Source organism: Lygodium microphyllum, chromosome 4, assembly GCF_053477565.2.
Source record: "Lygodium microphyllum isolate KBCC chromosome 4, Lygodium_microphyllum_v1.1.10, whole genome shotgun sequence".
Classification (NCBI taxonomy): domain Eukaryota; kingdom Viridiplantae; phylum Streptophyta; class Polypodiopsida; order Schizaeales; family Lygodiaceae; genus Lygodium; species Lygodium microphyllum.
Genome location: NC_141138.1, coordinates 19,158,298 through 19,446,655, shown reverse-complemented (window position 1 = coordinate 19,446,655; position 288,358 = coordinate 19,158,298). Strand labels below are relative to the sequence as shown.

The following is a 288,358-nucleotide window of genomic DNA, read 5'->3' as shown; positions in this document are numbered from 1 at the left end:
CTGCTCTCCTGAAACCCTGCAATGCATAATGTGGCCTTTCTTGCCACTCCTGGCCCCTTATCACCCTGCCCAAGCATGTACTCACCTTAGTCTTGCCTCCCTTACTAACATTTAACCCAAAATTTCATTTTCAGCCCTTCTTTTCCCTATTTTAGTCTGTTATACAGCAACAGAAAACCCCAATGTTTTGCTCCTATCCTTCCTAGATGCAAGAAAAAATCATAAGGAAAATACCTACACTACTCCAACATACTTTCCCAAGTCCAAAACAACAAAAACCTACTTGCTAAGGAGATCGAATACTGCTTTTGCTCAACCGCCAAGACCCACAGACCGCTTATTGTTTCAAGCATTCCAAGCCGAGCACTAATGGCTACCTCTCACATAATCGACATGCCATCCATATCTACGGGTGTAGTGAGCTTACCTCCATGCCGATCGAGTTATCTCCTCTCTCGCGCACTCCAGTAGCTCCACGATCCGAGTGCAAGCTTTAAGCAAGCTCCAGGCTCCAAGCTCCATAGTCGTGAGCAAGACAAGAGAAGAGAAGAGGAGAAGAAGAGGAGAGGAGAAGATGGAGAGCTTCTCCTCCTCGGTCCCTCACCCTCACACACTCACTCCCTCACACTCTCACACTCCCTCTCTCAAGCACAAGCTCAAGCAAGCAAGAAAAAGAAGAAGAGGAGACCCACTTTTGGCCACACACAAGAATGAGCTTCTCATTCACTTTTCAACTTTATATACAAAACCCTAAATCCCTTTTGGGCGGTCATCCCCTTATCCCCTTTTTTACATGGCCGGCCTTGGCCTAGGCCCTTTCTCCCATTGTCCTCCTATCTTCCTAGCTTCCTTCCTACTGCCCATCTACCATTACAAATTGCATAGGTGAGAGCCCGGCGCTCTTTAAATTAAATCATAATGCACTTGCGCTCTTTTACAAAAGTATTGACGTGCGCTTTTCCTTGTGCATCTTTTTTCCTTATTTAGGACTTTTCTATGCTTCTTGTATTTCTAGATTTTTCTTGGCGTGCCTTGATCTTCTGTTTCACTTTGCCTTGGCCTTTGTCTTCTGCTTTAGCTTTTTCAGATTTTCCACCTTGTTCGTTTGAGGGTTAAACCCTTGCATGATTGTCCATATAGGGAAAAATGGCTTTACAGCCCTTTTAGTGGATTTGCAAGGGGTAGAGTTTAAACTAAAGTAAATTTCAATAAACTGAAGCCCTATTATGTATAGGGCTCACATTGGACTTGGTGCCTTTGCAAGTCCTTCTGGATCTAGCTTAAACTTACAAAGAATACCACAATTGTTGAATGGAAAAAATCATTCCTTATCTCGAGCATCCATATTTAGAGCAGCATTACCACCAAGACAAAGTGATTTGATGGAGTAAGGATTATCGCATTACTGAGTGGAAATATGGATCTTTTATGTGGGATATTAAGTTCTATTGCCACCATTATCATAGAGCTCTTACCAATGTCCCTATTGAGTTCAGTGAAGGAATGAGGGATTGTACCTATCTTACACCCTCTCTTTCAATTAGATTTTGATTATCATAAGTACAAGTAGGTTGATTGCCATGGCAGGTTGCATCAATAAAGCTTGGGTTTACACATATTTTAATGGAGATTCTCGAGGATCTACTAAGCATGTGAGTATTAGGATTGTCATTAAAGATCCCTGCCGTCGAGTGGCTTAAAAAATGAGAGTATATTTAGGCACTCCTTATATAAATAACATGGTAGAATACAAGGCCTTGATTATAGGATTGAATCTAGGCAAACGTGGTGGTATTCACCAGTTATTGGTGAAAAGCAGCTCGCAGTTTACTGATCAACCAATTGAATGGGACCTTGGTGTGAGAGATCCCATTCTAAGGATGTACCATCTGCAACCTTGGATGCCCTTGAGATCTTTGAGGTAGTGACGTGCCAATTGCTTCCCCAATATTGGAATCACTTTGTAGATTTCCTTGCTAATTACGCCATTTTTGAAGATGACTTTCTAAGCTATGGTCTTGAGTGGTTTTTATAATTGCCTCTTAATGTTATTCCAAGGCTATTTTGGCGATCACTTGCTAGCATGTCCTGTTTTGGCCACCGATGGTTAGTATGGGTTATGAGCCAGGTAGCGATTAACTATCTTCATATTTTGTTATGGACACATCGAATCATTCAACGACATATTCGTAGGACACCCCTTGTTATTTATGCAAGGGGTTACGAATAATTTGATGCATTTAGTTTAGGGCTGAAGTAGCCCATCCCCTAGGTCTAGTTTTGTGCTTCAGTATGATTTATGTGGGGACCAAGGGTTTTGTTTTAGTAGTAGGATGCTAAATGGTGTGCTTTATAGCTTTACTTTTGTTAGGCTAAGAGGGCTATTTATTTTGGAATGGAATAGATTTATCTCATTAGGCCAAGAGGGCCATTGTGGGTGCAGTTAATAGTTTCTTATTTTACTATTGCATTCAAAAAATTCATTGAAGATCTAGATGGAGTCTCTTGCTACACAAAAGCTTCTTGTGGCCAAGTCTAGGTGATGCCCTTCCTTTACAAGTTCTTTCCCTTATGCTATATGTGTCTTTTTTTTTGTGGGGGGCCAACATTCAAGGCATGAAGTCCTAGGATTAGGTCAAGTGTGTCTAGGAGGTTTAAGCAATTATCCATTTCCTGTAAAGACATTGTCGAGCACTCTAAGAGTTATTTTTTTGAGTAGTCCTGGTAACCCTATTTTGCTAGCCTGCTGAGCAACTGTTTCTAAGAATTCCTATTAGTTGTGAGGTAGATAGAGAAGCCTACCAAATAAAAGAGAACAAACAATGAATATACCTAAAATATATAAAATATGGAGGTATGTAAAAAGGATCTCTAACCCCAAATAAGAAAATATAAAAAGAAAAAAATTCCAAGAGCAAATTATCATTGCCTTGCGAAGGCTTGGTAGGTTCCTAAGGACGAGTCACCTAGGGCCAATGCCTTGTCTTCCTGGGGGTGACATTGAGCTGAAAAATAAAGAAGGATGGTTGTAGAAAAAACAAAAACAAGTAGAAGAAAGGGATTTAGTATCACCTTGCAAGAGCTTGGTAGGTTCTTGGGTATCAAGACAGGACCTAAGGCCAACGCCCTATTCTCTTTGGGTCACAATACACTCAGCTTCCTCCTTTTTACATGCCTGAGTTAGAACTAAAGGGAAAAATGTATTCAAAAGGAAAAACATATGACTTTTTATAGACCATGCTATAGGAGCCCTCGCCTAGTGGGAGTTCTTGGTCCTATTGTCCTAGGTTAGGTAGGCAGGTCGGGACCACCACTTAGGATGACTCCTTTTATAGTTCTTTTTGGTTGTTCTATGTTGGAGCACTTAGTTCGCAACTAGCTCTGAATCTTTGTTAGACTATGCTTGGCCTATCCCTCATGGACTTCATGCTCTGATTTTGGTAGGGGGTTGGGTGAGAGTTGTGGTTATGTTTTTTTGTGCATCCTTATTTGTAGTAGCTTGATGCTCTTTATGGTTTCTCTTTGTGCAAATCAGTTTGTGGATTCAGCAAGCTAAGTTGCCCTATCCTGTGGTCACCAATGAAAGTGGATTTTAAAGATGAGATTTAATTGCAAAAGGACTACGAGAGGTGTAAAAGAGACATTTTTTGTGCAAAATGAAACAATTGTTAATCAAGGAATTGGAGTTTTCCCATAAGCTTTTCAACACCAAAAATCCAATGCAAGTGTTCGCTCGTAAATCGAAGTCTGTTTGAGTCCTCATTTAATGACCGCAAGGTTTGACATTATGAAGTAGCTACTAGATTCAGAATCTAGAAAGCATGTGATGAAGGCCAACATGATAGATTCCGATGCCAAAAAGTCATCGATCTAGTTGGATCATAATTTTAAGGCCATTTACCCCCTCAAGTGGGACGAAACCACTTGTAATCAAGTGTGAAAATACCAAACTATGAACTAGATAATTTAAAGCTTGTGCTTAATCATGCTTAAGAAGAAGAAAACTTCAAGAATTTTGAATGATGTGGGGGGAGGGGAAGGGAGAGGGGTGCATTTTTTTAGTGCCTCCTCCATCCCCCAAAATTTTGATTTTTCGGATTGGCAACTATCTCCTTCCTGCTCTTGGGCATTGGATGCATCAATTGTTTGCTCTTCAACACTTTAATTCTTGGGAGGAATGATGCAGTATTTAGCAAGATAAAAACTCAATCTTTCTCTCTCTTATTTCTCTCTCCTCATTGCTCCTTGTTCATATGGTTGTTTATGAGAGAGAGAGAGAGAGAGGACCGATTTGACCAATCGGTGATGGATGATGGTTCAAAAGCATAATGGGATGTAGATGGGTGATTTGGAAGCATCAATGGGCTAAGAAATTACATTAGCACTGGCTCCATTCCCCCAAAATACGAGACATAAGTATGTGAATTTTTTAGTAAGTGACTATTATCTAATTTTTATGATGCATCGTTAGTGCATATTATAAGAAAAAGGTTACAAATGATTGAAACATGTTGGATGATGTCTGCAATGTCAAAAAATCATTTAGCTTCCATTATGTATATTAAAAAAAATAAGAGTGCAAAATTTGAAACGATAAATTTAATGGAAATTTGGGTTGTTTTTGAGTTTTGGGATTCGAATGATGTTCATATGGCATGAAATTGAATATGTTGATGGATTACACTTCTTATAAGGTATACAAATCAGAAAGCTAAAAAAAAATCAATCATTTATGTTGAAATAAATGGGAAATTTGATGAAAAACAATTAAAAGAATGGAGAAATTTAGGAAATTATGAAAAATTAGGAGAATGTTTATGAAAATTATGAAAAATTAGGAGAATGTTTGTGAATGTATAATGAATGTGAAGTGTAAGGGTTTTCCTTAGTTTGCCTTTATTTATATGTTAAAGTGTGTATTTTAGGGATTGTCTCTATAAAAAATTGTCACAAAATCTCCCTACATTTGCGCAATCTGTAACATACCTGCCTATCGACTGACTAGGCACACTTTTAGTGGTAGACGAGTCTAAGAAACGCCGCCCACCACTCCCATGGAATGTCACAGGGTTTGTTGCCTAGGATTTCTCGAGTCTAGCGAACCCACTAGGATCGACCTGAAACTTGAGTCCCTAGTGGTCAAGGTCTCCTAATAACATTCTAGCGTTGATTCCTGGACATCCTACTTTATGCAGAGATACCCAAGCCGAAGCAAATCCATGCCACACTTGGTTCAAAGAGAATGGGAAATGAGAGGGATGCATTGATCAACCTCTCTGCCTGGAGTCCCATTCTGATCCCCTAAAACAACATGAATCAAGGTTCTAGCCTAGCAGTTTCTAGGGGTTGACATTAGTAAAACCTTGTGAGAAGCCTCCTAGTTCTATAGGACCACCATTCTGCTATAGTACAAACCCGTCGAGGGTTTCGCCCACCCGCTTCCCTCAATAGGCGTTCTTTAGTTATCTAATTAGGTCCTATCACATTTATGTATGACATTTAAAATCAGCTTCATTAATCAAGCCTTTTAGGGAATAGGGTTCATTCTCGCAATTTATGGCACAGACATGATTACAGAGCAAGAAATCCTTTGACAAACAAGTTCAAAAAAATTCCTTAACTTATCTTCACGTTAATCTTTGTCTCTTGCCCATATAGGAGAAACTATGTATCCCTTCTATCCAATAGAAGTACCCGGTCCAAATCACATGGTACCATAATTTCCATCCATGATCTAAAATAGGATCTTCCAATGCCACAGACATTGGACTCACAGCAGTCTTCAACTCCATTCCGGACTAGGCAAGGGTATCCTGACCCCAAGCGACCTAGGAGTGAGACAAAACTTCCATGGGGTTGGCCTTTTCACCACTCGAACTTCGGCCCATGAATCAAGCAGTGCCCTCTCGAGTTGAAACACGACGTGACCTTGGAAACTTGAGTAAAGGTCTAGGGCTTTGAAAATGATTCTCCTCTAGGCTAAGTTGCTTGCCAAGAAATCCTTCAAGCATGAAAATTGCAACATATGCCTTCAAAGTGACGAAAATACACCTACTATTGCGAGGATGGGAAGTTGGCAATGCATAAAGCCTCATATATTGTTTATGAATTCATCGCATAGCATCTAAATACAATTAACTTCTCTTGATACACACATTTGGGGAACTCAATCCATCAAATACTTGCGATGCAGTTTATCCTTTTTTATGTCCTATTCTCATGGGGCATAATACATGTCTAATGCTTCTCATGCAAGAATCAAAGCAAGCATCTATTAATTTGGAAATATATTTCTTATGACTGGTATCGTAATTGGATTGGCAGTGATGTCCTTATCGAGGATTTGTTGCTTGTTGAGGGATTGCCGTCTGCATGGGACAATTTCTGCTTGGGTGCCATCCCCACTCTTCTTCTCTTTTAGATGTGCTTCACATAAGGCTTCCGCACCTTGTACTTGATTAGCATGGGCCAATTGATGAGTGAAATGAGCTTGAGATTGAAGGATAATCTCACAGAAATAGGGTATGGGATCATGAGCAATAGGAGAAGAATGGATGTGTGTGGATACCCTCTAAGGAGGGGAAGAGAAGGAGATCCTTCCTAGGGTCTCTCTCTCTCTCTCTCTCTCTCTCTCTCTCTCTCTCTCTCTCTCTCTCTCTCTCTCTCTCTCTCTCTCTCTCTCTCTCTCTCTCTCTCTCCTCCTCCTCCTTCTTCTTCTTCTTCTTCTTCTTCTTCTTTGTCTCTCTCTCTTCTCATCTCTCCCCTTCTCTCCCTCTTCTTCTTCTTCTTCTTCTCTCTTCTCACCTCTCCTCCTCCTCCTCCTCCTCCTCCTCCTCCTCCTCCTCCTCCTCCTCCTCCTCCTCCTCCTCCTCCTCCTCTCTCTCTCTCTCTCTCTCTCTCTCTCTCTCTCTCATGGGCAGTAAAGGGGGGGAGGATTTATATAATGGGGGAAGGGGTTTATTATCGAGGGGAAAAGAGATAGTGGGGGGAGGGTAGCACACGTGTGCTCCTCCCCCCATCGACTTGATTGATGTCATCATCATCATGATCCTCATCGACTCCTCCTTCTCATCATTACCTATATCACCTCTCCCTTGTAGTCATCGTTCGTCATGCTCCTTGTCCTTTCCCCCCAGCCACCTATCGACGACGACAGGGGGGAAGGGGATTAAAAAAATCTATTTTTTAACATAAAAAAGGGGGGCATTTTAGGTGGCGGGCATATTACATCCTCTCCCCCTTAGAGAACTCGAGATGTCCTCATCTTGCAAGAACTGGGGAAGATAAGCATTAATGGGACTTAAGGCTTGTGGGTTAGGACCCACCATGCATCTGCTGCGCTACTCTTAATGACTCAAGTAGTGCAACTCATATTATTGCAATTAGTCATAGGTTGAAAAGTAGGATTTATTTCCAATATAAGTTATGTTACATGTCGATAAAACTTCTAGGATTACTAATCATTCTGAAAAGGTGTAGTGGATTCTAGGTCTTCGTCCTCATCCGATTCCTGCATATTTCCATAGAGTGCACCTATGTAGCTTTTTTTCCTTGGAGGCTCAATGTCTCCTAATGCAATCTACTTGGACGTGTCCTAGCTCATTGCAATGGAAGCATTGGCAGTAGGGACCTCCTATGGATGTGCCCTATCTCTCCACACGTGTGGCATCTCTTGTCCTGATCGTAGAAATCATCTTTGCCACAGTTGCTTGAATTAAGTTCTCGGACAATTGGCTTTGCCTGAAGTAATGCATCTTGCAAATCTGTTGGATGCATTGGTTCCAAACGGTGGTTTATAGGAGTGTTCAGGCCATGGCAAAACTTGCACAATATCTATAGGTGGTGTGTATTTTAGTAGGGTTACAAACTTTAAGTAGCAGGCTTCCAAGGTTAATTCCAACTACTTGAGCTTGAAGAATTCATTCATTCTCAAAGTCCGGTAGGTTGACGAAAGGTATCGTCAGTGTACAACATCTTTCAGCTAAGCCCAAGTGATAGCAGCTTCAAAAATACCTTGATCTTTGCATCATTGCTTCCACCATATCCGAGCCTGGCCAACTAACTTAAGTTTGGCTATCATTTCTTGATTGGTAGAGGCAATTCTTACAGCAGAGAAATAGTCATCCCCCATTGACTCAATCCATATATTTGCCTCAGCTATGATGTCTATCCCTTCTCCATCAAACTCGGGTGGCTTAACCTGCTTGAGAATGAATTTCTTCTCTTGCATGGCAATATTCGTGGGTGCAGAAGGTGCCTGACAATCAAGCCATACCACTAAGGCTATTTTCATTTAGGATATGTCTATGAACCATATATCAATCAATCACGTATCATTACAAAGTTTTGCTCTGATACGAACTACAACATGCCTGTTATCTAGGCATGCTTTTAGTGGTCCATCAAAAGACTAGTCTAAGTGATGTCACCCAGCACGCTTTTAGCAGTCTATCGAGAGATGAGTCTAACTGACGCTGCTCGGCACTCCCATGAAATGTCACGGGGTTTGTCATCTAGGGTTTCTCGAGTCTGTCGAAACGTTTGCGGCGGAACCCACTAGGATAGACCTGAAACTTGAGTCCCTAGTGGTCAAGGTCTCCTGACAGCATTTTAGCATTGGTCTTGTTGAGATTCAAGCTCATAGTCTTTGGTCAGCGTTCTATCTTAGTTGAATAAGGTTAAGTCATACTGACTTAAGCATGGTAAGATCTAGGTTATGCTTCTTTTGTATAAGTGTGTTGTACATAGTTGACTTGAGTGTCTTGATGAAAATGGGTTGAACAAGGAGCATGTCTACTACCCTTCTGTCATGTGCCTTTGTCCATCTCTCACTCTGATTTCGTACAAGTCCTAGACATCCTACTTTATGCAGAGGTTCCCAAGCCAAAGCAGATCCATGCTGAACTTGGTTCAAAGAGAATGGAAAATGAGAGGGATGTGCTGGTAGGGCATCGTCCCATTCTGGTCCCCTAAAATGACATGAATACGGGTTCTAACCTAACAACTTCTAGGGGTTGTCGGCAAAACCTTGTGAGAAGCCTCCTAGTTCTTTAAGACCACCCTATCATAGGAGAAACCTGTTAGGGGTTCCGCCCACCCACTTCCCTTAGTAGGTGTTCTTTAGTTATCTAATTAGGTCCTATCACATTTATGTGTGACATTTAAAATCAACTTCATTAATTAAGCCTTTTAGGAAACAGGTCATTCATATAATTTGGCACATACACGATTACAAATAAAGTAATCCTTTGACAAACAAGTTCAAACAAATTACTTAACTTATCTTCACGTTAATATTTGTCTCCTGCCCATATAGGAGAAATTATGTATCCTTTCTGTCCAACAAAAGTACCCGTTCCAAATCATATGGCACCATAATTTCCATCCATTATCTAGAATAGGATCTTCCAATGCCATAGACGTTGGGCTCACAACAGTCTTCAAATCCATTCCAGACTAGGCAAGGGGTGTCCAAAGCTCCACCTGACCCCAAGGGACCTAAGAGTGAGACACAACTTTCATGGCTAGCCTTTTCACTACTCAACCTTCAACCCGTGAATCAAGCAGTGCCCTCTCGGGTTGAAATGCAATGTGACCTTGGAGATGATCCACCCACAAAAAAAAAATTCATTTCCTTAATTAATCCAATGAAGAATCAAACACAATCAAGGCAATCAACCTAATATCATTTTCCAAGAAAGCACTCCTTTATCCCCATGGCAACTTGTCATCACAGACCCCTGCCATGAATTTACCATCAAACACAAGTACTTGGAATAATCATCCAAACCACATCTCAATAATTAGTTTAATACAAAATCATTTAGGACATTGTTTGATCAATCATCAAAACAATTGTATCCTTTTGCCAAACATTACAAGAATAGTCGCCATAATCTTTCCATCATGTATTTGCTCTCCTCCTTGGATCAAGAGTGGTTTTATGTAAAATTTACTTAGCACACCCTCCTTTCAGTTAAGGCGTATGTTAAGGTTTCAAACACTATACAAGACATAAGTCCTATTAATCACTTACATTGATCGATAACCCAACCTTCTTCCCAACAAGTACAAAAGCATCAGTCTTTCCCTTGACTTGCGTTTTCCTAACCCCTTGAGTTCTTTACTTGCCTTTGAGGCCCGGAGTTGTTGTTTGTATCTAGCTCAATTCCCAAATTGGGATTGATAAATGTAATGGTTATCGAACGGATCCCAAGGCATCTTAGTCTTTAATCCTTATGATCATTGTCTATATTAGCTAGGTACAACATCAAGATTCTCAATCTATCAAACGTGAGTTATTAGTGAGAGCTTGGGCAAAGGTCTAGGGCTTCGAAAATGATTCTCCTCTAGGCTAAGTTGCTTGCCAACCAATCCTTTAGGCATGCAAGTTGCAACATATACCTTCAAAGTGACAAAAACGCACCTACTATTGCAAGGACGAGAAGTTGACTGCGTGAAGCCTTATATATTTTTTATGAATTCATCACGTAGCATCTAAATACAATTAACTTCTCTTGATACACACATTTGGGAAACTTGATCCTTTAAATACTTGCGATGTAGTTTATCCTTTTCAATGTCCTATTCTCATGCATAATATTAAGTCTAATACTCCTCATGCAGGAATCAAAGCAAGCATCTATTAATTTGAAAATACATTACTTATAACCGGTATCGCAGTTGGATTGGCAATGATGTCCTTGCCCAAGGCTTTGTTGCTCGTTGAGGGATTGCCACTTTCATGTGACAATTTTTGCTTGGGTGCCATTCCCAATCTTCTTCTCTTTTAGACATGCTTTGCACAAGGCTTCCGCGCCTTGTACTCGATTAGCTGGGGCTAATTGGGGAGCAAAATGAGCTTGCGATTGAAGGATAATCTTGCGGAAACAGGGTATGGATTTGTGGGAAAACAAGAGAAGAAAGGATGCATGTGGACACCCTCTAAGGAGGGGAAGAGAAGGAGATCCTTCCCAAGGTGTGTCTCCCCCTCTCCCTCTCTCTCTCTCCCTCCCCCTCTCTCTCCTTCTTCTTCTTCTTCTTTGTCTCTCCCTCTTCTCACCTCTCCCTTTCTCTCCCTCTTCTTCTTTTTCTTCTTCTCTCTTCTCACCTCTCTTTCTTCTTCTCCCTCTCCCTCTCCCTCTCCCTCTCCCTCTCCCTCTCCCTCTCCCTCTCCCTCTCCCTCTCCCTCTCTCTCTCTCTCTCTCTCTCTCTCTCTCTCTCTCTCTCTCTCTCTCTCTCTCTCTCTCTCTCTCTCTCTCTCTCTCTCTCTCTCTCTCTCTCTCTCTCGATAGCAGGGCCAAGATGCGGTATCCCCTTCCTTCCTTTATGATTTGGGGGGGGGGGGGGGGGTTGTTTATATAATGGGGGAAGGGGGTTATTATCAGGGGGAAAAGAGATAGGTGGGGGGAAGAAAGGTAGCACACATGTGCTCCTCCCCCCATCGACTTGATCGACTCGTCCTCCCCTTCATCATCATCGCGATCCTTGTCAACTCCTCCTTCTTGTCATTGCCTGCATTACATCTCCCTTATAGTCATCGTTCATCATCCTCCTCGTCCTCCCCCCCCCCCCCCCCCCCCCCAACCATTCGGTAACAACAGGGGGGAAGGGGATTTTTAAAAATCGAATTTTTTAAGTAAAAAGGGGGGGTGTTTTAGGCAACGGGTGTATTACACAATCAATCTAAATTTGAATGGTAGGGAGTACATTGGGACTAAAATGGAAATATATTTGGTTAAGGTTATCATTTCTTTGCATATTTTAACATATAAGACATGGTTTATATGAGTGTTAAAAGGTTCAGTGAGTGCCATTCCCAATCTTCTTCTCTTTTAGACACGCTTTGCCTTGTACTCAATTAACTAGGGCTAATTGGGGAGCAAAATGAGCTTGCGATTGAAGGATAATCTCACAGAAACGGGGTATGGATTTGTGGGAAAACAAGAGAAGAAAGGATGCATGTGGACACCCTCTAAGTAGGGGAAGAGAAGGAGATCCTTCCCAAGGTGTCTCTCCCCCTCTCCCTCTCTCTCTCTCTCCCTCCCCCTCTCTCTCCTTCTTCTTCTTCTTCTTCTTCTTCTTCTTCTTCTTCTTCTTCTTCTTCTTCTTCTTCTTCTCCCTCTCCCACTCCCACTCCCTCTCTCTCTCTCTAAAAGGAGATCCTTCCCAAGTTGTCTCTCCCCCTTTCCCTCTCTCTCTCTCCCTCCCCCTCCCCCTCTCTCTCCTCCTCCTCATCCTCCTCCTCCTCCTCCTTCTTCTTCTTCTTCTTCTTCTTCTTCTTCTTCTTCTTCTTCTTCTTCTTCTTTCTCTCCCTCTTCTCACCTCTCCCTTTCTCTCCCTCTTCTTCTTCTTCTTCTTCTCTCTTCTCACCTCTCTTTCTTCTTCTTCTTCTCCTCTCCCTCTCCCTCTCCCTCTCCCTCTCCCTCTCTCTCTCTCTCTCTCTCTCTCTCTCTCTCTCTCTCTCTCTCTCTCTCTCTCTCTCTCTCTCTCTCTCTCTCTCTCTCTCTCTCATGGTAGCAAGGCTGAGGGCAGGGGCAAGATGCGGTATCCCCTTCCTTCCTTTACGATTGGGGGGGGGGGGGGGGGGGTTTATATAATGGGGGAAGGGGGTTATTATCAGGGGGAAAGAGATAGTTGGGGGGGAAGAAAGGTAGCACACATGTGCTCCTCCCCCCATCGACTTGATCGACTCGTCCTCCCCTTCATCATCATCGCGATCCTTGTCAACTCCTCCTTCTTGTCATTGCCTGCATTACATCTCCCTTATAGTCATCGTTCATCATCCTCCTCGTCCTCCCCCCCCCCCCCGCCACCTGTTGGCAACGACATGGGGGAAGGGGATTTTTAAAAATCGATTTTTTAAAGTAAAAAGGGGGAGTGTTTTAGGCAACGAGCGTATTACACAATCAATCTAAATTTGAATGGTAGGGAGTACATTGGGACTAAAATGGAAATATATTTGGTTAAGGTTATGATTTATTTGCATATTTTAACATATAAGACATGGTTTATATGAGTTTTAAAAGGTTTAGTAGCAGGGGTTAGCCCGGTGCTATTGTTTGGAAACACTGCAAGATGTGATTAGAAAGAAATCATGAAAAGATTGTTTGTGCAGTTCATGTTGTGGCTGGTTTTTAGTTAAGTTATTTGAGCACAACCAATGTTGAAGTTGTAAGATTTTCCTTTGCTGTAGGTTATTGCGATATCTTTGGGAAAATCGATTAAGTGTGAGGAATATATGTAGTCTCTTAGAGATGGCACATCCTGGGGCCAATCACCGAGGTGTAGGAGAGCCGTAGGAGCCATAGCATTCTGCTAGGGGGAGCTCTTTATGTTGAGAAACATGGATCTAGAGCATGGCTATGGCAGATGAAAGAGAAGGAGAAGACTCATGAATAACATTGACTTAGAGACAATGACTATCACATAAGTGAATTAGGTTCCAAGATGGAAGGTTGGACTCATAAATACTATCTCATGTGTATAGACAATGACACTGAAAGGACAAAAAGTACAATGACGTTGTATTCAAATGATAGGCAAGTACAATGCTTTATAGTCTTTTGGATAGGTAGCACTTTTCACCACTACTGTGCTTATGGGACTCAATCCCTTCTCCTAGATTGCTTACATTTCCCTTGGCCTAGCTTCTCCATACAAAGAGGCCACACTACCTGTGATTGCCTAATTATCAACACCCCTCCTCAATCACAACTAGAAAGGCACAAAGTGTGTAGAGACTAGTGAGCAACCACCAGCAAAGTGTGGGCACACCAAAAACATGGTTATCATCTAGAGGCTGCCACAAACAAAGCTAAGCGTGGGTACCAAAAACATGGTGGACATTCAGAGGCTATAACAGAGGCTTCACAAAATGTACATAGGCTATAGTGCCATGTTACATAAGGATTTTACAAGTTTATGATGGGAACATTAGGGCAAGGTTATACAAGGCTTCAAAAAAATCTATCAAATAAGTGTGCATAGAAGGACTGGTGAGGCTTGTCCTTCTACTCTTGATGGTCTTCTTCGACTTCTTTATGTCCATGGTCTTCTTCTTCTTGAACAACTGCAAGATAGGACTTTTGATGCCTTTTTCTTGTTAGAAATCAAGCTCACCGTCAGTGTGTCTTCATCTATGACCGACATCTATGACAGCTAATGTGTACAGTTGTCTACATGTGACTACATTAAATAAGTCGGGTTAGTAGTCAGTCACTGACCTGACTAGAGTTAGTCAGTCTAGTCTACATTTACACTAGGTCACTTTATCTTGTGGGTATGTGCTTTTCAGTTTAGTGTGTGGAAATGAAGGAATGAGCTTGAGAGCCTGAAGGCTCATGGATATGGAGTCTTTCCCTTTCTCTCTCTCTACTCTTTGAACATGGTATCAGAGCTTCATCCATGAGGCTGTGGGAGAATGGGCATGACAACTTGCAAATGAAGCCATAGTCAAAGGAAGGAATCAACGTGGACTGCCTTCTGAAAATCGTGGACTGCCTCCTGAAAATTAGCAACCTGTGTTTGAAAATCGTGGACTGCCTCCTAAAAAACAGCAACCTGTATCTGAAAATCTGTGCCTGTTGATTTGAATGGACAGCAACCTGTATCTGAAAAACTGCGCCTGCTGATCTGAATGGACAGCAACCTATATCTGAAAATCTGCGCCTGCTGATCTAAGTGGACAGCAACCTGTCAATCTCCAGTGGGGCACCTGGACAAGGTTCATAGAGCATGTATGCTCACTATTGAAGGTATTTGAAGTGTGCAAGGAGTAAATGCTTGTGTGGGAGCTCTGTTATGAGCTGGAGTGACAGACACAGACCTGTAATCATTTCTGAACTGCTGTAAACATGAATGGACAGCATGCATTCAGTCATTACTGACACACAGGAGCCTTATACTACACTCAGAAGGCATCCTTGGAGCACAAGAATGTGTCAAAGCATGTATACATTGGATCAAATGTCTTGGAGCTGAGATCTCTTGCTCAGAATACTCAGATTTGAAAATCAATGACAGGCTGAAAACTGTCATACACAGTCAATGTCAGAATACTCAGATCTGAAAATCAATGACAGGCTGAAAACTGTCATACACAGTTGCTCAGAATACTCAGATCTGAAAATCAATGATAGGCTGAAAATTGTCATACACAGTCAATGACAAGTACTGTGCATTACTGAAGCAATACAGGTCATCTTGGGGGTTCCATCATCTATATGAACTGGCCTATACATGTTGAATGCATGGAGAATTAAAGCAAGCAAGGAGTATCATTGAAAACTGAATTTTGAAGCTGAAATAAATGTAGTTACACTATCCTGGTTAATTACAAACAGCTCATGAGGTTTATGCCATTGGTCAATGAAGACAGGTTGTCTATGCCTACTCAGATGCTCATGTATTGAACTTGCCACTACAAAGTAAATGTATGACATGGTCAAAAGACATTTTGGAGCTGCTTGGAGCTTGGTATGCTGAATTCTGGCTGACTGCAACCTGAAACTGAATTTGTTGACACACTCAGTTTTGGACTTGAAATTGCTGCTGGTTACTCACAGTTTACAGTTTTCAGACTGCATGTATGTACCCTGGCAGTGAGGTTACATAAGCTTAAGCTGAAGCAAACACATAGCTTATGTATTGACAGTTATATCTATAGTTGAGACCACTTGTTTGTGGGTTGTTTTGGGGTGTCAGTGGGCTGAAATACCCTGGTTTTTTTCTGCAATTTAGTGCAGAAAACTGTCATAAACTATTACGGACTGAACTTAGTCAGTCATACTTATTGGACTGCAGGGAGTCATGCACTTGATAGACAGTCTATTGCATCATGGCTAATGCACATGGGACTGACAATATCACTCAGATAGTTGGAGAGAAGTTGGATAATAAGAACTTTACATTATGGAAATTCAGAATGAAAAACTTTCTGGTTGGCAGAGGTTATTGGGATTTATGTACAGGAGATGAAGTTGCTCCTGAGTTTCCTGCACACAATCCAACAAATGAATAGAAAAGAGCCTACATGCTATGGAATGAAAGAGCATGCAAGGTGCTGCATTGGTTTTCCTTATGTATATCTGATGCTATGGTAATTCAAATCACTGGATGTGAGACTCCGAAGGATGCTTAGGACATACTGATGAATAATTATGGAACCATGACACATGCAAGAAAGATCTAGTTGAAACAGTAGTTCAACAACATGTCTAGGAATGGCAAGAGCATCCAGACGTATACCACGGAGATTAAGACCATAGCTGATCAACTTGCTACTATTGGCTCAAGTGTATCAGAAGATGATATGATTGCTGTTGCTTTGAATGGCTTAGGCAAAGAGAAGAGCCCCCTAAATGGGAAGAGCTAGTTGCTTTGTTGCTGCATGAGGAAGTCAAACTTGGTTTGAATACAGGTTCTAGTGCATCTCAGAGTAGAGACACTGTGTTGTACTCTAGCCAGCGTGGCAGAGGATCTAGAGGTCGTGGTTCATTTCGAGGTCGTGGTGACACTCGTAATACTTATGGACAGTAGCAGCAGCAGAGTAATTGGCATGGTGCAAATACACAAGGCCAGTGTGGATCTGGTGGGTTTAGAGGAAGGGGGAGATCACCTTGAGGTAGAGGTGGTGGTTCTGGTTCGTGGCAGTCGTCTGATCAGTCCAACAGGGACAAGGACTGCCATTATTGTGGCCGGTATGGGCATATTGCAAAGGATTGTTACAAGAAGCAAGGAGATATGAAGGCAAAGGGTAGACATCATGGGCACTATGCATCTTCCAGTGGTGCTCATGATGAGTCAGTTGATAGACTCTTTGCCATGCAGCATGTGTCCAAGACTGCGTCAAGGCAGAACAGAGATGACAGGTGGTACATTGACTCTGGTGCGTCAAACCACATGACCCCGCATGGAGAGTGGTTTGATGAGATGGCTGCAGGTACACATGGTCATGCATGTACTGGGGATGATACCCAACATGACATAAAGCATAAAGGAATTGTTCCATTGATGATGCCTGATGGCAAGAAGAAAGGCATGATGATGTTTTACATGTACCGACCATAACAAAGAATTTGTTGTCTGTGGGTCAAATGGCAGAACAGAATCTGCAAGAGAGGTTTAACAAGGATGGATGTTTCATTGAGGAGTATGGAAATGGCTGCAAGCTAATTGCCAAGGGCAAAAGGGATGGCAGGATGTTTACTTTGGAAGCGACCATTCCTGAACTTAAAGCAGCTATGTTTGCTCATGATGAGAGTGCCATCAGAGATGTAGAGATCTGGCACAAGAGAATCAAACATGTCAATGTACAAAAGCTGAAATCTATGCAGCAGAAAGAAGTAGTACTTGGATTACCTAAATTCAAGTATAATGATTTTGGTCATGTATGCCCTGCATGTCAGTTTGGGAAGCAGGCACAGTTTCCTTTCATGAGACATGTAAAAAACAGCAATAGGCCTTTACAGTTGGTGCACTCTAATGTCTGGGGTCCTTCACATAATGCTTCCTTTGGCGGTGCACGATATTATGTCTCATTTATTGATGATTTCAGTAGGTACACTTGGCTTTATATCTTGAAACATAAGGATGATGTGTTTGATGCATTCAAAGACTTCAAGAAACATGCTGAAAATGAATTGGGCTGTTACATATCATGTTTGAGATCAGATGGAGGAGGTGAATATGTCTCAAACTACTTTGACAGGTATCTTGCTAAACATGGGATCAGAAGATAGCTCACATGCAGTTATACACCGCAGCAAAACGGTGTTGCAGAGAGGAAAAACAGGGTTTTGATGGAGTCAACTAGAGCTATGCTGAATGAAAAATGTTTGCCAAATGGTTATTGGGCTGAAGCAGTGGTGACTACTGTATATGTGCTGAATCGAACCCCTACAGCAGGGATTTATGAGGTCACTCCATATGAACGGCTGTATGGTCATAAACCTGATATTTCACACTTGAAGGTATTTGGCAGCATTGCATATGTGCATATACCGGATGAGAAGAGGAAGAAATTGGATCCTAAGGCAGTGAAAAGTGTGTTTATTGGATATGCACAGGAACGGAAAGCTTATAAGTGTTATGTACCTTCTACGCATGAGACACTCATAAGCAGAGATGTGGTATTTGATGAGTTAGCATCTTGGTATGGGAATCCTGTTGTAGTGCCTACTGATGGCTCACCCAGTATGAGTCATGTTGAAAGTACTCCTGCAGAGGGTACTTCCATGACTGGTCAGACAGGTGATGTATCATCTACAGTGAGTCCTTGGACAGGACGATTACGGAGTCGCACTACTGTATCCACTGACATGGATATGTCAGTGAGGGGGAGAACAGATAAGGGAAAAGAAAAGGTTTTTGAAGATGTAACATGTCCACTCACTGCAGGTTATGATTCATCTAGCAGTGACAGCTTAGATAGTGAATTGGGGATTCCATCTGTTATGACGCTAGGTGCTAGGCAGAGCCGTTATGTGCCGCCTCATGAGAGGCAAGCTCACAGTGAGCCACAGCTTAGGAGATCAGAGAGGGTCAGACGACCTGTTGACATGTATACTTACACTAGATATTCAACCCGTCATTATGCTTATATGACGAAAGTAACAGGTTTTATAGAACCAAGTAAGTTTGAAGAGGCAGTTGCAGTTGAGAATTGGCGTGCTGCTATGGATGAGGAATATTCAGCTTTGGCTGAAAATGGTACATGGGATTTGGTACAGTTGCCTGAGGGCAAAACACCTATTGGATGCAAGTGGGTGTATAAGGTAAAATGTAAATCAGATGGATCATTGGAAAGATATAAGGCTAGGCTGGTTGCAAAAGGGTATGCGCAGCAGTATGGTCTTGATTATGAGGAGACTTTCAGCCGTGTAGCAAAGATGGCTATAATTAGAACTGTGATTGCTTTGGCAGCAGCTAGAGGCTGGAAACTATGGGAGATGGATGTAAAGAATGCATTTCTCAATGGAGAATTACATGAAGAGGTTTACATGGAACAGCCTGAAGGCTATGTACATCCAGAATTTCCAGCACATGTATGTCGGCTGAAAAAGGCATTATATGGGCTGAAACAGGCACGCAGAGCATGGAATGCTCGTATCAGCAGTTATTTACAGCAATATGGTTTCCGATTGGGAGATGCTGATCATAGGCTGTTTGTGAAAAAGACAGGTAATGGCTATGTTTTCCTAGTTGTCTATGTTGATGACTTAATCATTACAGGAGATGATGAAAATGGGATTGCTGAAATAAAGACATGTTTACAGACTGAATTTAAGGTCAAGGACCTTGGAGAGTTGAAATACTTTTTGGGGATTGAGGTTGTCTCTACACCTCGAGGCATATGGCTGCTACAGAAGCAGTATGCTCATGACATGTTACAGAAATATGGTATGGCTGATTGCAAGCCTATGGGTACGCCTTTGGAGCAGAATGTCAAGCTGCAGATTGATGTTGGGACAGAGATTGTGAATGTTACTATGTACAAACAGATGGTAGGCAGCTTGATCTATCTCACGATCACTAGACCTGACTTGAGTTATGCTGTGGGGCTGATCAGTTAGTTCATGCAGAAGCCTCGCAAACCACACTTGGATGCAGTCAGAAGAATTTTGAGATATGTAAAGGGTACCACAGATCATGGGATGTTTTATGCATATGGGAAAACCCTTGACTTGATGGGGTACACTGATGCTGACTGGGCTGGTTGCACATATGACAGACACATATGACAGGAGGTCAACCAGTGGCTATGCATTTGGATTGGGTAGTAGCATGATCAGTTGGCAGAGTAAGAAACAGCCTACAGTTGCATTGTCCAGTACGGAAGCAGAGTATCGTGGTGCGGCCTTAGCGGCCTGTGAAGCTAAGTGGTTACAGAAGTTACTAAATGACTTGGGAGTACACTTGGACAGCAAAGTCAAGCTGTACTGTGACAATTTGAGCAGTGTAATGTTAGCAAGAAATCCTGTTTATCATGCAAGATCAAAACACATTGAGGTTCACTACCATTTCATTAGGGAAATGGTTTTAGTAGATCAGATTGACTTGGAGCATGTGAAGACTGAAGACCAGGTAGCAGACATCTTTACCAAATCACTTGGTAAAGATAAGTTCATTCACTTTAGACAGCTACTTGGAGTGATGCAGATGATTTGAGTTTTGTTTTTGAGCTTGAGGGGGAGTGTTAGAAATCAAGCTCACCGTCAGTGTGTCTTCATCTATGACCGACATCTATGACAGCTAGTGTGTACAGCTGTCTACATGTGACTATATTAAATAAGTCGGGTTAGTAGTCTAGAGTTAGTCAGTCTAGTCTACATTTACACTAGGTCACTTTATCTTGTGGGTATGTGCTTTTCATTTTAGTGTGTGGAAATGAAGGAATGAGCTTGAGAGCGTGAAGGCTCATGGATATGGAGTCTTTCCCTTTCTCTCTCTCTACTCTTTGAACATTTCTGGCATGACAGAACTTTTTACTATGTCCAATCCTTTAGCAAAAATCATAAACTAGCTAGTCCTTTTTGCCTTTGTATTTGTTATTTACTGACACACAACACTCGTTCATCCTTAGAGGTACTTGGCTCTTCTTTATTTTTTATCTTCTTTTCTTCTTCTAACAAAGGGACTTGAATGTCAATAAGTTTAGGATTTTTCATGTTGATTAAAGTAGTGGAGACATTATCATAATGTGGAGGCAGACTTTTTAACAAAACACCAATGCATACATCTTCATCCATTTTAATGTTGATCCATGCAAGCTAGATTAAGAGACTTTCCATGTAATTTAGATGTGTTGCAAGAGATGTGTTAGGTTTCATGTCCATCCTAAAAATTTCAATTAATAAGCCATACTTTGAAGACTTTGAATGTGCACCAAACAAAGTATTCAATCTGTTCGAAGTCTCATGGGATGTGTCACATGTATCCACATGGTGGGTATAGCTATCATCTAGTTCAAGCTTTATGATGGCTTGAGCATTGCCATCGCTTTTCTACCAAGCAACTGCAAGAGTTGCATCCTGAGGCTTCTTCTCTTGTCCACTAGTGATGGCTCGTAGGCCTTTCTTCATCATGATAAGCTTTATGTATGTTTGCTGGGTATGAAACCCGACTCCTTTGAAGTGACATGTTGGATAGTATTTGCCCATGTTGGAGTGACTAGAATAATAGCAAATCAGCACCAAAATTCTCAAAGTTGCGTTGACTTTGGTTGTGTCAAGAGACACAAGCAATGGCAGTGATAAATAGTATCAAAAGATACAAGTTGAACTTGATTGATGATCTTGAATCCTTCAAATCTTCACAAACATTTCCCTCCTTGCTAGTTTGATGCCCAAATTTTTGCTAGGAACTAAGTAGGAACTCAGATCAAAGTGGCAAGAACTCTAATAGGCTTGGAGGAGTGAGAAAATGATAGGATTTTGAGCTTCAAGTGAAATGGCTATGACTGCCCTTTTAGGGTTTCTGATAATAACCTAATTTATTATTGATTTAAGCTCATAGAGATGACCATTTGGGAGGTGGGAGAGACAGCTTAGGTATGGAGCTTCCAAAGCCCTATGATCTTAATGAGAATTGCACTACATAGGAGAAGGACAAACATATGGATTGAAAAAGGCACAATTTACAGTAGTGACTTGAAATTTGTGCAATCTTGGGCTTAGAGCAGGGCAATGTTGATGTTTGAAGTGATACAAAGAAGCTTTGGTAGCAAGAAACATTTCTCCAAAAGGAAGCTCAATGAGATTTGGCTTGATATGAGAACTCTAAGTAGGCAAGGTTCTACAAGCTATGGCTACCATGAAGATAGGGAGTGTAGATGAAGTTGGAAATAAAGTCAACCACTTGGACTGAGTTGGACAAAGATGAAGAGGAGATGAGAGAAGAGATTTGAGAGTCGAGCCCCATGCTCACCATGGCTCTAATACCATGTTGAGAAGCATGGATCTAGAGCATGGCTATGGCAGATGAAAGAGAAAGAGAAGACTCGTGTGATAACATTGACTTAGAGACAATGACTATCACACGAGTGAATTAGGTTCCAAGATGGAAGCTTGGACTCATAAACACAATCTTGTATGTGTAGACAATGGCACTGACTAAAAGTACAAAAAGTATAATGAAATTGCATTCGAATGATAGGCAAGTACAATAATTTGTAGTCTTTTGGGTAGGTAGCACTTTTCACCATTGTGCTTGTGGGATTCAGTCCCTTCTCCTAAATTTCTTGCATTTCCCTTGCTCCAATTGCTCTATACAAAGAGGCTACACTAGGTGTGATTGCCTGATTCTCAACAGTTTGTGGGTGAATCAAGGTGTTGATCACATGTATGTTTGGATACTCCATCTATGGAGTTGGGAAGGGAAACCGTTTAACTATACTCGATACAAATGCATTATTTATTTAGAGTAGTGTATAGCCACCCGATGCTCCTTGCTGCGAGGCCATGAGGGTGGTTTATGAGATAGCCAAGCTCTAATTGTATTATTCTTTAATATGTTGTTTGTCTATGAAAATCTTCCTAAGGGGATGTGGGTACATGGCAAAAGCAATGGGTGCCCTATGTAGAGTTCATGGGCATAGCATGCAAGGAGCATCAAAACAAATCCATTCTCTAAAAGGTGCTTCTTCTAGTGCACTCTCCATTGGAGAAGAAAATGGGGGCCAATCAGACCTCCCTCGCATACTGAAACTTGAGATGCAATCATTGATTGAGATGCATCTATTCCTTCATGAACCTTGGAAGTGTATCTCCATGCATGCAAACACTAGCCCTAGTCTTATGGAATATTCACATTGACAACCCCAATACCAACTGAGATATGATTCCTTTTAGGAGAGAGTAGTGGGATGATATAGATTTATGCCGAGTTATTGCCATGATCACTTCATACATTGTCTCTCAAAATCAACAAAACAATGAGGAAAAATGTGACGCCATGTTCCAAATTGTCAATGTCCTAATTAGAGGATGCCAAAAATTATAATAAACACACACTCAAGTAGAAGAATGATGGCGATGATTAGCACCAATGGCAATGTTCATTCTCCAAATTCCCCTTCTCTCAAGCACCTAGCCTCTAGGATATGTCTCTCTTACTCCATTAACAAGATCTCATGCCCTTTCTTCACAACAAACTCCCCTCCATTTCCTTATAGTGGTTGTCCTTTCTCCACAATATTTTTCTTTCTTTCATATTCATTTCATTTTTATTCTTGTAAACCTTCAAACTCTTTAAGATTAAAATTTCCCCCCCTTAAACTATAATGAACATAAGCTACCAATCAAAGCCTCCTCACACGAGCCGAAAGATCAAAGTACATAAGATGCTTCTCTTGCTAGGGTAGTCATCTTCTATGGGGCAAGGACCTTCCCAAACCTCCTATCAAGCTTTTGAAGCATTATCTATGCCTGAATCTCTCGAGATTAATGAGGTTGCATGTTAAATTAACCCCTCCACCACTCTAATTCTAAGTCCAAACCTTGATGGATGCACTTAAGAACCATGTGATTTTTATGATAGAAGAAGACATAAATAATTTAGCATTTTTATACGGTTTTCTTCACTTACACCATGCATCTTCGACCTTAAGCAAAGGTAGATTATGCTATGGACAACCTCTCTTCATATGTGCATAATACCATTAACTTGCATGGCTTGTCACTCTTAATAATATTATGAAAGGATGCCTTGGAGCTCATTTTTCTTGTGAGATTATGATGTCTTTTTACCCAGATGATTTCTACCCACCTAGGATCTTTGCACTAATCTCTTAAGATCTTTACAGTGACATTTTCTTTCTCACTACAAATCCTACAGCACTATGCTCATTTTAATTTCCTTCCTTTTTTGCAAGACTGAAGAGACAAACCCTTCCAAGACATCAACTATGAGACATATATATTTAATTAATTCAAAAATATGGTTGTGTCATATAGATATAAAAGTTTGAAAATTGTGTAACTTTTAGTATGTTTTTAAGGGATTGGCATTAATCCCTCCCTTAGATGCAAAGTGTCCTCATCAAGCGTTGATATAACAAACATCATGAATATCTAGCATCACAAACATTGCTACCATGAGCACTACTACTCATCATCAAAAAGAAAATATACTTGCCCCCACTTAATTGTGAAGCATCCTCACAAGCACAACTACTAGATCTATAAAACATCACCTGAAATACTAGTAGGCATTAAAAAGATAGAAAAATCTTATTGGTACATTATTATAAATTAAGAAAGAGAGCTAAATATTTCTTTTAAATTTTTTAAAAACTTGTGCAATCTAGCTTTCCCCTTACTCACTCTCCCCACTAGAGTGCATGGCATAGCTTTATCCAATGCATGGAGCATACCAACTAGAAAGTGTTCTAGAGCCACTAAGCAATAATAATCCCTTTAGGCAATAAAATGCCACACTAATTTCCTACTAGAAATATTATTTCTGAAACAGTTTCACTAATAAGTATAATGCCTATCAAAAAATCCATACAAGGCAATCTAACACTGTAGGGTGAAAGTATATATATGTGGCATGGAAAGCAATGTCCAATATATTGCTTTTTGGCACTTAAAAGGGGGTAGTTGAAATTATTTATATTCTCAAAGGAAATCTTAATAGAATTTTAGCAGTAAATTTGGTAATTTAGACCATCAAAAATAATTATTTGTCTCTCTTTGAGCTATCTTGCTCTCTCTCTCTCTCTCTCTCTCTCTCTCTCTCTCTCTCTCTCTCTCTCTCTCTCTCTCTCTCTCTCTCTCTCTCTTTGTGCATTTATGTTCACTCTTTTTTTCTATTTTTGTATTCATGGGATCTGTAGAATCTGAAGCAATGTCCTCCTCTCTTTGAGCTTTTTCACTGTTGAAAGCCTTCTATTTGGGATATCTCTAACCTTTGTGTGTGTGTGTGTGGAAGTGTGACATGTGAGAAGCCTATGGTATCACAAGTTACATATACACACACACTCATACTCACACTCCAATGTAGCCCTAGGATGCACTCTCTCGGCTCCTCTTGTATCTCTTACTTGGGATACAACTGCCTCCTCCTAATGCATATACACTATTGTTGCAAATCATTGTAAGATGTTTTTGTGTTTGTATGAAAAGGGGGCATCTACTTATGATCTGTCTTGTTGGTCTTATAGGCAAGTCCCTTTCAAGAATGAAATCCTCCATGATCTTTCAATCAATAAATAGAGAGGCTAAAATTTAATGTAGAAAAACAAAGAGGGAATATTGGGCTTGTCAAAAGCGGAAGTAACAAGTGGCAATGGTCAACTCTAGGATGGAATGCAATATTGTGATCCTCAATGAACAAAAGAAACATAGGATATGTTAATCCACATCATAACACTTCGAGAAATTAACTATCAGAATGGATGTATGTGTTGGGAAGGAAATACTTGATGAAATTCTTCAACATTCTTGCTTCCATTAAACACATAGGGAATATTGAGCGTCTCAAAGAAGCAACAAGTGGCAATGGGTAGCTCAAGGATAGAATGCAATATTATCATGCTTGATGAACAAAAGAGACATAGGATATGTCAATCCAAAATATAACACTTCGAGAAATTAACTATTGGAATGGATGCATGTGCTAGAAAGGAAATACTTGAAGAAGTTCTTCAATATTCTTGCTTCCATCCTATGCAATGTAAGTCAAAAGAGTTAGAAGCAATTATATTGAGAAACATCCATAACACTTTGAATCATGTGATGATCCCAAGATCTTCAAATGATTTTTTTGTAAAGGAATCAATGTTGTTGATGCTGACAAATGGAGAAAGTGGGGGGAAAATCATTGACATCAGCATACCACAAGCTGTCAAGCTTACAAGAATCTATGAAAGAAATCTATATACAACCAAACATCACTTGGCAATGGCAAGTGAAGCTGATGGTTTGTTCCTTGCATTTGCATGTCGTAGAAAAGATGGATGGAGAAGCCACATCTCCCAAAGTGTCAAAGACTTAGTCTTCCAGTTTTGGATGGATGAGACAAGGATGTCCCCCAAAAAAAGGGATGTTTGTAGTAAAGGACTCGCTAGATGTTGATATGTAAGACATCCAATCATCCTTTTGGAGGAGCCTCTAATAGTGATTTGTTTTGTACATACCACTGTTTACTGGTACTGCAACTTGGTTTCAATGTTTTGCACCCATGTTGTAGTAATAAGATGTTTTGAAACTTTACTGTGCTAGCCTCCATCAATTCCAAATGTAATTTTTGCATCAATATGTCTTTGTTTTTGGACTAATGATGTCAGTGAATGGTGAAATCAAGATGAAGCTCTAACATGAGCATAGTGCAAGCTACCAACCTTGTGGGACTCTATAAAGCAACTTACATACATCCAAACATCACTTTAGCAATGGCAAGCAAAGCTCATGGTTTGTTAGTTACATTTGATAATTTAGTTTATTGGTCTATAAAAATTTACAATGTTGTTTTGCTTCAGTATTTCTAAATATTTCTAAAGTGCTTTATCTCCTTATGCTTATTTATCAATCCTTTCTATCTATACACCACTCTTTTGTATATGAACCTATTTTTTGTTTTGTTGAAGCCACATACAAGTAGTGTGCTACAACTCATAGGTGATTGCCAATACTAACACTAGTGTGCTACCACTTACAAGAGGTATGTGACGAGTTGCAAGTGATTCACTACCATTTAGAAGTGCTATGCTACCAATCACAAATTGTGTGCTCCACTTTACCAATCATAGATTTTGTGCTCCACTTGTAATCACTTACAATCATGTCATCACAGTGTGCTACTTACAATCACTTTGCCATAGTATGTTACCACTTACACTATGCAAGTGGTTGTTACCACACTTACACATGGTGCATTACCAATTGTAAGTCATCCCCTCTACGGCTTGCAACTAGAATGCCACCCCTTCAAAGTAGGGTACTACCCTTCATAAGTGATGGGCTGCCCCCTACAAGTGATCCCCTACCTATAACTGCTTCTCTAAATCTTACAAGCCATCCCTTGCCACTTGCAAGTGGTTCCCCACTACTTGGAACTAGCCCTATATCACTTACAACTGGTCCCCCATAACTTGCAAATAGTCCCCTACCACTTGCAAGTGGTACACTTACGAGTGGTACACTACCACTTACAACCGGTCCCTCCCACTTACAAATATTGTGTTGCAGATCTTAAGTTCTCCCATAGAACTTGTAATTGGAGCACTACTGCTTCCAAGTGGTGAGCTACCATTCCCAAGTTGTTTTCTTTTCCTTACAAGTAGTGTCCTATCAATCAAAAGTGGTTAATAAACTTTCAAGTGATCCTCTACCATTTATAAAATATTTATGCCCACCATGCAATTGTCTTTAGCACTTACATGCTATGTGCCACCGTTTGAAAGTGGTCCCCTACCACTTACAATTGGTACACTATCACTTACAAGTGGCAAACAAGTGGTGCAATTCCACTTCCAAATGGTCACCTACCACTTACAAGTGCCATACTACAACTTCCATGTGTTCCCATAGAGCTTATAATTGTAGCACAACAACTTTTAGGTGGTGATCTACCATTTTCAAGTGGTTTTCTTCCTCTTATATGTGGTCCCCTACCATCTAAAAGTGGTGCATAGAACTTTCAAGTGGTATGCTACCACTTGCAAAAGCTTTATGCCCATTGTGCAAGTGTCTTTACTAGTTACACATGGTGCACACCATTTGAAAGTGGTCCCTTACCACTTGCAACTAGAGCCCTATCATTAGCAAGCAATTCACCAGTATTCCTAAGTGGTTTAGAACCTTCCAAGTGGTCCTCTACCATTTCAAGGTGGTGCAAATCACTTCCAAGAGGTGTGCTACCACTAAGAGAAGGTTTGTCACCACTAAACAACAATAATCCACTTGTAAATATTTGCCAGCACTTGCATATGCTCAATCATCTATCACACTGTTCCATTGGCCACTTTAAATTAGTGAAATAAGGTATGTATGGTTAGGGTTTTAATTTGAAACTTTAAGGTTGAAATTTTTATAAGAACCTTTATTTAAAACCCTTGATACATAAAAGTTAGATCTCCAAACTCATTTTTACTCTTATTCTCTACTTCTCTATACATGTGCTCTCCTTCGTTCTCTCTCTCTTCTCTGATGGCTACTACTCCTGCCTTCATCGCATGGATTAGCTACAGATGCTATGCATCTATATCCATGAGTGCTTTCATATGGTTAAATCACCACTTCAAAACAAAAATATGTTGTCTTTATTGGTACTTTGCATTTGAACACCATTATAAAGTGGTAATTATGAAAATTAGTATTCAAAACTAAAATGTGCTTACTCTTAAGTGCCCCACACTTGTCTCAAGTATTCATAAACCGCTATTTGTGAACATCACACCCTACCAATTCCCAACCTTCTAAAAATTTTACCCACCTCCTTTTGTTTTCAACATCACTTTCACGTACCATGATACTACTTTTAAATTGCATCATCACTCTCTTGTGGTGCCAAACCACTTAATAGTGGTATTACAACATTTTTTAATGGTGTCTCCATACTTTTTATGTTGTTTAAGTTCAATTCATTAGATGTACTAACTTTTTTAGTTGGTGATCCAAAATTGACTATCACTAGTTTATTGCTAAGAGTATTGTGCTTGTATATTGCAAGTTGAACTCTATATTATATTCCAAGAAAAATATACTAATTTCTAAATTTCTCAACATTTTTTTGAGTCCTCGATATTGTTCTTTGTCTAAAAATTGAGGGATCACTACACCTGTTGTTGTATTGTGCATGTATAGGTGATTTTCATTAAATAAGGTGTAAGTCGCATGCAGACTCAAAGTTTTGATCGTCATGGTTCTTGTTGCACACACAACTATTTTTTATGTGATTATCATGATGGAGTTAACAATGGATATCTTGCATCCAAGAATACAAGTAATAGTATCACTTCACTTTGGGAGTCTATCCTCTATCTTGTTCCTTCTAATCTTAATTTCTATCATCTCACAAATGCTTAATGGGAACATGTAAGGCATGTGATGTAAGTAAATTTAGTTTAATCCAAGTGAAGATCTTGAGCATAGTAAGCAAGTACATGTTAAGGTCTTTCAAAATGTAGTGAGTATTAGTGGATCAAAAAATGAAGGTAGGAAGAGCCTTGTGAAAGACATTGTCCCAAAGAAAATGTTGCTTGCAAAACTTCTACAAGTGTACATAAATCACTTGAAGAAGTATATCATTCACAATTTCATATTCAAGTGGCAAGTGCAACAGTTCAAGGATTGCATTTCTTTGTTTCGAAATGAGCTAGCGGTCTCTATTGTAGACTTTGCAGAGAACTCCTCCTTCAAGGAGCAAAACAAGATCCAGTCAATGCATTGGTACACTCAGTAGGTCACTATTTTTGTCATGATTACTTATTTATGCATCGTATTAATTGCCATAAAGAAGACCGTGCACTTTTTTGCCTCAAACAATAAACAACATGACACCTTGTTTTTGCAACATGCTTTTCTTTTACATGCTAAATGGGTGAGAGATCAAGGGCTCAAGTTTACAAAATATTGGATTTGGTTAGATGGTGCAACTTCACAATTCAAACTAAAGAAATTGTTTTACTTTGTTGCTAGATATTGAGGTCTTACTAGAATGGAAATGACTTAGAACTTTTTCTACTCTCAAGACATGGGAAGGGAGAACATGATGGAGCTAGGGAACTCAAAGAGGCTCTAACTAATGAGTAGCTAAAGCAAAATAGTGTCCACTTAACTTGTGCTAGTGAAGTTGTTATGAGTACATGAGCATGTTGAGATTCAGCAATCACACTCACTAACAGCCTCTTTGTATGGAGCTTCAGGCCCAAGGACATGCAGGCTTACCTATCCCATATGCACAGTGGTGCCTACTGCGGTTTCCTACTTTCCTATAAAGCATTGTACTTGCTTTCTTTTCTTAATGCAATGATAGTACTCTTTTCTTATCAGTAAAGTGTCAGTGTCATTGTCCACATACACAAGATTGTGTTTATGAGTCCAAGTCTCAATCTTGGAATCTAATTCACTTGTGTAATAAACAGTGTCTTTGTCTTCTCCATCATGAGTTTACTCTTCTTCTTTCATCCACCATAACTAACTGCCATGTCCTAGATCTGGCTCATTCGACATGGTATCAGAGCATAGACGGGCACGGCACTACTCCTTCAGCTCCATTTCACTTTCATCTAGCTCAGTTTGAGATCAGTCTAGCTCAAGACTTCATCTTCTACTCTTTTTTCTCACTGCCTTGTTTGGCAGCCATAGCCAAACCTGCACCTACATGCCTTTGAGGCCTTGGATCTCCCAAACAAAGCAATATCTCCACACGCTTCCTTCTGGAGGATTGTTCCTAAACTCCCTGCGCTTCCCTCTGTTGCATAACAGTCTGACATTGGGCTCCTATAGCTCCAACATTGTCATTCTTCTTTGCTTTTGTCCTGTGGCCACCATAGCCAACCTGGACATACCTCTGATAGAGGGCTAAGATCTCCCTCTACAGGTCAAATCAGCTTATGACTTCTTCTTGGAAGATGTTCCCCAACATTAGGCGCAACTCTCCATCACATTAAAGGCCAACATTACTGTGCCCTGACGTCAGCATTGCAGAAATTGTCGCCTCTGTCTGAAATTGCGCCTGCCTACGTCTTCCTGCTCTGCACGCGTCGTACTGCCCACGATTTGGTCAATCTCCATGGGGCTTTGATAGCCTTGAAGTAAGCTTCATTTTCATAAAAAAACTTTTGAAAATGATCAAGTGTTGAGTTCACAGCAGCTGAAAAACCAGGCCCCTGTCTCAAAAACCCTAATTCCACCATAGCCAAAATCTCCCAAGCTCATTTTTCTCTCATTTTCTCACTCCTACCACTAAACCAAGCTAAAGCCCACTCTAATCTACTGTCCCAGCACCAAATCAAGGAGGGGAAGGACCTGAGAAGATTGAAGAAGGATCAACAACCCCGAGCAAGGAAGATTCAAGCTCAACATCAGGTCTCTACATAGTGTGTTTTCACACTACCATTACTTGTGACTCTTGACATATTGTAATCTGCTCCTTCACCTGTAACATCTGAGAATCTTGGTACTGATTTGCTGCTGCTATCCAACATGGGAAAAGACTCTCCAAATGCTCGATTCAAGGGAGTCGAGTTTCACACCTGGCAAACCCGCATCAAGCTCATTCTGATGAAGAAGGGTCTTTGGGCCATTACCAATGGCAAAGAGAAGAAACCTCGGGATGCAGACCTTGCAGTTACTTGGCAGAAGAATGATGACAAGGCACAAGCCATCATTAAGCTGGAATTGGATGATAGCTACATCCATCATGTGGATGCCTGTGACACGTCCCATGACACTTGGGACAAATTAGATACCTTATTTGGTGCACAGTCAAAGTCGTCTAAGTATGGTCTATTGATTGAATTTTTCCGACTTGATATGAAGCCTCATACATCCCTGGCATCCCATCTAAACTACATGGAAAGTTTGCTTACTCAACTTGTAGGAATAAAGCTAAAAATGGATGAAGATGTTTGTATTGGTGTCTTGTTAAAAAGTCTGCCTCCTGCCTATGATAATGTATCAACTACTCTAACCAATATGCCTGATCCTCAACTTGTTGATATTAAATCCTCTCTGCTAGAGGAAGAAAAGAAACTTAAAAGCAAAGAAGAGCCCAACACTTCAAAGGATGAACAAATGTTATATGTAAACAACAGATACAAAGGTAAAAAGGAACCGCTCTTTTGTGACTTTTGCAAAAGCACCGGACACGTTGAGAAGTTCTGTCATGCTAGGAAAATATCCCAAAAGGCCTATCTTGCAACTGTGAAAGAAGAAGAAGACCATGGACCAAAAGATGAAGATGAAGACCACCAGGATCGGAAGGACAAGACTCATCAGTCCTTCTACTCTCATTACTCTGATAGACTGTTTTAAAAGCCTTGTATTTCCTTGCCATAAGCTTTGTAAACTCCTCATGTAACTTGGCACTACAGTCCCTCTACACTTTGTGAGGCCCCTGTTACAGCCTCTGGATGTCCATCATGTTTTGGTGCCCACACTTAGCCTTTTCTGCGACAGCCTCTGGTGTCTACCATGTTTGTGGTGTGCCCACACTTTGTAGGTGGTTCTCATTACAGCCTCTACACACTTTGTGCCTTTCTAGTTGTGATTGAGGAGGGGTGTTGAGATTCAGCACAATCACACTCACTAGCAGCCTCTTTGTATGGAGCTTCAGGCCCAAGGACATGCAGGCTTACCTATCCCATATGCACAGTGGTGCCTACTGCGGTTTCCTACTTTCCTATAAAGCATTGTACTTGCTTTCTTTTCTTAATGCAATTATAGTACTCTTTTCTTATCAGTAAAGTGTCAGTGTCATTGTCCACATACACAAGATTTTGTATATGAGTCCAAGTCTCAATCTTGGAACCTAATTCACTTGTATAATAAACAGTGTCTTTGTCTTCTCCATCATGAGTTTACTCTTCTTCTTTCATCCACCATAACTAACTGCCATGTCCTAGATCCGGCTCATTCGACAGAGCAACTACTATGTATGACAACAAAAAGAGGAACATTTGTAAGGTCTTCTAAAAGATCAAGCTTAGCAATGTTCAATGGTCTCAACAATGGAACTACGAATCATTGAAGGGCTCAAGAGCAATGCATTGTGTGAATGGGTATTCTGAGACCAACTATTGTACATTTTAGAAAAAAGGATCGTCATGATTTTGTTTTCCTTGCAAGAGTAGCCAATGGAGAAGGTGCAAGAATAGATCGCATATAGAGATGTGGCCATACTACACTTTGGAGCCACTTGCTAAGGATTTTCAAGAAGCTGGAGTCTCGATGACAAGGTCCAAGGTGTTAACCCCAACACGAAGAAAGCAAAAGGAAATAAAAAAAGATGCAGGGCAAAGGCGGAAAAGAGGTAGCTCGACTGAAGAAAGAAGAGGAGAAAAGGCCAATAGTGCAAGGGCAACCTTAAAAGTCCTAGCCAGTTGCAAAAGGGGAAAGGTGCCTTTTAAAACACAAAGGCGCACCCTGAAATCTTGTAAAAGAGTGCCAGGCAGTGGAAAAGCCGGAGAGCCAAGATAAAAGACAAAGAAAAAGACAAAGGCCAAGGCGAGAGAAATGGAAGGCAAAGGCGCACAAGAAAAAGGGCGAATCAATACTTTTGTAAAAGAGCGCAAGCGTATCATGGTTTAATTCAAGAAGCGCCGGGCTCTCACCGGTGCAATTTGTAAATGTAGACGGGTGGTGGAAAGGAAGCTAGGAAGATAGAAGGACAATGGGAAAAAGGGCCTACTAGGCTATGGCCGGCCATGTAAAAAAGGGGAAAAGGGGATGACCACCCAAAAGGGATTTAGGGTTTTGTATATAAAGTTGAAAAATGAATGAGAAGCTCATTCTTGTGTGTGGCCAAAAGTAGCTCTCCTCTTCTTCTTCTTGCTTGCTTGAGCTTGTGCTTGAGAGAGGGAGTGTGAGAGTGTGAGGGAGTGAGTGTGTGAGGGTGAGGGACCGTGGGGTGGAGAAGCTCTCCATCTTCTCTTCTCTTCTTCTCTTCTCTTCTCTTCTCTTCTCTTGCTCGTGATGATGGAGCTTGGAGCTTGGAGCGAGAGGATCGAGGTTGCTTGAAGCTTGCACTTGAATCGTGGAGCTACCGGAGTGCGCGGGAGAGGAGGTAAGCTCACTACACCCGTAGATATGGATGGCGCGTCGGCTATGTGAGAGGTAGCCATTAGTGCTCGGCTTGGAACGCTTGAAACAATAAGCGGTCCGTGGGTCTTGGCGGTTGAGCGAAAGCTCCCACATTTTGGTTCCGTTGCGGGGACCAATGGATTCAAGCCTTGAGCGCTTGCACGCTTCAAATCGAGCATCCAAGTAAGGGTTTTTCCGAACCGATGCTTGAGATAGGTAGGTAGTGAGGGGGTTGAAGATGGTATTTGATCTCCTTGGGAAGTAGGTTTTTTGCTTTTTTTGAGAGTTATATAGTGAGATGGAGTAGAGTAGGTATTTACTTTGTGAGTTGTATGCACTAGAGTAGGAGAAAACAAAGAAAAACAAAGAAAATAAGCATTAGGGTTACTGTTGCAAAACAGGGCAAGAATCATGCAAAAGTGGTAAAAAACTTACTTGTAAGGTCGGTAAGTGAGTTGTTAGGGGTGCCAATACATACCCGGAAGAGGGTATAAGGACCAAAAGTGGTAAGAAAGGCCACATTGTGCATTACAGGGTTTTAGGAGAGTAGGAGAGAAGAGGAAAGCTTGGCGAGGAAATCCGCTTCAATCTTGGCATCAGGGAGATCTTCAGCTAGCCCAGGTAATTCTACACATCCCCCTACAGTAGTAGGACGAATCTGGAGTTGCTCGACAAGGGGGAAGGCCCCCACCGCCCTGCACGATGAATTTTGGGAGCTTCGACGAAAACACGCGCGGCGTTCGACGTGTCCGAGTCACGTCGACTCTGGTCCGAGGCCCAGACTCGGCCCTTGGACCAGCCAGCTGGCCACTCGACCAAACCCTAGTTGGCCACTCGGCCACCGACCACTCGGCTTCTAGTCGGCCGTCCGAGTCAAAACCGTTTGAGTGAGCCGATTCGGTCCGTTCGAGTCAAAACTTTTTGCCACGTGGCACAGTCGACCTCGGTTCGTCCGAACAACCCGTCCGAGCCTCCAATTCGGCCCTCGGCCCCATGCCTCGGCCCGTCCGAGTGACCTACTCAGACCCTGCAATTCGAACCAATTGGTCTGAGTGTAATTTTTTATCAAATTTTCAAAAATTTGACTTGGCCCAGCTAAGACGCAACAGCGTGAACTGTCGGAAGGCCGTAGGACACCCAAAATGCTATTCTGACTCATGGAATAGGCAAAATCGTAGGGCGCAACCGCTTAGGAGCTAGAGGCAAGCAATCACAAGACCAGGGACTTAGGCGCAATCCGTCGAGGGGGAGAGCCTGATTAGACCCAAAAACGAATGAGGCAACAAAGTGGAAAAGGAGCGCCGAGCCCCGAAATTGACCCCACAGGCTGTATAGAATGAAAGGCGCACTGCAGACCCACGACTGGGCCGAACCCTTGAGTAAGTGGTTCAAGATTTGGCAGAACGATCCTCCAAGCAATACATGGTGCCTACTGCAACGACCCTGCGGGTCAAGGAGGGGACCGCCTCCAGGACCCCCACAAAGGGGGCCCTACCCCCTCCTTTTCCACCCCAAGAAGGTTGGAGAGGGAACGCGCACTATGACAGGCCCTCCAACTTAGACCCTCGGGAAAATATGGCCCTACGCGAGCATGGAATCTCCCTTGCAAAGGAGCGACCAAAAGGCTGCACTCAAATAGAAGCAAACAGAGACCCTGGAACCTTAACGGGCCAATCTAGCCATCAAGGGAAAAAAGGCCACATCCCGAGAACACAAAGACATTGTGTTCAAACCATGTCCAGTCAGAGCGAAATGCAACATCAGCAAGCTACAAATGCCAAGATGACTAGACATGACACTCTTCATGAGAGATGTACCTTGAGCAACACTGCACAGATAACCCAAGACATTGGTGGAGAATCCACGTCTAGTCATGCAAGTGTGGACTCAAGGGCATTTGTCAGAAGGCTTAAATTTACAAGCCAAGACTCGGAAGATAAAGACATAGTACCAAATGTTTATCTTAGGGTCAAACTCACCGCAAAGAGAGAGCATACTATCGATGCTCTAATTGATGAAGGGATAGATTTCAATGTCTTGACCTATGAGGCATGGACCCTACTAGGCCAACCAGAGCTGACACTGACTAATGCAACTCTTAGCCCTTATGGGGGACCTCCACAAGCACTCATGGGGAAGTGCAATATCCTTGCAACAATTGAAACTGAAAGCTTGCCTATCCTGTTTCATGTTCCTCCAAATGGTGCTGAATATGGTAAGGAAACCCTCCTGGGAAGACCCTCCTTGCAACAATTGAAAGTGAAAGCTTGCCTATCCTATTTCATGTTCCTCCAAATGGTGCTGAATATGGTAAGGAAACCCTCCTAGGAAGACCCTTCAAAAGGGCAACCAAATGTGAGGCTGACTATGTAGAGCAGAGGATACACCTCACACTACCAAGTGTGAGGATGGTCACAATATTTAGCAAGGGCGACCTCAGCGAACCTTGAGGGAATGGCAAGGAGCATTCTGACATGCCAAGCGAGCCTGGTAATGAGAGCAAGGAGTTGTTGAAAGAGTTAATACAAGCGAGTCTGGTAATGAGAGCAAGGAGTTGTTGAAAGAGTTAATACAAGCGCAGGTTGAACAAAAAGAACCAGTGAGTGAGGCCATGCTTGAAACAAAAGGGTAGAAGACCAAGAAGGAAGCCCAAGTCTTATAGACAAGGGCATCGATGGAAAGCTAGCACAACGCCACGATGGATATCCAAGGTGTTGCTTCGTCCTCAAGGGTATTATGCGGGCAGTCAATGGATTTGGGTACCAAAACCTCCTGCTAGACCACCTCTGTCAAAAGCCCCAATTATGTCAAAGGCAAAGAGGTGTAGGAGGAAATCTAAACAAAAATCCAAGTCTCGAACCAAAAATATTGGAACCACATATGGATGATTTAATGGTTGAAGGCGACCTACCTGAACCTACGATGGAGCAAAAGCTGGACTTAATTATGATGCAATTGGATGAAGAGCGGCGAGCTAGGCAAGCATTGCAAGTTCAATTGGCTAATTTACAAAGATCGACTACTGACAAAGAGGAACCTCAATCTGAAGACCTTATTTGACGTACCATCGACGCGACTCTCGAAGCTCAAACCATCCGCAAGGAATCAAAGATAAGTAAAAAAAAATTCAAATTTCGTACTTTCAATGGCACTCGAGAGGGAAAAATTGTTCTTGCATTCATTAGTCAATTTGATGACTACTTTCATGAGGAAACCTATGCAGAAAAAGATAAAATCAAGTGTGTCACTAATCATTTAGTGGATAGAGCATCTCTTTGGTGGACTGTGGTTCGCAAGAGTATAGATTGTCCCACTACATGGGAGAATTTCAAGAAGAAGTTTATGCAAAATTTCATTCCTCCACAATTCCATGAAAAATCCATAAAGCAATGGGACCTTCTTCAGCAACGGGATCGTGAGCCTATTCCTCAGTACACAGAACGCTTTTGGAATGCACTACTCCAGTTACGCATGCTTGAAGACGTACCTGAAGCGACACACAAGCGCAAGTATATGTCTGGACTCCTTGGGCATTACTACGCTAAAGTTAATATGTTCAAGCCTGCAACTCTAGAAGACGCATATTCATTAGCTCACGACACTGAAGACAAGCTACGAGGTAGAGACAGACGTCCACAGCAATTCCAAGCCAATGGTAACTATGAATCCAAGCAATTCAATTCAAATTTTAGAAGATTTAATCAAGGTCGTTTTCCTTCATCATCTTTCCATAAAAATTACGCAAAACCACCTGCTTTACCATCCAATATCAACCAAAACCCTAAGCCTATTCCACAGCCAAATCCTAATGTCCCTAGACTTCCCGCCATTGCAAACAATGTAACCAAAGCCAAGCCTATAGTATGTTATAAATGTCACCAATCTGGACATCTAGCAGCAAATTGCCATTCGAAGAAGCCACCTGCCCATATTAACTACCTTGGAGCAATGGAAGATGATGAACATGAAGAAATGCCTGATTTCACGGAAGATGAGGATGACACTACTACTCCTTCGGATACTTTACCAGGTATGCCAACTCCACATTCTTTATTGACTATGAAATGTTTAGTGCATGGAAAGGAAAATATTATTTTGCATGATGATGGTAGTACTCATGATTTTATTTCAGCAAAGCTAGTGAAAGAATTGAAGTTACAGACTATACCTACGCATTATCGCATTAAAGCAGTATTCTTAGGCACTAGGTATAATGGTACACAAGAAGTGCATGACTTAGAGATTCAAATCGGTGAATACATTAAAAGAAGAAATTTTCTAGTTGTACCACTACAATCTAGTGACATTATTTTAGGTATGCATTGGCATCATCAGCATAACCCAAATATAGATTATTCCACACATTCAATTAACATTAAATTTCAAGGAAAACATATTACATTGTATGGTATGCATGCATCTAATGCTTTTCCACTGCTTTCGCATACTCAAGCTAAATGTGCATTATGCAAAAGTAGTAAATCTTATCTCATTTGGGTGAATGAACTGCAAGTTAAAGAAAATCATATGCACCCTAGGCATAAAGAATTTCTTGCATATTTTAAAGACTGTTTTGCCGAAGATCCACCACCTGGTTTACCTCCTTCACGTCCAGAAGACCATAAAATAGATTTGATTCGTGGTACCCAACCACCTTGTAAAGCACCATATAGGCACAACCAGATAGAGCAAAAAGAAATTCAAAGTCAAGTTGAGGAATTACTAAATAGAGGATTGATTAGACCTAGTAGTTCTCCATTTGGTGCACATGTTCTCTTAGTAAAGAAAAAGAATAATACCTATCCTATGTGCATTGACTATCGATCTTTAAATAAGATCACTGTAAAGAATAGGTATCCAATTCCTAGAGTCGATGACCTTATGGATAAACTGCAAGGTTCTGCCATATTCAGTAAAATAGACCTTAAATCTGGTTATCATAAGGTGAGACTAGATAAGTCTGACATATTCAAGACTGCATTTAGGACATAGTTTGGTCATTATGAATTTTTAGTGATGCCTTTCGGATTGACTAATGCACCTGCTACATTTAGTAGAATGATGAATCATATATTTTTGAAATATCAGTATTGTGTTATTGTCTTCTTTGATGATATTTTGGTGTTTAGTCAAAATGAGAAAGAACATTATGAGCATTTGTCATTGGTTTTTCAGTTATTAAAAGATAATCAACTGTATGCAAATCCGAAAAAGAGTGAATTCTTTAAAACAGAAATTGAATATTTAGGTCATATTGTATCATCTGATAGTATTAAAGTTGACCCTAAGAAAATAGATGCAATATTGAATTGGCCTGTACCTACAAATGTGCATGAGTTACGATCATTCCTAGGTCTTGCTAGTTTCTATAGGAAGTTTGTGCGTAATTTTTCATTGCTTGCTTTACCATTAACCAAACTTCTGAAGAAAGGTATTGTATATCATTGGTCCGATAATCAACCGAAATCCTTTGACTTATTGAAGCATGCATTAACCCATGCTCCTGTCTTACAATTTCCTCATTTTAATAGACCATTCTTTTTAGTAGTAATCGATGCTAGTGGATCAGGAATAGGAGCCGTACTTATGCATGATAATCATCCCATAGCCTATTCTAGTTGTAAGCTGAAACTCTCTGAACTGAAATATTCCACCTATGACAAAGAATTATTAGATGTCGTACAAGCCTTAAGACAGTGGAAACACTACTTAATGGGTTCAGAATTTATGATTAAGACCGATCAGCAAAGTATTAGACATTTACTTAGCCAACCCCAAATATCTGACCGACATATCAAATGGGCATCCTTTATTCAGAGTTTTCATCCTATCATTCAATATCAACCCGATAAAGAAAATGTAGTGGCTAATGCATTAAGTAGAAGACCTGCCATTCATAATATTTCTGTTATATCATTTGATTCTTTGATTGCTATGAAAGATACTTATCATCAGGATATTACTTTTCATGCTGATTGGAATAAATTAGTTCAAAATAACTTGATTCCTATTGATTCACTATCTTATAATGATGGATTTATGTTTTATGAAAAGAGATTATGTGTTACAGTTCCATTCAGATCCTTTGTTTTGAATGAGATTCATTGTCCTCCATATCAAGGTCATAGAGGTATCATATCTACTTTACGTACATTAACTGAAGATTTTTATTGGCCGCATATGGACATTGATGTATCTAACTTTGTTTCTAAATGTTTGATTTGTCAAAGAGTTAAGAGACATCATGGTAAACAATATGGATTACTTATGCCTTTGTCTATTCCATCTAAACCTTGGGAACAAATTTCTATGGATTTTATTACTGGTTTACCTAATACTAAATCTAACCATGATATGATTTGGACAGTAGTAGATAGATTTAGTAAACAAGCATATTTCATTCCATGTAAGAAAACTTTAACAGCATCACAAGCAGCACAATTGTTCTTGAAAACTGTTTTCACTAACCATGGATTGCCAAAAGTTATTATTTCAGATCGTGATTCTAGATTTTGTAACAACTTTTGGATTACTCTGTTTGCTAACCTAGGCACAAAGATTGATTTCTCATCCGCATTTCATCCTGAAACTAATGGACAAACAGAAGCCACTAATAGCACTATTTTAGATCTCTTACGCACATATACTATTTCTAAACCTCAGACATGGGACACACATTTGCATTTATTACAGTTTGCATATAACAATACACCACACACATCTACAAAGAAAGCACCGTTTGAAGTGATTTATGGATATAGATTATCTACACCTGTTGCATCTTTGTCAAATAGAATTCAGAGGGCTGATGATATTGCTAGCATGCATAATACTATTTTTGATGAGGTTAAAGATATGATTGCCAAAGCCCAGCAATCATATACCAAACAAGCCAATAAGAAAAGACAAGCAATGAATTTCAAAGTTGATGACTATGTTTGGTTGAGAATAGAAAAACGTAGACTACAAAGTGTAGATAGACATCCAGTTGTGAAATTAGCCCCTAGATTCTATGGACCATTTAGGATCATTCATAAAATTAATGACAATGCATTCAAGTTAGACTTACCACCTCACTGGAAAATTCACAACACATTTCACATTAGTTTATTACGACCATTTAGAGGCCAATTACCTGTACACCCTGTTTATGAAAACCCACCTTTGTTAGAGGAAGAGACTGAAATACTTGAACCTGAAGCTATCATAGATAGTGATTTTATGACCACTAGAACTGGCCGAAGATATTCTAGATATCTAGTTAAATTTAAGAACCATCCTGTAGAAGAAGCACAATGGATGCACACTAGATACTTAAATGCTTTCCCCACTCTGTTAGCTCCACATTGAGCTAATAGCAATTGAGGTCAATTGCTATCCCACCCCGGGGGTATGATGCCAGGAGGCATATTTCACGGTGGATTCCGTGAGGTTTTACGGTGGATTCCGTAAACTTTGATGACCGGGGCTCATACACAAAGTGGATTCTTTGTGCGAGAAGTTGATGGGGACGCCTATCCTTTTCGGGCGTTTCATCAATTTAGTGTGTACATGGGTGATTCCATAGCAGGTGATTCCGCAAAATGCATATTAAATTAATAAACATTTATGAGTTTAGAGTGCGCACTCGTAATAAATTAAGGTTAGGATTTATTTCTAACCAGTTGATTTATTTATGTAGCTGAAGATTGCTAGGTATATCACTTTTGTTGGTTTAATTGTATTATTTTGCTAACGATTGTGAATGCTTTAGTTGATGTGTAGAGATAGCAGCAGTGGCGGAGGAAAGCATTGGAGGATAGCGAATATTCAATTTATTACTTATATTTTGATGGGTGCATACCTTAGGCATGGCGCCTATATTTTGTCACGCCAATTTATTGAGGCGTTGGATATTTATTATTATTTTGTATGCGCATGGGCGCACGATTATGTTATTTGTATTTGGACATTGTATTGGGCATGCCAGACTCTTTGGGCACCGCCCACTAGCTTTATTTCTATTTTGTGCTAAAGCAAACTCAAAAGCTAAAAGCTTGCTATTTTGTAAATTGGGCTATTATTTGAGCTTGAAGATGATTAATACATAAAATACATGCTTTGTGGAGGCTCACACAAGGCATGGGAGGAGATTGCACCCAATTGGTCTCTTGTTCATATCGTTCATGCTTTTTACATTGAATTTTGTGCAAAAAGTAGAGTTCTATTGTTCTTGGGGACCTTCCGGCATTCACTACGCAAGCGTACAGCATCCAATCTGCATACCAATGCCTATGGGATTTAGGACTGTTCAAAGAGGAGAGAGAGATAGGGAAAATACCATATCCATGAGCCTTCAGGCTCCCAAGCTCATTTCTTCATATTCCACACTCAAAACTGAAAAGCACACACACACTACAAGATAAAGTGACCGAGTGTAAATGTAGACTAGACTAACTAACTCTAGTCAAGTCACTAACTGATTACTAACCCGACTTATTTAATGTAGTCACATGAAGACAGCTGTACACTCTAGCTGTCATAGATGTCGGTCATAGATGAAGACACACTGATGGTGAGCTTGATTTCTAACACTCCCCCTCAAGCTCAAAAACAAAACTCAAATCATCAGCATCACTCCAAGTAGCTGTCTAAAGTGAATGAACTTATCTTTACCAAGTGATTTGGTAAAGATATCTACTACTTGGTCTTCAGTCTTCACATGCTCCAAGTCAATCTGATCTCCTAAAACCATTTCCCTGATGAAATGATAGTGAACCTCAATGTGTTTTGATCTTGCATGATAAACAGGATTGCTTGCTAACATAACACTGCTCAAATTGTTACAATACAGCTTGACTTTGCTGTCCAAGTGTACTCCCAAGTCATTCAGCAATTTCTGTAATCACTTAGCTTCACAGGCCGCTAAGGCCACACCACGATACTCTGCTTCCGTACTAGACAATGCAACTGTAGGCTGTTTCTTACTTTGCAAACTGCTCATGCTAGTACCCAATCCAAATGCATAGCCACTGGTTGACCTCCTGTCATATGTGCAACCAGCCCAGTCAACATCAGTGTACCCCATCAAGTTAAGGGGTTTCCCATATGCATAAAACATCCCATGATCTGTGGTACTCTTTACATATCTCAGAATTCTTCTGACTGCATCCAAGTGTGGTTTGCGAGGCTTCTGCAAGAACTGACTGATCAGCCCCACAGCATAACTCAAGTCAGGTCTAGTGATCGTGAGATAGATCAAGCTGCCTACCATCTGACTGTACATAGTAACATTCTCAATCTCTGTCCCAACATCAATCTACAGCTTGATATTCTGCTCCAAAGGCGTACCCATAGGCTTGCAATCAGCCATACCATATTTCTGTAACATGTCATGAGCATACTGCTTCTGTAGTAGCCATATGCCTTGAGGTGTAGAGACAACCTCAATCCCCAAAAAGTATTTCAACTCTCCAAGGTCCTTGACCTTAAATTCACCCTGTAAACATGTCTTTATTTCAGCAATCCCATTTTCATCATCTCTTGTAATGATTAAGTCATCAACATAGACAACTAGGAAAACATAGCCATTATCTGTCTTTTTCACAAACAGACTATGATCAGCATCTCCCAATCGGAAACCATGTTGCTGTAAATAACTACTGATGCGAGCATTCCATGCTCTGGGTGCCTGTTTCAGCCCATATAATGCCTTTTTCAGTCAACATACATGTGCTGGAAATTCTGGATGTACATAGCCTTCAGGCTGTTCCATGTAAACCTCTTCATGTAATTCTCCATTGAGAAATGCATTCTTTACATCCATCTGCCATAGTTTCCAGCCTCTAGCTGCTGCTAAAGCAATCACAGTTCTAACTGTAGCCATCTTTGCTACAGGGATGAAAGTCTCCTCATAATCAAGACCATACTGCTGCGCATACCCTTTTGCAACCAGCCTAGCCTTATATCTTTCCAATGATCCATCTGATTTACATTTTACCTTATACACCCACTTGCATCCAATAGGTGTTTTGCCCTCAGGCAACTGTACCAAATCCCATGTACCATTTTCAGCCAAAGCTGAATATTCCTCATCCATAGCAGCACGCCAATTCTCATCTACAACTACCTCTTCAAACTTACTTGGTTCTCTAAAACCTGTTACTTTCGTCATATAAGCATAATGACGGGCTGAATATCCAGTGTAAGTATACCTGTCAACAGGTCATCTGACCCTCTCTGATCTCCTGAGCTATGGCTCATTGTGAGCTTGCCTCTCATGAGGCAGCACATAACAGCTCTGCCTAGCACCTGGTGTCATAACAGATGGAATCCCCAATTCACTATCTAAGCTGTCACTGCTAGATGAATCATAACCTGCAGTGAGTGGACCTATTACATCTTCAAAAACCTTTTCTTTTCCCTTATCTGTTCTCCCCCTCACTGACATATCCGTGTCAGTGGATGCAGTAGTGCGACTCCGTAATCATCCTGTCCAAGGACTCACTTTAGATGATACATCACCTGTCTGACCAGTCATGGAAGTACTCTCTGCAGGAGTATTTTTAACATGACTCATACTGGGTGAGCCATCAGTATAGGCACTACAATAGGATTCCCATACCAAGATGCTAACTCATCAAATACCACATCTCTGCTTATGAGTGTCTCATGCGTAGAAGGTACATAACACTTATAAGATTTCCGTTCTTGTGCATATCCAATAAACACACTTTTCACTGCCTTAGGATCCAATTTCTTCCTCTTCTCATCCGGTATATGCACATATGCAATGCTGCCAAATACCTTCAAGTGTGAAATATCAGGTTTATGACCATACAGCCGTTCATACGGAGTGACATCATGAATCCCTGCTGTAGGGGTTCGATTCAGCACATATACAACAGTCACCACTGCTTCAGCCCAATAACCATTTGGCAGACATTTTTCATTCAGCATAGCTCTAGCTGACTCCATCAAAACCTTGTTTTTCCTCTCTGCAACACCGTTTTGCTGCAGTGTATAACTGCATGTGAGCTGTCTTCTGATCCCATGTTTAGCAAGATACCTGTCAAAGTAGTTTGAGACATATTCACCTCCTCCATTTGATCTCAAACATGATATGTAACAGCCCAATTCATTTTCAGCATGTTTCTTGAAGTCTTTGAACGCATCAAACACATCATCCTTATGTTTCAAGATATAAAGCCAAGTGTACCTGCTGAAATCATCGATAAATGAGACATAATATCATGCACCGCCAAAAGAAGCATTATATGAAGGACCCCAGACATCAGAGTGTACCAATTGTAAAGGCCTAGTGCTATTTTTTACATATCTCATGAAAGGGAACCGTGCCCTCAACCATACAGGGCATACATGACCAAAATCATTATACTTCCTCTCGATTATAAAGTAGACCCTCAACCTAGCGTCCTTAGCAAGCATATATCAGAGGTAACTGTCGAGCATGCACAAGGTCCACTAGTGCCCAAGGAGCCTTTGACTTCCCAAGAGGATAATGAGCACCACAGGCGCAACATTGCTCATGATGAGGCTGATTGCTCAACAAAGCTAATGACAAAATCATCTAACAATCACGAGCAAATTCTCCAGTCAGTGCTAAGCCCACATAGGAGTCCCAAATCTCCTACATCATCTTCACCTAAATGGACATGGGAAGCATGGCAGCAGTAGCTTTGTGCCGCTACTCAACTTGCACAAGTGAATGCGCAAAGGGCAACAAAAGACACTACCACCTCTGATCTGCCTCAGGACTTGGCACCACAGTCTACCAATAATAGCTAATCCATTGTACTAGCCACCACTACTTTCAATCAGGGACCACAACAGTCACAGCCTATGGCCATGACCATGCCCCTTGCGAAACGTGTCCCAAATAGTTTACCTGTGAAGGAGGTGTCGTGACCTACTTCCTTAACGACTCCAGCACTTCCAAAGTGCATAAAACCTGGGCCGGAGGGGTTAAGCACAGGGGAACGAGCGAAACAGCTAGACTCTCCCAAAAGAGAGACAGTTGTACCCATGCAACCTGGCAAGGCTACTCCGCAGGCCACGACTAGGTCCCATGAGAACCCACTAGAGAAGGAAAATGCCCAGGCCTAACCAAGCACATCAACGGTCGATATAGACCAGGGTCCTGAGCCGTTAGATGCACTTGCACTGACCAAGAAAAAGAGGAGAAAACAGTGAAGACAACAGTGGTTGCAGGTGGTTGTGGACCCCAAGAACATTGGGACGAAGAGTGCTGGAGAGCTGATGAATAAAGCATCAAGTCCATCCACCAATGAGCCCACTGATGCCTCTCCTAATAGCGGTGAAACCTCAGACACATCCGTATGCTCTGACAAATCAAAGCAGTTGTTACCATTAATGGCTGCTTGCAACACTCTATCCACTGATAATAGAACTCACGTTGACAAAACAAGAGTGGATACAACACTGTCACGACAGGGTGATGAATTCACACTAGTCACACCCAAAAAGAACCATGACGCAATAACAAAGCCTCAAGAGAAACATGGAAACCCCAAGAGCATGAGCAATCCTAGCGTTGACCAATCTTGCTCATATAGGCTTGAATCCCCAGCCATGCTAAAGCCCAGGGAAGCTCCTAGAACCTTGCATGAGATAGCAACTGAGCAAGCCCTCATTGAACATAGAAGTGTCGCAGAATGCTTAACTGAGTTGGATGCTAAGCTCAAGGTGTTCGCACGAGTTTACGTCCTTGCGGACATGGGCACAATCCCAAGGAGTAGCTTGGAGATTTCTTGCCCTTCCCTTTATCTTGGGAAGAGCAGGAACATCTAGATGAGCACTATAGCAGGCTCCTACACAAACGCTTACGACTCATATCGGGAGAGGAAGCTGACGAACTGCGCTTAACCGTCACGTTCAATGAAGTGCTCTACCAACTGAATCTCGTAGACATAGAGCAACTAAAGCGACTGTCAGCAGGCCAGAGTCAATTTGAGCAGCGTTGGTGTGAAAACCGAGTTGCAATGGCCGAACTAGGGGGCTCAGATCATGACAATCTCCGAGGAGCGATTAACCAAATGGCGATCCCAAAGAGACCCAACCTATGTGGCACCAACTTCCCTTTGAGTGGTGCTGATGCCATTTGGGGCAAGGACTTGGCCAAACCAAGCCAAGAAAACCCTCTGTTTGATAAAGTTCTTACTGAGGAGGAGTTACATGTTGCCAGTAGACTCGGACAAGGTTCCATGCTACTCGATGTGGTGAAATATTTATCACAGTATTGAGTGAGCTACCATGTGTGCTAGATGCGTGTGCCACGCTTCAGTACAATCCCGAGTTCTACCATTGGTTTCTATCCTAGTGAAGCGTCAAGGGTTCGGACAAATGTGTGTACACATATATATACAATGATTTTCGTATCACCTTGTATAGACATTATCAACACGCACAAGCCATAACAAGTCAAGCGCAATAGACAAATCAGGGCTGCCAAGCTATGCTAGCCCCATTCCACGTTCACCAGATCATGCCCACCTTCGGGCAAAGAGCATGTGCTCTGCATTACCACCACGGTAGCTCTGTCCAAAGGACGTAAGCAGGGCACAGTCTCACTCTCTCTCCGTCCACAATCCCCTCCACGGCCTATCCTTCCGAGGAGGAGCCTTCCAAACGCAGAGCCACCAGCCAATGTAACTCAGTGTGAGCCAAGACTTGCTAATGGTGGGAGGCTGAGTCAACATCATCATGAGGGCCACCCCGCTACAACGAGCACAGCGTATCCCACTCCGCCTCTTCTAAATCATATGCGTTAGATAACCCACACTGTAATTCTGCCATGCGAACGCTCTTATCCCGTATCAAATCCTAACTCTTATATTGCATTCTGCAGGTTTCCAGAAGAAAAACATGGAGAACCACGGTCATCTGGCGTGCAAGGACGCTCTTCGCACACGCCAGGAACATGTGGCACGTGCCCCTGCACCGGTGCGCTACGTGCCCACCCTCAAAAGGTACGCGAAGAAGCGAGGCCCTAAGCAATACCGTCCAGGACGAAGGCCGAAGAATCCTCGGGCCAAGAAAGTCGAGACTCAAAGGAACGCACAGCGTGTGGCAACGCCGGTTGCACAGACCCCCAACGCACGCCCGAGCACCAGGTGCTCACGAAGTGACAAGGCGGCCCGGGATAGGGAAGAATTTAATGAATTGTTTAAAGACATTCTGGAAACGGTAGCGGCTCGGGACTACACCATTCATGTCCCGGCTGACATGTTCCCTGCACAGCCTCACGGGAACCCCACACTAGCACCGCCACGGTCGCCTAGCCAACCATACTCACTCCGCCCCGTACCTATCGACTAAACCCCAATGATGTGCAAGTAGCTCGACAAGTCAGTATGCCCTAACTTTTTGTTTTTGATGAGTAAAGGGGCAAGATCCCCACTTGTACACATTTCCGTTACCTCTCATTAATGTATGCGACCTTAACAAGCAATGAAATAGGCATCCCAATAGACATCATAGAATTCTAAAAAATTATGTCTTAGCATGATTGCATTTGTTCGAGGTACTTAATGCAAGCGAGCATATACTCTCACGAAGTGACAAGTGGATGCAAGATGACACAGGTCGTCATGCAAATGTGCCCAACGGCCAAGCCACTGCAAGACCACAAACCGCACACGAACTGCAACACAGCCACGATGCGGAACGCGAAAAATCACCCTTGCGAGTACCCACATTGCTCATACCAAAGCATAGTCGTGGGCTACACTCTCTTCTAGGGCCACATGCTACAGTGAGCTCACGATGGGTGTCCCCGCAATCACACCAACATCGCAACAATAGCTCCCCTAACAACGAGGCTCGGGCACAATCATCGTTGTCATATCCATTTCTAGAACCTTTTAGGCTTGACATTTCCCAGCCAAAAAGGCTCATAGCCTCAGCATATTGCAGTGATTGTACTTTGGCAAAAAAAAAAAACATAGAAATAAGAAGCACCCACGATCACAGCACCGCACCTAGGGGTCCTTAAGTGAGGTGCGTCCAGTGACCTTGATCGGCTGGCTCCGTTCCTAGCCCCCTAACCCCCTAGCATCACCCACAAAAGTTCAGGGCACATCAAGGGCAGGACATACCAAGGTAAGCTTGTCTCGCCTATGGTTAGACCTGTCACCTTGACCCACTTGCACAGTCCCCTCCGGCACTCTGCTTTAATACCATAACGATCAATGGTGGTAGGCACCACACGATTGGCCATGAAAAGTACACTGTCCTCCATAGAACAAGTCCAATAGCTTCCAGCTTACCGAACGTGCGGTGTCCCTGTATTCAATTATGCTACGTCGTGCAGTCACAACGCAAATGATGTCTCATACACTTTCACGAGAACTTCTCAACAGGGACAACTTGGCTTCATCCACATATTGTTATGAGAACCTAGCTCGTATCCTTCTAACTACATAATATCTAAGTATACATGTACACTCACATAATATCTGCACCAAAGTCTATACACAGTTTGGGTCCTCAAGTGCGGGGCAATACTCCAGGCTTGCTTAGAGTTCCTGTCTCCCAAACTAATCCAAATATGTCTTGTGCACACTACGAAAACTAGCACTACCCCTTAGGGAGAGACCACCTGAGAGGTTTTCCAATTGCACGTATTAAAGACTCCAACAAAAGCGCCGTCAGCTCTGCGTCAACACTCAACTCTAAAATCTTGTCCTTTACTTCATCATGCAAACCACCAGCAAATCATCACGAGCAAGATCCACCAGGAGCATCCCACGCACACCAAACCCTATGCCAGCCATGAGTGGCCATTCCCAACAAAGAATAGCCCTATTGCCATATACAACAATCCTATTACCAGCCAATTGGAACAGCACAATGCCACAAACTCCCTTCCTCCGCACCAACATAAGAGCTCCTCCAAAGCAACCCACAACAATCCTTCCACTCACGTCTTCGGTGCAAGCTCCGCATGCTACCTTCGATGCAAAGTGCCATGGGACTGGCACTCATCTAGGAGGGGGGTAATGTTAACCCCAACACGAAGAAAGCAAAAGGAAATAAAAAAAGATGCAGGGCAAAGGCGGAAAAGAGGTAGCTCGACTGAAGAAAGAAGAGGAGAAAAGGCCAATAGTGCAAGGGTAACCTTAAAAGTCCTAGCCAGCTGCAAAAGGGGAAAGGTGCCTTTTAAAACACAAAGGCACACCCTAAAATCTTGTAAAAGAGTGCCAGGCAGTGGAAAAGCCGGAGAGCCAAAATAAAAAACAAAGACAAAGACAAAGGCCAAGGCGAGAGAAATGGAAGGCAAAGGCGCACAAGAAAAAGCGCGAATCAATACTTTTGTAAAAGAGCGCAAGCGTATCATGGTTTAATTCAAGGAGCGCAGGGCTCTCACTGGTGCAATTTGTAAATGTAGACGGGCGGTGGAAAGGAAGCTAGGAAGATAGAAGGACAATGGGAAAAAGGGCCTACTAGGCTATGGCTGGCCATGTAAAAAAGGGAAAAAGGGGATGACCGCCCAAAAGGGATTTAGGGTTTTGTATATAAAGTTGAAAAGTGAATGAGAAGCTCATTCTTGTGTGTGGCCAAAAGTAGCTCTCTTCTTCTTCTTCTTCTTCTTCTTCTTCTTCTTCTTGCTTGCTTAAGCTTGTGCTTGAGAGAGGGAGTGTGAGAGTGTGAGGGAGTGAGTGTGTGAGGGTGAGGGACCGTGGGTGGGAGAAGCTCTCTATCTTCTCCTCTCTTCTTATCTTCTCTTCTCTTCTCTTGTCTTGCTCGCGATGATGGAGCTTGGAGCTTGGAGCAGGAGGATCGAGCTTGCTTGAATCTTGCACTTGGATCGTGGAGCTACTGGAGTGCGTGGGAGAGGAGGTAACTCGAACGGCATGGAGGTAAGCTCACTACACCCGTAGATATGGATGGCGCGTCGGCTATGTGAGAGGTAGCCATTAGTGCTTGGCTTGGAACGCTTGAAACAATAAGCGGTCCATGGGTCTTGGCGGTTGAGCGAAAGTTCCCACACAAGGTGCCACCTATGTAAGTCATATGATTCCTATGAGTGATGCTCTCTCACTGGGTGAAATTTGATGTCCCTTCCAAAAAGAATACTGAGGAGGATGCTAACTCCTATATTTAGAAGTGTGTTGCAACCAAGGACCTTGCAATTAAGGGGAAAATTGATACATGGGGCAACAAGATAGAGGTCCAAACTTTATGGTGATAGATCACTGGTATAATCTCTACAAGAAAACTTCTATGAGCTATGGGATAATAAGCCATTAGCTTTCATATATTTCCACTTGATAAGGGCAATAAAACCTTTAATGGTCAATGGCATAGCCAAAGTGTCTAAATTATCCAATGAAGATCATGAGGCTATATACAATAGCATGCTCTTTGAATAGTAAGTCAAGTTTGTATTTTGAAAACCATGAGGCAATACACAATAGCCTACTATGCCAGTTTTCAATATTAAAAATGTCATTTGACCTATTAACATTCAATTTCATTGACCTATTTTACCATTGCAAAGTGGTGTACCACTTTAAAGTGTTGCATGAGCATCTTATAATGGTGCACAACATTTAATGAACCACAAGGTTGTAAAACTTACTTTCAAATTTAAAGTCTAAAACTTACAAAAGACTTTACAACATTCAGTTTAACAACTAATGGTGCTGCACCATCTAAGATTTGTGCTGGACTACTAAAAAGTAGTTTTGCACCACCAAAAAGTTGGTACCAAGTCACTAAAAAGTGGATTTCCACAATTCAATGAACAACATATTTCTAAGACTTATTATCAACTTTAGAGTCTTAAACTTATTCTTCACTTTTTTGCAACATTCAGTTTAGCAACTAATGGTGATGTACCATCCAATTCTATACCACTAAAAAGTGGTGCTAAATTATTGAAAAGTGGTTCTATACCACTAAAAATTGGCTCTAAATCACTAAAAAGTGGCCTTGTACAACTGAAAAGTGGCCTTGCACCACTGAAAAGTGGTCAAAAGTGATGCAACAATAAACTTTTCAATGGATCTTGTATCCGTTCAAAGTGGTAAATAATATTAATCATTTTAAGTGCTATCACACAACTCAAAAGTGGTGCTAAACCACCCAAAAGCAACTCTAAATCTTACAATTAAAGAACACGAAACAATACAAAAACACGAAAAGAGTTTGATGGTGTATATATTCACAAGGAAGTATATTAGAGACTATACACAGGTCATAGCAGATTTTAGGCTATCTATAGGCCCTAGTACATTTTAGGCTATCCATGAATCATAGTACATTTCTAGCTATCTAGAGTGCATGGTATAGTTTAGCTTATCTAGAGGACATAATATAGCTTATTCACAGTCTTGCAATAGTGTAGTGGTGCTAAACTACCCAAAAAGTGGCTCTAAATACTTAGAATTTTAAAAAAATGAAACATTGAAGAAAGACGAAAAGAGTTTAATGGTGTATATTCACAAAAGAGGTATATTGCAAGTTATCCACATGTCATAGTACATTTTAGGGTATCCTCAACTCATTGTACATTTTAGACTCTGTCATAGTATATTTCAAAAGAGTGCATGGTACAATTCATGATATCTAGGGGGCATAGTATTGTTTATTCACAGTCTTGCAATTATACAAATCGATTGTAAAACAAGGTAGAAAATGGATCCTTGGGATTGTTGAGGGGGATGCTCTTTGTATATTGCAAAGAGTTGGGGGCTACTACCCATCTACACAACCACAACAAGAGCATGCAGGTGAAATAGTATGGGTGTTGCTCCTCATCCATGGGATCAAAAGTGGGGGGGGGGGGGGGTGTTATGCAATTGTCCCACTCATTACAAAGGTTTTTGTACCTAAGGTCATCAACTAATTGGCTTATCTTGAATCTCCATCAAAATGTCAAGTATCACCTCAAAAAAATCCAACTGCTCACAATGCCATTTTGAGAATATTTTGAGAAAATAAGAAGTTCTCTCATTGAAAACATGTGGCTAGCATGGCTTAATTATGAAATCAATATTGTACACATAGCAAAAGCTCCAAATCATCACATTAGCAATTTGCCTCAAACCCCATAGCAATTGCTAAACATCCTACATGTGATAAACGTAGAGCTACTTTGACAATCTTACAAATTTAATCGACTCTGAGATTGTTGAAAGATATGACAAATGATGTATGCTCTAGGAAGAGATGTCCTTGTTAGAAATCAAGCTCACCGTCAGTGTGTCTTCATCTATGACCGACATCTATGAGACAGCTAGAGTGCACAGCTATCTTCATGTGACTACATTAAATAAGTCGGGTTAGTAGTCAGTTAGTGGCCTGACTAGAGTTAGTCAGTCTAGTCTACATTTACACTAGGTCACTTTATCTTGTAGTGTGTGTGTGCTTTTCAGTTTTGAGTGTGGAATATGAAGAAATGAGCTTGGGAGCCTGAAGGCTCATGGATATGGTGTTTTCCCTATCTCTCTCTCCTCTTTGAACATGGTATCAGAGCATTGCCAGGTTGAGCTCTCTGGAGCAGGAGGGAGTCAAGAAGACTTGAAGAAGTTGAAGAACAAGGTCTTTTGAAAACAAGAACAGGATGCCATTACTCTGTCAAGGTATGCATTTGCTCATCTTGGACTCCATGCTTTATCATTGTGGTTGAGGCCTTCCTGGGAGCCTTGGTGGGCATCTTTGAGCATCTGCAAGTGGTCATTGAGCCTCATGATGAGGAGGACCAGCTGAAAACAAGGCCTGGAATTCTACCTGATCTGCGCTTGCTGATCTGGGTGGACATCAACCTGTCAATCTTCAGTGGGGCACTTGGACAAGGTTCATAGAGCATGTATGCTCACTATTGAAGGTATTTGAAGTGTGCAAGAAGTAAATGCTTGTGTGGGAGCTCTGTTATGAGCTGGAGTAACAGACACAAACCTGTAATCAGTTCCCAAGTGCTGTAAACATGAATGGACAGCATGCATTCAGTCATTACTGACACACAGGAACCTTGTACTACACTCAGAAGGCATCTTTGGAGCACAAGAATGTGTCAAAGCATGTATACAGTGGATCAAATGTCTTGGAGCTGAGATTTTTTGCTCAGAATACTCAGATCTGAAAATCATTGACAGGCTGAAAACTGTCATACACAGTCAATGACAAGTACTGTGCATTACTAAAGCAATGCAGGTCATCTTGGGGGTTCCATCATCTATATGAACTGGCCTATACATGCTGAATGTATGAAGGATTGAAGCAAGCAATGAGCATCATTGAAAACTGAATTCTGAAGCTGAAGTAAATGCAGTTACACTGTCCTAGTTAATTACAAACAGCTCATGAAGGTTATGTCATTGGTCAATGAAGACAGGTTGTCTATGCCTACTCAAATGCTCATGTATTGAACTTGCCACTACAAAGTAAATGTATGACATGGTCAAAAGACATTTTGCAGCTACTTGGAGCTTGGTATGCTGAATTCTGGTTGACTGCAACCTGCAACTGAATTTGTTGACACTTGTATATGCTGGTTATGCATTGTTCTGTGCCCTTATGCTCATGTCTTGACTGCCAAATGTACTAGCAGCTACCTGGGAGATTTTGGAACATGTATGACATGATTACCACTCAGTTGTGGACTTGAAATTGCTACTGGTTACTCACAGTTTACAGTTTTCAGACTGCATCTATGTACCCTGGCAATGAGGTTACAGAAGCTTAAGCTGAAGCAAACACATAGCTTATGTATTGACAATTATATCCACAGTTGAGACCACTTGTTTGTGGGTTGTTTTGGGGTGTCAGTGGGCTGAAATACTCTGTTTTTTTCTGCAATTTAGTGCAGAAAACTGTCATAAACTGTTACGGACTAAACTTAGTCAATCATACTTATTGGACTGCAGGGAGTCACGCACTTGATAGATAGTCTATTGCATCATGGCTAATGCACATGGGACTGACAATATCACTCAGATAGTTGGAGAGAAGTTGGATAATAAGAACTTTACATTATGAAAATTTAGAATGAAAAACTTTCTGGTTGGCAGAGGTTATTGGGATTTATGTACAGGAGATGAAGTTGCTCCTAAGTTGCCTGCACATAATCCAACAAATGAACAGAAAAGAGCGTATAGGCTATGGAATGAAAGAGCATGCAAGGTGTTGCATTAGTTTTCCTTATGTATATCTGATGCTATGGTAATTCAAATCACTAGATGTGAGACTCCGAAGGATGCTTGGGACATACTGATGAAAAATTATGGAACCATGACACATGCAAGAAAGATCCAGTTGAAACAGTAGTTCAACAACATGTCTAGGAATGGCAAGAGCATCCAGACGTATACCACGGAGATTAAGACCATAGCTGATCAACTTGCTACTATTGGCTCAAGTGTATCAGAAGATGATATGATTGCTGTTGCTTTGAATGGCTTAGGCAAAGAGTACAAAGCTTTTGACACTTCCATTTCTGTCAGAGAAGAGCCCCCTAAATGGGAAGAGCTAGTTGCTTTGTTGCTGCATGAGGAAGTCAAACTTGGTTTGAATACAGGTTCTAGTGCATCTCAGAGTAGAGACACTGTGTTGTACTCTAGCCAGCGTGGCAGAGGATCTAGAGGTCATGGTTCATTTCGAGGTCATGGTGACACTCGTAATACTTATGGACAGCAGCAACAGCAGAGTAATTGGCATGGTGCAAATACACAAGGCCAGTGTGGATCTGGTGGGTTTAGAGGAAGGGGGAGATCACCTTGAGGTAGAGGTGGTGGTTCTGGTTCGTGGCAGTCGTCTGATCAGTCCAACAGGGACAAGGACTGCCATTATTGTGGCCGGTATGGGCATATTGCAAAGGATTGTTACAAGAAGCAAGGAGATATGAAGGCAAAGGGTAGACATCATGGGCACTATGCATCTTCCAGTGGTGCTCATGATGAGTCAGCTGATAGACTCTTTGCCATGCAGCATGTATCTAAAAATGCATCGAGACATGATAGAGATGACAAATGGTACATTGACTCTGGAGCGTCAAACCACATGACCCCGCATGGAGAGTGGTTTGATGAGATGGTTGCACATACACATGGTCATGTATGTACTAGGGATGACACCCAACATGACATAAAGCATAAAGGGATTGTTCCTCTTATGATGCCTGATGGAAAGAAGAAAGGCCTGCATGATGTATTACATGTACCAACCATAACAAAGAATCTGTTGTCTGTGGGTCAAATGGCATAACAGAATTTGCAAGTGAGGTTCAACAAAGATGGGTGTTTCATTGAGGAGTATGGAAATGGCTGCAAGTTAATTGCCAAGGGTAGAAGGGATGGCAGGATGTTTACATTGGATGCGACCATTCCGGGACTCAAGCCAGCCATGTTTGCACATGATGAGAGTGCCATTCGGGATGTAGAGATTTGGCACAAGTAGATTGGACATGTCAATGTACAAAAGCTGAAATCTATGCAGCAGAAAGAAGTAGTACCCCCTAGCGAGGGTCTGGGGGCAGTGCCCCCAGCCTGATGGTAAAGGGAATATTCCCTGGTCGACTAGTGGAGGCTTATATGGTAGCTTGGTCAGGCCAACCTCACGGCCTTCGTAGGCTATAAAAGGTAAACCCCTTCACAGCCATCGATCACTCATCTTTCACCCAGTCAGAGTTGTTGTTCTAGCTAGCCTTAAGCTCTTCACCTATCTTCTATCTAGATCGCCATCTAAGCTTCACACAGTGGAAGCGCACGGGTGGACAGAGCCATCTTTGTATCAGTTGTTTTTAGTTAAAGAATTTACTGATTCTCCTCTTATCTGTTGTGTACTATCTATCTCTTTCTCAGATTTTGTTCGTTGCGCCATGCCGCTTCCGCGGCCCCGGGACCCCACAATAGGGGCCCCTTTTAACTCCCTTACCCTGCAACTCGATGCAATGCGCCTCGAGTTGCTACCAACTTAACCACTCCATCTAACCCAAAGATTAGACCCACAACGGTCACCTTTTTGCCATCCGGTCACATAGACCTCATTTGATATACAAGTGAGGACTCAACCAATGTTCGGGCTCACATTTGGCTCTCCTCATAATGGGGGCCTTATAACTTTGAGCACCATGGATCATTGGTAGCACCTGATGAGGGTGGGGCATTGATCATATCTAACATTAATTAGGTTCCAAGATTGAGACTTGGACTCATAAAGACATTCTTGTGTGTAAGGACAATGACACTGACACTTGATTGAAAGGACAATAGCATTACTTGAAAAGCGAACCAAGTACATGTCTTTATAGCTTTCCAACTTCTCCACTCTCCTCACTGTGCTTATGGGATACAACACCTCATCCTACAGCATACATCATTTGTCTATTTCTCAACAGCAGCAACCTACTCAAATGAGAGCATGCCATTATTGTGGAGCTCAATGACATTTTGTAGGGAAAAACTGTGAACTATGGGCAAAGCATAGGACCAAGAGAGAAATGCTTGTAGCAAGAACCCACAATGGCAAAAGACTTGCAGGAGAGCATCTCATCAATAGTATCCACTTGCCCTAGTTGCAGCAATCCTCATAGAGCTACTTGACCAAGATGAGCAAAGGCAACTTTTTGAAGGTGCAAATAGTGTTGGTTATAGACAAACTCATCGAGAGAAATTTCAAGAAATAGTTGAGGAGGTGTCATGTAACTTGAATGCTATAAGTATGCATGTCCAATGTGATTGTTCTAATTGCATTAAAGTAGAGGATTTTCCTAAAGAAGCTATGGTACTAGTTGTAACTAGAAGCCAAGCATGTTTGAAACTAGATCGGCAAGAACAAGAGAAAGCTAGAAAAAAGGCGGGTAGGAAGCTACAAAAAGTAGCAAGAAAATCAATTTTTAATTTTGATGATTAGGAGGGCCAAGGTATATTGTATCCTAATTCAAAGGATGAACATCCTAAAGATAGGACATCAAGAAAGTTTCAGGAAGGAGGTTCAAAAGAGTTATTTGAGGCTCTAGCAAGGTGCTCTTTGGAGTTGACCTTGAAGTAGATCTTGGACTGGATACTAGCATTCAAGGAAAAGTTTCTCCTTAAGATTCCACAAAAGCTACAAGAAGTTCTTAAAGACAAATCATTTTCGGGCCAGGCAATTCTTGAATGTTAAGAAAGCAAGAGCCACCCAAAAGGAAGTTGTAAATTATTAGGCTTCCACTATTCAAGTTGAGTATGCAAGAAAGAAGCATGATGATGTCCTGTTGGATGGAGGCTCAAGAGTCAATATACTTCCTTAATAGACATATTTAGCAAGCAAGTAGGAGGAAATGCTACCAGCTCCACTTTAGGTTAGGATGGCAGACTAGAGGAGGTTATAGCCATTAGGTATCCTTAAGAATCAACAAATAAAAGTGGTTGGCTTGAAGTTCACATGGTAAGTTTTCTAGGATGTCAAAAATTGGGTATTCTTATAGCATGCTCTTAGGTAGGCTGTGGTTTAATGTGGTCAAATTGAGGTAAGACTAGGGGAATGATTATGTGTGTATCTCAAGAGGACTCAAAGAGATTTGATTATCAATAGTTGATAACGTAAGCTTGAAGAGTACTTCTAGACCTATGGTAGCCTAGACTATCAACCTTGTAGATGAAGTTGAAGATGATGAGGAGGAACTAATTCTTTAAGAAAATCCTTCTATGGTTCTAGTGTTTGAGATAGATCTTGATAGTATTATTAATGAGTATTAGGATTATCACACAAATTATGGAAATGTAGTTTTGGAACAACAAACTATTCAACCTACAGATCAAAGCGAGTTAGGACAACATTCAAGTAGCCTTCTTGAAGATCATGAGCAGTTTAAATTTTAGGAGAGGATAGGGAATGAGGAGTATAAAGTGATTTAGGACTCAAGAACTAGTCATCCTAAAGTTGGAAAAAAAGAGAAATCTGAAAGTTAGCACACTAAGGAATCTCAGCGTATGGACAACTCTAATGTGCTAAAAGAGGAAGGACAGAAAGTGATTATTCAAGTTGAGTAGAGGTATGAGCACACTACGAGAAGATGTGCAAGAGTGGTAAAGGATGAAGTATAGGAGGTCAACTCAAATGAGGAAGGAGAGAGTAAACCCATCAAAATGAGCATCTATATTGAGGAGACTTTCGAAAAGGATCTTATAAAATCATGCCAGGAGTTTCATGACATATTTGCCTAGGCTTATACATATATGAAGGGGTTTGATCCACAACATTGTGCCAACCTAAAGAAGGATGCTAAGCTAATTATTCAAAAGAGATATAGGATGAATCCAAATTATGCTAAGCAAGTGAATGAAGAAGTTGACAAGTTGTTGAGGGTTGGATTTATCAAGTCTATCAATGAAGTGACATAGCTATCTCTCATTGTGGTCATATGCAAGAAGAATGGGAAGATCAAGGCCGATGTGGATTATAATAAATTGAATGCAGCTACTACCATTAGCAATCCCTTTGTGATACCCTTTACTGATTCTTTGCCTGATGATGTAGCAAGACATGAAATATGTAGTGTTTTGGGTGGCTTTTTAAGCTACAATCAAATTAGGATGCATGTAGAAGATATGCATAAGACTGCTTTCATTACGGAGTGGGGAGCTTATATCAGTACAGTGATGGATTTTGGATTGAAAAATGGACTTCCTGAGTTTCAAGGAGCTGCCCACAAGGCTCTTGAGCCATATCCAACAACCTTTATGAGGGTAGTTATTGATTATTTATGTGTCTTTGGTAGCATAAGGGAGTACTTGAAGCATCTCAGGTTATGCTTTGAAGGATACATGACATTTGGAATGTCCTTGGATCCTTTCAAGTTTATTTTTGTAGCAAAGAGGGGGGGTATTCTTGGGCCATATTCTACTTGAAGATGGTATGGCTATAGATCCAAGAAAGATAGCAGTTGTCTAGAAGGCCAAATCTCTCACTAATGTGCAAGAAGTGATGACATTTGTGGATTAAGTGAAGATTAGGAAAAATCTTTTAGCATCCTTAAGAAAATGCTAGTGATGGATCTTATATTACAACCTCTTGCATGGGACCTAACTTTCCATGTATTTGTTGATGCCTCTGATCTTGTTATGGGAGCAATGCTTATGCATGATAAGGTACTTCAATGGTTTAGACCAATATATTATGCAAGTAGAAGATTATTTGCTACTGAAAAACACTATTCAATCATAGAGAGAGAAGCACTTGGAATGGTTTACTCTATGCAAAAATTCAAGCATTACTTGCTAGATAATCAAGTGATCTTTCATGTGGACCAGTAGGCTCTCTTGTTCATGATCAATACATCTCAGCTAATAGGTAGATTGGCTAGATGGATGTTGTTGTTACAAGAGTTTGACTTTAAGGTCATTCACACTCTGGGGAAAGAACATGCAATGGCCAATTATCTCAACAGATTGGAGAATGATGATCTAAAAGCAAGAGTTCTTGATCAATTACTTGATGTTGAACTCTTTGAAGTTTAGGTTGAAGATCCAAATTCATATTATGACTAGTTGTTACATTTCTTGTAAGAAAGAGTTAGGCCAGCACATCTTATAGCTAATCAAACAAGGAAGTTGCCATTGAAGAGCATATCATTTCAGGTTATTATGAATACCTTATACATGAAAGGAGTTGATAATCTATTGAGAAGGTATGCACCTAAATATGAATAGCTAACATTTTTTCATGAAGCCCATGTTCGGACCATTAGGCGATCATTTTTCTAGGGGGATTACAAGCACGAAAATTTTGCAAGCTAGTTTGTGGCAACCTACTATCTTGAAAGATGCCCATCAATATGCTAAAGAGTGCCTGCAATGTTTGAAGGAGGGACAGCCTCTTAATAGAGATAGGATGCATGATCATCATGTACTACTGGTTAAGCTATTTTAGAAATGGGAATTTGATTTTGTTGGACCTATTAAGCTAGTTGCAAAGAGGATAAGTAATCGGTATATTTTGGTTTGCATTGACTACTGCACAAAGTGGGTGGAGGCTCAGGCCCTAAAACACAATAAAGTAGCTAGTGTGGCTAAGTTCTTATATTCTAACATTATGGCTAGGTTCAAATTCCCTATAGTGTTGGTCAATGATAGGGGTAAGCATTTTTTAAATCAAGTCATTTAGGAATTGATAGCTAGGCACATGATATTACATAAAAAGTCCACTCCCTATTATCCGCAGGCTAATGGGCAGGTAGACAGTTCTTTTGTGCCTCTCCGAATCATGCCTTCTTCTCTTAGTTGTGAGATCCCTAACATCTTTGCTCTGTATCATTGAAGACACCAAGAGAATTTTCACATTTTATGGAAAGTTCATATTTTAGTCTTTTTCTCTCCTCTTTCTATTTGTGTGTATATAGGATTTGTGTTCTATACATATAAGGGATGTTAAGTGAAATTGAAATATTCTTGGATTTCTATATACATCATGAGAGGATTTTGTCGGATTTTTTATTTATGTTCGAGAAAAGGGAGTATCCCACACATATAGGATTTTAGTCTTCCTATTTGTGTGTATAATGATGTATTAGCTCGGGGAAGTTACTATATATATATCATGTATATCACATACGTTCAAGGCCTATTTATAAATATCCTTATCTATGAATTTTTTGTGAATAAAATGAAACCCTTTTCCATTCAATCTGTAAATAAACCCCTTATATTACACCCTTTTGTGTGTAAAAAATGTATAAAAATGGTATTTTAAAAATACCTTATTTTGAAACCATGTGACGCACACATATATTCATGAGTAACTTACCTGAGTGTATTAGTCACCTATATGTATGGGATACTCCCTTTGCTTGGAGCTGGGATGGGCAGTACGTGGGAGTACACTTTGAAACTCATGTCCTACAAACAGGATAGTTAGACAAATCATTTCATAGCATCTAGATGCTCCTAACCACAAGGTCATGGGGATCGCTTGGTGAGTATAGGAGCCCACTGGCTAGAGCCTTAGAGCTAACATCGAGCCCGTTTTAGGTCCCGACAAGAGACTATGAATGCCAAAGATGCCTCTATAAATCATCAATGCTAACCAAGAGTAAATGAAATGAACTTCTTCTTACATCCTTGAAGTGAAATAAAGCAAAAGCCCCACGAACAAAACCATAATGGAATAATATTTAAGTCATTTTAATGGTACCTTCTTGTCCAAGAGATTTGGGAAGAAAGAATGCACAAAATCTTGTTGAGTTTTGTTCATTTTGTACAATGTTGATAAGGTAGTTGATGCTACGGTTGAGGTTCAATCCCAAGAGTAGAGAAATACAAAAGACCTTCTAATCTTCGAGAACTTAATAGAGAAATCTTGTTTCCCTATTTTCATCGTGAAATTTTGAAAAGAACTTCAAATGGTTAAAGACAATGCTTCAATCCTTGACTCTTGATGTATGCTGAAGCTTCGACTACCCTGACTTCCTAAATCTAACTAGAAATTTTTACAAGAAGTAAACAAACTACTAGAAATGGCAAGAAATCGTAGCCTAACTATGGTCAGCTAATACTAGGAAAAATGAACAAAAAAACCAAATTTTAATTGATGATATTGATTTAAAAAAGTATCTACAATAGCATTCTCTTGTCTATTTATAGTTCTTTTCCAATCTCACTAGTTCTAGTTATTTTCTAATTATTTACAAGGCTTTGGACTTCTTCATCCAACTTTAATACAAAGTTATGATGGATCAATTTCCTACATTACACCCATAAACAGTAATCAGGAGGTGAAACTCTAATGAAGATTGTTGAAAATCATGGGGCTAATGCTGCTATTCTCTAATCAATAGATGCATGGCCTAGATTTGAAGGAGATTATGATGCTTTTAATGCAACTCTAGCTACCCACAATTAACAAAAAAACAAGATGCAATTTTCTAGTGAAGAAGAGGATGATTACATGCTTCCCAGGAACCCAACAAGAACAAGGTGCAATCTTACTATCTACATTGGCAGACGAAGGAGAATAATAGCCAAAAACTAGCAAGTGCAAATTTGCCCAAGATAATCACACTCTGATATTGCCTTTAATGCACATGAGCAACAACAAGAACTGGGTGCAAATAGGCCATGATTGACAGTAGAGAAAGATGATGGTTGGCTGCCTTTGATCAACAATAAATAGGGTGCAACATTACAAGAGATCTTGATGAATTGATTGTTGCCCTTGATACTCACAGGCAAGCTAAGAAGAAGGTGCAAACAAGCCATGACTGATTAGTAGGAGAAGAGGATGCCTTTGTCGTCTACGACTGGCAACAACAGGGCTTTGACTTATTGTAGATGAAGGGGATGATGACTAACCCACACTTTGGCAACATGAGAAAAGTAGGCCATGATGAGCAAAAGAAACACATATAGATGATGGTGATGATTATGATGAGGAGATGCACATTGCTTCTTGTGCTAAAAAAGGAGTGGAGTTGCTAAAAGGAACAACTTACTTTTTTCTACCTTTCTTGAATATTCTTACCCCAAATGCAAAAGCAATCCGACAAGAGAAAGCAAACCAAGCTCCTTGATCTCCACTACGTGCAAGATGTGTTTGTCTCAATGTGGGGTCATAATTTATTGCTATTACTAACATTTAAATTTGCCAACAAAAATTGCCACATATAATCAATGTTCATAACTATACCTTGAGGGTGAGAAAGTAACTACCCTCAACTCTGCAAACAAAATGATATGAATCTAGGATGCCATCTTAGAGGATATTCGTTAAGATTAAATGTTTGAAGCATTGATTAAGCTTAAGTTGAACAAAACTCTTGTTTTTTTATAAAGAACCATAGACTAGCCAACAAAGGTAGTGTGTGAAAGACATACCAAATTAGGGGGAGAACAAAACCTTAAGGAGATTACACTCATTATTGTATTGTGCTATTTTCATGCTTTCTTTTATCTATTTATTGGGGGAGAGAGAGAGGGGAGGAGATTTAGATTATTTGTGTTTCAATCTCTATATTCTCCATAATTGTCTATTTTATGCAACATTGGTAACAAAGCAATGCTAAGCTTATGGCCTATAATTCAATCTTTCCAATATGGGAAATGACCTAATTTTACTAAAAACGACCTTCTTCTCTTGGAACTAGTTCACCTGCCTTTCATTTTACTAGATAACGCTAAACACTATTATCTAGATAACACTACCATATGTATATGTAAAAATTTAACTAACTAGTCATTTTGTATAGACGAGTCATGAGCTTGCATGCTTAAAGCATACAAGTGAGTAGTGGGCATCAGTGCGGTGCAGGGGAGGGGGTGGTGTTGTGTGTAATGGCATATATTGAGGCACAAAGTTGGTGCTAGTTGTACGGGTATAACTCGATCTCATGATGAGGACATACGATATATCTACTTCAATATGCATAATTGTTGATCGTGTTCAGATTACAAATTCATGTTTAGCATACACTCACAAGGTGATTGAGTAGCCTAATAAATTCGAGTAGCTTAACATGCTTGCATAGAGCAAGTGTGTGCATGTGTGCATGTGCATGCATGCATGTGTGGTAGAAGTAGATGAAGAATCGACTTGTAATTATGATTTTAGAAAAATATAACAATGATAAAGTAGGGGAATGGGATGGAAAAACATGGTGTTAAATGAAGCATTGTTGTATAGGGGAATCTCTTTTAAGGCATTGTGTCGCTGGTGCTTTACTAGGACCCTTTGAGTAAAGGAGAGATCAGCACACTTTGTGTATGTTGCATATCAATGTATTGGGCAAAGGATACAAGTGCATTCCCAAGTTGGACAATACAAGCAAAAGTTGGGTTCACAGAAGCCCTGGTCATCAACATCCTGCACGTAATGATCCTGCCCATGTTGATCTGGAAAGAAAATTTAGACAATGTTATAGATATTATGATCAAGGTAATTTTCTATTGGAAGTCTTATAATTTGTATGTTGTACGTGCAACTCTGAATGTTGTGGTTCAATGCAATTCTTGCACATGCAGAGTTATCTTACGATGGCAATGCTGGTGATTGGCCAGAGAGAGAGAGAGAGAGAGATTGACCAGTGATTGGGGCGTGAGGCGATGGGACAGTGGAAGCTGCCAGGGATTTGCGCAGGCTGTGAGAGCGGGTGGTGGTCGCCAATGCGCTGAATGCAACCACCGCCACCATCATCACCACCACGATATTGTGGAGGCTAGCGGCTTTGTAACGAGGATCTGCCATCAGCTGGAATTCTCTCTCTCTCTCTCTCTCTCTCTCTCTCTCTCTCTCTCTCTCTCTGTGTCTCTCTCTCTCTTTCTCTGTGTGTGTGTGTGTGTGCCTATGTGTGTGTGTGTCTGCCCGAGCCGCCCTCTTATACACCGACTGTACTCCATAGGCATATCCTTCTTTTGCTCATAGACGATGCTGCCAACCCAATCATTACAAATTAGACAGCGGCTGTTCACACCGCGGCTTCGTTCGGCCATCCATTCACACCGCAGTTAACGAAAGGGGTGGGGGGGCATTCACATCTTTCCCGCTACCTACAAGCACCTAATAAGACCCACCCTGAACGAAACATTTTCTAATTAACTTCTCCTACCAAAACCGCCTATACAATATCAAGCCTTCCATGTCACTTGCTTGAGTTCCTTCTAGTACTACTATTTGTCCGAACCTCACACTTGAGATTAGGATGAAATTTATCATCTTTGCATAATATAACATAGTTTATACCTTTTTACCATGCAATCTTAAACGAATGATCAACCATTTGTCGCAAATGTTATCAACATATAATATTAATAATACAATCCGGATCTGTGTGATCTTTTATATCATGGTACAAGTAGCCTAAAGTATTGTATAATTAACATGGAGTGAGAAAATTTGATAATGCAAACCTGTTCTATATTGGCTAAAAGATCAAATGACATGGTTGAGTATATTAACAAGATACACAGTTGATGTTCATAGTACCTCATACAAGAAGGAAGCAAACATACACAAATATTTTAAAAGAAGAAAATGCTAAAAATGGTAAGAAAGATATTGCTATGGCAATGAGGCTAGGCATAACTTCAAGAATTTGTGCTTCTCATGTAAAGTCGTATTACATTGTAATGTACTATAATTTTTTTGTTGAATTTAGCTATGTTCCATATTATGGGAGAGTGCCCTTCTCTCGTAAAGCAATAGTATTATTTTGTACTATGTTGTAATCTTTTTGTTCGACTCATTAAAATTGGTGTTTTATGGGAAAGTGCCCTTCCCCTATAAAGTAGTAGTATTACATTGTACTATATTGTCATCTTTGTTCGGTTCATTAAATTTGGTGATATGTTCTATATTACGATAAAAATCAAGACACGTTACAATAAACTTGTGTACATGTTAAGTGCGTAAGTTGTTAATATATTATGTATATGTAATATTCATCTTCATTCAAAAAAAAAAACTTATTAACTTGCACCAATACCTAATTGAACATCAACACAACATTTAGAATAGGAATATATATATATATATATATATATAGAGAGAGAGAGAGAGAGAGAGAGAATAAACTAACTCTACGAGTGATTCAAATGTTCACAAATAGTTTATCAAACTCGAGGATCAATGAATGGGAATTTGGATTACAATAAATGAGCAAAAAAGTGATTCTAATGGAAAAGAGAGAGTTGAGACCTCAAATAATCATTTTTTAAACTTCTTCTTGACCTCCTCTCACCCCTCCCCCACCCCCACAATGGCTTTCCTACTCTTGTTTTGGTAAAATAGAGCTCATGTAAGATGTGGTTATATCCCCCTTGACTCTCTAATAAGACCTTTTGCATGGCTTACTTATCTTTCTTGCAATCTACACCTCAAGTTGGCAAGGCCCCTCCTTAGGACTACCAGCCCACCAATTATGATAATAGTCTTATGCTTTTTTCATTGCAGCCACCCACCCACCCCCTCGCCGCCCCCCCCCCCCCCCCCCCAAAAAAAAAAAGCCTTACTTTTCTCCTCCTCCTCCTCCTCCTCATCATCGATGCACGCTTCCTTCCTGCCTTGTTTTGTGAATTTTTTCCTCTTTTACATTTCTTCTCCCATATTTTTAGCGATTTCCAAGCTTTTTGCAACCTTTTTCTCGATTTCTTGCAATGAAATTTTCACTCTTTAAATAAATTATTACTTTATTCCAAGAGAGAAGAAAAAAGACGTAAAATTAGGTCATTAATTGCATATGCAAAAATAGAAAAGAGGCTAGTATAGGCATGTTCCTAATCATTTCCCTTTGTTTTATTTAAAAGAAATTGATACCAGTTATAAAAATCTTTAAGTAAATTTTGGAGGGAATTTGAATCAAATTACATACACTTGTCTTTTTTATAACTAAAATTTTGTAAAGACTAAGATTTTATATATTCTTTAACTTTTGAAGGTCATGTTGGAAATCTTGCAACTCATTTTAACCTCAATTTTTGTGAATATAAGTTTGATCATATATATAGCATGCTAAGTGTACAATCATGATAAGTAATGAGCAATCTATCATGATCTCCATCTAATGGATGCACTATAACATAATATACTATAGCCATGTATTACAAGTTGTCTTTGACCAAGGATAACCCTCACTCACAATCTGAAGATGAGAGAAAAATGAAGCACCAATAAGGGTTCATGGCTTGATGGAGCCTCTAATAACTCAATTTGGGCCACAACTGTCTTGCTTGCTATCTCTAAGTTGCAAAAAGACAAGATAATTGACAAAATCTATCCCCATACCACCACCCAATTAGCCAATAAGACTTCAAAATCTTCTACATACAAGGAGAAGCTTTTGACAACTCATCGAAAGAATATATCTCAAGAGAAACTATCATATTTAAAAGAGACATATGTCGTCACAACACTAATCAAGTATGAAAATAAATAAGATGGAATATCCAAGGATCATGGGGCATCAGCTACATTGTATGGACCATGGACTATCAATGGACCTAGATTATCTATCTAAGAGCATTGGCTCCTAGTAGTGGAACACAAAAACTAGCCAAGGCCTTGGATATTGACTATTAGTAGCTTAGGATTATCTCTCCACAATCATCGACCTCCAATACATTCAAGAAAATACAAACATTGTTATGGGGACATGATAATAGTTGACTTAGCAATGGTCCTTGTTTCTCTCTTGCTATCAATTGCAACACACGGCCTATCTTTCCAATAGGGCCATCTGTACAATACTCTCCTCAACAAAACACAAGTGGCTAGAAGGCCATCTCCAAAGCTGTCACTTTTAGATTAAACATTGTCAAATAACATGCTAGCCAGGAAGCCTATCTACTATCTTTCCAACAAGTAAAAAGCTTTGGCCACTATAAAGTGTGATGTTGGCTCCTCCCACAATCATGATACCCAACCTTCTCTTTACCATGTAGAACTAGCCTTCCACTACTCAAATAAACAATTGTTGCTATCAAGACTATAGTCAACTTTTCTTTGGTTGTGTAGAACCACAACTTCCTCATGGAACTCACTAGGTTGCCACTTCTACAGTAGGGAACACTATCACAATGGCCACTACTATAACTATAGATGCATACAAAACAACCACCTCCTCCATTGTAGCCATTAGATATCCCTTGTTCTAGAACATAGTATCTACTGAAGGAATCTCTATAGACCCAGCTAAAGTTAGAGGTGTTCAAGAGTGGAAACCTCCAATGACAGTTAAGGAAGTGAGAAGTTTTTAGGGCTGATTGGATGGTATACAATTTTCATAAAAAATTATTCCTTAATAGCTGCACCTCTCACTGATTTTCTAAAAAATTAAATTGCTATTGTGTTGATGCCCATTGAACAAGCCAATTTTGAGCAGCTCAAGAAAATTTTGGTAACAGCACCCATTTTAAAGCTACTTGACCTAAGTCAAGAGTTTGAGGTCGTAACAGATGCAAGTTCTCTTGCACTAGGTTGTATGCTTATGCAACAAGGTCATCCAATAGCCTATTCCTCAAGGAAAGTGAAAATCCATGAGAGGATTTACGCCACCCATGATCTCGAGCTGTTAGCTGTGATCCATACTCTCAAATCGTGGCGACACTATCTGCTTGGAAGCAAGTTTACTTTGGTCACTAACCACAAAAGTCTCAAATGGATCTTTACTCAACTAGACATGAACATGAGGCAGCATCGGTGGATTGAAGTCTTGCAAGAATTTGATTTTGAAATCAAGTTCAGACTTGAAAAAGAGAACATTGTGATTTTTTATGCATTAAGTCGTAAAGCTTTCTGAATGCACTTATCATGGAAAAGCCATCTAAAGGAGAGACTTTAGCTACCATGATATTGATGCCTAGCAATCCAGTCATTGAGCTATCCATAGAAAAGGAAAACAAGGCTCCTAAGTATCATCTAATGATTAGAGAAATCCTAGTTAAGGACACTGATCCTGAGCTCAGAGTCAAGTACCAAAATTTCATTATGGATGATGGACTTGTTAAAATATTGAGAATGCATGCTATGGAGGATCAGTGAGTGATGAGCAAATAGACAATCCTAATGAGGCAAAAGAATTGACAAAGAAGAACAACTAATATTATCCAAGAATAATGCAAGTACAACTGATTGATAATGACCGATGGAACGAGTGTGGAGATGAATGCCTTTTATAGGCTTACAATAGGTGGTATTGGTATGTAGAGATAGGTGGAAAGGGACCATGGTATTCAACAACCGTGATTTTAATAAATCGTGCATACATGACCTAGTCTAAGGCTTTATTTGTAGTCTGTTTCTTTGCCTTGTTTGTTCCATACAAAGGACTATGGTGGATGTGATTGCACATTTCTCAACACCCCTCCTCAATCACAAGCAGAAAAGACACTGAGTATACAGAGGTTGTCGTGAGTAGAACCTTGCTAAGTGTAGACATTGAAGAAAAAAGAAAAACAACCATACAAAGCTAGAGGCTGTTACAAGGCCTCACTAAGTGTGTAGAGGTTGTAGTGTGCAGAGGTTACATGAGGAGTTTAGGAGCTTATGGTGGGAACATTAGGCAAGTCCACATGTTAAACTTTAAAAAATTCTATCATCAGAAAATGATCTACAAAAGAGGGACTGGTGAGTCTTATCCTTTTGTTCTTGGGGTTCTTCTTCTCCTTCATCTTCAATGTTGTCTTCATCTTCTTTGACTGTAGCAAGATATGCTCTTTGAGACCTTTTCTTAGCATAGCAAAATTTCGCAATATGCCCAGATTTCTTACAAAAATCATAGACTATGCTTTTGTTCCCTTTCACATAGAGGAGTTGTTGGTCTCCTCTTGGGATGCTTGTTTCTCCCTTGTTATTATCTTCTTTTCCTCTTCCAAGAGAGGCTTTGAGTCCACAAGTTTCAGCTTTGGCATGTTGATTAATGTGGTAGACACATTATCAAACTCAAGTGGAAGACTTTTGAGAAGCACTCCAATGCAAATGTATTCATCCATCTTCAAGTTGATTCTTGCAAATTGTGTCAACAAGATTTCCATATAATTCAAATGAGTTGCAAGTGAGGTATTACTTTGCATGTCGAGCCTAAAAATTTCAATTAGTAAACCATATTTTGAGTATTTGTAATGAGCTTCGAATAGGGTTTCTAATCAATCCCATGTCGCGTAAGAGGTTTCACAATCATCAACATGATAAATGTAGATGTCATCAAGTTCGAGCTTGATAATAGCTTGAGCCTTATCATCATTTTTTCCCATACAATTGAAAGTGCAACTTCCCATGGTTTCTTCTGATCTTGACCACTTGTGATTGACCACAAGCCTTTCTTAATTAGGATCAGTTTGATCCTAGTTTACCATGTATGGAATCCAACACCATTGAATCTCGATGTCAGTAACTCCTTGCCCATTTTGAGATTGCAAGATCAGCAGCAAATTAGCTCCAAACAATTCAAATTTCAGTTGAGCACAAGTGCTAAGAAGCACTAGGTGATTAGTACCAAGTGATGCTAGATGATTTGGTGACTATGATGCCCTTGAAGTTGGAATCTTCAAGATCTTGAAAGTCTGAGTCTTCCCCTCCTTGATTTGATGCTGGAGTTGCAAAAAAAATCAGATTTGATCAGAGGCAAAGCTGATTGTGTTAAATGACATAAGTGCTAAAAGCACTAGATGAGTGTCAATGGACACTGTTGCTTGAAATGCTTGCAAATCTTGTCAAGATCTCCCCTCTTTGTTGGTAAATAACTTGAATGCTTAACTGAAGATTGAGTGCTAGAGTAGATTAGAGAGTGAGTGACTTGATTTGAGCCACAGAAGTGAGATAAAGAAGTGGAGCATGAGCTTGAAGCTTGAAAGCTATGGAGTCTGCACTAGGCTTTCTAGGGGCAGTCTGGTTTTTCAACTCCTGTGAACTGAATAATTGATATATGCTAACTAAGGTCACTCATCTTAATCTAGTCAAGATCAACTACAAAGCTTCAGATATTGTACAATTGTTTGTAAATAAACCTTAAGGCTTCATGGATTACCTAAAAGGATCATTAGTGACCGTGAGTCTATTTATGTCACATTTTTGGAGAAGCCTATTTGAAGCAATTGGAACCCAACTTTGCTTTAGCACAGCTTACTATCCCCAAAATGATGGTCAAATAGAGTGGGTTAATCACATCATTGAAGATAGACTAAGAGCTTACTATTCGAGAGAACTAAAAAGGTGGATACAAGTGAACTTTGGAATGGGATCACACGAAGAAGAGCTTGTCCCACTTCCTCCTTCCCCGCGACCTGAATGTTGAGATGGCAAGCTCAACACGTGCGGACATTGATGATGGACTGCTTGGCTAGATGGGTCCGCACGTCTACACTTAGCAAGTTTGTGGTCTTTATGATACTTACATGGCCACTAACTTATCACTTATTATATTTAGTTTGTTACACCTACCTATAGTTCGAAAAATATAGCACCAGTTGATTAGCCTAGTCGATTATGCACTGTTTAACTTAGAAGGCCACTTTCCTTTATGTTGTACCTTATCTATACTTTGTGTACATATTGTATAGTGTGTGGAAGAAGAAGAAAAAATCAACAAGAAAACGTTTTGGCCTCCATCTCTCTTCTTGTGTTCTTGAGTAAGCTTCCTCTTATGTATATAGTGTGTGTTTAGCCCAGCAACTCAAGTAAGTCCCCTACCACACGATTCTTAACATGGTATTAGAGTCGTGCCACTAAGAGAGGCTGATTTTCAAGGCTGAAGTGAAGGAGAAGAAGAAAGGTTCGAGCAAGCAAGCAACGGGTAAGAAGCTCTCCCATTCCTCTACTCTCTCTCTTGGATAGTGTATGTGGAGGCACCGGAAGTAGGGTAGAGCGAAAATCTCAGATTGCTGTGAGATTTGGTGTGCAAGCAAAGCACTGTATATTCTATAGATGAGCCCTTCAAGGCTTTTCCATAGCTATTTTGGGCATCTGAGGCCCTGTTTTAGAGCTGCAAGGTTATAGACAACAGTTTCAAGGTACACTGTGATTTCCGTTGTATTGATCAAAAGTGGGTGCACAGGTTACAGATTTTGAATCTGTAATTTTTGAGGTGTTTGCAAGAAGCAAACATAAGATTTATTTGCAAACAGGTTGCAGATTACATGTACTATTGAGCAATCAGTGAAAAAGATTGCTTGGTGTATTGCTCTACACGTGTTGTGAAAGATTGTAGAAGACTAGCTTGCTATGTTGTATCCTTGTTTGTGATAATGGTAGAGAACAGTAGAAATCCCATTATTGAAAAACTCTACAACAACAACTATCCTTCATGGAAGTTCCGTGTGACAAACTTCCTCATTGGAAAGAGCCTTTATGAGTTTGTCTCAGGTGAAGAAAAGGAGCCAGAGCTGGGTATCCCTCCGCCGATTGTAGATGAATTAAAAGCATGGAAAGAATGGAATACAAAAGACAAAAAGGTGATGTACTGGCTATCTACAGTCATTGATAATACGATTTTGGGACATATCAGAAATGCAAAAACTTCACATGCAGCTTGGACAATTTTTTAGAACATGTTTTCAGTAAATACAAAGGCAAGGAAGATTCAACTCAAGCAAGAGTTGAATACCTTGAAGAAAGGGAAAATGTCTGTCGATGAGTATGTTTTGAAGGTGAGAAGCATTGCAAATGCTTTAGTAGCAATTGATGCAATGCCTGGTGATGATGATTTGGTTTCATTCACTTTGAGTGGCCTTAATAATGAGAAGGCATGAAAATCATTTGTTACTTCAGTATATGTACAGAAGCCATTTCCAGATTTTGATTAGCTCATCTCTCTCATGATTACCAAAGAGACCAATATGCAGGGTGACACATCTGAAAAAAATGGTGAACAGGTTCAAGCATTTTACTCAAGTTCAAGAAGGGGACATGGTAGATCCTCTTTGAGAGGCCATGGTATGGGACGTGCTGGTGATAACCAGCAAAACGGGTTCAATCAGCAATTTGGTGAAATATAGGTTTCAGGAGGCAGAGGAAGCTTTAGAGGCAGAGGGAGCTCTAAAGGAAAAGGTGGATGGTAGAATAGAGGTTCTAGAAATTCTGCTATTGTTTGCCATTATTGTGGCAAAACAAGTAATTTTGCAGTCAATTTTTATGCTAAGAATGATGATATTCGCAATGATGATATTTGCAATGGTAAATTACAGGAAGGAAACTATGCATCATCTTCATGACAGAATGAAGATAAAAATGAGCATTTGTTTTTTATGTAGCATATGATGAATGTAGTTATAGGAAAGGAGACACATGATGATGTATGGTATGTCGATTTAGATACATCTAATCATATGACCAGTCATGTTGAATGGTTTGGAGAGATGCATGATTTACAAAATCTAGGTTATGTGCAGACGAGTGATGATTCATACCACCCAATTTCACACATTGGAAAGGTCCCCTTGTCCTTGTATGATGGCCAGACAAAGAGTCTGACAGATGTATTACATGTGCCATCAATCACAAAGAATCTAGTATATGTTGGCCAAATGGTAGAGCAGGGGTTACAAGTCCGATTCAATGCAAAATGTTGTTTTGTAGAAGACTTTAATGATAAGTGCAGGTTGGTCGCAAAAGGACGTAGAGTTGGTTGCATGTTCACTTTAGATGATTGAATTCTTACAATGGATGCTGATATGTATGCTAAAGGAAAAGGAGTAGTTGCAAATATTGAAATATGGCATAAACGTATTGAACATGCAAATGTGCAAAGGCTGAAATTAATGCAATCTAGAGGATTGGTTAAAGGGTTGCCTTCTTTTAGAGTTGTAAAATTACATAAAGTTTGTGAAGTATGCCAGTTTGGTAAGCAGGCAAGATAACCCTTGTCACATGATAGAGAAGTGAGCAAAAATTTACTTGATGTAGTGCATACAGACGTTTGGGGGCCTACACAGAATGTATCTCTTGGTGACAGTAAATACTTTGTCACACTTATTGATAACTGTTCAAGGAAGCTATGGGTATATTTCATGAAGGAAAGAGTGATGTATTTGAGCACTTCAAATCTTTCAAGGTAGTTGTTGAAATAAAAACAAGCTTAAAAGTAAAGTGCTTGACATCAGATGGAGGGGGGGGAGAGTACCTCTCTAATGAGTTTAGTGGCTTCTTGAGGACTCATGGGATAAATAGGCAATTTACTTGCAAGTATACCCCACAGCAAAATGGGGTTGCAGAAAGAAAAAATAGGCATATTATAGAAGTTGCATGGGCATAAATGGCTGAAAAGAATATGCCCAAACATTTTTGGTCTGAAGTTGTCCATACTGCTGTCTATATTATGAATAGAAACCCCACAGCTACAGTTCATGGGATGACTCCTGAAGAATGTTTTACTGGCAAGAAGCCTGATGTATCACACTTGAAGGTATTTGGATATGTTGCATATGTTCATGTGCCAGATGAGCTATGGAAGAAATTTGATCCAAAGGCAAAAAAATGCATTTTTATTGGATACTCTTTAGAGCAAAAAGTGTATAGTTATTATAACCCTGTCACAGGTGAGTTCAGAGTGAGCAAGGATGTTATCTTTGATGAGATGGGCAGCTAGTATGCACCTGCTGGTGATGTATTAGATGATGATAATAATTAGGACAGTTATATGCAAAAAGAAAAACAAGAATCACGAAGTCTTAGTGGGTCAAATACATCATTTGGTACTATACCTATAGTGAGCCCTTGGTTTGGGAGACTAAGGAGTAGCCCCACATCTTTAGGTGTAACTATAAGTATTGCAAGCAAAGACAAAGGAAAGAAGAAAGTGTTGGATGGTAGTGATGCATCTACTAGTCATTTGGGATTTGAAGGAGATTCTAGTGATTCACAGAGTTTGGATGATGAGCTTGGTATTCTTTCAGACATGACACCAGGTGTACAGAGAGCTCATAGTAATGTAAAGGCTCCATTGAGTGATCCAGTAGTACACATCTCTAGTAGGGTCAAATACCTTGTTAAAAGATTTATCTTTGAAGATTATGCAGCTCACCATTATCCTTATATGGTGAAACTAGTTGAGGATGTTGAGCCCATTTGTTTTGAGGATGATGTTGGTCATGCTCATTGGGATGCAGCAATGGATGAGGAGATGGCTGCATTAGAAGCCAATAAGACTTGGGATTTGGTATCCTTACCTAAGGATAAGAAAGTTATTGGATGTAAGTGGGTTTACAAAGTCAAGCATAATGCAGATGGTTCAGTTAGCATGTATAAGGCTAGGCTGGTTGCAAAAGGCTATGCTCAAACATATGGCATAGATTATGAAGAGACATTCAGTCCGCTTCCTAGGATGGCAACTATTAGGTGTGTGATTGGTTTGGCAGTAGCCAAAGGTTGAAGTTTGCAACAAATGGATGTTAAGAATTCCTTCTTTCATGGTGAATTGCAATAAGAAGTTTATATGGAGCAGCCAGTAGGTTATGAGGATTTAGAGCATCCCACATATGTGTGCAGGTTAAACACGGCGCTCTATGGGGGTTGAAGCAAGCACATAGAGCATGGTCTGACAAGATTGGAGAGTATCCTGTCAATATTGGGTTTTGTATTTCTAATGTTGATGATCACTCACTTTATGTGAGAAAGGGAGATGCAGGTTTGGTCATCATAGTCATCTATGTGGATGACTTGATCATTACAGGTGACATTAACAATGGGATTGCTGAAGTTAAGGACTTCTTAAAGAAGAAGTTTGAGATGAAGAATTTGGGTGAGCTGAGATACTTTCTTGGTATTGAGGTGATCAGATGTGATGATGGTATATGGCTATCCCAAAGGAAGTATGGCTTTGGATATGTTATCCAAGTATGGTATGACAGCATAAGCCTCTTGTAGTACCATTGGAGCAAAATGTGAAGTTGAATGCCGACGTTGGAGATGAGATAGAAGACCCTACTATGTTTAGGAGGATAGTAGGGAGTTTGATTTACATGACTATCACAAGGCCAGACTTGAGCTATGATTTACATGACTATCACAAGGCCAGACTTGAGCTATGATGTTGGCCTTGTTAGTCAATTTATGTAGATGCCTAGAAAGCCTCATTTGGATGCAGTTAGACGTATATTGAGGTATGTGAAGTCCACTTTAAATTATGGACCTTTTTATGAGATAGGTAAGGGTGTATAGGTCTTTGGATACACAGATGTAGATTGGGCTGATAGCATGTCAAACAGAAGATCTACAAGTGGATTCATGTTTTCACTTGATAGTGGAGTGGTTACATGGAGCAGCAAAAAGCAACCTACAATTGCTCTATTGAGTACAAAGGCTGAGTATAGAGGTGCTGCTATGGTAGCATGTGAGGTGGTATGGCTGCAAAAGTTATTAGGTGATTTGGACGTGTAGGGAGATGGTCCACTTGTCATTCATTGTGACACATGAGCAACATACAGCTAGCTAGGAATCCAGTGTTCCATGCTAGGACAAAACACATTGAGGCGCACTACCACTTTGTGAGAGAGAAGGTACTTGCAAGAGAGATTGACATGGTATATGTCACCACACACGATCAAATAACTGACATTTTCACAAAGGCATTGGGTGTAGAGAAGCTTGGAAAGTTTCGAATCTTACTTGGAGTTGCAGAGATAGACTTGAGCTTGAGGGGGAGTGTTGAGATGGCAAGCTCACCATGTGCAGACATTGATGATGGACGACCTGGCTAGATGGGTCTGCACGTCTACACTTAGCACATTGGTGGTCATTATGATACTCACATGGCCACTGACTTATCACGTATTATATTTAGTTTGTTACACCTACCTAGAGCTGGCAAAGATATAGCATCAGTTGATTAGTGTAGTCAGTTATGCACTGTTTGACTTAGAAGGCCACTTTCCTTTATGTTGTATCTTATCTATACTTTGTGTAAATTGTATAGTGTGTGGGAGAAGAAGAAAAAATCAGCAAGAAAATGTTTTGGCCTCCATCTCTCTTCTTGTGTACTTGAGTGAGATTCCTATTGTGTATACAGTGTGTGTTTGGCGCATCAGCTCAAGCAAGTCCCCCACCACGCGTCGTGTCATTACACTGAAGAGAAACAACTCGCAGACACCTCCATAAGAAAGGAAGGTGGCACTAGAGGAAAGAAGGAAACAAATGGTGGAGGACACAAGGAGAATATGGAATGCCAAGGGAGTGAGGGCACCCCGAGCACCTATCCCACCATGCAAGGATGATGCCCCAATGAGCTTCCAGGCTGAGCTTGTAATCTGGGAGAGGCAAGAAACATCCAGGAGCCCCTTCGACTTTAACTTCCAATTCCCTACAACCTTGCGTAGGTTGTGGTGGAGGAAGTGACTAATATGGAAAGCATGCTCTGACAGAAATGGCTAGAGAATAGAGAGTAGAATCCCACCTTATGGACCACTGAAGATCTTGAATTTGGCAGAATAATGCTTTTGAAGTGCCAAGGTCGGTGGCCGACTACGAATGTCAACCTAAATGGAGAAGAAATATCTGTGACTCCCACCTAGACACTTGGATGGCCTTTTGCGACACTCAACCCTTCGAGTGAAATTACCCAACCTTTATGCCTTACCCTCAAAGCATGGGAGTGGATTTTGACTCTAGTGTCTAGGGCCACTACGACTTCCCTATAATCTATAATCCTCATTGTACTACATATGAAGAGGCCCTCATCTTTACATCAAAGAACTTGTATGATACCCTATTCCAATTCACTAATGAATTATCTTCATGCCCTGACCCTACCCTTATTACTACTTGTACTTACCTTAGGCTGCTTAGGATACTCCTTAAGCAAGACCCCACCCCATAGAAGCATGGCCTTCCAGTACTCCATTTTGATCCTAATGCTATACATAGTTGTGGGATGGCTTGACTAATGATGCGGGCTGCTCTATTACCTTCATTTTTCTTAGCCTTTCTAGAGGACATGAATGATAGCCGCTTCATCCTCTGCAAACATCCATTTCTCTCCACCACCCTTCAAGTTCACATAAACCTCAAGGGGTATCTCCAAAGCCCCCAGTTTCTTAACAAATCTATTAGGCCCCCTTCTCCACCTCACTCTAATGACGAAGATTAACTTCTGTCATGACTATGTAACTTGGGGAAAAAAAAGATATCACAGGTAGACACTGCAACCTGCACATCGATCACAATCACTACACCTAGGGATCCTCAAGTTACGTGCATCCAGTGGCCCGGGTCGTCCAACTTCGTGCTTAACCCCTAGCCATTTGGATTCCCCATGACAATTGCTTAGGGCACATCAAGGGCAGGACATACCTAGGAAGGTAATTCTTGCCTAGGGTTAGACCTATCACCCTAAGCCCCCTGCACCACACCTCCCTTATGCACAAACTGGGTCCTCGAGTGTGGGACACCACCAAGGGCATTGCCCAAGGTTAGACCCATCTCCCAATTCCACAAGCAGGGGCACCATGCACTCCACAGTAAGGCAGAAACAGCTCTAGGTAGTGCACCTTTCTTTTCTTTCCAAGTACAAACAAAGGCCCCGACCATCAGCTCTAGAGGCCCCATCATCCATGCAATGCACTCCCCATCTTATGTGACGTGTCACCATGCAGGCACAACAAAGCAAGGGGCGAATGCAATAGCCCTAGTCAAAAAGTAAATGAAGAAGCTCATTTAGAACAGCGCAGGAAAAGGTATCCAGGGAGAGCGAAACGACAGATTTGTCCAACTATATCTTCAATTTCAAATATGGATCCGCACACCCGCCTCTTTGCATGCACGGATTCACCCAACTTTATCTTCAATTTCAAAGGCATAAATCCCTTTAGCACACCTTCCACCAAGGCTCGTATAAGGGCCTTTCAAAACCATAAATCCCTCTGTTATGGACCATCAGGACCATAACAGGAAATGTAGGAAATTAGCACTGCATGGAACTTCCTGACACAATTTACAGCCATTACACATACCTAATCTTCAGGAATACCATGCAAACATGATCTACATATCATAAACATCAATGCTGAACCACTGTCCTGAAAACTATCACACAGTTTATCATCATCATATTCACTCCTGATCAAATAATTTGAAACAAACATCACGAATATTCAGGACACAGATACACAGTGTTAGAACCAGACATAAGCGACCAGAATCTGGTGCTGTCCTAAAGAATATCTCATTTCATCACGCAGGAATACAAAAGACAGGAACTCCTGACTGTCAGGAAGGCGCCTGAATGTCAGGTAAAAACCTGAATGCTTCATATGACATCTTAGGTCACTTTCCATATGCTGGTTCTACATGTATGCTAGTACTAAGGTATAAAAGTACTAATATAGTGCAATTCAAGCCTCAACACCCTCCAACACTGGCGCTCATGTCCAACTCAAGGGCCTTTCATCATAACCATAACTTCCTCCAACACCAGAGCTCATATCCAACTCAAGGGCCTTTCAGAACCATAAATCCCTCCAACATCAGGACTCATATCCAACTCAAGGGCATTCTACAACCATAAATCCCTCCAACACACCTTCCAACAAGGCTCATATACAAACTCAAAAAGCTACCTGGCTACCCCAGCAGCACCATTTGACTTACCACCCAACAATGCCATGGTACTAGCACTCAACTAGGACGGGGGTAATGTTTATTGCAAAGAAAAGGAAGTGAAAAATGAGACATCAAGAGGAAAAGCACAAGGCAGGAAAAAGGAAAAGGTGCCCTACATGAGAGTGGGCTTGAAAGAAATCTAAAAGCATGGGAACAACACCAAGAGTACAAGACGCAACCATGGAAGCTGTAAAAAGCCAAAAGCAAGAAGGCACACCTTTAAATATAAAGGCATAGCCAAAACCTCTGTAAAAGAGTGCCAGGCTCCCTCTTGTGCAATTTGTAACCATGAACAGGCAGTTGGACTAAGCTAGGAAGAGAGGTGGACAATGGGAAAAATGGCCTTGAAATCCAATATGTCTTTCATGTATCTCAGCACAAGAAGTATGTTGGCCCTGAAATCCAAGTTCTTAAAGAACTACCTCTCCTTGATGAAGATAGTTTGATCATTTATAAATCTGAAAAGATTGTTGGTAAGCAAGAGAAGGTTCTTAGGAACTGAGTTCTTATGGAGTATCTGATAAAGTGGAAGGGTTTGCCTATGGAAGAGTCTTCTTGGCAGCATGCTTCATATTTGGAACAATTTCCATGGCTTCTTCAAGAGGATAATTCACTCCATTGAGCAATAACAGCTTTCTATAGTAAATTTCTATGCTAAAATTATTTGCTTTATCTTCATCAAAATTTAATTTTGATGGCATGATTCAATACTACATATTGTCCTCTACATTTATATAGCTTGCACATGGGAATTAGACACTTCTACTTCAAGATATGGTCAAATTTGTAATGCAGCCTATTTTGGATAGCCTACAACAGTTTGTTCTCCTTAGACGGTCCTTCTTCATCAACTTATTTTGTATTCTTTAGCATGGAGTTTTATTTCATCATGACTTCATCTATTTCAAGCTATCCTTGTATTCATCCTTGTATCTTGTTCCAAATTTAGTTTTGAGGACAAAGCTCTCCTAGGCTGGGATGGCTTATAATAGAGTAAAAATGCCTTAATGCCTTAGCCAATATTTAGCCCACTAGGGTTAAGTACAACAAGCTAAGTTGTAACTTGCCAAGGATCTTTTTGCCATTTCTAATTTTTCATGTTTGAGGTCTCAACCTCCCACCATCTAAGAGGGTGCATACTCTTGGCCACCATAGCATTGGGGGTATATTCCATGCTGCAGCCTCTCATCCAACTAATTATCAATCATTAATGGTAATATGATTTCAGCCTAGCCACCTTGGCTATGGTTTCTTGGCAATTTAGTCTATGTTCTTGTATTTTCAGTTTTATAGTTTGCTGTGGAAATTAGCTTCTTTATAAACAATCACTTTAACACACAAATGGATGTAGACTGAGGCAAACTTCATACTCTATAGCCATTATATACTTGCACACCTTCCTCTAATTTTTAATAAATTTTCTCACCCTCAAACTAATTTTTTCATCAAAACAATCATTTTTTATTATTTATTTTGATATCAATTACTAGTTTTTTATTTTAAAATTTATAATGCTTATATAGATTTTGATTCAGCATTATATTCAATATAACTCCATAGGAATACCGTTTGAACCATGAATATCCATGAAACTATTATTTTTCTATTAAATCTTTTATTATTATAGATTTTACAATTTTTATTTCCATTACGTGAATTGCTAAAAATTAGAAATTATTTTATAATTTCAGGCATATCCAACCATTTCTATTCATTTTTCATTTTTTTGCCAAATAAAAATTCCTATTTTATGGCTCCGGTGTCCTGCTTTTGCGATTTAAATTCAGCTCTCACTAATCAAAATCTTACAAATTTACTCACTAAAGGCCTCTGAACGGAGCATTTTGCCTTCCTTAGGAAGTTGATGGGCATTGGATAAGATGACATCTTTCCTCATCCTGTTGTACTTATGTACATTTGTACTTTGTCACTTTTTTCTCGGTCTCTCCTCACTAGGGGCACATTCGCCTTTAAGTGGGAGGCTATTGGGGGTAAAGCGGCATGTGCCTAGCCACAGGTGGGTTAGATACACTAACATTACCACCATATCTGCACACCTATATATCGTAGGTCGCAAATGCTCATCACTATCACTTCATTCTTTATTCTTTCAGTGACATTTGAATCAAGGGAAGGCCACATTGTGACTATTGGAGTTCCCACATCTTGTGTGTGTCTCTCTCTCTCTCTTGCTCTTTGTCCTTCCACCATAGCTATTGTTTCCGCTCTGTGCTTCCACTTCGGGGCTCACTCCCTTCAATTTTAAAATAGATGAATAGGCCAAAGATCCATTGCCACCACGCACTGTAAGATTCCTCATCCAAATAGCCACAAGCATAGTAGAGAAGTGTACAGACTAGCTCGAGAATGATGCATTTAGAGAAGCATGGCATGCCACCAAGAGCAAAAGTAGCTATATCCTCATGAAACCATGGGAGGCCTCACTGAGGTAACCAAAGTGAAGATACCCAATCTTTAAAAATGACTAGATGTCTTGGGAACCTTTATTTATGCTAATGATCATGCAAGGATAACTCCGCTCAGATGTCCTCACCTGCATCAACATGGCAAGGGCTACAATGAAAGGGAACATGGGAGGTGTAACTTTCCTACAATTCCAAACATCACAACCACTGATACCAAGAAGACTTACCTGTTCCAACTCCTCAACCTGATTCCTTCCTTTGCCCATTTCATCACGAGATTCACTAGTTGCCCCAACTCATCCTTCATCACCACATGTAAGTACCTCTACCTCCTCATTGTATTGCTCAAACAACCTATCACACCTTAGTACAAGGACAAGGCTTCCACCACTATTATTTGATGTGAACACAAGCATTGGCAAAGTGGCGATGATACAACTCCACATGAGGGCCTTCATGCTACCTCCCTATTGTGTAGAGCTTTTTATGGGATATGATTGACAACAGGTTTGCACTTTGCACACAACTCGTCTTCCTAGAGTCCACACCCAACCTATCTCTATGCACATCATGGTAGGAGTATCTTGTTAGCAAAGGGTGTCTTCTTAATTCACTTAGTTTGATCACTAGGTAGAGTAAAGAACTTGTTAAGTTGTAAGCTTCACCCCAAAAAAAAAGGAAAAGAAAAAAAAAAGGCATAGTAAACACTACACTACACCTTGAGGTTTACCTCTAGCCCCTTCCCCCACACCACAACCTCAAGGCACCTCAAGGGCAGGACAACTTGAGCTTGCTCGATAGGCCTATCTCTGTGAGATTAACACATCATCTTAACCTTCCACAAACTAGGTCTTCAAGTGTAGGATAATGTTCCAAGCTTACATCAAACTCAACCATCTCTAATTCAATTGCATAAGCACTTTGCACCACAAGAACAAGTAGTCACACTCCTCGAGAGAGCACCACAACGGGTACAGGACACACCCGAGGACCCAACGACATTGGTGTTTGGTTTCAACACCTTGCTCCAACTATGTCATGCTCCTTAGGCATAAGTGCCATGGGACTCACACTCCGCTACTAGGAGGGGGGAAATGTTAACAGGTCTTGTGATTGAAAGACACAAGGACAAAACACAAGGATACAAAGAAGGTGAAAGCTTCAAATTTGTAAATATCATGAAATTATTGTTGTAAAAGAGATTTGGGATCCCTTTCATGTAAATTGTAACAAGAATGGAAAGATCCTAGCATGGGAACATGGTTAAAGTACATGCAAGGGTGGAGAGACTGGTCTTTTGGCCATAGGATGAGCAAGATGCCCAAGGGAAAATGGGAAACCCTAACCCTAGAAAGTGTGTATAAAAAGGATGAAAATGAAGAGAAAAGGCTATCCTTGTGTGTCCCAACTTTTCTTCTCTATCTTCTTGCCTAATTCTTGTGAGAGAGAGTGTGAGTGAGGGTGTGACAGTGAGAGAACATGTGGGTGATGAGTGAGGGACAAGGAAGGGAAACCTCTATCCTTCTCTCTTGTGCTCTCTCATTCCTACCATGCTTTCTCTTGCATGATGAGGCCATAGAAGGTTGAAGGGGTATTGATGTGCTCACTTGAATCATGGAGCTAGTACTTGCAACCTTTAGTTGTGGGGGTACATTGCATGATGCTCACTACAACAGTTTGGTTCCAATCCGCATATGAGTGACCAGGTGAGTGCTCTTCCAATGAGACGTGTGTCCAATCCCTTGAATGAATAAGAGTGTGCCCAATGGCTAAGACACATTGAACGTGAATCCCAACAAGGATCAGCCACGTTCCTTTTGTGAACTTGAGTAAAATGCTTAGACCTATTCACTGCTTCTTTCATATAATTCACTATGCATGTTGATCTCTTCAATGATGATGAGAGAGACCAACTCATCAAAATCTAGAAATGGCTTTCATACATCCATAGAAGTAACAAAATATTTTCAAGTGACCTTCTCATTATTAAGATCACTCACAAAGTAGACAAAACCAAATCATCATCATCAAGAATTGAAGACATCATCTTTGACAACTAGAAAATTTTGTTCTTAAAGTATAAAATTAAGGTATTCAATTTAATTATTGAATGTGTATCTTCATTTTAATTTTCATTAGTATAAGGGTAGGGTTAAGGAGTCATGTAAGTGTTGGGATATATAGTATGCCAACCCAATATCTCTAGTGCATTGCAAATGCTAGGATATATAAATTTTCAAGCTATTGTGTGCTAATCCAATGCCTCCAGGATATTGAATGTGTGAAAATTCTAAGATCTATTGTGTGCCAATCCAACACCTCTAGGTTAATTATAAATGCTAGTCTTGATTGTATTTTTTTAATAGCTATTTGAATTGATTGACATGCCCACTCAATAGATAGTCATGAAACACATGAGCATGGATTGAGATTCATCATCTTCACATCATACAACTTAGTTTATTATAACATGCTTGCCTATTGACTGTCCAAGCACGTTTTAGTGGTCCATCGAGAAACAAATCTAAGCGTCACCGCCCGGCACTCCCAAGGAATGTTCTGGGGTTTGTCGCCTAGGATTTCATGAGTCCGCCTCGCAATGGAACATTCATGGCCAAACCTAATAGGATAAACCTGAAATCTGGGTTCCTAGAGACAATGTCTCCTAACAACATTCTAGCGTTGGGTTTTGGACATCCTACTTTACACAGAGATACCCAATCCAAAGTTGATCCATGTCGCCCTTGGTTCAAAAAGAATGGGAAACGAGAGGAATGCGCCGCTCAACCTCTCTGCCCATATGGCATAGTCCCATTCTAGTCCCCTAAAATTTCATGAATTAGGTTCTAACTTAACAATACCTAAATTGAAATGGCGATAAATCCTTGTGAGAAGCCTCCCAGTTCTTTGGGGCAACCCTACTGTACGACGAACCCATCAGGGATTTTGTCCACCTGCTTCCCTAGCTTTAGTTTTCTAATTAGGTCCTACCACATTTATGTGCGACATTTAAAATCAGCTTTGTCCACCTGCTTCCCTTGATAGCTTTAGTTTTCTAATTAGGTCCTACCACATTTATGTGCGACATTTAAAATCAGCTTTGTCCACCTGCTTCCCTTGATAGCTTTAGTTTTCTAATTAGGTCCTACCACATTTATGTGCGACATTTAAAATCAACTTCATTAATTAAGCATTTTAGGGCACAAGTTTCATTCGCATAATTTATAGCACGAAAACAAAAGAAGTAGTCATTTTGACAAACAAGTTCCTTTTAGGGCACAGGGTTCATTTGCATAATTTACAAACACGAAAACAAAAGAAGCAGTCCTTTTGACAAACAAGTTTCTTAACTTATCTTCAAGTTAATCTTTGTCACCTTCGCATACATGAGAATTATATATCCCTTCTGTCCAATAGAAGTACCTAGTCCAAATCACATGGCACCAAAATTTCCATCCTTTATCTAGAATAGGATCTTCCAACACCCTAGACGTTGGGCTCACGGCAGTCTATAATTATGTTCATGTCTAGGCAAGGGGTATCCAGAGCTCCACTTATCCCAAGTGACCTAGGAGTGAGACACAACTTCCGTGGTTGGCCTTTTCACCACTCAACATTTGGCCCGTGAATCGAGCAGTGCCCTCTCGGGTAATCCGCGTGTGCTCTTGGAGATAATCCATCCATGCAAAATATCATTTCTTAATCCAATTAAGAATCAAACACGATCAAAGCAATTAGCCTAATATCATCTTCTAGTGAAACATTCCTTTATTTCCCATGGCTACTTGTCATTATTGACCCTTGCTATGCTTTTAGCATCAAACACAATCACTTGGAATATTTATCCAAATCACAACTGCAACAATCAATTGATTGAAAAAAAACATTTAGGGTGTTGTTCAATCAACCAACGAAACTAATCGACTGGAACCGCAGTTGGATTGACAGTGATGCCTTCACCTGAAGCTTCGTTGCTAGTTGTACGATTGCCATCCACACTCAACATTCTTCACTTAGAGGCCATCGTTTGCAAGTAGACTTAAGAGATTAAGAAGGCGGAATAGATTCGAGATGGGAGAGTGTAAGAGAAGATAGCTAAGTCGAGGATCGAGATAGAGGGAATTGAGCTAACTCTCTCCCTTGCAGCCTCTCGGGGTAACTATTCTCTCTCTCTCTCTCTCTCTCTCTCTCTCTCTCTCTCTCTCTCTCTCTCTCTCTCTCTCTCTCTCTCTCTCTCTCTCTCTCTCTCTCTCTCTACCTCTCTCTCACAGCCTCTCAGGGTCTCCTTATGCTCTCTTGTGCCTCCTCATGCCTCATATATTTATAATGAATTAGAGAAGAGGGGATGAGGCTGAGAACAAGAGTTCTTACTGGAGGGACTCTTGGAAAACTTAGTGATCTAATGCTTAACTCATAAATCTGATGGTTCCATTGGCTCCAAAAGGGGGGTAAAACCCCAAGACACTTGCTTGGAAAGCTTTCAAATCACTCCTTCTTTCTCTCCCTGTTCGAAGTGTTGTCTATTGCATGTAGACTACGATCGCGGCACACACGATTTTGTCAATCACTCTCTTTATCTTTTTTCTTTTTATAAAATCTCCAAAACTAACTAAAACATCACTTTTCTTTTCTTTTAAATGGCATCTATTTCTAGAAATCTCCATATCTTTTTAGGATAATATCTAAAATATCTAGAATATGCTAGTTTAACCCAAAATCTAATATTTTTGGACCATCCAAACTATAAACATTAATACTAGTGATTAATATGGCTCATAAGTCTAGTTCACATTGTAACTTCCGTGAAGGGTGGCTACAGTCCTTGTCAATCTGAGAAAAATATCAAATTTACGACTCTCGATTTTTAAAATATATTTTTAACTAAATAAAAAATTATTAGCTATTAACATTAGTTAGTTTTTACATTAGTTATTCTTTAGTTAGTAATCTTACTAACTTATTAATTGACTAGCTAACTTTCGAACTAACCAACTAACTTTTATTGCGTGGAAATATTGCATTTATACTCTTTTGCAATGCAATCTTAAACAAAAAATGAACCAATCACCGCAAAGGTCATCAACACATAATAACTATATGATTCAATCTCCATAATGTCTTATATTATGGTACAGGTAACCTAAGTTTTATCATACATGACATGGAGTGAGAGGAATGATACTGCAAACTTACTCTACACTCACTGAAGAATCAAATGTCATGGTTGAGTGTATCAACAAGAGGTACAATCGATGTTCATAGTACTACCTCATACAAGAAAGAAGCAAACATACATGACTATTATAAAAGAAAATGCAAAAATGATAAGAAAGATGTATGTGTAGCAATGAAACTAGACAAAAACTACTTAACTAACACAAAACATAGAACCATGCTAGCATAGTAAAGAGTTGCTATAGTACTCTCCAGTGATTTATCAATATGAGGGAGAGTTCCCTTCTCCTATAGAGAAATAGTACCATATTATTCTATATTGTTATCTTTTTTTTAATTCATCAAATTTATGGGAAAAACCAAGACACATAAGCATAAACTTGCCTTGATCTTTAGTGTTTAAATTGTCAATGCATTACTTATATGTAATAGTGGTCTTGGTTTAAAAATAATGCTCATTAACTCGCACAAATACCTAATTCAACATCAATGTAATATTTAGAAAATGACTTAAACCAAACCCTAGGGATCGATGAATGGGAAGTTTCTAATACAAACTCCAACAAGCTTGATGATGATAGTTGCCAATAGATGTAGTCACCACCAAACACTATATGGCATCAGAGGAGCTCTATTTCATATTTTTGCCCTTCAATTATATTCTCTTTTGCTTTAAAGATTTAGAAGAAATTAGAAGATTGTATTTTTCCACACACTAGATATTCTCCCAAGAACCAACACACTTCATAGCTTTCCTTTCTCCCAAATACACAAACCACCTAAGGCTTAAATAGTGATACTACAAGTCTCTTGGTCATAAAATTCTAAAGAGCCTAAGCCAAAGACAATGCTATAGATTATTCCATGACATGATCCACAAAAGGGTGCTTTGCATGAGCATAAAGCTCCATCACACACACACACACACACACACACACACACACACACACACAAGGAAAAATGGTAAGGAATGCATGATAAATGAAGGCTTTGGGAAACATGAATGCAAGGCTTTACAAAGGATTATGAGACTATTGCTCTAGATCACCATGTTTGGAGGAAATGACTCCTTCTCTACCATTGATTTGCTCTTGGATTGCAATACATGGGGAAAGCGATAAGAGAATTGAAAGTTCAAATAAGCATTTTTCTAACTTCATCTTAACCTCCTCTCATGCTTGTCATCTTTAACTCTTTGACTTATTTAGGTAGCTTAATGGCAATATTGGCATAGCTTGCTAAGTTACCAACTCAATATACATTGCCACTATTGATAGCAAAAATGTTGATACCTAACATGAAATGAGGTAGCCCATGGATAGTCATTATAAGGAAGTGCCCATATCACTTGCACTCCACTCTATGTATTAAACCTCATTTTCAAAGTTTGACATATTTCTATTATCTCCTAATGTAGGAATTGCCCATTTTTAATGAGGGATCTTTGAATGAGAACTTTTCATTCTTGAATATTGAGCATCCCATATGTAGAATGGTGTATATATACATCTCTAGTATATGTGGATCACTATAATTTATAATATATCATCTACTCATTCACATAGCATCATATACTTACAAAAAGTGACCAAGTTAGGAGATAGAAAAATGGGCCATTAGAAGAAAGTAGGGAGGGCCAACTGAGGCAGGGAGGGAACATTAGGAAAATAATCAACTAGATACCTTGAAATCCCTTAAGCATAGTGATAACAATACATAAGGTGATAGAAAATAGAAAAACACGCCTAGAGAAGCAATAATTCCAATGAACATCAAAATTTTAGAGGAAAAAGCAATTAGAGGAAGAGCAAAACTTCAACACATGACCAAAACCAATAAGATGATGGTTAAAGAGCTAATGGATGTAAGAATCTTCAAAATATATCATTTGTAAATATAAGAGAAGGGTACAAAGGCAAGATGAAAGTCAGTTTCTAGATTATTCAAGCAAGCAATTGAATATGGACACCAGCATTGAGGGCAAAGATAGGAAATGAGGTGATGGAAGATGAGCTATGAGTGCAGAGCATCAACATTCCAAAAAAATCAAATTTTACAACCACACATGTCATGAGAACTATTGTACTAAAGATGTAAGATCATAGTATAATGCAACCATTAGGGCTTGTGGAATGGAGTTCCAATAAGAATAGGAGCCACATGGATCTTATCCAAGCTACTAAAATCCAATATGACTAGGATAACAATTTGACCATCAAATCAGGAAGAAAGAGTTCTGAGTGCAACAAGGAGGACCATGATTGTCACCTCACAATATACAAAAGTGTAACTTGAAGAAGAAAAAGAAGAAGAAGAACTTATTTCTTATTAGAAAATAATGAAGTACAACAATATATTTGTTGATACAAGACATGGCCTCAATATAAGGCTAAATCAAAGACAAGACAAAACAAAAACTAGAGATGGCTTGAAGTAGAGCTAGAGAGGACTTGCCTCACATGAGCCCCACAAGCCCTTGTAGCCCAAGATCCCTATTTATAGTAGAGTTGAGGAGGTTAAGGGGGGGAAGCTTTTAGATGATGACATCATTGATGACATAAGAATTGTTGATACAAGGAATGGCATAAGAAATGTTGATGTAAGCATTGATGCAAGTACCCTTTTAGAACCTTCAAAAAATTTATCTAGAATGTTCTTGGAATCTTCTCAAATTTCAAGATGATACTAGGTCTCTTGGGTCCATGACATTATCTCCTCCTTTTAACAACAATTTTCGCGATGAGAGATGGGGTTTCTTTGCAAGGCTCTTAGCTTCAATGTATACCGCTAATGGAACTCCTTTACTTTAGCAAGTTTTTAACAAAGATGGGAAGGTCTAGTTTCCATGTTTACTCAATACCATCATAGCCCTTCCAATGAACCAGGTATTCAAGCCTCCTACCGCAAAAGATTCTAGAATCAAGAATAGTTTTTACTTCATACTCTAGGTGACCTTTGATTTCAACAAGTGGTGGTGGTTGTCAATTTCTCACACTTATTGAGGATGTATGATAATGCTTCAAGACTAAGACATGGAATAATTGGTGAATTCTCATGGATTGGAGTAAATAGAGATGGCAAGTAGCTAGAATCACTTTACCACATTTTTGATAATCTAACTTCTATAAAGAGAAAGAAGAACATAAATCTTATTGTGAAAGCCAAACTTGATCTCTAATGTTGTAAGTTGGATATTGTTCATTGTTAATGGACATTGTCTTTACATATTTTGTAGGCTTATTGAATGCATGCCTTTAACTTCTTGTGGATATTTGACAAAGGTTTAGCTAGATTCATAGAGTTATTGGTTTCTTTATTAAGTGACTCACATAAATATCCATTTTAGGGTGTTTTCCATAGTTGGAAAAATGTATCTTTCCTGGTAGATGTATGACTAGCATTATTCTAGGCAAATTCAACCAAGGGAGGTAAATCCACCCAAATACCTTGATGATAATTGATTGTACATCAAAGATATTGTTCCAAGAGTTGACTTACTCTCTTTGTTTGTCCATTACTTTGACAGTGTATAGTTCAAGAGAGGCTAGTTTGGATGCCTAGGAGCTTGAGAAGACTTCTTCAAAAACTTGACACAAGTTGTGGTCCTCACTTTGAAACAATGCCATCTCATAACACATGATAACACTAGAAATATTCAAGTTGAAGTTAGGGATATGTCTTGTGCTTTCTTTTATTAGGACCCTTAGCATACCCAAGAGCAATTCAAGAACCTTAATACCTCTAAGGCAAGAAGTGACCAATCGTGAGAATCAAGTCAGAGACTTGAAAACCATTAACTCAACTTGCCTTTGTATTGTGTTTGATAGAGTGGAATAGTTTGGGTCTAGGAGCTTACCAATGATTGATTTCTTGCTTCAAATTTTGCCAAGAATTTTTTCCCAAATCTCCTTGAGATACTCTAAGGAAGAACTATGAATAATACCCCATAATATCTTGAGGGCATCAATTGTTATCTCAAGATCCCCTAGGACTAGTCAATCTTGACGCCAATTAGTATTTGCACCCAAAGAACATTGCTAGAAGCTACTACACTTAACTAGAGCCAAAGCTTGCTAAATTTGTATGTCAAATATAGCCGTCGAGTACCCTAGGTTTTCTAAGATTGAAGACCTTGAGGGAAAGATTTGAATGATTTGACACATCTGAAAGCACCACATATCAAATGTCCCTTGCCATATATAGTTAAGACATTATTTAGAGCTTGGATCACTAATAAGAAGTCATCAAACTCACATTGCTTGACTTAAATTTGCGCTTCAAATAAAAAACTCTAGCATTGTTTAGGATTTCTGCTTCATACTCGTATGCCATAGAAATTATAGAAACAGTTAAGAATTCTTACAAGTCCATCATCTTGGATATTTCCTATAAACTCCTAAGGGGGCTCTCAAACACAGAATTAAAAAACCTAATCTAGTTTTCAAGGCCTAAAAGGAATATTATACAAACCAAAACAAGATTTCGATACTAATTTATTGAAGACTTGAGACTTCAAACTATCTTTAATAGGGGATCACTTCTTCCAAGAAGGTCCTATCTCTTAACTATTTGATATCATAGAGTGACTAGTGAGAAAAGACATTCATACTATGGCTAACAATCACATCAAAAATCTACCTTAGGTCCTCTAGTGTGAACTAAGATTTATTTAGAGTCATCTTGAGTAGAAACTAAGGGAAGAATGGTTAAGAAGCTGCGAAGATATATTTTAGTGAGAGATTGTTAATAATACCTAGTCACACTAGCATAGATATAAAAGGTGTGAGACATGTAATTTTTCATATCTTTTGACAGTAATACAATTACTATCTCTCATCTCACCTCCTTGCTCATAGCTTCCATAGTTTGTCTCTCCTTTTCTTTCTAGTCTTTCTCTCTCCTTGTCACGCATTCACCTCTCAACCCTCTCCTTGGCAAGTGGTATCAAAGCTTAGGCTTTGATCCATTTGATTTTGTCATTTTTGGACATGTTCTCTCTATTTTTCCACCATTAAATCTTAAACAATAGGAATATGATATGCATGGCAAGTACTTGCAAATATTCTACTTGGAGCAGAGGCTAATCTTGGGGCTCTAACAAAGATCTTAGAGAGATTTATCCAAGCCTTGACTAAATTAGTAGATTATGGACCAATTTTTTCCTATTTTGAAGAGCATTTTAGAGAACTATGGCTAACCGAGGTTAGAGAAGTAGTAAGTCTTGGTTACTTTTCAAAGTGGGGGGTTTTTTTCCCCTTTCTTCAAGCTCTATTTTATGTTTTGATGGATTTTTCGGAAAAGAACTGATTTTACTTCTTAGATCTTGATCTCTAAAGGTCATTCAACACTTGCATAAGCTTCCTCTCCTCATTCCAAGTCCAATGACATAACCTATCAAGAGCTTCAATTGTTCATTGCCTTCCTAGAGCAACCTAAAAAAATGGTGCAATTTTAGGGGCTATTGTTGGTCATCAACCATTGTGCTTCCTATCCTACATCAATCTTGCACAACAAAGCTTCAATGAGCAACAAAAATCTTCACTTTGAGCATTCCTTTCAGTCCTTTTTGGCATATATATTCTCCATGAAACCCTAAGTGTACAATCCATAGGCAGCCATTAAAGATTAAACAAAGATTTTCAATCTCAAAGGATTTTTACTCTATTTCATCTCTAGAGCTCATTTACATTTTTAGTATCCATCAAGATTCATCAAGCATTCAAAGCATTTGAGCTCTCTTGATTCTTCTAAGCGTCCATGAAGGAGCAATTTGGGGGATTCTTCTTCAAGCATTAAATTCATGGTTTTGAAGCTCAACGAGGGATGATGTCTTTCTATTCAAGAGAATTTGCATGGTCGTTGTTGAAATGCATGGATCTAGAGCATGGCTATGGTGGCTTGAAGGTATAGAGTGAACTCATGAAGACATAGAGTTGAGGTAGAATGTCACACAAGTGAATTAGGTTCCAAAATTTAGACTTGGACTCATAAACATGGTCTTGTGTGGTTGGACAATGACTCAAGCACTTAACTAACAAGACAAAAGTACCATCATATTGCATTAAAAATGAGAGGCAAGTACAACGCTTTATAGCTTGAGGATAGGTTGTATTTTCTCACTTTGTGAATATGGGATTCTAGATAGCTTGCATATCCTTTACCCAAATTGCTCCTCAAAGAGACTTTACTAGGTGTGATTGCCTAAATCTCAACAGTTTTGATCCTTCTGTATGAACATTGGAGCATTCTTAGTGCAAATGGGACAAGATTTAGCTATGGAGCCTATTCTTGAGTCAAGATTTGGGGCAAAGAGGATTGGGCTTCAAACTTATATCTTTGATACTTCAAAAGTACTTTCAAGCATCCAAGGTTACTGTAAGGATTGAAGGTTATTTTTCCAACATTGAGCATTAGGAGTTTATTCAATCATTCAAGGAGTATTCAAGTTTTTATCAAGTTATCCTAAAGATACTTCCATTCAATTATTGGTCTCTCTCATTTATCTATTTCATGAGCTTAATCCACTTGATTCAGAGATTAAAGAATTGAGAAATTTCATTGACTTCAATCCCTTCAATGATCAAATCAACCCATTTACTAATTGTGTTGCTCTCTTGTATCAAAACAGAGAATTAGAAGCCTAGATTAGCATCAGGGCATTGCATGAAACTTCTTGTTTAACAACGAATTGTTGATTGCAATCATTACTTTAATCTAATATCTTGCTGATGATTGATTGATTCATTGAAAAATATATAAAAAATCCATTGTAAAGAGTAAGTCAAGCTGTATGGTAAGACCCTCTCCCTACTCATTTTGACCGTTCCAATTCCATTGTATTGCATTACATGGAATGAGCTGAATGGATATTTTCCATTATGTATATCATATTGATTGATTAGAGTAGCATGTCTCTGCCATGTTGAGATTCCCACCGAGGAAAAATGTGAATGATGGAGGAGACAATGGGACAATAGAGAGTTGATCCTCCCCCACTATTAAAGATCACAAAGCGATACATCCAACAGCTAACCTCAGGGAAACTTTGCACACCTTCTCTTAATCACATCATGTGTTAACATGAGATTAGACATACCGAAAGGCATACATATCTTTTATTAAGAGTTGAGAAAAGGGTATTGTTTAGCCATCAAACAAAGTTTTCTATTGACAAGTTGGTGGATTCCACAACTCAAATGAAGGCTTCAATTAACAAATTAGTAAAGTTCAATGCACAAATAATGGCTCAATTTTCTCAATGGATGAAAATGCAAATGGAAACGTAATTATACTAGAAAAAAAGCACAATCAGATAAGGAGCCATCAATTCCACTTCAGTCACCTAATCGTAATGTTCAAAGTCAAGGTATTATTGGATGAAGAGGCATTCCCAATAGTTAATATGAAGTAAGAGAGACTTCACAAAGGAATGGTGATTATTTGGACAACATAAATAGTGCTAATCCACAAGCTTATGGGTTGAATCCTTAAGTTTCTAGGGATCCATTACCGTTGGGAAGGCTCCAAACTAATTCTCAACTACCTTATAGAAGAGTATCACCACATTTTCAAAGTCCAATGCCTACCAATCATGATCACCCTATTTTGGAACAATCATCTTTCATGAGAAGTAATTGAAAGATAAAATAGTGTTAGCCAAGTACAATGGGCAATCATCTTCACCATCTGACCTAAAAATTTTGATTTCAAAATTAGAGTCTTATTTTGATATAAACCCTAGGACTGATGATATGAAGATCTGCTTTGGCTCAATACATTTGGAAGGATTTGTGCATACTTGGTGGAGATACATTAACAATGAGAACATACTAGTGGAGAATTTGGAATGCATAAAAGACACTTATGGCTGAGGACTTTGTTTTCCCTCTTAAAAATGAAAAATTGGCACAAAGATGGTATGGATTACAGCAAAGAGGCCTTAGTGTGTGGGAGTATACAAACCAATTTCTCAGCCTCACTATATATAGAGAGAGTGTAAGTGATGAAGCTCAACTCCACAAGTATATGTATGGTCTAGAACCTTTATTATCAATACGAATGTTATGGTGCAAAACGCCACTACTAAATTCAAGGCCATTAAGCTTGCAGAACGATATGGAATGAAGTATTGAAGAAAATCTACATTTCAACCTACTTTTGGACAACAATGACTATTTTAAAATAAGGATAGCTTGATAATGTTTATGGAAGCAATCATGCACCAAGTGGAGGCTCTAGAGTGTCAACTTATCCATCATTTAATGTTTTAAGATCCAGGGGTAATTTCAAGATAGTAAAAAATCCAAGAATGGATTATAAACAAGGGGACAACGTCTATAAATATTTCAACTAATGGTAATCCAAAGCCTATTCCTATGGACCTATTCAAAGAAATGAGAAAAAAATGATTGTGTTTTAAATGTGGTGAGAAATATACAATTGACCATGTAACAAAGCGTGTTTGTATAAGAACATAAAAGCTAAGGTTCATAGCATATTAGTTTTTTAAGATTCAAAAGCTGATAGTGATGAGGAAAATGCATTAATGGCTACCACTAAAAATTAGGATATTGGGCAATAATAGTTTCATGATTCTGCCAACACTTTTTCTTTTGATCTTGGCACTAGTACTCCTTTTGATCGGAGAGGAATCCATAAGGAGACACATGCTGCCACTATTTGTTCCATCTCACTCAACGAATGCTTGGATAGGTTTTAAGAATCCTAATACACTTCATATGGAGGGTACCATTTATGGAAAGGATGTGTTCGTCTTAATAAGCAGTGGTAGTATTCATAGTTTTGTGAATAAGTTAGTTGTGGACATGATGCATTGTTTTCCTCCTAATTTACAACAGCCCATAAGAGTTCAAGCAATAAACGGTGAAAAAGAGATGAGCACTCAAATAAGTCCATAGGTTCCCTTAACAATTGGTTGAAAATTATGAAGCAAGGGTGTACCTGATTACTTTAGAGATGGGTGTCATTGATATTCTACTTGGATATGATTGGCTAATGACATTGAGGAATATTACTATGTATTTCTAACAGTTGTATATGCAATTTGCCATTGATGGGCAGTTTATCTATCTACAAGGAATCCCTAATAAATTTGATTTTCACCTTATCACCATAAAACTCAAGGAGTATAAAAGGGACTATTAGATTATTTTTTTAAATACCTAAATAAGGAGGTTGAAGGTCAATCCAAAAATCCAGTTGAGCATCCAACCTTGAAAGCTCTACTTGAGGAGCACAAGTAGTTGTTTAAAGTATCTACTTCATTGCCTCCCAAGAGAGCAATGAATCACCCTATAGATTTGGAGCCACATTGAAAGCTAGTCAATAAGCCACCCTATGGATTGTCTAAATATGAGTGAAAAAGTGGCCAAGAAAATCAAGGAGCTTCAAGAGATGGGGTTCACTGAACCTAGTTCTTCACCACATGCTTCTTCAATCTTGTTAGTAAAGAAGAAATAGATCCTTTAGAATGTGTATTGACTATAGGAATCTAAACAATATCATAGTGAAGAATAGGTATCCAATTCCCAGAGTAGATGATTTGCTTGATGAGGAGCTCAAGGAGGCTACGTTCTTTACCAAAATTAACTTGAGATCAGGATATTATCGGATCCATATGCCAAAGGTAATGAAGTTAAAATAGCCATTAGGACTTACTGTGGGTTATACCATTTCTTAGTGATAGCATTTGGGCTTACCAATGCTCCAACTACCTTCCACAATCTGACAAATAAGATTTAACAACCTTCTCTTTCAATTTGTCCTTATTTTCTTCAATCAGTTCAATGACATACTGATCTACAACAAGACACTATAGAATCATCTGTTACATATACGAAAGATTTTTTATATATCTCAGAGACATCATTGACTCTTTGCTAAGGAGAAGTGTTCTTTTATACAAACTGAGGTGTTCTTAGGTCATATTGTTAGTGAGAAAGGAATACAAGATGAGCTTAAGAACGTGGAGTGTGTTAGAGATTAGTCAACACATTACTACTTCAATTAGAGGATTTTTGTGTCTATCGTTATTTTATCATGGATTCATTAAGCATTGTGTGACTCTAACAACTTCTTTAATTATCAAGTTTAAGAAAGTTTTCCTTTGGGATGCACTTGTAGATTACAACTTCAACCAAATAAAGAAATTTCTTACTTTTGCTCCTATTTTAGTACACTCAAATTACTCTAAAGACTTCATTGTATAATGTGATGCTAATGGCCATGTTATAGGGGTTGTATTGCTACACGAGTAGAGTTATTACTTTTGAGAGTTGCATACTTGCACATAAGGAGATAGCTATGAATGTCCATGACCAAGAGATGCTGGCTGCTCTTTATGCCATAAAAAAGTGACCATTATTTATATGGCAACCGATTTAGGGTTGAGTGATCACAAGGTCCTAAAGTATTTTCTTACTTAATCAAATCTCACTCATAAACAACGTAAGTACTCACTACTTTGCAAAATTATGATTTTAACATCCCTCATGTAAGGGATAAGGACAATGTGGTAGCTAATTCTCTTTCTAAAATGCGAGCATGTAAATTTCAACTCTATAACTAAGCTACATATCAATTGGATTGAGTTGCATGATCACATTAACTTAAAAACGGCCTAATCTAGTTTAATGGAAAGATCGTTATTTTCTCTACTTTCTCTTTCAAACTAAAAATTATAAAGTTGCATTCTTTACCTTTAGCTAGACATTTTGAAGTGTTTAAGACCTATGATGAACTCAACAAAAGCTTTTACTAGAAAGGATTGAGAAGAGATGTAAAACATTGTCATAAAGTGTATGCCTTGTCATAAAGCTTTTGCTAGAAAGGATTGGGGAGAGATGTAAAAGATTGTCATAAAGTGTATGCCTTGTCAACAGAATAAAGACAATACCTAGACCCCCCTCTACATGGGTAGTACATTGACTCTAAACCTACAATCTCGTGGGATCAATATGCATGCATGTCATTCAATATATTAGTCACTTAATGTGCATCAAGCCAATTGCAATATTATTCTTATTGTGAGTTGCAATTAAGGGCGAGTCCCCATCATTTTCCTTCATACAAAGATGTCGACATACTAAAATATCAAGTAGCCAAATCTTGGCCCCAAGCACTTTGTATTACACATACATCAATTTCTTAATAGACTGTTACATATTCTTGAATGGACTTCAAATGCTACCTATGTCGTACTTTCTCACATATTCTCACATACACAGCTTCAACATGGCTAGTGGCGATTCAAGATGCTCAATCATGTTCCAAGGGCATTTTTCGAGCTTCTCCTTCTATTAGCATTTTCTGTATTTTCATGTTGTTTATATCTTGGTTGTGAGCTCCATCAAAGCAGAGAGGAGCTCTGATAGTCAATTGTGCATTTACAATTGTGTTTCCATCTTAGTTGATTTTCAATTGCATTCACATTATATAGGCTAAAGGCATTATGTTTTTTATGCACGGGGTTGGAAGGCACCATTTATTTCATGGTGGCAACGATTTGTGGTCGCTTTTTTGTTTTGCCATTGATGGAAGTTGATTGACTACTTTCATAAGTTTCCATCAAGTTATAGTTTTCATTATCTACCTTGCATGCACATTTGGCGATTACCAACATTTTCACTCTTTTAGGTTGTTTCCTTTTTTATTGTTGATGCCCTTACTGACAAATACTGGACACTTTTTAACAGTCTAGAGGCTCCCCCATCATTTACAAACTTAGTATTTTCATTAGGCTAGACTTCCCCATACCTAATGATTAGAGACATTGTTTTCACCCAGAGCATAAACATGACTTTCAAGAGAACTAATCATCTGTACACTATAGAATATGGTTTATCAATTAACACGATGTACAATCACACATTTGGCACATGGTTTGAGATTCATCAAAGATATTTTCTCACTTCTTTCTGAGAATATATATATAGAACCATTACAAATTGCCAAAAGAGCAACATACACACTTTACAATGCTTACAATGTAACATGGTGCATTAGGCACACTAGCATTGTATACTTTCTTGCCTGCTATATCAAAACACCCTTGAGGAGATCTCACTTAAGGGTTTTCAACGTTTTATCAAGATGATGGATGAGATGGATCAAAGATGATCTTTACCTGCAAGAAATTTTGGCTCTACAAGATTAATTTATGGACAAGATTTGTATAATTTTAGGGTAACGTTGATTGATAATCTAGCATCCATTCTAAGTACAACATTGCAATGCCATCGCAGGAGGAGGCTGATTAATGCCACCAATCACAAAATAGACTGAAACCATGTGGTACAATCTCAAAGCATGCAGCCCGTTCAAGGTCATGCAATCTCGTTGATTAAGCTTACAATTGGTTAGTACTTCCAAGCACGCTTGATTGGAACAAATATAATGAGCATTTCATTAGCCACCTTCACTCAACAATTACGGACAATGGATCCCTAATTGTTTGCACTGACATGATTCCATATCATCCCCTCAGACTATGACCATACTAGGCTCTCAAACAGGACAGCTGATACTGCATAGTTGCAGACTTGAAAACCTCATTGTTCCTTTAGGCTGTTGGCCCTTTCCTTATACAAGTGCATCCTTAGTTGTTCAGCACTGCCTATAAACCGTAGCATTTCACGAGGGAATTTCTTCTTACATCACTCTTAGCCGTTACACATTTGGCATAACAGTAACCTCCTCCATGCTTTTGCAATGATAAGAAAACAGAGGCATGTAGGTATTACAGATGAAATGTATTGCAAACTGTGGTGATCCACTAAATCACCCTTCTGAAAAGAGCTTGGCAGAGCTTTTCATTCATGAATATCATCTCGTTGAAGTTACAAGTTACAACCCCAAATGTGTCCACGGCAAGTCCTCACGAGTGCCAAAACTGGTTCTAAGTCTTAGCTACATTAAGGTTCATCACTTTTAACAGCCACAAAACTCCACTTCAGCCTTCAATTATTGCTCATTTTCCAAGGGTAGTATGTAGTGGAAACAATGGATGCAGGAAAGAAAATTGAGAGGCTGTTTAAGGGCTTGCTAAACCTCAGAGGGTTAACCGAGTATAACAACAGCATCAAAACAAGGACACCTTGTTATGTAGTGAAAATAATGAATGTAAGAAAGAAAATAGAGACTGTCTAAGGGCTCACTAACCTCAGAGGATAAACTGAGTATAACCAAATCATCCAATTTTGAGAAGACCCCATCTTACCACCAACTCTACAAAGAATGCACGCACAAGCACCTTCATCCAGCTTGGGAAGACGGCTAAATTTCTATTGTGGGGTAAAGAATTGACTATGCAAAGCTAATCCAAATGCACCAACTTTGTGTGCCATTGCAGCAATCATGATTTAGGTGTTTATTGACAACTTGTTGGATAACTTCTTGTAAGGTGTACAAGATGGTCAGCAAAAGGAGAAGCAGGCTGTAAACAGGATAGAACAGCGCTACATGTAGCCACACACCTTGTTCTTGACAGAGAGTGGCTACAATAATCAGTTTTGCTATCCAATATGAGCAGAACCAGCCTCCTTGCTGTTTATCAATATCAGCTTTTTGTCGTTCCAGCATCTTCATCCAGCCTGCCATGAAAAAAAAACCAAGCAACAATCCTAGAATGAAAATTGCAGACAAGAACATATCCATGTGTACAAATCTCACCTTATGTGCATGAGCTTTTAAAAAACATGATTGAATGAAAGAATGGTATATGCCGTATTCAGCTAACAAGCACTCCTAAATACTCATGCTCTTTGTTTTGGCCCAAATACCTTTCTTCTTTCTCAGCATGACTGACATCGAGCTTCCCAGCTTCTGTATTCCCAGCGGCCAATGCCAAAATCTCTGGTGTGATCTCCCAGCTTCCACTCTTCCGTCCCCAACTTGATCTCCTTGGGTGAGTTCCTGTTCTATGCTCAGAAACTTCAGATGAAAGGGGCCAACTAGCTCCATGCGGCACATTATCATCGAAATTGTCCTTAGCATCCAGACCAAGGTCACTAAACCCGCTTATTCTAGCATGTCCTCCTTCATTATCTCCAGCTTCCCATGAAGGTTTGGCCTCAATATGCGGATTTCCACCAGTACCAGCTGTCGGTGGAGGGTTAAGAACTCGTTGACCAGAAGAATCTACCTGAACCTTACCACAGAAATCCACTTTTGAAGGCTCAACTCTAGAACAAAAGACCTCCAAGAAATTACGTATTACTCCCAGACTGTAAGGATTCTCTCTGCTGTCATAGCGGTACCTAAAGTTCTCATATGTAGTCTGCACTCAGCAATCAAGATAGTTACTTTTATAATGGTGAATCAAAAAAACAGTTTGTGTCTTTTGAAACTCAGTCCTTAAACTCCTGACCCAAACACACACAAACCTTTTAGAAACTAAACACTTGGCAGGCATCAGCTTATGCTTCAAACTGCCACCATCAGCAGCCATCATTAATGAAAATTAAACTCTTTAACTCCACATGCTAATTGACAAAAGGGAAAATATAAAATTCTTCCCTTCCTCTTGCAGCACTCTTCAGCTTTCTATTCTCATCTTGTTTCAGCCACAGAAAATGGTAGCTACACAAGACTTTGGGAACAACTCGTGTAGGATCACAAAATCATCACAAATACAAGACAACTGCAAGATACAAGACAATGGCAATTTGAAGGCCAGTATGAATTTCATTTAGGGAGTGGGAAGATAAGCATGAATGAGTGAATGGATATAGATGATGGCATGTCAAGTCAAAAGTGTCTAGGTACAATGTACAAGATACATCCATTTGCCAATTTAAGCAGCATCTCTATCCTATATCCTGTTGGCTCAATTTATGGCTCTCATTGTGTTTCGCCCACCTTTATCTCATCTACTTCATTTGGTATCACAGCCCTTGACTTCTCTCCATCTCATCTCACATCCTAATCCAAATCCTGCTCTCGTTGTGTTTGGCCCACCTTAATCTCATCTACTTTATTTGGTATCACAGCCTTGCTTTCTCTCCATCTCATCTCACATCCTAATGCAAATCCTTTCTTTCACCACACTCAATTTCTACTTAGCTAGTCATCTTCACCTAGCAGTTCTTCACTGACTCCTACATCTACCTTGACTCCTACTTCAAGATGAGTTCTCAATGCTTCAGATCGAGCTATTGTTTAAACGACTATATCATCTCATAGCAGGTAGCATTTGCACTAGTTCCAACAACTAAATTCAATCATGCTCTTGTGAATGTGAAGTGTTGTCACAACACTGTCCATAATATCAGTTCCAACAACTAAATTCAGTCAAGCAACTACAATCGTGAGTTGTCGTCGCATTTTCCAGAATGTCACCCGCTACATTAATTGACATATTGGCCCATTGTCTTCTCAAAACAAAGAGGAAAATCAACTTATTCCATTAAGACGAGGGAAGAGGCTTTCCAAAGTTGTTAGCATCAAAAAGCCACTCTAGGCCTGCTCAAATTCCGACCATCTAATAATGACAACTTCATCTTACTGATCTGATTTATCAAGGCTGATAAGCCTTGTTACTAAGATGTAAAACCTCAGTTATAGTAGTTACTTTCATACCTGCAAAACCAGAACTGGTTGGTTTTGAGCTTCCTATAATATTTGAATCCATACTTCATCATATCTAAACTAGAACTGTGAGCTAGTAGCATAAAACCTTTTTTCACACTAGGGAGTCCCTGAACTAGATATGTTTGAAACTAGTTCACTACAATCTCTTCACAATGATAGAGAACAAGAACTAGTTCTTTAAGATATTCAAAAGAGGTTGCCCTTACGTGGCTTTTGGAGATATTTTTGTAGCAAAAAAATCAGCCAAAACTTGTATCCTCTGTGAAGGATTTTGTGGGGGCAAAATTTAATACTTAGAATTTTATCTATTTATATTTCAAGTAAAATTTGAAGAAATACAAAAAAATTATCCTCTTCCATTACTCACTTATAAGGACTGTAAAGACTATCAAACTATCAAATAAACCAATAAGACATCTCCAGCATCATCTTCAAATACCTCCTTTGTTATAAAAAGATTTCACACATCGACAACACAGGTTCAGTTCCTTCTTACTATCCACTGAAGAATGGATTAAGAAAGATAAGGAAGCATTGGGCTTAATTGGTCTTCCTCTAACACCCAATCTTATCCACTACATAAGTATAAGAGAGAAAACCATAGAAGTTTGCAATGAGCTAAATAAAATGTTTGAAGCTAGAGCTAAAAACCAAAAAGTGTACTTAAAATTTCATGAAAGCCCCACACAAGCTAAAATCTTACCAGAGTACACTCATTACATGAAATCAGCCACCACAGAAGCAAAAATCTGACTAAACAATCAAACCAACTTCATAGAAGAAAGGAACAAAGAAGTACCACAGAAGGCACCTATTCTAGGACAAAGACCAAAAAAAAAAGAAGAACTCATCCACCTACAGGCAATACCCAAAGAAGACACCTAGACAGGGGGAACATTACAAGGTCAAAATGATGTAATCACTTGACTCACCTTAAGAAGAAAAAGAAAAACTCGACCACCTACTAGCAATAGCCACCAAAGAATGCGCCTAGATACGGGGGGCATCACAAAGTTAAAATAATACAATCACTTGGCTCACCTTGTAGTAGCCAAAAAAAGGCAACAATGAGAAATATTGAAATGTATGTATGGTGTCTTCATATTTGGAGAGTGGGAAGAATAAGCATGAATGAGTGCATGGATAAAGATGATAAGGTTTCAAGTCAAAAGTGTCCAAGAACAATAGACAAGATGTATCCATTTACCTATTTAAGAGACATCTTTTATGCAATGCTTTTTTTCTCTTAAATCCATCACTCCCATTGTATTTGATCCACCTTACTTTCAACGACATTCAATAAATAATGAATAAATCTTATACATCGTACTTTAACACTTTTCACTCAACGCCTCATCATTCAAAAGTGTCCAAGAACAATATATAAAATGTATCCATTTGTCTATTTAGAGATGTCTTTTATGCAATGCTTTTTCTCTCTTAAATCTATCACTCCCATTGTATTTAATCCACCTTACTCTTAGCAACCTTCAATAAATAAATGGATAAATCTTATACATCATACTTCAACACTTTTCACTCAACACCTCAACATTCTTAACCATTTGCTCATTCATACTTGTCCTTCCATACTCATAGTCATTGTTTTTTTATTGACCCTATGAAGATACTACATGCACATATATACAATGAATATATTTCTAGATTTTAACACCCCCCTTGGTGCCTTATTCCGGGACTGCAAGGTAATCAAATCATAGTAGTCAAAGATATCAAAAACGTTTAGAAATGAGACGTTAGAGAAACATGTTTTATAAGTTTTTTTCAGGAGGGGGTAAAATAAGACAAGCGGGTTTTTTTATATAGGGATTTTTAATAGTTTTAATCTTGGGAAAGACATTCTAAACCTCTATGGAACTCTTTCTTTAACAAAGAATAGCCAATTGAGCTTGAGTGATAATAGAGTCAATTGAGAATAATACCGTACATGTCCATGATGCATTATTGACTTGTCACTTATGTCAAAGTTAGTCTTTGGACAAGCTATACTATGGTTTAGAACTCAAACATTATGATTCATACATATCATACAAAGAAAATTGAAATTAACGTATAAATAACCTATCTACAATATGGACTGAGTCAAGTTGTAACATCATGATTCTCATTTCAAAACAAATTGACAAAATGTCAAAATCGAGAATGAATCATAATATATTATAAATAACTCATAAATGAAACTAAAGCCGTATAATATTCAACTCTCAAGACAAGAATAGATACTAAATTGACAATGTCCAATAACTAAACAAAATCACACAAAAAAATCAGTCTCTCGCTCAAAATCTTGAGCCCTCAAGAGTCATTACACATCATCGTCATCATGTTTAACATTGTTCAATAGTTTTTATTAAAAAAACCATGTTTTAGGTTCCAACTCTCAAAAAAAAAAAAAAAAAAAACCCACATTTTTACTCTCACAAACGTTTCGTACTTTAAGAAACATTTCGTAAGTTTCAAATTCGAAGAAATGTGTTTCTTAGCTGCTATAAATTAAATAATTCGATCACATTGACTTTGTTATACCTCTTCTATCTACGTACATTCTTTGGTTGCTTCTAGATAGTGATCTAGCTTTCTATACTTCTTATTTATCGTCTTCGTCTTCGTCTTCATCAAAGGCATCCCTGTGCTAGCGATTCTTTGTTGCTTTCTTCTATAAAGTTTGTTTGATTCTTTAGTTTGCATCTTGCTTTGGTGTAGTCAAATTTCTTATAGTGAGTTCATGTTAGTAAGGGTTTTAGCATGCATTCAAATATTATATAATATTTTTTTCCACAATGATAATACTCCTCTGTTTTTTCTGTAGTGACAAAATTTGAATCTTTGCTATGGGATGGCTTTTCTTGTCGTTTCAGCTTTTTTTTCTAGTTTTAAAAACAATATATGTAATCCTTAAAAGATGGTGATTTCACTATAAAAAGTGAGTTCTTTAGAGCCTTAATTTATATAGTCAAGCTAAGTAATATCATCACTATTATATCCTTTTTCAAAATATCACCTTAATCCCTTCAAAATGATTATTAGTAATCACTCTTTAGTTTTGCAATGTCTTTTGAAGTGAATCTTTGAACTCATGATAGAGACCATAAAATTATTTCTTTTAAGTGCATTTCTTGGTCTTTTGCTTTAGCTCCAAAGATTTTATTTAGCTCACTCTAAGCTTCTTTTGCTCTACTTTTTATGCTTATGTGCAAAATAAGACTAGGTATTAGATAAAGGATAATCAATGTCAATGCTTGCTCATCTATTTCAATGCAAGCATTTAAAGATGATACAATGATGAATGAATTTGAAGCTTAATAAGAGATCTTATCGATTCATATTCATCTCCAACAATGTCTATCTCCTTATAAGTGAGCAATAGAGGAGAAAGTTCTCTAAATTCAAACTTGAAGCATCTTTGTTTTAAAAAAATTTAAATAAAAGCTTAAATTGTTATCCAGAAAGAAGGAAAAAAACTCCTCAAACAATACAATTTTTTGCCACTCTTTTATGACAATAAGATTATAATCAATAAATTTGAGTCATAGCTTCTTTAAATTCAAACTTGACACATCTTTGTTTTAAAAATAAATAAATAAAAGCTTAAATTGTTATCCACAAAGACGGAAAAAAACTCCTCAAACAATACAATTTTTTGCCACTCTTTTATGACAATAAGATTATAATCAATAAATTTGAGTCATATCTAGTTCAATAACTCCTAGTGTAAAAAGAGTTTTGTTGAACTAGCTCATAGTTAACCAATTCAAATGTAATGTCACGTACATCTAAATATTTCACGAAGCTCAAAACTAACCTTCGTCCAACTGACCATCGTCTTGTCCAGCTGACCCCCGTCTGGTGACGCCTGTCTGCGCTACCTATCAGCCACCTACGTCTTCTTTCGTTTGCAGTGTGTGACCTAAGCCTGGCCACCTCAACTGTCTGCTGCCGGCCGCTAGTTACCTCACGCCCGTAACCTGCTCTGATACCAGTTTGTTGTGACCGGTGGCGCGAAGATCGAGACACCTAGTGCTTACACAGCAACAACAGAGAGACAAAGAGAGTGCAGAGTAGAGAGTGAGAGTGAGCACGACTTGTGGATACAATGACGAGTATACCACTTTAGGTTTTTAGATAGATATATATATATGGTTTTTAGAAGGATATATATATATGAAAGTACAAGTGTGCTAAGGGTGTGTTCACACCCGAGCAAATATAAAAGGCACGAGGGCCCTTTATTCCCAACATTGCACCTTGCATTTTGGAATGTGAATAGCCTACGCTACAGTGGGGCACGTGGTTCCAAGAAATTGATTGTTCGGCAAGAGCTACAGCATGCCCTTGCTGGATGGATCGACATCTTACTTCTTTAGGAGCATAAGCTCACCCACTCCTAAGCCCATCGGGTGGGGAAGATACTTCCAAGCAACACACACACCTACTGGAAGCACTCCATTGGTGCCCACGGCAAGAGTGGAAGCCTATGCACCTTTGTTTGGCCCAAGCCTTACCGCCTGTGCAAGACCACAGGACGATTGTGGCAAGGAGGATCCTATGGATCAGACTAGATTTAGGGGACTCTTGCCTTGGAGTCCTCAATGTTTATGCTCCTACTGAGGTTGGGCATGCAACAAGTTCTAAAGGGAGATTGCAGCATGACTTCCAGAGGTGGACTCTTGGATTATTTAAGGAGACTTCAACAACTTGGAGGCCTTAGAGAACCAGCAACGCAGAGGCAGAGATTACCAAGGTATGGCACGAGAGGAGCAAGAGGCATGGGAGGTCTTCCTCCTCACAGTAGGTGTGATGCTTGGCAGGACCCATCTTTTCACAGGAGGGAGAAGTCACTGGACTTTTCTTACGGATACAAGCGGTTAGGCGGAGCTCTTTTGGAGTGGTAGGGCCGGTTCTATGTGGAAGAGTGGGGGTGCTCTAGAGGAGGCCAGGTAGGGCAGTTGAATGGCACCACTTTGTCTGATCACTGCCCGATTCTCCTCACACTTGATGCTCCTCCTTCAGCCATTGACACACAATCCTGTTGGATCCTTGACTCAATCTACATGAGGGTGGAGGTAAGGAGGCAGATTGAGCAGCTCTAGACTAGGAAGTAGGCCAAGGGAGACCGGATCACAAAGGAGGTTGCAGAGGTCTTAGCCAAGTCAAGCAAGATCTGCCAGGAGGCAGCCCTATAGGCCAGGCAGTAAGGTTGGGAGGAGGAGAGAGCACTCCGACGAGACCTAACAGCCACTTAGAGACTACTCCAAGAGGCATTGATCCCACTCTCCACACGCAAGAGGTGCGTGCACAAGCAACCCTTGCCAGTCTTGAGGACAAGCGCTCTGAGTTCTCCTTCCGTATCTCAGCAACCTTTTGGGCCTTGAAGGGGGGCACGATGTCCAAGGAGTTTTTTTAGGTGCATCAGCTTCACACCTCAGGAGATTAAATTCACAACCTCCAATATCAATATGGGAGAATTCGCTCTAGCCAAGATGAGGTGATGGAGATTGCCACTAACTTCTATAGATAGCTTTTTCAGCAGGAGGCAATCTTGACCAGAATACAGCATTGTAGGCAACAGGTCTAGGATTGCATTCCGTCCCTTGTCACAGAGGAGATGTGATGCTCCCTCCTAGACCCCTTCATAGAGAAGAAGCTAGCTAAGGCCTTCCATCCACAAGATGGGTAGAAATGCCCGGGAGAGAATGAGTCTTTCTAAGGCCTTTTTCACCACCTCTTGGAAGGTGGTGAAGAACCCCTCTACTATTGGCCTTTCAAGATATATTTTAGATCAAGAAGGATGCCAGGGAGTTTATCAGCATGTCTTGTCAATCTTCTCCCCGAAGGGGGAGACTGGTTGGAACTGTCCTAGTGGAGACCGATCACCTTATTGTCAGTGGCCTATAAGGCACTGATCGACTCCACCCTGTGCTTCCAGACATCATTCATGACACCAAGACAGGTTTTGTCCATGATAGGAGCATCCTAGACAATGTCTTCATGTTCTTCGAGGCAACCAAGTGGGCTCAGCACAGCGGTCAGGGATTGGCAATACTCCTGGATTTTGAGAAGGCCTATAAAAAGGTTGACTAGGACTTCTTAGAGGGCACCATGGCAACGTTGCGCTTCCCCCAGGCATGGATTAGTGGGGTTCTCATTGGTGGTAGAACTGGGGAGAAGTTTCAACTAAAGAGATCTGTTCAGCAAGGCTGCCCTCTTGTCCCGTATCTTTTCTTACTCTTTGCGGAGGCAATGTCCTACTTCCTCTGCTCATGTATGAGCGGGCTACGTGGCCTTCGACTTCCAGTGAGGGAGGAGACTGAGCTACTGGACTCAGAGTATACAGATGATACCGCTCTTAATGTAGATAATGATGAGCTGATGTTGAAGAGAGTGAGACTAGCCCTAGAGGTATTTTGCATTGCAACTAGAGCAAAAATCAATTGGCAAAAGTTGGTTGGTTTTCATACAGATCCGAACTCTAGCACGGAGTGGGGTTTCCACTTTGGGTTCAGGTGGGCGAGCAGGGGACAAACCGTCCGATATCTAGGGTTCCAGGTGGGACTCCACGTCACTCCTGTCCAACAGTTTCTTTCAGTTCTCGACTCTATTAGGCGAAGTTGACCTACTAGACCACAGTCCGCCTTTCCTTATCAAGCTGAGCCCTGGTGGTCAACCAGGTCCACCTAGCGACAGCTTTGTATACCGCCTCTTGTTGGTGCTTCTCCTCATCTTGTGTGGCTCAAATTCGCCATTTAGTATGGAAATTTCTCTGGGTTGGCTCAAACAATTCCAGGGATTCTCGGGCCAAGGTGGAGTGGGCGACCATCATCCGGCATCGATCTGAGGGAGGGCTTGGGATCATTGACCCAAAGTTCTAGAGCCTAGCCCTTTTGGGCAAGCTAGTGGTCAATGGTCTCATACCAGGTGGGCAAACCTGGAAAGTCCTTCTGTAGGAGGGTCTCCAAGAGTGCAAACCGAGGCTTGGCAGTGGATGGAGGCCATCCTTAAGATGGATCTTCACAACTATCCAGATCACACCACCCAAATCTTGCTTCCTCTCAAGCTTAGTTCGAGTGTGGCAGGGCCTTCACAAGGCCCTAGTTCAAAGACCCCCAGGATGTCAGAAGGAGATAGACCGCAAGCCGATGGTCTGGAACCCCTAGCTCAGAGATCGAGACGGGATACAAATTAGTGAGCACCCCCACATCCAGAGGGTTGGCTAGGAGGCTGGCCTAGCTCGTACTATCAGGACATGGCGAGAGGTGTACAGGATAGCAGATCAGGAGGTGTTATAACGGGCATCAAGTTGTCAATGAGGAGCTAAGGTGAGAAGGAGGGAGATTGACTCGGCAATCCCTCAAGAGTGGCTAGACCCCCGATCCGAGAACTAGTGGAGCCTAGTGAGGTGTGGGCTGCTAGATTCTCACCAGCAGGTATCCCCTTACAAGTGGCAAGTAGAGTGGGCGGTGCCCCCTATGGAACGTTCCTTACCGTGCAGAATGGGGGGCAGTTGATTCTTAACAGAGGGCAACAGGATGAGGAGATTGTTGTCCTTTCTTGGAGGAGGATTCATGTAGTTGGACTCTAGGGGAAAACCTGGTGACTAGACCCTTATATACCCTAGGAGGAGTTTCGGGACTGGTGCCTTTGGATATGGGAGAGCAGGCCACTTGATGAGCTGGAGTGGGACCGTGGAGAGTGGCCACGGCCGGCCACTACGGTCGCCAAGAAGCCTCTAAGGTTCTTGAAGTACACAACCAGGATTGATAGACATATACTGATGCAGGAGGGTATTGGATTGGGTGCCTTCGCATAACATATATGGGGTAAAGCACAGCATTATGAATGCCTTCCATCGGACTTTCTGACACCACCTGTGGGATAGCTAGAGGTCGATGAGGGTGTCGTATTTCCTTTGGCTTTTAGCACATGGAGGTCTGGCTGTTGGAAGTTAGTTGGCTCAAAGGCAATAGGATGGAGGTTGCAAGCGCTGCCCATAGCAGCACTTGGAAACTCCAAAGCATTGCCCTTGGTCTTGCGAGCACAGCTCGTGTAGAGAGGAACACCTGCCATATTCTCCGCTGTGTCACACCCAGCCTTGGATATATCTCGTGGAGGGTTTTTTATTGACACCTTCTGTATCAAGCCGGGATGCAATACATGATTTTTCTCATCGAGGTTGGGTCTTGTGTAGTGGTCGGCTTGGAGGCCCAGCCACCAAGTATTGGATGTGGGAGTAGAGTACTCAAGGGCATGGGAGATCATAGGGAGTCTTACAGAGGCATATTCAAAAGGCACACTGTTAGGTGGTTTTTGGCGGGGAGTGCCTTTCACTTAATGGGACTTTGCCAGAGTTTTGGATTGTTGAGCTAAAATATGCATTACTTGCTGATTAGCCTCTTAAACAGCCCCAAAACACACTAAAAATGCTCTTTTAAAGTAAAACCCTAAAACGGGGAGCGGTTCAGCCTGCTGTCCATCATCTCCAGGGTCAGCCAGCTTGCGTTTTCAGCATTGCAGGCCCTGACACTCTCAGACACTGTTTCAGCCTGTTGTTTAGAGCAGACTGTGAAAAGTTTCCAGCCTCCGATCGGTGGTACACTGCTACGTTTACCAGTTCCAACCTCTCGACTGCTGCGTTTTGGTGACCAGCCTGCTGCCATTCACTATTCAGCACTCCTACACTCCAACTAGTGGTCACAGACTTGGGATCCGTCTTTGGTGGACGTCACACTCCGACATTGCTTTGCCCTTGAGCACATTGTACACTCTTACATTCATTTACAGTATTCATTCACTTCAGAGTTGTGTTCTCTCTCCCTTCTTTTGTTTGTGTTTGAGTTTTTGTGTTCGAGTTTTGAGTTTTGCGTTGAGGGATTGAGTTTTTGAGTTTTGCGTTTAGGGTTTGAGTTTTTCCCTCTGTGTCTGTGTCTCTCTTTTTGTGTTTCTATCATGGTCGTACACTCTGTGTGTCCTCAGTGCAAACCCTAGCAATTTCCTTCACATGGACCTCCATCATCCACTCCCTCCGTGGTCATTGGGACCAAGTGCACGGCAAGTCTCGAGCTCGTCAAGAGCTCTCTCTTAACCTTTCTGCTCACCTGGGGCGGCCATGACCTGTTCTTCACAATGCAGGCGGGGAGCCCCAGATGGTGATACACCCCCCCTCCATGGCTTCTTGGCCCCATCCCCCCCACACCGCCTTTAGAGGCTTGTATACATGATGGATTTGTGATTTGCATCAGCTCCAGCTAGTCTCTTGAGCCCATGCACTTAGTTGTAATCAGCCTTCCGAGTAATATAATTAGCCACATTTTACTTGCCACCAAAAAAAAAAAAACAGAGCTCCTAATGTCCCTGTCTGATGCAGACTGAGGCTCACGTGCAGGAGATGACTGTGCATGACACACATGACTGCTAACAATAATCGTGTGGCTAACAAAGAGAAAATGCTTAAATTTTATGTTGCTAAAATCAAACAAGACTCTGACTTGAAGCCTGTACACCTGTGACTCGTATACCACACTGCTTAATGGCTGGGAAAACTAGTGTCAGGGCAAATGGGGTCATGCTAGTGACAGAAATTGTTAGCTAGAAAAAATCATTAACCCACCCCAATATGATGTCATTGTGAAACATATAGATCTCAAAAAAACCCACCGCAAAGACCATACATATTTTCTTAAATAGAAAATGCAGGAAAAGGAAGCCCTCACATACCAAAACTACATGTGTTCTGTTTGAAGAAGTTAAAAGCTATCACTTTTGTCTACTTAAATCACTGAACAAGCACGAGGAGGGTTAAGAATTGGCTAATAGATGCACATAAAGTTATCTTATCATTTGGGAATTTTTATATTGTAAGTAGTATTGGTCCCTCTGACTAATACATTATACTATTTTACTCTTTATTTAGATGTAAACTCACATGCACACACTATGAGAAATCAAGATTTTCCCACCTAATCTCTGACCATAGGCAAAAAGGCTAATGTAAGTATGCACTCGCAAAACTTCTTTCATGCTGGAAACTTGCAACAATGAAACCTCACACCTGGAAACTCTACAACAATGCCTCAAAATGAAAAAAGAATCCAGATTGCACACATCTTTTGATCTAATACAAAGCAGTACTCTGAGCATGATGCATGCAAGTTTCATTTCCCCAATTTACTGACATTCAAAACATAAACAGTTTCTACGCAACTAATATTGGAAAAATAGTGACAGGCATGATATCCATCAGATTCTGTGGAGACTGGCCAAGATATGTAGTCAGAACACTGAAAGTTTTCAACTTCAGGATTGTACTAGTATCTCAAGTAGGTAGGCAAGAGATCAAGTAAAAATCATGCTACCAGAGCAGAAGATCAACAACAACAATTGGACAGAGATTCTGGAGCAGATAGGCATCCAAGTATGTAAGTCAGGCACTCAGATGTCTAGAAGAAATATTACCTGGTTTGTGGAAATGAGGTAAAGATGGAAAAGGCTTAGCCCTCCAACGAACCATACTGCAATGAATGTGTATACCATCAGAACAATTGAAGCTGGAGATTTTGCTACTGCCTGCCATACGTTCCGGGTATCTCCGGTCTGTGTATCTCCTTGCATCAGAAATTTAATATATAGAGCTGACATTGCAAATACATAGATACACAGGAGAGTTGCTGAAGACACAAACATGAAGAAAAACCGATAATTCCTCTGCATTGCACAGGTATAAAGTTATCAAAAGCATGTGAGTGAAACTAAGTTGCAAAAAAGAGAAAGGTGAGTTTGATAGAATTTTCTATGAAAGATATCAATAACCTAAAGACAGCCCATGAATCTCCCAAGTACTCTCTCTCTCTCTCTCTCTCTCTCTCTCTCTCTCTCTCTCTCTCTCTCTCTCTCAATAGGAATACATATCCCCACAGGAATCCTCAAAAAGTGTTCAGTTTCAGCATAACTGATTGCATGTGAATAAGCACACTAACATCCAAGCATCCACATGTGTGGATGCATGCACACAAACTAGTTCAGCAGCAAAAACTGTGTAATAGGATTTAAATGTTTTTTGCATATTTTATCCTTCATGCTTCTGAACGCACCAGACACAGCTTTCTTCAATTGACTATCCAATATGAGTACATTCTGTGCATTTTGCAAACAGATAAATATGGTTTTCTTTTATATTCTCCCAATCTGAGGTGCTTCTTTCAATGTTGTCCCTTATTTCACAATACACAGGTCAGTTTAAATCGAACCGTTTGTTTTTTATTCCCAAGTTTTGCCTGAGATTATGTCAGCTCCCAAAATCCGACCTAGATTCAAACATGTCTCCAAGTAATTACTGATCATTTGACCTACAACAGTTTAATACAGTAAGTCGCAGAGCAAAGTCATTTCACAAGATACAGACTTAGATAAACTCTAAGAATTGGAGCATCAAAAAAATTCATCAGAAAAGTTGCAGCTACAAAGGTGAAAATCAGTTCCAGAATAGTGCTGCTGAATCTACCTATCAAAATCCAAACGCATACCTTTCCAATACATTGACCAACCCATGGGCAATGGTGATCAAATCTTTCAACACAATTGTTACAGATAGAGCAATGTGAACAACGTGGAGGCCGATACAGCATGCATGTATCACAATATTTCACTTTCACCGTAACATTGTTAACAACGACATCTTTAGTACGAGGGAGCCTCCATCGTGGAGTCTGCCCTCCAGCCCAATCAGCAGGAGATGCTGAAGAATCATACTCCTCCGGCTCAGGTGGGTGGGGGTTTCGTGGAATGATGCCGGGGTCTCTACCTGATGTGCACAAGAGAATAATAAGAACCTGAAAAGATTTACAGGAAGACATCAGTGAAAAATCCAATTACGTGGAAAACATTCACAAGTGAATGAATGCCTAAACTAGCCATACCAAACCTTTTTTTATGATGTAGCACAATATGAATTAGTGAATTTTGCATCAACAAATTTATCAACTCTACACAAGAATAAATAAGATCCCAAGGAATTCTGGAATAGGTCAATCAAACAAGCATCCTTTGCACACACAGAATAAGCTCCTTAGTGCAAGATCGTGTCATGATCCATCCATTCCTACTAGAGAAAGATTGTATTCTAGATAAAGCTGTCCTTCCGAACTGGAAGCCCCATGTGGTTTAAATACATCTAAGGGCCTGTAACTCAAGAGATCAGCTATGCCAAGTTCAAGCACAGAATTTTCCATCCTGGTCACACACTACAGGTCTAAAACAGCAGACAAGTCACTGAGTATCATCTGCTTTCGTTGTAAGCCTTGGCATGCTTTATGAACATTGGACTTGAGGCATTTTCATCATGAGTTATGTATGATAGCACAATAAAAAGCATCCTGGAGGCTCCTAGGAAAAGAAAATTCTATTCATAACCCCTTGGAGAAAACCCCTGATATAAATACAAAGTACAAGGAACTCTATGAAGAGTAACTAATTCTATCTTGAGAATTTAATTGTCAGTTTTCAGAGAATACTTAAATGAAGAATGTTGTTAAAACACTCTCAGTATAAGAATTTCATCTCCTCCTTTCCTTTTGCTCTGATCACCTTTCTATCAGTAACTTGAAAATATTTGCTTCCATTATATCTTATCATTCTACCTGTGGGATGCAAGAACATTTTCCAAGTCAATAGTTACATCATTAGTGGTAATATCCTTTATTAAAGGACCTTTAAACAATTTTGCAGAAACAACCTTTGAGATACTCACAAAGTGCATATGCCCACACTTGACGATCCGATAAACTTCCACATAGGATTTTTGGAATGTTATGGCATAATAGAGCAAGATCAACATCAAGGAACACTTAAAATTCTCAATTGTTTTTCAAAACATTGAAAGTGCAAGGGAAAACAACAAGGCCATGCCTTTTGCTGCAGCAATCCTTCCAATGTGAAACCTCTCAACCTCCAATCAAATCGTCTCCATGATGTCTACCTTTTGCATACCAACATCACTATTTTGGGCAGCATAGGCATGCAGCTAAGCACTAAAAGTATCCCTAGTGGGCATCAATCTACCTCTTGAATTGAGCAGCAAAGCTACCCACTGTTAGAAGGATTATCAGCTCGTGTGTGAGCCTATTCATGCCTAATGGGCTGGGCACATTTATATGGATTGTGGGAGCCTTCGCTCAACCGCCAAGACCCACGGACTGCTTATTGTTTCAAGCGTTTCAAGCGAGCTCTAATGGCTATCTCTCACCTAGCCGACGCGCCGTCGATCCTACGAGTGTAGTGAGCTTACCTTGATGCTCGATCAAGTACCCTCCTCTCTCTTGCACTCCGGTAGCTCCACGATTCTTGATGCTAGCTCAAGCATCCTCAAGCCTCCTCCATCTCCAAGCTCCATCCTCCATAGCCACGCGCGGAAGAGAAGAGAAGAGAAGAGAAGAGAAGAAGAGTAAAGGAGATGGTGAAGAGCTTCACCCTCTCGATCCCTCACTCTCACACACACTCACTCCCTCACACTCTCACACTCCCTCTCTCAAGAGCACACACAAGCAAGAAGGAGAGAAGAAGAGAGGAAGAAGAAGACTCTTTTTGCCACACACCAAAGAATGAGCTTCTCATTCACTTTTCAACTTTATATACAAAACCCTAAATCCCTTTTGGGCGGTCATCCCTTTTTCTCTCTTTTACATGGCCGGCCGTAGCCTGGGCCCTTTTTCCCATTTCCCACCATTCTAATTTATCATATTCCCAACTAATGCATACACTTTGCACAGGAGCGAGCCTGGCACTCTTTTACATAGATTCGAGGGCGCTTCCGCATTTTAATGGTGCGCCTTTTTTCTCTTTCGTTGCCTTGGCCCGACACCGAAGCTTTCTGAGGGTCGTGCCCGAACATTTGAATTTTTCAGGGATTGGTTGCCGGTCAAGGCGCCTTTTCTGCTTTTATCCTCCTTTGTGCTGCGGAAACATGGTAACATTACCCCCCTCCTAGCCAAGTGCCAGTCCCATGGCACTGCGGTGGGACATAGTGGCTAGTTAGGTCGGCTGTTAGGTGGAACAAGTAGGTGGGTGGTTGGGGGGAATGATAGGTGATGGAGGTTGGGGATGATGACCAAGAGAGATTCCGGCGTGCTTTAGGCTCCATGAAGAGACTCGGCATCTGTCACACGGTTGTGGCGCTGGTTATGTAGCCCGTCGTCTTTTGAGTATGAGAAACGCTTGAAGCAATAAGCAATCCCTTAGGATGATGATATTGGAGGGATTTATTCTGGAGAAACCCCTCCAGCGTTGGTTGTCCTGAAAACCCGTGGCTTCGATTGAAGATCCTTGTCTTTGAGTTGAAGGTCTTCAGTTTTGAGTTGAAGATCTTCAGTTTGAGTTGAAGGTCTTCAGGCTTGTGGAATCAATAAGCGATCCGTAAATCTTGAGGCGTTGGGCATGGATCATTGGACGATGCGGTTCCAAGATCTATGCCAATGGCAGTTCTACCTTGACCTGGTTTGATCATGGTGGCCATCAACAGGCGGATGGCTGGATGCCGGCACGTTTGGGTCATTAAAGGGTGCCGTGGGTGATCATCTTCCACGCGTAGCCATTTCTTGAGAGTCGAACATAACCTGCAAGAAAAGTTGTGCACTCCCTAAGGGGTATGTCTACTTGCGTATAGTGTGTGGTGCTCGTGGCAGTGGAGCTGGGAGATGGGTCTAACCTTGGGCAAGCCCTTGGTAACGTCCCACACTTGAGGACCCAGCTTGTGCTTCGTTGGAGGTGCGGTGTGAGCTTTAGGGTGACAGGCCTAAAAGTCCTGCCCTTGATATGCCCTAAGCGTGAAGTGGGGGAGGGGGGCTAGGGGGAACCCTAGATGCAGTGACTGTGGTGCTTCTTCTTCTTCTTCTTCTTCTTCTTTTTTGAAATGATACATAGGCCTAATTGTCTTGGTCTGAATGAGGAGGAGAAGGGGGTCACAGAGACTTACTCAAAAATTGGAGACTTTGCATGTAATCTTTTAGATTCATGCAGACATGAAGGGAGGTGGTGGAGAGAAAGGGGTGGTTGCATCTAGTGAACTGGCTGTCGTTCATGTCCTCTAGGAGGGCTAGGCAAAAAGATGGAAGGAGACTAGCCCTCATCATGAGACGAGCCATGGCGCAATTATCTATGGCGTTAGGGTCAAAGAATAGAGGAGGCAGGCCGCGCTCTTGTGGCATCGGGTCCTGCTTAAGAAGTAGCCTAAGTAACCTAAGATAATTACAAGTGGTTATAAAAGTGGGGTCAGGACATGAGGAAAAGTCCGCAAGGAAGCGCATCATAGACTCGTCTAGGCTTTCTGCGATAAAAAGAAGAGCGTTCTCAAAGGATGCTACAGTGGAGTTATAAATAACGGGAAAGTCATACCGCCCGTGGAGGGTGGCATCAAAATCTACCCCTACCCTTCGAGGGTACGCCATGTAAGTAGGGTCGTTCCGCTCGAACGGCAGGATATTACAAAAAGCCATCCAGGCGAGCATGCTTATGTCGAATACTCGCCTCCTCCACAGGGTTGGCTCTTGTAGTTTTGTGCAGTGTGGGGGATTTCAAAAATTTTATCTTGCCAGTAGTTGGCCGCCTCGGTGCCCCAAGAGGTTGGGGTCTTTTCCCGCTCCTCCAGCCATTTTTTCCCCAACCGGCCACCGACCGCGATCACCTCGTCCATCACTTTGAGAGGCAGGACCCTCCGCAGACTGTTGGGTAGGAGGAAACTGAAGGAGAATGCATCCTTTCCTAGTTCCTGTACCTCCCACACAACCAGTTCTGTGTGGAATCCTGCAGGAAGATCATCTGGGCACGGAGGGAGAGGCGCGGACGGTAGCACGGCTGGCTTGGCTCTTAGTTTCTGTCTGGCCTCCTCCACCAGCTTTTTGCGTCTTTCTTTAGAGATGGCTTTTCTTTCTGCAGCTGGGTCTTCTTGTGGCGGGTCTTGGGCCTGCGGCGAGGGGGGTTGTGGGACGACGTCTTCCCTGAATCGATGTCCAGCTCTGCTTCTTCCCCCTGCCGTTCTGCGTGTGCTCTTTCTTCCTCGAAACCGAGGGCGTCTATCTCCTGGGGGGTTAGGCCGGCCAGCATTAGGTATTTTCGCTGTTCCTCCAAACTCAGCCTTGTCAGAGTGCAGCGGTGCGGAAGCGTAGGACTGAGAGAGAGAGAACGCAGAGAGAGAAGAGAGAGAAAGAGACAGTGGAAGATGAAGATCTGCTGTATAAAGTGTGCTGAATACAAAGATATGCAGATATATACACGGGCGCAGTGCGCTGGACTGCGTGTCTCCACCTCGACGATGCAATCTGCTGTTCACCTCGAAGTCCGCTACAATCTGCACTGTCTCCTGTCTGAAATCTGCGAACAGAGACGGAATCTACGCGTGTCACCGGTCTGTAATTTGCGAGCAGAGAAGTGTAGGAGACTGCTGGGGATGTCGGCTATTTATAGCCAGAATCTGCCAAAAAAACAGGGCGCAGAAAAATATCATGTCGGCTGCATTAAATGCAGCCGACTGACTGCACTAGTCGGACTGCCACGTGGCAGTCCGACTGTGCAGTCCGACTGCCTGTCTGACTGCACACTGCACACCTGCCCAGCCTGGCTATGATCTCTAACACCCCCTCTCAGAGCCGGGGCAGGGCAGAAGCCTGAGGGATCTGGAATGTCTCCGAAGTACAGCCTGGGGAAGTGCCTTCGTAAACAAATCCGCAAGATTGTCCTCCGTCTTGCAGTACTCCACAGTGATGGTCTCATCCAGAAGGTTCTCTCTGATGAAGTGGTACTGGATCTCTATGTGCTTCGTCCGAGCATGAAAAACAGGGTTCCGTGCCAAGGCAATGCAACTCTCATTGTCGCATTGCAGCAAAGTAGGACGAGTCTGGGGGCACCCAAGCTCCTCCAATAATCTCCGAAGCCACACAGCCTCACATGTGGTGGAAGATGCGGCCCGATACTCCGCCTCAGTAGACGAGAGGGCTACTGTGGGCTGCTTCTTGCTACTCCATGAGATAACACCACACCCAATGTAAAACAGTAACCTGTAGTAGACCGCCTGTGGTCCACATCACCGGCGCAATCCGAGTCGCTCCAACCTGCAAGTACAAGATGTGAACCATCTGTCCCTGCGGGGTAATGAATCCCTAAATCAGACGTCCCCCTCAAATACCGAAGTATCCTCTAAGCAGCCTGCCAATGCACTGTCTTAGGTTCACTCATAAACCCTGCCAAGAGCCCAACAACAAAACAAAGATCAACCCTAGTGTTGAGAAGCCAAATCAAGGACCCAATCAACTGACGATAGTGGGAAGCATCCGCCATAGGAGAAGCTGAGTGGGAAGTGGCCTTCCAGTTCGGATCCATAGGAGTAGAAAGGGCCCGACAATCCTCCATCTCAAAAGACACCAAGAGGTCCTGTACATATCTCTGTTGAGAGATGAAGATCCCCCTCTGAGACTGATAAATCTCATGGCCCAAAAAGAAATGGAGTAGACCCAAGTCCGTCATCTCGAACATCCGAAGTAAAGCTGACTTCGTCTCTTGGACCTGCTGTGCATCATCACCTGTGACAATCAAATCATCAACATATAATACAAAAAGCACATAACCATCCTCGGAAGTGTGAACATAAAGCTACGGATCGGCCTTGGAACGCCGATATCCCAACTGAGACTAGAGGAACGAATCAATCTTCTCGTTCCATGCACGCGGAGCCTGCTTGAGGCCATACAAGGCCTTCTTCAACCTGTAGACTTTCCCATCTGAAGATCCAAAGCCAGGAGGCTGCTTAACATAGATCTCCTCCTTCAAATCACCATTGAGGAAGGCGGACTTCACATCCAACTGGTAAACAGGCCATCTCCTATGGCCAGCCAAGGCAAGAACAGCTCTAATGGCCGCCATACGAGCTGTGGGGGCAAAAGTATCATGACAATCAATCCCTGGGCGCTGTGCAAAACCTTTAGCAACAAGGCAAGCCTTGTGCTTATCCAAAGAACCATCGCTAAGGTATTTGGTCTTGAAGACCCACTTGACGCCAATCACCTTCTTATTCGGGGGACGGGGCACGAGTGACCAAGTGCCATTCCTCTCAATAGCCTCCAACTCGGCTTCCATAGCTTTCTTCCATGGTACGGACCGTAAAGCCTCCTTCACGGAGGTGGGCTCTCGATCCTACATAACACGGGTCATCAAACAATAGTTAGAGCAAACAAGCTCCGTAAAATGTGTCTGGTGCCACTGTGACCGCCGCGGACCATCCTGCAGTCCCCACTCCTCAGGAACCCCCTCGATCCCTGAATCACGGAGTGTGTCACGGGCCTAGCGAGGAGGAGGCCGAACCTTCCCTCGTCTCTCTCCATCAGCAGAAGACTCTGGAATATCCACCGGAGTAACTCCTCAGGGGTGACCGGTGGAACAGTAGACTGTGTGTCAGAAACAGAATCATAATCAAGAGGCACGGGCTCCAGTGGAACTGAAGAAGGAGCCCAACTCTCCCCTAGATCTCCAAGAATGGGATGCTCCTCACCCGTTGATATAGCCGAAACCTCCACAAACCGCACATCGCAGCTAGTGTACCCATCCCGCTTGACGGGATCATACAATCGGTAGCCTTGGGACTAGGAACTGTAGCCAACAAATACCTGTCTTTGGGAAGCTGCTTCAAATTTATCACGGTGAGCCTTGGGAATGTGAACATAGGCATCACACCCAAAGACCCAGAAGTAAGAAACATCTGGCTTCGTCCCAAAATAAGCCTCAAACGGGGTCATCCCTTCCACGGCCAAAGTAGGGGATCGATTAAGGATGTGGACTGCAGTAGCCACAGCCTCAGCCCACACAACCTGAGGAGTCTGTTGGTGCTCCATCATGGTACGCACCATCTCGATCAAACTGCGGTTCTTCCGTTCAAGAATGCCATTTTCTTGAGGAGTGTTGGTATTAGCAAACTCCTGGTGAATTCCTTTATCTGCACAAAACCGAGCAAACTTATTAGAAACAAATTCACCGCCCTTGTCGGATCGCAAGGTCTTCAACTTCCGGCCCGATCGATTCTCCTCAAAGAGAAGCCAATCCTTGAAGTGTGAGAAAGCTTCTGACTTTAATGCCAAAAAGTAGGCCCATGTCATCCTGCTGTAGTCATCCACGATCAGCATGAAGTACGAGCTCCCACATAAGGACTCATTCCTCATAGGGCCACATAGATCTATAGATACAAGCTCCATCAGTGAAATAGACCGACGCGAAGCTGTGTGGGGAATGGCATCCCTATGCTGCTTCCCCCTAATGCAGGAGACACATGGCTGCTGGCTCACCACTATATCCGGCAACTCTCGAACAAGCTGTCCACGTGACGCCCTCCGAGGATAATCATAGTTCAGGTGACCAAACCGAGCATGCCATAACTTTGACTGTGACTAAGAGGTAAGAAGAAGAGTAGTGAGGGCGGTGGAAGACTTCAATTTATAAATGCCGTTCTCCTCATATCCAGATAATAGAACCTTCCTCGATCCACGATCAAGGACTCGCACCGTAGTACTGTCAAACTCCACCAAAAGGCCAAGGGAGCAAATCTTATGAACTGACAGGAGATGGTACCCTAAGCCTGGTACATGCAAAACCTCTGAGGTATGGATACCACCTCGTCCATCTGGAATAAGCTACATCTTACCCCGACCTGCAATAGATACTAAAGAGCTATCTCCAATGAGAATCTGCCCACGCGAGGGTCGCAACTGGGCAACACCATCTGATGAAGGAGTCATGTGCCGGGAGGCACCACTATCAACAATCCACTCTCGAGCCTGGGGAGCCGTCAGCGCAGCATCAGAAGCATTCGGTGAAGCGTCCTCAATGACAGCTAGATAAAAAAATGCAGCTGATGAGGGTGCAGCCACCGCTCCAAAATCCTTGGTGTCCTTGTTGGTGTCCTTCTTGTCTTTGTCAGGGCAATCCTTCTTCCAATGGCCAGTCTTTCCACAAATATAGCAAGTGCAGTCTTTGTCCTTGTCCTTCTTGGACTTGTTATCCCCCTTCTTCTTCTTTTGGTCCTTCCCCTTCTTCTGAGAGGCTTGACCTGTCAGCGCCTCCGACTTGAGCGCCTCCGACTTGGAAGCATTCTGTCCCTTTAACTATTCCTCTTGGTGCAAGACCATAGGAACCAACTCTTCCCACCGAAGAGTAGACTCTCGCCCCGAAGCAATAAGGGCAGAGTAAAATGTACTGAATTGTGGCGGCAACTGGGACAAAAGTGTGATCGCCATGTCTTCGGAGGAAATCGGCTTCCCCGCATTCTGAACCTGCATCTGAAGCTGCCTTAGCTTATTAATGTACTTCCGCAGCGAAGAAGACTTGTTTATGGACAAGGTCCGCATCTATACCTCCAAAGAAACCCGCTTCATAAGGGTCATCCGATTGTACATCTGATCAAGCTCCAGCCATATCTCCCGAGCCACCGTCAAGTACTCGATGTGAGCGATCACGGCTGTAGTACATGAAAGAAAGAGAAAGGAACGAATCCTGGCATTCAGTTTGTCCCAATGAGACTAAGCCTTGACCAACTCCGCACGAGCATCGGAAGAGAGTTTGGACTCATCTCTTACCGAGGGCCGGTCGATCTCCTCCTGTACAAGCTCCGCCAAATCATAGGACTCAAGGATGGCCAACATCATGACGCGCCATATGCGGTAGTTGTCGTCGTCGAGCTTCTGATCTGCAGGAAGAGCCGGTAAGACAAGCACCGTCCGGTCCATAATCGACTGGAACTCCAAGTCAATCTCTGTAGACATCTTCACCTGTAATGCCTTCACAAACGCAAAAGCAACCCCCTCTGACTGTGAAAACTCAGCCTGCTAAGGCTCTTCCGCATCCTGAAACTTCTTCACCCGCCGAAGGCGATGAAAAAGCAAAACCTGCACTTGTAGGCTGAAAACTCAAACTTCCTCCACGTCAAACAGCAGTAAACAGCAGCAAATCCACCACCTAGACTCCTTTCATGTGCGCCCACACTTGCTTCAGCCTTGTTTCAAGGCGCAGCCTTCCTGTCTGCCCTTAAACGCAAAAAACGCAAATTTGTGTCGCGATGGAAACTCCTCTTCAGGTTGATTCTGCGCTCAGTCAGCCCTCTAACACTGCTCTGATACCATGTCAGAGTGCAGCGGTGCGGAAGCGTAGGACTCTGAGAGAGAGAACGCAGAGAGAGAAGAGAGAGAAAGAGACAGTGGAAGATGAAGATCTGCTGTATAAAGTGTGCTGAATACAAAGATATGCAGATATATACACGGGCGCAGTGCGCTGGACTGTGTGTCTCCACCTCGACGATGCAACCTGCTGTTCACCTCGAAGTCCGCTGCAATCTGCACTGTCTCCTGTCTGAAATCTGCGAACAGACGGAATCTGCGCGTGTCACCGGTCTGTAATCTGCGAGCAGAGACATGTAGGAGACTGCTGGGGATGTCGGCTATTTATAGACAAAATCTGCCAAAAAAACAGGGCGCAGAAAAATATCCTGTCTGCTGCATTAAATGCAGCCGACTGACTGCACTGGTCGGACTGCCACGTGGCAGTCCGACTGTGCAGTCCAACTGCCTGTCCAATTGCACATTGCACACCTGCCCAGCCTGGCTATGATCTCTAACAAGCCTAACCTCCGCCGGTAATGGTGGCATCTGTAGTCCAGCGTGTAGGGCTCTTTTTGCCATGCCGAGCTTTCTTTGCATTGCTTCCAGTGGCTCTCCTTGCGCTACGTGCGTGGCGTCCAGGATAGTGTCGAGGAAGGCCTTCTGTTGAGTGCTGAAGGCCACTTGGGCTGCCTCCGCCTTGCTTTCCACAATTTTTTCCTTTTCCGTCAGAGCAAGGCGGTGCGCCAGTGTCTTCACCCTCTTCTCGTTGTGCGTAGCCCACTCCTCTTCCCTTTTATTCATTACTTCCAAGCCCTCTCCTTGTCTTAAGGTCAGCATCATGATTTTTTGCTCATAATCCTCTAGTTCCGTGACTAGCCTCTCTTGTTCTCCTCTTTCAGAGGTCAGCTGATCTGTTAGGCGCTTGAGTTCCTCCTGCTGCTCCTCCATGCCTCGTTTTCTTTCTTTGTCCTTGGCATTCAGCTCCGTCACGAGTGCCTCAATCTGAGCAGATTGCGCAGCAAGCTCCTGGTACTGCACTACTAAGAGCTTGTGCTCTCTTTGCATGTTTACTAATTCTTGAGTCTCGTTTTCGAGCAGCTGCCTCCAATGTTCCTCCCTCTCATCCCTAGCCTTCAGTTCTTGTTTCAGTTCTGCAATCTCGCGCTACTGCGAGGCTATCATGCTTGTCTTGTCCAGCTGGAAGGCGGCCACGGTTTCCTTCTCGACTGCCAACTCAGCCACGGCTATCTTGAGTTCCTCCTTCGCTCTCTCCAATTGGGAGAGCAGCTCGGCGACCTATTCGTCGTAATTAGCTCGTGGCGTCATCGTTGTGTGAATGGGTGAGGTTGAGGCTTCGACTTTTTGCTTTTTGGGCTCTTGCCTGGACTCTGCATCTGTGGCTGGCCTCTTCTGTCCTGTGGCCGTAGTCTCTGTGCTCTGCCCCTGGCCCATTTCCTTATTGATAAAATACTACATCCACGCTACGAAGTTTGACACATCTGCGCTAGTGGTGATGCTGGGGGTGATGGTGGTGAGTTCCACGGAAGGCACCAGGAGGGTAGGGATCGGGTGGAGCGGGGCCTTGACTTTGCCCTTCGGAAACTGGAGGTGGCACGAACTTTGGCACCTGTGTGCTGGACCCTCGCCCCTCTTCTCTGCACGGGCTCAGGTTCCTTAGTTCGTCTGCTCGGCACTGTTGCTCGATGGACCGGCGGGTGGCCTCCGCCAGGTCCTCTTCCTCCTTTCTTCGTAGCTCCTCCTCCTCCTCATCCGCTTTTCTCTTCCTTTCCTCCTGTCTTTTCTTCTGCTGCTCCTTCTTTTTCCCTTTCTGTTCTCTTTCCCTCCTTTTCTCCTCTTCAGCTTCCTGTTTTGACGCCTCCTTTGCTTTCTGTAACTCCTCTTTTTCCCTCTCTTCCTCCTGTCTCTTTGTTCTCTCTCTCTCCTCTGCTTCTTTCAGGGATTCCTTCTTCGCCCTTTCCAAGTCTTCCCTTTCCTTCTTCCTGCCTTCGTCATTCTTCTTCTTCCTCTGCGCCGCCTTCTTCTTCGTTGCCTTGATTGTCTTCTTACTAGTTTGTCCCTCCCCTTCTTCTTTTGTTTCCGTTCTATTGGTGGACCTGTCTTTGTCCTGACAAGGGGGCGACCTCTCCGGCGTTTCTCCTTCTCCCTCCTCCGGCTCGTGTGCTGCCTTTACTGCCTCTTGAATGAGTGCAGTCAGGACTCCTCCGTATCCGATGAAAGAGGCCTTGAAGGAGGCTTTCTTCCTTTCCGTTACCTTAGAAGCCGGAGATTCTCCTCCTGTTGGTGCACTTCCCAGGGCTAGCGCCTTGGCCGCTTGATCAATCGTCTTCCGCACGTAGCCATTCCAATCCACCTCGTCTAGGGTGTGGGCCGCTACATTCTCCAGCATTGGCACGCTAATTCGATGCATTAAGGAATTGTAACGTTGGCTGGAGAAGAGCACGTGCACCAACTTGGCCTGCAACCTGGCGTCTGTGTCAGGGATGTCCTGGATGCTTATGCCGTCGTTCGTGAGCACCTCTTCCTTGTTCATTTTCAGCAAGGCATAAACATCCCTTTTTTGTCTCCTTTCTGTCCTTGGCACCAATTCGAGAGCCCTTTCCATCAAGGCTGGATCCAACTAGACTTGCACCTGCTTTGCACCCTCTCCTCGGCCCACTGTTACAATGCCACCTTCTTGGTCTAGATTGTATGTTCTGAGAAATTCTACACATTTGAAGTGATTCGGCTCCTGCAAGAATTTATCAATATACTTTGTAAGGTTGCACTGTTCCACTACCCTCCTGGCTGCCTCCTCCTTCGCCACCACGACTTCGATGTTGTGGATGGTTCGGAACTTGAGCTGGCCGAAGGCGCGGTTCTCTAAATGGATGCGATACTGCTCCCTTTCTTCGTCTGTGAACGAGAGTCGATGGGCGCGGTCTTGCTGCGACATTTTCTGCTCTTGCGATAATTCGTAACTTTCGTTAGCATTTTCCACATAGCACTTTGTTGTTTATGCGAAAATAAAAACTCTTGACTGAATTTTTTAGGAAGTCATTTTTCTCCTATTATATGCTTATGTTTTTCACTACCTTTACTTTTACTGTACCCGCTTTTTATTCATTTCCTATCTGATTCTTTTCACCTTCACCACATACCCACATACACATACACCCACATACCCCCTCCTCTTCCGGCTTAGAAAAGAATCCTTCCTAGGATTGGGGGTTAAAAGGTGAAGGGCTTTGGGCCTGTTGGGGTAGGAGTTTACGTGTGAAGAAGCCACGTGTAGAATTTTGGATTGTATTCCAATTGAGCATGACAATCAAGAGCAGATGGTTGGATGGAGACTTGGGAGATGTAGGTCAAGACATCGTGAAAGAGATCTCCAGTATTAAGGCGGCTGGCAACATGTGATTCCTCTTCCGTGAGGAATTGGTCAATGTAGGGGTGAGCGAGCACATGGTCGTCCAAATGCTGATTGCGGGTGATGGCCAAAACCCTAAACGAGATAGGTGCCACATAAGTATGGTCATATTCGATGGTTTTGAGTGCCCTACGTTGCTCAACATTGGTCATTATCCGGCAACCTTTTTTCTCCCATTGGATCTCAGAGCAAACCACTGCTGCAAGAACGTGGAAGGCGAGCTTGCCATCTGTATGAGCTCTTGCAACTCGTGTTCAAGAACAGAACGAGGAGTCTTACGATATGAAGTGATTAGTCTTCTGAGGGCAGCTTGCTCCTTTCAGATTTCGTCGTTTGCTATCAGTTCGGTAGCAATTTTGGGGAATTTAGTGGTCATAAGTTCATATTCTTCCTAAGTGCATGGTAATGCACGAACATCCGAAGCAAGTGTTTTGTCAAGAAGGCCTAGGTCTAGCCTCTCATAACTTCTAGCGAATGTAGTGAAAAATTCGTCCAACATCTTGATGCAGGTTATTAAGTCATCCCCAGAAGTCGCGGCGAGGTCCTTAGCCAAGGAGAGGAAAGGTCGTATCGCGTATGAAGGTTTAAGACCTGCTGGTGGGGATGGGGCAACTGGGCTGGATAGTGGTGACTCCATCATCGGTGTCACCGGTTGGGCTTTGCACTCCGAAGCACTTTGAGGTACTGTAGGAAGCTCTGGGGGCATGGGAGTTATGCTGGGTTCTGAGTGAGCAATCATAGAGGTGTTTAAGTTCTCTGGATTGGGTAAGTCTAAGGCTTGTGGCGTTAGCTTTGGTCGATAGATGAGCTGGGGCTTACTAGCCACAGCTAGCGATGGTGTGCTGACTATGCTCTGGGCACCACGGGTGCAAGCTGCCCTCACTGGGGTAAGATTGCTTGTAGATGAGCTTTTTAGCTAGCCATTTTTTGACACCCAAATCCAGGGGTTGCCCTCGTAGTATCCTTGTGCTCGCAAGAGATCTTTAGGGATCCATTGCGGCGTGGTTGTGTGTCTACGTCGATAGCGTCTAGACTGCCTCTTAGGCCGTGACGGCTGATGATTTTGGCGTTTAGAATCACGTTTGGGTGTCTACCCGGATGTTGTTTTTGCCGTTTTTGCACCCATATAAGCTTGGACTCCTTGGCCTTGTAAGCACTCCTGGTGGGTTTGGGCCTGGGGTCGAGAGCCTGGCACGAGGTCATAGTTTTCTTCTGTTTAGACTCGGATTGGAGTGTGGTCGTAGGGGTTTCTACCGGTGGCTTCGTAATGGTGGAGGAATCATGACAGTCCTTGTTAAAAGTCGTCACTATACGCACATTGCCGATAGCAAGATGAATGCGGTTCAGGTTGTAATCCACATTATAGTTCGTTTGCTTCTTGAAAGTGCAACCCAATAGTGACACATTACCGGCTCCTTTAGTGTCAAGCAACACATGGAAGAAAGCTGGTAAACTTTCAGACTCGATGGAAACGACTACCTTGCACTTCCCTAGCAATGAATAAGCAATACCCCCAAACGGGGTGAGTTTGGCATTAGTGGGCTGTAGTTTCGGTTGACCAATGCATGTCCAATGGTCATGCATCAAGATGTTGTAGTCAGCTCCTTCATCAATCAGGGCATCGAAAGAATACATTGCCCCTGCAGCGACTGTGATTCGTAGATACGCCGGTGCCACTGCTTCTTCGTCCTAATCTGTAAGGTCGGTTATAGTAGCCATGCAGACGTTCATTGGGACCTCTAGCATGGATAGCTCATGTAATGGATGGAAAGGAGGATAGTACTTCTTTATGCGGCTGCCGTTAAAAAAGCCCATTCCTTCACCTTCAAGTGTCTCCAACTCAACATTCCCTATTCTACCAATCATACATACTCTGAAAGGCCCTAGCCCCCGAAACTTCATCTTCTGTTTATGTTCTTTTACAGAGTGAAGCAGAACAAGGTCCCCTTGTTCGAAGTCTTGCTGTTTGACATGCTTGTCAAACCACATCTTTCGTTGAGTCTTCTCACAAATCAGAGAGTGAGTGGCGAGGAGTCGGGTCTCCGTTAGGCGCTCTAGCTCCACTAAGCGATTGGTCCAAGCCTCTCTTTCCTCCCAACGCTCCTAGACTACTAGCCTTAAGCTAGGGATGAAGAATTCTAAGGGCAAAATGGCTTCAGTTCCGTACATCAGCCTAAAAGGTGTTTGTCCTACAGCCGTTTTATAAGCTGTGCGATAGGCCTACAAGGCCGCCATTAGCTTGTTGTCCCAGTCACTTCTTGAAGTAGACACGACCTTTGTAAGCACGTTGACTAAGATTTTATTTGTGGATTCGGCTTGGCCATCAGCCTGAGGATAATAGGGAGAGGACTTCCGATGAATTATTAGGAAGGTAGAGAGCAGGTGGGCAATCACCTCATTAATAAAGTGCGTGCCTTGGTCGCTTACAAGTTCGATTGGACAGCCAAACCGTGAAATGACCTGCTCCCACAAGAACTTTGCGGTGGTCCTAGCATCATTCTTCCTCGTGGCTCGTGCCTCTGTCCACTTCATTAGATAGTCGGTTGCCACTATGATGTAGCGAGCTTGGGAATATTGTGCCGCAGGGCTAATCGGTCCCATAAAATCGATGCTCCATTTTTCAAAAGATTGTCGGGCTATGACAAGGCTTCTTTACCTGCTACCCTCTCAAGCATGTGCTCAGTATAGGATAAAGGATAGTTATCCCTCTTCGTAGCGGCATTCACTTTCTTGTAGTTCATGCACACTCGGATTTTTCCATTTTTCTTCATGACAATCACGATAGGTGATACCCAGTCCGTGTGCTCGATCTAATATATGAATCCTGCCCTCATGAGTTTATCAATCTCCTCTTTTACTGCATGGGCGTGTTTGGGATTCATGGGGTAAGGTCGTTGTTTCGTTGGCACTGCATCAGGGACCATTGGGATATTATGAGTCACGACCCTAGGGTCGACTCCCTTAAGTTCGTCCAATGTTCGGGCAAATACGTCAATGTACTCTTGTAAGAGCGCAACGAGTTTGGTCTCCTCATCCTCCGCCAAGCCATCTGCAATGAACACCGGTTTTGGCTTTTCACCTTCCCCAGCCAAGTTAACTTCCTTGACTTTGGCGGGTCCCTCGATCGGTTCGCTAGTTTGGCCTTGTCTTTTCGCACTCAGCAGAATCACCACTCTGTCACCCTTTTTAAATTTTGTAAACCGTTTGGGTAGATCCTACGGTTTCTTTTGCCTTTCTGCTTCTGAGTCCCTTGCTTGCTTCCTGGCCTCCTCTTTTAGCCTCCTGCGCCTCAGGTGGGCTAGCAAGTCTCCCTTGGTGCGTTTAACCTTAGAGGGTTGCGGTATCTCGGAATCACTCTCAGTGCTGACTTCCGACTCTGAGTTAAACTCACACCCCACTTGAGGAAGGTGTTTCCCCCAGGGGTCTTAGTTCAGTAGGTGCATCCGTCTTTAGCATTGGGATTACCCACGGTCGTGCCACTCCGGCTTGCTCGTAGTCCACGGCTCCTATGCGTTCTAGCCAAGATCTGTCACACTCCATCCGCATGACTCCTTTTTTGTTCTGACTGGTTATTCCTTTCCTAGGCCTCGAGTCTGCCCTGATTTGTTCTATCGCTTTTCCTTCCGTGTCGTACTCTATTGTATCTATCTCTTCTTTACTCTCTTCTCCCGTAGAGCAGCAGTCCTCATACTCCTCATCATCCGAGTCCTGTCCTTCTGACTGCTCATCATCACCCAAGCTTTCCTCTCCAGTCTCCGTGTCATCAGTAACTAAAGCCCAGTTATATAACAAATTCAGGTCGTGGACCTTGGTCCATTTCCATTCTGGCTTAGCTAAAAGATCACGTAGAGGTTTTAAGTTAGCAGCCAAATTGACTTCCAATTTATTGGTCAGATACTCTACGATTTCCTAAAGCTCTAGTTTGTTGTTGGGGATGTGGAACGAGGCTAGTTTGCCCGAGTTGAGTGAGCTTCCTACCATCATGCAAAGTGACACAACTGGCGCCTCAGTTGGCATGGTTGCGGCTTTAGCAACCTGCCGATATGGTTCTTCCTCATCCGAGAATGGTAGGTCAATGGTTGTCAAAACGTGCATCCAATCCCTCTTATCCTCAGGGCAAGGAATATATTTAGCGAGTGATCCATAGGGTTTGATCGTTTGAGTATCGCCTTTCAGCATAGTCAAGATGGTAGCTAGATCAACAGGGGTCGTCTTACAAGTGTCCATCTCTACCCTTACTGCACTAGTTCTGTTCCCTAGGAAAATCAACCCATTGCCCCAGTCCTCTATGACACGCGCATTCCTTATCCAAGGTTGGCCTAATAGTATGTCGTAATCCACTCTCTTCATGACAATGAAATTTACCGAAAATTGCACACCGGCAATCTTTACTGGCCAATTCTTTAAGACCCCGAATGGTCTTACCTTCATTCCATTTGCTAACGTGACGTTAAACCTGGCAGTCTCTACAGGAGGGTTTCCCCATGCCTCTAAGACTACGTGGTTTAGTACGCTAACCCCTGCGCCTGTGTCTACAATTCCTTTTCGCGTCATATCTCCTAAGGCTAGGATGAGCAAAACTACGTGCATTTCAGTGCCTTCCCAAAAAGCATTGATGTGCAAAGACTTAGGATTTGAGTGTAGAGTTAGACTTGGGATCTGTGTAACTGCATCATGATCTTGCGGATCAGCACCCGCAAGTCCTATGTGTCCCTCGATCAAGTCTTTTAACTCCTGCCACAAGGAATGATTTTGCCTAAGCAGATCTTCCAAGCTTAGAGTTACTGGAGTAGACAACAAGGTTGTGAGGAGGTTACTGGGCTCTTATCTTCCCCTGAGGCTAGCATTTCTAGGCCATGCGTTCTGTCTCCCCTGGCAATTTTCCCCCTGGCCTTGCTGCTGAGTCACTCCCAGTGGTGCAGGTATGCTCGCAGCTTGTGGTTTTGAAGGTGAGACTCGTGTGCTCACACTGGAGAAGTCGTCCATAGGATCTAATATGGGTTCAGCATCCTCGAGGTGCTTTTGGGTGTCCTTGACCCACTCCTTGACCTTGTCTATAGCCTCGAGTTGCCGTTTGGAATGGGGATATTCCCCTACCTTGGCACTCCCTAGCTCAGCTGTCTTAGCAGCCGAGGTCTCTGCCTCTACGTCTGTGACCTTCTTTCCCGTTACTAACGTAGTCGCTTCCTCGGTTTTAAGGGTTATCTTTGCATCGGTTCTCTTTTTCCGTCTCCTACGGCTTTTCTTCCCTATTGAGGTTGCGTCAAGGTTACTTGGCCCTGACAAGGAGATGCCCGCCTGCTTTGTTTGAGCTCGCGTCATGGCATGTAACGGGATGAGCGTATCCTCACTACCAAAGGTTTCCACTCCAAAGAGCCCCAAAGGCACCGATGGCATGTTGGCAAAGCTGGTTGAAGGCTTCCGCCTAGGACAGTCAGGAAACAAATGTGTGATTCCACACTCTGTGCATCGGAGATCCGTTTTGTCCTTGTTAGCTTGTTCTCATTCTGGGCAGCGTGATGAAATGTGGCCTGGGCCCTCCAAAGCCTCTGCCTCTTCCTTTTCCTAACGCCATCACCGACATTGGCCGATAGTCCATCAGGACTGGATTGCCCTCCTCGTCATAGGATATGTACGGGTTCACATATGTCTCTTTCTCATTAGGCTCCTCCACAAAGTGAACAAGAGCATCGCTAGATGGGTGGGTTACAAAAGGCCCTGGTGGCCTGGGTATACCAGTTGGGTTCATCCCCAGCCTAGGCACGGCAGGTCTTGAGTCAGTCGGTGCTGCAAGAGCTAATTGGGCTCCCCTCCCAAAGAAATTGGGTGGCCTATTACCTAAGTATGGAGGGTTGTACTGATGTACATATGGGAATCTCCTCGGCATTCTGCAATGCACTGCATCATGCCGGAATCTACCGCAATTTGAGCACGGCCGAGATCTAGGATCTTGGCACTCGTCTGGGAGGTGATTGCCGCCGCAGTATATACATTGTACATGCGATCTCACAGGCTTTCTCACGAGCTCTTCCAACCGTGCAATCTCCATTCTCATCTCTGCCATCCCTTGGTCATGGTCTACGCTCTTTCCCTTATCCTACACACTAGCAGTTGCTTTTTCCCCCGAAGTGGTTGATCTCTCCGGGTCCCTCTCGCTCACACTTTCGCAGTTGGTAGTCCTCATGCTGCGTTCCCTGAGTTGATCATCTACGCGTATTGCCTCCTCGAAAACTCTGGCGAGCACGTCTCATTGCAAGGTGGAGTTACTGGCCAAAGCCTTGTAGAGCTCCTCGCTCCGAATCCCGTTCATGAACACTGTAGACACTGCCCTCTTGGTAGGTCGCTCATTGGCAAGGATTCTCTTGTAGAGACTACGCACCTGAGTGATGTAATCCCTAACGTGCTCCTTCTCCCTTTGACTGATGTTCATCAACCTAACGATGAGGTTATCCGAATACCCAGCCTCCGAAAACCTCTTGATGAATAGGCCCTTAAGACGAGCAAAGTTCGTACGTTCTGCGTCATCTAGACTAGAATACTAGGTCCTCCCCTTATCGCCTAAGCACAGACCGAAAGCTTGAGCTCGCTGTGCAGGGTCAGTAAGACCATTTGCCTCGCATACTTGCTCGAACTGCTCCATGAAGCTGTATGGGTCACTACTAGGTTCGTATCTAGCTAGTTGTTTTGCTACTATGGGGATTCTAGCCTGCCCCTTAGCCCCTTGTGTGACTCCCAATCCCGATAGTAGCGCGGTGGCTAGGGCAGTAGCGCTCTGTTCCACGGACGTATTGTCCATGAGTCACTTTGCTACCACCTCACTCAATGTCATGTCAGCCTCTACTACCCGTTCCCTCTCTACGTTTGGTCCGGATTTGGCCGTTCCAGCTAGGTCTAACATTCGTCTAGCCTCGTACATATCTACGTCTTGCTACAGCCTTCTAGCCCTTTGCTCATGGTTGTAGGCAATTATGCCTTCCAGGGCTCTCTTAATAGCTCTTCTCTCTTCTTCCAGGTTAGCTATCACTTTCTCTACGGGTCTGCCCTGGATCACGGACCTAGTGAGTAGATCGTAGTTGTGGACCAGTTCCTGGACTGAGGTTGGAAATTCTCCTAAGTCTAATTGGTCCTCTCCTCGTTCGCCTCTTGATTCCGCCATTGTCTCTGCTTCCAGCTCCACGAGGTTGTCTATAAATCCAAGCAGCTCCGGCAGTGTCCAATCCTCTATCTTGTTGCTTTCCGTGTCTTCGTGTCTTCTCCAAGTCCTACTAGTAGGGCACTCAGGCACTTGTCTAAATCTTGGGGTCTTCTCCTACTAGTGGGTCCCTTAAGCGATTTATCTGAGTGAGTTCCTTTGATTATTGAACACAAGCCTAAATTTATGGTTACTTGGTGATTGTGTTGTTTCTCGTGCACTTGTGCCCAATCAGGCTTTCAGCTTTCTTACATGTACTTCAAGTACGGAAATTCACTGTGAGTGCCACAAGCAATTCCCCGGCATCTTACTCACACTCGCTCATTTTGGGCCTGATAGGCTTCTAGGTCCATTTTTTGGCTGTTTAGTCGGGTTTTAGGGTTTCCTTGTACGTTGCCTCGTTCGCCTTCGGTCGATCAATTTTTACCGTTCAGCGGCTCGCATCCGAGTCCTTGGATCCCTCAATTGTCTACTGCTAACCGCTAAGCGGCCGTATACTACAATTTCTCTTATCACGTGTGCCAGAATCAAAATCTGCACACCCAAAGGGTTTCGACAAGTTGCGCTAATGCGTATTTGCCGGGTCGGGTCAAATTTCTGACAGATTTGACAAAGAGTTGCACTCGGACCAACTGGTCCGAATTGCAGGGTCCGAGTAGGTCACTGGGACGGGCCGAATGGCACAGGGTCAAGGGCCGAATCTCTAGATTTGACTTGGACGATTTTTATTCGGACGGGCCGAATGGCAGGTTCCGACAGGATAATTCAGACGGGCCGAAAGGCGCTTGGCCGAGGGCCGAATCCCGGGTGTGGCCGAGTTCCGAATTTGGGACTCGGACGGGTCGCTCGGACGGGCCAAATGGCGGATGTGCCACGTGGCAAAAAACTTTGACTCGAACGGCCAAGTGGATTGACTCGGACCGTTGCCTCGAACGGTTCGAGGGCCGACTAGGGTTTCGGGCCGAGTGGCCGAATGGTAAGGGGCCGAGGGCTGATTCTGAGACTCGGCCCAGAAGCGACCGCTCGGACGGGCCAAACGCGGCGCGACGGAAACAACGCGATATCGATTTCGATCGATTCTTGGGATTTACACAATCATACCAAGCACAACCCTCCAGATCCTATCTAGGGGGATAGAGGAAGGGATTCATATACCTGAACGAGTCGGTGAGTGCGTCGGTGATGCGATCGAATCACACGGGCTGGGGCTCTCTCTCTCTCTCTCTCTCTCTCTCTCTCTCTCTCTCTCTCTCTCTCTCTCTCTCTCTCTCTCTCTCTCTCTCTCTCTCTGTGAAATGGCACAAATGAGCTCTCTTCTGGCCTCGTGGCTCTTATATACCTTCCCAAATGTGGCGTTGACGCCCCCAATCACTCTCTTGTCGATCTTAGGCCTCATTAGCGAGCATTTTGCACATTTTGCACAATTTTTTCCCTGTTTTGCCCTATTTTGAAACAGTAAACCCTACCCTTTTCCGGTTCAATTTCCTAACTCTAACCTACGCTAAATGCAACAAAAATCGAAGGCAAAAAAATGAAATAGATCCTCCAGGCTTTCCAATCATCAAACACCCAAAATATCCCAAAATACTTACTTGTTTTGAAGATTAAAAGCACCCAACTTCCTACCTATCTCAAGCTCCGTTTCGGGGATGAATACCCTACTTCGATGCTCGATATGAGACGCGCAAGTGCTCAAGCTTGAATCCGTTTGTCCCGGCAACGGAACCAAAATGTGGGAGCCTTCGCTCAACCGCCAAGACGCACGGACCGCTTATTGTTTCAAGCGTTTCAAGCGAGCTCTAATGGCTATCTCTCACCTAGCCGACACGTCGTCGATCCTACGAGTGTAGTGAGCTTACCTTGATGCTCGATCGAGTACCCTCCTCTCTCTTGCACTCCAGTAGTTCCACGATTCTTGATGCTAGCTCAAGCATCCTCAAGCCTCCTCCATCTCCAAGCTCCATCCTCCATAGCCGCGCGCGGAAGAGAAGAGAAGAGAAGAGAAGAGAAGAAGAGTAAAGGAGATGGTGAAGAGCTTCACCCTCTCGATCCCTCACTCTCACACACACTCACTCCCTCACACTCTCACACTCCCTCTCTCAAGAGCACACACAAGCAAGAAGAAGAGAAGAAGAGAGGAAGAAGAAGACTCTTTTTGTCACACACCAAAGAATGAGCTTCTCATTCACTTTTCAACTTTATATACAAAACCCTAAATCCCTTTTAGGCGGTCATCCCCTTTTCTCTCTTTTACATGGCCGGCCGTAGCCTAGGCCCTTTTTCCCGTTTCCCACCATTCTAATTTATCCTATTCCCAACTAATGCATACACTTTGCACAGGAGCGGGCCTAGCACTCTTTTACACAGATTCGGGGACGCTTCCGCATTTTAATGGTGCGCCTTTTTTCTCTTTCGTTGCCTTGGCCCGACACCGAAGCTTTCTAAGGGTCATGCCCGAACATTTGAATTTCAGGGATTGGCTGCCGGTCAAGGCGCCTTTTTCTGCTTTTATCCTCCTTTGTGCTACGGAAACATGGTAACATGGACCTTAGGCATTTTTATTGTGGTCAACCAGCTGCTGGTTATGGCCTATTTTGGGCCTATTTATTGGGCTGCTCCTCCTCAATCATATAAAGTCATCATCATTCTTCAAGTGGCCTTCCATTGGGGAGGGGCCGTTGCCAATGCCCACGCAGCCAATGACTCGCTCTTGTATGCAACAGTCACGCGTTTGGTAAATGGATTCCATTTCCCGACCACATCTCTAAGTTCTCTTCCTTTGCAGTGTTCTTCTATTCTCTCTCTTCTATCATGTGTTCAACAATTTATTTCAGCACTTGTCGATGTCTAACATGGTATCAGATTCCAAGATCTAAGCTCCTACTACGTGCTTTTTTACTAATTACAGGCTGACTCTACCTCCTCCTGATTTGGTTACTGCTGCCTGCTGCCATCACCCTATCTCAGCCTTTGAAGGCTATGTTTTTGCACCAGCTGCCTTAGTTTTCCCTGTCTGCTGCATTTACTGCAGTTCGCCTACATTTAATGCTGGTTACTCTGCGTTTTCATTAGAAGCTGCTGTGTTTTCTGCAAATCTTGCTCCTGCAGGCTGGGCGACAGCATCTACAATCTGTTGACTGTGTTTGTTGGCTGGTTTCAATTCTCCGCAGTTGATTTTTTGTGATCAGCTTGTGAATACTGCGTGCGAACTCTCTTTTGGTGGAATATGTGCTGTTTGGTTGGCTGTCTTCTCTCTCTGTCTACCTTCTCTTCACTATCTTCTTCTTTTATCCTCTCCAAATGGCTTTCTCCATGCACTTCTACAAATGATAACTTACATGAACCTGAGTATCTTACATGGAGTGCTAAGAAAGCCTAGTCTGTGCAACAGCAGATCTGGTACATCATTTGTGGAGCTATTAGTTGGCCTCAACGTCCTTTTCCTCTTCCTTAAGATTTTAATTTAGGATGACCATGAGGAAATTGTACTTACATGGGATTCAGATAATGTGCATGCATATTCTACTCTTCTTTCATGTATTTCTAGAGAAGTTCTCCCAACGGTTACCTCTTGCAAGACCTCTCCCGAAATATGATCAAAGCTTCAAATCTTGTACAAGGCACCTTCCACCATGCTTGCATTGACCCTTTATCAATAGCTTCAACAAATGAAGTTTGAGTCTAAGGACACCATTCAGTCATTTTTGCTCCGTGTTACACAGCTACAGCCTACAAGACCAACTTCAACACCTAGAGTTTGTCCTTTTAAAGGCACATCTTGTGGGAATGTTACTCTACAATCTCCCCTTGGAATTTGATGGAGTGGCAAATGCTTTAAGAGCACAAACATCATCTACACCTGTGAGCTTTACACATATGTCCTCGATATTGATTGAGAATGAGGCATCTTTGCATTTACAGGGGAGACTTTTGTCTCATTATGGAGGTTCCAATGAGGCTTTATGAAAGATGGCTTCGGAAAAGACAGAGAAAAAAAAAAAAACGATGAAACCTCTGAGCACGAGTGATTCTTCTCCTCCCAACCACGCCTAGATAAGTGTTGGCACCTTCACCCGTATTCCTCTGCCAGCCGTCCACTTTTCTTGAGTCCTACTATTCTTGGACTCTCTTACTCTCTAGACTCCCCTTAACCCCGTTCGGGCGCCCCAGAGCCCGGACGGTCATTCTCGTGCATGTTCCCCTAGATTTACCTTAATGTCAAATTAAATGTCACTTTAATGTCACATTCCATATTTATGACCTTAACGTGACATTAAATGTCATTTTTAATGTCACATTAATGTCACACTTTACAACTTTAGAGAGAGGTGACAAGAAGAAGTCAAAGGCCCAATGATATCACTCTGGTAAGAAGGGACACTTACGGAAAGACTGCAAGGAGTTAGCAGTCTCGTAGAAGAAGAAGGAGAAGAAGAAAAAGCGGGATGCAAACTCCTTCGACAAGTCATCCTCTTCCTCAAACTCCAATTGCGATCCTCTAGCCAAGGAGAAGTCCAAGGTGCGGAAGGGATTCCCTTCTTCAAATCAAGGGCAGGGCTTGGTAGCCCCTTTCTTTGCTACTTTTTAGTCCAAGTGATGCAATCATTCCTCATGACTCTCCACTGCCAAAGAGGGAGTGTGACAGAGTGGTGTAACAGAGTGGTGAGATGGGGCAACCAAACCTCATCTATATAGGTATACAAGTGCATAGTTTCCAAATAGGGACATCCCTGACGCATCGACTAAAGTCAGGTAGGTTCAAATATTGGAGCAGGGCTTGACATCCAGATTCATGATGAGCTAGTTATTTAATAGAGAGCGGGCTTCGCTCCTGGTCTTGACATTACATGAGGGGACACTTTGGTGGTTTGGCCAAAGGCGGAGAATCCATGGTCACATATATTCAAAGGCATTTTTGACAAGATAGTCTTGTATACTATGCAAGACATTCATGACAGACACAGACATGCTATGGTTCTTTTCTATTTTCAGGCGTTGTTACGATCAACATCGACATCAGGTTCTCTCCAAAGCACCTTGGTAGTAGCTTGATCACCCACTGCTTGGGAATCCATGGTTCTACTCTAGTGCTTCTACATTGTATGGATTACCATTGTATCATTGTATTGTATCAAATCACCCATGATCTAAGAGAGAGTGTTAGCACACTTGTTAGCTCATGTGTGAGTCTGTGCATGCCTAATGGGCTAGGCACATTTATATGGATTTTAGACATTTTTATTGTGGTCATTTCATGTAGTTTTGGGCATTTTAAGCCAATCGTCCAACATTTAATGTTCACCAACCGGTTGCTTGTTATGGCCTATTTTGGCCCTATTTATTAGCCTCCTCAGTCATATATAATCATCATCATTCTTCAAGTGGTCTTCCATTGGAGAGAGGAGCCCGTGCCAATGCCCACACAACCAATGACTCATTGTTGCACAATTGTCTTGTGTTTGGTATATGGATTCCATGTCCTAAGCACATCTCTGAGTTCTCTTCCTCTGCAATGTTCTTCTGTTTTCTCTATTATGTCTTGCGTTCAACAGTTTATTTCAGCACTTGTCTATGCTTCCATTGCTGCACCACCTTTGACATCCACACCAACCTATCCTAACATAGATTGTGATGTGGCCCATCATGGCCCTACCACCAACTAGTATAAGCTCTACCATCCACACTAGAGACAAATCAAAGCCCTTTTGAGATGCCTACCTAGAATACAAGGATACACTTGGAAGTTAGTTTACCGATGCAATACAAGACACTAGTGCTTTGAGTTTAGGACTAGTAGTCCTCACCACTAATCCAACAAGAGCTACACAACTACATATGGTCATAATGTGTGATCCTAACGCTTGATATATGTGGGTGAAAGTGGAGATCTTGCAAGGTTAAATAATATACATCATCCTATGCTACTTCCCTCCAAAAGGATCGAGGTATCCTGATGGGAAGATACAATAGCAAGAGAGGGAGAGGGATTCACCCTTCCTAAACCTATTAGATGACATTATCCATGTTGGGTGTAAAGTCCCTTCGTCTCCGTGTAAATAGTCTTACGGGTGTGAACACACCCTTAATGTACCCTAACAGATAAATACATTCTTTTATTCTTTGAGTATCATCACGAACCGGTATACCTATCTCTGCATTCACTCTCTCTAACTCTTAGCTCTGCAGCTCGCACCTCGATCTCACACTCCATTGCGCACTCTTTCCCCTTCAAACTGGTATCAAAGCATTGGTAACGGTGTTCGTGCTTCTCAAGAAGTGTGAATCACGCCTGCCCAAGGGAAGAAGCTTGCATTTGCACAACAATCCACAGCTGAGGTGACACGTAACAAGCGTCAGGTCCAATACATAGAGTTCAGATTTGTGCATATTTATGTCCAAAAATTTGGGGCTTTTCAGATTGAGTGTTGTTCATGCAAAATTGAGGCATCTACATCAAAAATTACAAACATTGTGTGCGTTTGGATTGGGGATTTCGCCAAATTAACTGAAATTTTGCTCCTTTGAGTGAAATTTCTCAACATTGGACCCATAAAATTTGGGGCTTTTGCTATATTGGTGAAAGTCAAATTGGCAAACATTCGTGCATACTAGGACCCAAAAATTTTGGGGCTTTTACAAAATTTTGTGAAATTTTGCTAAATTTGCCTGTTTTATGCTTTTGAGAACATGTATTAATGCAATTGGGGCAAATTTGATAGTGAAATTTTGGGGCATTCGCTGAAATCTGTGGATTTTGGCAAAGTTAGACAGCTCCCATTGAGTTGATGTATTGCTGATTATTCACGTTGCAGCAGTCTTAGTGATCATTTGCAGATCTAGGATTGTTGCAGATGTATTTTTGGTGATATTGCTGAAGTGGGAATTACCTGGGAATGATGTATGCATTCAATGTATGCTGAAATTGAAGTCATACTGCTGAAAGTCATTCGTTCTACTGCTGTACACATACCTAGACTAATGCTTGCTATTATTTGCTGAAAATTTGGGCTGAAATCAGCTGAATATTCAGCTCATTTTTGCTGTCATAAATCGCAGCATTGAATTTCTGGGGTATTGCTGAAAAATGACTGCAAATGCTTTTAGCAGTAGTGACACTAAATCCCTCTATGAAATCAAGAGGTTTGATGCCACTGTCCTTGACTTCTGGAAGGATAGGATGCAAGGCATTTTGTTTCTCAAAGACTGTGAAGATGCTCTCTTGGAGACTAAACCTACAGCTATGACAGATGTGGATTGGGCTAGACTTAATAACAAAGCCATTGCATACATTAAGATGGCAGTGCCTAATGATGTACTTACAGACATCAAGCGTCTTGATATAGGTTATGCTATATGGAAAAAGCTTAAGGACACTTATGAAAATACAACTCCTATGAATCAAGTGCATCTTATGCGTAAACTTGTGAAGATGGAGTTGGATGAGTCTAAGCCAGCATCTGAGCATTTGAGTGCTTTTACTGGGGTTTTGAGTCAGTTGCAAGACTAGGGTTTGGCGGCTTTCAATGATAAATTGAAAGCTATTTTCTTATTAATGACTTTGCCTGACAACTAGGAATCTTTGGTTGTGTCACTTAGCAACAACCTCGCTTTGACTTTTGATGGTGTTAGAAGTTCAATCCTTAATGCAGAAATTAGAAGAAAGTCTAGTGGTGAAAGCAGTGGCTCAACTTACCATGTAAGAGGCAAGTCTGAAAAGAGGGGTAATGCAGCCAGTAAAGGGAAAAGCAAAAGCAAACGCAAGGGCAAACAGCAGGATGTCACATGCTATCAGTGTGGGCGTAAAGGGCATAAAAAGCCCGATTGTGGATACTTCAAGAAAGAGCAAGAAAGAAAGAAACAGCAGGGTAAGAAAAAGAAGGATGATAAGAAAGATGATGGCAGCTCTTCCTCAAAAGAAGTTGCAAAGGCAAATGTTGCATCTAGTGTGGTGATTGAAAAGCTTCCTGACACTGAAGAGATACTTGTAGCCTCATGTAATGATGCAGATATTATGGCAACAGCAGGTGATATGCACATCATCAAAAAGGAGGCAATTAATGCCTTACTTTAAGCTCATGATGGGTTGTCACAATCATGGATAGTGGACAGCAATGCCTCTTTTTATGTTAGCCCCTCTTTGGAGTCATTTTCTAAATACACTGCAAGTTACCTAGGCAAGGTTTACTTGGGTAATAACTATGCATGTGAGATGAAGAGTGGTGGCCCCATTCACTTGGCTCTTGAAAATGGCCAAGAGCTGATTTTGCAGGACATCAAATTTGTACCTGGCATAAAGAAAAGTCTACTATTAGTTGGGCAACTTGATGCTAAAGTGTTTTACTACATTTGATAGTGGATCTTGGAAGGTCCATAAGGGCTCTATGCTGATTGTTAAAGGCAACAAAAGGGATACTTTATATTACTTGCATTGTAAAGCATTACCTGGCAAGTTCTTGGTTGTGGCTGAAGTCCATTCACAGATGGAGCTTTGGCACAAAAGACTTCGTCATATGAGCCAGAAAGGCCTTCAGGTTCTCTTCTCTGAAGATTTGATGTAAAAGGCTCTAGGCTCAAATTTTGTAATGATTGCTTATATGGAAAACATTTGAAGTCTCCTTATTACTCCGATGTCCTTGAGAAGTCTAATGCTCTTGACTTAGTACACTCTGATGTGTGCACTATGCATGTTAATTCATATGGGGGCGCACACTACTTTGTTACTTTCATTGATGATTTCAGTAGAAAGTCACGGGTATATATACTTAAAAGAAAAAAGGAAGTGTTCGATGCTTTTAAAAAGTTTCATGCTTTTGTTACCACGCAGAAAGGACTTAAGTTGAAAGCCATAAGAACAGACAATGGGGGTGAGTATGTCCCAAATAAATTTAACAAGTTTTGTGAGATGCATAGCATTAAGAGGGAGTTGACAATGGGGGTGAGTATGTCTCAAATGAATTTAACAAGGTTTGTGAGATGCATGGCATTAAGAGGGAGTTGAGAGCCCCTTATAATCCCGCATCAAATGGCACGACTGAAATATTTAATCGCACACTTTGTGAGAAAGTCAGATGCATGTTGTCCACATCTCATCTCCCGCAACACTTTTGGAGAGAGGCTCTTAAAACTGCACTTTATGTATGCAATCACTCTCCCAATCGTACATTGGAAAATGGCATTCCTGAAGTGGTTTGATTTGGAAAACTTGCTTCATATGACCATTTACGTGTCTTTGGTTGTGATGCCTTTGTGCATGTACCTATAGAATAGAGAACCAAACTAGACATGAAATCCATCAAGGGCATCTTCATGGGATATGGAGATGAGGGAGAGATGGGTTGTAGAGTTTGGCTTCCTCAAGGTAGGAAGATAGTACGCAGCTGAGATGTAGTATATAATGAGGCAAAGTTGTTGAAAAATGCTACACATGGTGATCTTGACAAAAAGAAGGTCAAATTTCAGCATGAACAGCCAGCCATTCAGCAACCATTAGCTGAAAGTTCTGTCCCTTTCGATGCAGAAAATGGACAGTAACCTATTGTGCTACAACCAAACGATCATGGACAGCAAATAGATGCATAAAATGAAATAGAACAGCAAGAAGAACATGCTGAAAACAAATTACAGCAGCAAGAAAATGCTAAAACTCAGCCACCTAGTGGGGTGTGCACATTCCTCAGGATGTAGGCCCACTGCCTCATAATACAGATCATTCGGTAAGAAGGTCTACACGTGTCAGAAGGCACCCACAGAGGTTTCAACCATCTTTGGATTGCATTTTGTTGACTGATGAGGGTGAGCCTCTAACATTTAAAGAGGCACAGTCATGTGAAAACAAGAGAAAGTGGGAGCTTGCTATGCAAGAGGAGATGAAGTCTCTATATGCTAAAAACACATGGGAGTTTGTACGTTTATCCAAGGATAGGAAAGCTATTTCTAATAAATGGGTTTACAAAGTGAAATGTATTGATGGGAACAAGGCATGGCTGGTTGCTAAGGGCTATACACAGAAGGAAGGCATAGACTTTCAAGAGGTCTTTTCCCCAGGGGTGAAGATGACTACGCTCCGTGTTTTGTTTGCTCTCACTGCATCTTTGGATTTAGAGTTGGACCAGATGGATATAAGGACTTCTTTTCTTCATGGTGACTTGGATGAAGAGCTGTACATGAAGCAACCAGAAGGATTTGCTATTCCAGGAAAAGAACATTTTATTAGTAAACTGAAACGCAACCTATATGGGCTAAAACAAGGCCCTAGACAATGGTACAAAAAAGTTGATACATTTATGCTCATCCATGGATTTAAACGCAGTCATGCAAATCAATGCTTATACACTAAAAAGGCTGATGATGGAAGCCTTATTGTGCCGGTTTTATATGTGGATGACATGCTGAGGACAGCATAAGAGTACTTTGAATGCTCTTAAAAGACAGCTCAGTTCAGCCTTCTCCATGAAAGATTTGGAGGCAGTTAAACACATTTTGGGCATGCGCATTAAAAGAGACAAAGGGTAGCATTTGTTGTTTCTTTCACAGGACAAGTACATCAGCAAAGTACTTGATAGGTTTAATATGGCTGATGCTAAGCCTCTTAGTGTACCCTTACCGCCACATACAAAGCTTAGCAAATCTAATTGCCCTAAGGATAATGCAATTGCTAGTGCCATGAAGGGCATACCTTATGCATCAGCTTGTGGATCTTTGATGTATCCCATGGTTGCAACTCGCCTTGACATTGCTCATGCAGTGGGAGTTGTTAGCAGATTTATGTCTAACCCTGGCAAGCCACATTGGGAAGCAGTGAAATGTATCTTCAGATACTTGAAAGGTACACAAGAAAAGTGTATATGCTATGGAAAGGGTACACTAGAGTTGCAGGGATTTTGTGATTCAGACATAGCAGGAGATCTTGACACTAGAAAACCTGCCCATGGGTATGTTTTTACTTTGGTTGGTGGGGCTATCTCTTGGTGTTCAAGATTGCAGAAAATCGCGGCACTGAGTACTACAGAGGCTGAATATATTTCAGCCACAGAAGCTTCTAAGGAACCTATTTGGCTTGGCCGTCTGGTCACGGATTTTGGTTTTTCTTCATCTACTCTAGTGCTTGGTTGTGATAGCCAGAGTGCAATATGTCTGGCTAAGAATGCCATGTTCCATGCACGTACCAAACACATAGATGTTCGGTGTCACTTTATTCGACAGGTCTTGAATGATGGTCTTATCACACTAACTAAGGTCAAAACCCAAGATAACCCTGCAGATGTTCTCATTTAGTGTCTTGTAAAGGCTCAACATGAGCATTGCATTCATTTAGTGGGAGTTGGTTAGCTTAAAGATACCACTTCGGGCCTTTAAGTGGAAGGTTGTTGGGTGTAACGTCCCTTCGTCTCCAGTAAAGTCTTACGGGTGTTAACACACCATTAGTGAACCCTAACATATAAATACATTCTTTTATTCTTTGTGTACCATCACGAGCTGATACACTGTCTCTACGTTCACTCTCTCTAACTCTCAGCTCTGCAGCTCGCATCTTGATCTCGCACTCCATTGCGCACTCTCTCCCCTTCAATCCACAACTTTTATTGGGAAAGATTCTTCTTGTGGGAGATTTTAAGGCCAAGACACAGAGTATGCAATGTGATACATATGACATTGAGAATGCAAGGAGGCTATAAGTGATCGAAGTAGAGGATGCACACAAGCAAGATATCAACACATATTATGTCAAAAGTGGATGCAACGATGAAAACATAGAAGACTACTGTAATAGACTGCACAACGTGAGAGAAAGGAAAAACAGAAGAAAACAAAAGAGCACTGCAAAGGGAGAGCTCAAAGATGCCCCCTCTCACCACTAACGATCTTCGGATTATACATTGATAAAATCTCTAACTACATTTACAAATGTAGAGATAGATGGGGCCCACTGGCTAGCACTTGGATAACCATGTTGTTGAGCTAAAAAATGCATTAGCTTCACTTAAACAGCCCCAAAACATGCTTAATTAATTAAGTAACCTTGTTTATTTAAAAGAAATGCATTCCTAGAGAGTGTATGTGTCCCATAAGCACAAACCCACTTGGAAGGGCCCAAACTTTCTATAAGTAAGTATGATGCCCTCCATTCAATTATAGATCTCATTTTTGCAAGTTTTAGTGTTTTTCAACTTGCTGCCCACACCCTTTCACGGAGGACATCGCAGTCTCAGCTATCCCTTACTATCGATCTCTAGCGCTTGTTTCCAACCTTCCACCCGCAATTTGCTGCTGTTTACAGCAGTGCAACTGTTGCTAATCACTCTCCAGCTGCCACTTGCTCAGTTTTCTCTCTCCTCCCTACTGTCGCCGTTGTTTTTCTCTCTACTCCCTGCTGTTGCAGCAGATTTTCTCTCCTCAGCCTGTCACATCAGATTTTCTCTCCGATGTCTGCGTTTGCTCTTTTTTCTCTCCTGCACCTTGCATTTTTAGTCTTTCTCTCTCCACTGCTTGTGTTTGCTGTTTTCTCTCTCTTGCAGCCTGCGTTTTTAGTCTTTCTCTCTCCTTCACTGTCGTCTGCATCAAATCGAGCCTTCCTTGGCTGCATTTGCTAGTGTTCAACATCCAGAGACTGTCTTGCTGTGATTCACAATCCGCTCCGAGTACGACACACTCTCTAGCTCATTACCCTTGCCCTGATCCTTGAGATACAGGTGTTCGAGGTTCAATATTCATTCACTGCATAGTATGTTTGCTACATGAGCATTGTATATTCAGCAATCGTATCACTTCATTTATTTCTTGTGTTCATTGTCTCTGAGTTACCCTAACCCTAATTGCGTTCTTTCATTAGTCTATGATTTGTCGTACGGTTTCTATTCGTGTTTCTATGTTAGGGTATTTCCTTACACATCTTACTATGTGTAAATGACACTATGTTGATAGTTGACTCCCCACTAGGGCTGTAGACATGACAAGATGTACTATACTCGTACCCACAAGATAGTGGACTCTCAATCAACCTTGGTAGACCAAGCTTGTTTAACAATACATCACATTGGATCAAGAGATCAGAACCAAGCTTTACCTATGGTCAGAAGTTTGTGCAATAAAGACTCTTACACCCATTTGGGGGCCTTATTTGTTGGGAATAAAGGGCCACTGCGCCTTTTACATGTGCGTGGGTGTGAACGCACCCTTAGCACATTTATACTTTCATATATATATATCTATCTAACAAGCTAAAAAGGTACACTCGTCATTGTGCCCGCAAGTTGTGCTCACTCTCACTCTCTACTCTGCACTCTCTCTCTCTGTCTCTCTGCTGTGAGAAAGCATTGCGTATCTCAATCCTCGCGTTCTCCTGGGCGCAACAAACTAGTATTATGAGAGCAAGCAAGAGACAGCTCAGGTGTGCACACGTCTCAAGACAGTCAACAAGCGTGCGTAGGCTTAGTAGCAGGCGCATGTTAGAGTCAACAGGCGAGTGTCTGACGGAGGCAATTGGACCAGCAAGCACGTTTCAGCTCAAGTGTGCATGCGTCTCAAGACATTCGACAGGCGTGCATAGGCTTAGCAGCATGTGCATGTTAGAGTCAACAATCGAGTGCCTAATGGTGGCAATTGGACCAACAGGCACGCTTTCTATAGGCGAGAGTCATGGCATAGGGAGACAAGGCAGGCGACATGCCACTTGTAGCTATGTGACGGGGACGTGACAAGGCAGCTCACTGATAGCAACCAGTCGCAGGCGTAGACAGTCGGCCAGACGAGGCAAGCTGACGACATGCTAACAGGTCAACACCTCGAGTCCGATGGACGGACTCCTTTTTTCATCAATTTCTGTCAAATTCTTACAATTTTTCCTCTTCCACTACCGAGTGTTCGCGCACATCAGCACAGAGTTTAAATTTTTGCAATCTTGGCAACAAAATTTGGGGCTTTTCCTGGATTTGGGGATTGTGATGCAGAACAAGACCATTTGTCTCAGAAATTGCAAGAATTTGTGACATTTTGCCTCCGACATTAGGGTTTTTCATGTATAGGAAAGAATTGGGCTGAAATTTACCCAATTTCTCCACATTGATGCACATTACACCCCGTACAATTTCGGGCTTTTGCTGTTTGGGAAAAATTTGTATGCCATTTGGTCATTTTATATACATGCGGGTTTAATTCCATGCAATTTGGACATCTAGCACTTGGAAAATTTTGGGGGTTTTGCTGAAATTGGTCTATTTCAAAGACAATGCAGATGTATGGTTGATGCTTTGTGCACAAAAATATTGGGGCTTTTGACTGTGCATGTCAAATTTTGGGCCCGTGGGTGCATGTACAACAAAAATTGCAGCCAAAATTTGGGACTTCTCATGTAATGTGATGTATTTGTCCTTGAAACAGCTGTAATCAGTTATGGAGAGCTGTAGCACAAGGTTTAGTGCTTCTGAAAATTTATCTGCAGATCTGAAATTTCTGCTTTTACATGGTCATTTATTGCTAGTTGGTACTTGTTTGTACCTTGGTCACTTGTGTGACAATTTGGGCCCGCATTTGCTGTTTGTTTTTTTTGTCACATTTGGGCTGAAAATCATGGCTGGCAATAGTGACAGCAGTAATCTCAACCACATTAAGAAGCTTGAAGGAGCACATAACTTTGCAGTTTGGCAAAAACAGTGCTACAATATCTTGTTGCAAAAGAAGCAGGCAAAGCCGATGAAGAGCAAAGGGGCAAAGCCTGCAAATACGGAACAAGAAGATTGGGATGAGTTAAATGAGCTTGCACGCTCAGCCATCGAGCTATCGATTTCTGATGCCTTGCTGTTTAACATTGAAGGATTGAATTCTGCCTATGCTATTTGGACTTGACTAGAAGAACTGTATGCACAGAAGAGTGCCACAAGCAAAGTGTATTGGCTGAAAAAGCTTATGGATTTGCGTATGAAAGAGGGTACAACAATGTCTACTCACTGTGAGTGAGTTTAACCCCATTTTCAGCCAGCTGGTTGCCTTGAAGTTCTTGATTGATGAAGAATTTAAGGCTACGTTCTTGCTTTGCACTTTGCCAGAGAGTTGGGATACATTCAGGACTGCTATGAGCAATTCTAATGCGATTCTTTTGTATGTTGATATAGAGAGTGCTCTACTCATGGAAGAAATGAATCCGCAAAACAATGCATCCAGTAAGTCTTCCAGTGCTTTGCATACTAGGGGCAGATCACAGCACAAAGGTAAATCTGATTGCAAGGGACATAGTAAAACACGTAGCAAGGATGTTCAATGCCATCATTGTGGCAAGAAGGGCCACTTTAAACGTGACTACTACAAATCGAAGAAAGAGAAAGGAAAGGGCAAGAAGACAGATGATAGCAAGGAAGAGAAGTAAGAGAGTCAGCCTAAGAAGAGCAGTGTCAAAATTGAAGAGGTGAATGTAGTCACTCATGACAATGACAGTGGGAATGAAGTACTCTTGGTCTCTTCACACTTTAGTACACATGCTTTACTTGCAGATACAGATGATGACATACATACTTGGATTCTAGATTCAGGTGCTTCCTTTCATGTCACCCCTCATCCTGAGTGGTTCTCTGATTATACAAGAGGTTGACATGGTGTTGTCCATCTTCGGGACAACTATGCATGTGACATTGCAGGTATTGGCAGTGTGCAGTTACAGTTGCAGTTTCAGCATGGTTCTGTCTTCACACTTTAGCATGTACGGCATGTACCTGAGCTCAAGAAGACCTTGATTAGCACAAGGCAACTTGATGACAATGGATTACATATCACCTTTGGAGATGGGAAATGGAAGATCTCTAAGAGGATCTAGAGTGATTGCCAAAGGTTGCAAAAGTCATACCTTGTATTCTCTCCATGTATCTACTGTGTGTGACCATGTTGTTGCAGTGATGGAGCAGACAAGTGTTTCTTTCTGCCATGGCCGGTTGGGACACATGAGTCAAACTAGAATGAAAGGGCTTTCTCGTTTGGGTTACTTGCCTTGTCTTCGTTATGCTGATTTTGAGCATTGTGATCATTGTGTTTATGGTAAACATACACAAACATCTCATAAGAAATCTCTTTCGCTGAAATCTTCTACTCTAGAGTTAGTACATTCTGATGTATGTCACATGCCAAGGTTATCTTTAGGGGGGAAGAAATATTTTGCCACCTTTGTCGATGATGCTACACGGAAGGTATGGGTTTACCCTATTTGTAGCAAGGACGAAGTGCTTGACAAGTTTAAAAAATTCTTTGCATTGGTTGAAAATCAGACCGATAAGACACTTAAGTGTATTCGCTCTGACAATGGAGGGGAATATGTATCCAAGGCCTTTCAAGCATTTTGTGACAACAAAGGGATAAAGAGGGAGCTCACTGCTCCTCACAATGATAAGCCACTAGATGTGCAGGGGAATAGCCAGGGCAGCAAGCTGAAAATGCTCAACTGCCAACAAACAATGATCATTGGGTTAGGAGATCCTCTAGGAGTACTAGACAACCTGATAAATTTGTTCCTGGTGCAAACAATATGGCTGATTATGTCATGTTGACAGACGGTGAACAGTCTTGCTTCAAGGAAGCAATGGATAGACAGGACAGCAAGAAATGGTATAAAGCCACGTTATCAGAGATGGAATCTCTTGAGAAAAATGGCACTTGGGACTTGGTGTAGTTGCCTAAAGGGCAAAAAACCCTTCCATGTAAATGGGTTTACAAGATGAAGGTTACTTCTGGTTCCTCGCCAAAGTACAAAACAAGATTGGTTGCGAAGGGGTACAAGCAGGAACATGGAGTTGACTTCGATGAGATCTTCTCTCCCATAGTCAAGATAACTACCTTGAGAACCATTTTGGGCTTGGTCGAAACTGAAGATATCAAGCTCATACAGATGGATGTAAGACTACATTCTTACATGGTGATTTGCATGAAGACATATATATGCAACAGTCTGAAGGGTTTGTGGAAAAAGGGAAAGAAAAGATGGTATGTAAACTCAAAAGGAGTTTGTATGGGCTGAAACAAGCGCCAAGAGAATGGTATAATAAGTTTGATACATTTATGCAATCTCAAGGTTTTCATAGAAGTCAAGTAGATCACTGCTTGTACACCAAGAAGGCAGCAAATGGCAGCCTGATTATCTTGGTTCTGTATGTTGATCACATGTTGATTGCTAGCAAGGATACTCATGCCTTGGACTCACTGAAGCAAAGTCTTCATGGCAGCTTTGACGTGAAGGATCTTTGTGATGCATATCACATTCTTGGCATGCAGATACTCAAAGATAGGTCAAAAGGATTACTCTATCTATCTCAGCAAGAGTATATCTCCAAGGTTTTGCAGTGTTTCAATATGGAGGGGGGGAACACAATTGAGGTTCCATTGCCTCCATATGTGAAACTCAGTGCAGAGGACAGCCCTACATCTGATGATGAAAAGGCTAAAATGGCCAAGACACCATATGCTTTAGTTGTTGGCAGTTTAATGTATGCTATGGTTGCTACACGTCCTAACATTCCCTTTACAGTGGGAGTGGTTAGCAAATACATAGCAAACCCTGGTAAAAAGCATTGGGAAGCAGTGAAAGGTATTATGATATACCTCACAGGCACAATGGATTTGTGCATCTGTTTTGGAAAGCAAAAGGCATCTGTCGTTGGCTTTATGGATGCAGAATGCTGATCATGCGGATTGCAAAAAGTCCACTTATGGATATGTGTTTACTTTCACAAGAGGAGCAGTCTCTTGGATCTCCAGGCTACAAAAGTGTGTTGCATTGTCTACTACAAAGGCAAAGTATGTGGCTGCCACTGAGGCATGCAAGGAGGCTTTATGGCTTTCACATCTCGTGGGTGAGCTTGGCATTACAAAGTTACCTGTTCTCCATTGTGATAGTTAGAGTACTATCATGCTAGCACACAATCCCATCTTTTGTGCAAAGACGGAGCACATACAGATGAAGTATCACTTCATTAGAGATGTGCTTGACAGCAAGAGCATTGAGCTTGTCAAAGTGCATACAGATGATAATTCTGCAGATCTTCTCACAAAGGGTCTTCAAGCAGAGCGTTTTGCTCATTGCTGACAGATGATGGGAGTTGGATAGATATATGTGTTTCAGCTTTGTACATACCTAGACTTAGCTGTTTATTTTCTCCCCTTAAAGCACATTGCCTTTAGGTGGGCGGTTGTTGGGAATAAAGGGCCATCATGCCTTTTACATGTGCACGGGCATGAACACACCCTTAGCACATTTGTACTTTCATATATATATATGTATATATATGTATATATATATGTATATATATGTATATATATATGTATATATATGTAATACATATATATATATATATATATGTATATATATGTATATATATATGTATATATATGTATATATATATGTATATATATGTATATATATATGTATATATATGTATATATATATGTATATATATGTATATATATATGTATATATATGTATATATATATGTATATATATATATATATATAAACCTAAAGAGGTACACTCATCATCGTATCCACAAGTCATGCTCACCCTCACTCTACTCTACTCTCTCTCTCTCTCTCTCTCTCTCTCTCTCTCTCTCTCTCTCTCTGTGTGTTGTGAGAAAGCATTGCGTGTCTCGATCCTCGCGTTCTCCTAGGCGCAACATTATTTACAAGACCTAGTTTCTCTATGAGAGTCAACAAAGGCGAATTGCATTTCACTTTTGAGATCTCGGACTCTGGATTTACGCACTATTACTAAAACATTCAATTTACACAAAAAAGTGATGCCATTATTATGTAGAAGTCAAAATACATCAAAATTTGCTAGAAGGCTTTGTCTTGATGCATGTAAGCATACACTACTTCTATAGAACCCAGATTAAAGCTTAGCTTTCAAGATCTATGTGATCTAGTTGAGCCATACTTATATTATTAGGTTGTTAGGTGCCTTCTTTATCATTGCCCGACTATGTTGGATGGTTTGTTGTATCCCATGTGAGCAAGTTTATGCATTACCTAGATTCAAAGCATTGGAAATTTGTAAAGAGGATCTTTAATTCCTTGAAGGGCATACAAGGCATTTCTCTATTCTATCCCCTTGGTGGTCATCTACAAATGTATGCTTTTTGTTATTCTAATTGGGCACACTGTTATGACACTAGAGCATTGGAAATTTGTAAAGAGAATCATTAATTCCTTGAAGGGCATACAAGGCATTTCTCAATTCTATCCCCTTGGTGGTCATCTACAAATGTATGCTTTTTGTTATTCTAATTGGGCACACTATTATGACACGAGAGCATCCACTAGTAGGTTTATTTCATCTTGATACGTCATGTATATAATTGATGAGCAAAAAGAAACCTACAGCGGTCACTTCTACATGTGAAGTAGAGTATAAAGCCTTCACAACTACAGTCGATTGTGTGCAATGCAGACGATTTTTTATCGACTTGGGCATTGACAAATCATCTCCCACTACAATGATTACACGAGGATACGCAACACTTGTAGGACTAGAGAAAATGTGCTCATACATACCGTTCCTTGCACAAAGTTATGGCTATTTCATACTTCAATTACCTCCACCCTCTTATATGGAGTACAAATATGAGGACCCAAACTTGACCATTGCAATGAATTAGGCCACACATACCATGCATGGAGATTGATGGAGAGGCCACTAGTTTCCATCATTTTCTCGATGATTATATGTAAGGCATCGGTCCTACACAGCCAAACTAGAGGCTCCCCAATTCTCAAAGAGGCCCTCGCTAGATCAGTCTCATTCATATAGAGCCTAGGGAAGCTCCCTTAACACAAATATGCACGACCTTGAGTTCTCACAACACCTTACTACATAGGGTGATACATCATGCTAGTATGCCCAGATGACATCATGGTTTGAGATACATGGTCTCAACATGGAGAGATTGCTTTCAGCTAGAGACCAAGAGACTATGGCTTGACACCAATGTACGAGATGGGGACAAAGATGACCTTCTATTGAGAACATTTTCTCCACAATGCTAAGAAGGGCTTTATTATACATCCAAGATACCTACATATTCACCTATCACATGGGATTAGATGTGTTGTTTGCCAAATGCACACCTCCTCACTCCAACTAGAGATTGAAACTTGTAGATATACATCCATACCCCGATCAGAACATATGCGTCAAATCTGACAGCAAGAGATCAAGTTTGAGGAGCACTATATCTATCAGTGCCCAACACACTATGAGATAGAAGGACACTTTCATTGTCTTTTCAGAGATGGATTGGGGCCATTATTGTAAGTTATGGATTACACTGACCAAAGATGCATTGGCCTCTGTCTCTTGGAGATACAAGGATTATGAGAGACCATCCTTAGAGCACTAGTACGTCCACAACCTACTCAAAGTCAGCACACAAATTCCTTTAGGAGGAGCACCTAAACAAAGACTCAATCTACACTTGAGAGGGATACCTAAGAGCTCCTTAGCATTCTCAGCCCACATTGACCCAAGGCACACTGATTGATCATGTAGTCCAACTTGGTCAATCTAGACATCCTCGAGCCCGACACGTGTAGGAGGATACATCAAATCGTTGCTCATGCCAGAGCTAGACCATCCAAGGTGTTCTCTTCATGGGAGGAGATTGACGCTATGCTCCAACGACCAATGAGGGATTTCTTGAGATGATGCTTACCCCCTCACATTATTAGCTAGTTTTCCTTGATATTAGCATTCAAATCTAGATTTCTCTATTATAATGTTTATTTCCCAAACACTTATATTATGATACAAATGGTTGTAACTTATGGTCTCATAGGTCATTTTGTCCTCTTGCAAACATTAATAAATCATTTCTCTTTTTTTTCCGTAAAATAAATCATTTCTCTCTCCCTCTCTCTCTCTCTCTCTCTCTCTCTCTCTCTCTCTCTCTCTCTCTCCTAGTTTACCATAACACTAGATAGTAGCTTTATTGGGACTTGGAAAAGTTCCCAAACATTTTGTATGTAACCTTTTGGTCTCATAGGCCAACTTGGCTTTTTGTACACGTTAATATAACTCTCTTTCTTCTCTCTCTCTTTTTTTTTCGTGAAGATAATTGAATTAGATAGTGAATAGTTACATCAGACCATCAAGTCAACATTCTCTCTATATCTCTTACTTTCTATTACATCAGACCATCGGGTCAGCATACTCCGTCTCTCTCACTTTCCGTGTAACTAATATTTACATGAGGCCTGCAAGCTCTCAGAACAACCAGAAGAATCTATTACATGAACAGTACTAATAGATCACACCGAAGAAACAGCTGGAGTAGAGCAAACAATCGCCAACCACGGAGCAGCGATATCCAGAAGAACCAGGTCCGTTGATATCATAGAGAAGATTTGCCATAACACTATTTCACGCACATGGGCCACATGCCCATGGATGCCCGATGTTGAATCAAAAATAAAGGCATTGCGAGTACGCCATATATACCACAAGGCTGTCCATCTAAGAAAATGAAATAGACACTAACAATTTAAACTCAAACAAGGCATAGAGGACATATTTCCCATAATCCAAGAACGAACTGATAGGCGGTGTTGAGTCAGCGAGGCCCACATACAGGAAATGAAATTCCAAATCTGTTGCGCAATAGGGCAGGAGACAAAGAGGTGAAGCAATGTCTCATCACGCGTAGTGCAGAAAACACAACGCCCAACAGGGATCTTTCGGGCACGAAGCACTTCTCCCGTTGGTACACCCCCAATGAGCACCCGCCACATGAAAACTTTTCCCTGATACGGAACCTTAGACTTCCAAAGCTAGATAAATCTTTCCTGCCACTTCTTTTTACTGTCCCTACGATGTCATAACCTATTCACTTTCCCCATGACCCATCTCTTGGCTTCCACCATCTGATGATATATCTGATTAGCTGACCTTTTCCCAAAATCATCATGAAGCACAAACATCTAGTCACACCAAGGATCCAAAGGCTGTAGCGTAGGCAAAGGAAAGAACCTCTGAAGATTATCCTGTATGGACGACCAAATGTCCCTATATCCACAAGACACCCTAAAGTACTAACGAATATGCCTAAAGGAATAAAGACGGGGCTGCCCAGGAATAACCCATCACAAATTCTCTCTCTCTCTCTCTCTCTCTCTCTCTCTCTCTCTCTCTCTCTCATACACATGATTGTAACTCATGGTCTCATAGGTCATTTTGACCTTTTGTAGACATTAATATATCATTTCATTTCTCCCCCCGATCCATAATGAGTGGTTATATTATATCAAACTACATGAGGAATACAAAAGTCACAACAAAGAAACAAAAGAAATTGTCATATCCAAAGAAGAACCAAGTCCTTCCTACTAGGAAGAAGGTCAACATGCTAAATGAGATCTAACTGCCAATATAGAAGACCCTTGAGCCTAGTAATATATCCCTCGACACCAAAGGTTGAGCCAAAAACAAATACATTCGGGGTGACCCAATTGTGCTAACAACCCCAAAATCTAAGAAAGTGGAACAATATCGTTATATCTGGCTACACTGGAGTGGGATATTTTGTCTTAGTGTTGAAGACCCAATTAGAGGGACGTAGTAATGGCCCAACCACAAGTCTCCAAATATGAGACAAAAGGATCCAAATTTTTCTAGCTAAAGGGCAAGAAATAAATCTGTGACGAGAGGATTCTCCACCAGTAATGCAAAAAAAAAAAAAAGTTGTTCGAGATTTAGTGCTTTGCAAGAGCTAAGACAAGGATAAGTCCACCAATCAGCACTCTCCAAAGAAAGACCTCACATCCAAATAGGGTCTTGTTTAACCAGCCTTCCATCCCATCCATTTTTCACCAAGCCTTAGATTTACACAGGCCCCAAATAGCATTGCCTTTGGTGACCAACCACTAATGATCTTTGATCATGAGATGATACACCTGATTAGTTGAGGAACGGGCCTCAGTATTAAGGACGTGCCACCCCAAGCCCTAAATGATGGTACTACCATGCATGATAGCCCGATCCCCCCCCCCCCAAAAAAAAAAAGAAAAGGACAATAAAGACCCAAGGGTGATAATCAATGTGTTGAGCTAAAACAGACTTTAGAGCTGATTAGCATTTTTAAACATCCCCAACACATGCTTTATTAATGAAAAACACAAATTCGGTGCATGGTTCAAAAGAGTTTCAATGGTCCCCCAAAACCCTAATTTTTTGGAGCACACTTTCATATCTATAAATAGACAAGCTACCTACCATTCAGCCTCATCCTTTGGTGCAGGTTACTCACTCTACCATGTAGATTTCAGCCGTCAGCGAACTACCATCTGTTGTCCAGTCATAACTGACTGATGCCCTATCAAGCCTTAGGCAGCCTGTTTTCAGCCATTGCCCTATTGTTTGAAGGTCTCCATCTGCTGCATCACCATAGCACTTGATCAACCTACATTTTCAGCATTTGGCGCCAAGCAATAGACTGCTACCATCTCTCCCACCAGGCAACTGCTGTAATACCTACGTTTTTTCTTTCCAACACGCCCTCTACATCAGCAAGCAACTCTCCTATTGTCGCCTCGGTTCCCGGACACTCTCATGATCAACCCTTGGTGTTTCCCACACTCCGATACTCTGACTGGTGGTCATGGCACTTGGGATTTGTCTCCAATGGACATCTCTCTCCAATACTGCATTACTCTGCCTTGGGCATTCTATAGACTCTTACATTCATTTACAACATTCATTCATTCACTTCAAAGTTTCATCTCTTTGTGTTTGAGTTTTGAGTTTTCGCATTTTGCATTTTGCATCTAGGGTTTGAGTTTTGCTTGTCTTTGTCTGAGTCTTTGTGTTTCAATCTTGGTCATACATGTTGTGTTTCCTCAATGCAAACCCTAGCATATCTTCATATGGTATCAAAGTCAGTGCTCTTTTAAAGAGTATCCTACAGTGATTGTTTTAGGATCAACTTTAATTCCTTCTTTTGATACAATATGTCCTAAATATTCTATTTCTGTCTTAAAGAATTCACTCTTTTCAGGATTTGCAAACAATTGATTTTCTTTCAGTAATTGAAAAACTAATGATAAATGCTCATAATGCTCTTTTTCACTTTGACTAAACACCAAAATATCATCAAAGAAAACAATCACACAATACTGATATTTCAGAAAGATACGGTTCATCATTCTACTGAAAGTAGCAGGTACATTAGTTAATCCGAATGGCATGACTAAGAATTCGTAATGGCCAAATTGTGTTCTGAATGCAGTCTTAAATATGTCGGATCTATCTAGCCTCACCTAATGATATCCAGACTTAAGGTCAATTTTACTAAATATAGAAGATCCTTGCAGTTTGTCCATAAGGTCATCAACTCTAGGTATAGGATACCTATTCTTTACAGTGATCTTATTTAAGCTCGGTAGTCAATACACATACGAGAAGTATTATTCTTTTTCTTGACTAAGAGTACAGGTGCACCGAATGGGGAACTGCTAGGTCGAATTAAGCCTCTATTTAGTAATTCTTCAACTTGACTCTGGATTTCTTTTTGCTCTATTTGATTGTGCCTATATGGTGCTTTGCAAGGTGGTTGTGTGCCAGGTATTAAATCAATCTTATGGTCTTCTGGATATGAAGGTGGTAAACCTGGAGGTAGGTCTTCTGCAAAACAGTCCTTAAAATATGCAAGAAATTCCTTATGCCTAGGGTGCATATGATTTTCCTTTGCGTGCAATTCATTCACCCAAATGAGATATGATTTAGTATTCTTGCGTAATGCACGTTTTGCTCGAGTATGCGAAAGCAGTGGAAAAATATGAGATGCATGCATACCATATAATGTAATAGTCTTTGTGCGAGACTCACATGCAACTTGATTCTGACTCATAATGTCTCAAGCAACTTCTTCTAAAGATCCTATGATACTCTATCAGGCTTCTCCATCATTGGATGCTCTGAGAAGGCATTATGGTCTCGAGGAGTAGATAAGACACACCTTCACCTTTGCATCTTCTTCTCATATTGGTCATCTTACAGATGAGGAGCTTAAGGAGTATTTGCACATCACATACAATCTGGTTCACGCCCCTCCAACAAGTGCTACTACTCCATCTGGGCTGATTGGTGACACTGGCCATCTCTCTGATCTTGGAGAGACTACCCTATTTGACACATCTAGCGATCCATCTCCTTGGTGTCAGGTTCGTATAACCCTTTTGTGTCATATGAGCCAAAACCCTCTCATGTTTCTTCTTTTGTTGTGCAAAATCCAAATGATTTTTAGTATGTTAACTTTAATAGAGGAGGCTCTCGAAGCAGATACCCTTCATCAGGTATGCATCTAACATTTGTTTCACATAACTCTTTTAAGTCAAGTTTGTATAAACATTTTGAGTCATATGAGCCAAAACCCTCTGATGTTTCTTCTTTTGTTGTGCAAGATCCAGATGATTTTCAGTATGTTAACTTTCATAGAGGAGGCTCTCGAAGCCAAAACCCTTCATCAAATATGTATCTAACATTTATTTCATTTGAGCAAATAAACCACACTTCTCAACTCCCTCCCATCCCACCATTATCTTCTCCACATTCTGATCTACTCACATCTTCATTTCAAAATCTTGGATTACATTCCACTTCCACTCAAAGCACACTAGGGGTTGAGTCTTCCATCTCAACTCCTAGCACATTCTCATTAAGCATCCCACCATCTATCTACCCTCCATTCACTCCACCTCCTAGTGCATTATTGGAAAAAATGCAACCCTTTAACATTGTACCTTAAACCTATCCCCACTTTACCACATCCTTTCACTCAAGGCCAGTTGTGATGGGCATCCCCCTCACTACCCCCAAACACTTGCAAACTCCCCATACGACCCTTCAAACGCAAGAATATCCATTCTCTACTTATGGACTATCATCACACATCCCTTGGGTCACTCCTACACAACGATTTCCATCCTCTGCTTCTTGTGTCCCTATCCCTCCACCTTGACCTCCACAAGCAATTACCATGCCCATACCCAATTTGCCCTTCCCCACATTTGAATCCACTCTGCATACTTCTCGTATGCATGGTGAGCACTCTAGGATTCCTTCCCAAGTGTACTCCGCTCCCCCATCCTATCCTCCCTATTCACCCTAGCCCCAGTACATACCTTCTCCATATCCTAGCACTACCACTCCTGTTGCAGTGGCCAAGAATGCCTTCACGTATAAGACACGTTTTAATGGGTTGAATTTCACCACTTCATCGAACTTCATGCAAGTTCTTCAATCTCAGGGACTTTGGGATCTCGTCATTGTATGTCAGACCTTCGATTAGCTCACCCTAATCGCACCTGTTAATGGAGAGCTCACAATGCTACAACCAATGATGAGTTAATGCATGGGTCGCTTCTTGAGTTCCACTCTGAAGTACAGCATTTTTCCCTCATATCTAAGCATTGGAGTCATCTCACTAACCCCTATGCAGCTCAAGATCGCACTTCACGTATCAATCTGGATTTTGAGCTTCAAGAGTTTTTCATTAAGGGGATAATCTGAAAATCAAGATGACCAAATATTTGTGGTTACTCGCCGAATTTGCCACTACTAGCTCCCCAAAGTCAGACAAGGATCAAGTCATGTTCTTCTTAAACAAGTTACCTAACAAATACTTTCATTTAATCCAGCACATTATCTCAATACCTAGATTGCCAACCCTCTACGAGTTTGAGTGCCACTCCTTGCTTTGCGCGAGGCTACACAATCAAGTCCACAAGAAGTCCTCCATACACATCTATTCAGAGGGGCAAGGGTTGGTTGCCTCTTCGAGAGAGAAAAAACTACCAGTGGTAAGAACTCACAAGATACAAAGGCAAGCCAAATCAAGGGTGACACCACTTTCTCCAATGAAACCAAAGAAACATGACCCCTTTGGCAACAAATTCCTAGGAAAAATAGGTTTTGCACACCTTGTCAGAGATCGGACCATGTGTACGAGGAGTGTCGTACCAAGGCCTAGGGTCTTCCTCCTAGAAAACCACGGCAGACTACTGCAACTACCTCCACTTCAACTAGCTATTCCAGTTGGGCTATGTCTCCCACTCTGCACCATCTGCCCCAATGACTTCTGCTAGTGGCTCACCTATTGCACTTTATGCATCCATTCCTAGGGTATGCACTGCACCTTCCAGGACCCCTTTTCCGCCTCGCCATACGCAATGGTCGCCACACACTTAGCCTTTCCCTTTTTAAACTTCTGTTCCATACTTACATACTCATTGCATTGCACTTAACTTTGCTTTCTTTTATTTTCAGTTTTGTTTTTTGGAGCATCTCATAATTCATTACTTATCTCCGTGCTTGCAAATTTTGATCTCTTTTGCAAGATTTTATATTTCAATGAAGGACTCACATGCAAGTTTGCACCCATCCTTCCTAAGCTAGAGACAGGAGCTGTGAACCATTCCTTTCATCGTTCAATCCACTAGGAGTTTTGCTCTTCTACCAACAATGACGCTTCTCCTCTCGGAGTGGATCGTGCAGAATCTCTCTTGATGCTATCATGGGAGTGCATCAAAGAGATTGGTCTCCAACGTTTCAACATTGATGGAGAGGGTACTTTCGGAATCAATTTGATAACTACCTTCCGTGATGCAAGGATAATCCCCGTCTCTCAAACCTATTGATACCTGGCTATCAAGGGTTTCATGAAACGAGTAGCATAAGCCTCAAAGAACTCATTAGTGAGGCAGTCTAAACCAAGACTTTTATCCATGGTTGTTGGGATGAGTGCACAATGGGAACAGGAGTCAGAAGTGAACTAGCAACAATGTTGACTCTGAGAGAGAGAATCCCAAGATGAGTGTACCATCTCATCACAATACACAAAGAATAAAATGTATTAAATGTTGGGGTACAAATAAGGGTGTGTTCACACCTATATAAGTTTATACACAGAGATTCAGGGACTTTACACCCAACAACCTTCCACTTAAAGGCCTGAAGTGGAACCTTTAAGCTAGCCGACTCCCACTAATCGGATACAATGTCCGTATTGAGCCTTTACAAGACTCTTAGCGAGACCATTTGCAAGGTTATCTTGGGTCTTGACCTTAGTCAATGTGAGAAGACCATCATCCAAGACCTATCAAATGAAGTGGTACCGAACATCTATGTGTTTGATACGTGCATGAAACATAGCATTCTTAGCCACACATATGGCACTCAAGCTACCACAAGCAAGCATTGGAGTATGTGAAGAGATACCAAAATCTTTGACCAAACGGCCAAGCCAAATAGGTTCCTTAGAAGCTTCTATGGCTGAGATAGATTTAGCCTTTGTAGTACTCAGTGCCACTATTTTCTACAGCCTTGAACACCAAGAGATAGCCCCACTAGCCAAAGACAAGGCATACCCACTGATAGATTTCCTAATGTCAAGATCTCCTGCCAAGTCCAAATCACAGAATCCCTACAACTCTAGCGTATTCTTTCCATACCATATACACTTTTCTCATGTACCTTTTAAGTATCCAAAAATACATTTCACTACTTCCCAATGTGGCTTGCCAAGGTTAGACATAAATCTACTAACAACTCCCATTGCATGAGCTATGTCAGGGCAAGTTGCAACCATGGAATACATCAAAGATCCACAAGCTTATGCATAAGGTATGCCCTTCATAGCACTAGCAACTAGATCATCTTTTGGGCAATCAAATTTGCTAAGCTTTGTATGTGGCGTAAAGGCACACCAAGAGGCTTAGCATCAACCATATAAAACCTGTCAAGTACTTTGCTAATGTACTTGTCCTATGAGAGAAACAAGTGCTTCCCTCTATCTCTTTTAATGTGCATGCCCAAAATGTGTTCAGCTGCCCCAAATCTATCATTGAGAAGATTGAACTCGGCTGCCTTTTAAGAGTATTCAAAGTACTCTTATGCTTTCCTACAAATCAACATGTCATCCACATATAAGATCAGCACAATAAGACTTCCACATCATCAGTCTTTTTAGTGTATAAGCAACGATTAGCATGACTCCGTTTAAATCTAGGCTGAGTCTACAAGTATCAAACTTTTTATACCACTGTCTAGAGGCTTCTTTCAGCCCATATAAGTTGTGTTCAGCTTACAAACCAAATGCTCTTTCCCTAGAATAGCAAAACCTTCGAGTTGTTTCATGTATAGCTCTTCATTCAAGTCACCATGAAGAAAAGCAATCTTCACATCCATCTGATCCAACTCTCAATCCAAGGATACAATGAGAGCAAACAAAATACGAAGCATAGTCATCTTCACCACTGGTAAAAATACCTCCTAAAGTCTATGCCCTCCTATGCATAGCCCTTAGCAACCAAACGTGACTTGTACTTGGGCTTCCCATCAATACATTTCACCTTTTAAACCCATTTGTTAGGGATAGCTTTCCTATCCTTGGGTAACGATACAAGCTCCCATGTGTTATTTGCATACAAAGACTTCATCTCTTCCTACATAGCAAGCTCCCATTTTCTCTTGTTTTCACATGACTGTGCCTCTCTAAATGTCGGAGGCTCACCTTCATCAATCAATAAAATGTAGTCCAAAGATGACTGAAACCTCTGTGGCTACTTGCCAACACGTGTAGACCTTCTTACCCAATGATCTGTATTTTTAGGCAATGGGCCTACATCCTATGCATCTATTTGTTGTCCATTATCTTCTGGCTGTAGCACAATAGGTTGCTAATCATTTTCAGAATCAAAAGAAACAAAATCTTCACCTAATGGCTACTGAATGGCTGGTTGTTCATGCTGAAATTTGACCTTCTTTTTGTCAAGGTCACCCTATGTTGCATGTTTCAGCAACTTTGCCTCATTAAATACTACACCTCAATTGCATACTATATTCTTTCCCTGAGGAAGCTAAACTCTATAACCCATCTCTCCCTCATCTCCATATCCATGAAGATGCCCTTAATGGATTTCATCTCTAGTTTAGTCCTCTGATCAACAGGAACACGCACAAAGACATTACAACCAAAGACACGCAAATGGTCATATAAAGCAAGTTTACCAGACCAAACCTCTTTCGGAATGCCATTTTCCAATGCATGATTGGAAGGTGATTGCATACATGAACTGCAATTTTATGAGCCTCTCCCCAAAACTGCGACGGGAGATTAGCTATGGACAACAGACATCTAATTCTCTCACAAAGTGTATGATTATATCTTTCAACCACGCCATTTGATGCACGATTATAAAGAGCTATCAACTCCCTCTTAATACCATGTATCTCACAAAACTTTTTGAACTCATTAGAAATATACTTCCCTCTATTATCTGTTCTTATAGCTTTTAACTTAAGCCCTTTTTGTGTGGTAACAAAAGCATGAAACCTTTTAAAGGTATCCAATACTTCCTTTTGGCTTTAACATATACACCCATGACTTTCTGTTGAAATCATCAATAAAAGTAACAAAGTATCGTGCACCCCCATATAAAATAATAGGCATAGTGCACACATCAGAGTATACTAAATCAAGAGCATTGGACTTCTTAACGACACCAAAGTAATAAGGAGACTTCACATGTTTTCCATATATGCAATCATTACAAAAGTCGAGACTAGAGCCTTTTGCATCAAATCTCCTTGAAGAGGAGAGAACCTGAAGGCATTTCTAGCTCATATGGCCAAGTCTTTTGTGCCAAAGTTCCATCTGTGAATGAACTTCAGCCATAGCCAAAAACTTGCCAAGTAATGCTTTACAATGCAAACAGTACAAAGTCCCCGTTTTGCTACCCAACTGACAATAGACTTTTCTTTATGCCAAGTATATATCTAGCATCCTATAAAATTAGCACTTAGCTGTTTTCAAGGGCCAAGTATAAGGTACCTGCCCAACTGACAATAGACTTTTCTTTATGCCAAGTATATATCTAGCATCCTATAAAATTAGCTCTTAGCCGTTTTCAAGGGCCAAGTATATGGTACCTGCATCCTCTATCTCACATGCATGTTGTTGCCTAAGTAAACCTTGTTTAGGCAACCTGCAATGTATTCTGAAAATGACTCCGAAGAGAGGGTAACATGAAAAGAGGCACCACTGTCCACTATCCATGATTGGGACAACCCATTATGAGCAGAAAGTAAAGTATCAATGACCTTCTTTTTGGTGATGTGCATATCACCTATTATTGCAATAGTATCTATGTCATTGCATGAGGCTGCAACAAGTATCTCTCCAATGTCAAAGAGCTCTTCAACGACCACACTAGATGCAACATTTGCCTTTGCAACTTCTGTTGAGAGAGAGCTATCATTATCTTTCTTGTCATCATTCTTTTTCATCCCTTGATGTTTCTTTCTTTCTTGTTCTTTCTTGTAGTGCTGACAATCGGGCTTTTTATGCCCTTTACGCACACACTAATAGCAAGCAACATCCCGTTGCTTGCCCTTGCTTTTACTCCTACTTTTGCCTTTATTTGTTGTATTACCCCTTTTCTTTAACCTGCCCCTTTTCTTTGACCTGCCTCTAAGATGATAGGCTGAATCACTACTTTCTCCACTAGACTTTCTTCTGATCTCCTCATTGAGAATAAAGCACCTAGCACCATCAAAGGTTGAAGCAAGGTTTTTACTAAGTGAAACAAACAAACACTCCCAGCTATCAGGCAAAGACATCAACAAGAAAATAGCCTTCAGTTTACCATTAAAGGGCTGCAAACCAGAGTCCTACAACTAACTCAAAATCCCTATGAAAACAGTCAAATCCTCAGATACTAGCTTACACTCATCCAACTCCATGTTCACAAGCTTGCATATTAGATGCACTTGATTCACTGGAGTTGTATTTTCAGAAGTATCCGTTAACTTATTCCATATGACATAAGTTGTATCAAGACACTTGATGTCTATAAGTACATCATCACATACAATCATTTTAATGTATGCAATGGCCTTTTTGTTGAGTCTAGCCCAATCCTTATCTGTCACAGCTACCAGCTTGGTTTCCAAGAGAGCATCATCATAGTCCTTCAGAAACAAAATGCCTTACATCCTATCTTTCCACAGATCAAAGCCAATGCCATCAAACCTCTTAATTTCAAGAAGGAATTTACTGTCATTGCTGCTAGAAGCATTAGTGGCCATTATTCAACAAAGTGTCAATTACCAATGCTGTATTTTATGACAGTAAATAATAGGCTGAATATTCAACTAATTTCAGCCCAAAATTTCAAGAAATAAGAGCAAGATTTAATCCAAATACACGTACGGCAATAGAAAGAATGACTTTCATTAATCTAACTAAGATTTCAGCATACATTCCATATGTACATCACTGCAAGGTGACTCCCACTTCAACAATATTACCAAAAATACATCTGCAAAAATCCCAGATTTGCAACTAATCACTATTAGTGATTGCTGCATTATGAATATTCAGAAATGCATCAACTCAATAGGAGCTGCCTAACATATGTACCACATACATTTGTGCCCAAGTCAACTTCTAATACACAAAGAACCACCAAAATTCTCTGCAATTCCTCCAAAATCTCACAAGTGGAAGATAATAAACTCAAATTACACTGCTTACATCACCAAGATTGCTTCAACAACATCCCCAAAGTGCATTTCACACATCAATTTTGCCAAAATTCACAAGTTTCACCAAAAGCCCCCAAATTTCGCTAACTAATTTGCCACAATTGCATTAATAGATGTTCCCTAGAGCACAAAACGAATGAATTTAGCAAAATTTTGCAAGATTTTGCAAAAGCCCCAAATTTCTTGGGTCCAAATGTGCACCATGTGAAGGAAACTGCTAGGGTTTGCACTAAGGACACACAAAGTGTACGACCTTGACAAAAACACAAAGAGACAGACACAGACATAGAGGGCAAAACTCAAACCCTAAACGCAAAACTCAAAAACTCAAACACAAACAAAAGAAGAGAGAGAGAGAACACAACTATGAAGTGAATGAATGCTCTAAATGAATGTAAGAGTATACAGCGTGCTCAAGGGCAGAGCAATGTTGGAGTGTGACGTCCACCGAAGACAGATCCCAAGTCACCAGTCGGAGTGTAGGAGTGCTAAATAGTGAATGGTAGCAGGCTGGTCACCAAAACCCAACAATCTAGAGACTAGAAACTCGTAAACACAGGCAGTGTACCACCGATCGGAGGCTGGAAACTGTGCACAATTTGCTGTAAACAACAGGCTGAAACAGTGTCTAAGAGTATTAGGGCTTGCAATGCTGAAAACATAGGCTGGCTGACACTGGAGATGATGGAAAGCAGGCTAAACAATAGTCCGGGACAGTCTAGGGCAGTCGCCAACAGCTGAGAGCTGTCGCCTACAGCAATGGATAGGCTAAAGATAATGTGGTTGCACTCGATGATGGCTGGACAGCGGATGGAGGCGGGCTGCAGGCTGGAAACTGGGTACTAACAGTAGCAAAGGGTGTGTGGACTGGTATAACATGGAAACAAGGATGATGGCTAAATGGGGGGGTAGCCTGTCTATTTATAGATGTGGAAGGGCGCCCCAAAAATTAGGATTTCTACTAATCTCTCTCGAACCGCTCCCCATTTTAGGGTTTCCACTGAAAGAGCATTTTTAGCGTGTTTTGGGGCTGTTTAAGAGGCTAATCAGCCAATAATGCATATTTTAGCTCAACACCCCGTCTCAAGCCCAAAACTGAGCTGAAAGGTTAGGCCAACCATTGTGATGTTTATGTACCCCAAGGCGTTCCACCCCAAAGCTGCCAAGGCATCGGACAAAGGGTGCACGTTAGCTGCCCAGTGGCCTACCCAGACTACAGAGGCGATGGTTATCGTACCAAGGGAATCCAAGTAGTCACCCCAGAGAGGACAGGGCATAGTAGCCACATGAGCAACCCAAGGAGATGAAACGAGAACACGGTGAGCAGAAGATAGGAATCCCTGCGTGGGTATAACCCAAGGAGAGTGTGAAGATGCACCATAAGCTGAGGATGGAAACCCCTGCATATGAGTGGTCATGGCAGATATGAAGCTAGGAATAGTGAGGGGGATGCCTATCATAGTCGTCCCAAGAGTTATGGATATGCTCATGTGCTGAAAGGTGAGAGGCACTGTGTTAAAGGGTGGCATTCCCCCTAACGAAGTACCACGGTTCAAAGAGGTAGAGGATGGGGTGGAGAAGGAAAAGGTGCTAGGAGCAGAGATGGAAGATCCAACCCCTAGGGTGTGTGATGCAGATGTGGAGTGTAATCCAAGGTTTTGGAAAGATGATGAGAGATGTGATATAGTAGAGGGTGGGATGGGAGGGAAGTGAGAAGTCTGTGTGATATGCTCAAATGAAACACAAGCTGTAGATGTACATGAATTTTATCTGCTTCGTGAGCCCCCTATATTGAAGTTCGCATACGCAAAGCCATCCGGATCCAATATCTCAAAAGAAAAAACTGTCAAGGGTTTTAATTCATGCAAAACTAAAGAATTGTACAAACCTGACATTGGACTTGGCTGAGATGATGAAGATGGATCGCCAAACGTTCCGAATGCCGTATGTCCTCCATAATTAAAGAGGTGGCCAACCTCACCAACCGGTCCAGATATGGTAGCAAAACTGGTAGGAGGGGTGTAAACATCAAGATACTTATTGCGATAGTACTCCTCAAAGTCCTCCTCTATCATGCTAGTGAAATTGGGTGAAGGTGAGTGTCGTCCTCCTCACCAAGTCCATAATGCCATCTCACGGCCTCCAATGATGGAGAAGCCTGATAAGACATCATAGAAACTAGAGAAGAAGGTATTTGGGACATTGTGATTCGGTTACGAGTCGTATTGTGGGCCTTGCACAAAGACTAGCTCTTCACAATATCCGCAAGATACTCTTTACAAGAGCACTGGCTCTGATACCATGTGAAGGAAATTGCTAGGGTTTGCAGTGAGAACACACCGTGTACGACCACGACAAAAACACAAAGAGACAGGCACAGACACAGAGGGCAAAACTCAAACCCTAAACGCAAAACTCATACTCAAACCCTAAACACAAAACTCAAAACTCAAACACAAACAAAAGAAGGAAGAGAGAGAACACAACTCTGAAGTGAATGAATGTTGTAAATGAATGTAAGAGTGTACAATGTGCTCAAGGGCAGAGCAATGTCGGAGTGTGACGTCCACCGAAGACGAATCCCAAGTCTGTGACCACCAGTCAGAGTGTGGGAGTGCTAAATAGTTCATGGCAGCAGGCTGGTCACCAAAACAAAGCAGTCTGGAGGCTGGAAACTGGTAAATGCAGCAATGTACCACCGATTAGAGGCTGGAAACTGTGCACAGTCTGCTGTAAACAGCAAGCTGAAACAATGTCTGAGAGTGTCAGGGCCTGCAATGCTGAAAACACAGGCTGGCTGACCCTGGAGATGATGGACAGTAGGCTGAACAATAGTTTGGGACAGTTTGGAGAAGTCGCCAGCAGCTGAGAGCTGTCGCCTACAGCAACGAACAGGCTGAAGATAATGTGGCTGCACTCGATGATGGCTAGACAGCAGATGGAGACGGGCTGCAGGCTGGAAACTGGGCGCCAAAAGCAGCAGAGGGTGTGTGGGTTGGTATAACCTACAAACAAGGATAATGGCTGAATGGGGAAGGTCTGTCTATTTATAGATGTGAAAGGGCGCCCCAAAAATAAGGGTTTCCACTAAACTCCCTCGAACCGCTCCCCGTTTTAGGGTTTCCACTAAAAGAGCATTTTTAGTATGTTTTGGGGCTGTTTAAGAGGCTAATCAGTAAGTAATGCATATTTTAGCTCAACACACCAATGTCAGTAAATTCCGCTCAATTTAGCAAGATTTCACTAATACATGAAAAGACCCAAAATGTTCAAAATCCAATGTGCACAATTTTCGCAATTTCCGAGTCAAATGTCACTATTATGCATGAATGGCATCAAATCTAGGAAAAACCCCAAATTTACGAGCACAAATCTATCACTTGTTTTGACGGAGGAGGTAGCTCATTCTAGAGCACTCAGTTTATTGCATTTCAGTGCATTTTCTCCTCCAGTCGAGATTTTATGTGCATTTCCCGGGGCAGTCTCTGCATTCTTCAGCCTGCCTCACCTGCCGGACATTGTCCACCCTTTACGGGATTTTTTTGAGCTTTCCTGGCATTTTTACCAGCATTAAATGCTGGTCAGATCAGCATTAAATGCTGGTCGGACATATTTATGGCCTCAAATTTCAGGTCGGCCAGTTTTTGGGTTTTTTGGCTATTTATAGCCATTTCCCACTTGGCAGTCAGTTGTATTATCCTCTTCCCTCCTTCTTTGGCAGGTGCACACTCCGACTCCGTCATCTTCCTCCGTCCTCGATGCTGCCGTCATCATCAGCCTGATCTGGTGCCCTCACTGACACTTCGGGCTGCGTGCAAGGACTAATCAGTCCATTTCAGTGTATTCAGCATTCATTTCAGTCAGTGCAGATTTTCTTCCTTCATTCCCTGCTTTCTCTCTCTCCTCCTCTGTGTTCGTGTTCTTCTTCCGTTGCGCACTCTCGCATAAGCAGCAAGAAACGAACAAAAGCCAATAATTCTTTTGCAGCCTGCCGATGCTGCCTGCAAAAGGGGGCATGATGAATGCCATATTGTCAGGCAACTCTCTTCACATTATTTATCAATTGCTCAAAAGAGTGATTGCCCTCAAAGGAAAAGTCAAGCAAGAATCTCTCAAGCAACTACCCCATATAACCATTAACAACTACGTGTTTCAAGTAAGATGAACCGAAGCAATGACCCCACATCAAACTGCCCCATATAACTCCAGTTAGTTAGTGGAAGGCTGGTAGGTCAACCCATTACAAGTTGTACTTTCACTATATCTTTCAGTTCAGCAAGTACACTCTACTCTCTTGCTTCGGCTCACTCAATGTCACTATCTCGTTTCTCTCTCCTCCATAGGTGATTCTGATTTCTCACATTTGATATCAAAGCAGCCCCCACGCAAGTTCCAAACAACCACTGCCCATGGTGTCGCTCAGCCCAAGGTCTTGCCACCATTAGCCTTGATTCATGCAAGGAAAGAAAGGGAAAACATTCAACTGAACTGTTGTAGCCGCCAATTAGCCCTAATCGGCCAGTGGCACTACCACAATTGCCCAATCTACATGCTACAGTCGCCACTCTGTTGTACCCCTATTGCCTATTCGGCACCAATGACCCCTCATCAAAATCGAGTTGCTAAAAGGAAGAATCGCACTCTCATGGAAATGACTAATTGTATGTTGAAAAGCAAGGAGCTGCCTCATAAATTTTGGCTAGAATGCCTTCAATATGCAAATCATGTATTGAATCATGCACCCACTAAGGCTTTGAAGAAGATCACACCGTTCAAAACTTGGCATGGCAAGAAACCCCAAGTTGACTACTTTAGGTGTTTGGTTGCAAAGCCTATGCGCATGTTTAGAAAGAGCTTCGTGGAAAAGTTGATGATAAGGCTATAAAATGCATAATTATGGGCTACAATTCAAAGAGCCTAGGCCCTACAATGAGAGAGAGAGAGAGAAAGCCTAAGCCTTACAATGAGAGAGAGAGGAGGGGGAGAGGGCTTTAATTGAAAAGGGGAGGAAGGAGAGAAAAATACACATGAGAGAAAGGGGAGGGGAGGGGGTTTTAATTTAAAAAGAGAGGTTTGGAAAAGGTTGTAGGTTCGGGAAAACCTTTAGAGGTTCGAGGCTTTTCGAACCTACAACCAAAATAATATAGTAGTAGGATTGATGTACTTTCCAACCATAATTTGTAGCCATGGCAACATAGTTGTCAGCTACGAAAAGTACGATATGGTACAGTGAGATAAAATACGGTACTAAATGGTACCTTAAAATTTTATAAGGTACGGTACCATATTAGTATGAAAAAAATTAACTTGATTATTTTGGACTAAAGATAATAGAATAGATATTTCAAGTCTAAATAGCAATGCTATTAGAGTATATAAGATGAGTGCTTGAGGATAACATGCCAAAACCTAATGTTGCATGCTCAACATGAGCTATTGCTATCTACAACTTAACTACATAGATGGGAGTGGATACATCATACATGCATGACCATGCAAATAAGAGAAGTGTGGGCCATCCTTGTATTGCTTGAGACTTGCTCTCTTGAAGCAGCTTGCTTGTATTGCTTGGAAACTTGAAAAACTTATGTTACAAGAGTTACAAATGAGACCCTTTTATAGGTACATGGAGATGAGCATATGGTTTCCCGCTCAGGGGTTGAGTGGAGAGGGAATCAATAAAGTTACATTGGAGCCTTTAGGCGGGAACAAATAAATAGCTTTGGGAAAAGTAAACGGAATATTGTACATCATGTTTGTCAAGGTGGTTTTCGGGAAAGTAGGTCTGCTACAGTATTGTGGATTCCCGGTACGTGCTCAAAAGTGACGTCAAGGGCATCAAAAAAGAGGGACCACCGAAGAAGTCTTTTGTTCCCTATTTCATTTGGAGCTTTTTTGGTCAAGTAGCCAGGTACATGCTTTAAGTCTGTTCTGATAGTGAAAGGAACAAATTCGATAAAGAACCGAAAAGCTTTTATGGCTTTAATCATGGCGAGGATTTCTCTTTGGTATGAAGGATAATTTTTCTGAGTGGGAGAGAATATCCCTGAAGCATATCTGCATGGGTGAAGTGTGATTGGCTCTTTTTCTTCTTCACAAAGACATGCGCCCCACCCGGTATCAGAGGCATCAGTATACAGAATCAATGGATGTCCAGAGGGCAACCTGAGGGGTGGCAGATTACTGATGAGCTGCTTTATATGCTGTACAGCTATAGTGTATATAGGATCCCAATGGAAATTGTCTTTCCGTAATAAGGGATATAAATCCTTTGTGTATTTTGCAAGATTAGGTGCCGAGGAATTAACCCAATTTAAGCAACCTAAGAATTGTTGTAATTGTTTGACTGTTGTGAGAGTGTCTGGCATGTCCACAAGTTTTGTCAAGACATGGTCTTGAAGTTTGATCTGTCCTTGTGAGATTTCTATACCAAGAAAATCAATAGTAGATTGAAACATGAGAGACTTGGTTGGTGATAATACCATGCCTGAGGCTTCAACTGCAGTAGCAACCTGGGATAAATGATCCATATGATCTTCAATAGTCTCAGAAAATATTAGAATGTCATCTATATATGTGAGACAGAAAGGAAAATTCCCAAAAATTGCATCAGACCACTCCTGGAATTTAGTGGATGCTACTTTAATGCCGAAAGGAAGGACGGTCCATTGGTAGTGTCCATGGGGGACACAGAAGGCTGTCTTCTCTCTGTCTTCCTGTTTGAGGGGTAATTGCCAAAATCCAGATTTAAGATCAAACTTGCTAAATACATTAGCCTTTTTGATCCTTTTTAGCAATAGATCTTTTAGAGAGATAGGATGACCATGGCCAATGAGATATTTGTTTAATGGTTTATAATTTATAACCATTCTTTTCTTGCCACGTTTCTGTTCGGAGTGCTTGTTGACATAAAAAGCTTGACATGCCCAAGGGGAGTTTGTAGGCTCAATCAATCCCTTTTCAAGCAGAGATTGTATCTCTTCTTTACAGAGCAATAAATCTTCTTCCTTCATACCTGGATGTACTGCCTTGGTAGGAATTGCAGTTGGCTGTATGGGTAGAGAAATTGTATGGGTAGAAATTCTAAAACGAATTAAAGAAAATGTTCAATCACATAATATCCAAACATATGAAAGAAGACGCATAAGACATATACCCTTCTATCATCAATTGTTTAACGGATAAAAATGGATTTTACTTCTTCTGACGAAGAACTTGTCTCTCAATTTGGGGAGATGAGTATAGAAGAAGAAGAAGAAATAAAAAATAACGAAAATTTAGTAATGATGAATTCTGGTAGACCAAGTTCATCAAAAGGATCTAATGATCCAGTAACAATACTCACAGAACAAATGAATCTAGAAGATGCGATAACTACTATAGAAAATTTAACAAGTAGATATCCACAAACACTAGAATCGTATTACTTACCTAGTGCTCCACCATACAAGGGTAACAAAAGAATAGCAAGAATACGTAAATCACCCTATTCACAATATAAAGATCCATCAGAAGCATGGAAGTATAATTACGATAATTTGAACGAGATTCCTAGTAATGGAACTTGGCTAAATCTAGGCTGCAAAAAAGATATAGACTCAGCCATAGAAACATGGGTTAAGAGCGTGAATCATGCTCTATTAACCAAAAAGATAGAATTAGAAGATATTCCATCTTTTATAATCACTTCCTTTCAAGGAAATGTATCAAATTGGTGGGAAGAACAAACCGACGACTTTAAAAATGAAGTCAAAACAGGAAACTCTCTCACTGATACAGTTACACCAAATGATACCTCTAAACGAATTTTAACTAGATTTGAAAATGCAGTACGAAAAGAATTCCAAGGTGAGGAATGGAATACTCACAAGGAAGAAGAACAAAAGATACAAAGAGATATTGCATATAATAATCTACAGAGATTAAAAATAGTTACGATGTGTGGTTTTGAAGGCTACACATGTGCATTTGCAAAATATTATTATGAAGGATTAGGTGACGATAGACTGTCAAATGCGAAAGAATTATACTTTACCAAATTACCATATCCTTATAATCAAAGGCTAAGCCTTGGATATAAGACATGGCTAAAAGATAAAACAGATACATTAGGTGCAAGAATAAGATATACTAGACAAAGTATAAATAAGTGGTGCATCAATGCACAACAAGAACGTATAATTAGCAAACACGTTAACTATGGACTATGTTGTCCACAAAATAGCGAAAAATTAGTTTTTGGAGAAATGAGACAAACAAATAATAAAAACTATAGAAAACGTAAAGGGAAATATATATCGAAAAGAAGATTCTTTTCAAAAAGAATAAACAAAAAACATATAAATCGTTTTAGGAATAAAAGACTTATGAAAAGACCTAAAAATCCTAGAAGTCAAAATTCTAAAAAATGCAAGTGTTGGCTATGTCAAGAAATTGGCCACTATGCCAATGAATGCCCCAAAAGAAAACAAGGAACTAGATATAATCAAATATATTCGTTTGCATTAGAAGAATATCAGAGTGATAACGATACATCTGATATAGAATATTACATAATATTGTCTGAATCTGACACTGATTCCGAATAAATGGAAAATCCACTATATAAAGATGAAATCGAAAATAATCAAGAATTCAGTAGACAATTATTATTCGATAAAAATATCTTCAAACAATTATCCAAAGAAAAAATACATGACACTACAGATAAAGCTTTCAATAAATCATTCTATAAGCAATGGATGACTTTGTTTAAACGAGAAAATATTGTTTATTTCGGCTTAAAAATCAAAGAACAATCTATAGACATTGAACAAGCATCTGGTAATGTAAATTTACCATTATTACTTAAAAATGATATTCTAGAAAAAATTAATCAGATAAAACAGTCTGATAAAAATAAAATACAATTTCTACATCTAGGAGGTGTACATATTTTAATAAAAGCTCACTATCGTGAAGGTATCGATACACCAATTAAATTAGCTATATTAGATAATAGAGTTATTAACAGAAATGATTCCTTATTAGGAATTATGAAAGGGAATTTAGCCTATCAACAGCTAGGTTTTTACCTTTTCCCTAAATATACAATAAATCTTAATGATAAGAATGTTAATTCTACATTAACATTAGCATATAAATTTGAAAGATTCAATAACTTTCTTCAAGGAACAAAGATCTTTAATATTCATTACGGTATTAGTTATGCTCTAACTAATAGCGTACATTCGATAAGATTCAAAGATCAAGATATAATACATATAGATGATCTTTATTCAACTTTTGAAGAAATAGAATTACCATCCATTGAACGACCCTTAATTACTGATGACAATAATTGGGATTTAGACTTAAATCCTAAAGAACAACTTAGTATAGTCAAACTGAAATCAAAACATTATATCGACCCAAACGGAATCTTACGGGCTCCTGAGCCATCTTTCCAGCCGGGAGGTAGTCATAATAATAATAAAAACCAAGAACTACAGAAGATTTCATATAATAGATCAATTTCAGAACACTTTAAAATAAAGGCTGAATACTATAATGGTCAGCATTGGAAAATAATTAAGATATTAATTGATACGGGATGTTTTGAGAACTATATAAGAAAAGAAAATATAGGAAATCTATATCCAATAGATTTATTAGAAAAACAAATATATACCCATTTATGGACCGGAAAGCAACATGAGACTGTGCAAGCAGTTGAAGTTAATATAAAAATAGAAGAGTTAGAATTTAGAATTCCTTTATTAATAGATCACGGAATTACTGATGAAAAATATCCTATAATATTAGGTATGCAATTTTTAGAAAGAAATTGTCAATACTATAAAATAGAAAATAATGTTCTAACAATAAAAATAAATGGTCAAATAATTATAACGCAAAAATGTTAACAATAGGAAAAACTCTAGGAGATCTAAACAATAATATCTATATAAAAATTATGGTATACACTAAAGACATAAAAAGAGAATTTGACGCTTTCTTAGATAATGGTTCGTTTATATCAGTATATAAAAAAGAAGTCTTACACTATGATGAATGGATTACAGAACAAGATAAAGTAATAGGATTAGACATGGGTGGACATAAAACCCAGTATAAACAAAAAAGTATAAATGTTAAAATCGAAATTGAAAATAATATACTCACTATAGATGAAATATATCAAAATGACCATACAGGTGTAGATATTATCTTAGGGAATAACTTTATAAACTCGTTTAAGGAGTACAGACAAAATAGTGAAACAATAACATTTATTACACAAGAAGGAAAATTAATTAAAACAAAAAGACTAAACTACGGAATAAATAGAATATTTCAAAATGAAAAAATAGAATTCATTATCAATGAATTCGAAGAATTAACGAAACAATTCTTAAACGAATTCAAAAAATTATGTCATGAAAATCCCTTACACTTTTGGGATAAGCATAAAACTACTGCTAAGATAGAACTCATAGAAAATAGAATAATACGATGTAAACCTATGATATATTCAGAAGAAGATCAAATAGAATTTGATAAACAAATTAAAGAATTACTAGAACAAAAAATTATAAGGTATAGTAAGAGTCCACACTCTTCACCTGCCTTTATGGTTAGAAATCATTCCGAGCAAAAACGAGGAAAAGCTCGAATGGTTGTAAACTATAAAACGCTAGATAAATATACTAAATTTAATGGCTATTTCTTGCCCAATAAATCTCAACTCTTAGATAAAATTAGATATAAAAATATTTTTTCAAAATTCGACTGCAAGAGTGGATTTTGGCAGATTAAATTGGAAGAAGATAGTATTCAATACACAGCATTTAGCACTCCACAAGGACATTATGAATGGCATATTTTAGCCTTTGGATTAAAAAACTCGCCACAAGAATTCCAGCAGTGGCTTGATAAAACATATATTACTTTAGCAGATTTTTGTGTCATTTATGTCGATGACATTTTAATCGCAAGTAAAAATATTAAACAACATCAAGAACATCTTAAAAGGTTCTTTGAGATAACAAAAAATAATGGCGTAAATCTTTCACTCAAGAAAATGGAACTATTTAAGAATAAAATTGAATATCTTGGTCTGATCATTGATAACCAGGGTATTGAATTACAACCACATATATCAACGAAGTTGCTGACATTTCCAGATCAACTTATTGATGTAAAATAATTACAACGATTTTTAGGCTGTGCAAATTATGCTGAAATGTTCATTGTTCAGCTCGCTAAGCTTAGAAATCCGCTACAAAAATTACTAAAAAAGGATACTCCATGGATATGGACTAACGAACATACCAAATCTATCCAAAAGATAAAAGAATTAAGCAAAAAGCTTCCTCGGCTTCATTTACCAGCTGAAGACACTCTACTAATTATAGAGACAGATGCCTCCGAAACTTTTTGGGGGGGAGTAATGAAAGAAAAAGATAAAGATAATGATAAAATAGAAAGAATATGTAGATACACAAGTGGTACATTCACACCCACTGAAAAGAATTATCATATTAATGAATTAGAAGTTTTAGCAATAAAAAAGACAATAGAAAAGTTTAACTTTTTCCTTTTACCAAGAAAGTTTATTATAAGAACTGACAACACACAAGTAAGAGGATTGATATTCAATAATCTTAAAATTTTGCCTCAATATGCAAGATTAAAAAGATGGCAATTGTTCTTTTCTTTTTATAATTTCGAGATTGTACACATTAAAAGTATTACTAATGTTTTGGCTGATGTATTAACCAGAGAAGCCGCGACAAATGGATAATATGGAGAAATAGCTCGAAGGACTTCTACAAGAAGTCAATAAAATTAAATCTCAATTAGAAGATATAATTACTAACGTCCATACTCTGAGATTAATGCAGCTCAAGAAGGACAAGGAGCAGGTGGTTATCCCGGTGCTCCTCGGGACGGATAATCCATCTCCCTCTAAAAAAGAGGCAGACATAAATCCCATCCTGAGAAACCCAAAAGGGTCAGGAATCAATAATATCCTTGAAAAAGGAATCAACCCTATTCTGAATTCCCAAAAGGAATCAGAAATCAATGCTAACGTAAATATTGAGCTTGCAGGTAAATATGAAGCAGTAAAGCCTGAAGAATTTCAAGTTGAATACCAACGACTAACACAAGAAGTGCTGGAACTTCAAAATCATCAAAATAAGAGCATCAAAATAACACAATCTATCTACCCTCACATAATCACTCTACCTGGAGCAGATTCTACCTGGATCAGAAGGCTTTTTTACTTCTGCTATCTAGATCAGATCTATACCAACAATAGCCTTGAAGAACTCAAAGAGTTACCAGAGATATTTCTCTTCGGAGCAAATTATCTCCTTGAGAAAAATCTTGAAACAAAATTAAACTTTAAAATCTTCAATGCAAGTCCAGAAAAATCATAGCAACGAGGAACACACTTCGTGATCCTTCGAGAAATTAATAAGGCAGAAACTATTTCTGTGGAAAACACAGAAATAAAATTCAACAAAGGAAAAATGGATATAAACAATTTACACTTTAAAAGAGCTCAAGGTCTCAAAATTATATTGAGACAAATGAAGAAGATACAGGGAGAAAAGAAAGGAAGAATAATCAGCAAAATATATCATCAAGCTGACATCACCATATTAATCCAAGATTACTCGGATATGACAGAAAAGGATTATACAACAATCTCTACTGTCATAAAAGAAATAGAAGAAAATAAAGAATCCTCTGAAAAATGTAGAGAAGCATTTTGTAAAGACAATCATCCTAAAAATTGTAACAAATGTATACGTCGCATCTCACCTTTTGCGATGTAACCCACGGGTCCCAGGATCCATAACAAACAATATTCGCATACTACATGTCAAAATAACTTTGTCGGCCACACCCTTATACACTGTGGACCGCACTATCTCAAAAAGAGAACGCACCCATATACACTGCGTTCTATATCCTGTCACGTCAACTTTATAAAAGGTATGAGTCAGCATTCCACTGGAATACTCAACCTAAGCCTATATAAGAACACCGAAGGCTCATTGTTGAGCATTCGAAAAATCCGAAGAACTCGGAACACTCTCACTCTTGAGAACGAAGAAGATAAACACCATCTCTTCGGGGAGCTCGAGATCCTGAGAAGCCTCCGCTCAACTCAAGAACGAAGAAGAGAAACACCATCTCTTCTGGGAGCTTGAGATGATAATGGGGTAAACCCTCTCTACAGAGAGAAGCCATAACCCTATAACCCATAATCTATCCTCTAGATCTTTTATCTACTCTATATCTACTTCATTTAAAATTTTATTTTAATTAAACATTTTTTTAACATAGTTTTTCACACACTTTGAGAGGGAGATAGAAGAAGAAGAAGAAGAAGGATAAAACAAAGAAAAAGAAGAAAGAGAAAAAGACACAAAGAGGAAGGGAAAGAGAGGAGAATAATTTTTTCAATTAAACTAGTTTTTGACTTAGAGAGAGAGAGAGAGAGAGAAACAAAGAGAAAATATATAATTTGAATAAGAGAGAAAATAGAGCAGGGAGAAAGGGAAAGAGAGAAATGAGAAAAATAGAGAGAGAGAGAGAGAGAAGAAAAAGAGAGAAAGAAATAAAGAAATTTATATTAACATCCACAAAAGGCCAAGTAGGCCTATGAGACCAAAAGGTTGCATACAAAATGTCTGGGAAGTTTTCCAAGTCCCAGTAAAGCTACTATTTGGTGTTATGGTGAACTAGGTGAGTAGGTACAAAATGGTATACAGACTCGATACAATCTAGATGCTATTCAAGTGCAATGTGGAACTGCTCATGGAGCAGGTCATCTTAAGATGTCCCGCATGGGCCTGTCTAGCATGGAGAGGTTGAAGCGGCAGGGTATGGTTCCCCGATGGCAGAGTAGTATCCGCTGTATCTGTAGGTGGTGTCTCCTGCGGGGGCGTGGGCCTGCTGTATGTGGGCGGCGAGCTCTGCCTCTCTCTCTAGCTCTATCCAAGGTGACTCCTTGAGGTGGGGCCACTCGTCAATTGGCTGCAGTCCTCGTTGTAGAGGGGGTGGCCGAGGGTCTGTAGAACTCTTGGAGGGTCCTTTGCTGCGTGTTCTCGACTGTTTGGTCCTGGACCCATAGAAGGTGGTCCCTATGTCGGCACAGCCCCAAGAGAAAGAGCCCGAGGCATTTCTGGTCGAGGAAGTCTAGTATTTCGGAGAGTGGTCCGAATCCCTCCTTGAAGAGACAGTGGAAGAAGGAAGAGAGAGAGAGAGAGAGAGAGAGAGAGGAAGAAAAAGAAGAGAGAATATAAACATAGAAAGAGAGAATATTTTAAAAAGAAAATGAAAAGAGAAGAAAAAAAAGGAAAAAAGAGGGGAGAGAGAGAGAGAGAGAAGGAAAAGAGGAGAGAGGGGACAGAATAAAAGGGGGGGGGAGAGAGAGAGAGAGAGAGAAAGAGAAAGAGAAAGATCTATTGACGTCTCTAAAAGGCCAGAGTGGCCTATGAAACCATAACCAATACAACTGGTATCATCATCTCTCATCAGATAAGAGAGAAAATTTATGTGTAAGTTTACATGGTATATTGGAATGAGAAGTATGAAAACTGAAAAAGTTGGAAAAAACTAAGTTTAAAAAGATCAAGAGTGTAGGGTATCTCCCCCTTGGTCTATGGAATCCACCAAGACTTTGTAAGCTACCTCCGACTGAGTGACTCCGCCAATCTGCCTCTATAACGAGCAATTGTAATGCGAATGTGGCGTATATGGGCACGCCTATGTTGCTGAGTAAGTACTCTAGGGTATCGTGCTCTGTGTAGCGTTATACCTTTGTCAATTGTGATCTCTCCTAATGTTGTATCTCGACAACGCCTACAGTAGGACATGTAGTGTCTGGGGTGGTCGCAACTGTGGGTTCAGCTGCGCTGAACTAGTCTATAACTGCTCTCTGGAGGAGTGGATGATGCTGGGGTCGCCTCCTATCCCGTAAAAATAATGCTCTACATCGTCAGAGCTCCAATAAGAAAAGGCCTAAGCATCTTTGGTCCTCATAGTCCATCACCCGTCTTATGGTCCAAAACCCTCCTTAAAGAGGCAATGATAGCGACCTCGGATATCATAGTATACAGTTCATCTACAAATGTAGTGCTCCTCCGTCTCTGGCTCCCTTCCACAAAGCTGGCATATCCTCTCATTGGCTACAATATGGCTCCATCCACCTGTCTCAATCATCAGCTGATGTGATGAGGTGCCGATCTTACCAATAGCAACTTGGAGTCCGTGCGAAAGTTGAGCATCCATGTATCTCAGCCTCACTATAAAACCGTCATGAGAAAGCTACAAGAAGTGACATTGGTATTGTGTCCTTTTCGTGCCTAATGGGAAAGGGGGATTGGAGAGAGAGAGAGAGAGAGAGAGAATGAAAGACCAGGAGGGGAGAAAAAATAAACTAAAATAGAAGGTAGAGAGAGAGAGTGAGAGGGAGATGAAGAAAAAAAATTAGAAACAGAGAGAAAAAAGAGGAGAGAGAAAGATGAGAAATGGACTGTTGAGCGAAGTTGCCAAGCACGAAGCCTTTATTCTCAACAACCTCCCACCTAAAGGCAATGTACCTTAAGAGGAGAAAAGAATCAGCTAAGTATAGCTATGTACAAAGCTGAAATACATATATCTATCCAACTCCCATCATCTGTCGACAATGAGTAAACTACTCTGTTGGAAGACCCTTCGTGAGAAGGTCTGCAGGGTTATCATTTGTATGCACTTTCACAAGCTCAATGATTTTGCTGTCAAGTACATCTCTAATGAAGTAGTACTTCACCTGTATGTGCTTTGTCTTTGCATGAAAGACAGGATTCCGTGCTAGCATAATAGCACTATGACTATCACAATAGAGAACATGTAACTCTATGATACCAAGCTCTCCCACCAGACGTGAAAGCCATAAAGCCTCCTTGCATACCTCAATGGCAGCCACATACTCTGGCTCTGTAGTAGACAACGCAACACACTTTTGTAGCCTGGAGATCCAAGAGACTGCTCCTCCAATGAAAGTAAACACATACCAAGAAGTGGACTTCCTGCAGTCCGCATGACCAGCATAGTCTGTATACGTAAAGCCAGCCACAGATGTCTTTTGCTTTTCCAAAGCAAATGCACAACTCCTTTGTGCCTTTGAGGTATCTCATAATACCCTTCACTGTATCCCAATGCTTCTTACCAGGGGTTGCCATATATCTACTAACCACTCCCACTGCAAAGGCAATGTCAGGACGTGTAGCAACCATAGCGTACATCAAACCGCCAACAACTAAAGCATATGGTATCTTGACCATTTCAGCCTTCTCATCATCAGATATAGGGCTGTCCTCTGCACTAACTTTCACATATGGAGGCAATGGAACCCCAATTGTAACAACTGAAGCATATGGTATCTTGGCCATTTCAACCTTCTCATCATCAGATGTAGGGCTGTTCTTTGCACTAAGTTTCACATATGGAGGCAATAGAACCCCAATTGTTTTCTCCTCCCTCCATATTGAAACGCTGCAAAACCTTTATACTCCTGCTATGATAGATAGAGTAAGCCTTTCGATCTATCTTTGAGTATTCGCATGACAAGAATGTGATTTGCATCACCCAGATCCTTCATGTCAAAGCTACCATGAAGACTTTGCTTCAATGAATCCAAGGCATGAGTATCCCTGCCAGCAATCAACATGTCATCAATATACAAAACCAAGATAATCAAGCTGTCATCTACTCTCTTCTTGGTGTACAAGCAATGATCCACTTGACTTCTATGAAAGCCTTGGGACTGCATGAATGTATCAAACTTATGATACCATTCTCTTGGTGCTTGTTTCAGCCCATACAAACTCCTTTTGAGTTTACATACCATTTTTTCCTTCCCTTGTTCAACAAAACCTTCAAGCTGTTGTATATATATGTCTTCATGCAAATCACCATGTAAAGACGTAATCTTTGCATCCATCTGTATGAGCTCCATATCCTCAATTGCAACCAAGCCCAAAATGGTTCTCAATGTAGTCATTTTGACTACAGAATAAAAAATCTCATCAAAGTCAATTCCATGCTCCTGCTTCTACCCCTTTGCAACCAATCTTGCTTTGTACTTTGGTGACAAACCAGAAGTGACCTTCATCTTGTAAACCCATTTCCATGGAAGAGTTTTCTGCCCTTTAGGCAACTGCACCAAGTCCCAAGTGCCATTTTTTTCAAGAGATTCCATCTCTGACAGCATGGCTTTATACCGTTTCTTGCTGTCCTATCTATCCATTGCTTCCTTGAAGTAAGACGGTTCACCATAGTCTGTCAACAAGACATAATCAACCACATTAATTGCACCAGGAACAAACCTATCAGGTTGTCTAGTAGCCTAGACGATCTCCTAACCCAATGGTCATTGTTTGCCGGCTATTCCTACAAATTTCCATTTTCAGCATGCTCACCTGGCATTTCAACCTGCAAATCAGCATTAACAGCTTACTGTCCTGGCTGTTCCTGCACATGTAATGGTTCATTTTCATGGGAAATAGCTGGCTGATCATTTCCAGCATCATTTCTTGCATTTACAGGTCCATTTACAGCATGTATTTGCTACTGCACAACGCGCACATTTTGCTGTCCAAAAAGTATTTCTTCCCGGAATACAACCCTATGGACCTCCTCAGTCTTTTCGGGCTGTTTGTGCATGCGAACTTCCCGGGAGATAACGTCATTGCTGCGTACTACTTTCCTTTTTTGGGGATTCCACAATCTATACCCCATTTCACCCTTGTCACCATATCCAGGGAAAATGAATTTACAGGACTTTGGCTCAAGTTTGTTGCGTATTTCTTTACAAATGTGCACAAGAGCCTCACAGCCAAACACTTTCAGATGAGCATATGAAGGTGGCTTGCCCGACCACGCTTCTTGGGGAACCCTCCCCCCCCCAATGACCTGTTTCATAACCGATTAATTAAGTGAATGGCTGTCATAACAGCCTCTACCCAAAAACCATGGGGTAATGCAACATGAGACAGCATCGTACGGACCTTATCCTGTATGGTCCGATTCATACGCTCTGCAACTCCATTTTGGGGCAGATTATGAGAGGCAATGAGCTCCCTCTTTATCCCTTTGCTGTCACAAAATGCTTGAATGGCCTTGGACACATATTCCCCACCATTGTCAAAGCGAAGACACTTAAGTGTCTTATTAGTCTGATTTTCAGCCAATGCCAAGAATTTCTAAAACTTGTCAAGCACTTCATGCTTGCTACAAATAGGATAAACCCAAACCTTTCGTGTAGCATCGTCGACAAATGTGACAAAATAATTCCTTCCCCCTAAAGATAATCCTGGCATCTGACATACATCTGAATGTACTGACTCTAGAGGAGAAGATTTCAAAGAAAAAGACTTTTTGTGAGATGTCTACGCATGTTTGCCATAAATACAATGATCACAGTGCTCAAAATCAGCATAACGAAGACAAGGCAAGTAACCCAAACGAGAGAGCACTTTCATTCATGTTTGACTCATGTGTCCCAACTGGCCAGGCCACAAGAAACACTTGGCTGCTCAGTCACGGCAATAACATGGTCACGCACACTAGATACATAAGTGGATACAACATATCACTCTTGCAACCTCTGGCAATAACCCTAGATCCCTTACAAATCTTCCATTTTCCATCACCAAAGGTGGTATGAAAACCATCATCATCTAGCTGCCCTGAGTTGATCAAGCTCTTCTTGAGCTGAGGTGCATGCCGTACATGCTGAAGTGTAAAGACAGAGCCATGCTCAAACTGTAACTGCACACTGTCAATACTTGCAATCTCACATGCATAGTTATCCCCAAGATGGACAACACCATGTCGACCCCCTGTATATGCGGAAAACCACTCACGATAAGGAGTGACATGAAAGGAAGCACCTGAATTAAGAATCCAAGTATGCATGTCATCATATGTATCTGCAAGTAAAGCATGTGCACCAAAGTGTAAAGAGACAAAGAGTACATCACTCCTACTGTCACTGTCATGAGTGACTACATTCACCTCTTCAATTTTTACACTGCTCTTCTTAGGCTAACTGTCCTTTTTCTCTTCCTTGCAATCATATGTCTTCTTGCATTTTCCTTTCTCTTTCTTCCATTTGTAGCAGTCACGTTTAAAGTGACCCTTCTTGCCACAATGATGGCATTAACCATCTTTGCCACGTGATTTACTGCGTCCCTTGCCATCATATTTGCCCTTTTGCTGTGATATGCGCCTAGTATGCAAAGCACTGGAAGACTTGTTGGATGCATTGTTCTGCCGATTCATCTCTTCCATAAGTAGAGCACTCTCTACATCAGCATACAAAAGGATCACATTAGAATTGCTCATAGCAGTTCTAAATGTATCCCAACTCTCTGGTAGAGTGCAAAGCAAGAAAGTAGCCTTAAATTCCTTATCAATCATAAATTTCAAGGCAACCAGTTGGCTGAAAATGGAGTTAAACTCACTCAAGTAAGTAGACATTGCTGTACCTTCTTTCATACGCAAATCCATAAGCTTTTTTAGCCAATACACTTTACTTGCAGCGCTCTTCTGTGCATACAGTTCTTCCAATCTAGTCCATACAGCATATGCAGAATCCAAACCTTCAATATTGAAGAGCAAGGCATCTGAAATCGATAGCTCTATGGTTGAGCGTGCAAGCTCATTCAACTCATCCCAATCGTCCTAATCCATGTCCACAAGCTTTGCCCCTTTAGTTTTGATCGGCTTTGCCTGCTTCTTTTGTCACACGATATTGTAGCACTGTTTTTGCCACACTACAAAATTATGTGCGCCTTCAAGCTTCTTTATATGCATCAAATTACTGCTGTCATTGCTGCCAGCTATGGTTGTCAGCTCAAAAGTGACCAAAAAACCAGTAAATGCAGGCCCAAATTGTCACCCAAGTGACCAAGGTACAAACAAGTACCAATCAGCAATAAATGACCACGCAGAAGTACATATTTCAGATCTGTAATTCAGTTTTCAGAAGCACCAAACCAAGTGCTACAGCATTATCCAACCGATTACAGCTGTTTGAAAAGGCATGTACATCCCTTTACATGAGAAATCCCAAAATTTCAGCTGCAATTTCTGTTGTACGTGTACCCATGGGCATAAAATTTGACACGAACCGTCAAAAGCCCCAAAATTTTGTGCTCACAATCGTCAAACATACATCAGCATTTCCTCTGTCATGCATAGGACTGTCCAATTTTGCCAAAATAAACCAATTTCAGCAAAACCCCCAAATTTTACCAAGTGTTGATGTCCAAATTGAGCGGAATTCAACTTGCATGTACATAAAATGACCAAATGCTGCACAAACTTTGCCCAAATCGCAAAAGCCCCAAATTGCACGGGGTCCAATGTGCCTCAATGTCGAGAAATTGGATCAATTTCAGCCCAATTTGTGCATGTACATGAAAAGCCCCAAATGTCAGGGACAAAATGTCACAAATTCCAGCAATTTCTGAGACAAATATCACTTTGCATCTTGCACGCATGAAATCTGGACAAATCCCCAAATTTTCCAAGTCTTGTGTGCACTAATTTCAGTGAAATTGAAAGAATTTCACTAAAAATGTGAAAAGCTCCAAAATTTCCGAGCAGATGTGCACCAACTTTGCAATTTCTGAGTCAGATTGTCCACTTCTGTGTTGAGATCCCCAGATTCGAGAAAAGCCCCAAATTTCTGAGCCAATTTTGCACAGATCTGAAGTCTTGTGCCTACGTGCGCAAAGCCCTGTCAGTGGGTGAAGCAATTTTCAAAGAGAAAAAAGTTGAATTTTGGGAAAGAAAAAAATATATGACGGGTCAACGGACCCGTCAGCCATGCAATTTGACACACGCCCGCTGGACACGACGCCTGTTCGCCATCCCGTGACCTCATCACTGGCGTGGCCTCTCGCCCGCGTGCCCTCCTTTCGTGACGCTTGGTCGTTGGCGTGGCCTCTCGCCCGCGTGCCCTCCATCTGTGATGCCTGGTCGTTGTTCCGTGTTGCGTCGCTTGTCACCCAGCTCAACTAGTCACACAGCAACAGCCTCTTGATCGTCAGCTCTACAGCCCGTCGCACGCTTGGTCCACGCCCGTCGCAGAGTCACTGCCTGCAGCTTACACTTGTGACTCTCCTGCTCGCCTTTGAGCTCTGGCTCAGCCTCACGACCATCTGCAGCACCTTACGTTCTGATACCAGTTTGAAGGAATCGATTAGGCACGGAGATCGAGACACACAGTCATTATGCGCAGAGAGAGAGACAAGGAGAGTGCAAGAGAGCAAAGTGTAGAGTGAACACGTTTTTAGGTACAATGACAAATGTACCACTTTAGGTTTTAGATAGATATATGTATGAAAGTACAATGTGCCTAAGGGTGTGTTCACACCCGTGCACATATAAAAGGCACGATGGCCCTTTATTCCCAACACTGCGCACCAACTTGATATGAAGACTGCATTTTTACATGGGGAACTTCAAGAAGAAGTGTATATACAGCAGCCCATTGGTTTTGCAGATGAGGGATCTGAACACCAAGTATGCAAGCTAAAAAAGGCTTTGTATGGTTTGAAGCAAGCTCCCCGAGCTTGGTATGCAAAAATTGATGCATTTTTACTCAACCAAGGATTCCTTAACAGCTCATCAGAGTCCACACTTTACGTATGTAAAGAGGGGGGATCCTTGCCGGTCATATGTCTTTATGTAGATGATCTTCTACTCACAAGGACACGTGCTGATAAGATTTCAGCATTCAAACAAAGTTTGCAGCAAACTTTTGAGATGTCAGCAAACTTAGGGCCTTTGCACTACTATTTGGGCATTGAGTTCATTCATGATGCTAGAGGCATTGGATTGTCACAATCCAGATATATTGGTAGACTTCTTGAGAGGTTCGGCTTATAAGATTGCAAGCAGTTTGCACACCAATGGAACCTAGATTCAAGCTGTCCTTGCATGATGACAGTGATTTGTCTTATATCCATACATATGCTCCAGCAACTGGATGTCTCATTTACTTATGCAACACAAGGCCATATATTCAGTTTGCAATTTCAGCCCTAAGCAAATATATACACCACCCACGCATGTCACATTGGCAAGTTGAGAAGCATGGTTTTCATTACTTGCATGGGACTAGGACTCTTGGATTGTTTTATGCCAAGGGGAAACCACTGCAACTACATGCTTACAGTGATTCAAATTGGGCTGGTGATTTTGATTCACATCACTCTATGAGTGGAAATTGTTTCTTTCTTGGCTCATCTTGCATCTCTTAGCTTAGCAAGAAACAATCCATTGTTGCCACAATATCTTGTGAAGCTAAATACAAGGCAGCTTTCAATACCACAATTGAATGTGTATGGCTGAGAAGTTTGTTGGATGATCTTGATGTATCTATCACGGAGCCTACTCCTTTGTTTACTAATAGTCAAAGTACCATTGCAATGGCACGGAACCCAGTGTTTCATGTACGCACGAAACACATAGGGATTCACTATCACTTTTTCAAAGAGAAGCTACATGTAGGAGATATCAGCCTTGTTTACTATCGTACCACTAGTAATGTGGCAAACATCTTCACCAAAGCTCTTGCTCTTGACAAATTTGAAGCATTCCGCAATGCTTTAAATTTGATCTCCTTTGGTGGTTAATCCTTGTATGTTGATCACTCTTCACTCTAGGGGGGTTTGTTGGGTTTGACTCACGCCTATGCTCACAAAGGAGTGTCGGTGATCCTCAATAGGACGATAGGGCACTTTTTACTCTCCTTACAAGAGGTTTTTTCCCCCAGTTTTATTCTCCTTTGTTTTATGTACTTATGTAACACAGTTTGGGCACTCATCGTGTTTTACACCTTTTGGGTATGAACACACATTAGCAACCCCAATGTTTAAGGCTTGTACTTTGTACTTGCACATTACACTCTTTTTAAGATTGCAATGGGACTCATGTCTTCACTCTCGCACTCTCTTCGATGTCAACTATACTCTTAGCTGAGCTTCAATCTCTATACTTCCTCTCACAAAAATCACTTCCTTGACCCCCTCCTTTGCTAAGCTAAAAGATACCACCAAGCACTAGAAGTTGGTTAGGTCCCATCTTGTTCTCATCACTACACTTTGGTTACTATTAATCTTTCCTCTATGTGCCTTCCATACTACTTTGAACTCGTGTAATCCTTGTGAGTCTGTATTTTTGCCATCCTTTTCTCCCTGAAGATCCCTTGTCTTTCTTCATCTTCTCTAAATCTCCCTCCTCATGGCTCCTTTGGCATCTCCGCTTGTTGGTAGGCATGCCAACATTATTTACTCATCTACCAGTGTCATGTTGGAGACTTGTGTTCAGCTTCAGGTAATTGTAAGAGGAGACACTTTGGTGATCTTGGCCAAAGGCGAGGAATCCATGGTCACATATATTCAGCGACACTTTTGACAAGATGGTCTTGTATGCTACTACAAGACATTGTTGACAAATATTGAGAGTTGTTATGATTCTTCTCTATTTTCAAGAGCTAGTACAGTTGACATAACCATCAGGTTCTCTCTGAGGCACCTTGGTGGTGGCTTGCAGACCTACTGCTTGAGTACATCGTTCTACTCTAGTAGTCCTTGTTGTATATACTATGATGGGACTTTCTCATTGTATATTGTATTATATCAGATCACCCATGATCTAAGAGAGGGTGTTAGCAAATATGTTTGTTCATGGTCGAGTCTGTGCATGTGATTCAATGGGCTAGTGCAGTAGTATATTTCCTAGATTATTTAGGCATTTTATCTCGAATTTTATTATGTCTATTTTGGGCATTTTATGCTGGCCATAATGCTACCATTTATGGCATTATTTTTTCCTATTTATTTCAGGCTCCTCCTACACATTCATCATCTGACACATCATTGCTGGAGAGAGCTGATTGTGCTAATGCCTTCACAGCCAGTAACTCACATTGGTTCTATACTATGTCATATCTTGGTATATGGATTCAATTTCGTAAGCATCTCTTTGCCTCTGAGTTCTTTGTGCAGTGTTCTTTTCTTTTGCAATGTTTCTCTTTCCTTTGTCTCTTGTGTGGAGGAGTCTATTACAACAACTTTCCATGCTTCCATCACTGCATCCACTTCTGATGCCCTCAAGGTGTTTCTACCTTGGCACATGCTGAACTGAATCAAGAACTGAACCAACTATAGCTTGACAGAATGGTGCCAAACCAATAGAAAACAAGCTGAACACAAGAATGCAGAGATTTTGATCTCATCTAGGATAGCAGGACAGCAGCAGCAGCATTCATAAACCTACACCAACGCGTATCATTCACTCATGCAGTGGACAACAGTAAAGATAAGAGTCCGACAAATTGTAAATTAACACACCTATACAGCTATCAAAACTACAAATACACGAGAGATAAGTCATCAGTAGTTCAGTCATAATTTAAGTCCTTACCAGCTTATTGTATAGTTTTTGTTATGGAAGTCCCTTACATGGCTGTCTTGTACTTTGTATTTGCCTTGAGATATGTTGTCCTGAGGATTTATTGAAAGATTTTTCTCATCTGAAATAAAAAAGTCCTTACTGGCTCCTATCTGTACATGAGGCACAGCAAAACACTGGTTTTTACCCCCAACACACCAACTAGACTAGCTGGAAAACAGACACGTGCATTGTCAGCTTCATCCTATGATGACCAGTGACAAACGCGAATGTACAACGCATCTTTAAACTAGAAGGCAGGTTTGAAGTTTACTAACTTATTAAAAAGAGCTACATTTCTACTTCCCAATATGGAAAGCTGTTGGAACGTATAAAAATATACAGGAAAATGAAATATTACCATTTAAGATGGGTACCACTTCTTGTGTACAAGGTGGAAATCTATTATAGAGTATTGTACAAGATTTGTCAACCAGGAGCTGTTAGACAGATTTCACACACAGTGGTTATGTAATCATTTACTCTAAGCCAGCCTAAAAGCCCTTCCCACAGGCATCTGAGTGAAAATGATCGATCTCTCATGATTCATCAAGGTGTATGCCTTCTTTAAAAGAAAATTGACCTTATTGGAATATAAGAGAAACACTTCATTGTGAAGACTTGAAATTTTGAATAGCATGCTCAAATTTTTTTGAAGTATAACGGCTTAAGCTCAAACTTAAGGAAACTATTATTTAACTGCTTGTATTAACAAAAGCATTACATTTTATTTTTCTTTATTGAGAAAGGAGAGGGTTACCCACATATAATGTCAGGAATCCAGCCACCACTATGATGGCAATCCCACTATTGTAATTCGGAAACACATGTAGAAGGTGCCTTGCCACAAAAACACAAAATACTATTGCTGGTGCAACAATCAGAAATACTGTCAAAAGCAGTGACTTCACATCTGGCCCAAAAATAAGTCGTCCTGAGAAGAGGAATCTCTGAAATATAAAAGAAAAAAGTCATCTATAAGCTTTTTTCGAGATTTCACTGTTCCTTAGAATTTGTAAATAGAAAGTTGGCCCTCCCCCGACCCCCCTCCCCCTGGTAAATGGTAATTGTGTTAATTATTGCTTAGAAAGTAAACATATGGATGAAAGTGAATCTATCGATAGTTTCTTGACAAAGATCAATGATCATAAGGGGCAATCAATTGTTGCAAATGAGTTTTTGCCAAACAGGTTCAATTGTGCAAATTATTATTGATGCTTCTTCTGATTCTTATTAGAGTTTTACATCTATTATCATTAGCTTTACATCTACTCTTCATTTGAAAATGACACGCAATCCCACTTTGCCATTTAAGGAGTTGGTTTTTGTTTTGTTGCAACATGAACAATCTCAACAAAGTAGGTCCATTTGCATGTTTTGCGAATCAAGCTGTTGTGGCTAGTCACAAAACCAAAGGAAAAGCTACCTTTTCTACTATAGGAAGCAAAGAAGGATGAGAAGGATGAGAAGGCTAATAAGAATAAGAAAAAAATAATAGTAAGAGCTATTGCAAGTATTGTAAGGCAAGAGATCATGTCAATAAGGGCTGTCCTAAACTAGTTGTGAAAAAGATTAAGAAGAAAGAGACTAGTATGTGTGAAGAAATACCCTAACACAGAAAACCTAAATGAAAGTGTACAATGAAGCATAAACTCAACAAAACACAGTTAGGGTAAGGGTAACTCAAAGATAATGAACACAATGAAGATCTAAATTAATGAATAAATACCGAATATACAATGCGCATGCTACGAACAAACCGTGCAAGGAATGAAAACTATACCCCGAACTCTCGTGTCTCAAGGATAGAGGCAGAGGTAATCAGCAGAAGACTATGACATACTCTTGACAGATCCCAAATCGCAAAAAGGCAGTCTCTAAGATGTCTGACGGTAGAAAACGCAACAAGGGTGATGCCGACATGCAAAAGAGAGAGAAAACTGCAAACATAGCAAGCTGATGATGACATGGCAAGCTGACCACAGCAAAAACGCAAGTATAAGGACATTGGTAGACTGACGGTAGTAAAAACGCAAGTATGATGTGTCAATCAGTATAGCAACCGCAAATCACAAACGTAGCAATAGAGCAAGCCACCACTTATAGATGATGCAACAAATGTAGTAAACGCAACAAAAAAAATGTAGATTGTGCGATGGAGGCTCGAAACAACTGCCCAATGGATGTAGACAATGTCGGAAAGCCTTGGCTAAGATATCCTCCATAAACGAGGTATGGGCATCAAAGCTAGATCACCTGAAACCTTCAAAAACGAGGTTAGGCTGAATGAAGGGCAACCTACCTATTTATAGAAAGTTTCACAACCTTGTACCGTGCACCCTTTTAAACTCTCTCCAACCGCACACCATTTTAGGGTTTTCATTAAGCAAGCATTTTTAGGGCTGTTTAAGAGGCTAAATCAGTATGTAATGCTTATTTTAGCTCAGCACCCCCTCTCAGGCCCAAAAACTGAGATAGAAAGGAAGGCAGACCCATAGTTTTGATTGTTTGGTGTTTCTATGTGTTTTTACCTAAAGGCATCCCATCCCAAAGCGACCAAGGCATCAAACAAAGGGTACACGATAGCTGCCCAATGGCCTACCAACACCACAAAGGTGATGGTTATCTTACCAAGGAGGTCTAAGTGGTCACCCCAAAGAGACCAAGGCCTCAAACAAAGGGTGCATGTCAACTATCCAGTGGTCTACCAAGTCCGACTAAGGTGAATGGAACCACAATGAATTGGTTTCGTTTGGTTTTTCTCCCCTCTCTTTTTGAGTTTTTGTTTCAAAAAAGGTGAATTGTGGTTGAATAAGCAACTGACGGAAGACTAAGGGAAAGATCCAAAGGTTTTCACAAAATAAGCAAGCTATCCCTACCACTATTGGGTGTCGACGACAAAGGAATAAGCTAAGGATGTGCGAAGCAAATATGGTGAGTGTGTGAAGAGACAAAAAAGATGTGCCGAAAGCTAGCTAGCAAAGCTAAGCAAGCAAGGGAGATTACCTTGGAGACTATCATATGCAATGTCACAAATATGTTGGATAATCCAAAGTCAATCATTCCAAGGACCGTGAAGGGATAAACACGCATAGATGCCTGTTTACACAATAGAATGCCAATGCACTAGAGTTATGCAAGAGACAATGCAAGTGTAATTATGCTTACGTAAAATGCTATGCAATGGTGCCACTTGGACACGGTCTTCGCAAGAGCCGACTATCTCCATCCCCAAAAAGTAAGACAAGAAACCAAGGTCTATCATATCAAAAGTAAAACAAAGTTTAGTATTAATATCTGCTATGGCAATAGAATTTGAGCTAGTAATAAGTAAATCATCTACGTATAGCAAGATATAGTTGACTCCCTCTTAAGTGATACATATATATATAAGTTTGTGTTATAAGAGGTAGAATAGTATTCATGAGTCCTAACAATCTCATCTATCCCCTAGAACCAAGACCGCAGTACTTACTTCAACCCATAAAGAGCTTTCTGCAAGCAAAAGACCTTATCTTTCCAATCAGCAGAAGAAAATCCAAGTAGTTGCACTATATAGACTTTCTCCTCCGTATAATCATTCAGAAAGACAATTTTGACATCCATCTGATAGATCAATCAATCGAACCAAGTAGTGAGCGCAACCAATAGACAAAAGGATATCAACAACGCAATAGAAGCAAAGGTCTCTTCATAGGTCAATGCCTTGCTTCTATCAAAACCCTTGCATCACAAGGCGAGCCTTATATTTGTCTAAAGTCCCATTAGCCTTTAGTTGAGTTCTAACAATCCACTTTGACCCAATGACTTTCTTGTGGCCCGAGTGATCCACAAAGGTCCAAGTCTTATTTCAATCAATACTATGTAGATTCTTTTCCATGGCCTCTCACCATTGGAAGTACTATACGACTAAAAAGTCCTATGTAATCAACTATAAATATCAACGTTGATAATACCTGAGGTGTAAGCCGAGCCAATCTTCTAAGGCCCTACGAACTAGAACCTAGTGAAAGGATCCCCGAGTCCTGCATGGTCTGTTGGAACCATCAAGGTAACAAGTCTCACAGAGAGGGTTTGTGAGCTAAAGAATCTACAGATGGGTCAAGTGCAGATAGTAGACCCAACTCAAAAGACATTATCTCCGAGGGAATAATGTAAGGAAAGAGCTCAGAATCCGATACAAAAAACTGCACAATGTCCCTCTCATCAAACACTACATCTCTTCTAACGATCACCTTATTTGTCAAAGGATCAATAGGCTTTAGCTTCAAAGAAGTATCCTACAAAAAACAAAAGCTTAGCTCAAGGAGTGAACTCGCCTATTTTATCATTAGGGGTGTGCATGTAGGAACCACTCTTAAAGACCCTAAAGTGAGAAACTACATGCTATGAGCCAAAAATGCCTCATATAGAGTTCTCAAAGGAACGGCCACAGTTGAGCACCAATTGAGAATATAGACCCAAGTGTTAATAGCCTCAACTCGAAGGCGCTCAGGGATCTCTGTTGTGAACAGAATATAGCGTGCCATGTTCATGATAGTCCAGTTCATCTGCTCTACGACTCCATTCTAAAAAGAGGATTTAGTAGAGGTAACCCAGCATGAAATGCCATACTCCTGTAGAAACTCAAAAAACTCGTGGGAGATGAACTCGCCCTCACTTTACTCCTCATGCATTCTACATGTTGACCGGTTTGATTATGTATTAGCACACCCAAACAGAAAAATATGTGAAGGCATAGAACTTGTACTTGAGAAAGTACATCCACATGTATCCGGAATGATCATCCACAATCAAAAAGAAGTACAGTGTGCCGTTCAAGGGGGTGCTGGATGTCGGCCCATAAAGATCAACATGAATCAATCTAAGAGGCACCTCAGATCTATGTGTAGACTGCTGAGGAAATGGGGTACGGTGATATTTCCCGAGTTGACAAGCTTTACAAATATCCCGCGATAGCTTCAAGAGTAAAAGGCCATCGACCATCTATGGACACGATAACTCATAAAGAGAGTTGTATCCAAGATGTCCTAAGCGAAATGACGCTCAATGCTCGTAGGCTCCCATGTTGTGGCTAAAGCCTGGAAACATTGGAACTCAGAGCCCTCAACAGTTAGCTCAAAAAGAAAGTGTAGGATGTGGTATAGGTCACTAGCCTGTGCCTCACCACAAGCAATCACTAAACCAAACTTGGAGTCAAGGACCTTAATTGTGGTCACTCTGAAGAAATATGCTTGACCCAACAAGCAAAGATATTAAATGGATAACAAGTTCACCCCAAGCTGGGAGACATAGTACACATCATCTAGCCTTGTGTGATCTCGACCCTAGTTAGTGGCAAAACTAATGCGACCGTGAGCCTAAATCTTGACTAAGGAGTTGTTTCTGTCTCAAACTCGCCCAACTACAAGGACTCGGGAAATGAAAATGTCCTCGATGGTGGTCAAATGACAAGTAGCTCCGTTGTGCACAATCCAAGAAGTAGCTGAAGTACTTAATTGTGACAAGTGGGTCTCTATTATGGGAGCACTAGACTGTGCTCGAAAGACTAGAGTAGATGCATGATTGGTTGCAAGAATTCTGATTACAAGATAATCCCACATAGAGGCACAAGGTACAATGATAACTAAACAAGATATGGAACATTCCACAACCCAAAACCATAGATATAGACAACAAGACTCGATAGGATATGAAGGATCCCACAACTCGAGACCCTAGGTATGAATATAAGATAACAGAGTTATAAGATCTCCCTCCATGGGGATGAACCAAATATAAAACAGTACTAGACAAGATCTCGTATGGAAAACAAGACAAAGACTAAATACCATGACTAGACAAGAACTAGAACTGGAACTCGAATTTACTTACTTGGAGGTCTTGACTCCTTGAGCTCCCAAGACTGGCATTAGCAAGACTAAGGAGCTCTATGGCAAGCACCTCCTTTTATAGGTGTTGGAGGGCACCTAAAGATCTTCTAGAATGTTACATGATGGCATCATAAATAATGCAGACGATGACATGGCATATCTTTAAGAAGGTTCTATGATCGCATGGCAAGGATGGGTTCGCATGGTTGGCTCAAGGATGTTCTATTAAGAGTGTGTTCACATGGGATATGGATTCATATGGCATGAGCAAGAACTAATCTGTACAATTGATCATGACATGTCCGTAGCATCACCCCCTCCTCTAGTGACGAGTTCCACAAGGAGCACCTTGGTGGTTTGGTCCAAGTTTCGTTGGATTCCTCTTGTGAAATTCTTTAACTTTGAGAGGTGCTTTTTGGAGATATTCTATAGGTTCCCAAGTGCAATCATTGACGTCGTATCCTTTCCACTGAACAAGGTATTCCAATTAACCTCAGGAGATCCTCGAGTCTAAGACATGCTCAACCTCAAATTCTTCATAATCTTCAATCCAGATAGGTGGTGCATGATTAGATCTCTCCCCCCTCAATGGTGAGTTTTGGTAAGGCTTGAGCAGGGAAACATGGAAAACTGGATGGATCTTCATGGTACTGGGGAGTTAGAGTCGATAAGAAATTGGATTGATTTGGGCTACCATAGTGAAGGGCCCAAATCTCTCGTGGTCTAGCTTGGTGGAGGGCCTTATTGTCTAGAGGTTATGCCTGAGTAACCATACTTTATCACCGACTTTGTATGCTGAATGTTAAAGACGATGCTGGTCTGTATAGCGCTTGTACTAATTCTAAGCCTTTTGGATTTGTTGCTTGAGTTTTTGCTGTATATTTTCTAGGTATTGAGCATTATCTCAGGCGCCATGGTTCTTTACTTGATTGGAGAGATGCACATCCATCCTTGGATGTTGGCCATCGTTTGCAAAGAAAGGAGTTTGCTTGGTAGATGCATGGATGCTATTATTATAAGCAAACTCTGCAAAGGGCAATAGCTCAAACCAATCATTTTGATCATAGTTGATGGTGCAGCAAATATATTCTTCCAAAACTTGATTTACTCGTTCTGTTTGACCATCAGTCTATGGATGATTGGCTGTGGATAACTTAACTTGGACTCCAAGGAGGTTGCAAAGGCTCTTCCAAAGACTAGATATGAATTGGGAACCCTGATCACTGATGACATCATCTGGGAGTCCATGTAATCTGAAAATGTATATGAGGAAGAGTCTAGCAATAGCTGCGCCTATGATGGTCTTGGTGTTAGGGATGAAATGTGTCATTTTTGTGAACCTATCTACCACAACAAAAATAGAGTCATATTTGTTTGATTTGGAAAGATCTGTTATGAAATTCATGGACAGAGAAGACCAAGGTTGCATTGGAATGGGCAAGGGTTGCAAGAGGCCATGTGGTTTGTGACGAGATACCTTGGCCCTATTGCAAGTATCACATGATTTTATATATTCCTTAACTTCTTTCCACAAGCTCTAAGGTCTTATTAACTCCAAAGTGTCCTACTGTTGGGGTATCATGGTGTTGTTGGAGTACCTAGAGTCTCAGCTTTCCTAGAGGGATGTAAAGTAGATCTTTATAGAATAATATATTATTAGTTTCCTGAAACTCACAAACTTAATTTCCTTTTCCCTCTTAATTTTTTCTCTTAACAGTGTTGGCCAAATCATCATGTGGTAGGGCTTCATGGACTAACTGGATCAAGGTAGGGTCATCTTGGTGACAACTGGAGATGGCTACTAGCTGGAGGTGCTCTAGCTTGAGTAGTATTACTCGTCATTGATCAAAAGCTTCTTCTCCCTTCTTAGGTGCCAATTAGGATCTTCTTGACAAAGCATCTGATTAGCATTGTCGACGTCCTAGGCGATAGGTGATGACAAAGTCAAACCCAGATAAGAAGTTACTCAAGAGGAATTGTCTTCAGTTGAGGATGCGGGTTGTCATAAAGTATTCTAGATTTTTGTGATCTATATAGACGATAGCTTTACGGCCTACATCCTCTAAATGATGACGCCAAGTATTAAAGGTATCTACAATGGCAAGGAGTTCTTTATCATGGATCTCGTAGTTTATCTCTAGAGTGGAGAACTTCCTTGAGTGGAATGCCATTGGATATATATGACCATCATCTCCATGCTGGGACAAGATGGCTCCTAAGGCATAGTTCGATACATCAATCTCCAAGAAAAATGCCTCAGTAGAATCTAGGTGGATTGGAGCAATGGTGAAAGCAGTCTTTAGGGTCTGGAAGGCCTTCTCGGCTTTTGGGGTCCATGAGAACTTTGGGTTTCCTGTGAGTTTGGTAAGTGGTATAACGATCTTTGAGTAATCTTTAATAAATATCTTGTAGAAGTTGACAAAGCCAAGGAAACATTAGACATCATGGACACATGTGGGTGTCTACCAGTCAAGAATAGTCTCGATCTTCTTGGGGTCCATGAAGATTCCTCTCTAAGAGACATTGTACCTCAAGAATTCCACTTCTATTTGATGAAAAAAACACTTCTCAAGTTTTGCATATAGTCCTTTTTCTTTGAGCTTTTTCAAAACTAATTTTACATAGTGCTCATGCTTCTTTGGATCTTTTGAGAATATCAAGATATCATCCAAGCATTTAACTATAAAATCATCTAGATGCTCTCGCAAGATATCATTCATCATATGTTCAAAAACTACAAGAGCATTGGTGAGACAGAATGGCATAACAACATACTCGAAGTGACCATACCTTGTGCCGAAGGTTGTCTTCCATTCGTCTCCTTTGATGGTCAAAGATAGCACAGAGACACTCGGGAATGAAAGATGTCTAGACAATTTAACTATTGGCTAGTTAGATTATTTTTCTGGATATCGAAATAATTATTGGATTAATTTTCAATATTTAAAGATTGAAAATTAATATTTAAATATGGATAATGCTGATAAAACCATTTGGGAAGGCTGTCACTTGTCAAAAATACCCATGCAAGACTAAAAAACGTCTTTAGAGGCTGGAGAGAAGCATTTTTAGTGTATTTAACCTACAAGAGAGAGGGAGAAGATGTTGTTCTGATTTGCACTCATTGGATGACCTTTTGAGGCAACCAAAGGCAAAAGAAAACCGATCAACAGTAGGGCAATAACTGCATTTGACTGATTTTCAGTCACTCTTCATAACAAAACTCTGAATTTTCTCTCTCTACAGCTTTCTCTCTCATCTCCCAGCCATTTCACAACCTTGCTCCGAAGATCTCAACATTTAGATCCTTGGAGGCTGAGAAATTTCTCTACTGTAAACCCTAATTTACAACAAAAATTAGGGCTTAACAACAGCCTTAGAAAGCGTGCCAAAAATTGGAAGCTTCAAGACTTGGATTCAATAGGGTTGAAGTTATTTTTAGCCTATTCAAGTGGAGGGACCAGCAAATAAATTGAATTTGGGGCATTTTCCATCTCCATCAAAGTGGATGAAGGCCAATTAAGTGCCTGAATCAAGGGGCAAATCAGATTGAAGACTTGCTGGTCATTTTGGACAACAAGGGGAGTTGGAATACTAAAAGGGATTGGGAGAATCCCATCGTAAATCACCTTCTTCTTCAATAAATCTAAAGAAATACCGAAAGGGACGCCAATTTTGAAGCCAATTGAGAGTGCATTGTCCAAGATCAGTAGGTAAATTTGTATTTTCAGATTTGCATTAATTGTTTGCTGCTGTAATTAAGTTGTAATCAGGGATTTACAAACCATCCACATGGAAGGAAGGCTGGTTCCAAAAGCTGTCCATTGTTGTCTACATCAGTTGGTGCCTAATTTCCAGCCCTCTTCTCGCAATTTGGAGCTGATTCCAACCAGGCAATTGTTGTACTACCTTCCACGTCACCCAACTTTTGCAAGCTGTCACCAAGTTGTCCAGCCTGCGTTTGGCAATTTTCTCTCTCCTCTAGTTGTCCTACCTACGTTTTTAGTATTTCTTTCTCCTCACTGCCGTCTACATCAAATCCAACTTCTCACTGTTACGTTTGTTGGTGTTTGACATCCAGAGGCTACCTTATTGTGATTTAGAATCCGTTTAGAGTACAACACACTCTCTAGCTCATTACCCCTACCCTAATCCTTGAGATACAGGAGTTCGAGGTTTAGTATTCATTCACTGTATAGTGTGTTTGCTGCATGAGCATTATATATTCAGCAGTTATATCACTTTAGTTATTTTCTGTGTTCATTGTCTCTGAGTTACCCTAACCCTAACAGTGTTCTTTTATCAATCTATGCTTTGTCGTACGCTTGTTATTTGTGTTTCTATGTCAAAGTATTTCTTTACATGGTATTAAAGTCTACTCTCTGAGAAACCTAAACCTTTGATCTCAAAGCTCTCTGCAAGAAGCAAAAACAACAATAGGTTCAAATAACTTTGAACACATCAACACCAATTCACTCCAGAACAACCTATGCCGAGAACCGAGCGAGAGTAGGCAGAACAACTTGCTCCACAAAGTTTCGACATAGTGGAAGACACTTCTGACAACACAGAAGATAGGCTATACAAGCTTTCCACTAAAGAATATCATGGGATCATGGACTTTAGACGAAAGAAGATTGAGAAGCTCGATCGAAGGATTGCCCTTCAAGAGAAGCTACTCAATGAAGGTATGCATGAATTTCTCTCTTCAGATGTTGTGCATAGATCTGATGATATTGCAGGGCCGTCAAGACCTCCCTCAAGGATGGAAACCCCTGTTGGAGAAAGAGATATGGAGTATGTTACATTCTTTCATCCTCTTCCGTCCACTCCAGTGCAAGGTACTTTCGATTCGTCTTTTGTTCCTTCATCTTTTACTTCTTCTGCTTTGCAATATACTGGCAAAAACCATGAGGAAGATAGAGTACACACGTCGTGGAGATTATAGAAAAAGTCAGGTACCTCTTCTTCTAACCTTATTTTCAGTTTACTTCTCAAAATCTGAATGAATTTGGTATTCCTATTTCTACATTGCATGGCGCATCATCATCATCGTCATTTCATTTTCAATCATTAAATGGTAAAAATGAATAAAATGCATCTGCACCTTTCACACCACAAATTCAAAACTCACCCATCCTACCACATTCTTCCGATGCTTCCCCACATCCCTTCACATCATTTACATTCCCCTATCAAACGCCTCATGTTGCACATCACACTGCACTGGGGGGTTATGGAAACATAGGCATTGCCTTTAGGACCTCATCCTTTCCTCAGTCCGGTGGTGTTCCACCTTCTTCTCACATAGTTTCGAGATCATTGCAGCCTAGGTATCCCCCCCAGTCTCTCTCGGGTGTGGATCAATTGATACCACAGCTTGCCTCGATAGCATTACTTAGTGGACCTCCAGGTCATTCTGTTGTGCCCCAACCAAGCTTTGGACAAGGCTTTCGTGTCCCAGTGCCTCCACCTCCATCAGCACCTTATGGAAACGTTCATGTTCTAGTGCCTCAACATCAATCGGCACTCATTGGACACTCCCAGCCTATTTCTGCCTACCCACCTTTTCCCCCTCATTCTTCCTATCAAACACACCCACCACCACCATCTTACCCTCCACCTCCATCTTATCCCACTTTCCCAACACCTCATGATTCCACCTCATCTTTTGCCAAGCATGCTTTCAATGATAAGACTCGTTTTAACGGGTCAAACTTTACCACATGGTCGAACTTGATGAGACATGTCCTGTTACATTAATAAATGTAACTTATGGGGAGACAAGTGCGAGGGATGACGGTCCGGGTGTCCAAGCCGAACAAGGAAAGCCTAGAGAGTAAGTGAGTTTAAAGATAGTATGACTCACCTGAAGTTGACAGCTCGCAGTTGGATCAGGATTAGGGAGCCAACAACCTTCTAGGCGAGGCTGGGTGGTGAAACGCACAGAATCTCTCGTACTGTTGCGACTGTCGACATAGAGAGCCACTTAGTTGAATCTCGGACACTAAACACAGGCGGCCACCTAATACTGGTATCAGAGCCGTTGGGCTACGTTACCTTGGAAAGAGTCAAAAGGGCTTTCGTCCTCGTCGGTAGCTGAAGCGTGGCGAACTTTTTCAGAAAAGAGCCGTCGCGTCCTGTCCCTACCTAGAGCTGTCGGGCCCCATCCCTACCTGGCACTTCAATCTAGAGATGTCACGTTACCAATCGGCAATTGTGCATATCAATCCTGCAGCTGTCCACGTCAACACCGAAGCAATCTCACCAGGCTAACGTGGGTGTCGCCAATAGGGATGGTGAACGGCAGAATTCGAACCTGCGCGAGCGTCGCCAGCAGGGAAGGGGGACGGTGTAAGACATGTCGGGCTAAATCCCGCCTTAAAGTGACAAGTGGTCACAGCTAGTTCATACATGACCTGGCGGAGAGGGGTGTTTAATCCCATCTTCATCATGCGTTTCTGCCCGTCAAGTCTTATTCCCACGCGACCGGCACACTTTGGAGGAAAGTCGAACTGTTTCTCACATCTTTTGCTATCACTAAACCGTTAAAGCCATCGACATCTACCCTATCACTGTAATCAGGGAAGTACCTCATCTTATACGCAAATTTCTTATATTTGCTTTCTAATTTCAGTGTATTAATGGAGGGCAAAGAGAAAAAGGGGGTAACCAAAGGCTCTAGTTCCGAGAACCATCCTATGGTAGATCCCCATGAAATGGAAATTCAAGAAGAACAATGGGAAGAATTTTTTGCTACACGAGAACAATTTGATGATTTAACTGCTCGTGTGCAAGCACAGGGGGTTCAAATGGAGTTGCTAACTCAAGCACTCATAGAAATAAAATCTCAATTAGCCTTGTTACTAGAAAATGATAAAAATAAGATAGAAACCTCAGACATTCCATCTTCATCGAAAAATCTAGATGTGACTATGCGAGATCCTAGGGAACCCCACTAAAAGCTGAGAGATAACCCGGTGTTAAAAGATATGAAACCCCCTCAGTTTCACGGGAAGGAAAAAGACAGAAATAAAGACACTATCTTTAATTTTCTCCAAAAATGGGAGGATTAGCACCAACTTAAGAATACTCCACCACATTTCCAAGCGCTAGAGGCCAGTCTAGCCTTGGGGCCAAAGGCATATAAATGGTGGAGAACTTTAAGGGAGGCAAATAAAATACCTGAAACTTGGGCTCAATTTGAATCGGTCTTTTTGAAAGAATTCCTTCTTGAAAATGAAATGGAAAGAAATTGGAAAGATTGGGATTATGTCAGACAAAAGGGAAGACCTTTGCTGACATATCTCGAGAAGTATCGTGAGATAATCCTCAAATTGGAAGGAATAGATGAATTCCAAAAGACAAGAGGATTCATAAGGCGACTAGATAAGGCCTGTAAAAAGGAAGTGAAAAGGAGTTCACCCAAGACGCTTGAAGAGGCAATTAAATTTGCATTAATCAATGAAGATAATACGCGTCCAAGTGCACTCACTAGTCTCACTAATACGGAGCCCAAGACTAAGGAATTTGAAGCATCAAAATTTGTAGAAAAAATGCCATTCCTTAAGGGCAAGAAAAAATCCTTTGAAAAGAAACAATATGTAAGGCCAAAGTTAAGCCAAGATGACTTTGATAAAGCTAAAAAAGAAAGGCTGTGTTTCAATTGCCTATCCCCTAACCATGCTGCTTGGAATTGCCCTCAAAGGAAAAAGGGGGAAGATAAAGAAAAGGATAAGGACAAGGGCAAGGGAAAAGAGAAACAAATCCATTTAGTGCAGACCCTGGAATTCAAGGGGCATGAAAAGTATAAATCTTTAGAGGTCTTGCACAAGGATGTACAACACAGGTGTTGTATGTCAACTTCTATGTGGCAACCTACTTTCGGGCCACATGATTTAGTTAGAGTGCATGGATTAATAGAGGGAAAGAGGGTTAAAGTCATGATTGATGACTCTGCCACCCACAATTTCATAAATTATGCACTTGTCAAAAAACTGAAACTTCCCCAACAAAAGAGTGGGCATCAATATGTTGTTCGTATTATGCAAGGTCAGGATAATAAAATATGGGATACAATGGTATCCAATTTGGAAATTGAGATCCAAGGATATAAAGATAAACTTGATTTCCAAATTATGAATATGAAAAGAGCCGATATTGCTTTAGGGAGGGAGTGGCTATGGGGATTGGAACCATCCTTAAGCCTTTGTTGTGTTCCATTGAAGTTCAGAAGCTGATAAAGAAGGAAGATTGTGAGGTATATATGTTATGGTCCCTTCCTGTACAGAACACTTTTACTTTCTGTAATATAAAGCAACAATTTTCTTATGTTTGTGAGTTGAATGTGAGTAATGAATTAAGTGGTTTGTTAGATGAATTTAAAGATGTGTTTCCTTCTGATTTACCAAGTGGCCTTCCACCAAATAGGGGTGATGTAAATCACCCAATTGACATAGATAGGGAGACACACCCTATTTCTAAACCACCTTATAAGCTAAGTAAAACACAACACCAAGAAGTTGAAAGACAAATTAAGGATTACCTTGGTAAAGGGTTTATACAACCCAGCAATTCACCTTGGGCTTCGCCAATTTTACTGGTGAAAAAAAAAGATGGTTCTATGCAACTTTGTGTTGATTATAGAGCACTTAATAAGATAACAGTGAAGAATAAATTTCCTATGCTCAGAATGGAGGATCTTTTTGATCAATTACAAGGGGCAAAATTCTTCACAAAAATAGACTTAAGAACAGGCTATCACCAAGTAAGAATTAAGGCACAGGATGTTCTTAAGACAGCATTTCGTACTAGATATGAGCATTATCATTTTTTGGTGATGCCTTTTGGCCTCACTAATACACCAGCTACTTTTATAAAGCTGATGAATAGTGCGTTACGGCCCTATCTAGGACACTTTGTAGTAGTCTTCTTGGATGATATCTTGATCTTTAGTAAATCAAGAGAAGAACATTTGAAACACTTACGATTAGTATTCCAATTGTTAAGAACACATTCCCTTTATGCGAAGAAAACTAAATGTGAATTCTTCACACAAGAGGTCAAATATTTGGGGCATATTATCTCGAAAGAGGGAATCAAGATGGATCCAGAAAAAGTAAGGGCAATTATTAAATGGGCTACAGATCTTCCTAAGTTTATCTGGATTTTATCGTAGATTCATTCGAGATTATGCCAAGATAGCTGTTCCAATGACGGACCGACTTAAAGGAAAAGGGAAGAGCTTTAATTGGGGAACAGACCAAAATGAAAGTTTTCAAAAACTTAAGGTAGCTATTGCTACAACTCCAGTACTATTAATTGTGGATCCCAATAAACCATTCGTGGTTGAAGCTGATGCCAGTGATAAGTTAGTAGGCGCGGTCTTATTACAAAAAGGTCGACCAATTGCTTTTGAAAGCAAGAAATTAGACCGTGCAAAACGGAATTATTCTGTTTATGAGAGGGAGCTGTATACAATAATACATGCAATGAAGAAATGGAGGCACTATCTATACGGTGCCAAACTTTTGATCTTGTCGGATCATGGGAGTATTAAGTGGCATAATGACCAACCGGATCTACAAGGGCGTAAAGCCAGATGGGCCGAACTCCTCCAAGAGTTCGACTACGAAATAAGGTATAGAAAGGGAAAGTACAATATAGTGGCTGATACACTCAGCACAATGCCCATCATAAATGAATTGAGTTTTACTCAATTCACTTTCGATTTACTTGAATCTTTAAAAGGGAAATGCCAGGTTGATCCGGCATATTCCAACATATGGGAAGCAATAGAAAATGGGGATCCAAATGGAAGGGCCCCCACTGAGGAAGGAATATCTGAGGATGTTCAACAAGAAAATGGAGCATTAAGGGTTGCTCAAATGGGATTCAAGTGGAAGAATTTTACCATTGATAATGGTTATTTACTCTACAAGGGTAGGGTATCTGTCCCGAAAAATGAAGAAATAAGGCGCCAGATACTCTTTGAGTGTCATGATACCCCTAGTGCGGGACGTCCAAGAGTTAATAAATAAGACTTATAGTCTTAATTAAAGGCAATTCTATTGGCCTGGAATGAATAAGGACGTCCTTGACTATGTGGTCAAATGTAATAAATGCCAGGTTAATAAAGCTGAAAGATTGAAAATGGGAGGACTTCTCCATCCATTAGAGATTCCTTCGGGAAAATGGGAGAGTATCTCCATGGACTTTATTGTCGCATTACCCAAAACACAGAGGGGGCACGACTCTGTGTGGGTGATTGTGGATAGGTTAACCAAAATGGCTAGGTTTATTCCAACTTCAACTGATGTTAAAATACCAGAATTGGCTAGATTGTTCATAGAGAACATATACCAATTGTATGGCCTTCTGGCAAATATATTTTTTGATCGGATAGAAAATTTGATAGTCAATTTTCGCGTGCTGTATTTAGGAAGTTGGATACTAAACTTAGCATGAGTACGGCGGAGCACCTGCAAACTGATGGGCAAACTGAAAGGGTTAACCAAATCCTTGAAGATATGCTCAGGGCATATATAAGTAAAAGGTAAACTAATTGGGAAGAGTATCTACCGATAGCAGAGTTTGCATGTAATAGTGCCAAGCACTCTTCCACTGGATATAGTCCATTTATGCTAATGTATGGGTTTCAGCCCAGAGCTCCTCATGCAGTGGGACAGCATAAGAAAAAGGTTCAGGCAGCCAAGGATTTTTTGGAGGATATGAATAATATGTTAAAATTTGCTCAAGAAAATATTAAGAAAGCTCAAAATCGAGCTAGAGCTTATGCAGATCCTCACTGAAGAGACATCTCCTTTGAAGTGATTGCACTAATGCTATGACTGCCTTGCAGGTCTAGGGCGAGATCGATCAGACATCTGCAAGGAAAGCGTGATAAAGGTTGATGGGTCGTCTGATCCCTTATTTAGAACACCCATATTTAGAACAAAGGTATCATCAGGGAAAGCTCATTTGGTGGAGCCAAGGATACAAGGTGATTGAGCAAGAAGGCGGGACATTTATTTGGGAGATCAAGGTCTTCTGCCATCACTGCCTACAAATTTTGACGAGCATCCCTGTTGAATTCAATGACGATGGAGGAATGGAACCTACAGTCCACCCATTGAATATGCTGAATTTCGATTACCATAATTACGAGTAGAGTCCAGGATGGCGGGATATGTAAACCCTTTATGGACGTACACCTTGTACTTTGATGGGGCGTCCAGGTTGTCCTTTCACAATACTTAAAAGGAAGGGAGAACAGGCTTACAAGCTCCAACTACCTGCTGGTAGTAAAACACATCCATTTTTTCATGTAAGTAAGCTAAGAAAAAAAGCTGGGTGATATGGATAATCTAATCTTAAATGATAACATTGAGGAGCTATTAGATTACCAATCTAATCCACATGAACTAGAAAGAATATTAAATGTTCGTAACAGGCGCACAAGGAATCCTATTTATCAAGAATATCTAGTCAAATGGAAAGATTGTTCAGAAGAAAGCTCAACATGGGAGCGAGTAAGTACTTTAAGGAAAAGGTCTCCCAATTTACAGATAGACCTTCCAAGTATTGTTTTCAAGGACAAAACCGATTCTTAAGGGGGAGAAAATGTTACATTAATAAACGTAATTTATGGGGAGGCAAGTGCAAGGGATGACCGTCCGGGGGCCTTGGGCACCCGAAAGGGGTCAAGGGGAGCCTAGAGAGTAAGTGAGTTTAAAGATAGTATGACTCACCTGAAGCTAACGGCTGGCAGTCGGATCAAGATTAGGGAGCCAGCAACCTTCTAGGCGAATTTGGGTGGTGAAACGCACAGAATCTCTCGTGTTGTTTGCAACAAAGCTTCTTGAGCACCTTTGGATCGAGGCTATTAACACTTCGGTGTACATCCTCAACCAGTGCCCGCTGACTGCGGATCTTCTTCAGAAGACCCCATATAAGGCACTTTTCCACTTCAGAGTCTTCGAGTGTCGTGCCTACAAACACATACCAGATGATAAGATATAAAAGCTCACTCCCCGAGAGCTGATCTCTTTATTTTTGTTGAATATTCCTCTAAAGCGAAAGCCTATCGTTTGTTCGATTCTTGGACAAACAAGGTGATTGTTAGGACGGACGTCGGTTTTAACAAGAGAGATATCGTACAATCCTTTACACAAGATTCCGATCCTATTCCTCCTTCCACATCATCAGAGATCGTGCCTACTGAGTCTGGTCTACTTCCCGCTCCTAACATTCCTGCAGACTCTTTATCTCCCCAACCCCCTCCACGAGACCCTTACCTCGTTGGTACCAACAAACCATGCAGGATTCCGGGATCTTACCACCGGATTTCACTCTAGAGGGACCTAGAAGATTTGCCCGGTTTGCTCCTCAAGCTTGATTTGCGTCATTGTTTACAACTGATTACAAAGTGCATTCTGAGCCGGATACATGGCAAGGGGCTTTTCAGCATCTTCAATGGCGAGAGCCCATGGAAAAGGAGCTAGAGAGTATTAACCCAAATGAGACTTGGACATTGTGGACCGTCCAAGCCACAAGAAAGTCATCGGGACAAAGTGGATTTTAAGGACCAAGCTAAAGGCTGATGGGACTTTAGATAAGTACAAGGCTCGCCTTGTCGTGCAAGGGTTTCGACAAAAGAATGGTATTAATTATGAAGAGACCTTTGCTCCTACTACGCAATTGACATCTTTTCAGTTGCTTCTCGCACTAGCCGCTCATCACGGTTGGCCAATATATCAAATGTGTGTCAAGAGTGCCTTCCTGAATGGTTATTTGAAGGAGGAAGTCTATGTGGAGCAGCCACCAAGGCTTTCCTTCAGGACGGAACTCGAGGGATATGGTATTCCGCTTGCAAAAAACTCTTTATGAGTTGAAGCAAGCACCACGATCTTGGTTCCATAGGATGGATGAGTTCTTACGGACTCATGGATACCCTTCTACCCCTTATAACCCGAACTTATATGTGTGATCTGCTGCAGAGGGGGTCATCTATATCTTGGTATACGTTTACAACTTACTCATCACAGGCTCAGATTCTGCTGCCATAGCAGACATTAAGACAAAGCTCAATGCTACTTTTGAGATAACAGATCTTAGTTTGTTGTCTTATTTTTTGGAGATGGAGGTAGTTCGTTCTGGGGGGATGTATTGTTGCGTCACAGCAGAAGTACGCTCTTCGACTAGTGGAACAACACACTTCGGATCAAACATGGCCAGTGGCCACCCCTCTTGATCCTACTGTCCACTTGTCGCAAGATACCCTAGGACAGCCCTTCGATGCACATACCTATCGCTCTGTTGTAGAAAAACTTCTTTGGTTAATTCAAACTAGCCTAGATTTAGCTTTTACTCAGTTAGCATACTCAATCAGTATTTCACAGTACCTAGGATGTCACATTGGATTGCATGTCTTCGTGTGTTGCATTATTTACGGTGCACTTTTTCTTATGGTCTAACATATGGTTATGATTTATGTTTGCAGGGGTACACTGATTCTGATTGGGCAAGAGATCCTAACACCCGGCATTTCCATGGCGGCTACCTCTTTACCTTGGGCACAACTTCTAATTCTCGATCTAGCCGTAAGCAGGAGATGGTGGCGACTTCCACGGCCGAGGTTGAATACCGAGCTCTCTTTGATGGCACCACCGAGACCGTCTACCTGAGGAGTTTAATAGCGGCCGTTCATTTTCCATGCGACTCTACCACCGTTGTCTACTGCGACAACCAAAGTGTCATTGCCCTTGCGGGCAATTTGATCATTACACCACAGAAGCAGCATGTGGGAGTCCACTTCCGTTTTTCCAGAGAGCAAGTTGAGCTAGGCACTATCCGCCTAGAGTTTGTGCCTACATCCGACAATTTTGCAGATATTTTGACCAAAGTGGTCAACCGGCTGGTTCTTCAAAACCTGTTACCCAGGCAGGATCAGTATGAATACACCCTCCCCTACTTCTTCAGCTTGATGGGAAGAGGGTGCTTCCCTCTTGCTTTCCCTTCCAATTTGAGAGGGGGCTTCTTCTACTCTTGATAGTGACAGTGATGATGCTTACAGTTTTTTGACATTCATTCATTTATTGTATTATGGACATTTGTAACTTCATCCGCACTATCAAGATGATATGATTGTAAAAGGGCGCTTGGGCAAGTGAACGATTCCCCTGCGAGGGCACTGTCCAAGTGACACCGCTGCATTGCATCTTGTGTGAGCATGACATCTTGCATCGCCCTTTGCATTACCCCATGCATTGGCATTCTATTCATGTAAACATGCATCTGTGCACATTTATTCCTTTTCGGTCTTTTGGAGTGGTCGACTCTAGATCCACCATATTCATGGCATTACCCATAGCAATCTCCAAGGCAATTTTTCCTTAGCTTGCTTGCTTGCTCTGCTTGTCTTACTTGCTTCGCCTATTTGCTATATCCACACCTTAGCCTTATTCTTCTTTCTTGACACCCAGTAATGGTAGGAATAGTATGTTTGTTTTGTGAAGGTCTTGGGTCTAACCATCCTTTACCATTCTCCCGTTTAGGGCATGGATACTCAATAGAATGAAAACTAATTTGAACCCCCACTTAATGCTAAATCAATCAAAAAAAAAAGTCCATAGCTGATTCCATCCGCCTTTGTAGGGCTTGGTAGGCCACTGGGCAGCCAACGTGCACCCTTTGTCCGATGCCTTGTCTTCTTTGGGGTGATCACTTGGGCTCCCTTGGTAAGATAACCATCGCCTCTATAGTCTTAGTAGGCCACTAGACAACCAACGCGCACCCTTTATCCGATGCTCTGGCCGCTTTGGGTAGGACGCCTTGGGATAAAAGATCTTTCTCGTGGCACCGTTGTTGGGCCTGAGAGGGGGTGTTGAGCTAAAAATGCATTAGCTTTACTTAAACATCCCCAAAACTTACTTAATTAATAAGGAAACCTTGTTTATTTAAAAAAAATGCGATCCTAGAGAGTTTGTGTGTCCCATAAGCACAAACCCACTTGGGAGGACCTAAACTTTCTATAAATACATATGCTGGCCTCCATTCAACCCCCAATCTCGTTTTTGCAAATTTCACGTGTTTCAACTTGCTGCCCATATCCCGTTCATGAAGGACATCTCAACCGAAGCTGTCCATTGTTGTCTACATTAGTTGGCGCATGATTTTCAGCCCTCCTCTCGCAGTTTGAAGCTGATCCCAACCAAGCAACTGTTGTTCCTACATAGACTTCCTATCATACTACCTTCCACGTCATCTGCAACCTGCATTTGGCATGTTTCTCTCTCCTCCAGCTGTTGCCCAATTTCTACAAGCTGTTGCCAAGTTGTCCAGCCTACGTTTGGTAGTTTTCTCTCTCCTACAGGTTGTCCTACTTGCGTTTTAGTCTTTCTCTCTCCTGCGAGCTGTCCTGCCTGCGTTTTTAGTCTTTCTCTCTTCTCACTACTGTCTACATCAGATCTAGCTTCTCACTACTGCATTTGCTGGTGTTCGACATCCGGAAGCTGCCTTGATGCGATTCGAGATCCATTCAGAGTAGGACACTCTCTAGCTCATTACCCTTGCCTTGATCCTTTAGATATAAGAGTTTGAGATTCATTCATTCACTGTATAGTGTGTTTGCTACATGAGCATTGTATATTCACCAGTTATACCACTTCAATTATTTTTTGTGTTCATTGTCTCTGAGTTACCCTAACCCTAACTATGTTCTTTTATCAATCTGTGCTTTGTCGTACGATTGTTATTTGTGTTTCTATGTCAAAGTATTTCTTTAGAAGTCGATGAGAGGATGAACCTCCATCATGAAGACACCATCTGGCTGAGGAAAACACAAGGTCCTAAAGGGCATCTACGGGTGAAGGACCCCCTGGTGTGATGTGTGAAGACATAAAAGGTGTATTAGCAACCCACACAACTCATGTGTGAGTCTAATCTATGCTGAGCATGGCTAAGTTATTTAGGCATTTTTTTAATGGTTATTATGATGCCTATTTGGGGCATTTTATGTTGGCCAATCACCCATTAAATATTGGCCGATCTACCCCTATTTTGGCATTATTTCTTCTTTATATACCAAGCTCCCTCCTCAGTTACATCATCACCTACAAGTTCTATGGAGAGAGGGAGCCAGTGCCAGTGCCATTGCCTTGGTTCCAAAGATTCACTGTAGTAAGCATCATTCTCGTGTTTGGTATATGGATTCCACTTCCCAAGCACATCTCTAAGTTCTCTATTACAGTGTTCTTCTATTTTCTTTCACTTCTATCTTGTGTTCAGCAGCTTATTTCAGCACCCATCTATGCTTTCATTGTTGTACCACTTTTGACATGGTATCAGATTTCAAGATCTACGTTCCTACTGCAATTTTTCTGCTGATTACAGGTCTTTCTTCCTTTTGTGGATCAGATGACCTGCTACCGGTGGTTTCCAGCCTGTGTGTTCTCAGCTGCTCCCTATGCCTTCAGACCAACCACCTGCATTTCATCCTACGCTTGGATTCCAGCCTGCAATCGTCAGTTTGCTGGATTAAATGCTCAATCAGCCTGTGTTTTTGGTTTTTTGCTCCTAATCGTGGCTGGGCGACTCTTTGTATAGGCCGTTTTTGCTGTTTCTAGAAGTTGTTGATTGGGTTTTATTCATTTGCAATAGTTGCCCTTCGTTTCTGATCAGATTTCGGTTCCACTGCATATGAACTCTCATTTTGTGAAGTCTTTGTTGTTGGTTTGGCTATATTCCCTCTCCATATATCCTCTATCCTCTACCTTCTCTTCTTCTCCTCTCCCGATGGCTCCTCTGTACACTTCTACAAATGATAAGTTACATGAATCTAACTATCTTACATGAACCTAACTATCTTACATGGAGTGCTATGACGAAAGCATGATTTGTGCATAAGCAAATTTGGTACATCGTTTGAGGAGCTATTCCTCAGCCTCAACGTCCTTTTCCTCTTCCCAAAGATTTTGATAAGGACAACCATGAGGAAGCCGAGCTTACATGGGAATCGGACAATGCACGTGTATATTTTGCACTACTTTGGTGTCTTTCCAAAGAAGTTCTATCAATAGTTACCTCCTACAGAACATCCCCAAAAATTGTTGGGATGTAAAGGTCGTTTATTCACCTCCATGTATTGTACACATGTATTATTATTTTGTACATATGAATGCACCCTTACGTGCCCTAAGTATAAATACATTTTATTCTTTGTGTACCAACACATTGTTGGTACACCCAAATCATATCGTACTCTCTCTCAACTGCTCTCATTCACCTACATTCTTCTGCTGCTGGAGATCTTCACGCTTCCCGATAGCCACTCTCAACAACTGGTATTAGAGCACAGGTTGAGCACGCTTCCCGAGACCATAGGCATTAGTCACAAGTCTCGAACCAACAGGGAGTGAAAGGTACTCCCGACCAAACAGATTGCTCGACAAGTCTAACGGCTAACGGTTGATGACTTGTGCCAGGTCCAATGACAGGGCTGCATGCGACGAAGAAAGCTGCGCGTGGCTAAGGTCTAGCAAGCAAGCCCAAGCGTAAGCTGCGACTAGTTGACGACCAACGTCGCGTCCAATGAGCGATAGGAGACACGGACCACTACTCGCAATTGGGCAGCGGGGGCAACATTGACATTTGTGTCAGAGATTGCAGACATTGTGCATGTTGACCTCACTTAAATTGGGGATTTTGCCAAATTTGTTGGAATTTTGCTCATCTAAGTAAAAGTTCCTGACATTGGACCCAAAAAAATTGGGTCTTTTCATGTATTGATGAAATTTTGCTCAGCTAGGTCAGATTGGCTGACATTTACGCATACTTGGACCTGGAAATTTGGGATTTTGGGCAGATTTTGGTAGATTTCTGCAGTATTTGCTCGTGTGATGGCTGGTTTATGTAAAAACACCAGAGGTTTATTGCTGGTTGGGCAAGAACAATAGTGTATTTGCTAGTTCAGCTTCTGCTCTTGCAATTCAGTGCATTTACACTTGTGATGGCTGCATTTTCTTCCAGTTCAGCCATTAAGAGTTTGATGGAAATCAAACGGTTTGATGGTAAGGGCTGTGACCTTTGGAAAGACCATATGCAGGGCATGCTGTTCTTAAAGGATTGTGAGGATGCTTTGCGAGAAGATAAACCCGCACAAATGTCTAATGCAGATTGGGCCAGAGTCAACAAAAAGGTTGTGGCTTATATAAAGATGGGTGTCACTGATGACATTTTGACAAACATTAAGGGCTTAGATACTAGTTGTGCAATATGGTAGAAGTTGAAAACTACCTATGAGATCACCACACCTATTAATCATGTACATTTAATGCGCAAGTTGGTGAATATGCAGCTGGATGAGTCCAAGCTTGCAATTGAGCACTTGAGTGCATTTACTAGTATTTTAAATTAGCTCAAGGATGCTAATTTGGATTTTGATGATAAGTTGAGGGTGATCTTTCTGATCATGACACTGCCTAATTCCTGGGAGACCTTGGTGGTTTCTCTAAGTAATAACCCCATTCTCTCAGTGTGAGGGGTTCAATCTTGAACGAAGAAATTAGACGTAAATCTAGTGGAAAAGGCAGCAACTCAACTTACAATGTTAGAGGCAGAGCTGAAAAGAAAAATGCAAATGTTGGACAGAGAACCAGAAGCAAGAGCAAAGAAAAGGAAAAGAGTGATATTACTTGCTATCAGTGTGGTCGAAAGGGCCACAAGAAGCTTGATTGCAGGTACTACAAGAAGGAACAAGAGAGAAAGAAGAATGTAAGAGACAAAAAAAGAAAGAGGATAAGACAGATGTATCTGAAGCAACCAAAGGCAAAGAAAAGGCCAATGTGGCCTCCAATGTAGCGATAGAGAAACTCTTGTATGCAAAGGCTGATGTACTATGTGCAGTAGATTATGATGCCCTTGTATGTCACATGCAGGATATGCAGATTACCAAGGTTGATGTGATTGATGCACTTTTGTTAGTTGATGATGGTGTCACTCAGACTTGGATTGTAGACTTTGGTGTCTCTTTCCATGTAACTCCTTGCTTGGAGTGTTTTGCTATGTTCGATGCAAGCAGTTATGGAAAAGTATATCTTGGAAATAACCATGCTTGCAGCATTGATGGGATTGGCACGGTACACTTGTCCTTGGATAATGGGCAAGAGCTTGTGTTGAAAGATGTCAAATATGTGCCTCGTATCAAGAAGAGTTTACTATTTGTTGGTCAACTTGACTTGCAAGGTTACACTACACTCTTTGGTGGCGGTTTGTGAAAACTGAAAAAGGATTCCATGCTCATTGCAAAAGGAGTCAAAAAGGGCACTTTTGTATTGTCTACACTGTAAAACTTTGAATGGTAAATTTCTTGCAGTTGCTGAAATTGGCTGTCATTTGGAGTTGTGGCACAAGAGATTAGGCCATATGAGCCAGAAAGGACTTGATGTCCTTACCTCTTTGAAGAGGGTTGATAGAAAAGGCTCTGAACTTGATTTTTGTAATGACTGTCAGATTGGAAAGCAAATAAAAATTTCCTTTTACTCTAGTGTCTCCCATAAGTCCAATGTCTTAGACTTAGTACATTCTGATATATGTAGTATGCCCGTTAAATCGTTGGGTGGTGTTGCATATTTTGTCTATTTTATTGATGATTGTTCCAAGAAGATTTGGATTTATCTGTGAAAAAAGAAAAGTGAAGTGTTTGTTGTTTTTAAAACTTTTCATCATTTGTGACCACTCCGACAGGTAGAAAGCTGAAATGCTTGAGAAATGATAATGGGGATGAGTTCACATCTACTAAGTTTAAGTCTTTTTGTGACTTGCATCGAATCAAGAGGGAGCTTACAGCTCCTTACAACCCTTCTTCAAATGGGGTGGCTGAAAGATACAATAGGACTTTATGTGAAAGAGTGCAGTGCATCCTGTCCACTGCAAATTTCCCTCGTGAATTTTGGGGAGAGGCACTTAAAACCATGGTTCACATTTGCAACTGCTCTCCAAACAAGTCCTTAAATAATGGCATCCCTGATGAGGTTTGGTCTGGCAAATCGGCCTAATATGACCATTTACGGATATTCGGTTGTGATGCTTTTGTACATGTTAGAGATGAGCTGAGGAGTAAACTTGACCCAAAATCCACCAAAGGCATTTTCATGGGCTATGGTAATGAGGGTGAATTTGGCTATCAAGTGTGGTTACCACAATCCAAGAAAATTGTTCACAGCCATAATGTTGTGCTTAATGAGGCAAAGTTGCTGAAAAGTACTTTAGCCTCTGATGAAGACATGAAAAAGACCAAACTTCAGAATTTGCAACCACCTATTACTTCAAATGATAAGCCTCATGATGTTGTACCATAGGCTGAAACTGATGATCAACGCGTTATTTTTTAGCCAAATGATGATGGACAGCAAATACAAGCACAAGGAGGTCGTGGATAGCAAGATAGACTTGCTGATTATGAAAATGCAAGTGTTGGAAATGAAAATGAAGGTGCTGTACAACATGAACAGCATGCTGAAAATGGCTTACAGCAGCCAATAAATGCTGAAAACAACATAACTCCATATGTATACCCGATTCCTGAGAATGTAGATCATTGGGTACGCACGTCTACACACTTGAGAAGGCAGCCACATAGGTATGACCTCTTTGCACTATGTGATGCTTACAAATGAGGGTGAGCCTCTTACATATAAAGAGGCCAAGTCATGCAAATTCAGTAGTAAGTGGGAGCTAGGTATGCAAGAAAAGATTAAATCTCTGTATGCTAATGATACTTGGGATCTTGTGTCATTGCCCAAAGGAAGAAAGCCTCTTCCAAACAAATGGGTTTACAAGGTAAAGACAGTTGATGGGAAACCCAAGTACAAGGCAAGACTGGTTGCCAAAGGGTATGCACACATGGAAGGGATTGACTTCCAAGAGGTCTTCTCACCTGTTGTAAAGATGACCACTCCACGTGTGCTTTTCGATCTCACTGCTGTATTGGATTTAGAGCTATACCAAATGGATGTGAAAACAACTTTTCTACATGGTGACACTGATGAGGAAAACATGAAACAACCCAAGAGCTTTGTAGTTCCTGGAAAAGAGCAGTTGGTGTGTAAACTAAAACGCAGCTTGTATAGGCTGAAGCAAGCACCACGACAATGGTACAAAAAGTTTGACACTTTTATGCTCTCTCATGGGTTTACATGCAGCCATGCAGATCATTGTTTGTAAATGAAAAAGGATACAAATGGCAACCCCATCATACTTGTTTTGTATGTGGATGATATGTTGCTAGCTAGGCAAAGAAAGACTAGCTTGGATACTCTCAAAGATCAGCTGAAATCAGTTTTCTCCATGAAAGATTTGGGGAATACATAGCATATATTGGACATGAGGATTCGTAGGGATAGAACGCAAAAATTGTTGTTCTTATCTCAAGAGAAGTACATTCAAAAGGTATTGGACAGATTTAACATAGCTGAAGCTAAGCCTCTTGGGGTGCCCTTACCTCCATATCTTAAGCTTAGTAAAGTCAACAGCCCACAAGGTGACATAGAAGCCAATGCTATGAAGGGAATCCCTTATGCATCAGCTAGTGGCTCTCTTATGTATGCTATGGTCGCTACTCGTCCAGATATTGCTCATGCAATGGGAGTTGTCACCAGGTTTATGTCAAATCCTGGCAAAACACATTGGGAGGTTGTCATGTGTATTCTTCGATATCTAAAGGGTACACAAAGAAAGTGTATTTGCTATGGGCAGGGGGATGCACTTAGTCTGCAGGGTTATTGTGATGCAGACATGGCAGGTGACTTGGACACTCACAAGTCCACTAGCGAGTATGTCTTTACAATTGCTGGTGGGGCTGTTTCTTGGTGCTCCAAGTTGCAGAACATCGTAGCACTGAGTACTACTAAAGCTGAATACATGTCAGCTACTGAAGCTTCTAAGGAAACTATATGGTTGAGCAGACTCGTAGAGGATCTCGGCATGTCTAAGTACTCCAATGTTGGGATGTGATAGCGAGAGTGTTGTGTATCTGGCTAAAAATGTCATGTATCATTCACGCACAAAGCATATAGATGTGCGATATTACTTTATCAGACAAATTCTGGAAGATGGTCTTATCACATTGACTAAGATCAAAACATTGGACAACCCTGCAGATGTTCTCACTAAAAGTCTAAGCAAGCCTCAATATGAGCATTGCATACGACTAGTGGGAGTTGGTTAAAACGTTTACTTCAAACCTTTAAGTAGGAGGTTGTTGGGATGTAAAGGTGCTTTATTCACCTCTGTGTATTGTGCATGTGAATGCACCCTTACGTGCCCTAAGTATAAATACATTTTATTCTTTGTGTACCAACACATTGTTGATACAACCACATCATATTATACTCTCTCTCAACCGCTCTCACTCACCTGCACTCTTCTACTGCTGAAGATCTTCACACTTCCCGATAGCCACTCTCAACAAAAACATGGTCGAAGCTTTAGATGTTATATGAGGCACCTTCCACCATGCATGCCGTGTGTTCCAATTCAAACATCTCATCTGAGTCTGACAGCATGGATAGGTTATTTAGGCATTTTATGATGGTTATTATGATGCTTATTTGGGGAATTTTATGCTGGCTGACCTCCCCCTATTTTGGCATTAATTTCTTCTTTATATACCCGGCTCCCTCCTCATTTAGACACATCATCACCTACAAGTTCTATGAAGAGAGGGAGCCGATGCCAGTGCCTAGGAGCAAAGACTCACTATTATACGCGTCATTCTCATGTTTGGTATATGGATTCCATTTCCTGAGTATATCTCTAAGTTCTCTTCCTTTGCAATGTTCTTTTGTTTTCTTTCTCTTCTGTCCTATGTTCAACAGTTTATTTCAACACTTGTCTATGCTTCCATTGATGCACCACTCTTGACATGGCATCAGATTGCAAGATCTAGGTTCTTGCTACTATGATTTTTCTATTGATTCAAGTCTTTCTACCCCCTATTGATCACGCACCATGTTGCTGCTCATGTTCAGTCTGTCTGAACTCAGCTGCTGCCTACGTTTTCAGACCAGCAACCTGCGTTTTCAGCCTGCGCCGGGATTCCAGCCTGCAACTGTCAAGTTGCTACATTAAATGCTCCAGCAGCCTGCGTTTTCCATTTTCTGCCCCTAACCGTGGTTGGGCAACTATTTGTCCAGGCCGCTTTTACTGCTTTTGCCTGCGTTTTCCATTTTCTGACCCTAACCGTGATTGGGCGACTATTTGTCCGGGCCGCCTTTACTGTTTCTGCTCCAACAGCCTGTGTCTTCCATTTTCCGCCCCTGACCGTGGTTGGGCGACTATTCGTCCAGGCCGCTTTTACTATTTCTAACAGTTTTTGAATGGTTTTTCTTCATTTTGCAACAATCGGCCTTCGATTCTGATCAGATTTTTGGTTACACTGTATGTAAACTCTCATTTTTGTGCACAAGTTCTAGGGAGGGACGTATTGGCTCTACAACCAGACTACACGGAAGATTGAGGTGAGTAAGGATGTGATCTTCGATGTGAAAGGCCATCCTCGTGCTTGGTACCAGCAGATTGACCGCTTCTTTCTTCAAAGTGGTTTTCAGCGCTCCGATCATGACCCCAACCTCTACTTTAGGGTTGCGGGTTCTCTTTGTGTTTTGCTTATCTTGTATGTAGATGATCTTATTATTACAGGGAGCGACACTCCGCAGGTGGAGCATACTTGGTCTATTCTACGGCAGGAGTTCGACATGACGGATCTAGGGATCCTTCACTTCTTTCTAGGACTCGAAATCTATCAGATGGCACAGGGCATCTTTATCTCGCAGCACAGGTACATCTCCGAGCTTCTTTCGGAGTTTGGTATGGCCAGGTGTCAGCCTATTTCATGCCCCATGGACCCTGAGTCCAAGCTTTTAGCAAATGGCATTCCTCTTTCTGATGCCACCCGTTATAGGTGCCTTGTTGGTTCACTTATCTGGCTTCTTCACACTCGGCTAGATATCTCTTTTGCAGTGGCTTTGTTGTCTTCTTTTATGACGACTCCTACACAGGACCACTGGAGAGCTGCCTTGCGTGTTCTTCGGTATTTACAGGGGACTCGATCCTACGGGATCATGTATGGAGACGGGATCACTCTTTCTGGATGGAGTGATTCTGACCGGGCAGGTGATGTGGATTCGAGACGATCCACTACAGGTTATGCTTTCACCCTTGGATCTGGTGCTGTCTCTTGGAGCAGCAAGAAGCAGCCTACTGTGGTACTTTCTTCTACAGAGGCTGAGTATGGGGCCTTATGTTCAACCGCTATGGAGGCCGTTTGGCTCCGTCGCTTGATGGCGGAGATTGGCTTTTCCCAGACACGACCTACGGAGTTGCGCATGGACAACTAGAGTGCCCTTGCTCTGGCAAAGAACCCGGTGTTTCATGCTCGCACGAAGCACATTGAGGTTCAATACCACTATGTTCGAGAGCGGATCGTGGATTTGGAGCTGGCGGTGGCCTATTGTCCCACGGCGGACAATGCGACTGATCTCTTCACGAATCCTTTGCCTCAGGCTTCTTTGCTTCATCACATGCGGTTGTTAGGTCTCCATCCCAGGATCTGAGAGGGGGTGTTAGCCCGCTCTATTTCAGTGTCAGTCTGTCATCTCCTGGTTGTGAGCTCCTATCAGAGTCTGGCAGGAGACAGAGGAGCTCTGTCAGTTTAGGTGTTGCTGATTTTTGTTGTGCATTTCCTTCTCGGGTGGCAGTCAGCCTTTAGTGGCTGTTTTTGGTGCAGTCGGCCAGTTTTGGCCAGGTCGGCCAGATTTGGGCCAGTCGGCCAGTTTAGTGGCTAGGGGGCTATTTATAGCAGCCCCCTCCATCAGCCACATATACCGTTTTGCAGATTCAGCACACACTCCCTCCTTTCCCACTCCGGCATTGGTGCTGCCTTTGTTTCCAGCCTGATCTGGTGTCCTCACTGACACTTCGGACTGCGTGCAGGGACTGATCAGTCCATTTCAGTGTATTCAGCATTCATTTCAGTCAGTGCAGATTTTCTTCCTTCATTCTCTGCTTTCTCTCTCTCTCTCCTCTGTGTTCGTGTTTCTTCTTCCGTTGCGCACTCTCATAGTCTGCCCTTCCAAAGGCACATCTAGTAGGAACGGAACTCTACAAGCTCCCCTCAAAGTTTGACGGAGCAGCCAATGCTTTGCGGGCACAAACATTCCCTACACATGTGAGCTTTACACACATATGTCCTCAATGTTGCTTGAGCATGAGGCATCTTTGCATTTACAAGGGCAGCTTTCATCTAATTATGGGGGTTCCAAGGAGGCCTTTACAACTTCGAATCCCATATAAACCCCCTGTGGGGAAGGAGGAAGGGGAGAGACTGCCTAATCGCTGCCGTGAGCTGGGAGTCCGTGTCATCACTCTGCCATGAGCTAGAAGTCCATGTCGACGCTACCGTAGAAGAGGAGAGGGCTATGAGAGAGGATGAGCTTAAGGCCACGCTTGCTGCCGTGAAGGAGGAGGTCGTCAGACTGTCAACACTGCCGTCGAGAGGGAGGAGCCAAGTGCCACTGCCTTCCATCAGCTGCCGCCATCACGTTGCAGTGCTAGAAAGAAGAAGTCGAAGGCCCTGTGTTACCCTTGTGGTAAGAAGAGACACTTGCGAAAGGATTGCAAGGAATTAGTAGCCTCACGGAAGAAAGAAGCAAAAGCAGCGGGATGCGGAGTCCTCAGACTCCGATCCTCCATCCAAGGAGAAGTCCAAGGCACGGAACGGATCCACTTCTTTAGATTGAGGGAAGGGCTTGACTGCCCCTTCCTCTACTGCTTTCTAGTCCAGGTGATGCAGTCATCCCTCATGACTCTCCAACGCCAAAGAGGGAGCGTGAGAGTGGCGAGATAGGGTAATTGAGCCTCATCTATATAGGTATGTAGGTGCATAGGTTCTAGAGAGGGACATCCTTGACACAACCAAAGTCTAGCAAATTCAAATCACGCAGCCGGTAAGTTCATGATGGAATGTTATTTGACAGAGAGCGGGATTGGCTCCTAGTCCAAGCTCACATGAGGGGACACTTTAGCGATCTTGGCCAAAGGTGAGAAATCCATGGTCATATTTGTTTAGAGAGGCCTTTTTGACAGGATGGTCTTGTATGCTACTGCAAGACATTGTTGATGGACATAGTGATCTGTTATGACTCTTCTCTATTTTCAGGAGTTGGTACGATCAACATCGACATCACATTCTCACCACAACACCTTGGTGGTGGCTTGATTACCATTGCTTGAATATCCATGATTCTACTCTGATGGTTCTTTGTTGTATGGGCTATGATTAGCTTTTATCATTGTATCATTGTATCATTGTATTGTATCAAGTCACCCATGATTTAAGAGAGGGTGTTAATAGTCCAAAAAGCTCACGTGTAAGTGGCATGGCTAGGTTATTTAGGCATTTTATTATGGTTATTACAATACTTATTTGGGGCATTTGATGATGGCCAACCTAAACCTATTTTGACATCATTTTCTTCTTTATATACTGAGCTCCCTCCTCATTCACTCACATCATCACCTACAGATTCTCTGAAGAGAGGGAGCCAGTGCAAGTGCCTTGGAGCCAAAACTCACTATTGTACGTATCATTCTCATATTCAGTATATGGATTCCATTTCCCGAGTGCATCTCTGAGTTCTTCTCTTTTGCAGTATTCTTTTGTTTTCTTTCTTTTATCTTGTGTTCAACAGTTTATTCCAGCACCTGTCTATGCTTCCGTTACTACACTACTTCTGACAAGGTGCACTTAATGGAAGCTAAAGGAAGGTGCAATGGAACTAGTGGGCGGGATGGGTCGGAGATTAAATGGATTTGTCATTTATGTAGTAATGGGAACTAAATTAGGTTCCTTTTGTCCATTAAATGCAAATGAAAAAAAAGATGATTCACCAAAATCAATTTGACCGTGATATATAAAAGCTGAAGAAAATGATGAAAAGGAGCACTGACCAAAGAATCTTGCAACTTTTGCTTACCTTTTCTTAAATTCAAATGGAAAAATCTATCCTCTTCAAGGCTTATGAACCAATACTTGGTATAACGAGTTCCTTCATACTAAATTCACTAATATCTTGCGAAAAAATGAAAGTAAATTCAAAAGATTGAGAAGGATTGATATGAGTACCTAGGCAACAAAGTACATGGTGTTGAGCTATAAATGCATAAGCCCAACTCAGCCCCAAAACATGCTTAATTAATGAAGAAAACCTCTTATTTTAAAAAGAAACACGATTCTAGAAAGTTATTGTCTCCCACATGCAAAACCTTAATTTGGGTGCCCCAAACTTTCTATAAATATACATGTAGTCCACCATTCTCCCTCAATCTCGCTTTTGTAAGTTTCAGAAGCCGTATCTCTACTGCCCACACCCCGTTCATAGAGAATATTGCAGTCAGAGCTACCATCTAGCGCCTAGTTCTAGCCTTCCTCACGTGTTTGCAGCTATTGCCAGGTTCTAGAGTTGTCGCCTACAACTGGGTGCTATAGCCTACAATCGACAGCTATTGCCATCTTCTCCCTCCTCTAGATGCTACATTTTGGTTTTTTGGCTGCAACCCTAACATTCTTTCACCACTGTCTGCCCCATTTGCACCTAACAGCTGTTGTGCACATTTTCTCTCTCCTCAGGTATTTGCATTTCTAGCCTTTCTCTCTCCTGCACTATCATCTGCATCCGATCCAACCTTTCTTGGCTGCATTTGTTGGTGTTCGACACTCGAAGGCTGCCTTGGCTGCGATTCAAGATCCGTTCATAGTACAACACACTCTACAGCTTATAGTCCTCTACCTTGATTCCAAATATATGAGAGTTCAAGATTCAGTATTCACTGCATAGTGTGTTTGCTACATAAGCACTGTATATTCATTATTCATTAACTTTATTATTCATTGTGTTCACTATCTCTGAGTTACTCTAACCCTAACCCTGACTGTGTTCAAAGTTTATCAATTTGTGCTTTGTCATACGATTGGTTTCATGCTTTTTGCATTTAGAGCATTTCTTCACATGGTATCTGAGTTACTCTAACCCTAACCCTAACTTTGTTCAAAGTTTATCAATTTATGCTTTGTCATACAATTGGTTTCATGCTTTTTGCATTTAGATCATTTCTTCACATGGTATCAAAGCTAGGTACTCTCTAAGAAACCTTAGCCTTTGATCGAAAAGTTCATTCGTGAAAGCAAGAACAACAGGAGGATCAGATGGCTTCGAACACATTGCTCCAATCTCCACAGCCAAACATTAACAGAAACGATTAGGAGTAGGCCTCCCAACTTGCTACTACCTGATCGAACATGGGCACAAAACCATTGGACTACCATGGAGTCCATAGACCAAATCAGATTTCAGCCACTAAGTATGATCTCATCCTTATGCATAGGGCTCAACAAGAGGTTTGAGGTAAGCCTATGTTTTCTCCTTTAGATTCAGTGCACAGAACTAATGATCTTGCAGAATCTTTGGAATCTCCACTATGGACCAGCCACTTGCAAGTGGAACCTGGCTCGAGTAACACATCATTTCCCTAGTACTTCTTTTCTCCAATGCCAAGTACGAACCTTACTATTTCAGATTCTATGCCAACTAATTCTATATTTTCTATTAGATCGAGAGATGCTCGTCAAGAAGGGACTCTTCAAAACAAGCTTCAGATTATGAGTAATGAGGAAGACAAATATTTCTTCATGAACTCAAAACTAGATAAGAAGCTAAAAGAAGAGCTTGTTTCCTTCGAATTATTTTATTTCTCATGGTCAATATGGAGTAGGTGTATCTTCATCTAGTGCATTTAATGGACAAAAGAAACCTACGATGTTTTCCACAACAACGTTCATCACAAATCCATTTGGGCTCATACCCATCCCTCCATGTTCCGTTGCATCTTCCTTTCCGCTTCCATTAAATGCACCACATTATCCACTACACACCACATCAGGGGGTTCTGCACATTTAGACATAGCCTTTAGGACCTCTACATACATGTTTCTGGGTGGTGTACTTGTGATGGAGGCTCAACCTCCCACACACACTCTTTCGTGTTATCCCTCTAGGAAGTGCATCTCGCGTCAGGGGATGGTTGAGGACCTTCCACACCTGAAATTATCTCGAGAGGTCTGTGAAAACATGTTAACTAGGTAAGAAGCATCATACACCCTTTCCTCTGTAGTCTATCACTCGAGCTGCAGAACCCCTTAGGCTCATTCATGTAGATCTTTGTGGTCCCAGATCCATTGCCGCCTTAAATGGTGCACTGTACTTCTTTTTATAGTGGATGATTTTTCTAAATACATGTGGGTGTACTTCCTCAAGCACAAGTTTGATGCCTTTACTTATTTCAATCTGGGTGCTTGTAACCAGCCTTCCTCCTCGGATAGGGTGGTAAACAACCTAATTAAGCACTATTTACAGCAATTCACAAAATTGAAATGCACACTTTACCATCTAATCTTGGACACTCGATACCCTGTTGGCCCCAAAACTGACGCCCCTTTCGGTATTTATTTAACTTAATTGAAAAAGAAGTTGATGTACAATGGGATTCTCCCAATTCCTTCCGATATTCCAACTCCCCTTACTGTCCAAAATGACCAGCAAGTCTTCAATCTGATTTACCCCTTGATTCAAGCAATCAATTGGCCTTCACCCGCTTTGATGGAGATGGAAAATGCCTCAAATTCAATGATTTGTTGGTGCCTCCACTTAAATAGGCTAAAAACAACTTCAACCCTATTGAATCCAAGTCTTGAAGCTTCCAATTTCTGCTATAAATTAGGGTTTACAGTAGAGAAATCTCAAATTTCTCAACCTCTAGTGATCTCAATGCTGTAATCTTCGGAGCAAGGCTGTAGAAAGGCTAGGACATGAGAGACTATGCTGAGGAGAGAGAAAATTCAAACTTTCTCCGCAAAGAACTGAAGAAAAACTGTCATTTATGTAGATGCAAAGAACTGAAGAAAATCAATCATTTACTGCTGCTGCCCTATCTCAACAGCCTGTAGATGTTGTCACCTGCTATTGATTGGTTTTCTCCTGCCCTTGGCTGCATCAGAAGCTCCTCCAATGGCTACAAATCAGACTAGCACCATCTCCTCCCTCTCTCTTGCAAGCTAAATACACTAAAAATGCCTCTCTCCAACCTCTAAAGACGTTTTTTAATCTTACATGGGCATTTTTGACAAGTGGCAACCTTCCCAAATGGTTTTTCTAGTATTATCCATAGCTAAATATTAATTTTCAATCTTTAAATATTAAAAATCGATCTGATAATTATTTTGATGCCTTGAAAAATAATCTGATTGACCAATAATTAAATTGGCTAGGCAACTTCTATTCTCGAGTGTCTTTGAGCCATCTTTGACCATCTAATTGGCGTTAGGTACCATTAAACGCCACTTCCCTAGTGTCACCAACTGACACTTAGAGCTAAATGAATGACCTAGGCCAACAACTGACACTAGATACCACCAAGTATCTGTGCGGCATAACTTATAGCAACTTGCCTTTGACATCCCGTGATTTCCTAGGGTCTTGGGCTCGTAAATTTAATTTTACCCCAATTACACTTCACATGTGCAACATTTACTTAATCATGTGATTAAAAATTAATCCACATGTTAAGTGAGGTTTCAAAAATACATGTTCTCATGACATTGTTGTTGTTACATAATCAAATTCGTCATCTCATGGATACTATGAAGAGTGATTCTGGTGGCGAGTTTACCTCCCACAAGTTTTTTGAGTTTCTGCAGGAGCAAGGCATTGCATGCCGACTCACCTCTACCAATGCCCCTACACAGAATGAAGCTAGAGAGCGTAGAAACCAGAATGTCCTAAATACGGCACGCTCTATGTTGTTCAACTTCGTACGGGGCATTTTTTGGCTCTTGGCCTGTTATTTCTCACTTCACAGTTTTCGATTATCGTGCTTATATGCACACTCCTGCTGACAAGATAGAAAAGCTCACCCTCGAGCTGATCTCTTGAATTTTATGGGCTATTCTCTAGATCCCACTGTCTATTTGCACAAGGATACCTCAAGTCAGCCTTTTCATGCTCATACTTATCATTTCTATTGTAGGAAAATTACTTTGGTTGATTCATACTAGGCTAGATCTTGCATTCTCGATTAGTTTGCTTAGTCAGCATTTTAATGCATCTAGAATGTCTCATTGGGTCGCTTGCCTTAGTGTGTTAAGATATTTAAGATGTACCTATAATTTTGGACTGACATATGGTCATGGTTTATGCTTACAAGGGTACACTAATTCTAACTAGGCGAGAGATCTTAACACTAGATGTTTTCATGAAGACTACCTCTATACCTTGGGCATGATACCTATCTCTTTGGCCAGCTGTAAGCAAGAAATAGAGGTAGCTTCCATGGCCGAGACAAAGTATCAAGCTCTTTTCAATGGCACTACACAAGCCATCTATCTAAGGAACTTACTAGCTACACTTCAGTTCCCTTGGGAGTTGCCTACCGTTGTCTACTGCGACAACCAAGGTGTCATTACCCTTGCAAGCAATCCTATCATCTCCCCTCAAACATGGCACGTGGCGGTTCACTACCATTTCACCAAAGAGCAAGTTGAGCTAAGCACAATTCGACTAGAGTTTGTGCCATCAAGCGACGATTGTGCAAATATTTTGGCCAAGGCAGTCAATCAACCGGTTCTACAATATTTTCTACCACGAATTGTCTTGGGTATATCCTCTTCTACTTCTTCTAATTGATGACGAGAGGGAACTTCCCTCTTGCTTCTCCTTTCAGTTTAAGGAGCAGTTTCCTTCTCTTGATAGTGATAGTGATGATCTTTACAACTTTTACTTTCAAGCATTCATTTATTATGTATTATCTATTATGGACATTTGTAACTTCATCTACGTTGTCAAGATGACATGATTCTAAAAGGGCACTTGGGCAAGTAAACAATTCCCTTGCAAGGGCACTGTCCAAGTAGCACCATTGCATCGCATTCTGCATGAGCATGAATATTTACATTCCCCTTTACACTACCCCATGCAGCAACATTCGATTTATGTAAATATACATCTGTGCACGTTTATTCCTTTTCAGTCACCCTTGGAGTAGTCGACTCTCGATCCACCATAATCATGGCATTGCACATGGCAATCTCCGAAGGCACTTTTTCCCTATGCTTGTATGCTGGCTTTGCTTATTGTACTTGCTTTTCTGTCTTGCCTCTCTCTCTACATACTCTCCATATGATTGGCACACACACACACCCATACTTATTAATCCCTATCTACTTATCCTAGTAGTGTGAGGGATTGTTTTCCTTGTTGTATGAAGGTCATAAGGCAATCCATGCTTATAGTTCCATACTTCGGGACACATTGACTCAATGGGACGAACACTGCTTTGAAACCTTTACTTAATGCTAAACCTTTTGAACAACTTACATCAAAAGCCCTCAAATTTTTTATAAAAAAACAACACAACACAAACAATATATAAAAATGAAAAAATCACATAGTCCATCGCTAATTCCATCTGCCTTTGCAGAACTTAGTAGGCCTCTGGGCAGCCCACAAGCCCCCTTGGTTCGATGCCCTGACCTCTTAGGGTGACCGTTGGGGCTCCCTTGGCAAGATAATCATCGCCTCCATAGTCTTGGTAGGTCACAGGGCAGCCAGCATGCACCCTTTGCCCGATGCCGTAGAAGCCTTGCGATGGGACGCCTTAGAGTAAAAGAAAATATATATTAAGGGCTTATTTCTCATGGCTCAGTCTTGGGTTAGAGACAAGGTATTAAGCTAAAAATACATTAGCCCAACTAAAACAGCCCCAAAACATAATTACTGAAGAAAACCTCTTATTTTAAAGAAACGTGCTTCTAGAGAGTTACTAAGTTCCACATGCAAAACCCTAATTCAGGTGTCCCAAACTTTCTATAAATATGCATGCAGCCCACCACTCTCCCTCAATCTCGTTTTTGCAGGTTTCAGGAGTCGTCTCTCTCCTACCGACATTGCAATCAGAGCTTCCACTATCCACCTCCTACCATCTGGGGCCTCATTCCAACCTTCCTCGTGTGTTTGCAATTCTCGCTAAGTTCCAAGCGTTGTCACCTACAATTGGCAACTATCGCCATTAGCTGGTTGCTATCGCCATCAACTAGCAGCTGTCACCATCATCTTCGCTCTCCTTTGAATGCGACGTTTTGGTTTTTAGGTTGCCGCCCTGAGATTCTCTCACCACTATCTGCTACGTTTGCACCTAACAACTATTGTGCAAATTTTCTCTCTCCTCAAGTATCTACGTTTTTAGTCTTTCTCTCTTTTGCACTGTTATTTGCATTAGATCCAAACTTCCTTGGCTGCGTTTGTTGGTGTTCGACACTCAAAAGTTGGTGAGATTGCGATTCCAGATCTATTCAGAGTACAGCACACTCTACAACTCATAACCTCTACCTTGATCTAGAGATACGAGAGTTCAAGGTTCAGTATCCACTGCATAGTGTGTTTGCTACATGAGCACTATATATCCATTATTCATTCACTTATTATTCATTATGTTCACTATCTCTAAGTTATCCTAACCCTAACTGTGTTCTGAGTTTATCAATCTATGCTTTGTTGTACGATTTCCATGCCCATTCCCATGCAAGGTGATCGATTCTTTATGGAGCATCTATCCTTCTTGCCAAATCATTAGATTGATACACCAAATCTAAAGAGAAAACACAAATCTACCTTCAATCTACTGTTGAGCCCAATATACGAGGATGAAACCGTATTCACTTCGCGAGATCTCATACAATCTATGGACTCCATGGTAGTCTGAAGACTCTCTAGCCATGTCGATCCCAATATACGAGGATGAAATCGTATTCACATCGCGAGATCTCGTACAGTCTATGGACTCCATGGTAGTCTGAAGACTCTCCAGCCATATCAGAGATAGGAGCAAGCTATGAAGCCCACTTTGTCTAGTGTCTCAATGTGCTAGGCTCGAGAGCATCATGATGATGCAATGAAGATATGTTCAAAGTCATATTGTCCTCCTATTGTTCCTACTTCTTGCGAAGGGTTTTTAGATCAAAGGTCGAGGTTTCATAGAAGAGAACTTGAGATCTTGTACGGTCTATGGACTCCATGGTAGTCCAAAGACTCTTCAACTATGTCAAATATAGGAAGAGCAAGTTGCGAGTGTTAGCAGAGTATTTGTCAGCTCATGTGCGAGTCTGAGCTTGATCTGGGCTGGGCATTTTTATTAGGTATTTTAGGTATTTTTCTGGTGTGGCATTTTATGCCATTGGGGCATTTTATGCACCAATCGGCCAACATTAATGCTGTCCGACCAGCATTATTGCTCCCCACTTTTTCAGCCTATTTATACTCAGTGCTCCTCCTCAGTCAATATCATCATCTTCACCATCTGCAGACTCTGTGGAGAGAGGAGCCAGTGCCAGTGCCCACGCAGCCAGTGACTCACTGTTGTATGTGACTGTCTCGTATTCAGATATATGGATTCCATTTCCCGTGCATACATCTGAGTTCTCATTTGTATCGTGTTCTTTCTTTCTTTTCTTTTTGTCTCGTGTTTCAGCAGTTTGTTTCAGCACATGTTTATGCTTCCACCGCTGCCCCACTTCTGACATGGTATCAATTTTCAGGATTTGTGTTTTTGCTGTGTTTTTTTGCTGATTTCAGGACTGTTTTGTACCCCTGTTGATCAGACGACTGCTGTCGCAGACAGGCGACCTGCTTTGGGGCTGTTTTCAGCGTGCGTTTTTTGCAGTTTTGCCATCGCCTGCTGCCTACGCACCCTCTGCTGCCTGCGTTTTTCATTTGCAGCTGCTGGCGACAGTTTTCTACCTGCTTTTCTCCAGTTTACAGCCTGCGTTTTGCTGATTCAGCGTCTCTCGTGGCTGGGTGACTGTTACTTCAGGCCGTTTTTGCTGTTTTTGGCAGTTTTTGACTGATTTTTTGACTTTCTGCAGCAGATTTTGTCTTCTATTGATCAGATTTTGGGTTATATTGCATGTGAACTCTCATTTTCTGCCGTCTGTGCTTGTGTTTTGGCTGTGTTTCCTCTCTACATTCCATCTCTTCTCTACTTCTCTTCTTATCCTCTCCATATGGCTCCTTCGTGCACTTCCACTGATGATAAGTTACATGGACCTGATTATCTCACATGGAGTGCTGTCATGAAAGCTTGGTTTGTGCAGAAGCGGTTATGGTACATCGTCTGTGGAGCTACTCCTCCTCCTCTCCGTCCTTTTCCTCTTCCTGAAGACTTTGATGAGGACAACCATGAGGAAGCGGTGCTCACATGGGACTCGGACGATGCCCGTGCTTACTCGGCGTTGCTTCGGTGTATTTCTAAAGCGGTCTTACCGGCGGTTACCTCTTGTAGAACATCTCCTGAAGTATGGCAGAAGTTGCAGCAGATGTACGAGGCACCTTCCACCATGCGGGCAGTCACACTTTATGGCCAGCTCCAGCAGATGAAGTTTGAGCCGAAAGATACTATTCAGTCTTTTCTTCTTCGTGTTACGCAGGTACACTTTATGGCACATGCAATCTGCTCTTCCCGAGGCGCATCTCGTCGGGAGGGTCCTCTACAAGCTCCCCCCGGAGTTTGATGGAGTGGCCAATGCTTTGCAGGCGCAGACATCATCGACTCCTGTCAGTTTTACACATATGACCTCGATGCTTCTTGAGCATGAGACATCCTTGAGATTACAGGGGCGGCTTCCGGCACATTATGGAGGCGAGGCTTATGTAGCTTTAGAGAGAGATGACGGGAAGAAGAAGTCGAAGGCCCAGTGTTACCATTGGGTCAAGAAGGGACATTTGCGGAAGGACTGCAAGACGTTAGCGGCTTCCAGGAAGAAGGAGCAGAAGAAGAAGCGGGATGTTGGCTCTACCGATGAGTTCTCTCCTTCATCAGACTCCGACTCAGATCCTCCGACCAAGGTGAAGTCCAAGGCGCAGAAGGGATCCTCTTCTTCGGATCGCGGGAAGGGCTTGGTGGCCCCTACCTCAGATGCTTTCCAGTGGTGGTGATGAGGTCATCCCTCATGACTCTCTTGTGCCAGAGAGGGAGTGTGAGTGGGTGTTCAGATGGGGCAGCCGCGCCTCATCTATGCTTTTATACAGGTGCACAGGTTCCAAAGAGGGACGTCACTGACGCATTGACTTCAGTCTGGCGGAATCAAATCCTGGAGCTGGGATTGACATCCAGGTTCATGATGAGCTGGTTATCTGACAGAGAGCGGGAGGCTTTCATCTGGAGCTCACATGAGGGGACACTTTGGCGGTCTGGCCAAAGGCGGAGAATCCATGGTCACCTATGTTCAGGGGCATTTTTTGACAAGATGGTCTAGTATGCTCCTGCGAGACATTGATGATGGACACAGAGACATTCTATGATCTTCTCTATTTTCAGGTGTTTGGTATGATCTACATCGACATCAGGTTCTCTCCGAGGCACCTTGGTGGTGGCTTGATCACCCACTGCTTGGATATCCATGGTTCTACTTGGTGGTTCTATGTTGTATAGTTTCTGATCCCTTTTCATTGTACTATTGTATTGTATCAGATCACCCATGATCTGAGAGAGGGTGTTAGCAGAGTATTTGTCAGCTCATGTGCGAGTCTGAGCTTGATCTAGGCTGGGCATTTTTATTAGGTATTTTAGGTATTTTTCTGGCGTGGCATTTTATGCCATTGGGGCATTTTATGCACCAATCGGCCAGCATTAATGCTGTCCGACCAGCATTATTGCTCCCCACTTTTTCAGCCTATTTATACTCAGTGCTCCTCCTCAGTCAGTATCATCATCTTCACCATCTGCAGACTCTGTGGAGAGAGGAGCCAGTGCCAGTGCCCACGCAACCAGTGACTCACTGTTGTATGCGACTGTCTCGTATTCAGATATATGGATTCCATTTCCCGTGCATACATCTGAGTTCTCATCTGTATCGTGTTCTTTCTTTCTTTTCTTTTTGTCTCGTGTTTCAGCAGTTTATTTCAGCACATGTTTATGCTTCCACTGCTGCCCCACTTCTGACAGTGAGGTCCACTACATCTTGTGTCTCAATGTGGTAGGCTTAGGGGCATCATCATGATGTGGTGAAGATGTATTTAAAGTCATCTTGCTCTCTTGTTGTTCCTACTTCCTATGAAGGGCTTTCAAAGCAAAGGCAGAGGTTTTGTGGAAGAAAACCTTGCTCTAACACCATGTCAAGAAATACGCTAATGCAAAAACATAAATAAAAGCGTACAACGAAGCATAAACTCAACAAAACATAGTTAGGGTTAAAATAACTTAGGGACAATGAACATAGTGAAGATCTGAATGAATGAATGAATACTAAATATACAATGCTAATGCAACAAACAAACCGTGCAAGGAATGATAATTGCATCATGAACTCTCGTGTCTCAAGAATCAAGGTAGAGATAATGAGCAAAAGAGTATGTCGTACTCCTAACGGATCTTGAATCGCAACAAGGCAACCTCCAAGATGTCTAACAACAGCAAGCACAACAAGGGTAATGCCGACGCAATGTCGAACAAGTAAAAGAGAGAGAAAACTGCAAACACAGCAGCTAATGATGATGTGGCATGCTAATGGTAGCAAAAACGTAGGTATGATGATATGGCAAGCTTACAACAATAAAAACACAAGTATGATGAAGTGGCAATCCATACAATAGTCGCAGATCACAAATGCAACAGTAGAGTAGGTCACCAGCTGTAGATGATGCAACAAATGCAATAAACGTAGCAAGGACAATGGAGGCTAAAAACAAGTGTCCCATGGATGTAGACAATGTCGGGCAGCCTTGGCTAAGATACCCTCTGTGAACAAGGTGTGGGCAAACAAGCTAGATCACCTAAAACCTCCAAAAACAAGATTGGGCTACCGGAGTTCTTTCTTAACTTTCACTTGCACGATCATCTCTCTCAAGGTGAAGATGTGGCTTAGTGTTGAGAACCCTCATCTGAACCCAGCTTGTCTTGCAACTCTCAATCCCCCATTTCAACACAGGTGCTCAACTCGCACACGAGAGAGAGAGAGAGAGAGAAAGAGAGAGAGATTAATGTCTATTAAAGACCAATTGGTTAGATAGACTAGAAAACTAGGGATTCGGTACAATGTGGAACAGATATGACATACTGTGAAGAAAAAAGGAGGATTTGATTTTTCCCTTAAATCTCTCTCGTGGGTCTATCTAATATGGATAAGCTAAAGCATCGGACCACAATATGTAGGAGAGACCTTTGGTCATTGATTATTGTCAAGGTTTCAAATTGCTCATACGCCTTAAGACACTCTTGCTCTCCCTCTTCAAACACGAGGTCTTCTGTGTGGGGTAGCATAGCTCTAGCTTTATCTTGTGCCTTCATAATGCTAGTAGCTGCTTTCTACAAGTTTAATATTGTAGGAAGTGTTTCGTTGCATAAACCTTCTCCTTTAGCATCCCTACTGCATAAGTGGCTCTAGGTTGAAACCCATACATTAGCATAAAGAGACTATATCTGGTGGAAGAGTGATTGGCAATGCTATATCTAAATTCTACCATAGGTACGTACTCTTCCCAATTAGTTTGCCTTCTACTTACATTTGCATGAAGGATATCATTCAGAATTTGGCTAACTCTTCGATTGCCCCTATGTTTGCAAATGATTCACTGCAATCATCCTTAGGTTAGTAGTCTTGACAACTCATGTGAGTCTTAGTTATCCAGGCCACGATTCAGCATTTTAGGCATTTTATATGGCATTGATGATGCTTATTTGGAACATTTTATGCTGGCTGCCCAGCATTAAATGCTGGCCGGCTTGCTCCTATTTTGGCATTGTTTTCTCCTTTATAGCTAGCACTCTTACACCCGCTATGCAGAATGCAGAGCTTTGGCACGCTTGCTATAGTCACATGAGCTTTGGCAGTCTCATGACTCTTCAGAGGTATCAAATGGTAGATGCTTTGCCTACATTGGATACTCCACCTCCCCATGCTTGTGAGGTTTCATAAATGCAGAGATTTGCTTTTAAAAAGGATAGAGCAATGCATGCTGTCCAGAAATTGCAGCTCATACACTCTAACGTGTGTGGTCCTATAACCCTAAAATGGTGCACAATTCGAAAGAGTTTAAAATGGTGCACGATATGACGTCCCGAAACTTGCTATAAATAGTAGGTTGAGGCCACACACATTTGGGATCTCACCAAACATGATTTGGCACCTCCTACAAGACTCCAAAGTGTAGGGGGCCAAGTCAAATGCCCAACACTTTCAAATATAGTCTCTAGAACCATTGGCATGAAGCAAGCATCCCTACCTCCCCTACACTCTTTGGGTTCTACATCAATGAGATAAAAGAGCACAAACACAAAAGTCGAAGAAGACCAAGTGAACATAGCAAGTACACTCATCTCTCTTATGCTTTATGCTAATGATATTATCTTAGTCTCCTAGTCACACGAGAGTTGGCAATGACATCTCCATGCCCTACATGACTTCTATAAACAATATCAATTTTCAATTGACCACTCATATTGGGAAAACCAAGATCGTGATCTTCCATACATCATCCCCAAGACAAAGAAGATCAATCTTCACCTCAAGATCACAGGACGGGTGGAGGTAATGAATTCATTTATCTACTTGGGGGTCACATTTCTTCACCATGGCACAGGCAATGGGAGATTGACTCACACGAGGATATGCAGCACTAGCCATGATGGAGAGACAATGTCATCAAGCATACTTCCATGAGCCCTATACACAAAGGTGTATTTTGACACATAGGTCACACTAGCCATGATGTATGGTGCACTAGTCTAGACCCCTAGCCTCGCTATATATCTATGGATACATATTGCAAGAGCGCATATTAGTATTATCGGCAGCAAATCATCCTTTCGAGGCTTCGAGACAACTAGCACAAGTCGGCCATGATAGCTCATGGTATGCATAGGTAGAGCAATGGCCTACTGGATATGAGATTAACATGGACCACCTCCCACCCTTCTAATGCGACTTTGACTCCCCCTCCTTACATCTCTCACAATGAGAGAAACTAGTCATGCGATATGATCACTATCAACTACACATACAATACACATGGACCTCAACCCAGCAGCCCCTTTCCCTGAAGATGTCATACTACACGGACCACTTCGTGAGAACCACTACATATGTTTTCATTCAAAGACTTGGATACCAAGACATATACATGCCACGTGAGATGCAGGTATCCTCTCATCAAGTTGAGATGAAGACAAGGAGAGCCATCACCATCCCTAGAGACGAGAGGATTTGCAAATTATGACAACAGGAGGTGGAGAGTGAGGAGCACTAATCTGCAAATGCAAGGCCTACAATACAATCCAAGCAAGATACCCCAAAGCATTTAGAGGGGACCCCCCCTGGACCAAGACAAGCTTAAAACTCTGATAAGGGCATCCACTGCTAGAAGAGGTTGCAATGCATCAAACTCACCTTTCAAAGCAAAAACACCTCCTGAATGCAGCTAGTTGTAAACATAGCACGACCAACTATGTACCTTATAAGAAACTATTATTGGACTTTGCAACGCTAGTAGTGATCACAACCTTGCTCAGTTGACAAACTCTTCAGCCTTGTGATGGCTGAGGTTCAAACTGTGACTGATGATGCTGATGGCAAAAGTTGGCGAAAGTGGGTATTGAGCTTGAGAATGTCAAAGTCAATATTCATATCAGGATTCTCTGTGCCAGTGGCAAAAAGGCACTCTGATCAGCTTGTTCAGAAATAAAGATTGCAGTCAATGCAGAATTTCAGATCAGCCATGCAACTGGTAACATCCCTTCGATGTCAGTTTCTGCAATCTCTGAAGAGCATCCAGTCGATGTCAGTTTCCCGTAAGAAGAAATTACCATCCCCCAAAAACCAAAAATCTTCTCCTTTTGTCAGGAACAGGAAATTGTGCCACGGCGCGCAAGCACTTGCACTCTTTCCTCGCGCACGGATGTTCGAGATTACCGGTTGCATTACAATTATTACAGAAAAGGGATAAAAAAGGCGAAGTTGGAACTCACATTCTTCCCCGGCCAGACTTCAAAAAGGCGCTTCTCCACCATAGCTGTGTCCTGGGATGCGCCAGCAGGTAAGCGGAGCGCTACCGACAAGACTGGTTCAATGTGACAAGGCCATGACAGTCTCTTTTTCCCTGGTGAGACGGGGCCTGAGCACTGTTGGTATCTCGAGAGAGGCACGGCCTGGGAAGAAGGCGCGAGCAGTCCATCTAAAGAAGGGGGCGGGAAGCTCGTCGAGTGGACTTCACATACAGGGCGAAGTGTGTAATGGTAGCTGCAAAGACTGTTGAAATCGAGGGGGGAAACGAAGAAAAAAGGGGGAGGCTGCGTGACAGAATGGGATCGGTGCTCGGAAACCGAGAAAGCGGGCAGGCAAAGACACGCTGCGTGACAACGCAGACAGGGGAGGGGAGAGAGAGAGAGGCTGAAGTCTTCGTCTTTCGCCAGGTGAATGTTCTCCTTCCTCTATTCTCCCTAGCCTATGGTTTGTTTGTTTGTTTGTTTCTTCTGACCTTCCATGCTGGCCCCGCTACACAAACATCCAGGTCATCCTTCATTTTTCCTTTTTCTTTTTATTTTAATCCACGTCATATACGTCCTTTCTTGAACAGTCCCACCCCCTCAGACTTCAGCACTTTTTAAAAATCCGACTTGACATTTTCCCTACATTCTTTTTTCATATCATCATTTTTATTTTTATGTTTTGCATTTTTTATTGTTAATCCACATCAAATTGTTTTTTATGTTTTTCCTTTTTTATCGTTAATCCACGTCATTTCCTTCATTTCTTGAATGGTCCCACGCCCTTAGACTTCACTACCAAATGTGTGCTATTATACCTTTGCCCCCCCAACCTTTAACATATATAAAGGGACTTTATGCCCAGCCTATTCACATATTGCAACCGTTGACAATTTTTAATGGGACTTAATGCCTAGGCTGATTAATATATAGCCCAACCCTTAAACATTTCTAAATGAGACTTAATGCCCTTCCTTAATTGATATTTTGCAAACTAAAAAGATTATAAGTATGTATGAAATGTTGCTCTTTGAGCACGTATGTTGTGAGAATGTTTATGGTGTGTGTTTGTGTCCCTCCTTCTATGGCATATACATATTACATACATATATAAACAAAACACCTGTACTTGGTATGCATGTCTCTAATGCATGTTTGTGTGCCTCACTTTAACATATGCCATATTTACAAAAGAGGAAATTGCTCTCCCCTTTAAATACCTGAAGCATCTTCTTTGGGTGCCTACTAAGTAAAACTCACACACACACACACAGACTCTCTCTCTCTCTCTCTCTCTCTCTCTCTCTCTCTCTCTCTCTCTCTCTCTCTCTCTCTCTCTCTCTCTCTCTCTCTCTCTCTCTCTCTCTCTCTCTCTCTCTCTCTCTCTCTCTCTCTCTCTCTATACACACACACACACACACATAATTGATAAGCTTATATGGTCAAATTTATTTGACTCTATAATAAAACAAAATTTACATCCTTTACTTTAGGAGAATTAGCTTAATTGGGGTTGGAGTATTCAAGGCAAGAGTGTGCCATTGTAAGGGGCTTTTAGTACATTTGTAAATTTATCCATTTTCTTGGAGCTTGAGGGATTCTTGCCTTCCACACCAACATTGAGGGTGAATACCCACCATAAAAAGAGGTGGATTTTTTGTTGTGAAACCTCTCATTTATGATTCTCATTGTACCTTTGATTCAACCTAGCTATGGCTTCATTGTACTATACTCTTAATTCATAATCAGCTATGGCTTCATTGTACTATACTCTTAATTCATAATCAGCTATGGCATGGCTATGGCCAGTCGTTTCAATTATTGTTTCTTGATTTTCTTGTCATTTTAATTCAATCTAGGCTAAGTTCATTTCAATGGTATTAGAGCCTTGAATTCCATTTTTAACAATGGCATTTTCAAGCCTAGATCTAGCTATCAACACTATATAGGGTAACTAGAGTTCAAGATTTGGTTATATACAGGACTTGGTATAGTTTAAACAGTGACTAGTTGGGGTTTCTTGCATTTAGTCTTTACTAAATTTGAAGTTCTTGGAGAAGATCTAAAGAAGAAATGGTGGGATCTTAAATATTTTGGTAGCTCGTGGACAAGAAGAGGCTCATTTTGAAGGTTCTAGGTTCTAACCGAGGCTAATAGAGATTAGAAAAACCTTAAACAATGATTATTTTTCTTAAACAAGGGTTTCTCTTTCCTATCTTAGCTTGGTTTCAAGTTTCCATGGAAAAATCTTGATCGTATCTTCCTTCCTTGGCTTCCACTATCAAAAAGACTTACCTAGCATGATTCTTGACTTCATCACAAGCTAATCAAGCACCATTTTGCTTATGGAAGATGCCATGTATGAAAACTACTAGTCAACGCATTTTGTGCCAATATTCTTGCTCAACAAACGTCACATTACTACAAATTGAATTATTGATGGTAATACTCTCCTTAATCTCCTCCTGATGAAGCTTTGTGACTTCTATTGTAAGTAAGAGTGACTACATCATATGAAGAAAGCTTGATTCTTAACATTCAAGTTGAATGTGGTTGGATAGCAAGCATTTATCCATAAAAGCTTGTAAAAGAAAAACTTGAATAAACCTCTATTCCAGCTCTTTACTCTCTTCTTTGAAGCATTAGTCATGATTTTACCCTTGTTAGACATTCTTCAAACTCCAAACCCTAGCCATGGCAATTTCAAGATAGCAAGGTAATTTTGATAATTTATTGAAGATTTGAGAGGGTTTTTGTGCTCATTGGCTTCAAGAAGGTGAAGGCAAGCTTGTATATACAATATAGACCCAACATTCATGCATTTTGATAGATTTAGAGTATTCTTGCTCTCTTATTCGGGGGAAACGAGGTAGCCACAAAATTCTTCAAAATTTTGGTCAATTTGTGATCTAATCATGGGGATTATGAAGTATTCTACTTTGGAGAAGCAATCCATTTGATAAAGATTGATCCAACATAAAAGTAATAGACTATAGTTCATAGCATCTTCTTCTTCTTGAATGCTTGAACAGTTATGGACATTTGAAATCTCTTGGATTCTTATTTCTACTTAGGGATTGAAGTATCTCTTGAAGTTTGGATTGATCTTCAGCCTTAATTGAAAGCATTAGTTCAGATTTATGGGGACTTGATTACTCTTCACTCATCACAAGTGACATTGGTTCAAGATTTGCATTCTTGAAGTTATTTGAAGACTTCGAGTGGATTCATATTCAATGGAAGGCTTATATGGAGTTTCCATCAACTATTGTGAAGGCATTTGGTCCATTTCAGCATGCTACAACAATCCCAAGCATTAAACAAGGTATCATCTACTCTTTTCTAATCTCGCCAATTTCAAATTTTCAAGCAAAGCTAATTGCTAAAGGAGAGATTAATTTATCTATAAGAGCAGCAAATCATAGAAAAAATAAAGCTTTCAAATTCTCGCATATCATTAAATGCCCAAAGCTTTATTTATCTATAAGAGCAACAAATCATAGAAAAAATGATTAGGATTGAAAGCATGAATGAACGTATCATTCAATTGAACCAAACGATTGATGGTAAGTTTGGACAAATGACCAATCACTTTGAGAAGTTTGGACATCATAATCAATTGTTGGACACAAAATTTGATCAAATGATTACCATTCTCAACAACTTGGGCAGTAAGTAGCAAAGCACTCAACCTTTCAATGATAATGGGGTATCACTTTCAAATGATAATGTGAAGTTAAATGTAGTCAATCAATTTATACACTCAACCTATGAACATGGTGGTTCTTGAAGAGTCAAGGAAGCAGTTCAGTCTCCTTCCGACTCATGGAATAGAGAAAGACCAAACTTTAACTCTTCAAAGGATCAAGGATAAGCCAAAGAAAAGTTAGCATACTAATAAAGAAGAAGACATTAATGGGTGTGACTCTTTCTATAAATAGTTTTATTCACAAAACTCTCAAATGCCTAATGCAAGGAATTGACAATATCAAAAATTTCATGAAGACTCAAGAAGAGAAGATAGATTTTAGCATAATGACGATCTAGAAGATATTGCACCAAATGTTTAGCCCGATCATAATCACCAACCACATGGAACTAAATTACTTGGTCATTACTCTTTTGGCAATAAGAAAAATGGGGAGCATTCCTTTAATATAACCATGGACAACCAATATTTAGTAATCTCTTCCAAAGAAAGAAATCAAGTGGTTTACCTAATAACAATGCCATCATTATCATTATGATAAAGAGTACAAATAGAAAATCAACATACTTTAGTTCAAATGAGATAACCCCTAACCAACGGAGTTAGAAGAATGGATCAACAAGTTGGAGATGTACTTTACCCTCTACCCACACCATGATGAGGTAAATATTTGCTATGCACCTTTACACTTAGAGGGTTACACATGTACATGGTGGAGATACGTGAGAAAAATTGGGCAAGATTTTCAAACATGGAAGGACTTTAAATCAGCCATGACCCAAGTTTTCATATTTCCAATGGAAAAGAAAAGTTGAAAAGGAAGTGATATGATCTTAGATAATGAGACTCTATAGTTAGAGAGTATTCCAACTAGTTCCTAGACATTTCTATGTATATTGAGGGCATTTCTGATTCGGTAAATCTAAACGAGTATAGTTTTGGACTAGATCCAAACCTTTCACAAGAGGTGGGGGTAGCAAAGCCTACAAATGTACATTCAACCATACAATATGTTGAACGCTATAGTCATAAATATAGAAAAAGAGAATTGAGCATTTTTAGCCCAAAACAAGAACCACTTATCATTCAAATCAGGCAACAAGGATTGGACATCAATTTAGTCAGTAAAGAGAGGCGCATAGACATGAGAAAACTTCAAACAATTTTAGTAGGATTCCTATGTACCCTAAAACATATATTGCTAAACAAGGGAACAACTTTAGGTATAATGATAAACCAAAAGGGGATTTCAAGAGAGCTAAAAGTGAAACTAAAGAATCACCTAATAGAATCAATAGTAAGCCCTTCTCTAATGACAAGTTAAAAGGATTATAGTTCAAATGTGGAGAAAAATGGTCGCCTGATCATAAATAGAAGTGTAAAGCCAATAGTGCAAAGTTTAACATGGTGATAATAGAATATTCGGATGAAGATGAAGCACATGAGGAAGGCCTAATACATGAAGAGGTAGGTCCTACTTGTGATGAAGTGCATAACCATGACAATCAGTTTATATTGGAGGATTTAAAGTCTATTAATAGCTTTCTATTTGATCTAGGTGGATTACAAATTGATGATTCCTCAGCTCTTGCATGCTCATCCATGCTATGTTCTATATCCCAAGATGCTTGGATGGGTTGTAAAGGAGAGAATACACTTTGGCTCAAATGCACTATCCATTCTAAGGTTGCTCATATTCTTATAAATATGAGCAGCACACATAGCTTTGTCAATGCTAAAAATGAGTTGAAGTTATTACCTCAAGAAATAGGCAACCCATTGAAGGTACAAGTGACAAATGGAGCTCAAGAGTTGAGCAAGGAGATATGCCTACAAACACTCATTGAGCTATCTCAATCTTATAGCATTATGATGGACTTGATTGTCCTAGATATGGGTACCTATAAATATCATTATTGGCTACAATTGGCCTTAAAAAATTGGTAAATTTTAATTGGATCTCAACCCGATATTTATGTAGTTTACTTGGAATGGGCAACAAGTACTACTTAATGGTATAGAAAGAAAACAAGTGGAAGCAATTATTAAAAAAAGGTAAAAAGAGAAAACCATGCAATGTCTTGTATTTCCATACTTTGCCTTTCAAAGGTGGATGAATATCAACAATCTTCTGCACCTAAAGTGCGCGATCCATCTCTACGTAAACCTTTGGAAGAGTTTAAAGGCATATTTCATCCTCCTACATCATTATCGTTTAAGATAGAAGTAAACCATCCTATTAAGTTGGCACTTGACACTAAATCTATCAACAAACCCCCTTATAGATTGTCAAAGTATAAAAGAGAAGAAGTGGAGAAACAAGTTAATGAATTGTTGGAAATGGGATTTATTCAACCTAGTCAATCACCTTTTGCTTCTCATGTACTACTTGTTACGCAAAAAGATGGATCCTACATGATGTGCATTGATTATAGGGACCTCAACAAGAGCACTATAAATAATAGGTACCCAATTCCCCACCATTGATAATTTGTTGGATGAACTCAAGGATGCAAAGATGTTTACCAAGATCTCAAGTTACCACCAAATTAGGATGAAGAAAGGTGATGAGTACAATATGGCTTTTAGAATAGAAAGGGGTCTCTATCACTTCTTGGTTATGCCATTTGGGCTTTTCAGTGCACTTGCTACTTTCTAGACTCTTATGAACAAGGTTTTACAACCATTATTGTGTAGATTTGTCTTGGTATTCTTTGATGAGTTCCTCGTATACAACATGAATAGAGAGGATCATTTACAGTATGTCCATGAAGTCCTTCTCATGTTGAGACAACATAAGCTTTTTGCAAAGGAAAACAAATATATTTTTATAGCCAATAAGGTAGAATATTTGGGTTATATTGTGGATAATAAAGGAACCGTGGAGAATCCAATGAAGGTACAATGCATCAAAGATTGGCACATACTATAAAACTCTACTTTATTGCGAGAATTTCTAGGACTATCCTCTTTCTATTGGAGATTCATCAAGAATTATGCCCATGTAGGAGCTCCTCTCATTAATAGTTTGAAAAAAGAAGCTTTCTTTTGGGATGCTATAGCCACAAAGAGCTTTGATGTGCTGAAATTTCTTCTTATTTCAACACTTATTTTAGTATATCTAGACTTTTCCAAAGAATTCACCATCTATGCGGATGCTAGTGGTCATGGTGTTTAGGCTATTTTATGCCAAGAACATGGTGTTATTACCTATGAAAGTAGAAAGTTAGATGACAAAAAAAGGAAACTCCACATCTACGAGCAAGAAATGTTAGTCATATCTCGTGCCATTATGAAGTGGCATCACTACATTTATGGTAGCCATTTCAAAGTCAAGACTAATCATCGAGTGTTGAAGTAATTTCTTTCATAGCCTTATCTATCTCCTAAGCAAAGAAGGTGGTAGATGCATTATCTAGGATGTGGGCATGTTTTGTTTCTACTATTTCTACTCTTTACAAAGATTGGATCCAAGACATACAGGAAGAACATTTGTTAGATAAGAATACTGCCAACATAATGAAGAATTTACAACAAGGCAATGAATCTATAGAACACTTGTTAGATGAGAATACTGCCAACATAATGAAGAATTTACAACAAGGCAATGAATCTAAAATTTTCAATTTCAAATGGTAGAATGGACTTCTTGTTGGGGGTAAAGCTGCTTATGCCTAGCTGCCTGTGTATTACTATAGTGATAGTACACGCACACTTGTACACTATAGGTGGTAGGTACCCATTACTTTCACTTCATTCTTTATTCTGACATTTGAATAAAGGGAAGGCTAGTCACACATTGTGACTGTGGAGTTCCCATTTCCTCTCTCTCTCTCTCTCTCTCTCTCTCTCTCTCTCTCTCTCTCTCTCTCTCTCTCTCTCTCTCTCTCTCATAGCTCTTACTTTCACTCTCGTGCTTCCACTCTGAGCTCACTCCTTTCAACTGCTATTAGAGCCATCTTCCCCAAGATCTCTTGAGCCCATCAACTTCTCATTAGCTTGTGGAGAATACCTACAGTTTACAGGCTCATGCTAACCATGGCTTGGAGAGGTATGAGTTGGTGCTCTTATCCTTCTCAGTGTGATCAAAGGCTTGTTGAGGCCTTCCTCCAGCCTTCCTCTAGCCATAGTAATCATTGTTTGGGCCATCTTGTGGGCAAGATAAGCATTTGTAAGAGGGTTTATAGTCAATGTGTTTGTGCTTATTTTCCCTACTCCTCTTCTTGCTCGAGTCTTGCCCCCATTTGCCATCTCCTCTAGATCCCATATGGCCATTTACACTTGAGCAATCATCTTCGGCTCCCTTGACACTAAAATTTAATATTGAGAATTGGTTTTGACTCATCAAGCTTCAACTATTAACTGTGCAAATAGGGAAACTCGTTGTAATACATTTCAAGACAGCCTTTACCTCATTGTCTAGAGGCCACTTACGCTTCTTGGATTGTCTATTTAATGCCGAATCACTTGGGGATGCTATGTCAATGTTGTGAGATGCTATTTAACTTATTTGAGCACACTCTTGGCTCAGATTTATCATAGATTCCATTACTATGATAGCACAGTTGAATGTCATTTATCTGGAAAAAGCATATGCCTCTTGTCATTTGATGCTTTTGGGGCTTGGTATTGATGCTGCTTGACACTTGAAGATGCTTGGTACATGAATTGGGATGGTTTTGGGCTTCGATTGAGCTTGCATTGCCTCAATTTTAGCAGAGATTTCAATGTTCTAATATAGTGGACAATAAGCTTTTATTAGGGAACACTAAATACCTATTGCTCTTGAATGTCATTCGAGTATTTCATATACATGTATTGATGCTTAGTATTGGTCTATGTACTCGAATATGCTATGGGATGGTCTTGAGCTTCAATTTTGAGCTTGGCAATATTCATCTTGATTGTTGTTCAAGGTTTGGTTGCTTCAGTGGATTATGCAATTATGGACTTAAAGAATATATATTGGATTTTATGCTTTTGGATGTATGCTCTATGGATCTTATATGTTTGGATGTCATCAACATGATGTTCTAAGCTTTGCTTGCTCATTTGGCATTTGACTTTTGCTTCGGTGGGAGCTATTTGGCTTTCTGTATTAAGCCACATTGGTAGTTGGATGTACTATAGAGCATTTGGTTTATGCAATTGAGCTTGAGCTTATCACAGTGAGACAATGGGACTCATTGTGACCAATACATGCTCTCTTGATATTTATTGGATGTAGTTTTCCTATGGTGGGCTAGTTTGATCTCTTGGCTCAGACAACCTGATACTTATGTCAATTAGAGTGTTGTCAATGGCATCTATATGCTTCTAGGTTATGCGTTGAGCATTTGCTTAGTGGCTTAAGCATCTAACAGTTCTCTTCATTTACCCTTGAGACCTGCCCTATGCATGATGTCTATGCCTATTGCATATATGGCTTTTGACACATTGCAGTTTTGATGGTCTTCAATGTTGGTTGTTCCTAGCTTCTTCCTTCTTGGTTGCTCACAGTTGGTCACTAGCATATTACTGCGGTTTATTCCTGCAACTTGTCATTTTTGTTTTATGCATTCTATTTGAGGGCAATCACCTGGACTTGACGTCTTTTGCTTATGGGTTGTGGATAGCTCATTACTTTAGCAGTATCTCTTGTCTCTCGCTTGATTTACTAGTGGTTTTGGGGCTAATTTGCAAGGTATTATAACAGCTCGTCTTGCCCTTTTGTGCACTTGCTTGGTCTCATTATGGCTAGTGGTTCTTGCGACAATGCTATCTTCAATATTGAGAAACTGGATGGGACCAAATTTGGCAAGTTTTAATGCAAAAATTATAGGTTAGACTACTCAAAAATGGGGGTGCCAAACCTAAAAACATTACCGTTGAGAACTGAGGTGAATTGGATTAAGTCCATAATCATTTTAACACTCTCTAAGTAGGTTCACTACAATGTTGTGACTAGAAATCAAATTGCATATGAGCTTTGGACATAGATTAAGAATCTTTATAACAAGCAGAGTCTTGTATCTCAAATGTATTGGTTGAAAGAGTTGATATACCTTTGCATGAAGAAAGGGACTTCTATGTTTGCATACTTGAATGAGTTTCAATCCATCATCAGTCATTTAGCTTTGTAGGAGATTGAGTTCAAAGATGCTTTGCATCCATTATTTTTGCTTGGGACTCTACTTGAGTCATGGGAAACTTTTTGTATGGCTTTATGTACTAAGGATGGGTTGAAATTGTAGGATGTTGAGAGTGCCCTATTGAAAGAAGAGGTGAATAGAAAGAATATGGATACTTCCCATACGTCACATGCATTGATTGTGAGAGGTTGGTAGAATGGAAATGGCTATGGTAGAGACTCTAACAAGTCTTAGTCTAAGATACATGGATAGTCTCGCAATAAGTCGCATGGCCGTAAGTCCCGTCGTCTTCTTGTTTGTCATTATTGTGGAAAAGTAGGCTATATTTGGCCAGAGTGCCATAAATGCACAAAGACAAGTGTAATGAAAATGGAAAGGGTAAATTGTAGGACAAGAATGATGATCACAACATTATGCCTATCAAGTCTAGTATCAAGATTGAGGATATTAGTGTAGTGCAGTCTTATATATTTGATGATCTTATCTTAGGAGCTTCTTCTTTGCATGCTTCATAGCTAATTAATGCTATGCCAAGATATACTTAGTGCTAATTGATAGATTTTAGGGATTTCTTTCATGTGACTCCTCACAGAGAGTGGTTTCACTCGTGTCGTAGTATGACTGGATCTGTCCACATCACATATCGGCTCTCATGAATAGCCTTATCTTTGATGGCACCTTGGACAATGCAGGTTATGTTGTCTCTTTTGGTGATTTCTCATGGAAGATTACTCGTGAGAATCTTTTTATTGCATGTAGTGTTAAGTCTAGTACCCTCTATTCCTTGCTTGTATTTGGGTCAATTGACCATGTTTTGGCTATGGTCGTAGTTCCATAGTTATATCTTTGGCATTGTCACCTTGGGCACATGTCTTTGAAATGAATGAAAATGCTTACCATTTTATAGTATTTTCTGCCCCTAAACTATAAGTGTTTTGAGTCTTGTGATCATTGTTTATATAGTCGACAGACACATAGTATGCATAAGAAGTCTCGCATGAAGTACCTGGGTGAGTGTTTAGCTCTCATTCATTGATGTATATGGTCCCATGCCATGTGAGTTGCTAGGTGGTGTGAAGTACTTTGTCACATTCATTGATGATTACTCACCTAAGGTATGGGCTTACTCTATTAAGTAAAAATAAGATGTCTTGTCTATCTTTCAATGTTCTCTTGCTCTTGTTAAGAACTAGTTTGGGTATAGGCTAAAACACCTAAGGTTAGATAATGGGGGTGTGTATGTCTCAAAAGCTTTTGAGCACTTTTGCAATGTGAGTGGGGTATTCAATGTTAGTTGACCGTCCCCTACATTCCTCCCCAAAATGGTATTGCCAAATGCATGAACAAGATGATTCAGGAGAGAGTCCATAGTATGCTCAACCAATCATGCTTACCCCAACACTTTTGGGTTGAGGCCCTTACTACTATTGTACAATTGATCAATAATTCTCCTTGCACTGATATTGATTTTGCTAGGTTGCAAAGGAGGTTTGGACTAGAAAATATCCATCCTATGCTCATTTGTGCATCTTTGGTTGTAAGATATTCTACCATGTTTCCAAAGATAGCACAATAAGATGGATCCTAAGTTCATGAAATGCATCTTTCTTCTTTATGGGGATGCAGGTGAGATAGGCTATCACTTATGGGTTCCGCAAGCTCGCAAGATTATTTGTAGCCATGATGTCATTTTTCATGAGAAAAAGATGCATAAGCAGCTTGACCGGGTGGTTGAGGTACACAAGTAGATCTTTTAGGAGGAGCCTTCTACTCCCATACAACTAGCTACAAGCCTACAATAGCTGATACTCTAGTGGACAAGGCCTCGCTTGTTGTGTAGAATTAGCCTACTTTGAGACACACTTTATGGTGTCCACGAATTATATTATGGTGACAGATGTAGGTGAGCCTCTCTCTTATGATGCAGCAATGCATCGAGATGATAGTCACTCATGAGATAGGGCTATGCAGTCAAAGTTTGACTCCTTACATACTAACTATACATGGGATTTGGTTGCTTTGCGTAATGGCAAGAAGGCATTGCCATGCAAGTGGGTATAGAAGCTTAAAAGTATCCCTGGATACCCCAAGTCTACTTATAAGGCTAGATTGGTAGATAAGGATTTCAAGTAGGAATATGGTGTTGATTTTGATGAAGTCTTTCCTCATATGGTCAAAATGACAACATGCTTGGTACTAGCATTGGTTGCTCAACTTGGATCTTTATTCGATGGATGTCAAGATGGCTTTCTTACATGGGGACTTGCATGATGAGATCTATATGCAGCAACCTAAGGGCTTTGAAGAAAAAGACAAGGAACACGAAGTGTGAAAGTTGAGAAAAAGCCTTTATGGCCTTAGGCAAGTACCTAGGGAATGGAACCACTAGTTTGATGCTTTTATGTTGTAGAGGCCAACCGCCAAGATCCATGGACCGCTTATTTCTTCAAGTGTTTCAAGCGAGCACTAATGGCTACCTCTCACATAGTCGACATGCTATCCTTCTCTACGAGTGTAGTGAGCTTACATTGATACCCAATTGAGTTGCTTTCTCTCTCAAGCACTCTGATAGCTCCACGATTCGTGATTCAAGCTCAAGCATCCTTAAGCTTCTTTCTCCACACTCCATCCTCCATAGCCACGTGCGAGATGAGAGAAGAGAAGAGAAGAAGAAGAGAGGAGATGGTGGAGGGCTTCACCTCCAAGATCCCTCACCCTCACACACTCACTCCCTTACTCACTCACACTCCCTCCCTCAACCACTCATAAGCAAGCAAGCAAGAGAAGAGAAGGAGGGAATAAGAGGAGTCCACTTTGCCACACACCAAGAATGAGCTTCTCATTCACTTTCACCTTTGTATACAAAATCTTAAATCCCTTTTGGGCTGTTATCCCCTTTTTTACATGCCGGTCGTGGCCTAGGCCCTTTTTCCCATTGTCCTCCTAGCTTCCGAGCTTCTTATTAGAGAGGGGGATTTAATAATGGGGAAATACTAACTACCTGGTATATAAGGTGACAGAGACTTAATTTTTTCATTATCAGATAAATATACAAGTCTTCTTTCTCCTTCACGTTGCTCTCCAAGCTTCCATGTCTTCCTTCCCTATCTTCTAGTCTTTCTCTCTCTATTTCTAGTCTTTCTCTCTCCTCGTAACTGTCTTTCTCTCTCTTCTACTCTTCTTCTTTTCTATAGTCTTCTCTCTCCTCTTTCTCTCTCCCAGTTCCTCTCCTTGACAATTGGTATTAGAGCCTAGGTTCTTGGTCCCAGTTAGTCCCTCATTTTACCCAGTTACAACTTTCTAGTCACATGGAATTTTGAGTCACAGGTACACAGGTACAGGGAGCAGTAGGGGAGTTTCCAAAGATCTCTGGACCACAAGGACTGCAGGCAGGAGCATTAATGGCAGCTTTCTTCAAGACCACGCAGACCATGGGAGCCTTTCTTGGAGTCTTAAAGGGAGCTTGGACCAAAAATGGAGGCAAACAGACAAAGATGGCAGCTCGTTTCCAAATCCCAAGCAAAATTTAGAGGTAGCTTCTGCGGATATCCATTTCTCCAGTTTTTCCAAGATCTCTCTTCTACTGAGAGCCTCCTCTTTAGCACTTGCTAATTTCTTATCCATAAACTCCAAAAGTTCCAAGGCGTCAAACAAACCTGATTCGAATAATGGCAACAATCTTCTCTTCTGTTGAGTCAGGGCCTGGCACCATATGAGCATGCTTCTTCAGCCTTCTTCACGTGATCCATTGAGAGAGCTCCAGAGATACAAATTTCGTTTTCATGAGCTCCTATGACACTCGTAATGTGCTGGAATTCGCCATGTTCTTCTGGAGAAATATCTAAGAGAGTCCACAGTTCGACCAAAGAAGCCCGTAAATCTTGAAGCTGACGTAGACGCTGCTTTTGCTCCTTAAGTAGAAGTTGCAAGGCCGAGTTCAGTCCAGAAAGAGTCTCGTCTCGCTGATGCTTTTCGATTCACAAGGAGAAGGATCGCCCAGGGTGGGATGCACTTCAGCAACGATCTTCTCGAAATCCATGGCAAGAATGTTACAGAGATTTTGGATCGAGTTGGTGCAATTTGATAATTTTTGAAGCCTAGTAGCCTTCTCCTTAACCAAGGAATGTAAGTAGACTCTACATTCCTCGAGCTTTGCTTCAGAGAGATCATTCTCGTCGACAGAAGCAGACGCAGTCGCATGTTTTGGATCAGAACCGGCGAATTCAGCTTTGAAAATTTGTGTATGCGCTGTTACATCCAAACATTGTTTAAGACGGTCTTCTTTCTTCTTCCGCAGTTCTCCCAACTGCGGCTTAACTGCCTCAAGCTGTTGGCAGCAAATGTAGAAGCAGGGAGAAAGCTCCATGGAAGGGAGGATCCGGTTCCCCCTCTGACTTGTTCAATGACTGCATCGGCCAACGGGGAACGACCTCCCGATCAGGATCTACAGCTCCAAAAATTCTAAAAGAAGGCTCAGACCTGCAACCTTTTGGAATCCTTTAGGGGGCAAGAAGAGCCATCCAAGCCAACGTGAAACTAAAGAGCCCAGTAAAGACCCACATCTGTTTGCGCTTTCAACCCAGCTATCTCATGGAATTATACTGATCACTCCAGTCCTGCATTGGGGCCAAGCCTTGCCAACAAGCTTATTGTCAGTAGAAGGTCTGTTGAAAGAGCATCGTGGGCCCTAATTTTTGAAAGGGTTGAGAAGAAGGATGATGCTGAAAGAGGAAGGCCAGTAAGAACTAAGATTTTTCCTGAGTTTTCACCTATTCTTGGAGACTAATCCAGTTCATGTTTGGTCACCTTCTCGATCTCTTGGATTTCTTTTAAAGATTTTGCAACCTGTGCTTCTTTGCTGGCATCCATTGACCATGCAGACAATGGAGAGTTTGACAAAAAGCCACTTAATGAGGGAGCTGGGGTATTATTGAGTATCACCTCTTCACCATCCTCTTCACTAAAATGCAGCAATGAGAGGGTCTTTTCAGTGGCAGAGAATTGATGTCATCACCATCATAAATTTCTGAGACACCACCATTTAGCTGCCCTTGCAAAACTAGATGTGATACTACTGGCAGTTGGAGAGGTATCCACATCACTGTTACTATTTGGCATATCAGAAGTTGTAGTGGAGACAAAGGACGATGTAGAATTCTCCCAACAACCCAGTCCAGTACTCAACACTAGTGAAAGGCCCATAGAAGTTACTGATTTTGGATACCCTACCTAAAGAGAAGAACCTACTTTTGCCTGATCCATAATAGGTGCTCAGAGGGGTAAAAGTAGAAGTAAGATTTGAAGACATGCTGCCTTCTTTATCAAACAACTCAAGGTAACCGATTCTTGGCTCTCATTCTCTCCCATTAAGCCTCTTGTTGAATCCTATCCACTTGTTTGAGAGGATGCATGAGTCCAAGTAGGTAATAGGAGTCCCAAACATTGTATGCATGCTGAATATTAATCTCAGTCATTCCCATTTGATCTTATGGCATTGGAATGGATTTTATTCATATTGAAGCTTCATTGAGATTATATTTTTGCTTACCCATAACCCATTTGGCTTCTTGTGAATGGGCTGAGCCAAGAATTGATTAAGAAATCCATTGTATAAGGGTGAGTAGGCAGTGAGTCACTGCCGATAAGCTCTCTATACCTATTCCCCATTTCAATTCCATGCACTTCATGAAAAGCCCAAAATTTCCATTCCTAAAATGCATCTCATGCTGGGTGTTTAATTAATAAATGTCTGCCATGTATATTCCGGGTGAGGAAAAGCCTGGTGCCAGGCGAGGTGGCAAGACAAAAGAGGGGTGATCCCCCTTGCCATCAAAGACCCTGAAGGGGTGCAGAACCCGGCCCGGGGGGAACTTTGCCCACCTCCCAGTGATCCAGAGCCCAAAACTCGTTTGCAGGTGCAGGTACTTCTTGGAAAATTGAGAAATTGACTTGGCATAATGGAATTTTGATGACTATGACATGACACACTCTTGTGTGCATGGGATGTATGGATGTACCTCAGCAAATGTATCTTTAGATACACATGCAACCATGTATGCAGTGATGTATGGGAATGCATTGCCTTACTTGGGTTGAAGATTGATGTATGTATCATTGGATATACCTATGCAGTCATATATGCAGTAATGGCAGTGATTATGCATGTATGAGAGCCTATCTTGTTGATATGGTTATGGGAATGCTTATTCTTGTGCTCAATGATGCTGAAGTGATGCCAAACATGCTGTGAATCCCACACTGCAATAGAAGAAGAACCCAATTTCAGCCCTCTTGTGACTGTTTCAGAGTGCTGGAGAAATTGCTTGCATTTGCAGAGGGGTTGCCACTCCCAAGAATTGAGGTGCTGACCTGGGAGAGCACCTTCAGGCCTTGCCAAGAACCCCATTCAGTTTTGGATACCCACTTGGAGCATATCAAGTACCTATAGCCCAAAACTGGCCTTTCCTACGTGTGGACAGGGTGTTGGACTGCACAGAATAGTCCCATATTTCTGATTACAGAAATTTTCATATAAAACTTGGGAATGCGTGCATATGCTCATCTCGAAGAGGGCATTGATGTCTCCGTTTTGAACAAAGAAGTAAGTCAATCGGAGTTGTCTAGCTCTGGTTATAGGCAAAACAGTGACAGGTGGTCTCATAGGACTGTACCTAGATATGGCGAGTAACAGGGGGAAAAACAAAGCAAATGAAGATGTTCAGAACAGATAAGGGATGCACGCATCCTGAGGGATTACACCAACTTTGAGGTTAAAGAAGAAGACCTCTCTCACTCCATGGGAAGTCTTAGTACACTCAATCATACCCTTAGTTCACACGAGACTAGACATGCGGAGAGACATAGGGAAATAATGGAAGTTCAAGCTCAAATGGTGACAGAGATGTGCCAAATGACCTCTACCATGGAAGCACTTGCAGCCAAGTTCTCAATGTGGATGGAGTCCCAAATGAAAGGCAAGAAAAAAGAGGATAGACCAAGCATGCAAGCTGAAAGAGTGACCATCCCATCCGTGAATGCAGCCTATGCAAGTACCCAAGGTATTTTGGGAAGAATGGGCATTCCCAACATCAACTTTCAGCAAGGAGAGCCCTCACAAAGGCATGAGGAGTCCACAAACAATGGAATGAGAAGTAACTCTCAGCCACCACCTGCACCCATGCCACCTATGCATGGTCAGCCGTCTTTTGGAAGGAATCACTCAAACAATGGGTCATTTCTTGGCAGCCCAATGGATTAGCCCCACTTTGGGTATATGGGACAGCCCCCCGACCATGAAAGGGAGTTGAGAGACAAAATCATTTTCTCAAAGTTTAATGGCCAGTCATCCTCCCCGACTGAATTAGAAGAATGGCTCTCGAAGCTTGAAGACTACTTTTACATAATGCCAAGAAATGATGATCAAAATATACACTTTGCCATGATACACTTAGAGGGCTTTACCCACACATGGTGGCGGTACATAAAGAGAGAAAATCAACAGCTTGTTGGCACTTGGGATGCATTCAAAGCCCTTATGATTCAAGTCTTTATATCTCCGGTTTGAGAAGGAGAAGCTTGCAAGGCAATGGTATGGTTTAAAGCAACGTGGTATGATGGTGTATGACTACACAAACCAATTCCTCAATCTCACAATGTATGTTGAGTCCATTAGTGACGATGCAAAGCTTCACAAGTACATTTATGGTTTGGATCCCCAACTCTCGGCTGATGTTTCAACCCAAAGCCCATCAGATTTGTTCAATGCTATTGACTTGGCTGAGAGGTACTCTCGTAAGTACTGCCGAGATGCTTCATTTCAGCATGGGCAGCAAAGAGGGGCGTCTCAGCCACTGTTTGGGCAGCAAAGAGGACCTATGCAATCACATTTTGGGAAGCAAGCAAGTGCTGTAAGACCCGGGCAGTTTGGAGCAGGTTATGGTGGTGGAAAAATGCCATTCAGCACCCTGAAGATCCCCACATCCCCCACCTTTAATGCCTCTAGGCAAAACAGTAATTTCAGGACTGCAAACTAAGGAAGAGCTGAAAATAGACAAGGGGAAAGCTGGGGGGAAAATGCTTCAGCTTTTGGTGGTCAACGCTCTATCCCAATGGACCTCTACAAAGAGAGGAAAGAAAAAGGACTTTGCTTTAAATGCGGGGAAAAGTATATAGCCGAGCATGTATCTAAATGTGCTTATAGGAATGCAAAAGCAAGGGTACATAACATGTTAGTCTTTGATGAATTTGATGAGGATCATGAGGATGCTAGTGCCTTTGCAATCACGGCCGAAAATGATGAGGTTGAAGAGGAATGTGGGCAATAAGAATTCTTTGACCCGGCTGACACCTTCCCATTTGACCCCGGCGGTCATGTAGATGTAAATATGGGTGATAAGAATGATTCACATGCTGATGTAACTATTTGTACTATCTCCTTGGATGCTTGGACAGGATCTAAGAGCCCCAACACTCTTCGTCTTCAAGGCAAGATTCACAGGAAAGATGTATTTGTCTTGGTAGATAGTGGTAGCACACACAGTTTCATAAATAGAGCAGTCATGGACAAGCTGAAATGTTTTGTCTCTGATTTACAGCAACCAATGAAGGTGCAAGTGGCCAATGGGAGTGAGGAAATTAGTACTCATGTATGCCCAGATGTACCTATTAAGTTTGCTAAAAATTATGAGCAGAAAGTGGATTTAATTGCACTCAAAATGGGGCCAATAAACATTGTGTTGGACTGCGATTGGCTGAAAATTTTGGGCACCATTTCCATGGATTTTTCATTGATGTACATGCAATTTTTCAGGGCTGGACAGCTTGTTCACCTGCAGGGAATTAAAAACAGTAGTGAATTTCAGCTTATTACAGTCAAACAGCTCAAGAAAGAGTTCAAGAAATGCTCCCAGATCTTTGTGCTGCAATTAAACAAGGAAAATGTAGATCAGTCTCGAAAAATGCATGATAATTCAGCCCTTAAGGCTCTACTTGCGGATGGTGACTTGTTTCAGTTACCTACAGCATTACCTCCCAAGAGAGCGGTTGATCATCCCATTGATTTGGAGCCCCACTCCAAGCCGGTCAATAAACCCCCTTACAGGTTGTCCAAATGTGAAAGAGAAGAAGTGGCTAAGCAGCTTAAAGATTTAGTAGATATGGGATTCATTGAGCCTAGCTCATCCCCTTTTGCATCACCTGTCTTGCTGGTCAAAAAGAAAGATGGCACTTTCAGGATGTGCATTGATTACAGAGATTTGAATAAGATCACTATCAAGAATAGATACCCTATTCCTAGGGTGGATGACCTGTTAGATGAGTTGAAGGGAGCTAAGTATTTCATAAAGATTGATTTGAGATCCGGCTACCATCAGATATGCATGCGTGAAGGGGATGAGATAAAGACTGCATTCAGGACCGATCGTGGGCTCTATCACTTCTTAGTCATGCCCTTTGGCTTGACTAATGCACCAGTCACGTTTCAGAGCCTCATGGAAAAAATACTTCAACCTCACTTATTCAAATTTGTATTGGTATTTTTTGATGCCATCCTCATTTATAGTCGCTCAAAGGAAGCCCACCTTATGCACATGAGGTAGATATTTGATATACTTAGACAGCATAGACTCTTTGCTAAGGAGACAAAGTGTTCGTTCATGTAGACTGAGGTTGAGTACTTGGGACACATTGTCAATGAGGCAGGCATTAGAGCTGACCCAAAGAAAGTGCAGTATGTCAGAAATTGGCCCACACCTGCAAATACTACCTCTTTGAGAGGATTCTTGGGTCTCTCCTCATTTTACGGCAGATTCATTTGGCACTATGCCACTATTGTAGCCCCTCTCACTGATAGGCTGAAGAAAGAAGCATTTTTCTGGGATGCATTGGCAAATAGAAGCTTTAATCAGCTGAAAGATTTGCTTACTTCAGCCCCTATCTTGGTATGCCCTGATTTTTCTAGGGAATTCACCATTCAGTGTGATGCCAGTGGGAGAGGAATTGGTGCAGTCTTGCTGCAAGAACATGGGGTCATAGCTTTTGAGAGCCGAAAGCTAGTTGAAAATGAGAGGGTTATGAATGTCTATGATCAGGAAATGCTGGCCATCCTTCATACCATCAAGAAATGGCATCACTATTTGTATGGCAGCCGATTTAGAGTGAAAAGCGACCATAGAGTACTCAAGTACTTCTTGTCTCAGTAAAATTTGACTCCAAAGTAGAGGAGATGGGTAGCCACCTTATAAAACTATGACTTTGATATCACCCACACTCGTGGGAAGGACAATGTAGTGGCAGATTCCCTGTCTAGGATGTGGGCATGTAAAGTCTCTGCTATCATGGAGTTACACAGTGATTGGATACATGAGCTTCAAGAGGCTTACTTGTTAGATGCTAATTTTAGCAATGTATTTCAGAAATTACAGCAAGGACAATGTGTGGAAAACTCTTTGTATCAGCTGAAAAATGGGCTTTTATGGTATAATGGCCGAATTGCCATCCCTCATATCTCCCCATTCAAGCAGAAAATCATGTAGGAGATGCATTCATCCCCTATAGCTAGTCATTTGGGAGCCTTTAAGACCTATGACAAAGTTGCTAAAAGCTTTTACTGGAAGGGCCTTTGGAAAGATGTGAAAGACTTTGTCTTGGGCTGCGTGCCTTGTTAGCAAAACAAGGACATCACCTTCAAACTGGCTGGTTTACTTCAGCCATTGCCTATGCCTGAAGGCAAGTGGACACACATCACTATGGACTTCATTACCGGCCTACCTGTGACAAAGAAAGGTTGGGACAACATCTATGTAGTAGTAGACAGACTCACAAAGGCAGCCCATTTCATTCCCACAAAGACTCAGTATAATGCTTCTCAAATAGCCAACCAATTCATGGAATATGTTTTCAAATTACATGGCTTACCCTAGGTCATTGTGCATGACCGAGATGCTAAGTTTATGAGTAACTTTTGGCGGGCAGTTTTCAGCTCTATGGGCACTTAGTTATCCCCTTCCACTGCTTACCATCCACAAACAGATGGTCAGACACAAAGGGTTAACAAATGGCTGGAAACTTACTTGAGGCATTTCTGTCATGATGTGCAGCATGCTTGGGACTCATGGTTGCACTTGGCTGAGTTTGCCTATAATAACTCTACACATGCTAGCATTGGAGTTTCACCTTTCGAGGCCTTGTATGGCTACAAGGTGCCCCTTCTTATGGTTATCTTCAATGATAAAATAAACCCACAAAGCAAGGAAGAATTGGAGAGAATGCAGACCTTACTTTAGCAGTGTAAAGCTAACTTGAAGAGAGCCCAAGATCAAATGAAGCTTTATGCTGATGACAAAAGATGGGATGTGGAGTTCCAAGAAGGGGATTTGGTACTCTTGAAAGTGCCAAAGTTTAGATATGCCTCCCTTAAAGATAGGCCTAGCAATAAGTTGGCACATAGGTTCTATGGACCATACCGGATTATCAAGAGAGTGGGAGACTTGGCATATCGATTGGCATTACCCCCATCTACGAAGATCCATAATGTCTTCCATATGAGTCAGTTGAAGCCCTTTGTTAGCTCAGCAGTGGACTATTTTAAGGAACTCCCACCGATAGATGAAGAAGGCATCATTCAATACATACCTGAAAAAGTCATAGGACAAAGGGAAAAGAGGCTTCGCTCTCACTTGATCATGGAATACTTGATTAAGTGGCAAGGTTTAGCATTCGAGGAAGCTTCTTGGAGGCCAGCTTCAGTTTTGCAAGAGTTCCCATAGCTTTTAGAAGCAGATTTGGCTGAAATCTAGCTAATTATGGCCATGTTTTCCCCCAGACAGACTGCAGACAACACTCTGTTTTAAAGCAGATTTTATTCTACACTATGGATAGCAATGCACACCATACATGGGCTGAAAGTACTTCTTGAGAGCTCCGTTTTGATGTATAGCATACCCTGTTCAGAGCCCCCTACAGAAAGTTATGACAGATTTACTACAGCAGGGTCTTGTAGTAAACAACATACTGTCCACTGTCTGGAGCCTGCATTTACTCCAGATATTTGGGTCAAAAACTCATGTTTATAACTCCCCAATAAGGCCCATGTATCATACGTATCCCACGGCCCATCATACATAATAATACCTCTTCATTCATTAGTATACCCTTGTAATAATGCCGCAGAGTAGTACTCTGATCGGTCCCTCCCAGTTACCACACGTGCCCAAATTGTTTTTGAAAGCAAAAACCTTTGGGTGGGGATGGAATGTAAGATCAGATAAATATACAAGTCTTCTTTCTCCTTCACCTTGCTCTCCAAGCTTCCGTGTCTTCCTTTCCTATCTTCTAGTCTTTCTTTCTCTATTTCTAGTCTTTCTCTCTCTTATGCTCTTCTTCTTCTTTTTCTCTCTTATGCTCTTCTTCTTCTTTTTCTCTGTAGCCTTCTCTCTCCTCTTTCTCTCTCCCAGTTTCTCTCCTTGACACTTCCTTCTTATCGCCCATCTACCTTTACAATTTGCACGGGTGAGAGCAGTGCTCTTAAAATAAATCATGGTGTGCCTTGAGCTCTTTTACAAAAGTATTGACTTGCACTTTTTCTTGTTCACCTCTCTCCTTGATTTAGGACTTTTTGCACTTCAAATAAATCATGGTGCGCCTTGTGCTCTTTTACAATAGTATTGACTCGCGCTTTTTCTTGTGCGTCTCTCTCCTTGATTTAGGACTTTTTGCACTTCTTGTGTTTTCGGATTTTTCTTAGCGCGCATTCATTGTCCGTTTCACTTTTGCCTTGGCCTTGTCTTTTGCTTTAGATTTTTTAGATTTTCCACCTTGTTCGTCTAATATTTAACGTTATCACCCTCCTAGACGAGTGCTAATCCCATGGTACTCACCGTCATAGATAGCAGGCTTTGGCATGCACCAAAGACATGGGTGGAAGGGACTACTGTGGTTTGCTCTGGAGGAGTTTTGGTGGTGGTGCAGATGAAGGTTGTTGGGGGCGCTTTGTTGGCTTGATTGGTTAGTGATAGGGTTGTTGAAGTTGGTGATAGGATTAGTTTTTGTTGGGATTTGCACTCATGGGTTGGCACATGTGTTGATGTTCTAGGGATTTTGCGAGTGACAATTCTTTAGTGGGCTTGCATGATGATAAAGGAAAAGAGTTCAGAGTTGAGTGTTGATGAAGAGTTGACTGCACTTTCGTTGGAGTCTTCAATACCTGCAATTGAAAACCTCTCACATGGTCTGTCCTTTTTCCTTGTGTGAGTCTTTGTTTGTTTGCTATTTCTTTTTTTATTTTTTTCATTTTCTTTCTCTTTTTTTATTTTATTTTGGAGATGCATTGGGAGGGGGCACACTAGATATCATCTTGATGCTCTACAGTAGTTACATTCCGAGGGGGCCTAAGAGATTTACCACAAGGAATGCATGGCTTGGCATGGAGCCTTTTTCTCTTCTGATTGTACTTGTTGTGGCCACCGAGGGGGACTAGGTTCCTGCACTCGTTCTTTGTTTCGTTGATCTAATGAGATAAAGGCCATGGTGGTAGCCATTATGGGCAAAAACAAGGGTAATCTCATGAATCATAGAGCAGTTAAATATAGGTAGGAGAGGGTTAATCTTGAGGGAAGGGATCCATAGAGAACATGGCATATAGAATGTAGGTTATGATAACATAGAATGCTATAATTATGTGGTCAAAAGGTCCACATTACATATGACTTTCTAAAAAAGAGAAGAGGTGAAAGAATCATAAATGGGAGAAGGAGGGAGCAAAAAGAAAAAATGTCAGGGGAAAGATGGAGGATAGGGCTGTCACGTCAGATTATTGTTCGAAAGCAATGGGAAACTCAATCCTTCAAATACTTGCATGTAGTTTATCCTTTTCAATGTCCTATTCTCGTGCGTAATAATACGTTGGAAAGGTACTGGATAGATTTAACATGGTTGAAGCTAAGCCTTTTGGGGTACCCTTACCTCCTTATCTCAAGGTTAGCAAAGCCAACAGCCCGAAAGATGACGTGGAAGCAAATGCTATGAAGGGAGTTTCTTACGCATCAGCTTGTGGCTCTCTTATGTATGCTATGGTTGCTACTCGTCTAGACATTGCTCATGCAGTGGGTTAGAGTCATGCCCTTCTTCGTGGACCAGCTCCAGTGGCTCCTGTTGAGGCAGTTGCATTTGCTATTTTGTCTCCCCAAGCCCCTAGCAAAGAGAGTTCCTGTGAGGTTCAACTAGTTGAGATTAGGGGAGCACATTGCTTTTCTACTCCTAAGCCAGTCTTAGGCTTAGGTGTCATGGCATGGAGTCCATGTTTCAACAATGTTCTAGCTTGTAGGCTAAATCTTTGATTCCATCTTCACTAGAGTAATCTCCTCCTCCCTTTTTGCCTTAGTCGTTCTTCTTCCTCTTTTGGCATTTTCTTGTGCTCTTCTTCTCATCTCTTCGATTTGTCCTCCACCCTTTGCAACTCTCCATTTCTTTGGAGGTGGATCGAGTTCTTCTTATGGGGATTTTGAGAGTGTGATCTTTTCTTTTCGTTGTCGTGATGCTATGCATTCACCACTGCGAAGCCTCCTAATTCTGTCACTTTTCTTTGTGCTTAAAAGCTGTTGATGTTACAAATGATTTAGAGTCATGCCATCTTTTAGATGCTAAAATAATCAATAAAGGATTTAAAAGAGAGCTTTATGTGGGAAGCTCATTATTAGTACTACAAATATGGTTTGCTTAAAGCAACACACTGTGTGCTTGAGAGGCTGTCACTTTGAAATATAGTCTCATGGACTACATTGATTGCAGGATATGTTGAACATGTTCTTGATGATGAGGTGCTCATGGTTTTCAAAGAAACCTAGCTAGAAGATGTCATTGTGGATGCACTTATGTATGTTTTCATCTCGAAAGCTTGCAGTACAACGGGAGCTTTTGAATAAGGTGAATTCAGACACTCTAAAATAGTGAAATGGGCAATGGAAAAAGAGCCTCACTTACACAAAGGACTAGCTATTATGTATATGACATGTGGCTTGCTAGCAGAGGCAACTAAGGCATTTCACAGAGGAGGTCTATCGACTAAAGATATTGTTGTTGACACTGCATTAGTAGACATATATGCAAAGTGTGGGATGCTTGCAAAAGCACAATGTGTGTTTGACGAGCTGTCGAGGCAGGATGTTGTAACATGGAATGTTATAATATGGCAGGGTATGCCCTACTTGGAAAAGTTGAACATGTTTTCCAGGTGTTGGACAAAATGAATCGAAAGGTTTGAAGCAAGATATGATGATATTTACCATTGTGCTCAATGCATGTGGTCATATAGGTCTGTTGGATAAAGGGCAGATGTACTTAGAGAGTATGAGGTAAAACTATGGTGTTTCTGCAAGTTGAGAGCACTACACTTGCATGTTGGATCTCTTTGCCCGTGTAGGACATCTAAGCAAGGCGAAAGTTGAGCTCTCTAATTCTACTTCCATGCAAACAGACATATAGTTGCCCTTTCTTACGGCTGAAGCACATGGTGCGAAGCATTTTCTGGCAGCTCTAAATCAAAAGCTTTGGAAACCCTGAAGGATTCTCTTAAAGGTGAAGATGTGGGAGAAATAGCTGAGGAAATGTTCCTTCTACAACAAGTCTTGTTTGGGAGCCAGTTGCTATTGATGGGTAACTCTGCTTTTTGGAGAGAGTACACACAAGAAAAGGGTGGCTATCTTAATGCAAGAGGCGCGCTAATAATGGTGATGGCATTGCTTTGGAGAAGAGGGAAGAGAAGAAAGGCTGCCTCAGAGGCTGGCAGAAGGGCAGGGGATGAGCAAGCCATGTTGTATGACCTTCACCTTCATCAAGATTGCTGACACGTAGCATAGTCAGCAGCCGAAATCCCAATTTGTTTGCTGGCAAAAGGCAACTCTGGACTTGTAGACCAACACCGCTTCGACTGTAACAATTCTCAACCGTCTCCCGAATCGATCAGCCTTTTGCATATGACTTTGCTTATTTGCCCATCGATTTCAAAAACCGATGCAATTGGCGGATCGGAGAAGTTTGAATTCTAGGCTGAAGTATTGCACCTACTGGATATCATTATCAATTCGCTATACAGTAAGAAATGCATTTTTCTTCGTCAACTTATTTCAAAGACATCTGATGTAATGCAGATTAGACAAAGCTTGATATGGGCGCGTTGCAACCAGTCCGATCATGATGACGGGCAGCACCATCATCACCATGGTCTTCATGAATTACGCCTTCTATTCTGCTAATTCCTGCACTATGCTATCGAGCTTCTGATCATGGGCCATTTTGAATGAAAACCGGTTAAACAATTTCATGGTTATGAAGACCCAGAAATCTTCTTAGGGACGTCATCTTCTTCATGATCAACATCGAGTATTTGTTCTTTAGATGCTTCTATAAAAGCAACAAAGATGGCTTTGCGAGCAACGCGGTATTGATACATTGATGAAGGACGGTTCTGTATGCGAAAAGTAATTAGAGCTGATGAAAAGGACATTGCAAAGCCGATGGTGTAGTAGAGTCACTTAATCCTTGCATGGCTGCTGATCTAACGAGAGTGAGGAGCGACAATACAGATCATGACTGAGGAGAAAGCCACTCTTGAAGAACCCATAATTCAAGCAAGGTGTCAACCAAGAGTGGTTGATGATGTTGAATAACCTAGTTAGCATGTTCCAATATCCATATACTTTGTGTGGATGGGCTACATTAGAGACTAGAAAAAGCATGTAAGAAGGAGGCATCAACTAGCCAATATATATATTTTTTTGGCAACCTTTGGGACAAGGAAATTCAGAAACATGGAAGTCTAAACATTGTCATGGCACTTATAGGAAATAAAACAGATTTGAATGCTTCAAGGGTTGTTGCAATCAAAAAGCTTGGAGCTTTTGAGAGTTGTTGTTGCCTTTTCAGGACAAGGAAATAAACAAGAGTTATCATTCTTCATCTTCTCTTTAGCATGAATGCACTTCGACGTCTTAATATTGTTGAGGTCTTCAGCATATTTTATTTGGAATAGAGTTTTACCTCCAGTACACGCCGGTTCTGATTGCACTGATTCTGTGTCCCTATCATGTGTTGATTCGTCGCTTCAAGTTGAAGCATTATAATCCTGTGATTGCAATGGACTACCATGTTATGTGCATTGAAGTCAAAGAGTTGGAGCGAGCATCATGGAGTGCGAGCACAGCTCCAAGATGTGTTAAGAGTTTGATCCGAGCATTGATTAGCTAGACAAATTCGAATTTGGGAAAACAACTTTTGTGATTCAAATTATTTTGAGTTCTTTGAGTGTTTACTTTCTTTCATGCTTAAGATCTCGAGTAAACAGAGGCTCGATGCCTTCCGGCATTCGAACAACGAGATGAGAATTCTAGATCCGTCTCACACCGCTTGACTTGACAATTTTTTAGCCTTGTTGCTCACGGATTGTCCTCTTGCTCTCTTGCTGTTGAGATGGTTGGTCATTCTCCTTTTTATTAGTAACTCTCTCCATGTTATCTTGCTGTTCCTTGTGGACTTTGTCTCCCTTTTGTTCTTGGATTGGTGATGGCTCACCCCCAGCATATTGTACACATCCCTCCTTGGGCATTTCTTAGTCCTGCTACTAGCTAATAAACCTGGGGCCTTCTCCACCATCGCAAGGCTCAACTCCACCTCTACTTGATGAGCTTCTTCTCCTCTTCTTACCATCACCGTGCCACAGTTTCTTTCGGCATCAAAGCTCCTCAGAAATTTTGTGCACTTGCTGTAATTGATAGCTTGCTTGACCTTCTCTACATACTTTTGTAGATTTCATTGGTCCAAGAGTTGTTTTACGCCTCACTCCTCCATGATGGCGTCTTTTAGGTTTAGGGTAAGCTTGAATGTAACTAGTTGAAACCCCTCGTTTCCACCATTAAGCTGTACTTTGCTTGCTCTTCCACCATGAACGGGAGCTTGCCACCCTAATCTTGCCCCGGATGTAGAGTCTGGCCAAGAAAGAGAGAGTAGCCAATGACTAGGCTTTGGGCCATGCTCAAATGCAATGTGTGCTTTCTGTAGGGGTGACTTTCTCTTCCAACAGCGGGGCTTCCGTCATGGCTCTTTGTTCTTAGTATTTATGTCGCTTTCTCCATAATGGTTCTTTGTGGGGTTGGTGGTCTTGTGGTGACTTGGATATTGAACGCTTTCATACAGAGATCTGTGTCGTTTTGCATTTAGTTGGCAACTTGTGAGAGTACATGCAAGTCATATGCTTCAACCGTAATGAACATGTGTAGCTCAAAGAGACATCACTTATCTGAATCCCATGGTGTTGACTTCGATTCATATCACATGTGCTTGATTATCATTGCTTGTGTGTGTGCTGGATTTGTTTTGTTTTTGGTATTATCTATACACGGTCACAAAACTCATTGTTTATTTATGTACACGTTTATGAATCCATGTTACTTCATGAGGATAAAAACCAATTGTAGAACTCAAGATTGTACTGGAGTATGGTACACACATCTATGAATCATGGCAGCCTACTCAATAACAACAGATATTTTGCAACATCGAGTAGCATGGTACCTTGTTCGAGTCTACTCGCAAGATGTAGCTCCTCCTTAGTGAGAATTTTATTAATCAGAGAGTTTTCTTGGCTAGTTCCGGCTAAGTCCATACCTCGAATGGCAATCAATACTCAAAAGGAAGTTGGTGCCACATAGTGAGACCGCCATTTGGCCAGTCACTCCTTTGAGAATGTCATAATCTGGGCTCCAAGTTTGGCCGTTGTAGCGTGGATTTGAAACCAATGAGAATGAAGCAGAAAGGCTCACTAGAGTGGGAGAGCAATGCTCTTCTTGGGTTAATGATTGTTCAAGGGTCTTCTCCACTACTTCTTCTCTTTCCATCTTCCCCACATCTTCCTGTATTATGGCTCTATCAACACCCCTCCTTCGAACCCTATAGTCAATACCTTGGATGCAAGTTTTTTCCCCTCTGATTTCACTATTGTAGTTGGAGACTCTCATCTATTGCCCTTGGAGTTTTTGCTAACCTTTGGCGATGCTTAGATTGCTTTTCAAACATAAGCATTGTAGTTCACCTCATCGAGTACATTTGTTGCAAGGCTTTCAAGTAAGAGCACTTTTATTTTGTTCATAAGGGCATCATATCTTTGACTTGAGAAGATAGTGTGGACCATCTTCACTTGCAATCTAATGGTGGGCTTGAAAATATCAGCCAAGTTGATTTCTTCATTCATGTAAAATTTCTTCTTATCCATCCCTAACATCCCGTAGACATTTCTCTTTGGCCTCTTTTCTAGCTTATCTGCTAACCCCAAGGCCTTCTCCATGACCTCCTACCCTCCTAGTGGCATCTCCTTGTTTGATTGTCACCGTGCCAGTGTTCTTCTATGTTAGACGAATGAGAGAGAGATAGGGGCAACAAAGAGTAGTCGGCTCTCAGTATACTCTTTCTTCATTATTCATCAAACTCACACAAGTACAATGTGCTACAACCTAAGTCAACAAGTAGTGTAAAGAGACTTACTCTAACTATACCAACAAAGTATGACCCGACTTTATTATACACATATGTCATCTAGCTAATCTATTGCTGGATAGAGTCGGTAGAAGTACTTTGAATGAGCTTGTTTATCTCAACACCCCCTCAAGCTCAATTTAGTTCTTGTATCCCAAGCAACGATCTAAAATGAGTGAACTTATCTCTACCAAGGGATTTGGTAAAGATGTTTGCCACTTAGTCTTCAGTCTTCACATATATGAGGTCTATCCTACCTCCAAGAACCATTTCCATGATGAAATGGTAATGTATCTCTATATGCTTTGACCTGCCTTGATAAATTGGATTTCTTGTCATGAGCACACTACTCAAGTTATCACAACACAGCTTGACTGTGTTATCCACACAAATCCCCAAGTCATCCATAAACTTAACTACCCAAGAAGCCTCACATGCAGTCAATGTCACATCTCTATATTCTTCTTTTGTACTTGAGAGAGCCATAGTCGGTTGTTTCTTACTACTCCAACTGATCATGTTGCTTCCAAGTCACAATAACCTGTAAGCTCAACATGCTTAACATGCTCATAGAACAACCCATAAGACAATGTACCCTTCAAATATCTCAAAATCCTCCTCATAGTATATAGGTGAAGTTTCCTTGGTTGTTGCATAAATTGGCTAATCAAACCAACTGCTTTATAACTCAAGTTCGGTCTAGTAATAGTGAGATAGGTCCATCTATCTATATATAGTTACATTCTCTATCACGCTCCTTGTGTCAACATCTAGTTTTACATTTTTCTCCAATGGTGTGTCCATGTGCAATCCAACATATCATACTTCTCCAACATATTCCGGGTGGCATACTATATTTGTATCATCCGTATTCCATGAGGTGTATGCATAACTTCAATCCCTAAGAAAATTTTTAACTCTCCCAAGTCTGTAATCTAAAATTCTTTATGCAACATAGCTTTCATGTCTACATTGCAATCACGTTGGTTCACTAGATTATCTACATAGAGAACCAAAATCACATTATATTCATCATCTATAGCCTTACACTAGTTCTCATCCTTAACTACTTCTACAAAAGACATAGGCTGTTTTTATTTCAATGCTTCTGTCACATATGCATAATGTCTCACAGAATATCCAATGTAGGTAAGCCTATCCACATGCTTCCTTTCTCTCTATGATCTTTGCAATGGAGATGAACTAGATTCCTCTCTCTCATGAGGCAGTACATATCTCTACTTAACTCTAGGTGTAACCACTAGTATATAAAACTCGTTGTCAAGATTCTTAGAAGAGTCATACGTTGAAGTCAATGGACCTATAACATCATCAAAAACCTTCTCTTTTCCTTTATCTCTCCCCCTCAACTAACATATTCTGTTAGTGGATGGAGACCCATGGCTATAGAGTCTTCCTGTCAGACATGACTTACATTGCTAGATGCATCCTGAGTAGAACCATTGATAGAAGTAGTGCCTTGCTATCCATTTTTAGCATATGTGCCATGTGAATTGTCATCATATACTGTAGCCTACTTAGCACCATATCAAGATGCTAACTCATCAAACACAACATCACAACTGAGCAATGTCGCTTGAATAGTCAAAACAATGCACTTGCATGCCTTTCTTTCTTGTGAGTATCTAAGGAAAACACACTTCACTACTTTAGGGTCAAGTTTCTTCCATTTATCTTTTGGAACATGAACATAGATCATACTACCAAATACTTTCAAATCTCAAATGTTAGGCTTGTAGTCATAGAGATACTCATAAGGTGTCTTTTCATGTCATCTTGTTGTAGGTGTTCTATTCATCACATAGATAGTTGAAAGTATAGCTTCAGCCCAATAAGACAAAGGCATGTTCTTCTCATTCAAACATGGCCTTGGTTGCCTCTAGAAACACCTTGTTCTTCCTTTCAACACCTCCATTCTGCTAAGGAGTGTGGTTGCAAGTTAATTGCCTCCTAATCACATGCTTTACTAAGTATCTATCAAACTCATTTGACACGTAGTCGCCACTACTATCAGACAATAAAAGCATGAGACATAACAGTTAATTTCTGCATGAGCTTTAAAATTCATAAGGCTATCCAAAATCTCATATTTATGCTTTAAGATGTATATCCATGTGTACTTGCTATAGTTATCCACAAAAATCACATAGTATCTAGACCCACTAGGTGCTACATTATGAGTGGGTCCCCAGACATCTAAGTGTAGAAGAGCTGTAATGGCATGCTATTATTTTGTGTACTCTTTGCAAATGGAAACCTGGCTTGTTTCCCAAACCGACATGCTGAGCATACATGTCCCAAATCAGCATACTTAAAACTTGGTAGCCTTTTAACAAGCTCCTTATGCTGCATATTTTTCAATTTTTGAACATTTATATATCCAATCTTCTTATGCCAAATATCAATGTCTTGGATACCTGCCCCATCATGAGCAAACATAGAAAAATTCAATTCAAGGATATTTGCATCTAGTGTAAACATCCTACCATGTCTCTGGTCTTTAGTAACCAATCTACATCATCTACCATATTCCTCTATGAAGCAACCATCTCTATTAAATCATGCATGCAGGTTTTGCTCACCATCTGACCTACATAAAATAGATTCTTGGTGATCGATGGAACATGCAATACATCATGCAAGTGCTTTTTTTTGCTATTAGGCATAACCAAGGGAACAATCCCTGTGTGTGATATGTCATGCTGAGAATCATCTCCAATACATACATAGCCATTAGCATGTGTTTTCAACTCATCAAACCACTTCCCATGTGGTGTCATGTGGTTTGAGGCACCAGAATCTATATACCAGACATCATCAGACTTTTCTTGTTGTTTTACCTTGTTGCGTATATGAATCATAGCAAAGAGTCTCTCACTAGTCTCAGGATTTGGATGACTACAAGATGCATAATGTCCTTGCTTTCTACCCTTTTGATTAGCCTACTTCTTCCAACACTCTTTTGCAATGTGGATTCAGCAATCATTCTCTGTGCAAAACTAAAACAATTTCAGACCACAAACATCCTCAAATCACATTACACATGTGTCATGACTTGTAGGGAACAATACATGATCACATAGGCATAAATGCTTGCTCAATTTTCCATAACTGTAATAGATAGTTTTCAGCAAGTTCAATGTTGTAACCAACAATAAATTCTATGTGTAATTTGAAGTATTTTTAGCTCAAAATAGCCTAAAAACATCTCTGACATGTACCATAACCCTAGGGGTTCAATGCAGGTACATATAAGCATCAATAGCGGTATTATGACTAGTAGCAATGCTAGACAATAGCGATATATATGACTAGTATCGATAGCTTCTTACAGGCTATAAATAGCTAGCCCATTATATAACCAGTAGTAGTGAATTCAGTCCAAATTTGAAGTGTTTCTAGGCCACAACATCCACATCACATCCCCAATACATGTGGAAAAGATCCAAGCTTTTGCAAGTGTTAGGGCATAAATCCTGAGGGCTCGAATTCCAATAGTTGCTTAGTCTTTTTACTTTGATATATGCATATAGTTACTTGAGATCAGCCTAAGGGACCATAAATGTCATGTGGTATGTTACCTATATTACAAGCGCCTATCTTGATATTCGGGTAGTTGTATTTCTTGAGATCAAATGAATGAAATTGAATGCATAGAGGAATGACACAGCTATGTTTTGCTAGTCATTGTTGCTTATTAATCTTTATTTATGTGTTTTGTTTCCTAATTATCAAAGTTATTGTTTATGCATTATGTGTTCATAAATATTCTCAAGTATGGCAATTGGAATTTGCGTAGGAATTATTTTAGTGATAAAGTCTAGCATTTTAGCATATTTGTGTGTTCCTATATTTTCTATTGTGGGTTCGAATACCCATAACACTTTGGCAATCCTACTAGTTTCATGGGAAGCCTCCTTATGATTTAGACATCAGGCTTGGAACTAATTTTCTAAAAGATTAGGTTGTTGGTTTTCAAAATGCTAATGTCATTAAAGGTTTACAAGGCCTTTTATGAGCAGCATATATCTCAGACAATTATCCATATCTATCAAACCCAATTTTGACGAGAAGCAGATCTTGGGAGATAAGGGAGGCATTAGCAAGGCAACAACAGTAGCAGGAAGTTTTGTTGAATGATGCACGATCAATAGGAGGATTCGACAAGCTGCTAGATGAAGAATAGTTTGCAATTGATAGACAGGGTTATCAAGATGTGGGTCCCTCTAGGGGTACCGTGACGGTGTATAATTCTCCTATTGGTTTTGAAGAATCTCCTCCAACTCCTCCAACCCCTGCGAGTTCACAAAATGTTTCAAAGGATGAAGAACCATTAGGCAACACAACAATCTTGTTTAGAGTAAAGGCATGGAAATAAATGTTTTTACACCTTCACGATGTCGGTTGTTGATGAATAAAATTGTTTAAACACTATAAATCATACACAATTGGATTGCACGCAACATATGGTGCCATCTTGTATGCATAGTAATTGTTTTTATGAACAATGATCTACGTTGAGGAGGTGAGGTACCCTAAGCTATAGGGTGTATAGTAATTGTTTCCATTGGGGAGTGTGCAGTGACGAATATATTACATCTTTTGGATCAATCGATTAAAAGAGTGGAGCATGTTTTGTAGATGTTCTATGTATGAACTATATATCTTGGGGCCAATCCCCACCGAGGTATATTACTTCGATATGTGTAGGGACTTCCTCTAAGGAGTGTGGAAAGGGTTGTTCATTGGATTAAAATATACAAACACAACGTTTTATATTAGAGGTTAGGGTAGTATACCCCTTAGATGACGAGAGGCTGTGTGGGGTGGTTTGGGTGTGTAGTAGAGGCCCAACTAGTGCCATAGAGCTAGTGTCAAGCCTATTTTAGGTTCTGACAATGATGCGTTTGCCAGGATCGTTAATAAGTGGCAGTTTCTGAATCTTGGCTATAAGGGACCTATTATTTTTTTAGTTTCTAATTGGGAGATGCCTTGAAGCAGTGGATGTTGAATTAGGATGATTAAAACTTCAATCATCAACATGATGGGTAATCCAAGGGATCCCCGTAAGCCAAAAGATACTCTATTGATTTTAAATGGTTTAGTGGGATCTTTGGTTAGTCATGTGGTTAAATATTTTATCCTTTGCCCTGAAAGTGACACCATGCTTGAGTTTGTGGGCCACTATGGGGAAGTACCCATGGAGCAACTTTTGAGACTAATAGGCCATGGGAATTGAAGAAAACATTAGAAAGCAAAAGTGAGGCTAAGAGGGCACAATCATCCACTAATGATGACGACTTTCTAGATGAAAAGACTGTGATGACAATGGTTGATATCCACACAATAATACATAACTACAATCCGAGAATACATCCGATGCTAGTGCTTGACATAGTTGGGTACTGCAGTGCAATTGCTAAAATCCATAAAGCATTGGATGATGTCTATGTGTGTGGAAAACCATTGTTAGCAAGGAAGGTACTATTGTGACTTGTCCTAGGTTCTAGTAAAGTGGTGGTAGATGAGAATAGACTTGCTAAAGTACAACTAGTCAATGATGGGATAGATTCCCCATTGCATAGTGTTGGACTCCCTAAAACACTTTGTCCATGGAACTAATGACTCTTCCACACCGTTAGAGGTGGAAATGGAAGAGATTAGACACCCTGATGACATGCTGGTATTAAGTTAAGAGGAATATGAAGATTTTGATGAACCAATGTTGATCCCAAAAAAGAGAACTAAATGCCCTCCTCCTTATAGGGATCTCTTAGTGTTTCATGGGATGCTGGATGAGGATCCCATGCTACACTTGAAAGAATATGGCCTAACTTTCCTTGCAAGTGGGTTTGATGATCTACATTGGATGCTTGTGTTCTAAAGTACCCTAAAGGGTGAGGCTAGGAAATGGTATTGGAGCCTCCCAAGATGGTCAATCAAATCATTTGAGGAATTATGTGATAGATTTTTGGATGAATATGAAAATGAGGTTCCCATGACTCAGGTCTTGGGATAGCTTATACAAATTCGGCAAGAGTTATATACCTCTGTCGTCACAAGGAGTACACGAGAGCCTTTAATGACATTCTGAACCTTTGGCCAAGGAAAGTTAGTCTACTACCAGAAGATGTGCTTGGTGAACTATTTGTTATCACTGGCTTGGAAATAAATATGTAATTCCAAGTTGGGATGAGAAACCCTAAGTCATCAAAGGAGGAAAAGGTTCAAGCAAATGATTATGAAAGATATGTTCAGAGGTGTTGGGAGAGCTATTGGAGTTTTCCCTACACCCTTGAAATCCATAAGGATTGGCAACATTTATTGAATGTTAGTCATACTGGAGGTGCAAATGATAGGTACATTAGGAAGCCTAGCATTAATTATAAAGATCTTAAGGCCGAGGAGCCTTAGCCTCCTAGTGCAACCAATCCCATGTTCCAAAGCCATGAGCTAGATGAAAATCGGTGTAAACCTAATAGGGGAAACATAGTGGTTAATCAACCCCACAATGGTCTAAGTTTGAAACAAAATTATGTCAATGAGATGATCCCCCAAAACATAACTGATACATGCTACCATGTGGAGGCAATCTCAACTATTGAGAGCCAAGGTGATAAAAAACCTAGGGTTTATAATGGTAAAGACTCATTTATGGATGTAGTAGAGAAAGTAATAGACAACAGGTTAGCTAATATAGGTCAGTTACCATGGAAGAATATAAAAATAGAAGTGGTGCCAGCAAATCGAGCCATGCAATAATTAAATAGAGATGGGTTTGGAGGCCCAAAACCTCTAAAAGTGTGGTTGGTGGCTTAGATGAAAAGCAAAGAGTTCCAAATGGATATACCGTGGTCAATCCCCAATGTTGGGGATGAGAGAGAGATGATGGCACATCCTTGATCTACTCCTCAAGGGCTTCAATTTGACTGTGGATATGCAAATTTTCATGCAAGGAATCAAAATGCTAATTTTCAGTCTTTCTCTCTCCTCTCTCCTCTTGTTGTGTGTTCCCATGCTTGATTCTATGAGAGAAGGGGGTGGACTAAAATGAGAGATTTTAATCATAGGATGATGCTAGAGCATGAAGAAGTGTAGTTCAAGGTAGGAAGGATTGTCAATAGCTGTTGGGAAGCATCAACGAGCCTCTAATCATGAGATACATACGACATAAGGCGTGGTTTATGAGAAAGTCGTAGATGTAATGTCCCCATTACTTGGTTTATTTTAATGCGTGTATACATTCCAAAGAAAATTGGTTTATGTTACACATTTTTAAAAACTAACTCTAATGATAAAATTGACTCTCATTATGAAGTTAATTGTTATTATTAATAGGTATTATATGCTAGTTCATGGAAGGAAGACTTGGGAGACCCTCTCAAGACTAGCTTATTAAGACTATATTTGTAGTATAGAACAACAAAAAAAAGCTAGCCTAGTGGATAGCCACTTGGTAATTAAGTGTACTTGGACGACACCACCAAGATGGGTGACCTTCCAAGAAGATTTTCCTACAACCTAGTGGGAGCTTCTCACGTGCAGCCAATGGCACCGATGAAGCCTTCGTAGCCCGTTACCAAGTATGCCAAGGCTAAGATGCCAAGGTCTATGCCTTCGTCATCGCCGTGGTCGTGAGCCTTGAAGTGACATCACTCGACGACAAGACGTGCGGTGCTCGCCCATATATTCATTAAATTGGTATCCTCACGCTACGAAAATGGAGCCCCTCCCTGATCTCATTAATGATATCATAAAAAATGCTAAAAGAAAACGTTCATTGTTTATCATCGATGATGTCATAAAAAATTCTAAAAAGCAAACGTCATTCTTTTATCCCTCCTAGTTACTATATAAATAGGGGTAGAGTGTCACGTCAGGAATACAAACAGACACAACAACGACTCATGCAAAATTCTCTCTATTGGTTGATGCAATGAAGCTCTATTGCAACTAGTCGAACCTCTCTCTCTTTCTCCACACCTACACGGGAGCGCTACTCGAATCCATTAGCTTCTTTCATGGCTCCCAAGAGGCGTCGATATACTGAGTGAGGTCATGCTCAAAGAGCTCCCCAACGCGATGAAGTCACCGCTGTTGAGGGAACTCAACACGATATTGAAGTGCAACTGGAGGTTAACCCCAAACCCATTCAAATCGAAAAACTAGTCATCCCACAACAAATCAAGGATACAGGCATAAACCGTAATCACGATGGATGGCTGAACGGAGATAATTAGGCTTAGACATAAAAGAATGATTACTTTTTAAGCTATTAATTCTATAATTTCCTAATGAGGGATAAGATAGTCTTTTACATAGATTACAATAAGTTAAAATATACTTAAATTTACAAAAATATGTTAGTATTATCAATTATTTTTTAGGAAGGAACAAGGAAATTGATGGAGGGGATAGATTCCATACATCGCATTGACAATTGTGTTAAAAATGTCTTATGGTTATGATTGCTTTTGGATTTGTGAATAATGAATTATGGCTCTTATGATTCCATGCTTGCACAGTCAGAGGAGTTGTGGATTGTGGTGGTTTGCGACATTGGGATCCCCAACCCAATGCTCCCTAACACTCTACAAAGTGTGCAAAAACTCACCTGTGAAAGGGAGGGAGTCCTATGCTCTTGAGGGAGATAGGTGTTTTTGGTTTTTAATCACTCGTGCACTTGAGAGGGCAAAGGGCTGATTGGTAAGTGTCCCTATTATGTAGGACGGCTCTGAAGGCTGAGGGAAGCTTAGAGGGGCTCTGAGCTAGTAAATTCCCTGTTGATTGCAGATGGAGTGCGATCACATACAGCCCAATCTCGAGGGATTGGAAGGTCCTATCCTAGGCTGCAAGGTGTCTTTCTGCAGAAAGATGGTTTCGTACCACTCTGTGGAGTGATGATTCTGGATGTTATTACGAAATAAAGTATCTGATTTTTGAATTATTTATTATGTGCTAAAGATTGAATTTAATGAACCTAGTTTAACATCGTAATAAATTTATATGTCCAAACAGTGTGGTAGTATGCTTTGCTAATTAGAAAAACTAAGCAAACCCCATCGAGGAAAGTGGGAGGCTTCGATCTTGATGATTGGATGCCTATGCCTAGGTGGACCTGATAAGTCACTAGATAGAGCTGAGTAAATCGTGGCCCTTCCAATATCGGTAGGATAAGTTACCAAGTTTAACACCGTTTTAGGTGGTCAAAGTTGAGATTTCACCTCATTATGGGTAGGGGGATCGAGTTACACTCTCCCCCATCTCTCACTCTCTTTGAACCAAGTGTGATGTTAACAAAGTGGCCTTTCTTAGGTGGGCATTAGATTGCTGTTAAGGGTGACTTGTCATGCTTCCCCTATGAAGTAGAATTGAGATTCCCATGTTCAACTAAGTCCAAGGTTTCCCATGGGGAGATGGGATGGTGAGATGTATGGATATGAATTTCGGTTAACTACTAAGAGGACTTCTCTAGGTCTGTTGGAGGAGGCATCTCACACATGGCATCAGAGCCTAGGTTTCAAATGAGCTTTTAGTGTAAGGTTAAGTAGTCAGCGCATAAAAGGAATTAATAAAATTATCACACTTGTTTGAAGAAAATTGTTGCTAACTATCTTGCACTAACACTAGCATATACACTATACCCATAGGAACTTAGCGATGAGGAAGCTACACGTTTGCGGGATATTTTTCCCATCATGTATCAAGTAGCCTCAGGGTCGAATAAATTCTCATACCGCGAGGCTATATTTGAGATCATGGAGATGATCTTTATTCCTCCAATTGCATTGCAACCTTATCTTAACTCATGGTACATGAGAGATTTCTGGCCAAGGAATAGGTCACATATGGAGATATATTGTGGGCATAACATCCTTCTTCATTACGAGCTATGGAGGATTTGATGGGCTGAACAATTAAGGATAGTTAAGATATACCTTTTGTTCAGTGCCTTTGTTGAATTGTTACTAGACATTGGGGATGCTTGAAACCTTGTGGGTATATTGGAAAGTGCTACAAATAGTATCACCCGAGAGAGGTGTTGTAGTGCCAAGAAGGCCTTATTTTGGTACGGGATGTTTTGGTTACCCCCAAAAGCCACCACATTATGTTGTTTGCCATGTACATGAGAATCCCCCAAGATATGAGAATATATACCTTAATACTTTTCATGAAGAAAGGATCCATGAGATGATGTATTGGTAGATCATAGTATGATCAATGCATCTTTGTAAATACTTTTCATAAATATAAAGTCTCGTTATTATTTTTGAAGAGTGTGAGTTATGAGCTTATGATGATAGTTAAGCTTCTTTGACAAGTTAATAATGAAGTATGCTTTATGTGAGTGATTTTTGGATCATGTACTCCATTGCTTGTAGTGAGACATGTTGGAATTAAGAGAAAGTGTAATGGCTATCTTAGAGAAGACTCATCTATGGAGTTGTTTAAGCTTATGAAGGGCTAAAACTGGAACCCAAATCTGGTGAAGGGACAACCCTTACTTGTACTTAGACTCATCTTTGTATACAAAGATGTGAAAGTCCATCTCAAGTTGTTAAAATGGCTTGAATAACTAAAACTAGTTTAATGTTTCTTATTTGAAGGACATAGGATTAATGATACTGTGAGACTTGGTTATATCCGTTGAATCCATCCAAGAGGGAATACAGCTCACGGCCTACCATTGTGTCCAACAATTGGTATGTAAAAGGGATAGGGAAATGATTCTTCTTCGTCTTCGAGTTCAGCTTTCGAACGTCCACACATATTCGAAGTTTCCCATTCTTCTTGGGTACAACCACAATGGGCGAAACCCATTCACTATTAGCCATGGGATAAATGAACTTTGCTTCAAGAAGCTTCAATAATTCAGCCTTCACCAGAGCAGAATAATTAGGATTCATACGCCTTTGTCTTTGCCTTACAAGTTTGGCATCAGGCTCTAGGTCAATATGATGTTGGCATACTGTGGGATCAATCCCCTTTAGGTCTTTGTACGACCAAGCAAACACGTCTAAGTTATCCTTTAGTAGATCTCGCATGACCACTAGTTCTTCTTCTGGAAGATTGAGACCCACTTTTAGGTGATGTTCGGTATCGTCAGTATCCAGGAACGTCACTTGCCTTTCACCTTCCACTTCACGGATAAATGTCCCCATGGATTGCTTCTGGATAGAGGTCTGACTCTTTCAAGGAAGTAGTGTCCTCATTTGATATTCCACTAGAACCACTGTTCTCCTTTTGAACAGATGACTCATTTGTCTGTTGGGATTGCTGGAAGGGTATCCGAGCTTTGTTTGCTTCTGTGCGAGTGATGATTTCTTCGGGAATTAGGGATTCATCTTCAGAGGATGCATCCGGGAATGCCACATAGCACGGACCTTCTATAAGCCGTGGCTTTGATAGCTCTGGCTTCTGTTGACAAGGGGCATCATCCTCATCTTTTCTTCGGAATGAATGGTCAGGGCAACATGAGCCACTGGTGAACTTAATTTTTATGCCTTTGATCCATTGCTTATGCAAATTCTACATACTTTGTGGTCCATTGGTAAACCCAAATGGAACCATGGTCATTCCATCCAACACCCCGAGATCTTCGGCCTTTGAGATCTCTGCAGGGACATCAACAAGATCGTCTGCTATTAGAGGAACTTTTTCATTTGCATTTTCATAACCTGTTTCGTTTTCTTCCTCGTCATTTTCATCCTCTTTCTCCGGAGGCTCTTTCTCTGCTTCTGTAGAAGCTCTGTAGGAGAAGAACAGGTCCTGTGTCTCTATGTTTGCTTTTGCTTGTGCCTCTATCTCTACTTCTAACTCTGCTTCTAACTCTGCCCCACTGCCATGTAACAGGGAGAACAATACATCCATGTTTCTATCTCGCTGTCAGAGGTGATTTCAAAAGTCAATTCGAGTTGAGGTAGGAGGTATTCTCCTATGGACAAGGACTCGACTTCCTTTGGTAGTTGGCTTACAGTGCCCACTATTAGGGACTGTGTCTTTGTTTTCTTGGGAAAGATCTATTTAACAGCCTCTTCATCTCCTGATGTACTATCTGTTACTTCGTTGGAGAAGTCAGTTATGACTTCGATGGATGTGGATCCATTGCCTTTTTGCAATCCATACAATTTCAACTCCACTTTGTTAGGTCCTCTGCCTAGGGTTAGGGTTCCTTTGAACCAGTTCGTCCTGGCTCTCGCTTCAAAAAGCCAAGGTCTTCCCAACAGCAGAGGGTATGAGGTCCCGTAATAAATTTTTTTGACCACCAAATATGTTAGCCAATAGTCTCTTCTTGCAAGGGTTGTTTTTACGTATGGGAGGATGCTCAATGGTTTAATTTTGCTTTGGTTTGCCAATCTGATAAGCCACTGCATAGGTTGAATACCTTGCAACCCTAAGTCTTTCATTGTCACATCCGTCATTATGTTTACTGATGAGCCTCCATCAATCAATGCATCTAAAATAAAGCATCCTTCTATCCATACACTAATCTCTGGGGTTCCAGGATCTAGGAAGGCGTTAGCCACATCCACTTCCTTCACAGGTTCTGTGGCTCTGTTGGCCTTTATTGTTGTTGGGGGAGCAATCCTTAGTCCGCGTCTTCTTGTCAAGATGCTTTTGAATTTCTTTTGGCAGCTGCGAGATATCATTAGCAACTGTCGGAATGTTAGGTTTGGTTTAAAGGTGTCTAGGTCTTTGACCAGGTCATAATCTTTGATAGGATCCACAGGCTTCTCCAACCTGTTGGGGAATGGGGCTACACACATTTTCATCTTTCGTTTTTCTTCTAGCAATGGCAGCATCAGCACTTCTTTTGTTTCTAGAGGTGCTTTTGCATCGTCTATCTCTTGGACCTCTGGTCCTGTTTCTGGGACTATCTCTATGACTCTTTGTGGCACTGCAATGCTTTGTATTGCATTGTTCTGGTCCTGTACTACTCTGTCCCTCTATTGGCAGATTGAACTCAGTCTTGGCAGGGGAATTATTCTCTTTATGGACAACTGGTTCCTTCTTCTTGGCGCGCGTGATAGCGGCAACTTCCAACTCCACCAAATTGGAGGTAGGCTCTTGTGCCTTCTATTGGCTATCAATGGCATTGGCCTTGACAGGGGCTGGACTTGGATAGTCCTTTACGGTGTGGCCTTCTCCTTTGCATCTGCTGCATAAGGGCTTGTAATCCATAGATCTTTTGGAGTTTGGACAATTCGGTGAGATATGACCCTTTTCTCCACATCTGTAGCATTCCACCTTGAATCTCTGACCACCGCCAGACTGTTGTCCTTTGTAACTTTGAGAGGGAAACCTCCTTGGACCGGAATTAGGACCAAAATCCTTAGGCTTTGGTCCAATGTCTTGTGTTATCATTTTGGATTCTAGCAAGTTAAATCTTGCATTTTCATCTTTCCGTCTACGTTCGTGCATCTCTTTCAGAGAGAAATATCCTCTGTATGGTTCTTCCTCAAATAGTATGAACAGAAGGCTCCATAAATGGTTGGTTTTCGGGTACATTCAGTGGCTAAATGTCTTGCTTGATGACACTTTCCACACCATGTATTAGAACGCATCACATCTCTCCCAACTCTCGCAAGGGTGGATATATTGGCAGTATTCACCTTCAACGTCTGTATCTGCTCTGTAATCACATCCATAAGCTCTTTCTTGATACTTGCAACCGAGTTGGATAAGTAGTCCTTTAGATTTTCACCTCCTGAAGTACTTGTAGTAGGGTTTTGGGAAGCTTATGTAATTACTGCATACACTGGTTGCATTGATCCAGAGGATCCTCTGTTTTGGTTCTGATTCAGAGCTCCTGTTGAGACTTGGGGTTGTTGATTCTAGTTGGTAGGATTCCACTGATGTTGAGTCACCACTGGAGGAACTGTTTGAGGCCACTGTTGTTGTGGTTGAACCATTATTTGAGGCACAGTCTTCTGCGGCGACCACTGTGGATTAGATGCACTGTACTGTGGCACTGTTTGCATTTGGAAATAGGGGTAAGGAATTGTCCCTGGGACTGCATTTGGTGGGTATACCATTTTTGGCATGGGAGGAGGTAAGAATTCTCTTCCTGGAGTCATTGACAATCTTACTTCAAGTTCGTCATACAATCTTGCACCTTCCACTGCAGCTTGCAGATTGACTGGTCTTCTCAATTCCATGAACTTGCAAACTTCTGGTTGTAGGTCTCTGAGGAGCACTCCTTTCTGGATACCTTCGTCCAAATGATAGTTAGTCCATCCCTTCAAGATGGATTCCATTCGCGAGACATAGGCTTCTACTCTTTCTCCAGAGGACTGACTTAGGTTCATGAACTCCTCTCGTATCCGCTCTTCAAAACCTTCACGCCTGAATTTAGTGAGGAAGGCCAACTTCAAGTCGTCCCATGTGCCAAAATTTCATGTTGCTTATCTCTCATACCACTGAAACGCTGCACGTTTGAAAGTGGTGAGGAAGATTGCTAACCAATGCTCAGGGGTTCTGGCATTGTTAGTCACACATGCTGTCATAAACTCTGCTACATGAAGATCATGGTCTTCATTGTACTCTCCCTTATAAATTGGCAATGGGACTACATTTGATGGCTTGTCATCAATATTTCCAGGATGAATCTGACTAGGAAGGGGACCTTGAGTCGCCATGGGAACTTCTATAAAGAGTGCTTTTAGGGCATCAAAGGAGGCTTCTGCTGCGATCTCGTTTTCAACCTTGATTTTTGTCTTCTCTTTTCTCACGTATCTCTGGACTCGTTCTAACGCTTACCTCTTGATTGCGTCATTCATCAAGGGGTTGGCTCCAACCAGTTGGTCTATACTCAACATAATAGAATCAAAGAGGGCTTCAGCCTCTGGGGGATTCTTTGGCCAACATCTCTTCTACTTCCTTCTTTTCAACATCTCTGAATTCGGCTTTCAAACCACTACAGAGGGGGAGATATTCTATTCTCAAAGTATCAAAACTCATTCTTCTTAGGATCGTTGTTGTGCCATCATCATAATAATGCCAGCTTTTGATGGTTTCAATAGTGTATGTTGTGAAAAACACTCTGTCTACCAACTTCCAGTGGGTTGCTAATTGGACAAACAGAAGATTGTCAGTGCACCAAGCATCCCACGTATCTTGCTGTTGAGCATCCATGAACAAATTCCAACTCTTTTCCTTCTTGTTTTTGTGAACCTCCACCGACCACGACTCTTGAAGTTTTTTCACAATCTCCCACTTAATGATGTCTAGAAACTTCTCAATGAATGCCAAATCTTCCATAGATGGTTATTCTCTCTGTTTTTGCTCTTCAACTTGTGCCCAAACAATTTGCCACCAAGATGCACGTTTTGTTGCTTCAACAGGAAGAGGAAATAGTCCACCACATAGAGCTTGCATCATGATGGTAATATGTTTTAGTCATTGTGGGATGAAATTCTTGTGGAAATTGGCTTTGGCAATAAGAATATATATCTCTTCAATGGAAGAAGGAACTTTGGAAGCATCCATTGAATTCTCCTCTTCTTGGCAATGCCATTTCTTTCATTTTCAGCCTCTTCTGATGCTTGTTGATGGCAAGGTTCCCTGGCTGTGCACAAAAACATGGAGCCCTAAGAGGAACACCAAGGAAAAGGGGTTTCTACTACAAGAAAATCTATCTTGTAACATCAACAAGCTTTTATTTCATTCTTTTGATGACCAAAACAAGGAAAACAACAATTCTTCACGCAGCATCATAGTAGATATTTCCCACGGATTTGATAGAATCAACCATAATCTTCAACATCTTCATAGAATCCATCAATAGAATGAGGAAAATAAAAAAATACACCATTTTTAAATGAAAATAATCACATATGATTCATCTTCATTGTCTTCATAGTTTTCTCTCAATCTCTCATAGTAGATACATTGTTTTCATAGATTTGACTATCTCTTGCATATTATCTCTCACTCTCACACACTCTCTCAATAATACATCATATCCTCACTATAATACTCAATAATAACACTCAATAATCCTTCTTAGGTTGTGGATACACCTCCCAAGAGGTATGGGAGGTATGAAAGGGCACCAGAGCCACTACAGTGTCTCTTCATAACTCACTATTGTCACTGTCACTTCAATCGTCTCTTCAGTCTTCAACAACTGCTTCTTCCATTTGTTTTAGCTCTTTTGAACTTAGATTCATCCTTTCCAAAAGTTATAAAACTTTCCCAAATTCACACATACATTCTACAGAACACTTACAGAAGATCCACAGAACAGAACAGAACAGAAACAAAACAGAGATAGAATAGAGACAGAGACTCTACAGAAGGTTTACAGAGGGTTATAGAAGGTCATCATAGAACAATATATCCTCATAACCCATACTAAAACCATTCCAAAATATCAAAAACTATTCAATAAGCTTTCAAAAGATTTCAACCTTCACCAATCATCAATCCATGCTTCATACAGAAGAAAATCAGAACAAAACAAAAGCTATTCAGAAGGTATCAGAACCAATCAGAACCTCAATAGAACCTATCAGAATATCACAGAGCCTCATATTTCTACTAAGAATCATCATGAGTTTCCAAAACATAATCAATATAATCCAAAACACTCTCAAAAAGTCCCATTAACAACCATACATCACTCTAAATCCATAAAAAATCAACCATTCAGACCTCAAAAACAACAAAAATAAATCAAAAATCCAGTTTTTTTCCACTCCCTACACATGGAGACCCCAAAGGTCAACCCACAATCACATGTCCACTTTCCTAACATGTCTCAACCTCTTGGTGGCTTCTCAAATTCTCATTCTACTAAAATGTATTACATAAGTGCGTTCATCATTATCTTAGTACACAAGCTTGTTTATCACAAGGATTCTATTGAGACATAGTTACTCTAATAAACTCTAATCTACCCTTGCACATTCTCAATATGATTTCCAATAGCAAGCTACTCTAGCAAGGACAAAAAAGTCTCCTTGAAATCAAAACAACTATTGTTGGTTATGAGAACCACAATGGGCACAAGAGACTAAGTCTCTAATATAGAAAGATTGTAATGGTCCAAGAAGTACTATTAGAGAGACCCAATGACACCAATAAAAAATAACATGGAATTAAGGTACACCTCTCTAAATTTGATCCTTTCATTGTCTAAAGCTTAACTATGCAAAATGTAGGATTGTACTAATGAAAGCATAGAAATTGAAAGACATAGGTGGGGCTACTTATTTTAAGCTTCCCATCTATATCATGTTGCCACTCCACATGGTTAAGGAGTTTACCAAAATAATCTCAAGAGATATTGCATGTATACTTAAGCTAACCCCTACATAAAAAACGTGCATGAAATAAGTGAGAAAGAGTAACAATACATCAAACCAATAATATCTCATTGAAAAAAGGGCATAGCATTAGACAAAGACATGACTAGTGCAAACGAGGTAGGGAAGAGAAGAGAATGGAATATGACCCCATACACATAGCACCTATTATATTTCAACAAATGTCTAAGTTGCACATGAAGAATGCCATGATGAGCTACTAAATCAACAAACATTGGAGAAATCTCCACTAAATAAGAGTTACATATTGTGATTTGCTTCGATGAGTCAATTTTGGTAAAGTCCCTCATTGCATACTTCAACTTATTGTTCATCAAGTTGAGCATCTTAAACATCTTAACAAAGCTTTAGTATAACCCACAACTTTCAATGGTATCTTTCTAGCTAAATGAAAATCATGATATAATATAACACACAAAGTAAAAATATTTTTGAAGACTACCTAACAATGATTGCAAGTGACTAACAAGAAATAGGAAAGAGTTGGGAGCCAAAGACTATAAATTGAACAAATTTCAATCTTAAAGGGGTTAAGATTTTAGGGTTCAACAAAATCTTGTAATGAAACCCTAGTTTTCATTGTCACATCAGAATGAATTGGCTATGTAAACCCTAGGTACATTTTCTATTCTCATTCCACATTCTTGATTCCTTCTCCTCTTCCTAACTAGATACTACATTTAACATTTGATCTAGTGACTTTAGACAACAAAGACATATGTGAAAGAAAAACCAATAACACAAAGAGGAGTGATTAAAATACCACTTGATTGCTTCAAGTGGTGGTGGCAACTAGCAAGGAATAGAATCAATATTGTTTCTCCCTTTCTTCATCAATAATAGCTTTGCATCATCCCTTCATCAACCACACCTAGCCCATACAAATCAACTTCAATCAATAAAGAAATCAAGGATCATTGACCAGACCTACCTTGTGAACTCTCTAGAAAGAGGCAAAGGAAGGGAAAACCACATGTAGGTTTCCCTTCTTCTTCATTTGAGGTTCAAGACTATATACCATTGCTTTGTTCAATACCTTGCCTACAAACTCATGTTGCCTTTTACTTCTTCATGGAAAGTGGCTAAATACTTCCTAAAGTGGTCACAGATCTTCATGAAGGATGTTTTAGGTATTGAGCTTGATTTCTTCAACAAGAACTTTATAGACTTGGAGAACATGACATTGATTTATGCACATATTCTTGAACTATTCATCAATACCATTGCAACCTTGATTTGCATTTCTTTATATGCACATATATATATCTCAAGGGCCATGCATACTTAACACTTAATTACCTTTGTTTCTCACACTTGAATGTAAACAAGGTTATGGAAAGATATCATATTATACACATGGCAATTCCAAATGATAAAACAAGTTGCAAAAGAAATACACGTATATGCACTTATTGCACCACACCTAAAGGTCCTCACATAAGTGATACTTGGTGACCTCAATCAGCCAACTCCTTCATTAATCTCCTAGCTTCCTCTTTTACAACTACACATGCTCAAGTCACATCAAGGAAATGATGTACCTAGAAATCCTTAGATTGTTGTTCAAACCCTCAATCTCCTCAAATTTTCTCTTTTTTATCTAGGTCTTTCCTTGTCATAAGCAAAATAAATCCTACCCCTTCACAAATGCCTTTCGCCCTTGTTCCAATAGCACGAGACATTGGTAGTGTGGTTCTCCCATAGTCTTGAACCTATGGCTGTATGCTTGCATGATGTTGGCCTCCACAAAGCCCTTGTGTGCACTGAGAGAGTCCCTTAAGCCAAAAAGCACCCCCACGCCCTTCAATTAGTACACTAGGTTAAGAAGGTGATTCATCAAACTTTGATCTCACATTCTTGTACTCATAAATAATTATTGTAAGCATTCAAAAAGTAAAATCTAAAAATATACTCATATCAAAAGTAAATGAGTTAACCACCAGAAATACTAAGCTAGCCCCAACAACCCTTTTTTACCTAAGATTGCACTAACTTTTGTTACTTAATACACTACTATCCACAATTATCCTTGACCACATATGATAACGCTAATTGCAATTATTGGAGGAATGCCACCCCTTATTACTCTAGGAAATCAAAGTGACCGGGGTCTTGAGTATTTTTTCCTCATTAGAATAAAATAATCATCAAATTGTGTTTTTAGCATTAAATAGATAATTGTTATTGTTAATTGATTTGTCTATTATTGATATTGATATAATTTTTCAAAATAATTCAACATTTTAAAGTTTCTAGTGAACCTCATAATCATTGATGAGTATAGAATGAGAGATTGAAGTTCTATTATTTAGATTCTTGAATTCTCAAAGCACATAGTATCTCTTGGCAATTGCTATTTAGTTTAGCAAATACTATTTGATTCATCAAAATATATAATCTTTCCAAATAGTATTGTGGACATCACATTTTGCAAATGTTGGGATTTGTATTTATTAACATCCCTAAGATATGGTTTTATCTTTATGGTTGATCAAGGATGACACAACGAGAGAGGAAAATGGCTTGCATTTTTGGTTCCTCTATGTTTAACATTTTTATAATTGATAAGGGATTCCACAAAGAGGCATAAAAGTTTTTGTTGAATTTGATTCCACAATTTAGGGCTCTTAACAACTAGAAAGTCCAACATGCACACATAAGGGCCACAATAATGCTTCGAAAAAATAAGAATTCTAATCAATCAAATAATCGTGCACAAAATAAGTAGCAACTATGAATAAATATTATTTGCATCAAAATTCTAAGAATCATGGATCTTGCATTTACATACTCATAATTAATTATCATTTTCCCTCAATATTATATACACCA

At 41.1% G+C, this 288,358-nt stretch overlaps 1 protein-coding gene and 1 pseudogene across 2 annotated transcripts; one reads left to right on the top strand and one right to left on the bottom strand.

The window, feature by feature from the left end:
* Window positions 1–25,194: 25,194 nt before the first annotated feature.
* LOC148036848 (uncharacterized) lies at window positions 25,195–26,078 on the top strand (annotated as a pseudogene).
* A 74,387-nt stretch (window positions 26,079–100,465) lies between these two features.
* On the bottom strand, window positions 100,466–239,254 carry LOC148036847 (protein S-acyltransferase 8-like). 2 transcript variants are annotated; one of them, XM_087675758.1, is made up of 6 exons: window positions 238,800–239,254; window positions 192,570–192,755; window positions 114,511–114,816; window positions 113,444–113,692; window positions 101,164–101,660; window positions 100,466–100,974 (listed from the first exon to the last, which is right to left on the bottom strand). In XM_087675758.1, exons 1-6 carry the CDS (start codon window positions 238,839–238,841, stop codon window positions 100,941–100,943), a joined length of 1,314 nt encoding a protein of 437 aa, XP_087531884.1. In that variant the 5' UTR covers window positions 238,842–239,254; the 3' UTR covers window positions 100,466–100,940. The 2 variants fall into 2 exon arrangements, with proteins under 2 accessions (XP_087531884.1, XP_087531885.1); XM_087675759.1 differs by lacking the exon at window positions 238,800–239,254 and adding an exon at window positions 115,571–115,623 and having other exon boundaries at window positions 192,570–192,638.
* Between the last annotated feature and the right edge of the window lie 49,104 nt (window positions 239,255–288,358).

Coding starts and splice junctions, on each gene's coding strand:
- LOC148036847 (XM_087675758.1), bottom strand. CDS start 238,841: ATGGTGGAGAAGCGCCTTTTTGAAGTCTGGCCGGGGAAGAAT. Junction 114,817..192,569: donor CTGGATTCCTGACATTATAT/GTGGGTAACCCT, acceptor AAATCTTTTCAG/GTTCTTATTATTCTCTTGTG. Junction 113,693..114,510: donor TTGGTCAATGTATTGGAAAG/GTATGCGTTTGG, acceptor TGTGCAATGCAG/AGGAATTATCGGTTTTTCTT.